The sequence below is a fragment of the Rutilus rutilus genome (genome assembly GCF_951802725.1).
Source record: "Rutilus rutilus genome assembly, chromosome: 25".
NCBI lineage: Eukaryota > Metazoa > Chordata > Actinopteri > Cypriniformes > Leuciscidae > Rutilus > Rutilus rutilus.
Genome location: NC_140229.1, coordinates 22581827 through 22811676, shown reverse-complemented (window position 1 = coordinate 22811676; position 229850 = coordinate 22581827). Strand labels below are relative to the sequence as shown.

At 38.0% G+C, this 229850-nt stretch overlaps 10 protein-coding genes across 19 annotated transcripts; 6 read left to right on the top strand and 4 right to left on the bottom strand.

The window, feature by feature from the left end:
* Positions 1 to 22759: 22759 nt before the first annotated feature.
* On the bottom strand, positions 22760 to 67644 carry cwc27 (CWC27 spliceosome associated cyclophilin). Its single transcript, XM_084400555.1, has 13 exons — positions 67396 to 67644; positions 66472 to 66568; positions 66234 to 66346; positions 65727 to 65870; positions 64181 to 64279; positions 63989 to 64089; positions 62692 to 62761; positions 62512 to 62591; positions 62102 to 62260; positions 45515 to 45615; positions 30658 to 30767; positions 29422 to 29534; positions 22760 to 23902 (listed from the first exon to the last, which is right to left on the bottom strand). Exons 1-13 carry the CDS (start codon positions 67435 to 67437, stop codon positions 23740 to 23742), a joined length of 1392 nt encoding a protein of 463 aa, XP_084256681.1. The 5' UTR covers positions 67438 to 67644; the 3' UTR covers positions 22760 to 23739.
* A 507-nt stretch (positions 67645 to 68151) lies between these two features.
* Positions 68152 to 71809, top strand: srek1ip1 (SREK1-interacting protein 1). Its single transcript, XM_084400570.1, has 5 exons — positions 68152 to 68318; positions 68744 to 68791; positions 70319 to 70477; positions 70850 to 70925; positions 71335 to 71809. Exons 1-5 carry the CDS (start codon positions 68306 to 68308, stop codon positions 71516 to 71518), a joined length of 480 nt encoding a protein of 159 aa, XP_084256696.1. The 5' UTR covers positions 68152 to 68305; the 3' UTR covers positions 71519 to 71809.
* Positions 71810 to 73557: 1748 nt separating this feature from the next.
* LOC311284587 (placenta-specific gene 8 protein-like) lies at positions 73558 to 75437 on the top strand. Its single transcript, XM_084399688.1, has 4 exons — positions 73558 to 73607; positions 73776 to 73863; positions 73973 to 74097; positions 74205 to 75437. The coding sequence occupies exons 2-4, from the start codon at positions 73779 to 73781 to the stop codon at positions 74313 to 74315; spliced, it is 321 nt and encodes a 106-aa protein (XP_084255814.1). The 5' UTR covers positions 73558 to 73607; positions 73776 to 73778; the 3' UTR covers positions 74316 to 75437.
* Positions 75438 to 82117: 6680 nt separating this feature from the next.
* Positions 82118 to 82964, top strand: LOC311285621 (placenta-specific gene 8 protein-like). The gene is made up of 4 exons (XM_084401352.1): positions 82118 to 82190; positions 82340 to 82427; positions 82510 to 82634; positions 82746 to 82964. The coding sequence occupies exons 2-4, from the start codon at positions 82343 to 82345 to the stop codon at positions 82848 to 82850; spliced, it is 315 nt and encodes a 104-aa protein (XP_084257478.1). The 5' UTR covers positions 82118 to 82190; positions 82340 to 82342; the 3' UTR covers positions 82851 to 82964.
* A 9377-nt stretch (positions 82965 to 92341) lies between these two features.
* On the bottom strand, positions 92342 to 99539 carry cops4 (COP9 constitutive photomorphogenic homolog subunit 4 (Arabidopsis)). The gene is made up of 10 exons (XM_084400293.1): positions 99428 to 99539; positions 98617 to 98696; positions 98298 to 98449; positions 98118 to 98221; positions 97854 to 98007; positions 96403 to 96553; positions 96118 to 96288; positions 95920 to 96035; positions 92752 to 92836; positions 92342 to 92653 (listed from the first exon to the last, which is right to left on the bottom strand). Exons 1-10 carry the CDS (start codon positions 99499 to 99501, stop codon positions 92520 to 92522), a joined length of 1221 nt encoding a protein of 406 aa, XP_084256419.1. The 5' UTR covers positions 99502 to 99539; the 3' UTR covers positions 92342 to 92519.
* Positions 99540 to 101872: 2333 nt separating this feature from the next.
* lin54 (lin-54 DREAM MuvB core complex component) lies at positions 101873 to 118807 on the top strand. Of its 4 annotated transcripts, none has more exons than XM_084400544.1 (14): positions 101873 to 102056; positions 105875 to 106580; positions 108378 to 108495; positions 108595 to 108746; positions 108867 to 109022; positions 109160 to 109367; positions 111728 to 111798; positions 111923 to 112120; positions 112198 to 112289; positions 112389 to 112460; positions 113557 to 113659; positions 113865 to 114002; positions 114105 to 114307; positions 117521 to 118807. In XM_084400544.1, the coding sequence occupies exons 2-14, from the start codon at positions 105900 to 105902 to the stop codon at positions 117717 to 117719; spliced, it is 2391 nt and encodes a 796-aa protein (XP_084256670.1). In that variant the 5' UTR covers positions 101873 to 102056; positions 105875 to 105899; the 3' UTR covers positions 117720 to 118807. The 4 variants fall into 4 exon arrangements, with proteins under 4 accessions (XP_084256670.1, XP_084256672.1, XP_084256673.1 ...); XM_084400546.1 differs by having other exon boundaries at positions 101880 to 102056; positions 108595 to 108728; XM_084400547.1 differs by having other exon boundaries at positions 101894 to 103248; positions 108595 to 108728.
* A 3183-nt stretch (positions 118808 to 121990) lies between these two features.
* Positions 121991 to 123115, top strand: inip (ints3 and nabp interacting protein). Its single transcript, XM_084401223.1, has 4 exons — positions 121991 to 122170; positions 122471 to 122567; positions 122723 to 122813; positions 122906 to 123115. The coding sequence occupies exons 1-4, from the start codon at positions 122146 to 122148 to the stop codon at positions 123002 to 123004; spliced, it is 312 nt and encodes a 103-aa protein (XP_084257349.1). The 5' UTR covers positions 121991 to 122145; the 3' UTR covers positions 123005 to 123115.
* Positions 123116 to 123924: 809 nt separating this feature from the next.
* kiaa1958 (KIAA1958 ortholog) lies at positions 123925 to 148067 on the bottom strand. Of its 5 annotated transcripts, XM_084401221.1 has the most exons (6): positions 147881 to 148064; positions 144788 to 145844; positions 136191 to 136238; positions 135175 to 135294; positions 134747 to 135064; positions 131612 to 133918 (listed from the first exon to the last, which is right to left on the bottom strand). In XM_084401221.1, the coding sequence occupies exons 1-6, from the start codon at positions 147884 to 147886 to the stop codon at positions 133734 to 133736; spliced, it is 1734 nt and encodes a 577-aa protein (XP_084257347.1). In that variant the 5' UTR covers positions 147887 to 148064; the 3' UTR covers positions 131612 to 133733. The 5 variants fall into 5 exon arrangements, with proteins under 5 accessions (XP_084257344.1, XP_084257345.1, XP_084257346.1 ...); XM_084401220.1 differs by lacking the exons at positions 131612 to 133918; positions 134747 to 135064; positions 135175 to 135294; positions 136191 to 136238 and adding exons at positions 127215 to 128050; positions 128992 to 129198; positions 129316 to 129495; XM_084401222.1 differs by lacking the exon at positions 136191 to 136238 and having other exon boundaries at positions 131608 to 133918.
* Positions 148068 to 148905: 838 nt separating this feature from the next.
* Positions 148906 to 157994, bottom strand: hsdl2 (hydroxysteroid dehydrogenase like 2). The gene is made up of 11 exons (XM_084400559.1): positions 157817 to 157994; positions 156826 to 156989; positions 155384 to 155482; positions 155179 to 155293; positions 154953 to 155056; positions 154746 to 154844; positions 151720 to 151914; positions 151460 to 151531; positions 151198 to 151338; positions 149221 to 149349; positions 148906 to 149138 (listed from the first exon to the last, which is right to left on the bottom strand). The coding sequence occupies exons 1-11, from the start codon at positions 157831 to 157833 to the stop codon at positions 149026 to 149028; spliced, it is 1248 nt and encodes a 415-aa protein (XP_084256685.1). The 5' UTR covers positions 157834 to 157994; the 3' UTR covers positions 148906 to 149025.
* A 2962-nt stretch (positions 157995 to 160956) lies between these two features.
* ptbp3 (polypyrimidine tract binding protein 3) lies at positions 160957 to 226435 on the top strand. 3 transcript variants are annotated; one of them, XM_084400553.1, is made up of 15 exons: positions 160968 to 161175; positions 181584 to 181615; positions 191971 to 192046; positions 202946 to 203115; positions 206370 to 206516; positions 208344 to 208511; positions 209207 to 209317; positions 212042 to 212216; positions 214923 to 214997; positions 216341 to 216480; positions 218734 to 218767; positions 219211 to 219303; positions 221353 to 221569; positions 222159 to 222236; positions 223312 to 226435. In XM_084400553.1, the coding sequence occupies exons 3-15, from the start codon at positions 192022 to 192024 to the stop codon at positions 223442 to 223444; spliced, it is 1566 nt and encodes a 521-aa protein (XP_084256679.1). In that variant the 5' UTR covers positions 160968 to 161175; positions 181584 to 181615; positions 191971 to 192021; the 3' UTR covers positions 223445 to 226435. The 3 variants fall into 3 exon arrangements, with proteins under 3 accessions (XP_084256678.1, XP_084256680.1, XP_084256679.1); XM_084400552.1 differs by lacking the exon at positions 181584 to 181615 and having other exon boundaries at positions 160957 to 161175; XM_084400554.1 differs by lacking the exons at positions 181584 to 181615; positions 191971 to 192046 and having other exon boundaries at positions 160957 to 161175.
* Positions 226436 to 229850: the final 3415 nt, after the last annotated feature.

Genomic DNA, 229850 nt, shown 5'->3' with positions numbered 1-229850 from the left:
GATTGGGTGCTGAATTTGTGCAGGAGAAATCTCAATTAGAGCTTCAGAGTCCAGATGTTCAGTTGTGCTATAGTCACCTGCTTTACTGAGCTGAATCACATGACCACAGGCCAAAGAATTCCACCATTGTCTGACACTCGAACAAGGCCTGAAAATCAGATTAGTTCCAAAGGGACGTTTCTTCTGTTGTGTCTCTAGAATTATTGTGGATACCAGAGAGACATTAATTGCGATTCTGACGTGATTCTGCTTTATGGATCCGTATTTAGCTTTAAATTCTGGGGTTCTGACATCTATGCATCTGTTCCGGGGCCCGCCGTATTCCAGACGCAATAATTCTCACATAAAATGCGTGCTGCAGCCACAATCCGCCACATTATCAGCAGTATACACAGACAATTCATCAGCACGGGATGACTTGCTTGGATATCTCCTGGTCTGTGATGCTGATGCATTAGTAGAGTTAAGTGAAGGGCCAGTGCCTGGGTAACCTGCCAGATCCGGTTTGCCATCGACTACCTCCAAAACACCTCCTCTTCCTCCTTCCTTGAGATCGCAGAGCTTCCAGCCCACACTCTTAAACCCTCCACACTCAATGGTGCTTTTCTTCCCTCAGTGGAGCACTGCTTGTTCCACTGCCCTTCTTCCGTTCATCTTTTGAGTGGGCGGCTCTTCTGGCCCCATGGTGCTGTAAGACCTTGATGCATTCTGGGTATGCGGTCTAAGCAGATGACAGAAAACCAAGAATACTTTAGCTCTGTTCCAAATTCTAGTGAGCTTCCTACCTAGACCAGCTTTTTAAGGCATCATAGGTGCATTCCTGATGTGAAGACGCAGTTCCTTTTTATGACACTTTTAGGCGGAATAGCATATTTCCTTTGCAAAGGCAATACCAGAATGCATTGTGTTGATCTCAATGTAAAACATTCTAGAAATATAAATATTTGACTTAATACTGAAGAGTATGAAAAATAGCTAAAAATACAATTGAACCCAGTACTCATGTGCTGTGCATTTTTATGCTTGTTGGACTATTACGCATTAACTTAGCAACATGCTAACATTAAACTCTACTGGAATCAATTGTGAATCAAGTTTCCTGTGCACTTTACGAATGCTATTTATGTGCTCTTGAACCTGCTTCCCTCATCGGGAAAAAAGTAAACTCGGCCTAAAATCATCCTAGCTTACTGTGTCCTCTTCTATAATACTGCATGTTTCCTTTGACAAGAAATGCCACAAGCAAACATCAGAGTATAGAGAGTAGCGCCAGCTATTTTAGTAGTGGGTTTTTTTCCGATCGTGTTCCTCACAGCAGGCGGAACGCATCATACACAAGCCCCACCCATTAAAAGGGACTATATGATTGGTCGATTTTCCTGTCAATTGAAATTCGTCACTCATTGATGTAGACGGAAAAGCAGCTCGCTGAGTTTTGGAACAGAGCTTAAGCATATTTTTTCTGTCTTTCCTTCATTTCTGTTTTTTTACCTCACACTGGTTTAAGATCGTAAGTTAACATTCCACCAACTACATGTTGCAGTTTTCCACCATCCGTGACTGAGTGACTTTACCCTGCTCTCTTACCCAAGGGAACATCAAATTATAGAGCATTGGGGGACCTCAATCGTAGATCTCACCTTTGTTATGGGACACAATTGATTATTGAAGTTTTGAGGAATTATGGGACAGTTTTATGTTTTTAATCATACAACCATTTTACTTTTGCTGCTGCTACTCTTTTGTAGCCACAAACAACATTAATTGGATATGTATTGTTATGAAATGTTTAAACTGGGATTATTCAAGAGTGAACCTTGAACAGCGGAACTGTAGGCCACACATGCCGAGCATCCAGATATTGTGCTTGGTAAAATCCTAAGGCTTGAAGTACAAGTTTACTGGCTTTGGGACACGGACTCTCAATAAGACACTCAATGAAACTGGTACTGATCGCTGTGAACTTGTGTCTTTGAATGTCACATTGTTTAACCTGTACCTATGGAAGAGAGTTTTGCATTTTTGTGAATAGTTGCTTACATTTTATATTCAGTATTATTAATGTTGGTACACTGTTACTAATTTTTTTCATTTGTAAATTATATGCTAATTTATTGCCATGTGTCACTTGTCTTATGTATGTTTCACTGCATGCAAACCAAACTCTAGTCTAGTGAAAACGATGCAGTGGAATAACACCCTTCACGATCTTGTTTTAGTCAAATGTGAGTTTGAATGTGTATTTTTTGCTACTAGGGCGCTCTTAAAATACGTCAGAATGCTTTTGTGTGAGTCAGTGAGTTTGAGTGTGCGTATGTCGGTATGGTATTACTGCACTGTTTCTCAAGGGCCAGTGCTCACAAAAATAATAATTATAATAAATAATGGTAAATGGTGTCAAAGGGTAAGCAAAAAAATATATTAACTTTAACATTCTCAGTCCTTTGGCTTGTACCCTTGGTGAATCCTACAACATGTAATGGATCCTGAATAAAATGACTTTAAAAGGGTTGTGTTTGCTTAGATGTTCTTTCCTGTGGTCTCCCACAAATGCCTAGTAATTCTAAATGAGTTTACTGCCGGAGAACAACAGGCTCATTCATTAAAGGGATGATTCTCCCAAAAAGGAAAATTCTGCCATCATTTACTCACCCTCATGTTGTTCCAAACCCAAATTGCTTTCTTTATGCCGTCGAACACACAAGAAGATATTGCTGAATGTCCAGAGTGTTCTGAATCTTTAAAGAAAGAAGTCAGTAAAGTCGTCTACTTCTAAAGGGCTTTCTGTGGATAAAGTTGCTATGTAGTTACGGCAACTACCTGCTCACAAGCCAAACCTTGACCACCTGAGGGAGACGGACTGGATTGTTTTCTTTGCATTGCTTTATGGGATTGTATGCTTGCTGCTGAGAAATCTGCTGCGATTTCCACGTCCAGCGACTTCGCTGATTGGAAGATCTCTCTCGTTAGGATCATGGGTAGTGTAGTTCTTCACTGGGAATTCAAATATGACACTACAGAACAAATCAAACATGACACTCAACAGGAACATTTATCATCACTTATTAAAAACCTTTTTGAATACTTGATTCTGATTGGTCCAGGTAACTAAGGGGCTGTTTACATGAAACCGTATTCAACTAAAACCTTTTATGCCTTTTAACGGCGTTTTGGGTGCCTGAAAACGCTAACTTTTGAAAACAGTCTCTTTGTAAACAACAAAAACGTGAATCTCTGAAGACGATGACGTCATGCACATGCGTATTATGTGTTCAGTCTATAGTGTTTCATCGCCATCTACTGGCCTGGCAGCAGAATACAGCGTTTTTAGCCGTTTTCGCGGATCCGTGTGAATGGGGACCGTTTTGACAATGTACGCAGAAAGCTCAAAGGAAAAACTTCTCAGTTTTAAACATATCGTTGTCGTGTAAACGTACCCTAAAACGGGCACAACATTTATGTCTCTCGTATCATTCCGCTGACTCGTACTGGTTTCATACAGTACAAACACAATGCCTCCATCTTGCATCTCAGTGAAAATTGTAGTGAAAATGACCTCAGAGGACAGCATTAATATTACTTGTAATATTGTTAGTGTTCATCATGTTGCTCAGATGAATGTTTTGTACATTTCAAAAAAATTTTTGCTTGGCAAAAGCTTTAATATAATATAAAAGTACAATTATAAAACATCTTACATCAACATTTTATATCAGTGTATTTATCCATTTATTTGGTGGGTAGCCATGTAATAAGGGAGGTAATACTTAAACAATATTGCAAGAATTACCATCTGATTGCACGTTATTCCTTAATCTCGTATTTCAAAAAGGTTTAGGAAAGTATACGTTATGGTAAAACATTTCACTATGGAAAAAATGAATGAATTTTCACTTCTGAAACCCAACTATTGCGCTATTTGAACACTTATGCCCTACTTACCGTAATGCTATGAATTGCTAGCAGCTCTGTTTTGTCTAAATCAACTACTTTTGAATTCCTGAAAAACTGCTTGGGCTTCTGTCTCGTTTACTTGGAAAAAGAGAGCGATCGAAACAGAGACTGAGAGAAGATTAAGAACGTCTTAGCAGCTGGCTGCAACTGTCAGCTACAATTCGGCTGTTTACATGTCGACTCTCAGCATAGCCACAACAAAGATGAAGCAAGACAGCAGAGACACTTGCCAAGAAACAATTCCATTCTTTATCTCTTTGTAAACTAAAGGGACAGGCTGAGATGTCAAAAGAAATAATGATATAGCATAACAGGGCAGCCCTATGTATGCATGGAAGCCAAAAACGGTTAAGTTGAAGCCTTTATGTTACAACTGCATACATGGATGTCAACACATTTCAGTCGACGGCAACATGTTGTGAACAGCATTCGGTTTTGCGCCCCCAAGAGCCGAGCGTTCTCATTGTTAGCGTAAGGGGGATGTGCATAAGGCAATGGTGATCAAAGACATGCTGATGGCAAGATTGCACTCGCGTTTTTTACTTACCCAAAACAGATGTTTATCTTTGAAGGTTCTCAGAGAGGAACAAAGGCTTTGTTTACTCTGGAGTGGTTGAGCGTTTGCCTGAAAGTGCCTGACCTCGGGGGGGTATGGTTTAATGCTGTCCCTATGTGGTCTTAATGAAGATTAGCCAGTGATTCATGATCACTGATCACTTCTTCATGATAGAGTGTTGAGGACGACAGACAAAACCAGCCTTCTGTATCACACTTACAATATTTGTACGTCGGGATTATAACAGATTAGACAGACTAAACAAGCTTTCAGTTCTGGCACACATGCTGAAGACTATAACAATGACAAATAACAATAGCTGTGTTCAAAAACCTAGTGAGCTGCCTACCCAAATTTAAAGGTAGGGGATCTTAACTCTAGCCCTCGAGATCCACCGTCCGGAAGAGTTTTGCTCCGACTCTAATCAAACACACCTGAACAAGCTAATCGACTCCTTCAGGATTAATAGGCAGGTGAGTTCCATCAGGATTGGAGCTAAAAAGAAAAGTGGATCTCGAGGGCCAGACTTGAGAACCTCTGATTTAAGGTGTGTACCTGGCTGTCCGAAATTGCATTGTCTCCTGAGTAGGTACTTATTTTAAATAAGTAACTACTTCACGACTGCTAAAAAAGTAAGTTCTATATAGTATGAGTGTGTGTAGTGTGAATGTAATCCGAATTGTACTACATTCTCCATGTTGTCATTATCATGTGACCTACCAGCATCAGTTGCGTCGCTTCACTGCCATTCATAAATCCTGTCCCATGGCCTCATGGGATAGTAAAGTGTCCATCGTATCCACAATTCAGAATCTCACCGGAAATAGCAGGTCATCCGAGGACTTTTTGCCGACTCTTTTATGAGTACTGTGAATTCGGACATACTCGCCTATTATTTAGTAGGGAAGTATGCGATTTCGGATGCAGCCATAGACTACCTTGTTTTGGCCAAAGATAAGAAAATCCCAGAATACTGCAATGAGCTAAGTTGAAATTGACATATTGCTTTCAAATACTGTGTTACTCAAAACAATAGCATTGATAAAAATGGCCCAATTTAATCATATTTTACCCAATTTGTGTGTGGTAAGTATTTTTGTGCATATTAGTATATTGTGTCGTTAGCTTAGCAACTTGTTAATTGTATTGGAATCACTTGAAATGAATCTCCTGTGCACTTCACATGGAAAAAAATTAATTTACTGTAATGCCTGGAGTCTTTGAAGAGTTCCAATTCAGTCATTTGTGAGGTTTTCATTTTATGTAGGTTGCTAAGCACGCCAAATTAAAAGTCAGTTTTAAGGTCTGACACATCAAGCCAACAAAGAACTAGCATTGACAAAAGTAGACTGTGTTGTTGCCTCGCATCGTCTGCATCCAAGTCAAAAAGTTACGCTTGAACCCACCGCAAAAACTACAGCCAACGGCCAATCAACACGTACATTATATTCCTGCATGAGAGGAAATACCAGCAGGTGCCAGGAGTCTGTCTCTGTCATTCAAAAAGGGAAATCAGAACCAGTGCCAAAGGTGCAACTCACACCATCAACTCTGTGATTCTACTGATCCAGCTTTGTAGCCCATTACAGGCAGAGAGAAAATACCAGCACAAGTGCTTTCCAAGAACAAGGGCTTCACTGAGGTGGGAACTCATTAGCACATCATAGGCAGTTTTGATAAAAAGGTGTGAATGAGAACCAGAAAGTACCAACCCAATGAGGATTCGTCTTTAAATAGACAGTTAATTATAGAGACTGATAACATATGTTAGCATTATTCATTATAAGTTCACCCCAAAATGGACACTGTCATCATTTACTCACCCTCAAGTAATTTCAAATCTGAATTATATATATTATATAACATGAATTTCTTTCTTCTGTGGGACACAAAAGCATTTTTTTTTTTTTTTGTCCAAACCATTAATAAAAAGTTAATAGGGTTGAAATGCTTTGATTTGGACCCCATTGACTTTTTTTTACTGTATAGACAAAAATAGTTAAAACAAATAATTTTGTGTTCTGCAGTGCATAAAAGGAAGTCATACAACAGGAATGCCATGAAGGTAAATGACATAAATGATGACAGAATATTCATTTTTGGGTGAACTATCGCTTTAAGTTCTCCTGTCTTATTTTCCTTCAGCTCGACGGATGCTATCGGCATCATGCTGGTGTCCCGATGATATCAATCAAGTCAAGTCAAGTCACCTTTATTTATATAGCGCTTTTAACAATATATATTGTTTTAAAGCAGCTTTACAGTGATAATAGGAATTACAGTAACAGAGATTGTTTTGGCTTTACAGCTGCTCTAGAATAAAGTTATTGTTCAGCTGATTGATTCACTTCTGTTGCAAAGATCATTAGTTATTAAGTTAGGGGCCGCTAACACGACACCATTCTAACAGAAAACCCTTAACGCGCTCCGGCCCGCTCATCCGCACAACAACAGTGCCTGGTGGCTCGAGAACGCAAACCTTGAAATAGATTCCAATGTGCATGTACATGCGCATCACGTGTTTAGTCTATAGGTATGCGCGTTTGAATATATATGTGCGCAGACGTGTAGTCCTTCTTTACAAACCAACCCTCAACAAACTACTTGTCTGGCCTTAAAAATTTATAATAAAGAATTATTTATCGCTTCCGCGTAGCCACGCAAACCGGAATTATCCCGACAACGTTTTATCTGTACAGAGGTAAAGGGAAGGGAAGGAGGCCTTCACAGGGGAGAGACTAGTTGACACTTCAGGACTGTGTTGTCGTCGTGTCCGGGCGCAGGTCCTTCATCAGATCTGGATCCGGCAGACTGCGGTAAACCTCGGGATAAACAGAGGGACTAATATTAGCGTAGATGCCATCCTTCTTATGATGTAACAAGTACATCAGGATTTATGGGAAGTGTGCCCGGTTCCGGCTGACCTAATCTATGTAGCCTAACATTGAATTACAGAAGTCTATAATGTGTTGTGTACGCTAGGCCAAAGAGATGTGTTTTTAGTCTAGATTTGAACTGACAAACTGACTGCTTCCCAGACAATGTTATTCAAGAAAGATACACAGTGCTATAACTTCCACAAATCCAGATCCACATGGGGTCACGTGCACTTGTAAGCACTAAATGGCACACGGGAACATGTCTGGGACCCTTTTAGAGAATTACGATAGACGTGCTTCAAAGAATTTTGGCTCTACTTGAACAACAGTTTTCCAGATAAATCACACAGGGCTGGTTTTGATCTGTGGCACCAAAAAGCCCCGAGCTCATGTAGTCTGCTTCTGTAAAGAGATACAGGGGCAGATATGACGTGGGGGAAAATAAACCCAGACTGTACTGTAGCTTCATGATCTACAAGGCTTCAGCTGTTAATGAATCAGATGCACTAGAAGCTGATATGATGAGGTGTGGGAAATAACAGCCAAATGAAAAACAGCTCTTCGCCAGGAACAAGAATCGCCAGCCAGGTTTCCCAGACCCATTAAGAGCATCTCAAGTGTTCTGACAGAACTTGGTTTGAACAAACAAGCTTCCACCAACACCCCAGATGGTGTTGCTGGAGACACAGCACCCATGCTGGAGGCATGTCATGGAGGAATTCTGCCCTGAGGTTGGAGGGTCATATCATCAGCAACTGCTATCTGCTGAGCTCCTTCCAGAGGCTCTCCCAGGTTCGGATCCCAGCTCTTTTCCCACAGCTGACTGCCATATTGCAGCACTTTAGAGAAGATCAAAGCCAAATGGCTACTGAGCCGACAAGCTGGACAGCATCAGTCTTGCTTCACATTAACAGAGCATGCTCTTACCTTGCTTTCTCAACATACACTGGGAAACTCCATTTCATAAGTGGGACAAAAAAGTTCAGCACTCTAGGGATAGTTCACCTAAAAATGAAAATTCAGACCATTTTACTCCTTTCATGGTTTCAAGCTAATATTGAACACAAAAGTAGAATTCATAGTTATGTCTATTAAGCTCTAACAGAATCAAATTAGACCATATGACTACATTCCAATTCACAAACCATTCAATGATAGGCCCTTTCACTCCAAGAACGATAACTATAACGTTAACTATAACACTATGAGAATAGGGAAGTCTACACAACAAATATAACAGAATAGAAACAATACTGTTGGAATTACTTTCATAAAAAAAAATTCTAACTGATAAATGATCAAAACATTGACAACCAGAATCCATCCGACTGCAAGACCTCAAGCATTTAAAGTGGTAGATGGTATAATTGCAGAATGCACATATAATAAACAGAATGTTATTGTCTGTTGGTGTGGATGCTAATATAGTTGTGAGTTTAGTTATATTTGTACTTATCGCTCTTGGTGTCAATGGCCTCAACAGTCTCCTCGGCCAGATATCTCAAATAAAATTTGCTGCCAAATGGGACAAGTATGGTTGATTTGTAGGGTTGGAAATGAATATAGGCTTGGGGTAAAAATGCAACCAAAACGAATAAAAATACCCTCAACCTTCAAGTATGAGAGCTTGCAATCTAACAATCACAACTGAAATCCATTGGAAAGTACTTCAGGTAATCAAAGCTTCAAGTACTGATGACAAAGACACACGGATCCGCGAGAACAACTAAAAATGCTGTATTATGTTTGTCAGGCCAATAGTTGACGAGGTCAGAATTTGAATTATTTGGCAACGATAGAATCGGGCGTATGTAAACAAAGCTCCAACAAGGCCACAGAAGAACCGCTGCACGTCTGAACAGCACGCAGTCGTGTTTTGTAGATGAATCCATTTTTACCAAATCAGTTGAGTGAATGATTCAATGACTCATTCACTTGCTAGTGGATATTTTATATTTAGAATGTTATAATGAAACATTAATTGTAAATGTAGTGTAAATGCCACCTCTGGGCTTATTTTAATTTCATTTACTAACTAAGTTTAAGAATTTGACATTTATTAAAAACAATTTCTTTGTTTACGTACAGTTTGAAGTGCAGCATATTCCAGAATTAGAAAATCAGACATACAGACTATTTTCATAATACATTTTTTGTATTCACCACTCACTTTCATTGTATGGAAAAGATCAGCCATGTTGCTAACTCCTCCTAACATGGTGAGATCCAAAAAAGTACACATGTGCACTGGAACCATCAGCTGTACTAGCAGGTCACCTTGATGTCTCTCATGTTTTACTGACTTTGAGAAGAGTGCAGGTAAGTAGATTAACTGTACTGCAAATCAATAACCAATCACTTAGCCTGAAAGACACACGGTAAAAAAGGCCCGGAGAGGGCGAAGGACCCTAATGTCTTCCACTCTAAGCACATGCTGCTAATGGAACAGACGGGGACAGTATGAGATGAAGAGGACCTGTCGTCTCTCCTTGCGCCTTTGCACTACTACTCGAACTCTTCAAAAGTAGACTGGGGATTTCTGAGAAACATTTAGACTACACTATGCCATTCTGTACGTGTTATCACATAAAAAGTTTTCCGTTTTTAATTGAAAATGGTGTTGTGTAAACAGCCCCAAAAGTCAGACCATTCAGTTTTTGCTTTGAATCTTGAAATTACACAATCTAATTTAAATGCTTCATGTGTGTAGCATCTTTGTTCGGATTGTGATTAAAATGCAGTGGTTGTCTCTAATTTAAAATGGCTACAGATATTTTTAGTTTAAAGGGTTAGTTCACCCAAAAATGAAAATTCTGTCAGTAATTACGCACCCTCATGTTGTTCCAAACATGTAAGTCTTTCGTTCATCTTCGGATCACAAATTAAGATATATTTGATGAAATCTGACAGCTGTCTCACTCCTCCATAGGCTTTCAGAGGGACCGAAACTCGCCGGCCCAGAATAGTTATTAAAAACATCGTTAAAATAGTCCAAGTGACTACAGTGGCTATACATTAAGTTTATCATGCGACGACAATACTTTTTGTGCGGAAAAACAACAAAAATAACGACTTTATCCAACTATTAGTGTTCTTCAATGTGGGCCTCTGACGAGAGTTCACGGGAGCGCCAGGACGCATGCGCGAGAACTGAGATTACGGCGTTCTTCTTCTACTACTACTTGTTACTGGCTGCTCACTCCTTGGGAGTATTACCGCCATCTACTGTACAAGATGACGTCCCGACATTGCCGGAAGCGCAAAACGGTCTGTTTATAAGCAGAGGAAGACGCACGCTGTATGTAAGCTATTGAATTCGACACTTATTGTGATTTAGGTCTCGATGAAGTCGGGACGTCATACTATGTGGGAGTAAATATGGTTAGGTTTGATGTTAAAATGCCAATGTAAACGCTAAGCGGACCAGGCCTATTTTTGAGCCAAGCAAACCGAACTACAAGTGTGAACAGACCCTCTGAATCTATTGTGAAGTCCGTTTCCAAAACAAATGAATCAGTGTCATTAGCTGCCTCAAGTCTGAACAAAATGCTGTATCTGACTCAACATTTGACAAACCATACTTGTTGCATTACTAAAATATAGTGTGTTAGTTTGCAAAACAAACTGATCTTCCATTGGGAAAAAAAAAGTCGCTGAGGAACCAAAGTGCTGTTGAGCGGTGGTGCCTATCCCTAGACTAAACAATGACCTGGAGAAGACAGTTGAGAAGCACTGCAGGGGGCTGGATGTGCCTGAGTGAACATGAACAAAAATGTGTGGAGAGAAGCTGGCAGTGTACAAATTAAGGTGTTTCTTTCACAGCCAATAGCAGATAAGCAACCAGTTGTTTCCTGACCATCAGCCTTTGACCCGGGGCTCGGTCCACTGCACGCAGGCTTACATACCGCTGAGGCAGAGAACTGTGGGCCAAATGGTTCAGATGAGGGCTTGAAACCCTTTGACGAAGATCCTTGTATGATAGTTTCAGAAGTCAAATCCCATAACATTTCTGGTATTGTGATTTCAAATGTATTTGTTCTTTTTTTTATTATTATACTTAATAGCCCAATTCCAAGTACTCATAATCTTGAAAAGACATCCACCAATCACAGAAGTTCCCTTTACCATGGAAATGTGTATGGCCGCAACAGAGCTCAATTTTGACTGCCCACTCAAGTACCGTATATATTGATACATTTATATCACATTTTATACTTCATCAGTGACTAATATCCAATACTTTGCAAAATAGTTTAAGTTACTTAAATAAAATAAAGTTACTTAAATAAAATAAACCTAAAAAGATTTATTTATTTTTTTTAACTAATAAAAAAGCACAAAATTACTAAAAATAGAATTCAAATGAAAACTTAAAATATAAAATAACAGCTAATTCAAAATATTAATGAATACTATAATAGTGAAATTAATACTGAAATAAAGGAAAATTTATTTGGAAAATACTTTTATTCTAATACACTGTTGCGCTCTATATATAAATCTACAAAAGTGGCTTTCATAAAGTGTTCAAATTAATTGTGCCATTCTAGACTGCGTATTCCAGCTGGCATGTCGTGAGAAAGGAAAGCAATGATAGTCATTAAGATAAACAATGTGAGAGAAGATAAAGGATCCACACCTTTCACCAGGCTCTAATCCAGACACAGCATTACCAGCTTTGAGTTTGTGTCCATGGTATCCCAGTCAAACATTTGTGTTGACCTCATCTCTACCTAATGACAATAACACAGCAAGAGAACAGCTGAAAAATAGCTCATGCATAGTATAACAAAGGCATTTCTCAATAAGCAAGCAATGTTCCATTGCAACCAAACTGCAGTCCTGTGCTTGTTGATAACAAACAAAAACAAAGACCTCTAAGAAGTCAAGTTGTTTTTAATGATTGACCCCTAGAGCTCAATGGAAAGATGGCTTATGGAGACATCTAGAGTCCAGTACTCATACAAGCACTAGTCAGGGTGCAGTTGTCCATCTGGAGCAATCTGGGCAACAGTGTATCAGTGTATGACTTTCTGTCTTCAGCAGAACACAAAACAAATTATTTTGAAGAACCGTTTCTGTGCAATGAAAGACAATGGGGTCCAAAAGAACAGTGGGTCACACTATGTACTTACATCAAAGAAAAAAATGAACAATGTACTTACAGTATTGTGTTCATGTTGTTTTGCAAAACACCTGTGCTGCTATTGAGCTGAGGTGTTAAGGGTAGGTTAAGGTGTAAAGGCCTTGGCACACCAAGTCGACGGGCGGCCTACGATGGTCGTTGGCCATCGGTCGGCCTAGTTTTAGCTGTGTTACGCACCGTTGGCTCTATTTTTGGCTGATCGAGCATGTTGAATCAGCGTCCGTTGGGGGTAGAGAGAACTCTGATTGGATGTTCAGTTTAGCGTACGAGTCAGTGCATGAGAATAAAAGCAAAAGGCTGTTCTAATTTTACATTATCTTACTTGAGTTTTCCAATGTGCAAATATAGTTCATAACATGAGCCGACTGGAATGAAGAAAGTGATCAGCGTGATTAATATTGAAAATGGTAAGCCAGCGCTGCTTTATTTACGGTTTGTATATCTGGAATCCTAGTTTCGGTTTCCCAGTCTGAATGACAAACATAAACTACTGCTACCTGCTGATATAGACAGATATTTACTTACACGCAGGCACAGAACACACAAGCTTAGCTAGTTGACAGTCGCCTTTAGTCCTTTTGGTGTTCAAGCACAGCTTTTTGGCCGAGACGCAGCCGACGAGAGGCGACAACACAGTCAGCATTCGATGCCGCTATAAAATACAGGTTTTTTTTTTTTTCAATATAAGTACACTGTAAAAACATGTATGCATACAAAAGTGCACTATTAAATGATTCATGTAAATGTTGGTACATAATAGTTAAAGACACTCAATATAAAGTGGGATTGAACATTGATTGAACTCTGGATTTCATTGTATGGACTTTTCAAAACTTTTCAAAATATCTTCTTTTGGAACAAAAGAAAGAAAGATTTGGAACAACTTGAGGGTGAGCAAATTATGACAGAATTTAGATCTAGAACTATTTAGAACTATCCATTTAAACTAATATACCCAAAAGTCCTCATCAGGAACCGGACAGTCAAACTAATTGTCTGCTGGGTTTGGGTAAGAATGGTGACACTGATGACACCTTTTCCCCACGCAACACTCTTTCTCTGTCTTTGGCGAAGCTATGAAGAAACCGTCAGCGTTCAATATGTGAATTACTGTTGTACTTCAAACATCTCCTCCTAGGCAGCACACTGATATGTTTTTCAAAAAGGTATGAAAATAAGAAGCAGACTATCCCGTTTCCTCCCCGGCAGTCTTGCACCCTGCCTGAACGTGGCCTCTTGAATTGTCTCAGACGTTAAAGGGATAGTTCACCCAAAAATGAAAATTCTGTCATTAAATACTCACCCTCATGTCGTTCCAAATCCATAAGATTTTCGTTCATCTTTAGAACACAAATGAAGATCTTTTTTGATTAAATCTGAGAGATTTCTGTCCCTGTCCCTTAAAAGTAGTTCATAAAGAGATCGTAAAACGAATCCATATGAATCGAATGATTTATTCCAAATTTTCTGAAGAGACTCGATCACTTTATATGATGAACAGATTAAATTTAGGCTTTTATTCACATAAACATTCCTCAACTCACACATCAGTTGTGGTAAACAAAAGCTAAAGCATGTTCACTCGATGTGCAAGAGCCAATGAGGTTCATTCTCGTGTTACGCAGCACGTTTGAGCTTCAGCAAGAACCAATGAGGTTCATTCTCGTGTTACGCATCGCTTTTGAGCTTCAGCAAGAGCCAATGAGGTTCATTCTCGTGTTACGCAGCGCGTTTGAGCTTCAGCAAGAGCCAATGAAGTTCATTCTCGTGTTACGCAGCACGTTTGAGCTTCAGCAAGAACCAATGAGGTTCATTCTCGTGTTACGCAGCTCGTTTGAGCTTCAGCAAGAACCAATGAGGTTCATTCTTGTGTTACGCAGCTCGTTTGAGCTTCAGCAAGAGCCAATGAGGTTCATTCTCGTGTTACGCAGCTCGTTTGAGCTTCAGCAAGAACCAATGAGGTTCATTCTCGTGTTACGCAGCATGTTTGAGCTTCAGCAAGAGCCAATGAGGTTCATTCTCGTGTTACGCAGCACGTTTGAGCTTCAGCAAGAACCAATGAGGTTCATTCTCGTGTTACGCAGCTCGTTTGAGCTTCAGCAAGAACCAATGAGGTTCATTCTTGTGTTACGCAGCTCGTTTGAGCTTCAGCAAGAGCCAATGAGGTTCATTCTCGTGTTACGCAGCTCGTTTGAGCTTCAGCAAGAACCAATGAGGTTCATTCTCGTGTTACGCAGCATGTTTGAGCTTCAGCAAGAGCCAATGAGGTTCATTCTCGTGTTACACAGCATGTTTGAGCTTCAGCAAGAGCCAATGAGGTTCATTCTCGTGTTACGCAGCATGTTTGAGCTTCAGCAAGAACCAATGAGGTTCATTCTCGTGTTACGCAGCACGTTTGAGCTTCAGCAAGAACCAATGAGGTTCATTCTCGTGTTACGCAGCTCGTTTGAGCTTCAGCAAGAACCAATGAGGTTCATTCTCGTGTTACGCAGCACGTTTGAGCTTCAGCAAGAACCAATGAGGTTCATTCTCGTGTTAGGCAGCACGTTTGAGCTTCAGCAAGAGCCAATGAGGTTCATTCTCGTGTTACGCAGCACATTTGAGCTTCAGCAAGAACCAATGAGGTTAATTCTCGTGTTACGCAGCACATTTGAGCTTCAGCAAGAGCCAGTGAGGTTCATTCTCGTGTTACGCAGCACGTTTGAGCTTCAGCAAGAACCAATGAGGTTCATTCTCGTGTTACGCAGCACGTTTGAGCTTCAGCAAGAGCCAATGAGGTTCATTCTCGTGTTACGCAGCTCGTTTGAGCTTCAGCAAGAACCAATGAGGTTCATTCTCGTGTTACGCAGCACGTTTGAGCTTCAGCAAGAACCAATGAGGTTCATTCTCGTGTTACGCAGCACGTTTGAGCTTCAGCAAGAGCCAATGAGGTTCATTCTCGTGTTACGCAGCTCGTTTGAGCTTCTGCAAGAGCCAACGAGGTTCATTCTCGTGTTACGCAGCTCGTTTGAGCTTCAGCAAGAGCCAACGAGGTTCATTCTCGTGTTACGCAGCACGTTTGAGCTTCAGCAAGATTAGTTTTACGATCCCTTTATGAACTTCTTGAAGCGTCAGTGTCAGTTGCGTAGCTGTCAATTGACCTTTCGCCAGCCCCTCCCCCAAAACGGCCATTGTCCAATCACACATCATAGCAACCGTTACTATGTGAGCAGGTCCGACAAACATTAGCAAGATGGTGAAGCGTGCGCCCCATAGACAGTATAAGGCTGCGCCCACGGCGTTTGTAAATCGGACACTAGATACCCCGAGAGATTGTCTGGAGGAGTTGTGTTCTTTCCCAAAGCCGAAAACACAACGTGAGCGATGCCTACAATGGATAAAACAGTGTGGACGGCCCCACTCCCAGTTAAATGTGTCGAACATTACGAAGTATACGCGTCTGCTGGCTGTGGTGTCGATGGCTACTTAAAGGTTTTTTTGTTTTGTTTTTCTGATCTGAAAAACTATCCTATCTGTTACTCAAAAAACATAATATTGTCTGAACCGCGAGTTTTATGATCCGTTGCCCCACTAATAAATATTATGGTCTCAACCGTGAGTTTTGTGATCTGTTGTCCCCCTAATAAATATTATGGTAAGTGCATTGTGAAAGACAAGCAATGAAAGTTATTTAGATGCAAATTAAGGCTATGTCTGGTTAAACAGTTATTGTGTGATTTCGTTTATTGTGCGTTGTCAACTTGATGAATTTGAGAAAGAAAATCATTTTTGGAAGAAAATGCACCACGTACTTTTGTCAATGATATAAGTTATAGCTAAAAGATTGTAAAAGCTTTCAGTTCACCCTGCCTAATTGTAGTTGAAAAGTCAAATTAAGCTTGATTAATGATATACTGTGACTGATCAGATAAACTACAGCATCGAGAATATAACTCCCATGTGTTTTGCAGCATTTAAAATTTTAGTCAGTGTGTTATGCGAAAAAACACACATAAGAAATTATTGCTGACAGCACTTTTATTTTCAGAGTTTTTTCTTTCACACAAAAACACAACAGAGTGTCTTTCAATGCTTTTAAACACTTGTTTTCTTGTTCTTTGTCATATCACAAATGATGTGTATGAACACCGGTAAGCAGTCTCGATAGAGACGTAGATAGTAGTCGTGTCTCCTTCATTGCGTATTTTTATATTTTGAATATATCCCTCCACTGCATACTGTAACCCCTTTTGCCTCGATCTGGAGGATATCGCGGAGGTATTGCTCCAAAAATGGTCACTGACACGCATGGGTATACCTCTTCCCGTCATGGCAATCTGTCGCGCTGGTCGTGTTTGACCATTTGTTTGTCGGACGTAGCAACAGTAACTAAGGGGGGCGGGGCTCGGCGAAAGGTCAATTGAGGGACAGAAAGCTCTCAGATTTCCAAGGATGAACCAAAGTCTTACGGGTTTGGAACATCATGAGGGTAAGTAATTAATGACAGAATAAAACATTTTGGGTGAACTAACCCTTTAAGAGCTTCCTCATAACTTTAGAATTTCCAACATTTGAGAGATTTTCTAATAGAAACTAATGAATAATACATGAAAGAGACCCTGATGTTTATAATTGTGGTTCAAGTCATTTGATCACAATGTTTAACCCATGTTGAAGAATTAAGATTGCTTCATTGGTTAATAATTTATCCAGGGTTTTTCCTTGCCCCCAAGTTTCGCTGGTCTCCCACAGTATACATTCAGGCAGGCCTTAAATGGAAATATTATTCCAGTCGCAGACTGCAAGGTTAGATAACAACCATCCAGGGTGTAATTCAATGCAAAATGTCGTTCAGTCCGAGGTAAAATATTTTTGAGGTTTCCTTTTTAGAGTTTAACCTTGGTCTTGGTTGAAGACTTGGGCTTAATTTATTGTTTTGACTGGTTCCTTTCTATGCTTTAAAAATTTTGGGAAATAATATTCATTCCAGATCGGTCTCGTCAAATTCCTCCAGTACCAAGGTCTTCACGCAGTGCACCATGGATCCAAAAGTCGGGCAAATACAGGAGGGAAAATGAATGTGTTTTTGTTGATGGTTCAGTCATTACACACTATCAGATTTCACCCACTGACGCTGTGGTTGGCATCACCACTGCTGCTACTGATAGATTTCATTCCAGTGACAGATTCTTAATGAGATGCCCACTGAATGTCTTTACCAGTGGCCATCTGAGTGTTTTTGTCCATTCAATGAAAGTAAATGGAGTATATATATATGGAACGGGGTACAGAACTTGATTTTCATAAATCAGGAACACAGATTGGACTGTAAAAAGTGGGCGTTTACCTTACCAGAATGGAGTCAGGTGGTTGGAGGGAAATTAGAGGTCTCAGTGATGACAGCCAAAAAAGGAAAAAAGTCACTTCATAATAAGAGATATTACTTTCTGATAAAAGATTAGGAACACAAAATCAATTAACCATGCATAACAACACGGGAACATTTATTAAGAAAGTAAACAGGGTCTGACTTCATGTTGACTTCAAACACTAAACAACAGTTCATTTTGAAATTGTACATTGTTTTATGCAAAAGACACTTAATCTAAAAGGAAAAACTGTATAAAAGAGGAACAACTAAAAGTGAATTCAAATAGAAACAGCATATATTTAATTACGTTAAATGTTAATGTGAATTGTGGACTGCAAACACGGCGGATTTGCCAAGCTAGTGCTAAATAGTACATGACAGTTTACTTCACACACTGTCTGAGGTTCGGTCAGAAACGTAGGCCTCCTGACATCCACCTCTTGTGCTTGACAGATGAAATCATCTCTCTGAAGCCTCAGTCATGCTCTTTAACACAATTAGCAGCCCCTCAGTTGATTGTTATACTGTGTTGGATGAGAGACACAGACTTGACTGTAGTCCTGTTTAGATTAACATAATTACCATCAGGAGCAAATGATTCATGGGTAATATCACTCATGCTTCCACAAGTGAATCCCTTCATGTCTCTGTTTTTCTTAGCACGCTTTATGCTTTGCAATTCACAGAATTAGATCATTAGATTACCAATAACACAATGTATATGTGGTTGAATTTGATTAAATGTGGAAATTTTATAATATACCTACCATAGCATATTTGATACTGAGATTCTTAAGGTCTCTACATAATGCTGAAAATCCTGTTGTACATTATCTACTACATGCCTTCTGTCGTCTGATTGATAGTTTAGACTTTTTTAGATTCATTGTAAAAAAATTCTCCTTCAGGTTGTAGTATGCATTTATGAATTATTTGCAAACTTAGTTTTTATCATAGGTACTCTTCAACTGTGAGTGACGGAATCTGTGGAGGGAGCTGAAACTTTGAGTTGCCTAGCGACAGCCAAGAAATCTTAAGGATTTTGAGAGGATCTGTAAAGAGGAGATGTGTGCAAACCTGGTGACCAACTATTTAGCATTTAAAGGTGTGGCATACTGTCCTTTTCACAAGATGTAAAATAAGTCTTTGATGTCCCCAGAGTGTGTATGTGAAGTTTTAGCTCAAAATACCCCACCAATATTTTTATATAGCATGTTAGTTGTCACTTTTTGAAGGTGAGCAAAAAACGCACTGTTTTTGTGACAGCCCCTTTAAATGCAAATGAGCTGCTGCTCCCGGCACAGAGCGCGGAGCTTCAACAGCTTGCACTCACACAGGCATGCACTGAAAATGTCTAAAACTTTTAGCCTTTTATGTTCAAACCGGATTCAGACAATGATGGAGAGACTCACGAAGAAGTGACAACATGTAGAAGCAACAGGACATTTCTGAATGGTTAGTTGATTAATTGATTAATTGATGTAGCTTATGGGTAGTTATCTTCTAGTCATTGATTAGCATATTCGATCATGATAATCTATAAATCACGTTCCTGGGGGCGGAGTTTATGTACATTTTAGGGTTTGTGATGTCACTAACCCGGGAGGAATGTTGTGTAGGGCCTACCAGCCGTTTGTTGTAGTCCTTAAAAAGCTATTTCTTTAAAATAAAATATCTCCCTTTGCTTTGAACTTTGAGTGTCGTGACTTTGCAGATGTTGTTTATGCTCATACAGCAACATTACACACTAACTAAAGTTAAAAGAGTGAAATCACAATCAACCACCCCTTTAAATATCATCTTACTAACACATTATTGGGAAATATAGAGTGACAACTGATACATTATTCATTTGCATTTTATGCTAGTCTGTTACACTATATCACAATTTCATCTTATGTTTTGGCCATATACATATCAGCAACTGCACTAAATGGCACATGTTTGCTAAGTTTGGGCCTGTGAATAAAACTGTCCATGTTTTTTCCTCCTCGAATATGAGCTCCAAATTCTCCTATATCATACTATTTGAGCCATAAAATGACAACTCAAATATGATGCATTATATAATATCTTCAATTTCATTTAAAACAGATTTTTCTGACTATTATTTCACATGCCAGGCTTTACAAGGTTAATTGAACAAATTAAATTATAAAGCCATGAATATGTGTAGTGATGGAAATCAAGCAACATTTCCACCAGATTAAGCCACTGAAGTAGAACTCGGACGCGCCCCGTTTTCCAAAACCCCACCGTGTGATCAGAGAGAAAATGACCAGGCTACGTAAAATAAAGGACAAATCATTGTAGTAAAAGTTTCAAATGAAACCCAACCTATAATAAGGTCAATCTGACAAGTCATTTTCCTGCAGCAGAGAGGCCAAAGAAAAAGGGGAAAGTGGGAACAGAACAATCTTGGCTTCTCCGGGGCTTAAAGGCAGAGAGGATTTCGTCTTGTTCTCGTACAGGGGAAAAAGGATTAAGTGATCTATTTATAGCACTCATTCACAAGGGCACAGGCAGATAGTGAACAAGATAATGACATTACTGGTCCATTTAATCTCCCACAGTCATGTGACCAGCAGTAATGATGGGTATTTTGTATCTTGGCCAGCAAGAATGTTAAGTGTTGCTATGCAAGAGTGACATTGTCTTGTCTTCTCTCACCTCAGAGTCCACTGTAAGAGCCAATATTCATGTTTCTTGCCAGAGTCTTTCAAACCAAAAACTCAAAAAGGGGCCGCATTACTTTATTATTCCTACCAAAAATCTCGCGTTTTGAAAGCCTCTGGTTAAACATCAAGATACCTGCTTGTTAATGCTTCTTACAGGACTTTGTTCTTACCCAATGTCCCAATAAATACATTCAGGGAGCCAATAAGATATAAATGTTTTCACTTTTAGCCCATGTTAGCTATGCGGCTAGCATTTATATGCTATTTACAATTTTAAACTTAAGTAAATGTACTGTACGTGTAAAAACTGTACTATAGAAATGCTCAGTGGTGACACTTCTGGGTTCTCCAGGCACCCGTAAAAGACCTGATGTGAATTAACACATTGAAATAGAGCTCAGAATGATGATAAATATAAAATGCTTGATCATGGTCCAAACAGGTCCAACGCAGTCTCAGCACCAAACGTGTGACATCCTGGTTCTTTGTGAAAGGATATGGAAGTCAAAATCATGAATTGTTGATTTGGTGGAAAATTGGTGGAACAATTCAATTTAATGAATTGAGTCATGGGAACAAATTCTTAAAAAGCTCTTCAGTGTGTATTCCCTGTACCAATAGTAGTAATAAATTGTTACTAACATATATTTAATATTTTCACTAATTATATTGTTTAGTCTAATATAATTCATTTATTTGACTATGATTATACAGACATCATTATGAAGTCTTTTGCACTGAAAATAATATATATATTTTATTATAAATAAATAATTGTATGATGGATATCTCACACCACCTACAGTATACATCCAGCATAATTGATCAGATCAGTCAGTCCAGTTGTGTTTAGGAACAACCCTGAACGAGTCTTTGGTGTAGAGGTGTGTTGAAATGGCAGACCCAGTGGTTTTATAAAAGTCTCCCTGTGACAGAGGCACAGTAGAGCGAGTCAGAGCGCTAGAAGCTGCACTGGCTTTGGTGCGTCTCACCTGGTTTAAATTTGCAGCGGCTTTGGCCACGCGGCTCTTATGGTGTAACATTAACTCTCCTTCCTGTTCCATATGAAAATTTAAGCGTGATCCCAGAGGAGCAGTAAAAGGTTGCGCGCTGGCCAAACCGTGCTGCTGGTCGCGCACACTCGTGGTAGATCATTTAGACCAAACCACAGTCAGCCGACATCATCAGGAACGCCAATGGACTCGGCTCTTCGGTAACAAAATACAAGACCGATAGGAACGGCAGGAAAAACGATAGGAACTGTTTATTATCTTGCCACCGTTTTATACAAATGGGAGTTTTTTTTGGTGGGAGAATCGAGCTATGATTCAGACTGTATTTTTTGGAAGTACGGCTGCAGGACGAGTCAAGCGTAACTCTGCTTTACTTCACTACGGTCATGTGTGTCTTGCATTACTCCTGTTATTTAATGGACAGGTTGAACTCTGAGCTTCGTACTTGCTCGATTTAGGGCAGATGTGGAGTGGATCTAGCTTTCGCACATTTTCACTGCTTCTGCAGAAGAGCTCTTTGTTTTACGATGGCAGTCATGGTCGGTGATATGAAGTAGAGATAAGAGACGCTGATATTGCGTAATACGGCTGCATAGAGCTGGTTATTGAACCAATTAGATGGAAAAGGAATAACTAAAACAGACGTTAAAAAGACTATTACATGTGCATAATAGATTTGCATTACGTGACAGAAAATATACTGAAACAAAATATAAATTGATGTCATGTACAGTATAGGGGCAGAAACTAATGCAATTAATGGCATATAACAAAATAAACAAGATCAAGTGAAGGTGCAATTATATTATTATTATAGTCCGTTATAGGCAATATAATCAATCGATTATTAAATTACGTTATGGATGTTAGGTGTAATTATGCATCGATCAACTGACAAATGATATGTTTTCTTATGCAACACGAAAAAATAATACACACACACACACACACACACATACATACATACATACAAATATACATACAAATATATCAGATAAAAAAAAATTATCATTTATTTTTCTATATTATTCATATTAATTAACAAAAAACTTTTGTATTTAAACTATATTGTTAGATTAGGTATATTGTATAAAACCAAGGATTTTTTGTTGTGGATGTGCCAGTTGGGATACAGGATTTGCAATATGCGGTGAGTTCAATTAAATGTCCATGCTATTTTTTTGGTGTCATTTGTGAGATTTGTGTAAAACAGGCACATGATATTGCAATGTTGATCACAGGCTCCTGAATCTATCAAACTGCAATTGTATCACGGCATGTTTTGAGGTATCGCAAATATTCTGGCTAAGGTAAAATAATGTTGTAATATCGTGATGAAACGTCTGATTTAAACGCCTAATGGATGCATTGATTTTTTTATTTTTTATTAATGGAAGCACGCATTTTCACAGCCCCAACTGTAACCAGTCACAGTCCAAACATTATGTCTAACAAACTACAACGTTCCCATTGTAATCAGTGTAGACACTGTCAGACAGATTTATTTTGCTTTGTTATAATGGGAGTCTAAAAATAAGTGTGAAATAAATGCTCAGTGTAGAATCAAAAAGTTTATATCAACTAATGGTCTCCTTACTCTCTTTGTATTGGCATCAGCTATGTGACTTTGATTGATTTCCTACCATTTTTAGGATTAATTGGTCTATGTAGCTAAACAGTGAATTAAATCTACTTACAAACACATTTCCCCCCCAAACCAAATATGTGTGTTAAGTGAATTCAATCAGGTCTCGAAGTGAACAACAAAGCCTAGACATTAGAAATAAAGACTTTTATTACTGTGATGACGATTTACACTAATTTTGAGGGCATTATTGAACCTGTTCATGAAAAGGTTTTTGTATGAATATCCAAAAAATGCACTAAGGACAGAGCAGATGGTGTTGCTTTTCCTCTATGGGTTAAAAACAATAAACGCTTGCCATCTTCACAAGTATCTCCAGTATTAGCAGGCAGAAATGAATGTCTTTTTTAATAAAGAGGCTGCAGATATCTCCCATTCATACCGACAGAACATCAGTTAATATGATTCCTCTCGTGAAGAAATGCTTTTGCCCCTGATGTTGTGCCATTTCTAATGGTCGGACTCATTCCAGACGGGCAGTTTGAGGGAGCGGGTGAACGAGGGGTGTAGCTGTAGTCTCACCTCCTGGCCTTCTTCTCTTTCATGAGTTTTTTGCTCTCCTCACGTCTCCTCTTGTTGACAGGGTTGCGTGGATCATAGATCTCGAATGTGTCTTCGTCCTGCATGTTGGCATCTTTTACCTTTCTGCTTTGTTCATCAAAGTGCAGAACGTGGGCCAACCTAAATCACAAGGGGAAACAGAGTTCAGTTCAAAAGAACAGCAAAGCGCAGCTCACAGGCAAATAAATCATCAGAATCAGAGTGGGAAGTTCCCGGTGGAAAAGATCAGATCAGAGCAGGACTTCCAAATCTGACGAGTTCGCAAACAGCCTGTTTCACGGCATCTTTAAAAAGGCATAACTCATCCAAAAAGGAAAAATTCTGTCATTTGCTTCCATTGTGAATGATGCCCGCCAAGTGAATAAATAAATAAATAAATTAATTAATTCTAAATACGAAAATATAACAGTAAATTAAACAAGATAAATGTTTGCTCGTTTTAAGCGATAACAAATGTTTTCTCTACTATAGCTAGAATCAACAAGACTGAGTATGTGGAAGCCAAAATTACTAATCCTACTAAGACGTGTCTTCAACACTGTCCAGCTGTCTTGCGTCTACTTACAAACATGCTGTTTTCCAAACCAATTAAGTGCAAATATCCCTGCATGGCCAATTCTAAAGATTTCATAGGTCATGTCAATTACACTGAAACCAATACTAACCCCCAATTCTACCATCAACTCTAAACTTAACCTTAGTTTTGCATTGGTGGCACATCCTTTGCCACAATCAGATCCACCCACGATATTTCTGAAGCGTGATTGATCTTCAGCTTCTGCCTCGACAGCGACACCCCTTGTAGGAGGTCTCAATAATCCAGCACAGATGCTCATCTACACTGCATTTCTTCAGTAATGCTCTTTCCCTCTCTCTTCACGGCACGGCTGGAGAGGTGATTGGCAGGCAGACTAACATTCCAGGAGCATTCCTGAGTGCCAGCATCAGAAAGAAGAGCTCACAGCTGGCTAAAGTCCCTTCCTGAGGACTCCTGAAGACCGCAGCCCAATCCAAGACACTGTTTACACTAAGCCAACAGGTTTCTGAACACAGAACTACAGTTCTGTCATATCTGAGTGGTTCTACTAATGCCTTCTAAGATGTCAGAAGTCCACGCTAAGATATTTATAGGAATAGAACATTCTGTCATCATTTTGTCACTCCAAGCCAATATGCTTTATTTCTTCTTTGTCTTTACAATCAAAGTAAATGGAGTCCAATGCTGTTTTGGCACCGTGTGCACCAAATAAGACATACACTCTTAAAAATGAAGGGTTCTTTATTGACATTGATGGCTCATGAAGAACCTTTAACATCCATGGAACCTTTCCATTCCACAAAAAGTTATTTATAGTGGAAAAAAGTTTCTTTAGATTTTTAAAATATTCTTGTTATTTGAAATGCTTTTTTCACTGAAAAGTTATTTGGAGAAACTAAATTAGTTCTATTCCATCACTGCAAAAAAACTATTTTGGAACATTTCTTTTTGCGTGTACAGGTTTGGAACGACACGAGAGTGAGTAGATGATGGCTGAACTTTCATTCTGTCTGAGGTCATATTTAGGGCATTGTTTTTGGAGCAAGGCTAGGTTGAGGAGCACATCCACACATCTCACCCCTGCTCTGCTGACCTACATTTCACACTGAGATGACGGCTACCGAGGAACTGTCTGAATCAAGACATGGAGAGTACCTCAAAGAAATGTCAAGAAGGGTGAAACGGGTCATTGTTATACATCATGGACATGGCTGGATGGCTCTCTGGGGTCTCATCTAAACAACAAAAAAAGATTTGAAAGGAACTGATATTCCACACCTGTTTGAGCTATTCTGGTGAAGGTCAGAATCTCTGGAAAGACTTTATCCTTCAAGAATCCAAATCTGTGGTGCAGGTCTCGTAATGAACGTGCTCGCCTCCAAAGCCCAGAGCTGGTTTGAAAGAACAAGATGTGACGGGACTTTCAATAATTCAACGACTGCCAGCAGTCATTCAATATGGTGCAACTTTTGGTGGTTTCGCAGAAGTGTGTCAGGCAGTTATTGTAGGAGCTGAAGGAAGATTTTTAAATTGAACTAGTTGTCCGAGTCAAGATGAATGCATTGAGGAATGGAGAATGGAAGTGGCCTCTTCTCTTAAATTATGAGCCTTCTCGTTGGTAAGTAATCCGCCACGCTGCTATTTTTGAGCAATCGCAGAACCCCTGAATTCGGCCAAAGAGATGCATAAAGAGTCTGCGAGTGCATGCAAGCCCATTTTTAAGTGTTAAACCGAGTGTGTGCGTGCATGCTTGCATCCATTTGAAGTCCGTAGGAGATGTGACAGCTCATCTAGAATGTCATGGCTATACTCTGGCAGACCCACAGGACTCCCGTCGCGTAAGGCAGTCGGCACTGATAATTTGTCTAGCAGTCTCAGTGATGACAGCCCGTCGGACTCCTCGCCTAGAGTTATGGCTCGCACAAAAAATCCCACCGTTTGATTGGGGCTCTTATCAGGGAGGGGATCCCGCCATGATGCCGAGGCCCTCGGAAGACTCTTCCTGAATTTATTTTTCTTTCGCTTTTGCGAAAGAGGGGGGGAAGCGAGAGAGGAGGCCTGGTCGAAAAGGGGTTTTTGTAGACGCAGACACAGATGGAATAGTTTACAATCTGGCCCAGACTTGACTTCCAGTGTCTGACCTGTTGTAACCCATGTTCCGTTCGTGGGGTGCACCAGGCGTTCAGAAAGTGGTACAGACTTCCCACTGCTGTTTTTCTAGCACTGGGGGCCTCCCGTCCCTCCTCCGCCCCTGAATCAGCCCTGAGACGTCCCAGCGTCGTGGGGGTCCTTAGACAGTAATGACGGTCTATCCAGAGGACAAAGTAACTGATAGGACACACATAGGAACTCAAGCTCAGATGATGGCGCCCCTTTTGCACTCACATGTGGTATTTGTTGGAGCATTTGAGTGGATATATTTAGACGAAGACTCAAAGTCTTTGATGAAAAGCAAATACGAGAGAAAAACACACCGTGTCGATTCATTTCCCTGCGGTGGCTTGCAGCGTGAAGGAGGAGGACGCCGGTCTGACAGATCTTTTCGCTTTATCCTCAGCACGTCACCAGTGCGGCACACCATTAACACTGATAATTCATCAAGCATAAAGCCATTACTCTCCGCAGAGGCATGCACTCAACCACATTCTTTACATTTGATTGTGATTTACGGTTTTCCTGCGAATGCGTGAACGTCTACCAAGCAGTTAAGCAAAGACTGGCCGCATCCAAGTCGCTTCAAACACTTCCAGTGGAAAACTACCCTGGGTTTGCAATGGACTGTATCTATATATGGATTGGGCATATCCAAAAAATAATACCCAAAAAAAGCAAACTGCTGAAGCTATACGTTTTAACTGAGAGCGAAAAAGCAGAATGATTTACCAGTCTGCTTCCCGTAATCCTCAGAAAAACGAGAAGTGCCGTGTGACGCATTGGTCATGGCAGGGCTTCAGAAATAAAGCGTATCTATGAATCACAGTAATGTCCAATCACGTTGAGAGTTCATTAAATAGAAAAACACATCTTTCAAACTGAAAGCCATAAATGTGGATGAGCAAAATCAGTTTTTAAGTACCTACCGCCATCTCAGAGGCCGTACTTACAAACACATGCATCTTCATCACATATGCTAGGAAGATTATGGAGAAAACAGAATCAAACTGAAACATCTCTAATTGATATTCTATTTGTGTACTTAAGCGCACAATCAGGGCCATAACTTTATGCCTCGCATGCAGCATTAAGATGGATGCTCCCTGGAGCCTGATTCATTTTGCAGCATCATAAATGTTATCCTGGCCAAAGAACTCAGCTGTCAATAACACCCTCGGCCCAACATGGAAACGTTCCCATCAGATCAGGACAAAAAAGAATAATCTAGAGGATGCCAAAAAGAAAAGCTAAGCTGTGTTTAGTCTTCATATTTAAAGGAGGGCAAAAATAAAACCGAACAGACTTAATATTTGCACAGTGAGTGGTGTGTGTGATTTAGTGATCTAGCACCGCTGTGACATGGTAATTATTTCATTTCTGTCTTCATAATCTCATAGTATGCTGTTGGATTGTAATTTTCCAGTGACATACAGGCAGCTAAGGCAGTTGTTACAGCTCACAACATATAATACTGCCGACACAGTGCCTAGTTGCGAGTGATACCGTGAAAACAAACAGTAGGGGAGACCGGGGTAAGTTGTGCCACTTTTCATCTAGGAGAAAATGTAAACAAATACTTGATTTTCTGCTACAGGAAATCATTAATAACAATGCCCTAAAAATATAAAAAGTGGTACAGTGCCACAACTTGTTAAACATGTCAAGGGGTAAGCTGAGCCATTGGCAAAAATGCACAATCTCATTCCTAAGTACTATCTGTCTGCACATTATTTGCATTTTCATGAACCATCCAGAAAAAAGGTTTAATATTCATGTAGTAAAAAAATATTTTTGAAGCCACTGGCATGGGTCTGTTTTTGGATGAGAAAAATATATCAATAATTCATGGTTAAAAATGTAGCCAAAAAAATACACGATTTTAAATACTGGAAAATCACTAAGAAACACCATATATATTTTGAGCCCTGGAAAAGTTTTTGCAATAACAAATTAATTGTGTGTCACAGGCAGCTAGATATGATGGGATCTTTCTAAATATAAAGAAAAAAAACAGTTTTCTTGATTTAGGGCTGCCACATCTTACCCCCGCTTTTCGCTATGGATTTAATAGTGTTGCAGAAGTCAAACTAGCATGTGTCTGCTCATCACTGCAGAGAGCATAGACAGAACACAAAAAAACATCTGCAGCGACAAAGCGACAAGATTCATTTTCAGAGCTGGGGATCAGAGGACACATGGGCAGATGGTTAGTGCTGGCTTGGTGCTGGTGTAGCTGAATCCTGTTGACTATCACAACTTGGCTTGGGAAGCAAACCAAAAATTGGTCTTCAAAGTGAAGCTAGCAGCCCAAGAAAGTCTCATTGATTATGCTGATTAAAAGCCTGTTGGGGACACCAGCACACCCATATCCAAAACATCTGCTGGTGGTGTTATGGAAAATTCCAACAATGGTTTATCGCCGAGCGCTCGTTCTGCTGGCACCCGTAATGAGCGTCTGTTAGAAAGACAGCACGCGCGTCTGACTGCAGGTTGACGTGCCCCGTCTGGCGTACGGTGGGTGTGACACGTTCCATCTGGGCACTCGGTCTGCTGAAGCAGTTATTTACTCAGTTAAGTCAGCTGAGAAAACTACTTCTCCACAAGTGGCTATTGCAGCGCAGCAAAAACAAACACTGCATACTGTTCTAATGGTGTCAGTGCGCTCCAGAGCCAAACGCATTACTTGGCTGGAGAGCGAGGTGGTTCAGGCACACTTAAGGCCAGCAGCTGTGCCTGATGTGGAGAGAGGTATGAACGTTTTGCTATGTTAGTCCAAATAAATATCTCTGCTACCTTAATGTGAAACAGTAGCTGTGCATTGGGACAACCAATGAGGCGCGAATTATTGAGAATGCATTTGATCACAGACAACTGCAAGTCCATTAGTGCATTAAACCTCTGTAGGAATGCGGAAAACAGCATACAGAACTGAGTAAAAGCCACTCACCAGCCCTTATCGTCATCCTCGCCTAGTTCCTCCATGTTTTCCTCTGGAACACTAGGAGTCTCCGTGATCGCAGATGATAGTTTGGTTTTGAAGCTTTCCAAAAGGGCAAGTGTCTTTAGAGGCAAGAGAAAGTATGTTATTTTGACTTTTCAAATTGTATGATAAAAAAAAAAGACAAGCACACCTAAGTATGATTCCTGTGTATGAGGCACTATATTTTGTAATAGTTTCTATGGAACACAAAAGATATATTTTGAAAAAAGTTTTCAGTGTGTCCAAACAATGAAAGTCAATAGGGTCCAGTGTTGTTTTGGACCCCATTCACGGTAATTGTATGGATAAAAACAGCTGGAACAGGCTGTCATGACATCCTTCAGTCAGACTCTGCTTTAGACCGTATGAACATCAAAACGTGCACATTTTCCAAAACTTCCAAAATCATCAGGTACATCAGTGAGCGAACCGACTCGTAACATTTTGTTTGATAGACAGAGTATCTGTAGTCAATTAATAGCCTACTGGGGTGGAACATTATCAATAAATAACTAATTTCTCTATTTGTCACAAAAAGTATGACTTTGGAGAACTTGTAATAAAGTGGCCCCAATATTCTTCAGAGATCCACCTTTTGTGTTCCACAGTAAACGAGTAAACAAGGCAGCATCGTCATCCTTGAGTGAACAGTTCTTTTAAGAAGAAACTTGTCATTTAGTTCGAGCAGGAATGAGCCAGCTCTTCCCAAATCATAACGAAAACCTTTTTTTTTTACCATTATAAGAGCCGGAGAAAATCTTAGGCTGCATCCGAAATCACATACTTCCCTACTCTATAGTAGGCGAAAAACAGTATGTGACAAATAACTTCGTCCGAATTCAAAGTTCTAATACAAAAATTACCCAGATGACCTGCTATTTCCGGTGAGGTGAAGTGTGCATTCGATGGACGCTTTACTATCCCCATGAGGCCACGGGACAGGATTTATGAATGGAGGTGAAGCAAAGCAACTGACGCTGGTAGGTCACATGATAATGACAACATGGTGAATGTAGTACGTCCAGATTACATTCATACTACACACACTCATACTATATAGAACATACTTTTTTAGCGGTTGGAAAAGTTACTACTTATTCAAAATAAGTACCTACTCAAAAGAGTATGTGATTTCAGAAGCAGCCATAGTGTCTTAAAACAAACACTATAGCCATAGCATAGTGTCTTAAAGCAAAGACCCACCTGAGCCTCTCGACCAGAACCCTTCCTTAGTTTCTGCTTCCTTATTTCCTCATACTTCTTCCTGCTCTCCAGGTACTCTGTCATCGCCTCATTGGTCGGGTTACTGACAACTATCAGAGAGAGAAGAAGAGTGATCACAATCTTGATAAGAGAAATGAACTTACCCTCAGGAATCAATATGTCTATTAGTTTAGTTTACAGTGGGTACGGAAAGTATTCAGACCCCCTTAAATTTTTCACTCTTTGTTATATTGCAGCCATTTGCTAAAATCATTTAAGTTCATTTTTTTCCTCATTATTGTACACACAGCACCCCATATTGACAGAAAAACACAGAATTGTTGACATTTTTGCACATTTATTAAAAAAGAAAAACTGAAATATCACATGGTCCTAAGTATTCAGACCCTTTGCTGTGACACTCATATATTTAACTCAGGTGCTGTCCATTTCTTCTGATCATCCTTGAGATGGTTCTACTCATTCATTTGAGTCCAGCTGTGATTGATTATACTGATTGGACTTGATTAGGAAAGCCACACACCTGTCTATATAAGACCTTACAGCTCACAGTGCATGTCAGAGCAAATGAGAATCATGAGGTCAAAGGAACTGCCTGAAGAGCTCAGAGACAGAATTGTGGCAAGGCACAGATCTGGCCAAGGTTACAAAAAAATTTCTGCTGCACTTAAGGTTCCTAAGAGCACAGTGGCCTCCATAATCCTTAAATGGAAGACGTTTGGGACGACTAGAACCCTTCCTAGAGCTGGCCGTTCGGCCAAACTGAGCTATCGGGGGAGAAGAGCCTTGGTGAGAGAGGTAAAGAAGAACCCAAAAATCACTGTGGCTGAGCTCCAGAGATGCAGTCGGGAGATGGGAGAAAGTTGTAGTAAGTCAACCATCACTGCAGCCATCCACCAGTCGGGGCTTTATGGCAGAGTGGCCCGACGGAAGCCTCTCCTCAGTGCAAGACACATGAAAGCACACCTGAAGGACTCCAAGATGGTGATAAATAAGATTCTCTGTTCTGATGAGACCAAGATAGAACTTTTTGGCCTTAATTCTAAGCGGTATGTGTGGAGAAAACCAGGCACTGCTCATCACCTGTCCACTACAGTCTCAACAGTGAAGCATGGTGGTGGCAGCATCATGCTGTGGGGGTGTTTTTCAGCTGCAGGGACAGGACGACTGGTTGCAATCGAGGGAAAGATGAATGCGGCCAAGTACAGGGATATCCTGGACGAAAACCTTCTCCAGAGTGCTCTGGACCTCAGACTGGGCCGAAGGTTCACCTTCCAACAAGACAATGACCCTAAGCACACAGCTAAAATAACGAAGGAGTGGCTTCACAACAACTCTGTGACTGTTCTTGAATGGCCCAGCCAGAGCCCTGACTTAAACCCAATTGAGCATCTCTGGAGAGACCTGAAAATGGCTGTCCACCAACGTTTACCATCCAACCTGACAGAACTGGAGAGGATCTGCAAGGAGGAATGGCAGAGGATACCCAAATCCAGGCGTGAAAAACTTGTTGCATCTTTCCCAAAAAGACTCATGGCTGTATTAGATCAAAAGGGTGCTTCTACTAAATACTGAGCAAAGGGTCTGAATACTTAGGACCATGTGATATTTCAGTTTGTGCAAAAATGTCAACAATTCTGTGTTTTTCTGTCAATATGGGGTGCTGTGTGTACAATAATGAAAAAAAAAAAAAAGAACTTAAAGGGTTAGTTCACCCAAAAATGAAAATTCTGTCAGTAATTACTCACCCTCATGTTGTTCCAACCATGTAAGTCTTTCGTTCATCTTCGGAACACAAATTAAGATATTTTTGATGAAATCTGACAGAATTTTGACTCCTCCATAGGCTTCCAGTGTGACCGAAACTCACCGGCCCAGAATAGTTATTAAAACATCGTTAAAATAGTCCAAGTAACTACAGTGGCACTACATTAAGTTTATCATGCGACGAGAATACTTTTTGTGCGCAAAAACAAACAAAAATAATGACTTTATTCCACTTTTCATTTCCTTCTCTCTGGGCCTCGTAGTGTTTTTGCGCTGCGCGTCTGTGTTGCACGTCATCACGCAACACACACATGACCGGCGTCGGCCAATAGTGAGCCTACGTGGTGACGTGTAACACAGACGGGCTGCGCAAAAACACTACGCGAACCAACTAGAGGTCCAGAGAGAAGGAAATGAATAGTGGAATAAAGTCGTTATTTTTGTTTGTTTTTGCGCACAAAAAGTATTCTCGTCGCTTGATATACTTAAGATTGAGCCACTGGAGTCACTTGGACTATATTAACGATCTCTTTAATAACTTTTCTGGGCCAGCAAGTTTCGGTCACACTGGAAGCCTATGGAGGAGTGAAACATGGCTCAGATTTCATCAAAAATATCTTAATTTGTGTTCCGAAGATGAACGAAGGTCTTACGCGGTTGGAACAACATGAGGGTGAGTAATTACTGACAGAATTTTAATTTTTGGGTGAACTAACCCTTTAAATGATTTTAGCAAATGGCTGCAATATAACAAAGAGTGAAAAATTTAAGGGAGTCTGAATACTTTTCGTACCCACTATATATATATATATATATATATATATATATATATATATATATATATATATATATATAAACAAATATATATATATATATATATATATATATATAAGTAGTGTGACTAACTTGAAAGGATTTACATGAAAAAGAAAAACAGCTGAATTCCAGAGCAGAAGTTATTACTATCATATGGACATAACTATACATAAAGTTTATACTGCTATAAACTTAGATGAAGATGACAGCTCCTGTGGGCCGATTCCTTCCAAGAATAATCGTATCGCCAATGCCAAAATTTAGGTCCTAAGAACCTCATCAGTGCAAAGGCCAAAATTTATGACTTTTGCAGTCCAAATGACTTTCTGTGCTATAAAGAGATGGATTTTATTCAAATTATAAGGAAACACATGTGATATACAGACATATATACTGAAAGAATTACACAAATGAAATGGGGAAACATATCAAAATGTGTTTATGTAACGCTGAGGCCAACCCATCTTTCAAAATAATCACAGCGAACACTACAAAATTAAGAAAAAAAGAGAAAAGACACAAAAGGAAGAGAAATTGCAATTAATGTAATAAAAAATTCAAAGTTCTGTCATTTCTTCCATGATATTATAACAGGTATACTTGGTGGCAATTTGCAGCATACTGTACCTGTCAAAAGTTTGGAAACATTAAAAAAAAATTATGTTTTTGGATGAAGTCTCTTCTGCTCACCAAGAGTGCATTTATTTAATGAAAAAATACATTAAAAACAGGAATATTGCGAAATATTACAACTTAAAATAAACTATTTCTGTTTAATACATTAAAAAAATTTTAGTTTATTCCTGTGATCAAAGCTGAATTTTCAGCATCATTACTCCAGTCTTCAGTGTCAGTGATCCTTCAGAAATATGATGATTTGATGCGCAGGTAACATTTATTATTATTATTATTATTATTATTATCAATGTTGTAAACAGTCATGCTGCTGAACATTTTTGTGATATAAAAGTTTGATATAAAAGGTCAATCATATGCAGTTTCCTGTAATTAAAAGAATTGTAATGCTATATTTTATTAGATTTTAAACCCATTGTTCTACATTCCAGGTGATATCAATATTATGTCAAAGCAAAATTGTAAACAATTAAAAAAATAAATAATAATATACAATTGCTGAGTATTTTCTTAAAACTGCGGTGAACCAAAGACAGTCTCAAAAACACAGTTTGAAATCGCTGGTGTTTCTGACGTCACAAACTAACTAGAAAACAATCAGATCAACGTGTGATCGTCAACCAGTGGATCTCTGAGCTGGAGTGAGTGAGTGGAGGCGGGGCTCATTTGCATAATCATAGAACCACATATATTAAATGGGGCAAGAGTGTAAATATGTAATTTGGGTGATCAAAGATGAGTTTTAAGAGATTAAGTTATTGACTACAGGGGGACTTTAAAGGCTCATTATGGTTTAGTATCCCACCCCCAGTATATATTTTAAGTAACTAAATTAATATAAACGTGCGTTTAGTTGACTAATGGCTTAAATAGACGACTACTAATCGACTAGAAACATCTTTAGTCGGGGGCAGCCCTAATTTAAAAAAAATTTCAGCCCCTGGTCACTTTCAAAAACTGCAAAATTAACAGTATTTTACTGTAATCTTTCGGTTAATCAATTTACAGGCTTTTACCTGTCACAACTTTACAGTATTTTACCATTACAGTATTTTTCCAAAATTGTAGCTGAATATTTGAATGTTTTACTACATAGACTTTTCTGTCTTATTTAAGAAAGAAAAAAAACCTGAACCCTGCAAGAGGATAAAGACAAATGTAATGGTCTTTTAAAATTCTCTCCTAATTATACCCACCAATTTGAGAAGTGTCTAAAAATAAAGTATGTTCTATTAATTCCACGCTAGAATTGCAGGAATTGGAAAAGTCAATAACATCAAGGCTGGGCTGTTGACACTGGTGTCTACAGGCATTAATGTCCCCCCGCTCAGACGGCTGGCACTGATGTCACAGATTGCCCCGCGGGTACAGTGCTTCTTTCGAGTACACCTGCCCTCATGGCAACTATGACTGAATGCTTCTCCACAACAAGCTCAAGGGGAACAAACTACATCAGACGGAGCCTCCAACATTCGGGTGATTTATTTCATGTTAGCGCTGTCATGTAACGAAAAATCTTTTTCCCCTCACAAATGGAACACTTGTTTATTCTTCGTATTTATGCTGCAGTGAAAACCGCATTGGAGAGAGGCTGGAAATTTGTTTTTCAGCAACTGAGAGAGCGTGCCATGCGTTAGTCTGAGAGCCACTGACTGTGTTTGAAAATGTTTAGTCTGTGGCATGAGCTAATAGAAAACTAGAAAGACAGAAAGAAAGTAATGAGCCAAAGACTATTAAAACACATTAACTGTGTTGAAAACTGAACACTCCACCTCTTTTCAAATCTATAAAAAAACAGGACTGCCAATATGGGATGAAAAGCATGTTTATCGTGGCCGTAGTTTAAACGGTGAAAGATACAGCCTTGATAGGACTGAAATAAACAAGTATTAAAACAAAGTACAAGAACTTTGACATTCTTTGAGTGGCTTGTCTATACTGCACATAAAGGCCTATAAATCATAAAAAAATATTGCTGCAATAGTTTTAACGTTTCTTTATAAGGACTGTTATATACACTACCATTCAAATTACCGTTCAGGGGGTAACGTTAAGACTTTTTCTGAAAAAAAAAAAAAAGCTACTTTTTTTCAGCAAGGATGTATTAAATTGATCAGAAGTGGCAGTTAAGACATTTATAATGCTACAAAAGATTTCTATGTCAAATAAATGCTGTTCATTGAACCTTCATTAAAGACTCCCGAAAAAATGTATCATGATTTCCACAAAAATATTAAGCAGCACAACCGTTTTTGTCATGTCAACAAGCCCTCTTATTTTTTCCAAACAAAAAAAAGATTATTAATACCTGGATGGCAGTAATGTCAGTGATTCAATGAGTGTGATTCAGTGAATGTACCGTCTGACTCAGAAATAACATTTTGAAAGTAAATGGGATTGTGAATAAGTCCAAAATGTTGATATTGTTAGTATGTAGTGTTGTCAAAAATATCCATATTTCAAAATTTATCGATACTGAAATAATTGAAACTGTTCCAAAACTCCTTTTCTGCAGTATCGATACACCAATACCAGCTGCGCGTTCTCGCTCTCTCTTCTCTCCTCCTCCTGTCACTCGCTCGTCTCATTCGCTCCGGTTAAATAGTGCTTGTATTGCACATAATCTTTTCCGCAGGTTTCTCACTCAAACCAAAAGCGCGCGCACTACTGATCTACATAAGTGGCGCTCTCATAAAGCCGCCTCTCAAACAGCTCACAAGCACCAAAAGTACCAAATGTGGCTTACTGCGCTTAAACGGTCAAATACTGTGCCTGTCTTGCAGAGTTTTCAGGTAAATATAGTGAGTTTTGGAACGTAAATAGTTGAGAAAGATAACGCATGTCGTGTAACAGTATATTGGATCCGTGCATAAGCTCTTAAAGTGACAGCAGCCTAATAAACCTGCTGCCGTCTGTCATGTTAATCAGAGAACAAAAGACTGACTGAATAACTTTTGTAACTTTAATTGTAAGCATTAATCTGTATTTCATTTTTACAATGAAGACTGTCCAGTGTTACTTTACCTTTGATTAGCCTAGCTGTAGCATTTCTTACCTGAATATACTATATACCCACCTGAAAAATGTAAAGCTGTTTTCATATTTCATATCTCTCTGTATTCTATTGTATTTTTTTGTGCTATCTTTGCAATTTCTTTATTTGATCATATTTTATTACCGACTGTTTACTGGTCTATTTTTTTGTAAATGTAGTTCAGAAATTAAAATAAAGCCTGTGTAAGCTATAACAACAAAATTATGAGATGATAAATTATCTGTATGGCGGTATTTATGGCAGTTTTTCCTGTGGTATCGAAAATAGTATAAAATATAGATATTTTTTAAGGTATCGTATCGAAGTTGGAAATTCCAGTATTGTGACAACACTATAAGTATGTTAACATTTTTGTTGTTTAATAGTCTTTTGATCTCACAGGACATTCAAACTCAAATGACAAAGCTTTTTATTGCAGCCCGAGCAATAAAAAAAAGCACTGCAGCCCAAGACCATTGTGTGACAGGAAAGGAAGATGCAGCTCACAATCTGTCATCTGTCATTTCTGTAGAGCATCAATTAATATAAGTTAAATTATTAATTCAATTGGACATATAAAAGAAACACGAGGTAATTGTCAATATCCAGCCCAATCAAAAAGCCCCTTCCCCCTTCAAAAAAAGGTGAGATCAATCAGCTTCATTAAATTTAAGTGAATAAAGTATTTTTTTTACCTGTCATTCATTGAAAGTAATTGATTGCTGTTTTTTAACTCTAAACAACCTCTTAAGTCAAGACAAAAGCTGAATTATTGTAGAGTTCTTAATAACTACAGAATGAATCCCCAGAATAATCACTCGAATAATTGTTAGATTAGTCGATTATTAAAAAAAAAACTTGACACAGCTTGAACTGGATCCAATTTACATGCCTGACAGACAAACATCTCGTCCTTCACCTGAAAACATTTCTGTTCGAACTGGAGGTGTAATGTTCAGGTAGAGTGGAACTTAATTAAGTAACTAAAGTTTGAGTGAAACAGGTTATTTGGCTGTCATTAGCTACTCAAACCATGCAATTACTCATTTACAGAGGTATTCAACGCTTGAATGCCACAAATTTAGAGCCGTGATCAAAATCACCTTTTCTAAAAGTCAGCGCCGGTAACAACCCTTTTCTTCGTGATTTATGTGAGCAAAAAGTGATGCCTTCCACTAGGCTTGCTCAACGCTCGCGCTTCGGCCCAGCTGCAAGACTGCTGAATGATGGCACCCTTAGGGCCCACAACAGCAGCACACTCCATCTACTCCAGCTGGTGCTGCTAAGTACTGTCTTTGAGTTTGACGGCTATTCTAACAACATTCCATCCCTCTCCTGTCACTCGGGCCGAAAAGAGCTACAAATCAAGCAACAGGGGGTTGATGGGGACGACAAACACCTCATCATTTGGGAGGTGGATTATTTCCCTTTCGCTGGTCAAGAACGAGTGGATGAACTCAAGGCTTCTCGAAGCTAACTGTGGTCCATCAGTCGACGCTAGCATCTTCAGAAGCCCAGCATGGGAGGACGTGAGCTTCTGCTGAGAATTACTCGGTGGAATTCAATGCTAAAGGTTTGAACTTAATGAGAAGAAACAAACAAAATGGAATTAGTTCATCTAGTGTGCATTTGACAATCAGCATTTACAAGTGTTTTTGGTAGCCTACGTTTTTATGAAGGTAGTGGGTCTCAACTGTAGTATATCCAAAGTAAGTCAAAACCTGAAGATCCCACTAGATAGGTCGCAATATTCTGATTAAATAACAGAGTTGCTTGTTGTTTTCTAACTTAATAGAAATTGTGGCACTCAATACATCCCTTATTTTCTTTAAAGGGGTGGTATAATGCCCTTTTCACAAGATGTAAAATAAGTCTTTGATGTCCCTAGAGTGTGTATGTGAAGTGTTAGCTCAAAATACCACAAAGATATTTTTATATAGCATGTTAAAATTGTCACTTTTTGAGGGTGAGCACTGTTTTTGTGTCTGTCCCTTTAAATGCAAATGAGCTGCTGCTCCCGGCACAGAGGGCGGAGCTTCAACAGCTTGTGTCCTGAAAAACTTTTAGCCTTTTATGTTCAAACTGGAGTCAGACAAAGATAAAGAGACTCAAGAAGAAGTGAAAACATGTAAACAACATTTCTGAATGGTTAGTTGATGAATTTATGTTGCTTATGTGTAGATATCTTCGAGTCATTGATTAGCATATTCTATCATGATAATCTATAAAATCGTTCCCGGGGGCGAGGTTTATGTAAATTTTAGGGTTAGTGATGTCACTAACCCGGGAGGAATGTTGTGTAGTAGTCCTTAAAAAATAAGTTCTTTAGAATAAAATATCTCCCTTTGCTTTGAACTTTGAGTGTCGTGACTTTGCAGATGTTGTTTATGCTCAAACAGCAACATTACACACTAACTACAGTTAAAAAAGTGAAATCATAATCAACCACCCCTTTAAAAAAAAAAGACACTTCTGTCAATGGGGCCAATTTTGGGGCATTTAAAATGAGAAATTAATAATTTTATAAAACCACTTCATTCATTCTTCAGCTGAAACTTTACATTATAGCATTTTTGGAGCTGTCAAGCTTTTTCAACCATTTTTACACTTATTTTAGGGTTTTAGCATTGCATTGCCATTGTAATGTGTAAAACTGGATAGAACTTTACAACAAAAATGTTAGTAAGCAATATTTTGCACACTAAATACTAGTTATACATATTGTTTACGTCTTGTGGCTATACTATTAAAATAGTAATTTAAGCTTATGAATTGGTCGCCTTCATTTCCATTGTAAGCGCCTCACTGTAACCCAAATTTCTGATTTTTCCACAGAAAAAAGAGATCATTCCATAATTAACATTATGCCACAAATTCTTTTGGTTGAGCTTAATTTGTACTGAACCCTGGATATTATCTACCCGAATACGCTGACAACTCTTTTGAGGACCAAGTAAAATTTGACAGTTATATAATACCAAAAAGTCAGAGTCGCTTCGAAGTTGTGCATCTCGAAAAAAAAAAATGCTGCACGCGAGTTAAACCTGAGCACTGAACACGTATATTTCCGGCTCATATTTTCTGCCTTTTTTCTCTTTCGGCCAAAAACTAAAAATGCATTTTCGACCAATAATTTCCGGCGGCTGAAATTTCGGAGCATCCCTGATAATTATATATAAAAATCTGTTAAATATGATTCTGCATTGAACTGAATGCAATATAATATATTGATATTTTATATTATTTTAATATATTTTCTCTCCAATTTTGGTGTTACTTTAAATAAAAGTGTGGTTATTTTTATTTTATTGGCTTGTATTTTTTTAATTTTGATTCAATAAAATTGAAATAAGAACTATTTTCAGTTTTCGGCCAAGTGCATCAAGAATTTTCGGTTTCTACCTGAATTTTAATTTCGGTGCATCCCTAACTATTATTATTATTATTTTTTATTATTATAATAACAAAATATACACACACATACAACTGGGCAAAACTTTGGATTAGGATGTTTTTGAAAGAAGTTTCTTCTGGTCACCAAGGCTGCATTTATTTGATAAAAAAAAAAAAAAAACATTAATATGTAAATAAAGTAATATTGATGAAATATGAATAGAATTTAAAATAACTTTTTTTTATTTTAATATATTTTAAAAAGCTTTATTATTTTCAGCACCATTACTCCAGTCTTCAGTGTCACATGATCCTTCAGAAATCACTGATACTTATTGGGTGGCAAATCTAGTGCAAGGAAACGAATGCATTGAAATGCTTTGATAGAAAATCATTTTCTAAAGTGTCTTTTTGTAAGATTATGCTCTGACAATTTCTCTTACACATCAATGTGTTTGACTGACAAGGCTCCATTGAAATGAAACACCCTGTGCACACAGGCATAACCTGTATAAATAACTCAGAGTAGTAGAAAGAATGTTGCCACATCATTTAGGGTGGGTAGAAAACGGACAGTGTTTTTAGCATGTCTCTCTTATTTTTGGCTCTTACAAATGACAGCCATGCCAAGAAAGAGAAAACCAGACTAGACGAACATGCTATAATTTATGTCTTGAAAACTAAAGTGATGCCTGTCGAAAATAATAATTCAAAAAGGTACAAATGTCTTCTAGCTTGCTTGGTGAATTGCGGAGGAGACAATTGGCTTCTTCCTAAAATAAGATACCAGATGCCAAGAGAGCGGGTTGCGGTTATTAGAGAGAGGGGAGGAATGTGTTTGCTTTTGGGACTGAATACAAAGCTGGAAGTAGCCTCTGTGGACATATGAACACTAGAGAACCGGACTCAAACCCAAACATTGAGATTAGGGGGTGGGGCCAGATGTCTCGATGGCAAGACAGCCAACTTCTGGATATTGACACAGAGATGGAAGCAGAACATCGGTGAAGCTGGTTTAAAATGTGATGATTGAAGTTCAGTTTTAGACACGGTTTTTGCATTTTGTTGAGAATGAATAGAACAACCATGTTGCAGAAAACTGACACAGGAAAAGCCTATTCATTTGTTTTTAATATAGCAGTCATAAATTAATGTAAAAAAAAAAAAAAAAAAAAAAAAAGTTTATTATTCTAGAAATATAAGTTAATATACATTTGTATATATATATATATATCAATTATATAATTTTTACTGCTATTAGTACTATTGATTTCACATTTTTTGTTTCTAATATAAACTACAATTCAGCATACATTTAATTATATTATTCCAACATGTTTATTATATTGAGTTCTATTTTATTAGTTAGAAGTAGTAGTAGTACACTGTAAAAAGTGATCAGTTGACTTAACTTTTAAAAGAAGTGAGGAAACCCATTGCCATAAAATTATTAAGTAAATAAACGTCATGCATATTTGAAAAAATTAAGTGGAATTAAGTGGAATGTGGAAATGTCAAGTTCACATAACTTAATTTCTTCAATTACATGAAGTTTATTTACTTAATAATTTTATGGCAACAGGTTTCCTCACTTTTTTAGTTACGTCAACTGATCACTTTTTACACAGTGTAGCAGTAGTAAAAGAATTACTATTATTATAAGGAATTACTATCATTATATTAATATTATTAAGGATTTAAAAGGAATTTTCTTCCCACCAGAGCAATTCAAGCACAAAGTACTATTTTAAAAGTTTTTAATGGTTTTTAACTTTGACACCGCTTTATAAAAGCATGTCTGTCTGATGCATAGTCTATTTACACAGACAAACAGTTAAAGACAATAGAATATAAAGAGCACAGAAATGTGTCCTGTGTGAACAGCCCCCAAACATGCCTCTGACAGACTGACAAATGGGTCGCTGTGGGCAGACATGCATTTCTGACACTCATTTTCTTCTCGTAAATAACAAAATCAATACCAAAATATCTGCATACTTTTCAAAGTGACTTGGGAATTTCACGTGTCTTCAACAGTTTGGTCAAATTTGTCTTTCACAGTCATTACGAAAGCCCTTCGAAACAAAGCTGACAGTCTTAAAAATATATTATACCTCCGTCAGCATTACGATTTGTAACACTTACTTTTTCATTTATTTCTTTTAAATTCTACTGCAAACGCAAAGGCTGGTCACTCCAGATTACCCACAAAAATGTGGATAATGTCAACACCATACTGGCACAAGTGACTGTTTAAGCGTTTTGTCAAGAAACTGTCATAGCGCCAAATGAAGAGCCAATGAGAGAATGTTTAAGTTCTTCTATTGTACATTTGCATGTGCTATTGAACAAACTAGATTTTTCACACATGACAAGTTCTAAAACTAAGTTCAAACTAATGATTATCAGGGTGTATTTAGTTTTACTGGCGAAACTAAAACCACGATTGCAATTCATTCCTAATTTACTGGAACATCCCATCATACAAACTCTCCAAGACAGCTCTTCGTAATTCATTTTATAATAAATACTGTCCTGCCTGCTAAAGCAAGTAGGCCTCAAACATGAACTGGCTGCTGAGCGTAAATAGCACATTCCAGGCCAAACGTTAAAAGACACTGACAACGACAAGGGTGAGGGGACACACCTTTGCCCCCTGAGAACACACAACGTGAAGACAGTGATATACAACAGGGCCATTGCAAAGCTCTGCAGAGGTCAAAGGTTAGCCTGTGCAAATCTCAAGCATGCAGTGATCCTCACAGGAAGTAGAGCGAAAACCCAAGAGCCAGGAGTGCTTTCTGGATCTGACAAACAGAAAAGGCTCCGACCTTGTCTGTGTGAGCTCTGTGCGCACTTTGAGCAGTGAAGTGAAATGAAATGTTTTTAAGTCTCTTTTCTAAGAGAAAACTTAAACATTCTTTTGAATAGATACACCTCTATCTCAAATCCTGTGAGGATAACATCTTCTTTGGTAATGAGAAGAATATTCGAATAACTTCTTTCTCTTATCTGATTTGTCCACAACATATCAAGTTTGAGGAAATTAAGGAGATTGAGTGAAAACAGCAGTAACGCATTACAAGTAATGTGAGTTACGTAATCAAATTACTTTTCAAGTAACTAGTAAAGTAACGTATTACTTTTAAATTTACAAAAAAATACCATTTATTTTTTCAAATAAGTAAAGCAAGTTGCTTTGTTTTGCCATGTATTGACTGACATGTTGAGAGAAATCGTGAGTAAGTGAAGAGGTGTTGCGTGCGAACATGATTATTGTAGATCTAGACTAAATATGTGAGCATTTACTCATATCACTTGCACAAAAACAGATTCTGTATTCCAAATGAATAACTCTCAAATATGCTTTTTGTATTTAATCTCACTTTATTAAACAATGTCTTTGCTGCTGACCTTTGATGATCCAATTCAACCATACAAATAACCAAAAATGACGTTAAATTAACATCATATTTGAGTTTAATTTCTTTGTTTTTATTGCTGATGTATAAGAGTGTTGAACTTTCTTGTTCTGCGGTCTTCTGCAATCCATGGCAGCACAGCTGAAAGGTTTGTTTGAGCTAAACAGACGTGATTTTGCATTTCCTTCAGCCTGACGCTTATGGTTTTATTTTATTTTTTGTTATTAAAAACAAGCAAGCCTAGCCCAGATGAGAAAAAGTAAAAATTCCATAAAAAGTAATTAGGTAACACAATTAGTTACTTTTTTAGGGATTAGCGCAATGTTGTAATTAAGTACTTTTAAAAGTAGCTTTCCCCAACACTGGAAAAAGGACAAAAAGATATACTTGCATAAATCAGCAGAGCGGCACGTTTTTATGGTTATGATAAATATTAGAAAGGAATGTTGCCAAACCACAGAAACCTTTGCAAACAGGAGAATATTAGAAACTAGACTTAACTACTATTTTAAGGGAGGGGGGGGGGGGGGGGGGGTGGGGGTTATATTTTGCATAATGGAAATAAAGGCTTTTTTAAACCATTATTTTTTGCTTTGTGATTATTTATACTTTATTTATTTGTATTATTAGATTTTTTTTTTATATTAAGCATTCCTTCCACCACATTTTCATTAGTACAAAGAATGTAACTGACATTCTCTAGTCACTGATTACTACAACAAAACTGTTTTACTGTACAACCGTAATAAATGTAATCCAAACATCTTTGAATCATTTTAAGCACTATAAATTGAACAAAATAAAAATCATTAAATACTAGCATGATGTATAAATACCTTCATTTAATTTATTTATTGTAATTTTCTTTAAGCAAAATATAATAACCTTTTTTTTTCTTTTGCTTTTGGGCTGAAATATGGCATGGTTATTTATGTTCATGCTTAAAAAATAGAAAATATTACTAAATTATCATTTTGACATGTTTTAGGGGATAACTAGAATTTTGCCTGCTCCTCACACAAAGGTATTGTATGGTTTTAAAAGAAAAATACAAATATTGTGCACAAGTCATATGGACCATTTCACTGGGGCTTTTACCATTTTTAGAGCTTGGCACCCCGTGGTCAAAGCTGCTTTCATTGGGTATATTTAAACTTGGTAATTTTGTGTGTTTTTACTGATCAAATAGCTATGGGAAACCCAAGTAAACAGCAGTCCAATCAACACCATGGAATGATGTAAATTGGCCCATTTTTAGAACATTCTGCAAAAATTCTTCTTTTGTAATCCAAACATTACACTGATTTGGAATGATATGGGGTTGAGTAAATGATTACCGACTGATGACTGAAAAAAAAAAAAAGTTTCATTGCTCTCTTTAAAATGCTCACAAAAGGTAAGCAATCAACTAGGCACGTCCAAAAAAATGACTAAATAACAGCTAGAAATGCCAAATGTTTAATGTTATCCACACGCTCACTTCACAGCCAACATTCAGGCTTTCAAAACACATAAACACAGCAGCTTCAGATTTTTTTTTCATATGTATAAAAAAGCAAGGGCTGATGTACAAAAACAAACCTCCAAAACTGAACAATTCAGTTGTTTGGAGGACCTCAGTACATGCTGACTTGATTTTGGGAGAGGTTAAAATGCTTTCATTACACCATGTGCGAGAAATAAATTACGCTTTCACTCACGCTTTCAGCTTTTCAAATTCTGTCAATAAAAAGACAAACAGCTGTGATTTCGTGGCAGAGACACTCACCCTCAGTGACATCCTCCTCTTTCTTCACACCATCTTCTTTTCGCTGTTTGATTGCGAGTAATTCTTTCTTCAGCTGGCGAGCTTCTTTTCGCAATTCATCACTGCGGAAAGACATTCAACCAAAAGCTGGAATTAATTTCCAGTCTTGGAAGGAACACTTTCCCAATAAGTCTTGCAAAATGCAGAAGGGAAAAACATGTTACGGAAGGAAAAACATGTAGCACATTTTTTCATGCATAGCAATTGAAGATATGTTCCTGCTATCTGTGATAAATCATTCAAATAATAAATAAAACGTTTTAACAAGTTGACGTGACATGATGGAAACTTACCAAACCTTAAATATGCTCAGAAGACCAAATGTTCTCAAGAACAAATTTAAATTAATAAATGTTTTAAGTCAACAACAAAAAGCCCTAGAAAGTAGCCAAAACATCACAGACACAAAATTATTCAAAGTGATATACTTAAAAAAAAAAAAAACGAGCAACTATTCGTCTGGTGTGCACAACTAACGAAAGAGCCACAAGCTCATGAACTTTTTTATTGTTTAGTGCAAATGTGTGCAAAAACTTCCACAAGCCTTTCTTTAAGTTTTTTGTTGACATCCTGTCACAAATTCACAGTTGAGTTGCTGTATCTATAAGATTTTGCAAGAGCGAATTTCAGGATTGTAGCTATAGTCAAGAAGGAAAAAACTCGAACATGTCTGAATGTCTGCAGGGTGCTGGACTCCTTTCTTTATTAATATGTATTTATTTGAAATGGTTGATATGAAAATACAATCCCCAGAACAGAACACAGGATATGAACATCTCCTTAGCTCCGGGGTTTCCAACTGATTAAGCTTCTCATTCCACAATTAACAAGGGGATTGTGTGTGTTCACATAAAACGGGAATAAAACCAACAATTATCTTAGGCATAGTGTTCCAACATGTGTCAGAAACAAATATGTGCATTAGAAGTATAAAACTCTCTAATAAATCGTGTGGCGCCTTGTTAGATCAAGAGTTCAGCGCGGTGTCCAGACAGTCCAGGGTTCTGGCACCTCAAGAAGGGATGTTGTGGCTGAACCGATACACCTCCAGAACTCCAACAGTGAGCTCTCATTATGGTCTTTAGCATGGCTGTGGACATAATCTGTGCTCTCAAACTGGCAACAGAAACCCTGCGGCATCAAAGTACCGCACACAAGTCTGCTTGAAAAAATGGGGAGTATCAATTCATATCGACTCCAGAGCTGGTTGGTATGAAAGCAATTTGGCTCAATTTGTGGACGTAAACTGCTGTTGATGATCATCCAATTTATAGCAAGTGACACTGATGTCCTGCAAGCAGCACGGCTAAATAAACTATCATATTGACTCTGTACTTACCTAGCTCCAATGCTAAAGATAAAGACCGAAAAAAAGAAAAAGAAAAGAAAAGGACCTGGGGCCGCATTCATGAAAACCTTCTTTAAGAAAGAAGTTAAGAAACCTCCTAAGATACTATTTAAATTTCTTAAGAACTATTGAATCGCAACTGAATGCTGCTAAGCGAGGTTTGACTCTTTTGACTAATTTGACTCTTCTTTGTAGAGTTGTTACTGAATCTAGAATTCAGCATAGTCATGACCAATCATTATTTAAGTTCATTGGCGTCGGAAGAAAAAAAAAAGTGGGTGGGTCCTCCCCCAGAAAAATGTTACTGGAGTAAATACCATTTCATTCTGGTGCCTTTTAATTAAACAAGTAAACTAAACTCCACTTAACGTCGGGCGGTGCTTTGCCTCCACGTCGTGCATTAAATGCACAGCTATCCGTGGATTATCCCCCTAATATGGTAATTTGCCAGCAATGACAACTTAAAGCTGTTATTGATGTTTGCAACGCAATATTTGACTGGAAAGGTACAACGGGCGGTTACTTTCGTCAGTTGCGGCTCGTTGAGAAATATAATGTAGCGATTCAGCGGAAATGGAGTTTAATTTATTAATTTTAATTAAAAAATATATTTAATTTAATTCCTCAAGTGGAATGGATTTGACTGACGACGCTCTGAAAAGCGAACAGACAAATGCGCTGAATTAGAGACGGTAAAAGTGAGTGGGTATAATATCATTGATCTTAAAAAGTGGGTGGGTCCGGTCCCACCCATATACAATGGTTCCGACGCCCATGTTTAAGTTACCGATCATGTTGTCACTTCAGAGTACTCATGCACATTTCTAGAAATATGCATCATATGTAGCTAATGTTTTGATGTAATGCTTAATGTTAGAAACGTAATATGCTTAAAGAATCTATTGAAAGTTGGAGGTTATTCTAAATTTAAGAGGTTATTTAAGATGACAAAATATTCTGAACGTTCTTCTTAAGTCAGAAAATAACAAGTTAATAGTAGTTAAGAAAAGTTTTACTCTTAAGAATACCAAGTTCAACCACGAGGAGTAGGCTTGACAATGGGTGCGTCTCAATCAGCTCCCTAGTTCAGTAGTCAGGGAGTCTGCTATTTTAAGGGCTGTCTCGATCGCAAAAATCCTACGCTCACTCCGTAAAAAGTCCCACAATGCACCGTGAAAACCAGGGAGCCTCGATGCTCACTGCGTTCCCTTAACGGAAGTTCAGAAGCCGAAACATGAATCACATGAGCCAACTGACCTATAAAATAACAAGATTGCATACCAGACAGGGGCAATCTTGGATAAACTAAATTTTGCCATTGAGCAAGGCACTTTACCTCTAGTTGCTTCATGAGGATTGAAGGTATGAACCCAAAATGGAGCAACTAGAACAAGATGACATCCTGCTGTCTCCTGCTCCATGGTAGCTAACAAAAAGAAAAAGAAAAACATTGCCACTGATGTCCAACCGAGCAAGTGATAATCAAATTTGTTTGAACTGGTCTTACACCTGAGGTAATCTAACCCTCCAAAAAAGGATCTTATAGCCAGTGCTCTTATTCAGACAATAGAGGCAGATGTCACAGGACAGCTGATAAGGACAGGCCCAGGCAGACACACACTTCCAAGGTGTGAGGTCCTCATTGATGAACTGCCAAGCTCGCCTCGATGAGAGGAAGTTGCTTCCATGTGCAAACACTGCCCCCACCCACAGCTGCCTTCTAGAGAACCAACCCTTCTGGCAGCTCCCAAGACAGCATCTTCTATTGGGGTATAATAATATTTTCATAGGACTTGACAGCTAAGTTTTGATGCCAGGTTCTTACATGGCTACAAAGCACAGGTAAGCTGCAGAGCCTGGGCCTCCAGCCCAAAAACACGTGAGCCATTCAAGCCCGTAACAATGACTGCCTTTGTTCCATCCATCTGCTCCTCTCAGCTGACACACGTTCTCTCCGGCAGCTCTCTTCTGTTACTCCTGTTGAACCTCGGGTCCCCAAACGCCAGGTTCCTAGTTTCTAGGTTCTCAAGGGGCAAACGTACGGCACTGTCGACGTTTTAAAGGCTGACCTTGTAGAGGACCTCTTCTAGTGTTTGGGAGCTCAGGTAAAGGGGAACCTCATGGACACTGGCATTCGTTTGTTCTCCTCTTTAGGTCCCCAACCCTGAAAAGAGTGCATCACCTGCAGTGGAGCCACTCAACATCGATCCACTGCTGGAGATCTTGGTAAAGCCTTCGGTCTTGGTTAAAGCTGACATTCTCATTTCCTGCACATGTTTTGTTAGTTCATAGAAGGACCAATTAAGGTGACAGAGTTAGAGTACAGGTCAGATCATCTCAGCTGGTTCAGGTGCTTAGCCGTTCACTGACTTCAAACCTGGCTAGGGTGGAGGGTGTCTCTCACACAAAACTCTCAGATGGCTTTACAAGATCTGGAATATTATGGTACTCTGAACCACTATTATGGTGTTTCATGGTGGGTTTTTGTCCTTTTTGAAGCTCTGGTAACTTGCACGACTAGTCAACTAACTTTACCACAATGTTCTGACTAGTCATGGATAGGCTTCAGAAAAATGACTAAAAATGAATAGTTGGCCTAACTGCTCTAATACGCTTTAATTGTACAGAAAGGAAAAATTGTGTTCCTTTAATAGCTTCCATTGTGTTGGAATGAACAAATGCACATTTTGGCAAGAAAACAAGAGAAGACGTGAAGATTCCACAAGGGTGAAGAGTTATCTATTAGAGGCCTACATTGACCCTTGGTCGGAAATGAGCAGGCCATATAGGGAAACACCTCCGACTAAGTGCCAATTTTGCTTGCCTGGACATGCTACCATTTACCAAACAAGAGCGGCATATCCTAGGCAACAGCAACACAATGGGTCTCTCAGCTAGATTGCCAGTAAGAGTGGAGAAAGCTGAGAAAAATGCAGAGACAGGAACACCTTCTAATTTACTCCTCAGGGCTCAACAAATTCCTCCGAATATCCTTTTGTTCTTCAGGTGGAGTCCATCTCCACCATATCGATCATGTTTGTGACGATATCACAATGAGATGTGTTATTATTCAGGTAGACACTAACTAATTATTACCAACTTTTACAAAAAACCATGGCAGTAGAAATCAAGCTTGTGTAGCTAGGAGCGTTTGTGTTCATGTACCTGTGTAGAGAATGTTTTGGGCCTAAAGCAACAAACTGAATTTATACTCAGGAAAAGTAAAAGGCAAAGAATGAAAGTTATTTAGTGCATCAAGGAAATGTCCATAACAAGTACAATTTAACAAGTCATTTAAGTACATAAAAGTAGGGCCAATATAAAGAATCAAGTAAAAGACAAAACAACAGCCAAACAATCCGCAGAAAGCCATTTGTACAAACAGAAAAAGTAATTGTGATCCTGGCACTTAGAAAATTAGGCAATTTGACTGAAATAGCACAGCTATTAATAAACAGCACTGCGCTGAAGAGTGATGGGCTGTTTAAAATAGCAGAGCTGTGAGATATGCCCTTGTTAGACAGCAGAGCGAGATAAAAAGGTATTTGTTAACTCAAGAAAAGAAAAGAACAGTGTGATAAAGTGTCCTTGTGATAAAAGGAGGAGGGGATGAGAGTTTATTAACGAGTGAGCTCTTTGAAGAGGAGCCAAAGTGTGCCCACTGTCTTGCGGCCTCATCAGCCAGAGGGCACACACATCCCCCCCCCCCCCCACCAGCCAGCACAATGACAGCCATTCACCAAACCCTCTCGAGCCGCCAGCAGGGAAGAGACCGTCATTTCACAAATCAGACGAGAGAGAGAGAGGGATTGGTGATGAAGTGCTGGACGAGACCTGACGCACACATTTAATGTCTGAGGAGTGGGGGAAAGACTTTGTCGTCACTCACGGCTCTCCAGACCAGCCAGCAATTGTCGCTCATTCAGACAATTCAAATAAGCGAAACCCGGGGAGCTCTGGATGATTTACTTTTCATAAAGAAAGCACACAAAGTGACTGGCCACAGACCAATCTTTCTCGTGAATCGAGACTTCAACATTTAACCCTCGCCCCCCCCCCCCCCCCCCCCCCCCCCCCCCCCCCCCCCCCCCCCCCCCCCCCCCCCCCCCCCCCACCAGCCTGCTGTCGCAGTCAAAAAACTTCTTGAGAGCGGGTCGTTTTTGATCTGTTTTTCCAAAACGGATGCGGAGTAGCTCCTCACGCTTCGCAGGAGTGGAAATACTGTTCCTCAAGCTCCACTCTCTACTGATTTTGACTTTTACGCATGGTTCAGAGTTTTATAATCAAGCAGTATAATCTCAGTGTTGCGTGGAGAGGGCAAATGTTTTCAAGGTCTTGAAGCAGATGGTTAAAGCAGAGGTGGTGTATAATAATCATATGATATCACATTTCAAGGAGGATAGTGAAGAATATTAGTTTTCCAGGTCTCCCTCTGACTCAAATGTAACGTCTACCTAAGTTTTGAGAAAGGAGACTGAATAATTGAATAACTGAGAGTTCCATAATAAATATTAATGATGGAGTTGATGAGTCAAGCGGTGTCCAAACGCATGGCATAAGCCGAGGAGTTCAGAAATTAACCATAACACAGAGCCTGTGTATATGCTGCATCCTCCAACCACTAGTTTGCTAACATGTTGAGTTCATTAGTACGCATTTGAGATTCTAAAACACTCTTACCTACAACTTACAATGCAGAGTATACTGATCATTTTGCTAATAATATGAAAGAAAAGACAGTTTGATATTTTTTCTCTACAATTTACCTCCATTTACGATTCATTTTCTCCGCCATGATGGATTCGCCATTGTAATTATACAGCAACAATGTTAACATTCCATATCCTTCTTTATTGACCACCAGAAACTCTCTCTGACATAAGTAGCTCTTGCCGATAAGGAAATAAACTTGTAAAATAGTGCTGCACGATTAATCATATCGCAATCGCAATCGCGATGTCAAGCCTACGCGATTATATGACGCAAAATGCTGCGATTTTATATTAAATAAAAAAATTAGCGCTGTTAACGCAATTAACGCAGCACCTGTTAATTTTTGGCATCCTTTGGCTAGTGTTACATGATCCCGCTCTTATTCATGCAAATGCTTTTAAACCATTCATGCGCGATAAGACAAAAAAGACACACAGAAAGACTCGCGCTAATATCATGCGTGCGCACAAGACAGCATGCCAGAATACAGTTCTCTTTCGAGCTTGAACGAACAATAACACACACAATTATGCCAGAATGTCTTTTTGTCGAGTATCTTCATAACATAAGAGTAGTCTTATGATGAACGTGAAGAGTTGTGACTCGTGAGAGAATGAGGAGTGTGAGATCCGCGTCTCTGTCAGCAGCGGCTGGTCTTAAAGGGACAGTACACAGTAGCCACTAATTATATCTGTCGCTAAAGTTAATCAAAGAACAAAGGGAACAGAGAAAAACACTCACTGCTCTTGACTAAAGAACTTTTTTCTTTAGGCAGATTATCACTAATCTGTGTGTGCATTTATTTTCCTTGAGAACCAAGCAAGTCGACTCATGAAACCATTTGTTTATTATATCGCAATCGCAATATTGACCTCAATTATCGCAATATGACATTTTCCCTAAATCGTGCAGCCCTATTGTAAAATGTCAGCCGTCTTTATAAACTGCTACGTAGAGAGACCGTTACTGATCAAGCAAGCAATGAATACATTGCGGCAGTGCATGCGGATTTAGTAAGTGTATATAGTATCAATTAATGGAGTAATATGTTTCTAGTAACAATTAATGGAGTAATATGGCAGCATAACGTATGAAAAAACAACCGAGATAAAGAAAAATATTGACCGACAGGATTAAAATGAATCTATTTTAAATATAAATTAATTCCAAGAACAAATAATTTCAATAAATGCTATAACATATAATTTCCATAGTGTATTAAGATATTTTAATCTCAAAAGGTCATGGAAAAAACTAGTTTTCATGACCGTTTTAAGAAAGAGTCATGTGAAGGTACTTGATTAAGTAATAAACAAAGCATGGTTATTTCTAGTTCGTTAATTTACAACGGTGAACAAATACAGAGATGCTCCGCCACTTCTTAGCTCTGCTCTGCTGAACGTCAATAGAGCCTCACATGCTGAAGTCTGGAGTCGTTCTGTCAGACTGCCCCAAACAGGGCACACATGCTCAGCGGGCTGGAGGTCCAGGAACCTGCAGATCCGAGGCACAGCTGCCAAGAATTAGATGATCCCTTCTGGCCTCCACACAAAAAGGGCCAGTGCTTTACTGATCCGGGTGACCTTTCCCTGAGAGGCTGATAGAGCATCGGATTATGACGGATGACAACTGACAGGTGCCATTGAGAAACAGTGACACTGCACACAAAAGTCATCATCTTTGGTGCATAATTGCTATTTGGACTCTCTTAAAAGACATTTCAATTGTGTAGACAAACCTAGTAAAATCTTGCATTATGGTCCAGAGGAGCTTGAAAAGCAGATAATGACGAGACCACATAAGAGTATTCAGTGGTTTGGAGGATTCAGATGGCTGCCGATCCACGCTCCTGTTGTAAGTCATGTTGCTCTTCACTGCCAAATAATCCACCTCAGGATCACTACAGCGCAGACTCGGGCTCCGAACGACGTAATCGGCAGTGACTGTTTCTGGGATATTTGGCTTCATTTTTCTACAGTGGAAGGAAGCAGCAATGCACTGTCCATCTTTTTTTACAGTCTATGGTCTGGACAAAATATTAATGTGAAGGAAAACTTTTCAATACTTGAGCAAGTAATTTGGACTCGTTAATTTGAGCAAATGCAGAGATGCTCAGATGCTTCTCTAGCTCTCTCTCAGCTGCGGAATAGAGCCTAACATGCTGAAATTCATCTTGAAAGTATCCGTAGCAGGTGTTTACACAGTATGTAAAAAAATTAAATAAAAAAAAATACATAAGTGCATTTTAAATCTATTAATACCTTTATTTAAAATCACTCTAAAAAGTAATTCAGGGGATCTATTGCCGTAATTTAAGTGCATGGTTGCAATTTAAAACATCTATTTTAGTGATTTAATTCAACCTTTTAAGTTGCAAACATTATTTTGAGTTCTGTTAAAATAATAATGTTGATCATTACATTAACTTCATATTGTGTAACTTCATACCTCAAATTTCTACTTTACTTTTTTTTTTTATTAAGTTGTTGTAACTTAATGAAAATGTTTTGTTAACTTTGGAAATTGGGCAGTGGAATTATAGTTCCCAGCATGCTTTGCATAGAACAGAATAAGTAGAATAAATTCTGAAATTAAGCGTGATTGTAGGGAAAGGGAAAGACCATGTTTGCCATTAAAGAGTTTCTGTTATGTTGAAGTTTCCGTGGTTACCATTGTGAGTAAGAGTAACCAACATGAAGGTAAACAGTAGATTGATGCTATAAGCAATGACTACGCTAATGCCAGTGACAAGTAATATCTTGTTCATTAAATATACATGTTCAATAAGATACATTTAGTATGTGGTATGATAGCTGTCGATTTTAACTGAAATAAATCAGATTAACTGGGTCCAGGGTTACAACTCAAGTAGTTGGAGTAATGTTTAATGTTATAAATGTTATAATAATGTTATACATTTTCTTTTTAATGTTATAAATTAAGTTAATTTAACTCAATATAGTTTGTTAGTTGAACAATTTCAATCGAAGTTGTCATAACTCAAAAAATTGTTGAGCCAACATTATTTTTGGGAATGTAAATATGTTATTATACATACACACATATACATATATATATATATATATATATATATATATATATATATATATATATATATATATATATATATATAACAAATATTGACGATAGATAGATGCTTTCAGTTAAAACAGCTCAAACTTGCATTTTTAGCGTGGCTTAAGCCTTGTCTGTGAAACCGGCCAATTTACTATATAATACTAATACTAATAATACTAATAATAAATAAATGTTTATTAAAATAAATAACATTTATTATACATTTAATAAATACAGCATACAAAATGTTAGATAGATAACGTTGCAGAGAAAGTGCCAAGTACTTGTTTGCTTGTTCTTTTGCCCAAGGTTTCATAGTTTTCTCTTTTGAATTGTGGCTGTAGTATATCACTCAGGTTTAAATGAAAATATTAAGAGCGTATGGCTATATCCAAGAGCCATATGGAAGCACTTTGTATCCTTAGTTATGCCCTGTCTGTCGGGTTTAGTGTAAGTGGCGGCTACCATATGTCGTGATGTCGGGACTCCCATAAGCATGCTGTTTTATTCATTAATGCCACCAATGATATGGACAGCGGTAAGTGTTTATACATTTTTGTTAAATAAAAGGTAATCAATATCACGGTCACTGTAAATTTACTGCTAAAGAAAATGGTTTGATTGTAGAACCCCAAAAAATATTACGATTTTCATTAGCAAGAATACCAGGAGCATGCCATGAACCATGCCAAAACACACAGATAGCCAACCAGGAAATGAAATACTATCTTAAGCAGTAGACATGGATCCGGAGGAGCTAGATTTCAGCTCGAGCCTCATAGACTTATTCCAACCAACATCAGATCCTTCCTACAGCCTGTGCTTCCTTCCAGGTGACTGGCAACCAAAGCTTCTCTCTTCACCTAAAAGCTCCTGTAAGCCTGAGTGGGAAAGAGCTCTGGGCTGCAACAATGCTCCCTTTGTCTTGCACCAACACTCTACCTACCAGCCAACTCTTTGATTGCAAGCCAAGACAAACCACTGTGTTGGGTTACAGTTCTTGTAGCCAAACACCACGCTTGTGTTTAATATACTACAGTCTTTCTGCATTTTGCTTCCTGTCAATCAAAGCTGCGAGACTCGGTGGGTTTGGCCATTACTTCATTATGTAGAAAAAGAAGAGCGCATGTTTATTATGATCGGAAAATTATCCCGACACATAACGGCCGATGGTGAGATAAGGCAGGTGTGCTTCCAGAAAAGGGGGCGTGATGGAAGGGTTCTCCGCCTTTAGCGCCTCAGTCAGTGAGGTTATGAATCCCTTAATCCCCACATTTTCAAAGGTCACACGCTGATTTCAAGGATCACATGAAAGAGATGAAACTGTGACAATGGGTCTGATATGAGAGGCTTTGAAAAATGGGTTTTAAAGATGAAACAAAATGGGATCAAGTAGTTTTTGCATCTTGCACTTTGACTATCCCACAAAAATAAGGCATTTCTGAGAGTTTCAGCAGCATTATATTTTAACTTTTGGTCATGCTCAGGGATTTACGGAAGCCCGATGAGGCCATGGATTCTTTTTTTTATTTTATTTTTCCTGTTATCACAACTTAATTTTCTCGTGAACAGGTGGCAGTATAGGACTGAATATAACTGATGGGGTGTGGTATATATCCACCTTACTGTGTTAGTTCACACTGGCCCAGAAGACCTTACTTCGAGATCGCTATAATTTGTGCAGTATTGTGTGCGTTACTAACAAGTAATTAACTTAAAAGTGTTAAATGCTTGAATCAATTTGATTATTTTGCTTGAAAGTGTAGGCTCAAAATCGTGTTATCGTTACGTTAACTGCTAGATGCATGACTCGGCACAGTTTCACTTCCGCAATAGCATTCGGTGTGATTCTACATTAAAACTAATGTTGATATCACTGTACAGTATTCATTTTGCACCCATATTTACGATGCCATTTTAATCAGCGCAGTCTTAGTAACTGAGTCATTAGTTTACCTCACTGTCACTGTTTTTGAAATCTGGATATTTTGCATCTCTTTTAATAGAAGAGCATGGCTAGAAGGCAGAAGCCAGTGTAACGCACATGATATAAGTCATAGCCTATCCTATATGAGGAATAAAAATCACCAAAAATATCCCAGTGAACTTTTGATCACAAGAAAATTCAGTTGTGATCATAAGAAAACAACTTTTGTTAGGTCAAGATCACGAGAAAACAAGAAAGAAAAACAATTATCCATGGCCTTGTAGGGCTTCCGTTGGGATTCGATCAAACTCCTCAACTAAAATAGTAAACTTTGACACGTAACTTGTCCCGCACTTAATTTACCAGCTTAGAAAAAACACAGGGACAAATATTTTGTGTCAGTATTAGCTGTATTACTTAGTGAGATTTTATTTATATATGATAATTTTCAACAAATGCATTTTAGTCATTCACAACATATCCGTACTGATTAGTGGCCGATAATATTACAGATTACAGAACATTTACGCGACAACAGCGTTTTGAGGGCCTGAAAACGGGTTTCAAAGTGCACGTTTTTTTTAAATGATGCCGTTATCGTCTCTGTGTAAACTACAAAAACTTGAATTTGAGAAAACTATGATGTCATGCGCATGCGTATTACGTGTTCAGTCTATAGGCGTGTAGAGTTTCTTTACGAAGTGACGTCGCCATCTACTGGCCTGACAGGAATAATACTGAAATTCCCTTTTGGGGATCCGTGTGAACGGGGATCATTTAACACTGTTGTCGCATGTACGCAGAACTTTCCATAAATGCAACGGAAACTTTTCAGTTTTTTTAACATCATTGTTGTGTAACGTATCCTTAATATAGATGATTTATCGGTTATCAGCCACAACAAGAAAATTAATTATTGGCTAAACAAGCACGTAAAATTGGGACTTGGAGGTGGATTTTTTTTTTTTCAATAAGTAACGACATTTCAACTACCCAGGATACCCTAGTAACCCCATAGCAACGTCCTAACAACCATTCACAGCACCCTAACATCATTGCAGACAGTTTTGAACAGGCAAACAATACAAATCTCAGTCAGTTCTACTTTGCACATTATTAAATAAGAAAAAGAACTGGCCCTTCACTGAATTAGACAGCTTATTCCTTTAAGCCATTATTTGCAGTACCATAGAAATAAGCTACTCTTTTTCAGGGATTCATCAACCTCATTTGTTTCAGAATTTTCCAACCAACCCTGAGCAGGGTCTCTGTTTTTGTAATTGAGCAAAATAAAATGCAAGGATGAAATGAAGCATCTTTGAGCACAGAGAAAAGTCAACAATAGCTCGCTAAGAAAGCACTGCATCGACAGAGACGTTCAAACAGTTTTCACAGAAAGAGAAATACTCCAGAAGCACGTTTACAATGAATTTCTCTAATGTAAGACACGGTCTCTCAGGAGCAGCAGTGCTGGGGTTGCCAGGTTGGCAGGAGGGAGCCGTTTTCCCCTACCGTGGCAGAGTAATTTGATTTTTGAGTCAGAAATCTCCTTCACCTTGAGGGACCTGACTGTGTCCACTGAAGCGGATCCACTGAGGACGAGGAGCAACTGTGCCACAGTTCTGGTCCACTGCAGGTGCCACTGCTCTTTAGAAACTTCAGGAGTCAGACGTCTGGTCAACCAGCAACACGCTGAGATCACAATGAGCTGACTGACAACAACAAAACCCGCAGTATATTCAACTATTATTGTGGACTTTATGTATTTTTGCTTTGTGGATAGCGGCAAAAATAAATTTGCAGTTACCAATACTAGTAATAGCCAATTAGACAGCTAAAACATGCTACAAGAAGTTTAACTCCCATTAAACCTCTAAAGCAATTTCTGTTACATTTACTCAATAACATATACTAGTAAATTACTAACTACAATAGTTTTGTGCAATCAAAGGTTATTGATATTTTGCCTGTTTATTTCCTGAATACATATCTGTGAAAATGCTGCTCATTCTTGGATTCAATCATCACAGTTTTATTTAAATGTTGCTCTTGGCTCTGTATAAATGTAGACATGCGTCAAATCTGCAAAAAGTTCTTCTAACTAATGCAGAACAAAGATGTTTTTAGCAAGAGGAGTCCGTTTATTTGGTGCTAACTGAACAAGAATACTCTAAACACGTTCCTAACAAAAGTTGTTTTGTTCGATTCTGGCTACGATATGGACGTCTGAGACAAATTTTGTGAATCCTAATCCTACAAGATTCCTCTGATCCTTGGCCAGAATCTGAAGTCTTTGATCGCTAGTTTGACATGTTCACCCGACAGCCAATTAATGACCGTTGCGATCAGATCTTACCTCTGATGAAATTCTGGCAGTGTCAGAAGTTGAGGCACGGTCCTACAATGTGGCTTTTCTTATGGCGACCGTCAAATCAAAAACCAATAGGAGCAAAGAACCTGATGACAATTAGTGAGACAACAACAAACCACCACTTGCTCCACACACATCGTTTTTTTGTTTGTTTTTTCCAGTTTTCTTTTCAAGAGATAAGCCAAGATTTCAAATTTGCTAGCCAACATTCCTATCCCACACGTAAATGCTGCTCACAATCACTGAACGTGTCACGGATTGACCGTTTTTAACGAGTCTTGACTGCTGTAGAGTCTGACATTAAAGTCAACTGAGATCTTACAGTGTGACATGGCTGACAGTGAGGATCAAGTCTGACAAGCAAGAATCGTAAAGGACTATTATAAATCCTACAGCGTGCACCCGGCTTTACTTAGATACATCTATTTGTTCAAAACATGTTGTCCCAACTTCATCCGAACAAACAATTTTACATTGCACAATGTTGTGTAATTTCCCAGCATACATTGCAGCTTAAAAAAAAAAGGTAGCTATTGTTAAATATGATGATTTGTATGCTGTTGCAGCTGCCACTGTTAGCTGCCATGTGGTTCAGAGTTCATATTTTTACTAAACTAACATTTGTTGATGATTTGTGTTTGAGATTTCTGTGAAGTATGTGCATCTCACTGAAACGGTTGGGTTTAATATATCTGACAAACAGGGTAACACGTTTGCCTCTAGTTTTAAGAGGCAAATCAAACGTAAAGGTGAAAGAATGCTCTTTGCATTACTTAATTTTTATTTTTAAAGTTCAATAGATTGCTTTTTTTATTCATTAAATTAATATTTTTAAGTTGTCAGATGTTAGTCCAGTTAATAAATTGATAATAATGGGTTATAGAGTGGTGCAGGTATGACATCACTTTGTAGGGGTCTCTCATATGAGCTTTGAGTTCTTAAGATGATGTGTCAAGTTAAAATAGTTAAACTTTTAGAAACGTGTTCTGTTCGAATCTGCACTTCCTTAAAACGGACTTGTCGGCAAACAGGTCAGATGTTCAAGCGTTGTAATCAATTTCGAAAATAAAAGACTAATTTTCTACATCCTTAATGCGTGCACATAATAACTGGTTTTGGTAAACACACATTTAAATATCATAATATAAACTCTACACTAGGGTCCAATATCACTAAAGTACCAAATCTCTTTTCTTTTTTTTATTAAAACTGTGCATATTAAGTGCAAAAGTCTCTTTCTGGTTGTCAGACACAATGCTGACTGGAAAAAGACTATGCATTTCAAAGTAGGGATTGATCGTGAGTGTTTAAAATCAGTCAACCAATCAGTTTCCTATTTACTGGCCATGTAGAAACTAATAAAACATTAATAATGGTTCAATTTATAAAATAAGTCAAAATTTTTAAGTGTTAGAATACTTAAAGTTGTCATATTAACATGGAAAGGGAAATTCTATTAAAAAAAATACAGAGGTTCAGGGCTTCAGCCCAGTTTAGGAGAACACAAAGAACACATAAAACATTTTGTGCCACTAAAGCCAAAGGAACTCATCCGCATCCCTGGAGAGAATGTGCGTCTGATCCTACAGACCAACAGTGCCTTCTGCTGGACACACTTGAAATGCTCTATCCACAGCACATTCAGCTCCTGCATCCTGCAGAGTTTAGCTCCAGCACTCCTGCCTGATAGTGTCTATTGATCCCGAAGTCCTTGATTAGTTGGTTCAGGTGTGTTGGAGCTAAACTCTTCAGGCCGTTGGTCCTCCAGGATGTACAGAGGTAACTGAATTGAAAACCCCAGAACACTGATGCTAGTACACCAGGGACTGCTTCAGGCTCACTATAGAGACTTTTGGCACAGGTTTATGCTTTATCCAATACCTATCCAATTTTTTCTTTACGACTGTTCATGGCTTTTTTTAAATCAACTGCTAGTGGGTCATACTAGAACTTAAAGTCCCTCTGTAGTCAATCATTCTATCCCTTAAAACTCATCTTTGATCACCAAAATTACATATTTAAAAGTTTTTTCTTTGAAAAATTATTCCTTCATGCCTTAAAATAGCTTGAATGTAACTCTACACCCGTTCCTCATTTAGTATACGCAGTTCTATGAATATGCAAATAGCCCCGCCTCCACTCACTCGCACCAGCTCAGAGATCCACTCGTTGACGATCACACATTGACCTTACAAGGTAGTTTGTGACGTCAGAAACACCAGCGATTTCAAACCGTGTTTTTGTGACCATCTTTGGTTCACTGCAGATTTTAGGAGAAAATACTCAGCAAATTATGTTGATTTGTGAATTTGTATATGGTTTGTCTTAAAGCATTTTAAAAACACCACATAGACACATAAACAACATTAAACGCTTGATTTTCACCACAGGGGGACTTTAAGACACTGTCTTAACATAATGGCTATGTTTATGCAACCGGCCCCTGATTGGTCAGCTGGATCCGTGTGTTGTGATTGGTCAACTGCTTCCACCATGAATTTCAACACACTACTTTTTACCTCAACCAGGCCCCGCCCCTTATGCCTTTATTTAAATGAGGAATATTGTGACGTTGACACCATTACAAGATAACTGAACTGAGCTGGACGATGACATCACTGTTTTCTTCAGAGCGGCTATATATATATATATATATGAACTAAATTAATAACAAAAATGAACCATCAGATCACTGAACTTACTTAAACTGGACTATGACGCTATTTTCTTCTAGATCTGCTGTACAGGCGAAACAAACTTTGTTGCATTATTTCCCTGTTATCACTGTAAAGCTGCTTTGAAAAAAAGTATTATATCTGTATTGTAAAAAGTCTGTATTGTCGTTATTACACACTAAAGACAGTTGAACATGTCAAAAAGCATATTAGGTCCTCTTTACCATAATAACTTCCAGTAGTAATCAGCACATGACATCGCTCATTTGCTGTCAACTCGACTCACAAACACTCACTGAAAACAAATGATTCCAGCTGTGTGAACGACGTTTCAGAAGTACAATTCACAAGTATTATTAAACACTGAATGTCAACTGTGCAATGAGAGGAAAGGACATCATCAGAAGAGAACTCATGGTAAGACGAATGGCATTACCTGCGAGAGGTCTTCTTCACCATGTCTTGATTGGTCTTCTCCTCATCTGTCTTTTCTTTCTTCAGTTTCTTTGCAATGTTCTCTCGGACCTTCTCTCTCTCCAGTTCACGATCACTGTCGTCCTCCACATCATCGTCTGCATCATCCCCACTTTGGTTCCTTTACATACAGAAAAAAAAAAACCCGGAAAATAAATAAAACGAACTAAAACATAGCGAATATGTAACGCTACATAACGAAATGACTAAAAGTAACATTAAAAACTACAAATAAAAATAAAATGCATTTAAAAATATTATTATTTATTTTTTTACATAAATATGGATTACATCTGCATGCTTAAGATAATGTATCATCAATATATCATGACATTACTATTCACGTGACCTGATTCATGTGATTTTCCTGACCTGTCAACGACTGGAACAGAGCTTAACTTGGGATCATCCTTCAGCAGGTCATGACTGCTTTTGCTTTTCCCTTTCATGGTCTGCAAGAAAGGACATGTTGAAGCACCTGCTGTTCGTTTTCCCACACATGAGTATTCACGTCCTCCATAGAGGAATATCTGTCACTGGACACAAGGCTACCTGGCTGACTTGTTTGACCATCTCCTCCTCTTCCTCGGCCTCCTCTCCAAACGACAACAAGCTGAAGTTCCTATAATAAAACCTTCCTGTTTAACACTACATTGTGGAAACGTCATTGTACAGCATCAAAATACAAAATGAAAACAAAACAAAAAATCTAATAAGTTTAAAAAAAATCAGATCATAATAATGATGGACCCTTTACTTTCTGTAAATATATGGGATTTTTTAACATCCTTTTTTTAAAAGTCTGATTGTTTTTGATAAGATTGACAATCTACATGATTTGATGTATCATTCATGTTTGTGGTTTAAAGTTCAGAATGATTTCTGAAAGTTTAATGTTCAGAGAATGTGATGCTTGCAAGAATCATAGTAATCACGATTATAGTTAACTAAATATAAATTTAACTTAAAAATATCAAATGAAAATGTAAAAAAAAAAAAATTGTTGTTTGAAATAATTGTTCTTTTTTGTTATTTGAAATAAAACTCAGTCAAATTTAAATATATATAAAAAAATGAATAAATATATTTAAAAACATATTTGAATATATATATATATATATATATATATATATATATGTGTGTGTGTGAAAAATAGAAATGTTGCCTTTGCATCTAATGGAGATAAAACGAGTTGAAGTGCTAAAATTACAAAAACTTAAATAAAAAATAAAATTAAACCTATATAGAAATATTTAAAAAATAAAATGTATAAAAACGGCAAAAGCACACAGCAAAATTACTATAAAAAATTGTATTAAAAGAAAACTGAAAATATAAAAAAAAATTAAATAAAAGCTCATTTCAAATTTGAATAAATAATAATAGTATATAAACAATACTAAAATAACACTGGATCTAATACTGATTGTAAGATGCAATTTATTTTATTTTTTCCCAATAGCTATTGGTTTTATTGAAGGACATACAGTTCTTGAAACTTCTACAATCAGAAAATGAATCATGGCTAATTAATTTTTAATTTAGATAATTTATTTTTATATATTAAAGTTTCTGTTAATAAAAAAAGCTTGTAACGGGCAGCTTTGTCATAATTACCACAAAATTGCTGAAAATATCTTAGCCTATGTGAGAGGGCCTTCAATTATTGCTTTGGACAACAGGGGGAATTCAAGTCAAAGAGGTTGAGAACCACTGGACAGACGTTAAATGCATTGTGAATGTCATGTTGTCTTTGATGCTGGTATCTAAATATAAGAAAGAAAGAAAGAAAGAAAGAAAGAAAGAAAGAAAGAAAGAAAGAAAGAAAGAAAGTGTAAGTGTGACATACTTGGTTGCTTTGGACTGTGATTTCTTCCCTTCTTCTTTGTTTTTTACTTTTTTGACTTTCATTTCACGCGGAACGATGTCCTCAAAGGCCGAGTGCAAGACCTGTGTAAGAATGTAAGACCAGTCAAGGACTGCATATGGAAAGAAAGGTACAATTAAAATGGTAAAGCCAATTCAGGGGACAGAGACAAACCTCTGCGGTTCGGATTTTGTGTGGGTTGAGTGGCCGTTCATCATTGTTACACTCCACATCGGCTAACCTGAGCATGTTATACACAGTATCTCCTGTGACCTGCAGCCAAAATCACAACAGACAAACTCACACACGTGACAAAGAGGGAATTCAAGAGGGCATTTAACACAATAAAACATTGATCAATATAAAGTGATAAATGAGTAAGACTTAAAGATATAGTTCTTTATAGTTCTAAAGATATAAATCTTTTACTGTACACTACCGTTCAAGCGTAGGGTCAGTAAGATTCTAGAACGTTTCTTAACACTTTAGTTTAGGGTCCAATTCCCACTATTAACTAGTTTCTAATTAGCATGCATATTACTAGGATATTTTATATTTATATATATATATATATATATATATATATATATATATAAAGAGTTCAGATGCAAAAGCCTCTAAGTGCCATCTGAAATTTTCTTCTAGAATGATCATTTTTATCAAGCTTGTATATTTAAGTTCAGTAATTTCACTTAAATTACAATTAATAGGTCATTTTCATTGCCATTTAAGTGAAATTACTAAACTTAAATATACAAGCTTGATAAAAATGATCATTCTAGAAGAAAATTTCAGATGGCACTTAGAGGCTTTTGCATCTGAACTCTTCATATATATATATATATATATATATATATCACAGAGAGGCACAGAATCACTCTCAAGAACGTTTTCGTTCACTGTTCCTTTGCTGGTGGAATGATCTTCCCCAACCCTATCCGTACAGCCGAATCCCTGACAATTCACAAGAAACAGCTGAAAACTCATCTCCTTCATGAGCACTGAACTGCATTCTGCTGAAAAAACTTCTTTGTCTGTGCCTTCACTGTTTCTGAGATCCTCTCTGTTCTAGCTTGTTCTATTCTGAACGACGTCTGAAACTTTCTATTGCTAGTATTTCTCTCAAGTTTATTGTCTCCTGAAGAATGAATCACTTGTATTCCTCATTCGTAAGTCACTTTGGATAAACATTTCTGATAAATGAATATGTAATAATGCAGACATATTAATACAATTTAAAATAGATGTTTTTTATTGTAATATTTTAAAATATAATTTATTCCTGTGATCAAAGCTGAATTTTCAGCATCATTACTCCAGTCTTCAGTGTCACATGATCCTTCACAAATCATTCTAATATGATGATTTGATGCTCAAGAAACATTTATTATTATCATCAATGCTGAAAACTGTTGTGCCGCTTCATATTTTTATATGTGTGAAAACAGTGATAATTTGTTTTTCAGGACTCTTTCAAAAGAACAGCATTTATTTGAAATAGAAATCTTGTGTAACATTATAAATGTCTTTACTGTCACTTTTGATCAATTTAATGAATCCTTGCTAAATAAATGTATTACATTTCTTTCAACAACAATAAAAATTCATACTAAACCCAAACATTTGAACGGTAGTGTATCTTGCAGAAAGCTAACCTAAACTTTGGGTCATAAAGGCGTAAACTGCAAGCACAAATCTAGAACACTTTGTGAAACATCACCTTTCCAAAAATGGTGTGTTTGTTGTTAAGTTCATCAGCCCGTCCAAGAGTGAAGAAGAACTGGCTCCCATTATCATGAGGTCCAGCGTTTGCCATAGCAACCAAACCTCTCCGGTTGAAGCGTAATCTGGAGTGAAATTCATCCTGCATTGGAAAAGATAAACTGTTTAAAACTACAGTTAACATTTACAATGCTTTCCCTTCCTGCACAATCCTATAGGATCATTACAAATCACACTGTCCGACATGGATCTAATAAACTTGGGAACGACATGTATGTAGACCGTGTCAACGTCCGTCTTTGAACCTCTCTCACTGTCCGACGTTTAGGACCCACAACCACAGAAATCGCCACGATTGCTCATCTTTTGTCTGGGTGGGACGGCCCAAAGTCGTACAATGTGTACCGGGCATTACACAAACATAGGTCTCTAATTGTATGTTAATATTAAACATCATGAATTTCATCTTGAAAATAACCAACTCGTCGCAAAAGTCAAGACCAACCTTGAAAGGGCGCCCGTAGATGGACTCCCCGCCTGTTCCTGAGCCCGTCGGATCCCCTCCTTGAACAATGAATTCTGGCACCACGCGATGAAAGACTGTGCCATCATAGTAACCTGCAAAACAGAAGCAATGTTTATGAAGAACAGTCCAGGTATTTGATTAAAAAACTGGCATCGTGACAAATTCCTTACATTTTATATGTGCATATTTTAGAGTATGCACTTAGTACGCCACTTACCCTCCATACAGAGCTGAGTGAAGTTCCTACATGCCTTCGGTGCTTCCTTAGACCACAGCTCTATATCAATTTCACCTGCCGTGGTCTTCAGCAACACCTAGATAGATAGATAGATAGATAGATAGATAGATAGATAGATAGATAGATAGATAGATAGATAGATAGATAGATATGTTTATAAATTGAAACACCTGTTGTGCAAATTCTACTACATTTCTATCATCTGAATATCTATTTATATTTTGCAGTGAAACCGTTAATGTTTAATCTTTAACCTTTATGTTGTTAGTAATATTTCAAGATGAACATTAACTGGACTGAAGCGACATAGGTTTACTTGGTTATCCATACATAAAATGTCAGTATTTTTCAGGCTTTTGAGGATTGTTATTTGTTCATCTTGCATTATATGTTTTGCCCGCCAAAATAAAAACCACAGAGCTTTGATCATAAAACTAGGCATTTAAATAATATCTTAAAGACATATTATTGGGAGTTATAGACTGATATGCATTTTATTTAAGTATATGCTATACAGTTATAAAGATCTCATTGATTTACATAATATTCTGAATTTCGTCTTACTTCTTGGCCTTATAAATTTCTAATTTTTTTTGCTCAGTTTGGGCCTCTGAATAAAGCTGAGGTGTTTTTAGTATGAGCTGCATGCATATTCTCCTGTATCATACTGTATGATGTATCATGCCTGATGTAAGTTATCAAATGTGATTCAAAACATAAACACAAATGATCAAATAAGTAAATAAATACATTTAAATAAACCACTTCTTTGTTTCCATGGAATATTGATTCGTTGCTTGATAATTGCTTATATGAACAACTAAAAGAGAAGTTAGACACAGAACGTATCATTGTATTTATTATTTGCCATGAATATGAGTTTGAGATGATGTTAAAACTCACCTTTCCATTAGTGGGTGGCTCTTGAATATATATGTTGCTCATCTTTAACGCGTGTTATTATTTAGGGTATATTTCTCTCAAAACTGTTTCATTGGTTGATAGAAAAAGTAAAAAATATACTCAGATATTAGAAGAACATAAGCACGTCTGACAAATATGAACTATTCTCTCCTGTGATGTTTACAAGCGCATCCCGTCATGCCGCCAGACAGTGTCGATCACTCGCTCTTCTTCGACCTTATTGCCCCCTATCGTCACGGAGGAAATGTTCATTTATCCTATGATAGTAAACGCTGTCTCATCTTCCGTGTGTAAAACCTGGGTAGAATACAAGTGTAAATTCTTGCAGTCGTAAAAAAAAAAAAAAATTCTTGCATCGTCTGTGGTCCATGGTACTTTTCTCCGCGCTGTCAAGATGGACCAATCACATCCATTTGTGATTACAAAGGGAAAAAAAAATATTTAATCTCTTTGATTTATTTGTATATGATTTTAAATCATAGTAATTACTATATTTAGGATGTAAATTCAAAAATAAAACAAAACAGACTTTTTAGATTTGAAAACTAGATTTTCAGATTTGAATGCGTCTCACGGCAGGTTTCGAGCTCCCCTTAAAACTCTATCCACATGACAGTAATTATTATCTTGTGAAATTGTGCTCTTTAGTTGTTATCTATATTTCTATTGTGCTTACATTTTGAATGTATAATATTTGTCAAACACATAAGAGGGATTTAACGGTCTGTAAATGGAACCACAGTGTGTTCCGGGTGTTTCCAGTCGGAGCCTTTTACTAGACGGATTGATTTCATTCTTTGAAAAGCGGCGGAACCAAAACAACGAGTTTCTTGTTTTTTATTTTGCTCTGTTATACTTCAGACCAATAAACAGTAGAGTAACGTAGATAATGGCTGCCCAAGGTATGCTTTTGCAGATATTAATGGATTGTCCGCTAGTTTTAGTCATTGTAACGTTAGTCGATATGCTTCTGGATTGTTCTAGAAAGCATAACTTCACTTCATTATTGTCTTCATATGAGCTGTCGATTCACATCAAGCGCATATCTTTGCATGTCAGACTTCATATTTTACACCAGTTGAGGGTTAACGTACTGTTAACTGACGATTTGTACATATTCATGTAAACACGTTGTTTTGATATAATGTAGGCTGCTCGATGTTTTATAAACGGTGAGCCAGATCAATCCTGAAATCTCTTTAGATAAGGACGCTTTAATTAAATATCTTACGCAAGACGTTTTCTTCTAGCTGGGGTTGGTTTTGTAATAATGTGTTCATGAATTGAAGTCTTGAGGTGATATAATCATTGGATTCCCTACCAACAGGTCCAAACAAAGACAACATCAGAGCTGGTTGTAAAAGATGTGGATATCGTGAGTATTACGATCAGTAAATGAACTATAATTCTGCTCTATCTATCTATCTATCTATCTGTCTATCTATCTACAAAACATACATATTATTTGAATTGTGTTTTGGTACCTGTCTGTCTTCTACGGATAAAGACATGCATACAGTTTAAACAGTTTTGTCTGTCCATCTATTTATCTATCTGTGTCTGTCTGTCTGTCTATCTATCTATCTATATCTGTCTGTCTGTTTGTCTGTATGTCTATTTAGATGTATAGATAGATACTATATCTATTTACCTTCCTATCTATCTATCTGTCTGTCTCTGTCTCTCTCTCTCTGTGTCTGTCTATCTATCGATCTATCTGTCTGTCTGTCTGTCTGTCTTTCTGTCTGTCATCTATCTATCCATCTATCTATCTATGTATCTGTCTATCATCTATCTGTCTGTCTATCATCTGTCTATCTGTCTACCTGTCTATCTATCTATATATCATCTCTCTATCTGTCTGTATATCTGTCTGTCATCTATCTATCCATCTATCTATCTATTTATCTGTCTATCATCTATCTGTCTGTCTATCTGTCTACCTGTCTGTCTATCTATCTATATATCATCTATCTATCTGTCTGTCATCTATCTATCTATCCATCTATCTATCTATTTATCTGTCTATCATCTATCTGTCTGTCTATCATCTGTCTACCTGTCTGTATATCTGTCTGTCATCTATCTATCCATCTATCTATTTATCTGTCTACCTGTCTGTCTATCTATCTATATATCATCTATCTATCTATCCATCTATCTATTTATCTGTCTATCATCTATCTGTCTGTCTATCATCTGTCTATCTGTCTACCTGTCTATCTATCTATATATCATCTCTCTATCTGTCTGTATATCTGTCTGTCATCTATCTATCCATCTATCTATCTATCTATCTATTTATCTGTCTATCATCTATCTGTCTGTCTATCATCTGTCTACCTGTCTGTCTATCTATCTATATATCATCTATCTATCTATATATCTATCTATCTATCTATCTATCTATCTATCTATCTATCTATCTATCTATCTATATATCATCTATCTATCTATCTGTCTGTCTATCTGTCTGTCATCTATCTATCTATCCATCTATCTATCTATTTATCAGTCTATCATCTATCTATCTGTCTGTCTGTCTATCATCTGTCTATCATCTATCTGTCTGTCTGTCATCTATCATCTATCTATCCATCTATCTATTTATCTGTCTATCATCTATCTGTCTGTCTATCATCTGTCTATCTGTCTACCTGTCTATCTATCTATATATCATCTATCTATCTATCTATCTGTCTGTCTATCTGTCTATCTATCATCTATCTGTCTGTCTTTTGGTCTGTCTGTCTGTCACATAAACACATAAACATACATATCATTTTCAGTTTAGTTTGAATTGTATTTTGTCTTGTGTGTATATTTGTCTGTATGTTAATTAATGTTCAGCTTCACCATATTCATAGTTTACCTCTTTTGTGTCATCCAATGTTTTCATCAGCCGGACACCTTACTTTTGAATGTCGTAATTTTGTTCGCGTGGATCCGAGGAAGGACATTGTTCTGGATGTGAGCAGCACTAGCACTGAGGAGAGTGACACGGAGGAGGAACAGGAAGCTGTCAGTAAAGAAAAGATCTTTGGCAGCAGCCAATCAAAAGGTCCCTTCACTGCTTTTTATTTCCACTCCTGTCGTGGGTCTTTTTTTTTCATATATTATGAATCTCACTGGCACATTTCCCTGACTACTGAGGCTACGTCTACATTAATCCAGATACATTTGAAAACAGCGCTTTTGTTTCAAAACGCTCTCCGTCCACACTAGCGTTTTACAAACGTTTCTCATCCACCATTATATGTTTGGTCTAGGACCGACATTTGGACGGAAGGCCAAAACGGAGAGAAAAAGATGCGTTTTCAAATGAAAATGTATTAGTGTGAACAAGGCCTCAGATTACTGTCAGTTCTCATGATTTAGCAGTGATCACTCGTCATTGAAGGATTCTGTGATTGACTGGAAACTTTGTACACAGGTTCTCATGAAGATACCAGAAAAGAAAAGCATAAAAAGAAAAGCAAAGACAGATCCCATCAAAAGGCCAAAAAGAGGTACATATTTGATAAATCACAGCACTTCCTTGGAATTATTGGTATAAAAATGCCTCATAAATGCATTTTAGATGTTGCATTTAAAAATGTTTTATCAACATATTGTTTGTTACGATTACAATCAACCATTTAAACTCGAATCAGTCGATGTGTTTTTACTTTTTATTTGCTTTATTCTTTCAAATTGATAATGATGGGTTTGTTGTCTGTGTACTTGTTTTTTCGTGTAGAAAAATCCAATAAAGAAATAAAAAAATAAATGTATACTTGATACCTGGCGCTCGTAGTGCTTCATAAATACGTACATACGTAGATTTCGAAACATTTTAACATATGAGACATTTTTATAAATGTTGTATGTCATTATTAACAGGGGTTTGATCGTATGTTTATGCTTTCATAACCTCAGGTCTCACTCATCAAGTGATGAGGAGGAGGAAGTGAACAAGAAGAAGAAGAAGCACAAGAGCCACAAGAAGAAAGGGAAAAAGGAGAAAAGGGAGAAAGAAAAGAAACACAAGAAAAAACAGAAAAAGAAAGACACGGGGTCGTCCTCCTCCGACAGCTCTACTGAATCTTCAAACACAGATTGAAGTTCATTTGTTTGAATCAGTTACAGGACCACACAATCACAGCCAAGCAAAAAAACTATTGTGAAGCTATAAAACACCTTCTACAGAGCCATTTGTACATAATTCTGCAACAGACACCTCTGATTGATGGTCTTTTTTTTGTGGTGTTTCTGTATTTTGTATATAAATGAAATGAAAACAACCCAAAATCGTTTTGGGTGAATACTTTTACCACACTTGAGTTTTTATAATGCTTTACTAAAACTGCTGAAATTATGACACATTTATTCAACAATAAAGGGTCATGGGCAATTGTTTTTGCTTTTTTTTTTAATTTTTTTATCAAAAGATAGTCATGCCAGAAGAATAATAGAACAGGCAGCTATATTATACAAAATATTTCACGACCAATGACCGAGCAGGATCAAGTATTCCAGAAAGCCAATGAATAATAATGTTATCTCTGTGACCTCACATTCTCCTCTGGTTATCTTCGAGTATCTAGTTAACTCTTTCTGCTCATATCCAGAAGTGATAAAAATAACCCAAACAAAAGCTTAAGCTGGTCTAAAAAGCTCACATTCATATTTTCCTCTGCTTTAAATGCTTTATTATCCTTATATGAGGGTGGCCCTGACATGCATTTGAGTCCAGCCTCTTTAGACTTTGTCAGGGAAGGGAAGGGAAGGAAATGACCCTTGTACACCGATGACAAAACTCTTTCCAATACTGACTCACCCTGTTCAGGATTTTCTAGCAGATTAGTGGAAAAAATTCAACTCTAGACATCAATCAAAAGATTTGATTTATGTCTTGAGATAATGATAAAAGAAGTCTACATAATATAACAAATAATAACATATTACATAACATTCAATTTGTAAAGCGTTCCAGTAAAGCGGGTATGTTTGAAAATATTATTTGAAAAACCTTTCCTCTAAATCAAAGTTATTGTGAGATAACCTATTTATCTTTAATTTAGCTATTAATTAAATAATTGTTTTAAAAGTTATTGTAAAATTACCTCACATAATATGTTTGAAAAACGATTTTGTGAATGTATGGTGTGAGTAAAATAATTTACTTTTTAATTTAAAAATTGCCAAATCGATTCTACTGCAATTTTTATCTTATAATATCATCACTGCAGGAATCAGGAATAACGTTTTTATGAGTGTATGGTGTAAAGAAAAAGTCATTAAAACAAAAAATGCAATGAAGAAGAAAAACTGTTTCTCAGAACTCGCCACAAGGTTCCTAGTTTTTTAACTAATATTTATATTTTATTTTAGCTTTATTTCAATTAAGGGATAGTTACCCCAAAAATCTCTCTCTCTCTCTCTCTATATATATATATATATATATTGGGTGAACTATGTCTTTAACAGAAACGTTTTTAAGTTTTAGTTAAAAATATTAACCCTGGTATAAACAGCTGCCTAATGGCAGTGTGTCCAGTGTACTCTGGATCTTTAAAGTCATAAAAATTGTATGTCGTTAATATACTCATGGCAACAGTGTTTAAGTTAGCAAGCAATAAATCAGTTCTGAGCTTCAAATTACTGAGTAAACAGAATCTGCAATGTCACGTAGCATAAGCCCACTGTCTGTCACTTTAATTTTCTAATAAAAGAAATAGCGATATCCATGTTTAATGACCTTATCTGCCTATAAGAATAGCTTTTATTCATATTCAAATATTATTCCTAAATAGCTAATTATTAGTTTTAATCATCTTAGTCTGTCGATTTAGTTCATTAATGATATTGTATTTTTTATTTCCTCTGACGGACGTGAGAGGTGTGGCAGCACATTACATCAAGGTGTGAAAGCAAATAGCAACTAATAGCACATTCTTGGAAAAACACATTAGTGGATATTAATAACCATTATCTATGCTACAACTGTTGTTGCAGGACTTTGAACATAGGAAGGGCAATAATTATTTTGATAATAACATAGGCCTCCTTCGTTTTGCCCCTTTTCCATGCATTTCCCAGGGCGCGCCCAAACATGTGACTTTTCAAACCATATATAATCGGCATACTGTGCATGTTTCAGTGCATAGAGGAATATCCTGACTCAACTGCAAAGGAAAAAAAAAAAACAGGTAAAGCTATATTAAATATTACCTATATTTGCTAAACTTAGTTTATGTGTTAAAAACAAATAACTCCTATGTCTGATTATAGGTTTGAAAAATGCTTTGGGAAAAGAAAAAAACAATTCAAAAGAAATGTCATGCCCTAAATGTCTTTACCTAAATGTCTTTACCTAGATAATGGAGGTCACATCTCAACCTGCAGCATTCGAACCCAGAGAGTTTCAAACAAACTTGATGAGCTGCTGTGATGACGTGGGCGTATGTAAGTGATTCCAATGGCACTAAACACAAAATATTGCAAGTAAATTGTGAGCTATACATCTATCCTGCTGATGTGATTTACTTCTAAATCAATCATATATTTTTATTAGGCTGTTGTGGCCTCTTCTGCCTCCTGTGTTTGGGCTGCTCCATTGCTAAGGACATGAATGAGTGCTGCTTATGCGGTTTAGGAATGCCGATCCGAAGTGTATACCGAACTAAACACAACATACAAGTCCGTATCTATCTATCTATCTATCTATCTATCTATCTATCTATCTATCTATCTATCTAGGGCCTATTGTTTAGTTTTGATTGAATTGCTTTTGGTTTTGTCTCCAGGGTTCGATGTGTAATGACTGTCTCACCGTGAACTGCTGCTTTTCGTGTGCAGCCTGCCAGCTGAAGAGAGACATCAACATAAGGAAGAGTACTGGAACACTGAAACCATGAGGACCGAAAGAGTTTCGGAGTTTCAGAGATCTGCTAGCCGTCTATACCAGCGACTCCTCATGCACTGCTCTTGGAAACTAAAGATCAAAGAAAGTTGAAGGAGTTAATCATTATACGTAAAGACAATGTCTTAAATATAAAGGTTCCAAAAGGGTTTTTATTTTTATTTTTATTGCAGCGATGCTAGAAGAATCATTTTTGGTTCCCCAAAGAAGCTTTCAGTGAACTGTTCTTAAAAGAACCATGTTTTTTTTTGTGAAGAACATTTTAATAATCTAGAACCTTTTTCCACTGTAAATAACTTTTTCTGCAATGTAAAGGTTCAATGGATGTTAAAGGCTCTTCATGGAACCATCATTGCCAATAAAGAACCTTGATTTTTAAGAGTGTATCATAAGTTTAATTAAGCCTCAATGGGTAAAATGCTCATGCTTCCACATTCATGTTATCATAAAATGTAGCTCAGAAAAGGTCCAGTGGTGTAACCAGCACATTATGTGATATTAGTATGTTGTCAGTGTGGCCTGTGGTTTGTGTTGTGAAACATATGAATTGAGTCAAAGAGCATAATAATAATAGTAGTAAGTTTATTTAGTAGTAGTATTTATCCCCATAGGAAAAGTAGTTTGCGGTAAGCTCAAACAGACATTTAAAAAATCACAGTTAGCATATACAAACAATAACTGGTAACAATTGGTCTGTTGACTATAAGTAACTTTGCAACTACATGTAAACTAACTCTCATTAGAGTATTAGTAGACTGTCTGCTTAATATCTGCTAACTCTTTATTGTGATGCTCCTCAACAGACATTATACTGACTATAAGTAACTTTGCAACTACATGTCAACTTATTCTAACCATACTAGTCTACTAATACTCTATTAAAATCCTAATGAGAGTTAGTCGACATGTTGGTGCAACGTTACGTCAACAGAATGTGTTAAAGGGGCCATCAAAATAAAGTGAACCCCAATAATTTAAAGCAAATAAATCTTATTTAGGATAACCAGACCAGCTGACCATCAATCAACACAAGAAGAAAATGTTAAAAATTAAAATTGCTTGGGGGATAAAAGATAGTTTGGACCTGTTTTTCATGTATCGGGGAACACAGTACCGTCAGTCAGATGGAAGTAATTCAAAAGCCTAAGATAAGGGATGCCTCTTATCATTCACAATGATGTTAATCTTTATTCTGCACTCTCTCTTTATATATACTCTCTATACGTCTTAACTTAATTCCCAACAGTTTGCTTGTCATTGTTACTATTTTTCTTAGTTATTCCTTCTGAGCCTCTGAAGCAACTCAAACAGAATGTCATAACGCTTTCAATAAAAGCCTAATAAAACATCAAAAGCACTCTGCTATGGACTTTTAAAAGATATAATTTCTTTAAGAAATACAACCTCTGGTGTGTCTTCTTACTTATATAATCAGTCCACACATCCCATTTGAGTTCATGATCCAAAATACTGAGGTATTTATAATGTGTTACTAATTGAATTTGTTCCCCATTCATTTATGTGGTTAAAATCAATAACCATCTCCTTAGTTTTGGAGGCATTTAAGAGGAGATTTGATTTCTCACACCAGTTTAAAAAGAAATCCAAAACAGGTCCACGCTCTTCCTCCACATCGGTAGACGGCTCACTAAAGCAGCATGCATATTTGATTAAAAATCTATTTTTAAAAGAACTAGAACAGGAATTAGTACACTTGTGTCTTAGAGATAAGACACATCCTTGAGGTGATCCGACTGAAGTAATCATTTTATCTGAAAGAGACACTCAACCTGCGAGATTGTAAAGTTAAGGAAATCCATCACCCATGTAAGCAACCTACTGTCGAATGAGAATTATTTTGCCAGGGTATCAACGTACTTGGGGAAATACAGTTAAAAGCAGATGAGAAATCCACAAAGTCTTTGGTTTCTCTAAATGTACAGTTAAAATGGCATCCTCTATAGCCGACTAGCCCCCTAGAGGACTGATATGCTATGAGATGAGGAGATATGTCTATGAGATGCTCTGTTTCAGATACAATGTACTTTTTTACTAAACGCTCAAAACATTTCATCACTAGAGATGTTAGTGCTATTGGTCGAAAATCATGTAATCCTAAAGGTCTAGAAACTTTTGCCATGGGAACTATTGTAGAAGTTTTCCATAAAGCAGGGACAATACCAGAATTATAAGATACTCTAAAAACCTCGGTAAAAACTGTTGCTAACTGAACCGCACAGTGTTTTAAAATATTACCGCATAGCTTATCTGGACCTGGGCTTTTACGGGGATTACATTTCTTAAAGATCTGACTAACCACTATTTCATTCATATGAAAACCAGCAGGAGATGTAGTCATAGTGGCATCACTGAGACAGCATTAACATCTCCCCTATTAAAACCACAGAAATATGAGTTAAGCTGAGTGGCCATCTCTAGCTCCTTCCTCTTTACTTATGGGGTACATTTGTCATATTCTTAATCCCCTGCCAGGTATATCGTGAATTGCCACACGTCAGAGATGCCTCTATTTTTTGTTTGTACATACCCTTACGAAAAATACGTTTATTCAAGTGTTCTATTAGTATACTTCTTTTCAACTAAAAAGAAGAAAGCATACTTTCAGTCTACATTTTACTTCTCAAAAATATACTTTATGTACTTCTCAGAAATATACTTAATTACACTTAAGTGTACTTGACTTATACTGAGAGAAAAGTCCAAGAATATTTGGCCTATACTTGTACTCAATCTTTTGATCGAGATATACTTAAAAGTATAATTAAGTATTCAAAGTAGGCTATACTTGGCTTGATAAGCCTATTAAATATACTTTTTTTATAAACATAAACAGTCTTATGAAACTTACATGAAGAGAAAACGACTGTGAAGGTTTGGGGGTGTTGGACTCGATCTACTCCATCTGTGTTTTGATCATCGTTCTGAATCTGATCAAGGATTTTTTCTTTGACAAAAATTAGATTTTCTCATATTTTTTGTTTAAAATGTTGCCTTTCTTTATGAAACTTACCAAAATTCAAGTGTTGATAAAAAAGGATGAATGAAGCTAATAAAATGTTTTTAAAATTAAAGTACAGTTAAAGGTAGGCTATTTTTCAAGTTTAAAAAATTAAATTTGAACATAGTAGTATAGGCCTACTGCAAGTGCAAAAATTATATATAAAAAATAAACTATAAGTATAATGTTAAGTTCACTTAAAGAAAACTTGTAGTATAAAACTACTAAACTAGTAGTTTACTGAGAGTATACTTCAAAGTTGCTACAAGTATTAAAATAGTAAACTACTATTTACCCATAAGTTCACTTGCAGTACAAATAAGAAACGTAATTATATACGTAATAATAAACGTAATGTTCTGAATAATAAAATACGTAATAAATGTAATAACTAGTTGTGCACTTAAAGTCTACTACTGTTATAGTACACTTAAACATATACTTTTATATACTAAAAGTGGGCCAATTTAGTCCCAAGTGGTATAAAAATAGTACACTTTTTACTCCTAGTTTACTCCTAGTACATTTTGACATTAGTATACTTGCTTCATAATGTATACTTAAAAATATACTTGAACATTACTTAAGTACTTCATAAAATGAACTTGAAGTACACTTCTTTTTCGTAAGGGTATGCTTATCTATTTGTATTTGTCTTTTAATCTGCTTCTGTATGTACCTCTGAGTTACCGCATCCTGTTTTTTTTATATGACTTTCCCCTCTTATTAATAAGGATCTTTAATTCTTTTGACACCCAGGGTTTATCATTAGGGTAGACCTTAAAGATCTTAGTAGGAATAACAGTGTCCACACAGGAATTTATATAATCAGTAACTATTTCAACATGTTCATTGATGTCGACACTACCAAAAACCTCCCACTGGGTCCATATACAATAAAGGATGTATATGGTCCCTCAATATAATTCTACAGTAGCCGAATTCTGCTATTTGCAACAGTGTTCATTCATTACAGGTCCAATAATTGCAAACCCTATTCTTTTGTAAAGTTACAACTATATTGATTTCCTTTATCTCTACTTCAGACACATTTTCAGCAAGATCATGTTGTAAGTACTATAGTGTTAACATGTTTCCATATGTCTGAAAACAATATCCGTTAACATTTTATCATAACAACTATTCTTTTCACAAACCCTTCCAATCTTATAAATAAATACATATTCTCCTAATCAGTGATTTAGTGTTTGCTCCATGTGAAGGTGGGCAGCTTTGATGGAAGCAATGGCAGTCCTGTTTAGGAGTCTTCAGCCAAACAGCTATCAATGTTATCAACAGGTTCAGTGTTAAAATATTTTCCCCTGTCCTAGTTTATTGCGCTGATGTCTGATCTGTTCATAGGTGGACTTCCCGAGACTGTAAACTCTGTGGCCCTGTCGTACTTTAAAAAACAAAAACAAAACAAAACAATGTGGTTTATTTCAATGGACCAAAATGTCAACTCAACCAGTTCCATTTGGTTGGAAGAATGGTTCGGAAGATACACACATCACCTTTAAAAGTAAACTACAGGATTGTGGGCTTTCTTTTGATATCTGTGGCTGACAGAGTTGTGTTTGAATTTAAGGAAGTAGAGTTACAATGAATTAAACTTCATTGAGAAAACAAAACAAAAACAGGAAATTATATCATATATAAGCATATCTTAAAGGGATACTCCACTAAAACAAAATTCTCTCTTCATTAACTTACCCTCATGCTGTCCCAGATGTATATTACTTTATTTTTTCAGATGAACAAAAAGAAAGATTTTTAGAAAAACAATCCCTCTCTGTGATTCTATATAATGCAAGTGTACGGGACCTCTAAAGTTGATGCATCAAAAACCGCACAAGTTAACACAGCAGTAATCCACAAGACGACAGTTGATGAATCAATGTCTTCTGAAGGAAAACATGAATTATGGATCTAGCAGCGGCTGTAAGAATCCTCCTCATCAGCCAGGGTGATCGCTCCTTCGAGTTTTTGAGATACCCTATCTGGTCAGTCGTGGATCTAGGCCCTCATCTTTACACCCAACCCTACATTCCTTCCTCCTCCGCCGGTCCCGTCAAGAATATTTGACTCTATAGTTCCATTCAGTTCTTGGCCCTTCCTCCTCAACTGGTTCCGTCTTGGCTCCTCCTCCTCCTCCTCCTCCTCATCTCTGCCTGCTCTCCTCAGCCCTCCACTTCCACCAGCCAGCCAGATGATACACCATGGTCTTCGAAGTTGTGGCCTCTGGCTTAGAGTTATGACTCTCCATGTCTGCCCTATGATCCCTCTGCTCCACCACGGCTCTTTGACCCCTTGGCTCCACCATGGTCCTTCATCCTTAGGTCATCCTTAAAGTCTTTACTACTAAACTGTGTTGGAATACACAGTTTGGGCGACGTCTGAGTATTTGTTCATCTTGTCACTGTATCACTGTTATTTTTTTCCTTCAGAATCGGGGTTCCTGCACAACAGCATCGAGAACACAAGCACAGTGCACCTTAAATTTAGTTGATGAGGAGCAGACGTGCTGGACAATAAAACCTCAGATGATCGCAGTGTTGGGTTCAGTCTCGTGAAGAGGGGTGAAGAGGTTCCTGGTGGAGATCTCGAAGACCGGGGTTGGTGGAGACGATACTTTTTGCATAATGCTGTAAACTTAACTCAGACTTGTTACCAACAGTCTGGGTTTTTTACATCTTGGCTCTGCGCTTTCACAGCCTGCTTTTTCTCCATGGCCTCCAGCTCCAACTGCATAGTGTAGCTCAAATGTATCCTCACCTGCACTCAAATGATAAACAAGACTGGCCGTAGACAGCTATAATTATGATCGCAGGCTATTAGCTAGAAGCGCATGTTCTGGAAGTGGGAGTAAAACTAGTGGTATCAAAATCTTAGTCTTATCTTTATTGACCCACTTAGGGAAAGATTGCATAAAGGTGCCAGAACACTAACCACATCCATTTTATTCATAAAAGATAAACTATTACATACAAAAGTAAACTCTCATCAGGCCCAGAACAGTTTGGTAGCTTAATAGCCACAGACAAATGAATGTTTCGTTATTTTTTGGCCTGCTTAGAGCTACTCTAAAACGACAGCTCGAAGGCAACACCTAAAACTCAGATTGTAATGGGTGGTCATCGGTACAAAGAATAACCTGAGCCTTCTTAAAAACATGATTATAAAAAAAAAAATCAGTAGGACCAGTCTGATCTTCACAAATAATTTCCCCTGCCATCTTCACAAGGCTACTCAACCTATTTTTATTAGTCAAACTTAAGATACCATATCATGCCACAATACAGAAGGAGAGAACAGATTCAATACATTGTTTCATAGTAAGACACTCTAAATTATTTTGAAGAACGATCTTTGTTGAACCCTTTTACAGACAGCCGATACATTGGGTTGAAAACTCAAATTATTGTCAATCACCACAGCCAAGTATTTATGAGTCTCTAAAATTGGGGATATGTTCACCCGATCTAACAGTAAAGAATAAGTTATAAATTTGATTATAAGAAGAAAAAAAAGGGAGGATTAAGAATCAACTTGATGGATCTCCAAACTCAAACCACGTGGCAGCAACAAACAGGAAGTGACAACTCAGACTAGATCCACATCTCTAATCTTTGCCAGAAAATGTTTTACACTTCTTTGTCATTGACCCCTTATCCTCTGTATTTCTGCCATCTTCATTACTGCTCTTATCTGTTTCCATGTGGGCTACAATAACTTCCAGGAAGGTGTACATGTGTTAGTGTGTGTCATGTTTTCTTTCATCTTTTACTTTCATTATTTCCTTCTTTTTGGGCGGGGGGGGGGGGGGGGGGGGGGGGTCTGGGATGGCCAACATGATGTCCAACACGATTTCCATTAGGTAACACTTCTCCACATCTGTAAACTGAATCGAAAATCAAAAAGACAAGAGGCAATTTATGTTTTATTTGAATATGGTGAATGTAGGCAAAGTGAGGTTGTGAACAAGAAAATACTACATCTATTTATAGATCATCTCTAAACTGTGTAATTGGTTAATTTTGTACTGACCTCATTCTCTTTCAGTCAGTCAGTAAAGCTATACACATTTTTATGTTATGTGTTATGTGTATGTATAAATTACATTATATATTCACATTGACAACAGTTATTTTAAGTTGAAATAATATTTCTTTTATCTATTTTTGATCAAGTAAAAGCAGCCTTGGTGTGCAGAAGAACGTTCAAAAACGTTTAAAAAAGAATCTGTAACAATTTACAATAAGGTTTAATTTGTTACATTAGTTAACTACATTAGTTCAAATGAACCTATACTTCTACAGCATTTATTCATATTAATCAATGATAATTTCAACATTTTCAACATTTAAAAAATAAAAAGTTGTATTTGTTAACTTTTGTTAATGCATTGTGAATTAACATGAACAGTGTATTTTTATGTAACTAATATTAGCAAAAGAATAATAATATTATTTATATAATATTATTAAAAAATTAATAAATGTTGTAAAACACGTTCATTGTTTTATGCTGATGATTCAATTCATTTAATTAGTTTGACTATAATGATCTGCTGTTGTTCTTTCTTGTAAAAGCACTGGTTTCACAAGGACGGGTGATGTGGCAGCAAATGTCATCACTGGAAGGTGTGACAGAAAACGGAACGTGTGCCTTTTAACTATTTAGGACTTTGGACTTAAAGGAGGTGCAATATAAATTTCACCAATTCAAAACTGTCAGTATAAAGTTTTTATTGATATTTACTGATTTGAAGGGTGTGTCTGAACGTATATAAAGACATCCTGTGCCAGTTTGAGTGTGTAGAGGAGTTTTCCTGATTCAACGGCAAGAAAGGTACATTTAAATACAATCTTTTTGATAAACTTTTTGGAACGTGTATATAAATGAATGCTTTACTTAGGTGTCATGTGAACTAAAAATGTTTGTAACAGTTTGGAAAACTGTTTTGTTCTTAATGCCTCACTTATCTTTACCTGTCCTAGATCATGGAGGTCACATCTCAACCTGCTGCATTCGCACCCAGAGACTTTCACACAAGCTTAATGAGCTGCTGTGAAGACATGAGCATATGTAAGTAATTACAAATTCCATGATCTATAAAGTCTTAAGTAGTCATAATGTGATTTTAACATCAATCATATATTTTTATTAGGCTGTTGTGGCTATTTCTGCCTCCCGTGTTTGGGCTGCTCCATTGCTAAGGACATGAATGAGTGCTGCTTATGCGGTTTAGGAATGCCGATGCGAAGTGTATACCGAACTAAATACAACATACAAGTTAGTATCTATCTATCTATCTATCTATCTATCTATCTATCTATCTATCTATCTATCTATCTATCTATCTAAAATTAATATAAATATGTATATTTTGTTTTTGCTCTCCAGGGATCCATGTGTAATGACTTTTGTGTCGGTTACTTCTGCATGTCTTGTGCAGCTTGCCAGCTGAAGAGAGACATTGAAATTAGGAAGAGTACTGGAGAATTCTGAGAAAACTTTCTTAAACGAAACGAAAGCGGTGAACATTGTTCTGTTTTCAAAAGGCAACCTAGTAGCCTATCTAGTAGTCTATCTACAGCACACTACCATATAGTCCTTAATTACTGGGAACTAATCAAACTTTATGACTTTGAAAGTATGAAAGTACAGGCTGTTGCAGGCATCAGACATCATGTCACTCAAAGTGGGCATTGCTCAATGGCATGCTTGCACTTTATCAGATTATGCCATGTTGGTTGTGGTGTGAAACTATGAGTGACTGTAAGTTAAGAGTCTGTCCTTAGGAGAATATAGTTGTATTGTTTTGATAATTAAATTGTATAATTTCTGACAAAATGTTCTTTTAATACAGTTAGATTTACTGTAATGTATAGTCTTAGTACAGTTACATCCACATACATTTTCTTGGTGATCACTAAATTATAAAAAAAGCATCAAGTTGTAAATATAGTGTCATGTTATTGTCATACATTAGTCTATATGATCTGTAAATGCCTTACTATAGTAAAGTTACTCAAAACGTTTCATAAAGCATTCCAGTGTAACAAATAAAATACATTAAGAAAATAATTGCTTCTTGTCTTTTTGAAAATGTTCTAAAATACAGTTGTGAATGTTTTTGGCTACATCATTGCTCCAACTTCAGCATGAAGCCCAGAACAATGTTCTTCATATTGCACAGATCTTCTTCAGCTCATGTCCTCTAAACTCAAGTCCATTTCACTTCAGTCAGTCTCCAGTAGTGGAGTCCGAGGAGTCAAGCCACTGTCCTCTCTGGTTTTCTCTCCATCTTCCAGCTCCTCTGGGGCTGGATGCCATGGTACAGATGTGGCCGATCGCTCTGCTCCCGGGAGTCTTGATGAGGGTCCATCAGGAGGGGCTTCGCTTAATATTGGCAGCCCCATTCTGGCCGGCCCAAGTATGGTTTGAGGACCTTGTGTCTCTCCTGGAAGGCTCTCCTTGGGAGATTCCACCAAGGAGGGACCTTCTGTCCCAAGCTCAGGGAACAATCTTTCACCCCCGCCTGGAGATTTGGAAACAATGGGTCTGGCCCCTCAGGGGTACCAGTTTATAGATTCTGGTCTCTCTACTGAAGTTAGCAATACCATTCTCAATGCTAGGGCTCCTTCTGCTAGAAAGCTGTACGCTCTTACATGGCATTTATTTTTCGTCATGGTGTAAGTAACACCATATGAACCCAGTTGACTGCCTGGTTGGTCTAGTACTGTTCCTTCAGGAGCATCTGTCAGCTGGGCTGACCCCCACAACTCTTAAGGTTTATGTGGCCACTATTTTGCCTTGCCACAACCAGATAGATAGAATGTCAGTGGGTAAAAATGTATTGGTTTTCCGTTTTCTGCGCGGTGCCAGACGGTTGAGGCCTACCTGCAGACCGCGGGTTCCATCTTGGGATATTTCTGTGGTACTTGAAATAGACGATATCTCATTGGGTTTCAAATGCTGTCAGTCTGGCTTTTGAGGTGCGCGGGGTGGCTTCGTCTCTAGAAGTCAGAGCCCATTCTATCAGAAGTGTTGCTGCCTTGAAGGCGCTAGCAAAAGGTGCTTCTTTGGGGAATGTTTGTGCTGTGACAGACTGGTCTTCACCGCACACTTTCACCAGGTTTTAAAGTGTGAATGTGGACTCAGCTTCTGGGGCTCAGGTCCTTTCGGGGTGAGTCCTTCCTGTACTACAATGCTTGTGCAACTTTCCACAACCTGTTTGCAGGCATCCTCTCAGTATGGCAACGTGGATATTGTTGTTCCCATTGCGTCTGAGTTCCCTGAGAATGGGAACTTGACACTGCGTCACGGTGCCATACTTCGAGTACTTCTGCACGGCTTCTTCAGACAATGAATCTGGTGATGCTCTCGCACAGGCTTTATTTATAGAATTGATTACGCACTGCATTGCGTCACCTGACTTCATCCCAGGCCAATCCTTTGGTGTGTACTACATGTGACTCAGACACTGCCACGCTCTTAAGGCGTTCCCATTGCATCAACACCACAACGCAGCTTCTCGTTCCCAGTCTCAGGGAACCTGGTTATATACATTACCCTGAGACGTTCTGAGTGATGTCTGACTCTTATTTATGTGACCATAAATGACAGGGTATTTTAAGTTGTTTCTGGTGCTATAAGGAAAAATTACATCACAGTCTATTCATCATTCACATGCCATATTTTATGTAACACCTGCTTTTAAAAAAACACTTTTGATGCTACATAAAGAATTAAGGGACCAGAGACTTTCACGTTTCAATGAGCCATGTGTATTACAGCTTATCTCCAACCCTGATCAAACACACCTAGCAGTGAGTTTCTAGTGATCCTGAAGACATTGGTTTTGCTTGCTCAGGTGTGTTTGATCAGGGTTGGAACTAAACTGTGCAGGACAGTGGCCCTCCAGGACCGAGTTTGAGAAACCCTGCTCTACGGTCTGCAAAAACTCACCTCATAACCAACATTCTCACAAAAGAAATGTTCACACGATGGGGAGCTCCAGCATATTTAGTTTCTGACCGTGGGCCTCAGTTCACTGCCCAGCTACTCAATGATACCTGCAAACGATGGGGTGTAGTTCAAAAACTCACTACAGCTTATCATCCCCAGACCAACTTAACCGTAAGGTTCAACAGGACCTTGAAAACGTATATCATCTTATATCCATGACAATCACCGTAACTGGGACAAGTGGATACCAGAATTCCTGTATGCCATTAATTCAGCATGGCAAGAGATTACTATTTTATGGCCAAGTTAGCTCCAAAATGGCAAGGACCTGCAAAAATCTTGAAAAGGGTTAATAATGTCAATTACAAGGTAGTAATGCTTGACAACCCGAGCCAAAGTGATACTTACCATGTTGAAAAGCTAAAGAGATTTTATGGGACTAATTGAAACTCTTCTTTTTGGGGGGAGGGGTGTATAACAGTTTTACAGTTACATTTCTCCTATTACCTTTCTATACGTGCAATATTTAATCCTGTCACTAGGGGCGCTCTAACCAGTAAGATACATAATATAATAAAAAGGATAAGAGAAGTAGTATGAGGTATGAAGGCTGTGTTAACCAAATGGAGAAGCTTTCTCACCAATGATGTCTTGTGTTTTTGCCCTGATTTGAGGAACCTGAGGTTCCTAAACTCAAATGTAAGTACTTTTGTTTGTATGTATGATGTTATGTAAGGTTTCTGTAAATATGGGATGGGTAAATGTGTTAATGGTGGCACTAAGTTTATCTGTTTGTTTGATGCACAGGGTTCAACGTGCAGGCATGAGGAGGCAGCTCAACTATAGATAGGACCTTGACCAAAAAAGCAATTCATTGTCTTTGTTTTCCCAACAACACCTTTGTCATCTATTGTTCATTTCACAAGCTACAGTTCGTTCACATTACCGACAGCCACTTGGAAACTCGGTTGCAGGCAGATGTGGCCTTATCATCATTGCACTTAAGTACTGTTTCTTCTTGCTCCTACTACTCTTAAGACTGAGCTCTTGGTAGCCAAAGACGATGCATTCCCTTGCAACTGAATGACTGTGTACATTGTATGTTTACTGATGTATGGTGATTTGTGGTGTAATACACATGGCTCGTTGAAACGTAAAAGTCTGGTTCCTTAATTCTTAATGTAGCATTAAAAGCGTTTTTTAAAGCAGGTATTACATAAAATATGGCACCTGACCAGGGACAAGTGGATACCAGAATTCCGGTATGCCATTAATTCAGCATGGCAAGAGAGTACGGCTTTGACTCCTCAGGTTCTCACCCATCCAGCCTCAAGTTTGGCGGATAGTGAGTTTTCTAAATGCTGTATCTCTGTGTGATGGTCCTTATGCAGATTTAACATGTGTTGCAGCTGACTTCCAATGGCAGTTATCTGATTACTTTGCACATTCAACTGGTGTTGCATATCTTTAAAATGAATATCAGAGGAAATTTTCCAAATCATCCATTCTACATTCAATTTTAAGCATTCTTGAGGCCATTATCATAGTTAAACTTTCATCTTCCGCATTTGAAGGAAGGAGAAGGAGGAGATAACAGAGTCATCAAAATCACCTTGTTCTACATATTCCTGTTCATTTTCCAGATATAAATTACTGAGAGAATGAATAAGGTCTCGGACAGGCTCATGACGCGTAGTTTTTAAAGACTAGTCTGGGCTTAAAGGAACATCACCCTCTGTCTCTCTTTGCGAGAAGACCATTTTGCAACTAACAAACCACTTGAAGTAACCTTAGCTTAAAAGACCTAAGTTGATTGCAATGCAGTGATGCCTCAAAATATGGTCATAATAAAATCTCAGTCATGAGACTCAGTGAAAGTAGAAAGTGTCTCTCACCAAGATTCAATTAGGTTTTGCTTTTTCTCTCTCTCAAGTCCCTGTTCAGGTGCCATATTTTAAGTAACACCTGCTTTAAAAAAAAAAAAAAAACGCTTTTGATGCTACATTAAGAATTAAGGGACCAGAGACTTTCACGTTTCAACGAGCCATGTGTATTACACCACAAATCACCATACAGTCAGTAAACATACAACGTACATAGTCATTCAGTTGCAAGGGAATGCATCGTCTTTGGCTACCAAGAGCTCAGTCTTAAGAGTAGTAGGAGCAAGAAGAAACAGTACTTAAGTGCAATGATGATGAGGCCACATCTGCCTGCAACCGAGTTTCCAAGTGGCTGTCGGTAATGTGAACGAACTGAAGCTTGTGAAATGAACAATAGATGACAAAGGTGTTGTTGGCAAAACAAAGACAATTAATCCCTTTTTGATCAAGGTTCTATCTATAGCCTCCTCAATCCTGCACGTTGAACCCTGTACATCAAACAGATAAACTTAGTGCCACCATTAAAACGTTTACCCATCCCATATTTACAGAAACCTCACATAACATCATAGATACAAACAAAAGTACTTACATTTGAGTTTAGGAACCTCAGGTTCCTCAAATCAGGGCAATAACACAAGACATCATTGGTGAGAAAGCTTCTCCAATTGTGCATGTTTGCAACACCAGTTTCAGTTTTGCTTTAAATAAATTAGTTTAGGCTTTCAAATAAAGTTGTTTGTAATGAATGCCACTATATAATTTGTTTATTCTATAGGCTACTTATTTTTTTACTTTGTTTTTTTCTGAATACAAAAATATTCTTAAATATATTTAAATACAAATTACATTTGACTTTTTCCAAACACTTCAAAATACAAAATAAGTATTTTGTATTTCAAATACGTATTTTAAATACATGTATCTGAAATGCTGCCCATCCCTGGCTACCATTACATTCAAAAAATGTCTGCAGTGAGGGGAACTTACATGTTTATAATGTATGTAAACATTTTGTTTCGTACCTGAACAAAATGCGTTAAAAATAACTTTTTAAACTTATTTTTTACAGAAAATAATGTCACTTATAAAACTGTGCCGTAAGAACTTGAATACTAAAGATAACGAGGTGATAAACTAGACACAGCTGACACGGATGAACTAATAATGACGGTAACCAAGGATACTGATGAGCGACGTTAATCAGAACAAAGACACACAGATGAACACAAACTGAAAGTCCATGAAAACTAAACTAAACTTTACAGAATGGTGACAACTGGAGCTAGGAATGAGGAATGCGGTATTAGAACAAAAGCTCGTCAACAACCAAACATCATGTTCTGTTTCTGTAAAAGTCTTTTTCATCTGAAGTGTTATTTACGTACGTATTTGTAGGGGACGGCATGGTGGTTTGGCGAGTAGCACTGTTGCCTCACAGCAAAAAGATCCTGACTGGAGCATCAGGTCCTGGAGAAGGGATGGATGGAAGGATGTATTTGTAGGCTATAGTGACTAAGTGTATATTGACTTGATAACAAAATGGTTTGTGGTTCACTTCTCAAAGTCTGGATTTTCTGCATGTTAGGATAGTGATATGATAAACAGCATCAAAGACAATTGTATACCAGTTGATGTTACTCAATAAAAATCTCTGTATGAATTTCTATATGATCTTTACAGTAAATCATTGAGTATCAGATGCAATAGCTGAATGTAGTCACTTAAAACTGTGCAGAAACTCACTCAAGAGCAGCTATGAAATGGGTGGTGTATTCACCACATGACCAGGTCTTTACTTCTTCTTTCATGATCTTTTAAGATGATATAAAGAGTTCACCCCTTCCTTGATACTTTCTTTTTTAGACAGTGCTTTTTCATTTGTGTTTTTGTGTTACTGAAGGACCAATGCCACCTTACTTCACCACTGATAACCTGAAGGAACTTTTTGTACCAGCCGGCAGCGCATTTGCTGCCTTTTCGTTTTGGATTATTTTCCAGTATGTGTTTACACTGGATTTTCAATGTCCTTGTGACCCTGGGGTAAATACTCATGTCTGTGTAGTTTACATGATTTTTCCCGCCATCTCACTTTTCATTGTAATGATGATTGCTGACAAGCGCATAAGGAGAATTTTCTGCATCAAGGGGACAGGAATACAATGCAAGAGCATTATTCTTTCAATGTCAATAATTAAAGCATTCTCTGTAGCGTGCCTGTGGATAATTGCAGTACTTATTGATGGGGACTGGTATGCATGCCTTGCAACAACTAACTATAGCTTACCTCCTTATGAGCAAAGTTTTTGCAAAGAGAAAAAAACCCATGCTGAAGATGCAGATATCCGAACAAAGAAAAGTTTGTCACGAGTAAGTATACTTTTTATTTATTTTAAAAGGTGTAGCCTACTTTAGGCTTGCCACAGTAGAAGTTAATACCGGTTATACTGGTTAAGAGTAGGGATACCGAAACCCCATATTAAATGAGCCCCGGTGCCAAATTATAAAAGACAGCAGTCGGAATAAGCTTTGACGTCAAAATTAAATATTGTGGAAGTGTATACATCATAATAAGCACATGATTTAAATGTCTGTTTTAAGTTAAATATAATATCTCATTTTAAATTACAGAAAGAATAGTCACTGATCTTGTGCCTGTTATCTTGCAATTAATTCATATTCATTTCTTTTTAAGGAGATCGCCATTTTGGTTTTATTTGTAGTAAGTGTCATTTGGACATTCAAGGTAATAAGGCGATCTCACTGTATGCGGCCACTCAGATATCGGTATAATAAGATTCTGCTGGAGGAGACTGACCTCTATATAACAAAGGAATTGAAAAACCTGGCTGAAGACCAGGCAAAGACAAGAGGACAGGAACAAATAGACAATGCCAAATTATTACACAATGATGCAGAAGCACAGACACAGCAGCCGGAGGAGGTTCTGTTAACAACATTACAGGCCGCATCTAATCAAGCAAACCCAGAGCAACTAGATCGTTCTTCAGAGACATCTACTATATCGTCAGAGAATTTCGGGGAAACAGCTGACACTCAACCTCTACTAGACGAAAAAAAAAAAAAAAGACCATGACATTTATTTAAAGTGCATTATATTGGTCTAATCGAAAAGCATGGTTCATTTCGTTCACTTTGACTAAAAACAAATAACACTCTTAGAAACAATTTTGTTTAAATAGTTTTGTTACACTAATTAACTGGGAAAACAGATTGTCTGATTTGCTCAATCATATTTGTGATCTACAGATCAAAATTGTGTCTCTTCTAAATTTGATTTCTTTGCTTTCTTTTTAATGTAATGCTCTAATGTGTGTAATCTACTATAGATTCAATTAAAGTAGGGAATCATAGTTTTCTTAAATCTATTGCATCTATGCTGTTATTAATTTTACAAGCAAAGTCTGTATATTGGTGACTGAGGGTCTGATACATGTCAGAAATGCAATAGCAGTGTTTATTAATTTAGCCTGACTTCCAGATATAGGCCTACATTTGATTTGTAATTATTACTTTTTTTTTTTTGCTGTTCTCATTATAGCTGTATGAGACATGTAAAGACAACTATGAGTCATGTAGGTCAATAACGCACCACATATAGGCCTATTCAGTTTATTTTTGTCATTGTTTACGATTCTTTTTGTCGTGTTCTCTGTGTTTGTCCCTGAACATTTGGAACTTCCTGTTCTGTCTGCCATCTTTGTAGTCCTTTTGTAGTTTCCTTGTTGTTATCCCCTTGATTGTCTCCCCCATGTGTGTCTTGTTACAGTTTTCACAATTGTTAAGACACCAAACCCCATTCTCTGAACCAAATGCCCAACGACCTAATGAATAAATCACTCTTTCTGCAAAACAAGTTAAGGGATTTAGACATTATTTGCAATTCTCATGCACTCTTTTTACAAAACTCTTAACACATTTTGCACTTGTGTTGCAAAACAGTAAACACAAGTGGGAAAAGTTAAACACAACTATAACACAGTTGTCACTGTTTACACACAACGACTGGGAGTAGAGGAGGAGGAGAAGGCTACATGTAAGAGGAGGAAGAGGGTGAGGACTAGAAAGAGCAAGGTGTGGAGTGTTGTCAAAGCCGGATCCAGCAAACCAGAGATTTAAACAGTCTTATAAACATTTGGGATAATGTAAGTACACAAATTAACAAAATATGTAGGTTATAGTGGTTTTGGGATATTCTGACCCAAAAATCGGGAGTATAAGAACCAGAAGAGCAAAGACACAGAGTTGGAGTATAAGGAGTTCCTAGATTACAGAGTTATGCATGGGCTGTCCCATGAATAGTTTTTTATGTTAACATCAGTTTATTAAAATCAATACCTGCTTGTATGGGAAGCCAATGTAATTGATAAAGTACAGGGGAAATATGCTGGCGAACAGTTGGACGAGTCAGTACCGGGTGGCTGAATACTGAATATATTGCAGTTTCTTAATGGATTTATCAGGAAGACCAGAGTACTGCAATAATAAAGTGCATTGAATGCCTGAATATCAATATGAATATTAACAATACCTATTAACAACATGGACAAATAGGACTCAACAGTCAAAAGTTCAATAAGCTCAGAGAGTTAGCCTTTGGGGGGCGAAAGATAAGTATAACAAGTACAGGTGAGACAGCATTAATATTAACCACTAAACAGGAAGACATTACAGGAATAGTAATTTCTGGAACAGACATATAATCAGATCTATTTAAAATTGAAAGATCACCACCTTTGCCGGTGAGTTGAGGTCTGTCAGTGTATGTACTGTATATCCAGGTGGTGTGGACCTTTTTTACAGTCTATGGTGTGGACCAATTAAGATTGTAACAGTCATTTGGATAATGTCATGTCTCACGAAGGCAGAGAAAGCACTGTTTTTCTCCGCTGTCAGAATCACTGGTCTAGTGCGAGTCTCCAAGTTCCTCTTTTTTTTTTTTGCCCATGCGAATGACCTCAATGTGAGATTAATCGCTACTCTATTCCATTGGTTTGTAGTATTTCACTATAAGGTTTTCTCTTTTGTCACTCACATCAAACATGAAAAGGGGGGGCATTTTGATTAATGGTTTTATATAGCAGCAAATCTATGAAGCAAAATGGAGACAACATTGTTGAGACGAAGACATTTTCACAACGTTTATTGGATACTCACAGAACGTAACTATGAAAATATTAACCTCACAAGCAGAAAGGTCAAGCTTAACAGAACATTAATATATATGCGCCAGGAGTCTTTTCAGCTTTGACCAATGAGAGGAGAGAAAGCAAGGTGATGTGGACAAGAGTATGAGTGTGGTTTATTGAGTCATCTGTGCCTCGATGGCTTGTGCCGTCCACTCGGGTGCTGCCTGACTGATCTTCTCCAGGAGGTTGTTCACCTGGAAGCACAGCGACTGAATCTGCTTGTCCCAGGTGGGCAACGGCTCTCGCGCTGATGGAAATAAGAGATGTCATATTTGTAAGCCTCTTCAGTTTTATTCATGGCTATACAGTCTTCATCCAACATATTCAGTCAAAAATCAAACATACTTTCAAAATGGACAATGCCATCTATCTGGTCGATGAATCCATTCATGCGGCCCTCGGTAATCATTTGTGACGCTATCTTTTCTGCCTGTGAAAAGACAAAGATATTTATAACGGCATGAAATACATAGAATATAATTAAACCTCTCTCATCCTCTCTCTCTCTCTCTCTATATATATATATATATATATATATATATATATTTATTTTTGGCACACCTGCCAATGGCCAGTGACTAGTCTAAAAATGTACCAACCATGAATATTTTTTACTGGCCATGACACCGTTTTTGCAAAAACAGGCAGTATTGACACCAAAATTGTAGATACCATTGAAAATTCACAATTCTCTATTGGAAATTCGATACCACAGCTAAAACTACAAGCCTAATTAATATACATTTAAAACATTATTAAAGTCCCCCTGTGGTGAAAATCAAGCTTTTAAAGTTGTGTATTTGTCTATGTGGTGTTTTTAATATGCTTTAAGACAGTGGTTCCCAACTCCAGTCCTCGTGACCCACTGCTCTGCACATTTTGTATGTCTCTCTTATCTGACACACTCAGTTCAGTTCATGGAGTCTCTCCTAATGAGCTGATGACCTGGTTCAGGTGTGTTAAATAAGGGAGACATACAAAATGTGCAGAGCAGTGGGTCACGAGGACTGGAGTTGAGAAACACTGCTTTAAGACAAACCATGTGTAAATTCATCAGTCGACACCATTGCTGAGTATTTTCTCCTTAAAACTGCAGTGAAGCAAAGACAGTCTCAAAAACACGCTTTGAAATCGCTGGTGTTTCTGACGTCACAAACTACCTTGTAACCAATCAGATCAACGTGTGATCGTCAACCAGTGGATCTCTGAGCTGGTGTGAGTGAGTGGAGGCGGGGCTCATTTGCATATTCATAGAACTGTGTATACTAAATGAGGCAAGGGTGTAGAGTTACATTCAAGATATTTTAAGGCATGAAGATGTTTTTTCAAGGAAAAAATGTTTAAATATGTCATTTTGGTGCTTAAAGATGAGTTTCTAGGGATACAATTATTGACTACAGACAGGGGGACTTTAAAGACTAATAAACAGTCAGTAGTAAAATAAGAACAAATAATCATATTACAAGCAAAAGAACAAATAAATTCAATATAACAGAGATACAAATTAAACAAACAGTGCTTTTCAGGCAGGTCTAACAGTAGTTTTCAGGCACAGAAATGTAAGCACATGCAAAATAACACTGCATAGTCTTCACTGTATAAATTAAACATCCTTATTAATTAATCCTTATTAAAGATACAAGAGTTATTCAGTCAAAAGCAGTGAGTGATTTTATCTTTGTCCTTTGTTGTTTGATTATCATTAGGGATGTCCCGATCCGATCCACGGCATCGGTATCATGCCGATACTGGCCCAAAACGCTAGATCGGATATCGGAGGGGAGAAAAAAATTTATCCGATACCTATGATCCGATACCTATGATCCGATACCTATTAGGGATGGAACGTATGTATTCGTACTGAACGTACGTTCGGTGCATGGATTTACACGGAGAATACACGGTATAAAAATAAATAAAACTCGCGTGCACATTAATTAATGTAATACGGAACTAACGTTACTGTTAGATACGCGCATAGACATATGCGGGAACGCGCGTCTATATCGCTTCAAACGCTCGCTTTAGCATTATACGCGCACGGCGCGTCCTATTCGCTTTGGACGCGCGAATGGATTCAAACTGTTCAAGCATCGAACTAGACGCGAATTTGACGCTCTATTCGCGTTTGGTGTGAACGCAGCAAAATGAACAGGCTGCGATGTCAAGATTGCAATGCTGGAATGTATGTGTGTGTGTGTGTGTGTGTGTGTGTGTGTGTGTGTGTGTGTCAGAGAGAGAGAGGCACGGGCGCGATCGAACAGTGGAAACATAAAAACATACTCCGTCATTTTCATACAGGAAATCATTAAAACTGCAAAAAGTGTTTAGCTTATATTTGTGTAAAACACAACATTGTGCTTTTGTCAAACTGTAAACTCTTGTCAAACTGAAACTGTCACCCAACCAAAATCTCACACACACACACACACACACGCGCTGTTTAAAAGCAAAAATGATCTCATCTTTTGGACATTCATCATATTGCATTGGTTTCCATTTCTTGTCCTAAAACAGAGCACTAATCTGTTTATGTTCTACATTGAATAAAAAAGAAAATCAAATGTGTTTTTAAAAGTAGTATTATTTTATACAGAAATAAATTATTTATAATTCAGATGAGAATAAAGTTAAAGTTAATCAAAATTTTAAGGAAACAAATATATTGATCTGAAATATAGCAAATTAATTTTAAATTCATTCAGGTACAATTACCAAACATATCTCAAGGTCTTTTGAATAAAGGGTGGCAGTCTTTCATTATCATCTGTTGTATACTGGATACTGACTATATACTGGAGAAGTATTTGTTCTCCATTTGAGTGAGATGTTTTTATGTGGCTAATTGAGCAAAGAGCTTCCATATATTTTATTATTAGTAGTATTAGTTCAAGAATAAAATACAAATATCGGATTGATATCGGTATCGGCAAATAGCCAAAGCTGCGGCATCGGTATCGGAAGTGAAAAAGTGGTATCGGGACATCCCTAATTATCATTAAAGCACAGACAGAAGCAGGAATATTCGGCTGCTGTCACTTTAAGAGCGAATGCACAGATCCAATATACTGATACACATGCATGTACTTTCTCAACTGTTTACGTTCACTTAAGTCATAAGCGACTGTTTACTAAGATACTCGCTGTTTTTTTACATCATTTTGTGTGAATTTGTCCACTCAAGTGAAAGAAGACGTGAAAGAGAGCTCAGTTTAGTAATGCGGGAGTAACGAAATCAGCTTCCTTTCATGTCTTCTTGTCAACTTTCGTGACGATGAAGCTCTGGCCCGTCAACTATCCCGTAAACCATCCAGAGCATCATTCACATTTTTTCACATTCATGTCACGGCCACCTGGCGAGTGACACTCTTTCATACACTCGCCAACACTGATTTTTACTTGCATTTGGCGCTTGGCAAGTGTTAATTTTAGGCCCTGTATATACAGTATATATGTTTTGAACATACTTCTATATTAGAAGTTTCCTAACAAAGTCAGTAAACACAGCTGTACCTTTGCAGGTGGAATCTCCAAAAGTGCTCCTAACTCTTCAAAAGTGATATTATTGTACAGCTTGCTAGCAGACAGCAGGTTGTGCTCAATGACTGCTCGGTCTAGGATGCTTGAACCTGAAAGCATTAGACAAGTATTAGCCGTTGCCTTTGCAGTACTGAAGTAATAATCATTCAGATTCCCAATAATATGTAATACCATCGGCTGTGGTGGCTTTCTGATGGGGCATCAGCATGGCAGCGAACTCTTGCAGCTGGTTTCCCCGAATTATTCGATCCAGGTACATTTTTTCCAGGATGCCGTAGGCGGAAAGTTGCTGACAGCGCTCGTCCTTGAAGAGAGTAGCCAACATACGAGAGCGCTGCTGACCTTATGGACACATTAATAACTGATTAGATAATGCGACCAGCTTCAAATGAGGCTGAAACTGGCTAATCGCAGTTCCGGTAGCTTAGCATTAGTGGTGTAGCACATTAACCGTACCTGCAGAGGCCAGTATAGTGCAGTGAAGCGCGTGTTTCAAGGCCTCCAGGCGCTCGGTCTCGTGGACGATGGATTTGTAAGAAAGCTCATTGTAGCGCTGAGCTGCCTCGATGAACTTCCTCCGATAATCCAGAACTCTGGCATAGCATACCTGCAAAACATGATGGAAAATATTACAGTTTCACAATAATCATAAAGCAGCCAAATATTACAGAATCACACACTGTCAATTTAGTCATTAACAGAAATTTGTATTTAAGACAATGAAATTAAAATAGTCTCAATATTTGTTATTTATTTCAATCAAACAACCATTAATTCCAAATTACAGCATCTTAGCATCAAGTAACTATGTAAGTTTAAGCATAATAATGTTTTTTATTTTAATTTTAAATTATCTACATTTCATTTTTATTGAAAAATATTTTCAGAAATATGTAAATTATGATTCATATATTTTACATACATTTTATATATCTTAGATATATTTTAATCATATTATAAATTATAATTGTTGAATTAAACAATATAAATACAATATTTTTATTATATTTTTATTTATATACATTAGTTATATTACATTTTTAAATATTTTAATTAATGTGTAAATTATTATTCACATGATTCTTTATGTACTTATATTTTAATATATTTTAAATTTTATTTTTAGCTACATTTTAACTTTAAAGATATTTTCATAAATGTGTAAATTATTATCCAGATATTTTATAAACATTTTATATATTATAAATATATTTTAATTGTATTATAATAAATATAAATATTTATTTGTTGAATTAAACAAATACATGATATTTAATATATATACATTTTGTTTACATACATAACATTTATATTATATTTAAAAATGTTTTCATTAATGCATAAATTATTATTCATAATAATTATTTGTGTACTTATATTTAGTACTATTTATATTTTAATGTATTTTTAAAGTTATTATAATGTATCTACATTTTATCTGTATTAAAAAAATATTGTCATAAATGTGTAAATTATGATCCATATATATTTTATACATTCCATATATTTTAAATATATTTTCATTGTATTATTATAAATATAAATACATATTTGTTGTACAATATAAATACATTATATTGAATATACATTTTATTATATACATTTATAATATATAAATATATTACGTTTATATATTTTAAAAAAGTCATTAATGTATAAATTATTATTCAGATATTTATACTATGTGTGTGTATATATATATATATATATATTTATTTGTTTTTTTTTGTTTTTTTTTATTTATTATTAAAATATAAAAAATGTATGTATTTTTTATATTTAAAAAATATAAATGCATTTAAAAAATATGACAACTGTCTTTAAGTTTATTAGTGAGCTTTAGGGGGAAATAAAAGGTAAATTAGCATATTCTAAAAGGACAAAATATTGTTCACTTGATGGCGCACCTTGTAGTGAATCTGCAGCTGTTCATTTGTGGATTCGTTCTGAAGTAAAGACGCTCGATTGATGTAGGCCTCGGCCTGAACCGGGTCGTCGTCCTCTAAATACAGGCGAGCGATTTTCAGGTAAGTGTCCAACTTGTAGTCCACGTTGTACTGCCTATAGAATCAGAAAAACAGATAATAACGTAAATACATCATTAGCATTTTGGGTGACCTGCAAATTAAATTAAGGAGCTTGAGTTTGTTCCAAGAGAAAAGTGAGCTTACTTTTGACCCGTCTCCAACGGGATGCCCACGAGAACCTGGGCGGCGTTCCTCCAGTCCTCCTCTTTCTCATAGATTGTGGCTAGATGCTGTCTGATGGAGGCCACCTGCAAGAGCATGAGATCTGCTCATACATGATCCAGGGTGCAGTACCGAGGTGAGAGTATCTCTCAGGACACATACCTGTTCTTCAAATGAGATGACTCTGGGCTGAATCTTCTCCAGGGTGAAGTGACACACAGCTTTCGCCGTGCCTTCCGGCAGGTTTGGGAGGTGTGAGCAGAAGTCTGTCAACAGCTGTCTGGATATGACCAGGCTGACGTTCTCATTGACCACTGTGCAAGTGTGTGAAATGGAGGCGCTCATCAGTTTAAACAATGTAAACAGAGCAATTCAATACAAAACGATTTAAGCAGAATCTATTAGAATTATATTATCAGACTAGTGTACTTGAATACTAGTGTACTTGAATACTAGTGTACTTGAATACTAGTGTACTTACTCGCTTCCACAAATGCTTTCAGTGACTCAAGTTGTTCTGCATCAGTAAACTGAAGAGCCTTTTCTAATATTTGACGGTATCTGTCAGAAGAAACACATTCATATAAGAAAATAACTAGAATTTTTGCAAAAGAACACAACCATATATATACTTATAACATTTTAAGTTGGATAACAAAATAAAATACTGGTTGCCGATTTGTTACTTGCTATTTTGCTAGTCAGAGGAAGGCGTGTTGGAGGTAAGTGTCATTCTAGAATATTTGATTGGATTAAAATATAGATACGCCCCTGAATGCAAGATTAGCCATCAATATTTTTGGTCACTTATTACCAGAAAAAAAAACTTAAAATTTAGCGTTTGATTGATGAAATAACCATTTGTCAAACTTTAGGTGCACACAAGGATATAAATTACCTCAAACCTAAAAGACGTCGATTAAAAGCCTCCAATTTTGATTTCATGACGTCTTTAATGTAGTAAAGTGCTTTTCAATTTAACTTATTGCCATTACTCCAGCGGCCAGCACTTGAAAAATGTACCATTAAATACATTATCATACGACTATTTATAAATTATTCTTATAGCGACTAACCATTAACAACTTATAACGTATTTCGATTGCTGTCAAGCATGTTAGGCATGTTGACAGGTATCATCTGCATATCCTCACGCTAGCTAATGCTAGCCACTATCGCATCTGCAGCATCGCATCTTTCATAAGAGAATAACCTAACGTTACACAATAATACATTAATGCAATAGGTATATAGTTAGAACCAATACTGGTAAATGACTTGAGAATACATACTTCCCAGCTAGATCTTTATGAGACCCACTAGAGTTCATCAGCTGCGCGAGCTCCTGCCTCACGCCGGACGCCATTTTCCTCGTCACTCAAACAACAACACTTGCGGCGGACCACCAGAGGGCGCCACTCAACCCCGGCCTGAGGGAAACTGCACATCACACACTGACCACCAGAGGGCGCCACTCAACCCCGGCCTGAGGGAAACTGCACATCACACACTGACCACCAGAGGGCGCCACTCAACCCCGGCCGGAGGGAAACTGCACATCACACACTGACCACCAGAGGGCGCCACTCAACCCGGCCTGAGGGAAACTGCACATCACACACTGACCACCAGAGGGCGCCACTCAACCCCGGCCTGAGGGAAACTGCACATCACACACTGACCACCAGAGGGCGCCACTCAACCCGGCCTGAGGGAAACTGCACATCACACACTGACCACCAGAGGGCGCCACTCAACCCGGCCTGAGGGAAACTGCACATCACACACTGACCACCAGAGGGCGCCACTCAACCCCGGCCTGAGGGAAACTGCACATCACACACTGACCACCAGAGGGCGCCACTCAACCCCGGCCTGAGGGAAACTGCACATCACACACTGACCACCAGAGGGCGCCACTCAACCCGGCCTGAGGGAAACTGCACATCACACACTGACCACCAGAGGGCGCCACTCAACCCCGGCCTGAGGGAAACTGCACATCACACACTGACCACCAGAGGGCGCCACTCAACCCCGGCCTGAGGGAAACTGCACATCACACACTGACCACCAGAGGGCGCCATTCAACCCCGGCCTGAGGGAAACTACACACCCTGAGCACTAGAGGGCCTCAGGGTATTTCTTTACTTTTCACTTTTTATTTACATTTTTGTTAATCAAATTTAAATTTCATGTAAATTCCAAGTTTCAAGTTTTTCTTTCAACCTCTGCCTTTGCCAGCCAGACTATCAGCCAACCCAAGGACCCCAATAGATTTCCCAGTAATGCTTTCAGATAACTTTCATGAATACTTTATATTAACAGAATTATTTAAATCTAATTCTAAAATCTGAAATCTAAAACTTTATTACAGTGATGACACCATTGCATTTCATAATTATGCTAGCAATAAAGTACAAAAATAATCGACCTCACATTTCAAAATGACTGCTCTTTAGTGCCAGACTATTCTCATTTCCAGACATCGGACCATCGCTCTCTTGAGAACTAGACTTCCGTTCTGTAATATTCTGTCTGAAACACTTACTAAATTATATACTATAAACCATATAGTCCAACCCATTTCACATTTATGAATAGAAACAAACAGTGCCAAAGTGCAAGTCTGCAGAGAAGGGAAACTGCAGCAGACACAATATAATAGAATAGAATAGAATAGAATAGAATAGAATAGAATAGAATAGAATAGAATAGAATAGAACAGAATAGAATAGAATAGAATAGAATAGAATAGAATAGAATAGAATAGAATAGAATAGAATAGAATAGAATAGAACAGAACAGAACAGAATAGAATAGAATGTAATGTAATACAATATAATGTAACATAATATAATATAATGTAATAAGAGCTAGATTTAGTGAATTCATAACTATAAGTAAACAGTCTAAATGTTATGGCAACAACATATACTATATTTTTATTTACGGTACACAAATATAATATAATATAATAATATTTTATAAAAATGAAATAAAATAAATGTTAATAGATATGAAATTAGGCACTTTCTGATAATTTGTCATTGATGTTGTTTTTAAAATATGATACAAATGGCTACATCAATATCTAATAATATAATCATTATTTTATATAAATTAAATCAAATAAATGTTAATATATATGTTAAAATGAGTTATTTTCTGATAATTTGTCATTGCCACTGTTTTTAACATGATATTAAAGGCTACATCAATATTTCTGTTGCACTCTTTGTCCTTACACACGTTTATTGTTTACGCTATTTATTACTTTATGAATAAGCCACATTGTAAGTGATGTCATATCTTGATATGGCACGTTAAATGGGCTTTTTGTATAATTTACTCGAACATTAACCCTGATTTTTTATTCAGAATTAAAATAAACATACTAATTTTTGACCACAATCCATTCAATTGTTTTTTGTTTTTTTTATTATTATTTTTGAACAAAGATCACAGGGGATACATATATATATATATATCACACAAAAGGCAGGATAAGAAACTCGAGGTAGAGCAAGGCAATAAAGTACATTTTCAAACAAGATACAGTAAACAGAGACAGTCTACTAAAATTAATTCATAAAACATTTAAATTAATAGAAATGAAACATACAATACATAAATAAAAATAAATAACATGAAACTGAAAACAATCCATTCAACTGTGCGCGTGCAGCACGGGCGGAAGTTGTGGCGTGACGTCATTTGTTGTTTCCTGTGAAGGCGTGGCTTGATTATGGGATGTTAGAGGTGAAATGGCGCTCGGCGCGGTATTTTAAACAATCGTCTTCGTCTGAGAGTGGATGATCGACACGATGCAGCAGCGCGTTGGATGTAGCAGCGCGTGATCGAGCGGAACGCGCGGCGGATTTCAGAAGAGCGTCGCGACACTCATCACCTCGAGCAAGTGTAAGACGCGCTTTGAGCTCGGCTGGGGTTCGCGAGGGGCACGAGAATATGATCGCGGCTAGTTGAGTTAGCCGCGCTGCTAACAGTGCAGTGTCAGCTGATGAGCTGATGCCCGTCCGCGTCACACACACACACACACACACACAGCTGGTCAATGCCTGCTGGGCTTCTGAGTCATCAATCAGATATAGCCAAAGGTTACCGCACGCGTCGAAGCGTTGCAGGAGTTAATAGTGGCTAACTGGTTAGCAGTTGAGGCTACTAAACCTGACAGTGAGTGACAGCGAGCTGCTGACCCGACGCGCCTGTCTGTCATACATTTAGATACATGTAGTCACAGGTTCACTATATTATTAGCACTATGTATATATATATAGTGGCAGAGTGACCTGTTATAAACCGTGCAAACAGTATTATGGTTATAAAAGTTTATTCAAATTGAATTTACTTTACAGTTTTCTATGCTCTCTGTTTTATATTACTCTCTTTGCCATTAAGACTTAGAGAGTAACTTAGTTAAGTGGCTTTTGTTTGTGTGACGAACTCTTTTATTTCACATAGTTTTTTTGTACTAATTCCTTTTAATCAGAATCATAACAGTGCACAATTTTTGGTTTAAGGTTTTTGTACTCGTGTCGTGTGTATGGCTTTCGTTATCTTTATCCGGGTGAATGACAGCTTGAGTCTCCGTTCATGTTTACTGTATGAAAGACATGCAGTGATAGTAACTGGCGAGGCTGTCATTCTGACAAACGCCTTTTATTGTTCCAGTGAAGAACGAGCTCGAACCGAATAATGACAGACTAATAGTTTTAATTGTCAAATCGATTATTGCGAGCGTCACTTGTCCATACTTCGCCCCCTTTGTACTCTAACTATGACAAAACAATAAATCAAGTTGTTGTTTTCTTCTTCTCCTGTTTCTCGTTTCCGAACTGATGACGAGATGAAAATGGCGGATCTTTCGAAATCCTGCCCGGCCTGAAATAGACCCTCAGCGCGTGTTAAACTCTCTTCAACAGGGCTCAAATCAAGAGGAAAACACCCCAGTCTACAGTAACTCTCGAGCTGCGCTCTGTGTAGTGTAAATATCGATATTTCCATGGCAACAGAATAGACAGTAAAGCAGCCGCGTCGAATATCAACAAACTCCAGCTGACGCGAGCCGAGTCTCACTGAAGTCACTGCTGAGGTAAAGGATTACACGCGGATTGTTATTGTCAGGCATGTACAAAGAGGCCTGCTGTTGTTTCCCTCTGTTTAAAACTGCTGTATGTTGCGTTTAGCGATTAAACGCGTGCATAGAAGTGTTTTATTGTGTACTTAAGCACATAACTGCTGTCGTTATTAGCAGATTGTCCGTTTTATTGCTAGTTAATGTTCGCTGTGAGTGACTGCTGCTTTTAACATATAACTGCTGGTTAGCTCTTGTGCTAGTTAGCCACATAGCAGCTGTGCGTAAACCGCTCGTCTACACTGCGAGCGACGCGATCAACGCCGCCACCGGGGGCGACTGTAGAGGGATTGGGAATGGGAGCGGTCGCGTCGTCTTGTGTACGGCGTTTAGTAAACGCGGGGGTTTGAATGGCCCGCCAGCTGACTGCTGCAGAATATATCAGACTGTCTGTGCTGATGTGGTTGATACGATGAGACCTGTGAAGTGCTGCAGTCTTTATGTGAGGATATTGTAATGTAATGCCATGTAAAAATTCGCCTTTGATTATATGTAAATGAACAAAGTTGGTCATTGTTGTTCCCAGTACGGTACTTTCAGATTTCATAAATGCCGTCTAGACATGTTTATAAGGCTGAAGTGGTTATGTTTATTAATACATACACGCAGGCCTGGAATTCACTGGGGGAACATCTGTTTTCTTTTCTTTCTTTTTTTACTTTCAGTGATTTTTTTTTTTTCTGATGTATTTCAATATAAAGTCCTCTATAATCTATGATAGCATGTAACATTATTTCCTTCAAACAATGCTCTCTTCAGTATCAAGACAGGCACATGAAAGGTCAATGAGCAACAGTTATGAATTGTGTGTGTGTGTGTGTGTGTGTGTGTGGCACAAACTCTTCATTGAACAGAATTTGCTTGGAGATAATTACCTGTTTGATTTTGGCCAAATTAAAGATACATAGTGTAGGAATCTGTATAGGCACACTTTTTTTTTTTTTTTTTTTTTTTTGGTGCATGCAGAATTGAAGCGGTCACACAAACCCTTTAAAAACCTTTGTCCTCCGGTTAAAGAAATGTTTTGGATGTCGACCTCTCAGTTTAGTGCTTTGAAAATCAATAATTATTAAACGTGTTTAAAGGTGAATCCAGGGAAGTTAATGTGCATTATAAAAGTCATTACATTTTAGATAATAATGTGTCTAGAATAATTGATAACATTGACTTAGCCTATCCCTTTTCTTGAACAATGGCTAAAAGGGTTGAAATGTGATGTTTATCATTTTATAAAACTTTGTTTTGTGAATGTTACCATCGACATGTTTAAAAAAAAAAAAAAACACATTTCTACCTAAACATGTCGGTCTGTTCTAATATAATTTTCTGAAATAATTTCAACTGCTGATTCTTTTTTCCCCCCAGAATTGAAAGAGTAGACTATAATGAGTTGATCTCCCCTACTTCTCACAACCTGTTTCATCACACAAAGTTGTGATGCTGTTTTTTTAAAACTCAATTCTAGTCTATAAAAGTCAATTTACAAAAATATTTAATCAATTTGAATGAATTTTTGTTATTTAAACAAATCTGTGAATTAATGATTCAGTGACTCACTCATAAAGACTTCACTTGTTTCATTACTGGATGAATCAGTGATTTTTTTTTTAACGAATCTCTTGAATGAATGATTCAGTGACGGATACATTTAAGTCACTAGTCGCCACCTACTGGTGTAACGATGTGACTGATACAATCTTTATTTGAAGCATCAAGTTACTTTCAAAAGGTGATTTACTCTGTTTTGATCACTACCGTAGACATCAGTGTTTATATCTGAACTATAAACTTTTATCCCAGCACTTCTGTGTTAATTTGAAGTTAACGATACTGTGTGGTTGAAAAGCTGTTTCATACATGACTTCTCTCTCTGTCTGAAGCAGCGTTTCCAATGAGTCGAAGAGAACAAAATCGTCACTAACTGATAAACTGGTGCTAAATATCACTTGAAAAATGGAAGTTGCTGCAGTGGGAGAAGCCACTGTATATAATACAGAGCGCTCGGATGAAACGCAATAAAGTTATCTTGCTTTCGGAGGCGGAACACAGTCGTGTAGAACATTTCTGGTAAATTATACCGAACCACTTTGACGACAGATTTTGCTCAGGCATTTCAGACGCTGTGCAATGAGATCGGTCCGCTGGTTGGTCCGTCGTCATCACGTGACCTTTTTTTGAAGCACATCGAGTAATTTATTCGTAAATGTTTTTCCATCGTAGTTTATGCGCACGTTTTCCGACTCAATTGAGCGCATTTCTTTTATTAGTGCATTTTTAGAATTTATATGGATTTTGGCATTTACATCCAGCATTTTATTTATGCAATATCCCAAAATGGGCATAAAAATAGGTGACGTGACACCTATATACACACATACACACAATAATTATACACAGTACACGCACGTATAATGTAAACACAAACTTTTATTTTGGTATATTTATTATTTGGTCGCAGTCTTGAGGCCTTTGCTTGCTGTACACTTTATACTTTATCAGTGATTTATTCTTATCTCTTGCTTATGGATGTTTCTGTTCTTTTTATACATTTAAGAATTGTGCCTTTTTTTTTTCTTTTTTCTAGTGTGTTTAGAGTATCTTTGTGCACAATGGATGTGGTGTCACCTGAGCTCAACAGCCTCCTGCCTGATGAGATCATGGACACGGAAGCTATCGCGATGGAAGAGGACCTTCCTGCCGAGCACCTCGCTCCTCCTCCTCAGTCTGAACCAGATCCAGCGCAGGTTCCTATGGAAACAGAGGTGCCTGAAATCGTCAGCCTGTGTCCAGCCACCACGTCTATGCAGATGACCTCGACCTCCACTAATGCTCAGTGCAGCACCAGCACGGGAACTCAACTCCTCCTCGCCTCCTCCGGCCTCATGGCTGTCACCACCACAACCCCTGCCAAAACCACCAGTCCTGCATCAGCTCAAAACCTCCCCAAAATCTCCAGTGTTACTGTCCCAGCCAACCACCAGCTCATCATCAATAAAGTGGCCAGCTCGCCCGCTGCGGATGGCAAGCCTCCAGGCGCTGCTGTGCTCAAGCCAGAGGGACAGAAACTCCTGGTTGCTGGTCTCAGTAAAACAGGGCAGCCCATTATGTTGGCTCTGCCCCACACTTGGAACAAGCCCGCCACTACCCAGGGCACTGGGGATGGCAAGGCCCAGGCGACGCAGATCAAGATGGTGACGGCAGTGGGGAAGCCTGTGATCGCTGTGAGCTCAGCCAGTCAGCTGATAGGCTCCTCCACGACACTGCAGGCCCAGCAGCTGAAGACCCTTCAGGTGGGTGTTTATCAACCTCTCGGTGTAACACTGAGGAGGCAGACGTTACATAACTGAAGCGGCAGGCCACGCTGTGTTGGGTGGGTGTGAAATTACCATTTTTATATTGAGAACCTGAAGAGAACTTTGATTTCAAGGTTCTTTATTTTGGCCTCAGTTTCTTTCTTTTTTTCGTGGGAGTTATACGTATATGTAACAACGAGGTGTAAACTGTAGCTGCTGCAGCTGACTGGTTGTTAGTGAAAACGCTGGTTACACTTTATTTTAAGGTCCGTGAAACAGTGTAATTATACATTTACTAACTAATAATTAACTACTTGTACTTACTATAAGGTTAGGGTGTGATTTTTAGGGTTAGTTGCATGTGATTATGCATCATTTATAGTTATTACTACAGTAACTATATGGACACTGTATAAAATTCTGGTAACACTTTATTTTTACACTTTTAAGCATTGAAAAAAATAGAAAAATCTTCAAATTTGTAAAACATTTTGCTTATGAATGCCATTTTTATTACTATATTTTTTAAATTGATTGTTATTTATAATATAATATTTATAGTAGTCATATTTGTATTACTCTATTTTTACATGAGCTATTGTTATTGTTATAGTATAATTATTTAAAGTCATATATTATTTTTTTGTGCTATTATTATTTAAAAATAATACAAATGTAATGATAATATTTAATGTTTGTGGTCATTTATTTTTTAAGACTGCAAGTTAAATGTATTTTAAAATGAGCTACTATGATCTTTAATATAATAATTTCATATATTTCTTTTACAAATAAGTCATATTTGTAAAAAATAAATGCCTTTTTTAATATTGATTTTTAATTTTTTTTAATCCATTATTCTTTTTTATTGTTAATGATTATATATAATATTTATATTAGTCATATTTTTAAAAACCTTTTTTCTGTAAGGACATGCTTTTTTATTTTACTGTATTTTTTTTAAATGAGCTATTATTATTTTTAAGATTATATAGTAATTTCTAAATGTTATAAATGCAAGAAAAATGCTATTTTAATGCTGTATTTAAATCAGTGTTATTGCTATTATTTATTAAAAAAAACAAATGAATACTCAATTCAGTTAAATGCATATTAAATATCCTTAATAATAAGTAAAGTTTGATTAACTGTTAAAATATTGTTAAACGGAGAGTTGACCCAAAAATGAAAATTCTGTCATCATTTACTCACAAGTTGTTCCAAACCTGAATGAGTCTCTTTGTTCTGCTGAACACAAAAGAAGATACTTGTTAACCAGACAGTGGCTGCCGACAATGGCAAAGTCAGTGGCTACCGACAGTTATTTTTTTTGGTCAACTATCACGTTAATATGAATTTAAGAAGCTTAAAGGGATAGTTCACCCAAAAATGAAAATTCTGTCATCATTTACTCACCCTCAAGTTGTTCCAAACCTGTATGAGTTTCTTTGTTCAGCTGAACACAAAAGAAGATATTTGGAAGAATGTTTGTAATCAACAGATCTCGGTCCCCATTGACTTCCATAGTAGGAAAAAAATATACTATGGTAGTCAATGGGGACCGAGATCTGTTTGGTTACAAACATTCTTCCAAATATCTTCCTTTGTGTTCAGCAGAACAAAGAAACTCATACAGGTTTGGAACCACTTGAGGGTGAGTAAACAATGATAGAATTTTCATTTTTGGGTGAACTATCCCTTTAATGATGAAAGTACAATCTTGTTTCCTGTTCAGTGTCACGGTCTATCAAAAGCAACTAAAATAATCGCCAAGTGTCGTGTTTCTCCTCACAGATCACAAAGAAACCACCAGTATCTACAGCTGGACCAATGATAACAAAGCTCATCATCACAAAGGCCCTGAACAGTAAAGCACTGACCAGCCCAGCTTCAGTGTCTCCTGTAGTGACTGGTAATCTTCTGTCTGTATTTATAACATGAGCAAAAGTGCAGTCGTTTTTATCAGCACGATTGTCAAATCTAAATTTCAATCCCCTTCTTTTGCCAACAGGGCGAGTTCTTACCCAGAGTACCCCTGTGACACCTCCACGCACCATTTCCATTGGCGAGGCCATAAGCACTGTGACGCAGAACACGTCTGGTAACAGCAAAGTCGCCATCTCGCCTCTCAAGTCTCCCAGCAAGGTCTTGAATCTTTCAAATGTAAAAACTTGCATCACAGTTACATTTATCTGTCTTTGTGGTGCCAGATTTTTCTCTGTGATGGCCACACTCTGGTTTCTGATGTCAACCCTCTTCCTCATGTTTCTCCTCTGTCTGTAGTTGACTGTGGTTTCGGTGGCCAGTCAGTCTCCAAACTCACCCCAGAAGTCTGTGACACTGCCGCTCAATGTGGCTCTAGGCCAGCAGATCCTCACGGTTCAACAGTCTGCCACCACTTCTCCAGCTAAAGCAGGAACCAGCCAGTCCACCGCACAGGTACGCCCATCTAGAGTCTTCAAAAAACCAAACCAGTCTGCTGTCCTGTCTAATATAGATTTTAACAAAGCCTGTGTGACATTGTAATTTAGTGTACAACAATACAAAACGATGTTTTTATCTGTTTTCATGTATAGGCTGCAAAGCCAATGCAGACAGTTACAGTGGGAGGGATGGGAACATCCCAGTTTAAGACCATCATCCCCCTCACCACACCTCCCAACGTGCAGCAGATCCAGGTGCCGGGCAGTCGCTTCCATTACGTGCGTCTGGTAACGGCCACCACCGGCAGCGGCACGGCACAGACGGGAGCCAGCATCAACACCAACCCCTCCATACAACCCGGTCAGTGCATCATGTGCAGGGATGGGAAACCAAACAACTGAACAAATACGGTTTCTCTTTATGATTCTGTTTTCATATAAGAATTATTTACAACTTTTATGGAATAAGTAATTGGAAAAAATGCAGTTCCACTGCCAAATAGGGCTGGGTAATAAATCGATGTATAGTTCTGAGTCTTTTTTGATATTAACCTAAATCAGGTGCATGTCACTAGAAATCTGCATGTAAGTCTGTGTGAATGGGCGGTGCTATATGAGGACCTGAACTTAATTTCATGAGCTGTTCTGTTCACTTCACCAGCTTTTCATTTGATAGAAGCGTATAATACATTATAGCCGCTTTTCCACCGAAATTACCCGGAACAATTTGTCCCAGGAACTTTTTTCCCAGGAACCTTTTTTGCCCCAGACCGGTTGCTTTCTGCGTTTACACCGCGGTCTAAAGTACCGGGAAGGTAAACTGCGCGCAACTGCTCCTCCCAGTCTGCGACGGACAGTAATCAGTTTTGAGCGCCACATTTATAAGTATGGAGGAGATTCAAACTGTGCTGCAGTTATTGGTTTACTAACGAGGTAGGCTAATTAACATAACAAAATAGACGAGCACTGATATTAAAGCGTGTTCAGAAAGCTCGTATGCGTATAAAATTAGACAAGGTACGTTGTGAGATGACTGGGAGTCTGGGACGAACGCGCAAAAATTTCCTTTTGCGCAAATACTCTTAAAAAAAGCCTGAACCCCGTCTATCAATCATAAATAGTGACAGTCTTGTAAATAGTTGTTTGTTACCAACCTCAATGCGCTATTTCAATCCTGTTATAGTAAATTTGTAACATGGTTTGCCTTGCAATAGATGACAATGTGTAAACATAATGACTTAATATTAAAAGCTGTGGCAGAAAAGAGACGAGCACTGATAAAGCGTGTTCAGAGCTCGTAATGCTAACGTTAGATATAAAATTGTATGTTATCAGCTATTGCGGACATTGGCCGTGAGATGGCTGTGACGAACGCGCAGAAAGTTTCCTCTTCCACAAATACCCAAATAATAAAGCCTGAAACTCGTCGCCAGTCCCCCAGTTTTTTTTATTAAATTCCATATTTGCAGACAGACAACTTTACTGCATGAAGCCACTTTTTAAAAGGGAGGTTAAAAATAAAGAAAATGCTGCGTGGAGTCATCCAACCAAAATGCGGCGTGAACACAACCAATCAGCTTGTGCAGCGCACAAGTCCCACCCCTGAAAGTTCCTGAACTTTGAAAAAGTACTACCTCATGAGCAGGGACTATCGGAGGGGGAAATATTTACCCGGAACTTCATTTAGACCCTGGTTCCTGCGGTGTAAACACATCGAGTACCAGCCCAAAGTTCCTAGTTCCTGGGGAAAGTTCCTGCGGTGGAAACGCGGCTTATATCAATATATCAAGCTTATTATATATTATATCATAGAATAGCATACAGCCCAGATGTTTATTCATCCATTTTAATTTATGCGGTATACAAGTTTTATTGTGCCACACCATATTTGATTTGCAATTTAACTAAGCAATTTGTTGTAAATTAATTGTTAAATTTTACATTTGTAAAAGATTGATTATGTTATTTAATTATTATAAATATTAATTTATAAAACTTTGATCAATTTTGAATGTTTTTTTTTTAGAAGTGGCGAGTGGCATAAATGCAATTCTACAATTGGCCTTAATTGTATGTTAAAGGGGACCTATATTGCAAAATTCAAAAATGGATATTTACAATAAACTTCAGATACATTCAGGGGACAACTGAGACTTATATTGCGTCTTGTAAAAAGGGGCACAATAGCCTTTAAATAAAAAAACTAAAGTAGTAAAGTTTCATTTATTTTTATGAAATAGTCAAAATGCATCATGTGTAGTACACTACGAATATGAACGGTGAGCGTATCAGTAACTTAAAGTCTCACGGTTACTTGTAGCTGTTAGTTTCACTAATGTTCAGGAACTGGACTGCATTGATCACACTGTATTTTTGTTTTATTCAATAAAGAAATGTGCCCGTAGGAGTCATTCTGTGAGCGGACTACATTGTTTTGTGATCTAGATTCATGTTTCTTTTTTTTCTTTTTTTATTGATCCAATTGTTTGTTTGATTTTGTTCCCAACTGTACCCCTGTGACTGTCTTTCATAATACTCTGTTAAATATTGTTTTAGTCAGTGGTCCTTCACTATGCTGCTCTCTTGCCATGCAGTATTGTTTTTATAGTGGGTGCACTGCAGCGATCCATTTAAAAATGATTTTAATGCTATGATTGTATATGAATATGGGAATTTAAGAAAATCTAATAACATTTAGTTACTTTTGTCTTGTTTGCAAAGCCAAGTCTGTGATGATGAACGCTGCGGTACGGATGTCTGTACCCATCGTCTCGGCACAGACCGTCAAACAGGTACACAGTGAAGCAGTTCTGCACACAATGACACCATTCTTATGGATGGGCGTGCAGCTTTTGCTCTGGTTTCTGTATGGTGTTAATAATCTGGAACATTTATATATATATTGTTTGTGCACAGGTTGTACCCAAACCCTTGACGTCAGCAGCTCAGGTGGTGACCACCAGTCAGACCCCCCAGCGTCTCATCATGCCAGCCACACATCTGCCACAGATCCAGCCCAACCTCACCAACCTGCCGCCGGGCACTGTGCTCGCCCCCGCCCACGGCTCTGGGAACATGGGCTACGCTGTGTTGCCGGCCCCATACGTTACGCAGGTCCGTATGTCTCTCCTGGAGCAGGACGGATGAGTTTGGTTGCTTGTTGGACTCTCTCACCATGCTTGTTCCCATAGATCCCCCAGCCTGCGTTTGTGACTTTGACCAGCAGCTCCACCTTCTCAACAGCCACTCCCATACAGACTCAAGCCAGGCTTTCACTCAACGGGTGAGCCGAGCACCACACGCCTCGCTGTTACGTGTATATCAGTTGCATCAAAATATTTAATTAACCCTCAGGTTACATTCTGCATGTGCTTTATTACAGTTTATCGACGTCAGAAGCAACCTCAAGGCCGAGAAAACCCTGCAACTGCACACGGTCACAGTGTCTGAAATTGTATGTTCCCCAGCATTTGTTTACTTTCTCTGAAAATTGCCCATATAAGGTGTAATCTGTGTGAGCTGCTACGTTTGGCAAGCGCTTTCATAGTTTCCAAATCCAATTGTGTGATTTTTACAACAACTTCCTTCCTTTTAACAAACCTGTAATTCAGTTCTCATACTGTCAAATTCACCAGCAAGGACTGTTAATTCTGACAGACAGGAAGGGGATTATCAGAGGTGCAAATATAATTTTACATTTCTGTCAAGCAGTTTCAATATTGACATGAATATTTTTTTCAAGCTTTGCCTGTAGCATTTCATGTACTACCATTCAAAAGTTTGGGGTCAGTAAGATTTTTATTATTATTTTTTTTTTAAGAAATTAATACTTTTATTAAGCAATTATACATGTAATTGATCTGAAGTGGCAGTAAAGACATTTATAATATTACAAAATATTTCTGTTTTAAACTAGTTCTTTTTTATTGATGAATCTTGAAAAAAAATGCATCATGGTTTCCACAAATATGAAGCTGCACAACACTGATAATAATCAGAAATGTTTCTTGATCATTAAATCATCATATTAGAATGATTCCTGAAGGATCATGTGACACTGAAGTCTGAAGTAATGAAGCTTTGATCACTGGAATAAATTACATTTTACAATATATACACTTAGAAAACATAAATTTTCAATTAATCATATTTCACAATTAGAGATGCACCGATGTATCAGCTGATTTAACAAACCGATAGGATATTATGTAACTGCATGAAGGCACGGAGTTGTACAATATCTTTCTATTTATTAAATAAATATGTAATGTTCTATAAGTAACAAATATCAGGATCGGCCATTAGTTGTTTGTTAAAATCGGTATTGGCCAAAAGAATTCCTGTAGGAGCATCACTATTCACAATATTTCTGTTTGTATTGTATTTTTGATCAAATCAATGCAGGCTTGTTGAAAAGAGACTTTACCGTTCCCAAACTTTTGACCTGTAGTGTATCTCTTGGGCAGTTTATTTTTTATTTTATTTTTATTTATTTTTTTATGAATTGTATTTTGCATAAACTCAAGAGTTCAATGTCTCTCGTCTCACAGGTATTGTGATTGCTTTGCCAATGGGGAGTTCTGTAATAACTGTAACTGCGTGAACTGCTTCAACAACCTTGATCATGAGAGTGAAAGACTGAAGGCCATCAAGGTAATGAATTACTGCATTCCTATTGATCGACATTGGCTTTTTTTCACTCGTCATTATTTTCCATCTGCCTACAAACACTTCAAAGCAATAGCACATCATTGCCCTTGACATCATGCCCTTGTCTCACTGATCAGGACAGTTTTGCTGTAATGCTTTGAAGTGCATAGGTATCAAGTGAAGTAAGAAGTAATGTGTTTTTTCCCAGGCGTGTTTAGACAGAAACCCTGTGGCTTTCAAACCCAAGATTGGTAAAGGCAAACAAGGAGAGTCGGACCGGAGACACAGCAAAGGATGCAATTGTAAGAAATCTGGCTGTCTGAAAAACTACTGCGAGTGTTATGAGGTGAGTGTTTTCACGGGTCAAAGGGCAGTGGTGCCCAAGCTCTTGTGGCATATGGTTCGTTTTCAGTTGTGTTGATATTATTCTTATGTCCGTTCGCATTAGGCAAAGATCATGTGTTCGTCCATCTGCAAATGTATGGGCTGCAAGAACTTTGAGGAGAGTCCTGAGAGGAAGACGCTGATGCACCTGGCCGACGCTGCAGAGGTGCGGGTCCAGCAGCAAACCGCAGCCAAAACCAAACTGTCCTCACAGATCTCAGATCTGCTCACCAGAACCACACCAGCCCTCACCAGTGGAGGCGGGAAGTAAGTCTTTCCTTTAAAGGCACAATATGTATGATTTTTGGATTAAAATATCCAAAAACCACTAGAAAAATGGTATATATTTTGTTGACTTGTGTTCTTCCACTATCCCAAATGTTTCCAACAATGTTTAAATCCAGAGAAATCAGTAATGGCCCGTGTCTTTGTGTCTCTTGTCAATGATGTCATATCCGCTTTAACCTCGATTTCCAGTTTTACTTCAGTAGAAACCATAAAAAAAAAAAAAGATGCTTTCATATTTTATGTTTTTTTAGACAGGTGAGCAACTGTTTGGATACCTTTATCGGATTAGTCTTATTGTTTGAATCTCTTGTTTTCTTGATTTACAGCAAGAAACTTGTTTTGTCAAGTGTAAACTCATAAAATCAGAAAGAACTTTATTTGTAGAAACCATAATACAGCATTTTCTCCACCGTACAATGTTTTAAAATGAATTGCATGCCATTTAGCAACACAAGTCATCCAGCTTTTATTATGATATTGTAATATCGGTCTAGCTCACTGCAATGTGCAACAAGTGTCTAATAGCAGTCACCGAGCGAAAGCACAGATAGTTCAAATAACTTTCAACACACTCAAACAAACGTATTTTTATTATGATTGTTTTGACCAAGTAAAAGAGCGCTGCGTTACCCCACAATTTTAATTCGACAGACAAAGTGACGTGTTTGAGTAATAATTCAGCACTCGCGGCTGTTTCACAGGCTGAAATAAAACAATGTGAATTTAACTGATCAAATGTAATTGTAACAAAGTTCAGGGAAGGAGGCAGACGTTTAACGTAACTTTTAATCCTAAAATAAACTTAAAGTTAGCTTCAGAATTAAAATTTCCTGATAATTTACTCACCGCCACGTCATCTAAGATATTCATGTCTTTTCGACTAAAGAAAGACATGAAGGTTTTTCAGGAAAACATTCCAGGATTTTTCTCCATATAGTGACTTCAATGGGGTCCAACAGGTTGAAGGTCCAAATTGCAGTTTCAATGCAGCTTCAAAGGCTCTACACGATCCCAGCCGAGGAAGAAGGGTCTTATCTAGCCAAACCATCGGCCATTTATAAAAAAAGATCGCAGTGCTAGTGCAAAATTTGTGGTTAAAGTATATACAATTTATTTTTTATAAATGACCGATGGTTTGGCTAGATAAGACCCTTATTCCCCGGCTGAGATCGTGTAGAGCCTTTGAAGCTGCATTGAAACTGCAATTTGAATGTTGGACCCCATTGAAGTCACTATATGGAGAAACATACTTTCCTCAAAAACCTTAATTTCTTTTCAACTGAAGAAATTAAGACATGAATATCTTGGATGATGTGGGGGGTGAGTAAATTATCAGGAATTTTTCATTCTGAAGTGAATTAATACTATAAACAATAAAAGGAAAGGAACGGCAGCAGCCGACTGCTCCATTAAAGAATGATAAAAGCTCTGGAGCCCATGGGACTCGAGACCGGTGTCGCGCAGGTGTCTGTCTCTCATTAGCATTCGGTCCACCGGCCTCGTTCCACTCTCTCGGCTCTCGGCCCCGCCCTGCTTCATAACGCAGTAACGTTAATAAAACTTAAATACATTAGCTCATCCATAAACATGATTTCAGCCGTCAGCCACTTAACAATGGCCAATGAACCACTAGAACACCTTAGCAACTCCCTAGCAACAATCCAGAACACTTTAAAAACCATCTAGTAACTTCCTAGCAGTGCCTTAGCAACAACCATCCAGAGCTTCTTAAAGGGTAGATAGTAGGGCTGCACGATGTGAGGAAAAGCTGCGATGTGCGATAACATTGTTTAATATTGCGATGACTATATGACTTGCGATAAATATTCAAATGTGAATGTTAGCTATACTGTTCCCATGTCTTAGTGCTTTAATAGGTTCTTTGCGTGATAGGTCAAGCGTTTATTACCTGCCTGGTTCAGATTACATGATTTTAGCGCGATTTTGACACAATCCGTTTGACGTAGGGTGTCGTGGGGGGATTCGTAAACTACAACGGGCGTCGGGACGCAAGATTCGATCGTTTCATCTAGTATCTATGAAGTGTGTCATAGTGGGCGACAACCTACGCGAGAGTGCGAGCAACAGTGTGTGTGCGTGTGTGTGAATGTTTGCGGCACGCAATGACTGGTCGGAAAGCAACGTGTAGTCTGACATGTTTCTTGTCCACGACAAGATTTTAGGAGTCAAAATCGTGTAATCTGACACAGTGACTATCATAACAGACACAAAAATTGTGTAATCTGAACCAGGCATTATTCATCGTGTCAGGCTGTCTGTTGCGATGTGTTCATCGCGCGAGTTCAGCCCTAGTAGATAGTTCACCCAAAAATTTTAATTCTGTCATTAATTACTCACCCTCATGTCGTTTCAAACTCGTAACACAAATGAAGATCTTTTTGATGAAATCTGAGAACTTGCTGTTCCTCCATTGACAGCTACACAACTGACACTTTGTCGGTTCAAAAAGTTTATAAAGAGGTCGTAAACTAATCCATATGAATTGAGCGGTTTAGTCCAAATTTTCTGAAGAGACATGAACGCTTCATATGATGAACAGACTTAATTTAGGCTTTTATTTGCATATAAACATTCATCAACTCACACATCAGTAAGCTCAAACATGTTCGCTTGACATGCAAGAGTCAATGAGGTTCATTCTCGTTCGGTTGAGCTTTTATGTTCGCTGATGAATGTTTGTATGTGAATAAAAGCCTAAATTCAGTCTGTTCATCATTCAATCGAGTCTCTTCAGAAAATTTTAGACTAAACCGCACAATTCATATGGATTAGTTTTCCAAAGTGTCAGTTGCTTGGCTGTCTGTGGAGGGGACAGAAAGCTCTCAGATTTCAATAAAAAATATCTTAATTCGTGTTCCAAAGATGAACGAATGTCTTACAGGTTTGAAACAACATGAGGGTGAGTAAATAATGACCGCGTTTTCATTTCTGGGTGAACTATCCCTTTGACAACCATTCCACTAACGTCTAGAAAGATTCATCACTCCCTCAGCTGTTGTGTTAGAAACCCTCATGCAGCAGCATTTATTAGTTTTTGGTTATTTACTTCTATAAAAACAGAGAAATGCCATGGCAATCTTCTAGCAGCTGTCTAGAAAGCGCATGGAACACTTAAACACCCTTTGTGTTATTTTAGTGTTATAAAATGGTCTTCCTGTAATCTCTCTCTAGGTTGCCGTACACATTCGTAACAAAGGAAGTGGCGGAGGTGACGTGTGACTGTTTGCTGGAGCAGGCGGAGCAGGCGGAGCTGGCCAACCAGCCTCAGGCCGTGGCAGAGCGCCTCATCCTGGAGGAGTTTGGGCGCTGCCTCAGGAGAATCATCAGTTTTGCTGGCAAAGCCAAGACGGACTGCCCCATCAACTGCTAGACCCGGGCCTGGCAGAGCCATGACTGAGAGCCCTTCATCCCGCCCGCTTGGGTCCCACGGCCCAGTGCGCTGCCCAACCCAGAGTGGCGGACCACTGAGGACACTTCTGCCCGCCCCTCATATGAACTCACGGGGCCTTCTAATACAGAGAGACCAAGCAGAACTTCCCATTGGCCTCTGACACAACAGATGTAATGTGTGTCCGTCGAGCCGGAGGACACACTATATTCAGTAGGAGGACTACAGTACTTGATTGTAGCCCCTGCAAGTGGACTTGCACTGTTTGCTTTCCTGGAAGGGGATTTATTTTAGAACAATCGATAACATTTTAAGGTAGTTTTGTTCTTGTTTGGCAGCGTTTTCCACTTTTAAATGTGTAATCATGCTATTTGTTTGTCTTTTAAAACTGGATTTTCATACTACCATTCACTGTCGTCAGAACGCCCTTTTTTCTTTTTCTTTTTCTCACTGCTAATAACCTCGGGATACGCCCGGAACTTCCCTGCACACGTCATTAGCCGTCTGATCATGACTTGTATACAGTAAGTAGCCTGTACTGTAGCTTCATTATATTTATTTGCTTGCAGCAGATTTTGTTCCTTGAGCAGAATCGGGTTCGTCTTCACCGTTCCTTCTGTGTTCCGAGAATACACGCGTTCAGCCGGGAAGGCCGTACTTCATCCCGGACCGGACGAGCCTGAAGAAGCAGAGCATGAAGCGGTACAGAGATCCTGTACTCCCATAAGTGCTTACAGCCAATATATATCGGATAAGATTAGATTGAAATCTTTACTAATGGAAAAAACAATCCGCTAAATAATATTCAGTCTTAGAGCTTGTTTGAACATGCTCCTCCACTTCAGTTTACAGGGGAATTAAGACTCTCCTGAATGATTGTGGGAATTGTTTTCTCTAGGTTTGTTTTTTTGGGCAGATGATAGTTGATGAGCTCTGTCAGGGTTTAATTAAATCAAACCAGTTTGCATACATGGAGTCGACGCATGTAGTCGCTGAAATGCTTTATGAAGAACATGTCCGGCCTATTTTATTACATCCCAAAATAAAATGAATATTTCTTAATGAAAATGAAGCATAATTTAGGTCCTGTTAAGTTTTGTTTGTTTTTGCATTTTCACATTATATTCATTATTGTAATGCACCCCCCCCCCCCCCCCAATTATCATTATGCATAAAATGAGAAAAATCTGATTCTCATTAGTGTAATTATAATTTGTTTTAAATAAGCTTAAAGTACAGTTTGATTGGTTTTTTTGTTACTTTTTAGTAATGTAAGATTATTTTACAGTAATGTTAATTAAAATGAGTTTATTGTTTGCAAACAATTTTATTAAACAATATGATAATTGTGTATGATAAAAGGAAATTCTTATTCTCATTACTGGATTATTGTATTAGTTTACAGATTGCATGAAATTATTTTACAGTAATGAAAAATATCTAAAATAATGATGTTCATTATCACTGTAAATGCAATTACTTTGATTTATTTTATTGAAGTACAGATTTCTTTTTCATTTTAGTAGCATACAATTATTTTACAGTAACAAGAATCAAAATGATATCTATATATTTCTTTATGGCCCTAAAAATGGGAATATGTATATAATCCCTTTTTTATCTTTTGATTTTGGGGTGAAATATGATGTGAACATGTTCTCTTTGTTTCATTCAGTGTGGTCTGTTAACTGCTATATCTTCTTGAAGGCAAGTAACAGAAACTCAAGGTTGAACCCCTGACCTGAAGCTCGTCTAGGTTTGGTTTAGGCCGTGATTTGTTTGGCACAGGTGTTTAATACAGACTTTCAAGCGTCATTCTTCATTCAGTGCCTTCTCACAAAACTGCTCCAGCCATTCCCCCCCGTCCTTCGTTGAAGTCTTGCTTTCTTAAATGCATCACCCTTGATGACTAATGAAACATCTTCTGTGTGTAATCTGCCATAAATAGTTTTTAATCTGCTTTTACTCAGTTTTATTTGTAATACCAGACAGCCAGAACTATGAACAAACATACTAATCCATATCTTGGCCAGACTCAAATATGCTTCTTGAATGCAACTTTTATTTTATCACTAAACAGACCATCGAACTGTCATGAAGCCGTTTGATTCTTCGTGTTTTAGCTGAAGGTTTCTGATCTGATCCATGCGTTTCACAGCACATGTATTTCTAATTCACTGCTAAACAGCTGCTTCAGTGCGTTTGTGCAAGCGGTTTAATAAAAGCGCAAACCGCTTATACACCTTATGCCTTAATAACCACCTCTCAGGGCTTTTTATGTAAATATGTGCGTTTATGTAGATGCATGACTTCAAGCGATTTAATAAGCTCTGCTAAACCACTCCTGAATCACATTATTGCATTAAAATCTTTCAACAGCTGTATTGGATATAGCGTCTTTGATCTTACTAATAATGCATATGCCCATCATATATTTGTTAACCGTTCTGCTGGCATTGCGAAGTCTTAAAGGGTTCCTCACCTGTGCCATCCAAACCTGTCATCTTTCCAGTTTCAGTTGTTTATAGGACATCCTTGTTTGTGGATTTTATGGTGATAAACATTATATCGTACTCTAGACCCTTTCCTCCACTATATTTCTGACAGATGCAAATGATTTTCAGGTTGTACTTTTGTCAAAAAAAGATGATGAACAATGGGCTCACTGTATCTTTGTATGTAGCCAGTTAATGTTATCTTGTATATAAATGTAAATGAACGTTAGTGCGCCTTTTTACCTTTCTGAAAATTGCCATGTTTTTTTCTTTTCTTTTTTCATAAAGTAAACCCTTCACTAATGTGTAAATGTTTTCCTGTTTGATTTCCATATGGTGAGATGCATAAAGGCAGGTGTTGTAGTGTTTGAGTTTTGCTACAATTCTAATCTTTTCTGTTTAATTAAAATCATTAAAAGACTGACACTTAAAATAATAATAGACAAAAATAAGTTAAAATCAATTTAATTTCAATAAAATATTTTCTAAATACTGCATTATTTAATATTTGCATCAGAAAATGTTACATTTTTAATATTTATCATTTAACAATATTATTATTTGCATTTGCTGTGAAGTTTCTGATACATTTAGGGCAGAAGTTAATTGTATTGATTGGATGGTTGTGGTTTGCTATTGGTGGATCTCATGTGAGTGACAGGTTGCCCCGCCCTCTCGCCAGTGAACACATCATCAGAGAAGAGACGCTGCAAGAGGGAGGGGAAGTTATTTTGTTTAACGATTACGAGAACACATTCATTAAAAAAATAATATAATGATGTGCACGGATAAATAATTTATAATAAATACTGCAGTATAGGCCCATCCCATAGAAATAAGTCCATTCTGATTTCATGGTGACTTTAACCCTTTCATGCATGAATTATGATAACCTCAGTCAGGATTTTTTTCCAATGTATTCTTATTGCTCTTAGGGCAGCAATAATACAGCAAAATTGTGTGTATTAAACAAACTAATCAACAAAATGGTATACAATCATGTGAAAACTATAAAATATATAAATGCACAATATTGGAAAGGTAATTGAACTTCATACAAATTGCACTTCGCGTATCTTTGATATCAGAACATGAGGATGTGATTCCATCAGAGATCTCTACAGCCTGTCAAGGTACTGGAAACCCGACCCAGAGTGTCTCAATTTACCCTTATTAGCTGATAATTCAGATTATGTTCAAGATGGACCCATGTCTAACAGCTCTCCTCTGAGAAAACATAGCGATCAGGTGTTTTCAATCTCATCTGAAATAAGCAGTGTTGCATTACACAATTACTTCTTTGATGTTACGAGTAAAGTAATGCATTACAAGTAACGTGCATTACGTAATCAGATTACTTTTTGATGTTAGGAGTAATGCATTACAAGTCACATATTATGTAATCACATTACTTTTTTTTATGTTAATGTAAATCACATTACTTTTTTGTTGTCGGTATAGGATGATGCACCAGGGTACAATGTAGAGGTTGATGTGCAACTTTGCCCATGCAAATGCAAGAACATGCTTTTTTAATAGCTGTCCTTTGTAGTGCCCTCAATGCATGAAATAATTAAGAAGGAAAGATACCTTTCCTATTATGTAATGGGAAGTAGCATATGCTCTGAAATTTCCATTATAGACGTAGTTCGCATTTATATTTACCTACATTTACAATGTAAATAAAGCGTTTAAACCCACCCTGTGGTTCACACGTGCAGTTGCTCCGATACTCCAGATGGCGCTGTTCACAGTAGCGACGCGATGATGAGCTCTTACCGAAGAAGACAAGAGAGCTGCTTTATTTATCAGAGGAGACCATGCATCCGTTTTAGATTCTATTTATTGATTTGACTCAGTATTTTAGAAGTTGTTTATTCTGTTTAATATTTAGATATAGAGCACATGTGGAAATGGCCGCAAATCCGCCCGGACAAGGTAATTGTTGTTGTATATCAGTGGGAATAAACAGCTGTACTGTCATTTCTGATATTAAGCTCGGTGGATATGATATTATACTGTACTGTTTAAATCATTTTCAAAGTAACTCACTAAATACAACAAAGTTTAGTTATACAGTGCGATGAGGCCTATCAAACATTTAAAAATATAATTAGTCGTTTTGTCACAATCGCACAGTTATTATACAAGATTGGCTTCAAATAGGCCTACAGAATTTAAAATGTGTTTGCTTGCTTTAAATTAACAATTATATATCTGTACATTTGTTCTCAATAGGATTTCAAAACAAAAACAGGGTTGCTATTCTAGCTGAGCTGGATAAGGAGAAGAAACGCCTGATCCAGAGTCAGTCTATGAATAATCCAGGAGCCAGGTACTGTTTCAAAAACATAGATCACTGTAAAAAATTCTTTATTTGTATTTTGTATTTTCTCCTAAAGAATCCTGCTGTTAAGTCAGTATTTGTCTTGTAAGATTGTCAATATTCTTTTTTTCCCCCATAACTTATAATATAATGTGTTTTCCCAGCATCCCACTCTCTAGACCAGCAGTAAATAAAGAGTTCAGGGATCAGGCCGAACAGCAGCACATTGCAGCACAGCAGAAAGCAGCTTTACAGGTATACCGTAAGCTTCATGTTTAGAGTTTCAATATTTATTTATTATTGATAATGTCCCATCAGATGAGTATTTTTCTCTGGTTTGGTTTCAGCACGCACATGCACACTCGTCAGGCTTCTTCATCACTCAGGATTCCTCCTTTGGTAACCTTATACTGCCTGTGTTACCAAGACTCGACCCGGAGTCTTGATCAGTTTTGATGCTACTCTGACATGGACTTGCTAGATAACGTTTATTTTTCATGATTCTTTTTTTTTTTGTCTATTTTTTTATGATTTTACATAAAATGGAGAAAAGTTAACCATTATTGTGTTGTCATTTTTAATAATGTGATATATATACGATGATAGGATGTCCTACCTGCCTTTCAACATATGTATTTCTATACCTCTGCACAGACATCACACGTCATCAGCGCGTTCAGTAAAGTAACTCAGAGTTGTAGACACACAGAAACCGAGCTTTGCAAATGAACAGCAGCCGCCTTTTACTATTTCCCCTGAACCAAAACAACAAGCTTATGCTGCGTTCACGCCATTTCATAACTGTAATTACGAGACGGCAACCCGTGACGTTATATCCAGAGCTGTTAATGTTATGTGCTTTGAGACACGAGGTAATTTAACGCTGTGTCTCATCTCGTGATGCTTTGCTAGCTAGGTTGCTACTGCTAGCCTTTCCGAAATTGCCTACCCTACCTTTAAAGTATTTTCTTCCCTATTGTCATGTATATCAGAGAGAAACAGCTTCTCAAACAAGAACAAATGTTGGGCGGGGCTTGATCTTGTCCATGGGGAAATGATTGGATGGTTGTGGTTTGCTATTCGAACTCATGGGAGTGACAGGTTGCTCCGCCCTCACGCCAGTAAACGTGTCATCAGAGAAGAGAAGATGTCACTGCAAGAGGAAGGAGAACTTATTTTGATTCAAGATTATGAGGCACATGAGTAAAAAAAAATAAAAAAATTGATGTGCATGGATAAATCATTTATAATAAATACTGCGATATTCCATATAAACAAGAATTGTCCATTTTGATTTCATGGTGACTTTAAAAACTAAACCTGAGACATGTGAGATAAAAACCAGAAAAATATGACTGCTTATTTTACAGAGTTGCTTTATTCGCGGTAGTATATTTGTTTCTCAGCTGATTTCTTTCATGCCTCAAACACCTTAATTTGTAACCATTTCAGTTCATAACCTAAAATAGTCATTGTTGTGTATGGTAAAGAATAAATAATATTATATCAGGCACATATGTTGAACAGGCACATATCTGTAATATATCTAACACATACAGTATCTAACAATGTAACATCTGATAAGTGCTTTCTATTTTAGAGAACAGCTACACAAACACAGAACATTTCCAAGACAGGAACAAATGAAGGATAGCGGGACTAGTTCCACTACATTCATATGTCTACGACATGTACGGAATAACTGGACTGACATTTTTAATTCATCGTCAAACTCGTAACTGTTGCCATACACAATAAAAACATCAAAATTGGCATCCAAATGCCTTTGTAATGTAGTTGACTTAATACTGGATAATGAATATTTTGCATTGCACATAGTTAGACAGCTGTGTTTACAATATAATCATGACGAAAAGACAACTTTATACATAGTTTCATACAGACTGACAGAAACAACAATTAAGACTTTGCTTACCTAAAACAGAGCATTGAGACATAAAGCAAGATGGCCTACTCAGTCATACAATTTAATTTAAAGCTGCCGTGTGTTCATCAATGTTAAAATACTTCCTCCTATCCCAGCTTAATGTGCCATTTGTAGATAAAATTTCTGAGGAGTGTAATCACAGTGGTTCTGTGGCCCTTTCCTTGGTTGATTTGAGCCATACCTAGAGAGAGATATCCATTAGCATTCCCAATTATCCAAATGCCAGTTGCTCAGCTGCTGCAAGTATGGACGTATGCAACTTGAATTCCACTATCTTTGTACATCTTTGATTTTTTTGTCCTGATCCAATTACCTGAGCCACAAATGCCATATGACTAATAACTCTTAAAGCCTTTGGAAAATTACATTGTGACAAGCTGACAACACTGACTGGCTGATGGAACCACAAGCAACTATCCTGAGCTGTGACTCAAAGGCAGCAGACAGGGGCTAATATGAGTCCATTTGAGACTTTGAATAGCCCTCCAAAAAGTCACTTGGCAAAGACAAAAGAATCAGAATACACAGCAAATTTTAAATGAAAAAGTTAAAAATGGCACTTCATTCAGGAAAGATTGGCAACCCCTGCAGACATCTGTGAGCAGGGGCTAACTGAACCCTCCCAATCATCCGGTCATTGACTCCTTAGTTTGAGCAATCTAACACATCAACTTCTTGCTCAACAGGTGGTGTGCATTTGGAGTGGGAACAACTCTTTGTCCAAACAAATGGAAGACAGAAGTGTTTGAGAAAATAGTTTGGAAACAGCCGATCCGTTTGATGCTACAAGTGGCTCGAAAGTTACTCTGCAGCTTTAAGCAGAGTCAGTAGAGTCAAAAGAACCAGCAATGACAAAGTTGGTGGTGCCAGGATGGGAACTCCCTGACTGGGCGGCTTGTTGCCTAAGGTCATTGCAGATCAGAACTAGCTGATTGCTCTGGGCCTCGGACAAGGAGCTGCAACTCTGGTAAACACTGAAATTGGTCTTTCTCCCTGGAATGTTGCCTTTCTCACACATGGTCTTCACCATCTTTGCTAATTTGTTCTTTCCCAGAGCTTGGCAGTTGTACCAGTGCAGGGCGGCCAGGTTGACCACAGGCTTGATGGACAGATAAAAGGGGGCATCTTCAAAGAGCATTGCTTGAGGTCTGCGCTGAGCGAAGTCCTTGTAGTCCTGCACCGGGCAGGTTTGAGGAGCGTGCGGGGTAGCGTAGATGCGGAACTCGGTCGTGGACCTTCTGTTTCTGGCATTTGGGTCACTAAAATCCTGGTATGTCCACTCCAGACACTCTAGTCCTGTTTCTGTGGTGAGCAAGCGCACATCGCCCCATTTGAGAGTGGAGCTATGGAAGCCTGTGCAGTGGCCAAAAGCCTTGGTGTTGTTGAGCCACACCAGGTTGAGTAGACCCTCAGGGTTGAAGCGACTCAGGAGACCCCGTTTCCTTAGCAGCAACTCGTCAGCAAGGGTCAGCTTCATTGACTTGTGGGGTTTGTTGCCTTTCCCTTTGAACTTGAGCTCCAACTGCTTTTGCTTGAGGGCATCTTGGGATCTCTGAAACTCCCGGTCTCTTGTAATGCTGTAGGCGTAGCGATGCTCCTTCAGATAGCGTTCCAGGCCACACTGATAGTTGGCCAGGCTGTTAGGCTCATACTCCGAGCCATCCCTTTGGCGAGCATCCACAAAGAAGGAGGCCAAGTAGATGTCCAACTCATGGCAGGGGATGAAGTATATCTCTCTGGTCTCAGTCGGATACTTAGAAACCAGGAAGTCCCGAAAGTTGCGAAGAGCTGTTTGGGTGCTGCGAATGGTCTTCTCGTTCTGTTCTCGGTATGCTCTCTCATCCATGTCTGCTGAAAGGGAAGAAGGTAGTTTTTTCATATGTCAAGAACTTTATTGCTTTGAAAACAATTACCCAATGGACCTTGGACTAAAGAGGCGGGCTATTTGACATGAATGGAAATGTATTTATGTCTCTCTGTGAGGGATACACATACAGTTACTAGTGAGTTACCATTACTGGTTAGACCAATACTGGTCTAAGGTGTTGTCCAGAGATTTTTTCCAATGGATTGTTTTTTGTTTTTGTTTTTGAAAGGCCAGGTTTTTGATGGCTTTTGAAGTTTTGAAGATTTTCATGGTACAATCCATTAAATGGACTGTACACTTCTATCTCTCCAACCTTGACTAGTGCAAATCCAAGCACTTACACAGATACACACGGGGGCGTTTGAAAGCAGGCGTCTTATCAGCGGTTCCCTAATATATCCACTGATAGATGCCTGCTTTCAAGCGCTCCTATATTTATCTGTGTAAGCGCTCAGTGAAGACAACATGTTTTTGAAGCGTTGATCATTGTAGCCAATCACAGATTATGTTGAGCTCGTGAACACAATGGCCAATCAGAGGTGTTTAAGAATCCGTTCGTTAGCGCTCAAAATGCTAGAGGGAAATGCTGGTATCGTTACTTTTTTATATTTCACTGGGTACCACAGTCTGTAATTTTGACAACACTAATTTGTACCATATGAAATATGAGGTCCTTTGTTGATAGCAAACAGTGAATCTGCTCAGCTACTGTCCAATCTTTAGGAAAAGATTTCTAATCCCAGATTCTGTATTGATTGTATTGCTTTTTGAGTTATCGCTTATCAACATAATGGCAAAGTAATTTTTCCAACAAAAATACACAAGCATCAAAAGGGGTTTTAGGTTGTGATTTTCCATTTATTATTCACAATAACAGTCATTGAACCCACTGGTTCATACAATGCAAGATTATTAAGCACTTATTTTTCACAGTCTACACCTTGACAATCTTGTTACATGACACTAATCTGGTATTCAGAGAGGAAGAGGTGTCGTGTCAGAAAGTACAAACGTACACTGTAGTTTGTAATGGAAGTAAGCATGCAGTCATTGAATTATTATTATCATTATTTACCTAATGTTTAACACTGAAGTAAATACTGGTCAGGCAATCTGATACTGATACAAGGCATACAAAACAATTTTTTTATTTGATTTAAAAGCCAAATTGGCCAAGAACAAGTATAACAACTGATTGAAAGTTTTAAACAAGTGTGCTGCCATAAATCGCTCACTTTGTGACGGATCATGGCAAAAGGGGAAAAAAGAAGAACAAGGCCGAAATGTGATGGTGAAATCCAAAGTGTTCACTTAGAGTGGTCCTCATGTCCATTGTAAATCAGATAAGGTAAATGTAATTTTTTTTAAATTATTTGCTGACAATTGGTAGAAGTTCCCCCTTTGCTTTCATACTTTTAATCTTGGCTTTGATGCTGTCATCCATGGCCTGTCGGCATCTGACTGCATAGTGGGCCAACGTTTCCTCCTTCTCATCCCACGGAGGCAGAGCGTGGAAGACTTCAGGGGCCGCCAAGCTGAGTTCAGCAATGGCTGCTGTCCTGGAAATGGTATTACGATCTACACCGACTCTGTCAAAAGCCACTTTCATGGATACGCTACGTCGAAACTCTTGCAGTGCAGCCATATATCGAGCAATCACACCCACAACGTTTTTCACTGAAAAATAGTAACATCATTCTTTAGTGAAACGAAATTTTACTTGAATGACAATCAAAATCTAGCATTGTTATTCATTATCTAGAACAGGGGTTCTGAACTCTGGCCCCCGAGATCCACTTTCCTGAAGGGTTTACCTCCAAACTCATCTGCCTATAACTTTCTAGGGCTGCGTTTATGTAAAACATTTTATGCCCTTCCCTCACTAACTTCCCTTCGTCTCGTTCACTCGGATGTACATCATTGCTTACGTTGCATGAGTGCCCATTACTGGCAGAACCCTTGCAATGTGTTTAAATGGAGCCCTAAACCCTTGATCACTGGAATACGCTATGAAGCTGATTTATTATTTTCAGGTTTTTTCCTTATGAATTTGTTTTATGCACCATTCTATAGGCCTGTATGTATGCTTGGGCTGTTGGAGAAAATAAACTACACAAGCAAAAATGATAACAATACAATAAACTATAACAGTCAGCTTAAGGTAGCTACAAGTATTATGCGGTTAAATGTCAAAATAACCAATATCATAGTGTGGGGTGGGGTAAATTAAGCACGGCCTGCTGTGACGTCACACTCATGTTGCATTGTGGTCTATGGATCTGCCTGAAGTGTACATGTTGAGTAGACTTGCTCCCTCTGTCTGTCCAAATAAACTTCTCTAGCGCACTTGACAAAGTCGAACGCACTTCAAAATGGCGGTGGGGATTCCTCTGAGCGGAAGTGCTTAGGGAAGAGTGCGAGTGTGAATAAAAGTGGTGTTAAACGCAGCCTAGTAATCCTTAAGACACTGGTTAGCTTGTTCAGGTGTGTTTGATTAGGGTTGGAGCAAAACTCTGCAGGAAAGTGGATCTTGAGGGCCAGAGTCCAGAACCCCGGCTCTAGATGTTCGAGTTAAAGTTCAAATTTAGCTAAACTTTGAACCCAAATCCGTTTCTTACTTCGGACACGCGTGTTCTCGCCATCTCTGCTTCTCTTTGATGAAATCTTGATGGTCCTCTGCCTGTCCAGCGGGTGCAACTCCACTTCCTCAAAGGAGTCGAAGAGGGCTGGAGAGTCAAACGGAGCGCCCTCTTCAGGAATGGAGGTAATTATCTGATGCGAGCTGCCTGCCTCCATTTGACTTGACGAAAGTGTCCTTCTTTTATCTGCCAATCAGAAACAAAAAACACGTTCTTATCCAAATCACAACCTACGTACTGATCTCCATGCCTCCCTTCATATCATATAAAATTGTTATTTTCTAAATTGTAAGGAATAGTCACCTGGGCGCAGTTGTTCTTGCAGGAAGTCACAGATGAGCTCAGCCTTCTTAGTGAGTTCCTGTTGCAGAAGCTCTTTGTCTTGTTTCAGGCTGCTGATGGTTTCACCCATCAACTCACCTTTGCTTCTCTCAGCCTGTAGTAGTGCTTTCAGTCTCTCTATTTCATACACAGCTGGAGATACTGTTTGAGATAGAAACAAAGCTTTACCTCAGGAGTTCCCACTACCACTGGAAAGATATATCTAAATGTTGTTGTTTGGTGCTAATCTGAGAAGTCATCTGAAATCTGATTTAAAAAAAGAAAGAAGAAAAGAAATACTTAACATAGGCAATAATATAAATTATAAGCATTGGGAATTAAAAGTAGAAAACAAGAGTAATACGTGGCTGGTGGTGAACATTTAGGGCTGCCAGATGATGCGAAATTTTAACTGAATTAATTATGTGTTGATCAATTAGTCAAATGAATCTCTATTAATTACATTTATCCACAGCAATCAAGTTTATCTGTGGTAGACCTTGGAGTCATTTACACAGGACATGTTTTTATTCCATCTGCAGTGTCTGTCATATGTCATTTAGCATCTTGCTGTTAAAGGATAATTCCGGTATTTAACACTTTGAGTCTATTTTGTAGTTTGTTTTGGATGAACAAGAGTGGTGGACAAAGAAATTTTGACAATGGTTCCTGTCTCGACTTTTTGACTATTTTAGAATTGCCCATGACCGCTTTAGAATGGGAGTCTATGGCCATGCACTAACATGTCCTTAAAACAACCCTTAACGTTCGTTTTCAAAACTGTGCAACTCACCGAGTGGTTAGTGGTGTTCGTTGATGATTAAAAACAAATATATCGGCGCAATGTATGATTTCAATACGTTTATTTTTCTATAGTGGAACAATTTTTTCAGATACCTCACAACCGCGTATAAACTTCCGCTCGATATTTGGGTAGCGCAGTAATATCAACGATGAGTCCTCCAACAGAAATCAATGGGATTTTACAAAAGGCCAAATAAAATACGACAGAAACTGCATTTCGCTACTCTACTTGTTTTGGAACATCAACGAACACCACTAACCACTCGGTGAGTTGCACAGTTTTGAAAACGAACGTTAAGGGTTGTTTTAAGGGCATGTTAGTGCATGGCCATAGACTCCCATTCTAAAGCGGTCATGGGCAATTCTAAAATAGTCAAAAAGTCGAGACAGGAACCATTGTCAAAATGTCTTTGTCCACCACTCTTGTTCATCCAAAACAAACTACAAAATAGACTCAAAGTGTTAAATACCGGAATTATCCTTTAACATTACGGTTGCTGTTTTTTAGCTTCTTGATTTTCTGCACTCTTGCAGACAGTAAGTTATAGTATGGCAACTCTTGCTATTTTTAACACTACATTTTAACATTTGGCATTTCATGTAAATTTATATTGCGTATATTCTGACTTTTTTTTTTATTTTCATCACAGCACAAAGATGGAGATGCTTAGGATGATTAATGGAAAAGGATCTTTTCATCTCTTTCATCGCTTAGCTTGACAAAAGGGTCCAAAATATATTTTTAATATAGTAATTCACTTCTCTTTCCAGTCAGTGTTGGGAAAAGTTACTTTTAAAAGTAATATTACTTACAATGTAACTTTACTCCCTAAAAAAGCAACTACTTGCATTACTTAGTGACTTTTTATGGAAAGTAATCCAACTTGACATTACATAATCATAGTTATCCTCAGATATTTTGTTGTAAATTTAAAAGTAATGCATTTCTAGTTACTTGAAAAAGTAATCTGATTACATATCCTGCATTACTTGCAATGCGTTTCCCCCAACACGGTTTCCAGTAAAACCTATTCTGATTGATTTCCGTGTCACATCTTGAAATGTGATCCATTTATCATTGCTTCTGTTGTTACTTGATGATAACTACCCTTTTAGATGGGGAGATTTCTTTCTCTTTGTTTGGAGTGGTTTAAACTAAGATCATCTTTATAATTCTTCTTTAAATGTCTATACTTTTAGTAGGCTTATTTTTGCTACTTCTACCATGACCTCTTCAAATATGATTATTATGTGATAACAAATAGGGAAAAAACTGAAAAAACTACACCACCTCAAATGAATGCCACTGATGCAGACTGGTAAAAGCGAAATTAAGAAATAAAATACACTGAATTAATAAGCAGTCAATAAAAATAAACCCTACCTTATAATATAAGATGACATGCAAAGAAAAGAAAAAAAAACTAAATTGCAGCAATTTATTCAAAGACAAAAACGGATCACAGACATCATTTGGTCATTGATTTTATTGTAACGCATCATAAAATGACAAATAAGACCACTTAAGACACACCAGGATGATTGAGTATTTACACACTTGAAAATAAACATCAGTCATCAGTCTTTGTAGAAGTGCTAAAATAAGGACAAGTTCAGCATCAAGTAGGTACAAAAACAAAACACTTTTAAAACTGGTCAGGTGAAGATTTCCTAACCATTACGAAAAGATTGACCTTTCATAACCATACTAAATGCTAAAGTCAGTTTTTTCTTTTATATTAAACATTTGTGGTCAGTGTGATTTACCGGTACCAACCAAGGTTCATAAAAAACATAATACTTGGTTGTGAAAAGTGATCAAACTTACTGAGCCTTTCAATGTTTTAAAGTCTGCTTTACTAATGCCATCGGAACAATTTCATTATATAGGCTATCAGAAGTTTGTGAGCCCTTGAGTGACCTTTTCACTATAGACTCATTTCAGCACCTCACAGACAGCAAGACATTTTGTGGAATATCTTTAACACAGGAATTGTTAATTGCATGTTTGTTTATACTGAAAAAAACAAATCTCACATTTCTGGCAGTAATTTTATATGCTGTTAAATGCGAAGTGGCCTATCCACCTTATTTGTGGAGTAATAGTGGCCGCGGCCATTTGTGAATTGCACGTGTCGAGGGGCTTCCAGTTATTTTTAGCAGTACAAAACAGCTCGTTTTGCTGCTTGAAATTGCAAACGGGTATTACTTACCATATATCATTTTCATTTTAAAGGGGCTATATGTAGAATTCAGAAACCCTTGTTATTAGCGACACCGGTGGCGGTTAAGTGAACTGCAGCCAGCAACCTATTGCTTGTGCTCGCACTCGTGCACACGTGACGTACAAGAGACTGAACATGATTCAATGCTGGTGAAGTTTTCCTCTCATTAACTAAATAAACACACAACAAAAATGACAGCGGTGGCAAAACAGCAGTTAAAGCATCTGATCACAGCGATGTGGATGTGTTTGAACCAGGTCTGCGAGTCACCGGCTATCAAACTATCATAATTTTAAAGTATATTTGAGACTATAGACTATATAGATCTGGCTATGTGAGACAATAGTTTGAATTAATCCCTTTTGTTTGCATGACACATTGGCATTACAGTACAGAATAGAGCTTTCGCCATTATCCCAAAAATGAGCATTCAATTCATGTGTCATTGAACGGAAGAGAGGCTCTCGGGAGCGTAAACGTCACATACTTCGGATTTTCCCAGAAAAAACGTCCCGAGTCCTTAACACAAAAATGAGTCCCCAGGCTTTCATAGACAACCTATGAAGTCGGGGAAGGTCTTGTTCACACATTGCCAATAAAGAAGGGATATATTCTTTCATATAGCCTCTTTAATGTATTAACGTAATTATAAACACACTGGTTTGTAGCGCAAATAGTTTTAGCGTTTACTGCGCATTGCAAAATAAGGTGGATAGGATATCACCTAGGTAAAAATTAAAAACGTACGAAACATGGAGTAATAAAAACTTTGTGGGATGGTTATAAATCTTTAAAATCAATGTCCTGTCAGTCATGCGCAAGCATGTAATGAGGAAGTCCTCGATTTAGTGGGATGCTGATCGACAAATCAGAGCAGCAGAGGAAAAAGGAAGAAAAAAGGCAATAAAATACAGTTTAAGGTGGTTTTGATATGGTAATAATTCACATTGTAATATTTAAAGATATCGGGTACGAGTAAAAACCATCAAAATGGTTTGACAAAACTTGTTTTGATTGTTACAATGCTACATGACTAACATGAATAAGCACTAGACTATTCTAAGGTTATTTAAAATGGTTATAAACAGGTTTGCGTTGACTAAACAAGTCAATAGTCAGTAACTATCACAGTATAGATAATGTTGGTTTTGCTGAAACGAAAGAAATGGAAATAGTTCATTTGTCTGACCGTGAATCTTTCATCTCTTAGTGCTGTGGCTGAACTGAATCAGCTTTTAACGATTCCACACGTAATCGTTCATGTCCAAGACACCGATCGGCATTCAATCACTGGGCAAAACAGTGTTTCCTTTCAACTGTATGTATAATAATAGCATTTGCCTGTGAATGGAAATTTTTGGGTATCAGCAATTAGATATAGGAAGGGTCGTTTTTGCCTGAAGATTGTTCGTCACAAAAAATAAAGGACTCTTGAGAAGATTCTTGCTTCTTTTTCTGGCCGATTCGAAGTCTGCATTTATTGATACAGGCCTTCTTCAGCTTAGATGATTCCACAGGTGTCCATCCGTCTATAGTAGAACAACGCAGAACATATGCTGCGAGAGGAAACGAAAATAAATACATTTTTAATTAAAATCACTTTAGGGAATTAAAATTTAGGAAGTTAGAAAAAACAAACGGTGGATTAATGAAAGCGCAGAGACCACTCAAAAATGTCACATGTATTATATAATGAAAAATAAAAATATGATTATGTAAATATTACTGTTTATAGCTATTGTGCAGTGTTATATCAGTGCAATTTAATAATAGAAAAATTATTATAAATGTTTCCTTCATTGTTTAGGGGAAAACAGTGTAGAACATCCTTGATTATTTGTCTTAAACATCTACTAGATGTTCTGGAAAAAACGGGCATAAATATAAATATTAAATATCAGCAAAAGGCTGAAGACTTTTAGCTGAAGTATTATAAAAACGTTTGGGATAAGTCTCTTATTTTCACCAATGCTGCATTGATTTGAACAAAAATACAGTAAAATATAGAATAAAAACAGTAATATTGTGAAATATTTGTACTACTTAAAATAACTGTTTTCTATGTGAATATGTTAAAATGTAATTTATTCCTGTTATTAAAGCTTAATTTTTAGCATCATTACTCCAGTCTTCAGCGTCACATGATCCTTCAGAAATCATTCTAATATGATGATTTCTGATCATTATAAACCGGTTTTGCTGCTTAATATTTTCGTGGAAACTGTGATATGTTTTTTTTTTCTGGATTCTTTGATGAACAAAGGTTTTTTTTGAAATGTAAATGTCTTTGTCACTTTTGATGAACTCAATTTAAAAAATAAAAACAAAACTTTTGAGCCCTAAATTGTCAAGTAAGAGTAAACTGTCCCATTTCAAATACTCACACATAATCCCATCCACTCTTCTTCTGTCCAGGATCTTTTTGCCGTCAGGTACTTTTCCCCTCTTCCCGAAAGCGACGGCCCCGTTGAGGTCCTCCTCGCTGAAGAAGTGCTCGAACAGCAGGTGGAAGAGCCTCATGCTGTCCTGCCGTGACTCCTGAAGCATGGAGGCCAGTTTGTAGTGTGGCAGGAAGAGCCCGCTCCCCGGAAACAGCTCCTGCTCTCCCAGTCTGGCCGGGCTGGACAGAGGCATCTGCGTTCGCTCGTGAAACACCAGGATCCGATCAATGACTGTCTGCAGGTTTTGTAGGGTTATAGTATCTGCAATTTATTAAAAAGAATTGACCTGTTGACATAACTGAGGGTGCATCAATCACAATTACATCCAACTGATATAGTTGAGGTTGATTTTTATCGGGCTGCAAGCTCACCTATGCTTGTTATAAACTCTTCCAGGTGTTTTCTCTCTTCAAAATACCTCTCACTGCTTGGACTGAGATCTGATGTGCAGAACTGCTCTTCTGAACTGTGTGCAGCAGGAACCAGATGCTCTGTAATACATCAAATAAGCGTTTAGAAGCGGATGAACTTTCCTCCCGACCCGATATTGCAATCAGCTGGCAGAAACACAACGCACAACGCTTCAAACCAAACGCATTTCCCACACAACGTCACAGTAAAGGACTGGTCTGCACTGCAGTTCATACAATCGGCAAGTCCACAGACAATCAAGGCATTTTCATCAGAGACATTTTATTTTATTTGCCATGATGCAAAGTTTCCTCCAAATTCATTATAAAAATCAATACAGAGGAAAAATTCTACTAGCATAGAGTGAATCTCACTAAACCTGTCAATAGGAAATACATGTTGCGCTCAAAGAACCAAGACTGTTTGCATTGTGACATTCATTTCATGAAAAATAAGCACATTTTCCTCCCAAATTCTCAGATCTTTTTTCTAACAATTCTCAAAAAAAAGCCCAGAAGAAATTACACAGTAATGCTTTACTGAATTAAATAAAAAACATTTATTTTGGTAATATGTTTTTTTTTACCCAGCAAAAATTAAATCCAGTACTACCATACTACCATAATGTAAATGCATTATATATATAAATAAATTATATATAAATGTATATGTATTTTTTATACATTATATTTTTAATGTAGTCCCGAGAATGGGATTTTATGTTACACTTTAATAAGAGTGTTTGTGCTTAATTCTCATGAAAATGTCACATTACAACAAAAAAACAAAACAAAAAAAAAACATTGAGGTTCTTATAAAATAGTTTATGCGAAATACAATTTCTTAATTCTTAATTTTGGGTAAATATGAGCTGAACATGTTATTGACGGGTTTTGTGGGATTTACCCATTGATATAGTTATATCATATAAAACAGCAATACTTTTAGATCATAAGTTCTTGCACGAAAAACTAACCATGAAGGGCTTTCAAAATCACAGCATAATCCATCTTCTCGTGTGAACCTGCAAACAGAATAAAATTATAGTTTGTCCGCAGAAAAAGAGATATGAATATTATCTTTTAAGCATTTTAATGCATGCTTATGATAAAACACACAATCACATGACACTTTAACAACGTTAAATCTACTGACATCCATTTTCCTCTCAGTAAAGAGAGAAAGTGTCAAGAGAACTCACCTGTTATTTTCGTTCGGTTTATTTGGAGTTAAAGAAATAACAGCGTCATCCATTTCCATCTGGACTGAAATGTCAAATATCCCCAGAGTCTCTTGGGAAAACAGCTTAATGCCTTATTGCAGAATGGGAGAGGACGCGATCTCATTAACTAGCTTACTAAGACCAAATAACTGCCAGCGTGAGATTGAATTCATTTATAATGCCATAGAGAGATACCCACTTCCCCGAAAAATGGGATTTTATCATAAAATGTACTCAGAATGAAGCACCAATCTATCTCATTTGTAAAAGAAAAATAATTAAATAAATCTCAGACATTGAGAACATTTATTTTTAATATTGTTTATAGAGATGTAGTGAAAAATATTTCATCGCAAATATGAGAAAGTGACAACTGCTCGTTTTCTTGTTATTTTGGGGCACTGGCCTCAAACTCAAAAAATAATTACGTTTAATGAACTTGTGTTCACACTTGTAGCTTGGTAAAAAAAAAAAAAAAAGGGGTGTTCACATTGGCATTTTAACACAGAACCTAAAGATACTGAACCTAAAGGTATAGAGATATTTAGAGATATTGGGCCCTATCTTGCACCAGCGCAATTGACTTTGTACACAGACGCATGTATCATTCCTATTTTGCACCCGCGCACAGCGGACTTTTCCCTCCACAGACGCACGTCGGTAAGTTAGGAAATTAACTTGTGGTCCCCGGGGCGGTTCAGCGCAAAGAGGCGGCGTGTTCCGGCGCAAACATTCCCTGGTGATATTTTGCAGGTTTAGAAAACAATTCCGCCACTGAGCAGGAAAAACCTAGTCTAAAGTCAGTGGCGCGTTGCGCATGTTATTCATATGCTATTTTAAGGGCGCATGCTTGGCCATAATCAATGTAGCGTGTGCACAACGCGCATACACTTTGCTTATCTCATCTATTCACAGACGCAGCAGTTCTCATTTTTAGAAAACCATACATTATTACAAGGAAAAATATTAACACACGAGGGAAATCATTGTTGTGTCCATGAAGATGTGAAAAAATAGGCATAAATCTAGCTTACACATTTACCCAAATTATTATACGCATGGGTGGGTTTCTTCCATCCCCAATGTCACTTCTCTGTCTTTTACGGCCCTGACGAGAACGTCAGTCTCCTCGGCTGTGAACCACTCCTGGCAAATCCTCCGTTATAATAGCAATCCGCCATGGAACAAGCACGCCTGCTCTTAAAGGGATACTCCACTTTTTTCGGAAATATGCTCATTTTACATCTCCCCCAGAGTTAAACAGTTGAGTTTTACCGTTTTAGAATCCATTCAGCCGAACTCCGGGTCTGACGGTACCACTTTTAGCATAGCTTAGCACAGATCATTGATTCTGATTAGTCCAGTAGCATTTCTTTCAAAATGACCAAAGAGTTTCAATATTTTTCCTATTTAAAACTTGACTCTTCTGTAGTTAAACCGTGTACTAAGATCGACGGAAAATGAAAAGTTGCGATTTTCTAAGCCTATATGACTAGGAACTACTCTCATTCCGGCGTAATAATCAAGGAACTGTGCGGCTGTACCATGAGTGCAGCAGGCGTAGTGATATGACGCAGCGCCTGAAAATAGGTCTAATAGGTTAGACAAACTTAGTCCCGGTCACGTTGGAAGAAGTTACCGAGCTGGGGACTATTTTCAGGCGCTGCGTCATATCATTACGCCTGCTGCACCCATGGTACAGCCGCACAGTTCCTTGATTATTACGCTGGAATGAGAGTAGTTCCTAGCCATATCAGCCTAGAAAATCGCAACTTTTCATTTTCCGTCGATCTTAGTACACGGTTTAACTACAGAAGAGTCAAGTTTTAAATAGGAAAAATATTGAAACTTTTTGGTCATTTTGAAAGAAATGCTACTGGACTAATCAGAATCAATGATCTGTGCTAAGCTATGCTAAAAGTGGTACCGTCAGACCCGGAGTTCGGCTGAATGGATTCTAAAACGGTAAAACTCAACTGTTTAACTCTGGGGGAGATGTAAAATGAGCTTATTTCCGAAAAAAGTGGAGTATCCCTTTAAAGGGAATGTGAGATGTCGCTCTGATTGGTTTATTTCACGTTACGCCCAAACCACACCTATGAATAATGAAGCTACTTCAGACCAACCCATTTTAGATTTGCGTCGGGCGCAAGAGTCATTTGTCCCGCGGGTATAATAGCAACATCGCCCAAGACCCGCCCACAAAGTTACTTGCGTTTCGCGCTTGATACTCGCGTTTCAGATCGTTAAAATAGGGCCCTTAGACTAAACCAGAGCAGGTGAGTGAAGTGGAGTGGTGTGATGCTCCTCTCAATCGCTCACGGCACTCAAATCCCGGTCTGACATTACATTTCTCTGTACTACAGGTGCGTTCCCATTCGAGCATAAGTGGACTGCGAAGTGGACTTCACAGGGTTTTCCGCCATCTAAAGTGCGATTCCAATCCGAAGGGAGCGAACATGTTCAGATCGAACGGTGTAGGGAATAAGGGAAAATCGATACATCACTTCACAGGAAGTGGAGAACGAAAATCACCCAACTATCATTGTGCGCCGCGTCACCAGTCTGAACCAACCATAGAGCAGAGCCGCGGGAAGAGGCTTTACACGGCTCTGCAATGGAGGAGTTAACGTACGCGTTTAAGTATTTATAAATATTGTTACTATTATACAAAGTAGAGTATTTATGAACAAATTAAAATGTAGAGAAGCAGCTGAGGAGCTTTTATTTTACTTTATTTACCTCAGGAATGTTTCAGAAAGTAAACGAGATGAGGCCGATACAATTATTAAGACCATTGATTAAGACCACATTTATACATAGTTAACCAAATCAAAATTTATTTTCATATGGAATGACAGTTACAGTACAAATATGCTTCAAATATGTTAATAGTCAATTAAATATACAACTATGTAATAAACTAATAAAACTAATAGACTAATACAATGTTTTGATTATTATTTATTAGATACATACTGTGTTTTGTGTATGCCTATTATATGGCTTTAAATTTGAAAGTAAAGTAAATAACAATATTAATTTATGATTTATCATAATCTGTGCAATCCTTTCTTTGATATAGCCAACTGAGCGATTATTGTCAGTGAAGTCCACTTCAACAAGGTGCGTTCCCTACGCAGTGTTCACTACTCCCTACTCCCTGAACACGGTATATCAGTTGAAGTGGACTTCACTGACAATAATGGCTCAGTTGGCTATATATAAACGTGACGTGACAAGGATCGCAGAGCTGGTGCAAAAACATCCACATCGCTATGATCACATGCTTTCTTAACTGCCGTTTTCTCACCGCTGTTATTTTTGTTGTGTGTTTATTTTGTTATTGAGAGGAAAGCGCACAGCACATATTTACATATTCACCTAAACACCGCTCTCAGCAGTGTGGACGGCGTCTGGATGTTCGTTAACAGTACATCGCTGCAAAGATATTTCCAACTTTATGAAACAAGAACTTAGTTATGAATATATCACGGAATTAAACTCAGTTTCTCCACTCTCGCTTTCAATTTCTTCTCCTTCTTCGTTCTTAACTTTGATGTAAATAATTTTGTCAAATAAATAGGTCTACCTTAAAGGTACACTACGCAAAGTTTGGCACACTAGCGGTTTGTGAAAAAAACTGAATGTGTCTTGCTCAAGCCCACTCACATGCTGCAAGCCTACATTCATAAAGTTGTGTTATAGGGCTGATTCACACAGAACGTGTTTTTCCATTTCCGCGGCATTCTCGGCAATGAAATGAATGTATATATTTTAGTTTGATAATGTTTTTATTTAATATTTTGTATTTTTAAGGAATTTTATAGTACTAAATTAGATTTATGTAGTAGTAATAATCCATTTATTCACTTTTTGAACATAGACCTGAAAACTTAAACATAAACATAAATCTTCAATGCTTTGGAGCACTTAAGTTTTGTCACTTTTTAAAGAAGACCCTTGGAAGATTATTGCTGAAGAGAAAAAAAAGTGAACTTAAAAGTTATAGAAGTTTAAAGGAGCTGTAAGTAAGAAATGTATTTCAATTAATCATAAAATGGCCCTGATATGTCACTAGACATTAAGAAATCATGTTCATTTCAAATACTTATATCACTGACAACAGTAGTCCGGCCAGGATATTGTCACTTAAAAAGTGAAGTTGCAGCCCTCAACTGATGTTGATGTTGTCATCTTGTGTTTTGGCCTGAAGCGCCACCCTCCACCTATCTACCAATCACGAAGTCAGTAGTGTTTCAGCATCGGGGTTGCCAGCTCTGCTCTAGTTCACAGCTGCAGCTACAAACGTTCCTGCTGGATCCTGCAGCCTATCTGGCAACCTCGAGTCAGGGGGGAGGGGGAGGGGGATACACCGCTCTACAGTAATTTGAAAGTGATTGCAGTACCAGTTTTGGCCACAATCTTACATACGGCTCCTTTAAGTTTATTGTTATGAAATATTCACAAAAATATTTTCAATCTTTACATGAAATATATATTTTTCAAAACATGTTTTACTCTAAAACTGTGAGACAATCAAAGCCATAAATCTAAACAAGTTGTGCTCCAAATCTGAGTATGATATCTAAAAAAATTTGCTTTCAGTAAGATTGCAGTACCAAAGGTTTCCACTAGATGAAATTCGTCTTCCATTCTTTATGGAATTATACATTCGTCGCTCATTTTTTAAACTGTGGCTATTGTTTTTTTAGGGCCATTTAACCCTTTCGAATCATGTCCATGACTTTTTGTGTGTTCACATAGCAAGTGCCAAAACCTTTTGTACCATTCTGATGAAGTAAAAAATTCTCAAAAACCAAAACGTTAAAAAAAAAAAAGTGTAAAAAGAGGTTCAACTTCTCGCAATCTAGTGTTTTTCCAACAGCCTGTGTCTCATGTTTTTCAAAGTGAAAACATGTTCTGTGTGACTGGTCCCTTTGGGCAGGTTCACACATAATGTGTTTTTGCGGTTAAAAATGCAAGACAGTTCAGTTGAAGGAAAAAATGCAAGGTCTCGAGATGCGTTTTAAAAAAAAGTGCAACGTCCATCTAGCATGTGTTTACACTGAAAACCTATGGAAAATAAGCGCAGTGGAATGGAAAACCGTGCTCTGCGTGAATAGCCCCTTATCCTTAATACAGTCTTTCACTTTCCTTTTTAAAGAAAATATATAGGCAAAAATGTTCACTCCTAGCTCATATCATTCCTTGAACACAGCATTTTTCTTTTTGGCCAGGCTTGAATTGCATCTGGGGTTTATGCAACACCCAGTGTGTTTCATCATGTCCATTGTGTAGTGTTGGGTTACCCTTGTGCGGTGTGCTAAATCTAATTTATGGCCTTGACTGAGACGACGTCATAAATGTAATAAAGAAGATCAATATAAGCCAGCACTCCGCCCACAGACTCGCTCACAAATATCACACACAGAAATACATGTTCAATATACTAACCTTTTGTGTTTGTTTGGGATTTCTACGCAAGTACGTTATAAGTATGGATTTTTGTTCAGGCTTTTTTCATTGGGTGTGTGGTTGCGGCTAGGGCACAAAAGTGGCTTGCATGATTAAATAATTATGCAGAACCATTCAATTTGCATTCATCAATGTTCAAAGCAAACAATGTACACTTCAAGAGGTGCTGGTGTTGCTTTGCCTCTGAAGCTCCGATCTATTGAGCAATATTGGTATTTCACGTTTTACTATCATTTATAGCACCTTCATGTTGACTATGAAATCATTAAAGGATTAGTTCACTTCGGAATTAAAATTTCCTGATAATTTACTCACCCCCACGTCATCCAAGATGTCCATGTCTTTCTTTTTTCAGTCGAAAAGAAATTCGTATCACGTTGAAAGGTCACGCAGCAGTTCCGACCTAGCGTTTACATAGCAAACGTGCAAAGACTAAGGCAAGCGCCATTTACAAAATAATAAATAAATAAAAGTTAAAACAACGATGTCGAACGATTTTGAAGGAGAAAATAAAATAAAAAAAGAGTTTTTCGCCCTATCCTACATTTTTAGCCGGAACAAGCGTGAACATTTAACATGATTACGTGTGGCGCATCATAGTGCTAGTGCAAGATGAGCATTTGTGGTTAAAAAGTGTGTATATATTAGATCGATTTTTTTTTTTTATATAAATGGCCGATGGTTTGGCTTGATAAGACCCTTCTTCCTCGGCTGGGATCGTGTAGAGCCTTTGAAGCTGCATTGAAACTGCAATTTGGATCTTCAACCCGTTGGACCCCATTGAAGTCACTATATGGAGAAAAATCCTGGAATGTTTTCCTTTTTGACTAAAGAAAGAAAGACATGGACATCTTGGATGACGTGGGGGTGAGTATTTTAATTCTGAAGAGAACTAATCCTTTAAGTGGGTTTATGTTCATTTCAAGCACACAAAGGCTCAACAGACACTCATAAGGATAAAATGAATCCAAAGACTGTACAAGTATTGTATGCCATTGCTTTAGATATAAAAAAAGGTCAATCCAAGAGGCATTTATCTACTAACCTTGCCATGTAATAAAAATGTCATAATAATTTCCTATTTTATATTTTTCTGTATGTTGGTACCTTGCACCACATGACTCTGCAGCAGTGTTGTTATTGTTAAAGTCCCCTGTGGTGAAAATCAAGCTTTTAATGTTGTTTATATGGTGTTAGCAAAGGAGCTGTATGTAAGAAATGTATTTCAATTAATCATAAAATGGCCCTGATATGTCACTAGACATTAAGAAATCATGTTCATTTCAAATACTTATATCACTGACAACAGTAGTCCGGCCAGGATATTGTCATTTAAAAAGTGAAGTTGCAGCCCTCAACTGATGTTGATGTTGTCATGTTGTGTTTTGGCCTGAAGCCCCACCCTCCACCTATCTACCAATCACGAAGTCAGTAGTGTTTCAGCATCGGGGTTGCCAGCTCTGCTCTAGTTCACAGCTGCAGCTACAAACGTTTGTGCTGGATCCTGCAGCCTATCTGGCAACCTCGAGTCAGGGGGGAGGGGGAGGGGGATACACTGCTCTACAGTAATTTGAAAGTGATTGCAGTACCAGTTTTGGCCACAATCTTACATACGGCTCCTTTAAGACAAACCATGTGCAAATTCATAAGTCAACACCATTAAGTAGAGTATTTTCTCCTTAAAACTGCAGTGATGGTCTCAAGTGTTTCTGACGTCACAAACTACCTTGTAACCAATCAGGTCAACGTGTGATCGTCAACGAGTGGATCTCTGAGCTGGTGTGAGTGAGTGGAGGCGGGGCTCATTTGCATATTCACAGAACTGCGTATACTAAATGAGGCAAGGGTGTAGAGTTATATTCAAGCTATTTTAAGGCATAAATAATTTTATGAGAAAACAACGTTTAAATATGTCATTTTGGTGTTCAAGGAGGAATTTTAAGGGATAAAATTATTGACTACAGGGCGACTTTAACTAAAATTAAAACTATTAAAATTTGTAAAACAATTTACAAATGAAACAAATACTGGATGAAAAACAAACTAAAAATGTTGCCTTGGAAAATAACTCATATAAAATACATAAGTTAACGTACTAAAATTACTAAAATAAAAATAAAGCCAAATAGAAATAATTTTAAAAACAAATAAAAATGACAACAGCACAAAATTACTAAACATTAAACTAAAATTATAATGAAACTGACATTTAAAAATAATGAAATAATAAAAAGCTAAAAAAAACCCGATAATAGTATAAATATAAAAATATATATAAATATTCCCAGTCTGTCAGTAACGCTCTGTTTAGTTCCTGTCTCTATGTAGCCCCTCCTTCTGAAAAGCTGAATTTGCTCTGATTGGTCGGCTGGACCGGTATGTTGTGATTGGTCAATCACTTTGTGTGTTTTGAGTGTGTTTGGGAAATGTCCCGCCCCTTACAATAAGCGCCAGTTTCAACACACTACTAACTCACTCAACCAGGCCTCGTCCCTTTATTCTGCGTATGCCCTGGAATTATTTAAATGAGGAATATTGTGACGTGTTTGTTCTCGGAAGAAAACTGAAGACTACAATCGAGGCGTTTCAGGGAGTTCAGAAACAGTGACGCCGTCGCCGATATAAACCTTTTTCATGCTCAAACAGCAACATTATAGAAAGTTGAAGATGTAAAAAGGTGCTCTTTAAAAGCAACCACGAGAATGGCTCAAAAAAAGACGTTCTGAGAAAAGCATGTGCAGGATTTGTTTGCAGGTGTTGCTAGCGTAAGATATCTAATGAAATTACATTTTTAAGTGTGACTTAAACAACAACATTCTCAATCATTTCTCATCACAAACGTAATGACATTTATTGTAGATAAGGGTCTTTACCTGTGTTGTCTGCTCTAACTTCTGTACTAAGTGCTTGCGTTGCTAGAAGATCCATTTCAGGGTTTACACCAATGGAAGCCTCTCCGTAAGACAAAGAAGACCTGGGATATTCGTCCCGGTGTAGCACCCCCATAGCGTCAATCCTTCCCGAATGGGGTACGGCTGCCAAACTTTGACTGCACGCAGGGTTCGAGTTCATGTGCATTTTGTTCTGGGTAACGTGGAAAGGCGCACGCAAGGGTTTGATCATGGATGTAGGGGAGTTGTCCAGCGGAGACGAGGACACCGCCAGGGAATCTCCGTCTACAGAGGAAGGCTTCTGGGACATCGAAGAACTAGAGGACGGCCTGTTCTGGAGGTTCGGCCTGGGCGACTGCGTGACGCCTCCAGAAGAGCGGTTCCCCTCCGAGCTGCTAGGCATCTGTTGGTTGGCCACACTGTAATAGTCTTCACCCCTCTCTTGTTTGATCTTCTTCGACGCCGGGTCAGTGCTGTCCTCGGGTCCGGGTCCTTTCCCGGCTCTTTTCCTGTGCGTGACGCTCGAGGCGTGGTTGAACTCGGAGTCGCCGTCTTCGTCGGTGGCCGACGACTCGCAGACGATGTCGTACAGGTTGTTGTTGTACTCCTCGCCGGTGTCGTCCATCTCGGAGGCTTCGCTGCAGTTGGAGATGTCGCACGAGTCGTGGATCTGACTGGAGTCGCCTTGGCTGGAGCTGCCCTTGTGTTTCCCGGCGTTGCCGAGGAAGCGCTCGGCCGAGGTGTTTTGCATGACGGCAGCGGCCTGAATCATACTGTCCGTGTTGATGCTGCGGCTCTCTGTGTAGCACATGCGCTCCTTGTTCCCCGTTTTGCAGGTGGTGTTGAGGGGCCAGTGGTAGGCGTGACCGGCGCTGCAGCCCCACAGGGCCGTCAGGGTGCCGTGAGAGCCCTCGTTCAGCATGTGTTTCAGGTTGGGGATCAAGGTGCAGATTGTTCCATGACTGTGGGCCCATTTCACCAGTTTAGCGAGGTTGTCGGAGGAAGTGTGCAAGCAGTCCTCCATGTTGAGCCTCCTCCCCTTGGGATGATAAAATTCATTCATTTTTCAATACAAATGCATTTAAAACTTAAAGGCAACAAAAAAAGCAGTTGCAACTCATTTTGCTTCCATAAAATCAGTATAAGATGCATTGAGAAAATAGGGTGAATTTTCATTTCATGCCAACTTTAACGCAAAAGAGTAAAACAAACCAATAAAGGGCAACAATGCCCGCCTACTTTTTTAGAGGCGCTGGTTCTGGAAGTATTTTTTTCCTTTCATTTCTTCCATAGGGATTTCAAAAATTAGCCAAGTCAACCAGCTACGAGGTGAATCATAACATTTTCTTCAAAAGTTTGATTTGAAGCAAGAAAGTATTTGGAAATCTGACAAAATGACGAAGGTACAAGACTGTGTACTTAACGGCTTTAGAGAGGGAAAGAGCTACAATCCCAAGAAGCATTGCGAATAGCATAATCAAATTAAAAACGATGGAGAAATATAAACCTACTCATTTAAAAATGTTGATTTTATATATAACAATATTTAAGTTTTTTTGCATAATATGCATGCATATGTATAGAAATATTTAAATATTTTGAGAGTGTCGGAAGACTACGTCATTCGCAGTGCTTCATGGGAGTGGGCGGAGCTAAAGAGATCTTTTGGCACGTTTTGCTTGTTTCGACTCTGATTAGTGTCGTTTTCTGTACAGCATCATGGATAATGTCATTTTTCACCACGAATTCTGCTGTTAAACGATTATTTAAAAAAATAAGATGAAATAATGCAAATTCTTCAGGAATCATCCGACTGCTGTCTATAAGATATTCATATTAAATTTTCAATTCAACTTTTGTGTAGTTGTCATATAAAAAATTTTTTCATTTAATAAATAAAAAATAAAAGCATGAACACTTATGTATATCAACATTATTTTATCCAATAAATTACTTTCCTTATCGGAGTATGATCAGCTATTCCCTTACAATAAAGTACTGTGACATTATGGTGTCGCTTGATAAAAATAATAATTTTTCAATACAAATGTTTTTTGCATACGATCAACTTAAAGTCAACATGAAATGGCAGGTGCAGCCCATTTTACTTACATAATGTTCACAATAAGGTCATTAAGATGCATTTCAATAATTAAACTACTTCATAGAAGGTGCTAGTTCATGCAAAAAATCATCAATTGATCAACCTGAGCTTCTGTTTGACCATATTTTATGTGTTCTATGTATGTGCAAGCAGCACATATTAATGTTTAAATGTGAATAAATCTGCTAATCATATAATGTGATCGTGTCCCTCAGAATACTTGGATGAATGATCAATTAATACATATAGCCTAGACTGCTTTCACAATGTCTTTAGGAATGTGTTTTTGAAGTGTCAAAGTTATGATGGAATAGCACAGAAATATCTGATTTCATTTGTGTTTCGGAGATACATAATATTAATATTAATAATAAAGTATACATGTATTTTTTATTTTCTCAGGTGAACACTTTAGGCTACTTTATCCAATAGATTACTATACTTATATAAGTGTGCTTGCTTGGCTAGTCACTTACAATAAAGTACTGTGAGACATTATGGTATGTGATGGTATTGAATGATTAGCATATTAATTTACCACAATACATGGTATTCCAAGGTACTTATGAGAATACCATCGCCATGCAAAATGTTAAAAAAACAAAACAAAAACACTGAATTACCAAGGTACTTCGATCATTACTTTTTTTATTAGCGGAATAACCTGAAGACACACCCCTGTCAAAAACATCACCGCCCACATGCATTGTTTACTACATTAGCTCTGTTGTGATCAGTTGTATGACACATGAAGCCATTGATGTCTATGTGTATGTCTATGTTTATGAATACCGATCACGCTGCCTCTATAGACCGCAGTTTTGCACATCATATTCGCGTAATAAACGCAGAGGTCCGAATGCACATAACAAAATCCCCCGAGATGTTGCGCGTGCAGACAGCTGACTGAGTTTGAGACAGAGGATCTGCATAAACACAAAGCCCAACAAAAGCATCATCATGTACATTACCTTCATTCGGGAGAATCCACTCGGATGTCTGTCACGTGTGCTGCTCGCTGGCTCTTCGCTCGATATCAAACATAATTTTTTAAAGCAAACTCTTAATTTCTTCGCGGTTCTTCAAATTTTGACAGCATTTTATACAAAAGCCATTAATTTTGCTTTTAATGGACGTACAGCGGGTACTTCCGCTACCACCGGAAGTACGTGTCCGAGATATATGATATGGCAGGCAGTGTGCATCTATGAAATTTTACGTTTAATTTATTACACAAACGTAAATGACATCGCTAAATATTTTCGTCAAAGTATGCGTTCAGTAATATAGCCTACTCGTGGCGAAAAAGAAGTTAATATCTGAACGTTAACCTGACGTTTAAACACTTAAAATGTGCCAAAGACCCTGTAGCAAAATTGCAACACGTGTTTAAAGCAATTTAAAAAATAATTTTTTTGTTCGTTTTGTATTAATTCCAAAGACGTTTAATGGAAAAAGTTGCATACATAATTGTAGACTGTTTTGTAAGATAAATTAAACCGAAAATGCGTTTTACTAAAGGATCATCACACAATTTTAGAGAATCACAGGCTGTTCTGAAATTTGAGTCTTCCTGTAAAAGCTGAAAGGCAAAGTCAAAAAGGACAAATAATATGTACTTTAATTATACAGTACTTACGCTTAAAACATGGTTTTATAACCAGTGGCTTCCTAAAACCACTTTCAAGATGGATAAATCAAAATACATAATCAGTGTCAATGAGTTAAACCTCCATCCCTCAGAGAATACTAGAATTATGATAGTAAAACCACTGTTACCAAAAACAGAAAAAATAGAAATAACAGATTCGCAAAGCTTCTTACACTGTTTGCATGAGCTCCTATGTTATTTTGGTTAATTGTGGTTTTACTGTAGCTATAGTCATTATGGTATGTTGGTGGAATCATGGTCATTTTTGTAAGATACTGTTCATTCTGCTTTTTAGAATGATGTTGCAATGACAAATCTATTAAATAACATGCAGTGAAGAAAATGTAACTAAAGGACAATCCTTTATTAAAATGACTATCATCTGGACAAATGGTTTAATGAAAACAGTGATATAGAAAAGAGATCATGTACATCGTATGTAAGGCAACAGATTGAGTGATCATATCACAGCTTAGACTTCATCATGGCCATCATCTTCTCCAGTTTGATGGCAAGACCCATGTCACCCTTGATCTTCAGCTTTCCAGACATGAAGGCCATTGTCGGCTTTAACTTCCCTGTGGATGAAGAACGTGGTTTTCATCAGTGCTTCCAGTTATGTCAGTAGTGTGTGAAGTGCATCACCAACACATTTTATACCTCCGAACATCTTGACGAAGTCTGCGCTGTCCATCGACATGACGACGTCAGCTTTGACTGGTGGTTCCCCATGGCCGGCACTTCCGGCATCATTCTTCAGGTCAATGTACCAGACTCCAGCATGCTCGCCTGCCAACCCAGCCAGATAACTTTGTCAATACACATTAATGGATTCACAAGTGCAGTTGAAGTATTTCCTATTAAAACAGGAAGTTGGGGCAGGACATAAGTGGCTTGTCCATTTTATTAAGCCAGTAGCCTTTAGTTAACGTCACAACCATGAATCACAGCCAACATGATTTGATACTGCTAGTCAGAAGTACGTGATTTTATGGGGTGGAACATAATCATTCTGCACAGCCTTTGATTGGACACAATTTATATACACCTGTGAGTTTTCCCAGAAAAGAACTGAAATACTGCACATTTTAGTGCATATCTGTGGATATATATATACATATTTCCCTATTATGGAAGCCCATATCCAGCACATAGGGGGAGAACATCATGATTTGGTAAATCGTAATTATGACAAAAAAGACATAAGTTAACACTTATGACATAAATTGAAATTATGAAACAGCAAGTCAAGTCAAAATTACGACAAGTCAATTTAATGAGATAAAAAGTCGAAATTAGAATAAGTCGAAATTATGACATAAAAAGTCATAATTGTGACATCTTATAATTAGTCGTGTGAAAAAGAAAGTGCACCCTTTTTGAATTCTTATGGTTTTATGTATCAGGACATAATAAAAATCATCTGGTCATTAGCAGGTCTTAGGTAATGATGAACAACAACACATGACATATTACACCGTGTCAGTCTGGAGGAATTTTGGCCCGCTCTTCTTTACAACGTTGCTTCAGTTCATTGAGGTTTGAGGGCATTTGTTTAAGCACAGCTCTCTGAAGGTCACGCCACAACATTTCAGTCGGGGTTGAGGTCTGGACTTTGACTGGGCCATTGCAACACCTTGATTATTTTCTTTTTCAGCCATTCTGGTGTAGATTTGCTGATGTGCTTAGGATCATTGTCCTGTTGCATGACCCAGTTTCGGCCAAGCTTTAGCTGTCAGACAGACTCTAGCATTTGACTCTAGAATGCTTAGGTTTACAGAGGAGTTCATGGCCGACTCAATGACTGAAGGTGCCCAGCAGGTCCTGGGGCTGCAAAACAAGCCCAAATCATGTTTTCCGCTTGTGAATAATCTTCCTCACAGTAGAATAATGGACTTCAAGTTGTGTGTAAATGGCCATTTAACACTTCTCAGATTGATGGCAGCAACAACTGCTTCTCTAAGATCATTGCTGATGTCTTTCCACCTTGTCATTGTGTTAACACACACACACATTACTCAAAGAATTTTGATTAGCATTGCCTGACAGCTACTTACCCTCTTATTTCCTATGTAAGCAGTAAGAGTGTCCTTAGTTTGTCACCCATGGCTTCTCCAGTTGGCTTTATTTTTGTTAAATAAATAATGACACAATGTAATATGTCATGTGTTGTTGTTAAATTTCTAAGACCTGCCAAGGACCAGATGATTTTTTATTATGTCCTGATATGTAAAACCATAGAATTCAAAGGGGTGAACTTTCTTTTTCACATGACTATGTCTTATTTTGAAAAAGTGGAAATTGATACACTAAGTTACTAAGTCTAAATACTAAATTATGATACAAAAGTCATAATGAACTTCTAAGTTAGCAATAATTTTGACTTTCTCTCTTAATTATGACTCACCTCAAAATCAGTATTTAATTCCAAATAATGTTATAATTGTGACTTTTTATGTGATTTTTATAATTTACCAAAGCATGTTTTTTCTTATGTGGCAGAAATGGGCTTCCAAAGCCTATTTTTTATTATTCAGTGTAACAAACTTTTTTTGAAGAGTGTTAGAAGAGAGCACACACTCAAAGCCACAAAACTTTAAAGGAACTCGAATGGTTTAAATGAGATTTCATAACTACCTGATAAATCGAATCTGTACACTCCTTTTGTGGTTTTCACTATATCTGGACTGAGAATTCCTCTGATTATGTTGAACATCTCAGAAATAGGTCCCACGGTGGCAGAATCAGCTTTCCCACTTTTGAAAACCGGAGTGGCACCTGAAGGGGGAGTTAAAATACCGGCACTGAGTCGTCTTCTGAAGTGCGCTTGAGAATGGAAGTAAATGAACCAAGTAGAACAAAAACGGATGAAATGTGTTGGTTATGCCTCATAACTCACCATGCTGCTCCATTTGCTTGGCTAGATTCTCTGGCTGTTCATCCAAGAAAAAGTCAGGAAGCAATGGATGACCTAAAAAAAAGAGGAAATATACAAGTTCAAAGTTTCCTGTAATATGACATAACTGTCATGTTATTGTATACAAGGTCTAAAAAAATACTAGAAAGGCCTTTGAAAACTTTTACACAAACACAATACACACATATATTAGTAATGATGGAATAGAAAAACTATAATGTACCATTTTACCATTTACCAACCTGGCTCAACAGCATATATATCAAAGTCCTTAATGCCCTCCTTTTTGAGAATGTCCTCATCAATAACAAACTGTCCCGTGAAGCTGGAGGGTTTTTCCAAGATGGCATAGGCTGCATCAGCCATGATCTCCACCTTCCTGCACTGTTTACCAATCCCAGAACCACCCAACATGTCCATGGCAGCCGTCTGGATGGCTGAAGGTTGATGATGCATAAAGAGTAATTCAGTTATCATAGTCCATTTTGACTAAGGATGTGTTCACAACTTCACACTTGTAGTTCGGTTCGCTTGGTTCATTCTTGGACAAAAAAAAAAAAAAAAAAAAAATCCATTTAGTCCTGGTCCACACATTGGCATTTTAACACCGAACCTAAAGACACTGAACCTAAATGCATAGAGATATGTTCACAACCTGATTGGTCGTCTTTTATGACGTATATTTTGAGATGGAACTTACCGAACATCCAAAACAATGCTGTGTTCTGGGATGAATGCTCTTGCTGTGTGTGCGTAGCTACATATAATGGTATTTTGAGCAGCTGAGAACTCGAGAAAAGCTTATAAAATGTGTAAAGGAGTCAAAACAGCGTCAGGAATCCCTCCGTCACACACATGAAGATCTGCTGTGAGGAGACGCGGTTCTGAACTGAACTGTGATGGGCAAAAACTACATGCTTGAGCTTTCTGTCCTTTTTAGGGTCTCATCTTCCTGTTTTTGGTTAGTTTACATGTCTTTGGTCCGTGTTGCGTTCATATTTCATTCTGATTGTCCCAGAGATTGTTTGGAAATGGAGCGAGATCTTCTCAGTGTCTCGGTCCTCTTGTTTGGTGTTCACCAGGGTTCAGATGGCAGCGTTCACACTTATTCAAATGAACCGCACTAACAGAGCAATCGCACCAGGGTACGCTTTAATCCAACCAAACATGCCAAGTGTGAACACACCCTTATATTCAATTCCACAGCAAGTTTCATAATTCATATTGCATATCAATAAAAGGTTCAGCATGCCACTTTGACACAACGGCACGTGCACCAACTCTCAATGTTTTTTGGAAGCTCAAACTTGCTCAAACAAACTCAGTCGGATCTATTTGAGCTTCCGCTGACCATATTTCATGAGATCTATATAAATGCATTGATCAATGTGAATAAAAGCCTAAATCAAATCTGTTCATCAAGATTTAGATTAAACCGCTTGACTCATATGGATTACTTCTACAATTGCTGCATCCCAATTCGCATACAATCTGTCCTAAATATTATTCAAAATTAAAATTAGTGTCTCCCAAATCGTAGTATGTTGAAATGAGTTTCCAATGATAACCGCATGGTCTACTTTTCCCGGCTAGAATCCGACGTGCAGATCAATGGGCACTCTAACAGCTAATATTGCCCACAACCCATTGCGCTTTGGACGAGGATGCGATTAGAACTACAAACACGGATAAAAAGTGTTAAAAACTACAAACATGGAAGATGTGCGACGGTTAAGTAGAGAGGTTTAAATAAGGGAGTTTGAATGATTAATTATTACTATCTAGTAGCCGGAGAAAGACATTTATTCAATGTTATCCACATTATATTTCATCTGCAACAGCATTGTACGTTTTTATAAAATACGTTTGGTCATTAACTTTTAAATGCATCATTGCGCAAAAACACATGAGGAGAGACTCCACATGAATGACCCACGACTGGCAGATCAACCATACGGTAGGAAATTAAATTCATTTGAATGTTAAGGACTACAACTGTGACAAGATGATTGACAGGGCAGTTTAAACGGCGACAGGAAGCACGTAACTGAGCGACACAGCTGTCCGTTGCAGACGCAAGTCGTATGTCCCAAAGCTTCTACTCTGTTACACACTCAAAAGTATGTGCATACTTTTATGGCATAGTATAAGTAGTGGAATTGGGACGCAGCAAACGTCTTTAGAACTTTTTGAAGAGTCAAAGTTTTGGTTGCGTATGGAAGCTTGTTTCCGCCAATGAATAATAAATAAATAATAATAATAGCGACTTTTTATCTCACAATTCTGACTTTTTTTCTCACAATTGCGATATATCAAGTCAGAATTGTGACTTTTTTCCCTCACAATTGCGAGATATGAAGTCAGAATTGTGAGAAATAAAGTCGCAATTCTGAGAAATAAAGTCGCAATTGCGAGATATAAAGTCAGAATTGCGTGTTATAAAGTCGCAATTCTGGGAAATAAAGTCGCAATTGCGAGATATAAAGTCGCAATTCTGAGAAATAAAGTCGCAATTGGGAGATATAAAGTCAGAATTGTGAGATATAAACTATTCCGAGGTAAAAAAAAAAAACAAAGTCCGTCTTTTTTTTTCTTTCTTAGAATTGGACTTTATATCTCACAATTGTGAATTTATATCTCACAATTCTGAGAAAAGATGTCAGAATTGCGAGATATAAACTCGCAATTGCGTGTTATAAAGTCAGAATTGCGTGATATAAAGTCGCAATTGCGAGAAAAAAGTCAGAATTCTGACTTTATAACACGCAATTCTGACTTTATATCTCGCAATTCTGACTTTATAACACGCAATTCTGACTTTATAACACGCAATTCTGACTTTATAACACGCAATTCTGACTTTATAACACGCAATTCTGACTTTATTTCTCAGAATTGCGAGATATAAAGCCAGAATTGCGTGTTATAAAGTCAGAATTGCGTGTTATAAAGTCAGAATTGCGAGATGTAAACTCGCAATTCTGAGATAAAAAGTCGCAATTATCTTTTAAAATGTTTTATTTTGTGGCGGAAACAAGCTTCCATAGTTGCGTGAACTTTCAATGGATGTACATAAAACTCTCAGCTTTCATTAAAAATATCTTCATTTGTGTTTTGAAGATGACTGATAATCATATGGATTGGAACAACATGAGCGTGAGTAAATGATGTAGATTTACATTACAGAAGACAAAGTCAGCAATATCGACTCATCCATTAATGATCTCCTAATTTAATTATTTAATGACAGAAGTATGAAACCCATTACCTGTCTTGGGCCATAAGGCATTAACGGCAATAGATCCACTGAACTCTTCGGCCATTCCCAGTACACACATGGACATGCCATACTTTGCCATGGTATACGCTATATAGACATGATGGAAAACAAAATCAGTGGCATTATTTGTATGTTCAGTGGTAGTTTAAATCCGAAGGCTTTGAGCACAGAATGTGAGAACGCTCTGACGCTCACCCGTGTGATTTTTGAACCAGACAGGATTGAGGTTGAGAGGTGGGCTGAGGTTAAGTATGTGTGGGTTTTTGCTCTTCAGAAGATGTGGGATGCACAATTTAGACCTGTAATGAAAACAGAGTATTGTGTGTTCAAAAACAGACATTATCTGTGACACACGATAAATCTGAGATTTATTGCAATGACCTGTGAATCTCAATACATACGATATTGAGCTTCTACTCACGTCAGGTACGTTCCCCTGAGATTGACGCCCAGCATAAGGTCGACTTTCTTCATTGAAGTCTCCAGAGTTCCTGTTAAATTGATGGCACTGGCATTGTTGACCAATATGTCAATCCCTGTCATCAGAACCATGAGAAATTCAAAACCAATTAGAACGCAGCCGAGCGTTAGAAAGAAGAACAGATATTTCAAACGCTGTAACTCGCCTCCAAATTTTTCCACAGCCTGTTCCACGGCATCGTTGATCTGCTTCTCATCACGGACGTCTACGATACACGGCAGTGCTTTCCCTCCTGCAGCTTCAACTATCACACAGACATTATCTGGTCATGCTCTTTTCACATAAAACACAGTGACTGCAACAAAAACAACAACAACAAAGTACAAAAACTGGAACAAAGTACAGTGTGTGAACTACTCATCCCGCAAACCATTGAGAATGATGTAATAGACTTAAAGTCGGCATGAAACAGAAGTTGCGATAGTGTTTTTTTGACGTATAAAAAAAAAATAATTGTAGGGCGGGACTGGACTTAGTCCTCAGACAGGAACTGATTGGATTGTAGGAAGTTGGGTGTTGCAGGTCTGAAAGGCAGTTTGCAGTCAGTTGTGGAGGATATTGAGTGCCGGGACACACGTCATGAAGAGAACAAATGCCGAAAAAAGATTTGACCCCAAACTTGTGAACGTTACTGTGTGTTCAGCAGTTCATGCTTCTATGGGAACTATGTTAACTCCCTGTCCTGAAACCAGTTTGAGACGGCCTGTGCTTTTGTGTTTGATTGGTAGAACCAACAGCCAAACGCCCATTAATCAAAGCCCCAATCAGCAACATGAATCCTTGGACCTGTGACAACAATCCAGAATTGTGGCAGTGGTGGGATGGTGCCTGGAATATTTTCTTGGCACACTTGAGGCCTGCTGATACCATTTTATCATCACTCCAATGAATGTCACAGCCCATATCCAAATGTAAACATATCAATACGAATAACACAAAAATACAATGATCACATCATTTGCAATGCTTCAAACCTCTGCTGGTGGCTCTCTCTTCAAGATTATGGGTAATGTAGAATTATACTGGGAATTCGGCTATTAAACGCAATTTAAGGAATAAATCTCAGAGCTGAGTTGAAAAGTTAAATACACAAGCTATCTGAAAAAAAAAACGTCTAAATCATCCATTCTGTAATATTTATTTCTAAGAGGGCATTCACACGACACGTAACATTTTTAATGCGTTTTGGCCGTTCATTTACACAACTGCGTTTTGGGGCCTGAAAACGCAAACTTCTGAAAACCGTTTTTTGAAAATAATACCGTTATCGTCTCCATGTAAACTACAAAAATGTACTTGTACGTGAACTTCTGAAAACGATGTTTCAGTGCGTATAACATGCGTATAACATGTTCAGTTTATAGGTGCGTCGTTTCTTTTCAAAGTGACATCGCCATCTACTGGCCTGGCATAAATAATGCAGCGTTTTTAATCGCATTCGTGGATCCGTGTGATCAGGGATCGCTTTTGATAACGTTGTCGTCTGTAAGCGAAACTTTTCATAAACTCAAAGGAAAAACGTTTCCGTCTTTACTACACCGCTGTCGTGTAAGCGTACCCTAACTGTGTGTAAGAGTATGCGCTCACTCTCTGCTGCAGCTGTGTAGATGGTGCCCGGCAGTTTGGGGTGCACATCAGCGGTTTTGGCAGCGATGACCACATTGGCACCGTCTCTCGCAGCTTTGAGAGCAATGGCCTTGCCAATTCCTCGACTCGCTCCGGTAATGAAGAGCGTACATCCAGCCAGCTTCCTAAAATGAATACATAATCATATAATAATCTGATCATGTCATAATCAGTGCAATATGCAAACAATAATCGATAAGCGAAACATAACTAATCAGAGATGGATATAATCATATTCTTATCAAATCTAAAGTCAAAGTCATGTGACAGACCAAATTCTACAATTTAACTTGCAATTTGTTTTGAAGACAGCAACATTTGAAATTAAGTCATGTTTCATAATGGTTTCCCTACTTTTTATTAACAATGTAAAACATTTGAGAACACACACACACCATACATATATATACACACACAGTGTATATACACACACACACACACACATTAATAAGACATACAAAAAGAGCCACAAATACACAAAATAAGAGGATACCTAATCTATTTATTATAGGTAGGCTAATTGCCTTGTATTTGTGCCACTTTTTGTATCACACATTTTTTGCACTTTTATAGTCCGTTTTGTCCAAAATATCACGAATCAAGAGCTGTATTTGTATTGGCATTCCTTGATTCCTGCGCATGGGAAAGTAGGGTAAAGGTCAAATTATTCAAGTTTAGAAAAATACTATAAATATGTAACGTGAAACAGGGCTAATCTGCTGAAATGCCCAATCAATGTCAAGATGTTGACATTGGCTTTGTATTATGTCTGCAAAGTTTTGACGAAACAGTCCAGCTCTCTTATGTCATTCACAACAACACAGGTCAAAAATCGCGTGAATGACTCGATACGTGTATAAGTCTTTTAATACTAGTCAACAACAACTTGATGTATTCAAGCGCAAAATTGTGCAACACACGGCTTATCAGCAAGAATGAGAGTAAAACTCACCCAGTGTTCTGCAGCATTGTGATGTCTGAGCTGTGAGCAGTTATGTGTCTAACATTAGACTCAAGCCAAGACCTCTAAATGAAAATTCAGGCTGCGAGCTCGCCCTTTACTCTAGTGACAGACTCCACTGTGATAATTCACTCCACTTCCGGTAGAGTCATGAACGCGCTACGGCGCTACTGTTTTTAAAGGAACATCTGAAATATACGATAAAAGTTCTACTGCTAATAATAAGCCAAACAATAAAAAAAAGAGGGGGGAAAGAAAAATAAAGAATACAAAGAAGGATCAATCACATCAATAATGGAACAAATTATTTCTTGATGTACGTACACTATTATTCTTGGTTTGCATATGTAAATATGAACTTCAGCTAAGATTATAATAAAGTAGGTGTTTCTAATATGCATCAGAGTTTGGAGGGATATTTTCTATTATACCATGGTCTGTCTGAATACTCGATTCTGATTAAATCGTTTAATGCACAGGTAGTTCCAGTCAGTTTAATCACCTTTCTATGTTAATGCGCTAGCTGTTTTCGTTGAACACAGAAACATTCAGGAACACGGAAACTTTTCAATGCTTTTAGTTATAATAGCGTCGCAACCGAATCGCTACATTATATTTCTCAGCAGGGTTACATCGCTATTTTAAAGTAGGCCTAATTAAACTATACGCACTGCTTTATCTCTGTGTCTGATTCAAATCGGACAGAATGCTAGATCTAACCAGCCGTAACCGAAATATAACCGCCAATTACCCTTCCGGTCAAATAACACGATGCAAACATCAATAACAGCTTTAAGTTGTCAATGCTGGCAAATGACCATGGTATAAGCGCAGTAATCCATGGCTAGCTGTGCATTAAACGATTTTAATGCACTCCACGTCGTGCATTAAAATCGTTTAATGCACAGCTAGCCGTGGATTATCCCTTACTTATAATTTCGTTTCATTTATATCATGTTTGAAATCCTAATGTACATTTTTTAATTAGGCTACTCTTCAAATAAAAAGATAAAGTTAGTTAGTAGTAGTAGTAGTAGTAGTAGTAGTAGTAGTAGTTTATTGATCCCAGTTAAATGATAATATTGTATCATGTCATGACCTGAGGATATTGTTACACCCCAACTCAGTAATAACAATGATGCAATGGTTACTATTTATAAACAATACTAAGAATAATATAAATTATTTATTAATACTAATATAGTTTTTTTCCCCCTTCTATTTCTGCTGTCTCTGTGCAAAGTACACAGAGATCCAAGAGTTGCTGCAGAGCCAAACGAGCTCCAGCTCTCTGGACGTCATGGGTTGAGCTTGACCTGGTCCAGCTCCACCTCTGAGGATCTAATGGGTGGAGAGATAGAGTCATGGGTGGGGTTGGACCTTCTAGCTCCACCCTTCATGCCCAAATTACATCCAGAGCTCTTTCTCATTCTCTGTAATAACATTACCAGTTTATAGCACCCTCTATGTGTTGCAGAGCTGCGGTCGAGGTAAACATCATCCAAATATACATTGTTGCAATCATATGTGTACATAATAGGCATACTTAATTAAATGATTTACCTGGTTTTGCTTTTTTTTTCATTCCCCTGGATTGCCTCGACCCCTGTGTCATGTTTGTCATCTACCGTGATTAATGATGGTTCCCTTTAAAAACACTTGTAGTTGACTAGTTGGCCACAATTGGCTAGTGTTACCATGCAAATCTGTAATTGTTTCAAGAACAAAGTTTCAATTGTTTTAATTTTAATTGTTTTAAACTGTTTCAATTACAATCGTAACGTAAACACCTTCACCGTGATATCCACCGTCTCTCAGTCAAGTAAACAGTATAGATATATAAACATATCTATGATATAAATCAGGGGGTTTTGTTTTATATATATATATATAATATTATTGATTAACATAAATTGATTTAAATATATATATATATATATTTAAATCAATTTATGTTAATCAATAATCAAATTGAGTTAAGTCAGTCTGTTTCTCTTCACTTTTCCACGGACCCCCTAAGCACTCCCTTGCGGCCCCCGGGGGCCCCAGACCCCAGTTAAAAAAAACCTGGAGTAAACTACTGTATTACAATTTCAGCTGATTTAGATTCTGTGTGCTCTGGAATAGTGAAAACAGCAGGCTATGAATGTGCGATTACACAGTGCTTTTTGTGACACACACGATTCATGTGTGCACAAGACTGCAGTTCAGCCGGTCCAACTAGTGTAACAAGTTCCTACACGCTTCAGGTACTGAGGGATAACATCTTTACTGCTGTCTTGATGTGATGTGTGTATAACAAATAGTCATCATTATTAAAAAACTAAATGCTTAATTGGGTGACATTAATTAGTTAATAATTCAATGCACCAGAATGGTTTGTATGGTTGATAAGGAGTTCATTTTAGGAACACACTCACAGCTGGAATATAATATAATAAAATATTATAATATATAGCTATGTCTGTGTGTGTGTGTGTGTGTGTGTGTGTGTGTGTACTGTATGTATATATACACACACAGACACGTACACAGACATAATATAATATATACACACATATTATGTAAACTTTTGTTAGATGTGATTAACCATGGTTAATCGATTTGACAGCACTAAAAAAAATTAAATAAGCAAAATAAAACAAAGAAAATGATAATATTTATTTATAAATAATTCAATAGATATCATTTTACAGACGTTATTTTATTCTGTTTTTAAAGACTAGTCTAACCATAAGATAAATAATTAAGTTATATTTAATGTTTATATTTAATTTTATACATGTTACAGTACACTGGTGGGTAGAAAAAGGGATAACGACATGTAGGCTAAATATATATGTAAATATGTTTCAGATAATATTTTACTGTATGAAAAAAGTCTTTAAACATGATTATATATGAAATCCCTGCTTTAATAAATATATTCCAGGAACAAGATTATAGAGTTCCTAGTGCTCATACACCATCAAATTATCCAAAAGCACGCGCTGCACTTGAAAACAGTGAACGCGCGGAACTTGTTGTCGCGCGCAATAACGAACTCTATATTGGTGCTTTCAACAAAACGTCCAACAACAACAATTATATTATTACGCGATTCTTCAAAGGTGTGTCTGCTGAAAGGGGGAGGCCATTTTGTACAGAGAAGCGTCTGTACATGCATGCATGTGTGTGTGTGTGTGTGTTCACTTCAGGAGCAGGAAGTGTGTGCGTGCCTTTGTGCTTGAGAGAGTGAATTTGTGTTGGGGAGTCGAACTGTAGTAACAGCAGTAACACCCGTTTCTTCATTTTCCTGTGCTTGCATTGTTATTTCACCTCGCCACTGTTTTGCTCTGTGCAATGGATGGGTATGTGAATTTACAGTGTCTTATTTTCCTATTACGCGCTTGTTGAGTTGCTCATGTATTGAAGTGTTTTCATTATTGTATGTAATGATAATAATGGCACGTCAGAAATGGCATGGGAGGAAAAGTGGGGGAGGGAGCAAACGTGTAAACTGCTGGAGATTTAACCTGAGAGTGCTTGTTTATTTTTAAATGCAAATGCAGTGGAAATATTAAATATCAGTTTTTTACTTTCGCTTTGGTTTGTATTAAAATCATGATGCGCTTGTCGCGTAGGCTATGGGTTAACAATAATCGGTTGATGTTGTTGTTGAGATGCAAAATATGGGCGTATGGCACTGTGAATATACCATATAATCAAAGTTAGATTCAAGGAAGTGCGCTTGTTTAGAATTAAATGCCGTTTTGCTTGTAGCTTTTGTTATACAATCATTCCCCGTTTGCTTTCAACCCTTGCTATTCAATATACACGACATGAATTCGAGGTGAATAGATTCGTGAAGTGGTAAGAATTAAGGAAATAAGAGCTCCTCGTGTGTTGCTGCCATTTTAAAGCCATTAAGGGGCGTTTCTGAAGCGAATCTGTCTGAAAACAGTGTTTCCTGGCGCTATTAGCGCTCCTGTTTTCATCCACCGACGCTCTCGAGTGGGTTTTATGTGAGAATTGTAAAAGAATAACGCGATGTTTATCTTTATATCGCGATATTATGTTTAACGACTTTTGCACAGACGGCGAGTCGACAAACAGCTGCCATTGTACGCAGTCGCGCGCCGCGTTTACAGTATAGAGAGCTCGAGCGCTATTTATGGTTTAATTTGCCCGTTGTAAATGGTGTTGTATAGTGTGCTTAACTGTCATTGTTTACACTCGTGTGCGTGAGCAAAATTGTGGTCGAGGGACTCCGTGGTGTTCAGGTTATATTTTACTCACTTATTGTTGCTTGTCCTCTCTAGTGACTCATTTCTCCGAATCGGTTCTTTTGAACAGTCCGTTTTAAAGTCCCCATGAAACCAAAATTGAAGTTTTTTGGCTTTTAGTATAAATGTAAGTCGTACTGTTATCTATAAGCTAGTGTGCTCCAAACCAACGTCAAAATTCGCATTTAGAAGATAAGCATTCAAAATGTAGTCTCTCATTTCTGCCAATATGGATAATAGATTTTGATGACATCACTCTGCACTTCAGCTTCTCATCAGATTTGCTGTCCAATCAAATGCTCTCTAGAATCTGAAGCTCCGCCCCTACATTATAAAAAGGTGTTGAAGCTGCTGCTGAAATCGGTCACTTGTTCACACAATTACTATTTTACACATGGTGAATGGTGCGCTGTGAACACCATCCTCTGAATCTGTTGTGTGTTTATGGGATTGAATAAGTGCACTCAATAATGTTTACTATGGTTTCAAACACCAGTACGAATGGCTGTCCTTTCAAATAGTCCACTATATAAGGGTGTAGCGGGTGATTTCGTACTACATTTGTCATGTTGCAATTTGACCAACAGCGTCAACTGCTTCGCTTCACTGCCATTCACAACTCCTCTACCGTGGCCTCATGGGATAGTTAAGTGTTCATTGGATGCACACTTCAGAATCTCACCAGAAGTAGTGGGTCATCCGGGTACTTTTCCCCTACTGTTTTATGAATGCTATGAATTCAGACATACTGCTCGACTCACTGTTTTTCACTTGCAATATAGTTTGGAAGTAGGCATATTTGTGCGCAGGGATTCAGTCCAGTTTAATGAACCAGTTCAACTGATTAATCTAAAGTACAGACTCAAAATGAAGGATTTGTTCAGGCATTGCTTGTAAAATAGGATTTAATCTAGTGCTGGGCAATGATTAATCGCGATTAATCACATCCAAAATAAAAGTTTGTGTTTACATAATATATGTGTGTGTAGTGTGTATAATTATTTTGTATACACACATGCATGTATATATTTAAGAACATTTTTATTTATATATAAAATATTTATATATAATATACATTTTGTATACATTTATTTATTTTTATATATTATATATTAAGCCTACAGTATGCAAATATTTCTTAAATATATATACATGCTATGCGTGTATTTATATATGCAAAAGAATTATACACAGTACACACACATACCTATTATGTAAACACAAACTTTTATTTTGGATGCGATTAATCGCGATTAATCATCGCCCAGCACTAATTTAATCAAAAGAGATATTCCACACCTTGAACTGCGCAAGTTGGTTATGGTTTTGTTTGGTTAATGCTGAAGTGCCTCAATGTCTATAGGCTCATGAAAACATGTCACGTTGTCCACAAAGAACATTGGCAGTTCCCATCATAGAATGTTGCACCTTTTTAGTGTGTTTGACATCATTCACACATTGGTTGTGATCCTAGCAGTAAATGTAGTACAGTATACTATATATAAAGGACAGTTGCAGCTCTGATGAAGTGAAAGCATTAGATAGGCTAATTGTGCATTTTCACACTCCCAGGGGATTTCATCAAACAACTCCCACATCTCCCCAGTGTGGGGATTACAGTCTGAAAGACTGAACACCCATTTTTTACTTAGCCTCTCTGTCTCTCATTGGCTTTTAATAAATGTGGAAGCTTGAGGTGTCCACCTGGGTGGAGGCGGAACTGAGGGGTTCAGTTTGTGTCACTTTAATTATAACAAAGGCATCGGGTAACGCTGAGTCCTGATATCAGACAACTGATGCAATGGAACAGAGCTAGACAAACATCATTTGTTTGAGGGCTTGTCTTTTAAAAAAAAATGTCATATAGCCTCATGTTGTTTCTAAACTTAATATGAAGAAGTGCTCTGTAAATGTTTGACATGCAGTTAGTTGGGTTTATACGGCTCTAAACTTATCTAGTCATGAACCTTTTCACATTTAATACAGAAGTAGGAGGGGAAAAAGGAAGGTAGTTGCTAAAATTCTGCTTTCGACACTGTTTGCAGTGGAAAGTTCGGAAAGTTCATTTTAAAAGTAATGCATTACAATATTGCGTTACTCCCTAGAAAAGTATCTAATTGCATTTTTTTAACAACAAAAAGTCCTATTTTTGGCTAATGTAAAGGCCCTTTCTCACCAAAAGTGAAATGAATAAGCCTCAGGCTGAAGGAAATGCAAATTCACGTCTGTAGAGTAGAGAGGGTGCAGCGCTAACACACCATAATGTTTTTATCATTTTGTCATTTTTGCTTGATCATCAAAGGTCAGCAGCAAAGAAATTAGTTAATAAAGTGAGATTAAATGCACAAAGTATATTTGTGTAATTTAACATTTAATTATTGCAGGTTTGTGTAATATTCAGAGTTTGCATTTCACTGTTTTTATTCATTTTGAGGAGTACTGAATCTATTTTTGTTCAAGTGAGATGAGTAAATGCTCACATTTAGTCTGGAGCTACAATAATCATCATGTTCACACACTGCGCACACACACAACACCTCTGCGCTTACAATTTCTCTCGACATGGGCACAGGAGAGCTGTCAGTCAATGCATGGCAAAACAAAGTACCTTGCAGTAACTTGCATTTACATTACATCAAAGTTACTTTTAAAAGTAATTAGTTATTGAAAAAAAGTAATCCAAGTCTCGCATTAGGCCTGCTTATGCGCTTCCCACAGAAATAAAAGCAGAGCTTCAGTGGAGACCTGTGTTTGTGTATCATGGCCAACCGTTTTCACACGTCTCATTTGGAGCATTGTTTTTCTTCTCCCTTAGTTTGGTTCGTTATAGTTATATGTGAAAACAGAAAAAAAAAAGAAAGAAAAAAAAAAAACGTTGCGAGATCGCCTGAACGAGCTTGAAAACTGTGGTTTGCTTGTGGTGAGAAAGAAACCGGACCAACGAACCAAGCTTTATCACAGTGTATGATAGGTAAATATATACGTTGCATAAAAAGCTGCAATGTTTGTTTTGCTAATGTGTCTGAAAGCTATCCTGGAGCAAAGACGAAGCGCTGCCTGTTCATTTTAAAATGGCGCCTAATTGCTCTTCTCCAAAATGGGTACAATAAATGCGTACAAAGCCTTGATTCCTGCTGAGACTATTAAAGTAATATAACGGCAGCTACAAAGATAGCCACAATGAGAACGCGGAGCTGTTGTCCATCCATCCTGACAGATAACCGCTATGAGCTATGATCAATGAGAGAAGAGTAAACTCGCACGTGACTTCTATTAACAAATTTTGGTCCTTTTAAGAAATATTGCCTTGTGAAAGTGAACCAAACCAAGAAGACAACATTGTAATAATTTGAATTCCTGTTTCAGAACAAAACAAATGATCTGCAGGTCTGAATACGCCCTAAGGCTTCATAATAAATTGTATAATTCGGATATAAATTAGCAGATTTCGGTCTGACCTGCATCCACATTCCAAAAAAGCAAGTGTGACCTTAAGCTCTAACTTAATAATCGACCTTGTTGAAGTAATGTCCGTAGTGTACTTGAGAAATGTTATCCTGTGGGCTGTGTAAACTGGCCCGACCGGTCGTCAGCAGGACCAATGCCCTTAGTTCAAAACGGTGCTTGTTGTGCTCAAAACAAACCAATATTTGTGGGTTTTGAGCATGGAAACATGATTTGGCATTTATATAATATTTAATCTTATATTAAACCTCAATCTCACAGGATGTGCAGGTCATATTCACCTAAAATCAATAAATAAATACAATTTATATTATTTTTATTTAGGACCATTGAGATTTTTTTGCGTTGTCACATTGTCATGACAAAAAACATTTAATTCTCAAAATCAAAAATCATATTGTATGGATTTTTTTTAATGAGATTTTAAAGGAAATTTTAAATTCAAATTAAATTCAGTACAACAAATACTGTAATGTATGGAATCTATGGGTACTTTACAATTATAATAATATATATATATTTTTTTTTATATACATTACAGTGATTTTTGGTTCAAGATTTTTGCTTTACAGTCATTTTCTTAATGTTAAATTAAATTGATTTTAATTGATTAATTTTAGTATTAAATATACATGTATTTGCAGTTTTGTGAGATTCATCCAAATAATGCACTATTTTTTTCACTGTTGCACAAAAAACATTCCAGCCTTCTGTGCCACATGAATTAGAAATGATCGCTCCTGCAGTTCATTATAATGCATTGTAACCCAATCACAATAGCTTCAAAATGGAAACCATGTGATGGGCACTTTGCTGCCTCATGTGGGTGATTTCATTTAGGACATTTCACTTTTAGACTAATGTTGTCTTCAGGAGGAAATGTTTCATCCTGTCAGTATCCTCCTGATAAGCCCGAGCGACGATAATTAGGCAAAGTGTGGGGAGCAGGAATAACTCGCAGCATGATAGCCGAGACGTCCCACAAACCCGTGTGAGATGTTGGGGAAGTTCCCCTGCTAGATCGTGGTGAGTTACATCATGAGAACACCATTATGCCCTTACTTCCTGCAGAGTGAGGGTCGGAAAACAACCTTCCTACAGTACTTTCTATTGCATGAGGGCTTTCACATTCATCTCAAGGTCTTGTCTTATAGAAACCTTTGATACTTTCAGGTGACCCTCTTTTTTTATTTTTATTCTAAGAGACCTAGGTGACAGACCTCCTGTTTTGGAAATAACAATAAATATAAAATATAGCTGCAAGCAGTGATACACGCATTAAATGCTTATGTAGATGATTCAGTCATACAACTGCGATGCATTATTTTCTAATATAATATAGGAATTTTAAGTGTGTTTTTATGACAATAAGACAAACTCAAACTTGCGAAAAGGGTTTTCTTGTGGAAATGGATACAGATATTACCAACTGACTTCACACTTGGCATGTTTGGTTGGATTAAATCTGAACACAGCATTGTTTTGGATGTTCGGTCAGTTTTGTTGTGAAATATATTTACGTGATAAAAGCCGACCAATCCGGTTGTGAACATATCTCTATGCCTTTAGGTTCAATATTTTTAGTTAAAATGCCAATGTGAACGCTAAGCAGACCAGAACTAAATGTTTTTTGGTCTGGACCAAACCAACCAGTCGAACCGAACTACAATTGTGAACACACCCTTACGATTTTTATTGTAACCATTATTAGCAAAAACGTGTTGTAGCGCCACCTCTAGACGTCCTCAAAATCTACTAAATTTCTTAATGTCTTCTCAGATTTGACATTATTTGCTGATGGAAGCTAATATAAGCTGTGTTTAACCATGATATTTTAAGAAAATGTTAGCATTTGCACATTCCCTTTCGATTGATCATACGACTACGAAGTTAAAAGCGTTTTACAGTTGTAGTTCCACTGATGGGCAGAATTTGACCTAACTTGGCTGGCATGCATCCTCAGGCTGTCCGGTTGTCTATGTATGTTAAATTTCATTAAGTTTGGACTTTGCATTCGGCAGAATTTTTTTGCAACACCAGACTAATTAATTCGCTCGTATCTTCGTAAAGCACCGACATATCAATATTCTTTTGATCACTTTTTGCCCGTATCTGCAAAACCTTTACCTTGTTAAGGTGCCACCTAGTGTCAGGTAGATGTGTGTGTTTGCGGCTGAGTAGTGGGCGGGATTTCTTACCATCCCACCAAATAGGGTATCTCTACAACCTTCGATCTTCGGTTCTTGAACCCCTATTGAATTGCAAAACGCTCTCAGATCCACTTTACTAAACGAGGTTAAGTCAATGGGGTCCAATGTAGTTTTGAAGTCGCTGGCACAATGCTAGGGTGATTGCCAGGGCGTTTTTACGTAGTTGCCAAAGCGTTCTGTATGATTACTTGGATTTTTCTTACTAATCCAAGTCAAAAGTCCTCCATCTCTGTGATATTCTGGCATCCCTCATTCAATGCAAGTCGAATTTCTTCTTATGCCTATTGTCTGGCAAGCAAAAATCACACCTCTCCTCAACAAGCTGGATGATTTGAGGTATCACACTTCAGCATGTGGGACGAGTTAAATAGGGAAGTTTACTACAATGACACATGAGGGCAGGCCATTCAAAACGGCATCTACACCTGCGAGTCATATAGCATGGCAGGAAATTAGTGCTTATCGGGTATCAGCTTCTACTTGTCCATGTAATCAAACTGTTTTGGACATGGAAGCCACGCACTGATCCTCGATCAGTGCTTTTATTGCAAACCGATTTATTAAATGTAACGAATCTGCTGTTATATGTATTTGTCAGAATAGAAGGTTAAAGAGGTGGAACGTACGGCTAGATCCAAGACGAGGATGGAGAATGGTCTTTTCTCCACACAAGTCTTATTTTATTAAGGCCTAGAGCAAGAAAGAGAAAAACATTGTCATGTGATGGCTGGCCTCACAGGGCTCAGAGACCTTATGAAGATTTATCTGAAAGCAGCTGGTCTATTTTTATTGTCGGCATGTGAAAATGGCGATGTGATAGCACTTTAAGTGTGATGTAAAATGCACATCCTAAAAGCTGACCTGTGTTTTTAAATAGTCTTTTAGGTGGTACTTGAAAAACCTTGTTTCACACCGCACACCAAAGCAGCGCATGTGTATTCACTACCTGTATTAAGTGGTTACAGTTTTCACACCGCCTGAGTTAGAAGAGTGGTAAAAACAAACCATTATAAGCATAATCTCCTCACAACACCCTAGCATGAGGGCACATTTTGAAAAGATCTAGTTTAGTCTTTAAAGTAAAAAACATGACAATTTTTTTTTTTTTTTGTGGTTTATATCTAAAGCCATTCTTACTTGAATATGACTCTTCTGTGATGAGAAATAAAGTTTCTAAGGGGGGGGGGGGGGGGGCATAAAGTTTAAAAGGTCAGGGTGATACAACTGTCCTGATATATTAATTAGGGAGGATCTGATCAGGATTTTTGCAGACGAGACCAACTACCTATTTCTTATCATCATGATCGGCCGTTACTGATCATTCAAGCTTTAAGTGATATGTACGCTGTCTGTTGGCTGTCACTTTAAACCCTTTACACCCTGAAGGCATTTTTCATGATTTCACATGATTTGGAATGGCATACCGAAAAGTTGCTGCCTTAAATTGCAACACTAAAAAACACTGCTGAGAAAACTCCAGAAAAAGTGATGCAATTTATTGATTGTTCGATTGAATCGCGACAACCTGGTCTAAATAAAGATGTGCGGTTTACCATGGTTTACTAATGTTTCACGAAGTTACAAAGCAGAATGTGACTCCTGATCGAATTTCGATTATCAGCCGGTCAATCGGAGCATCTCTAATAATAATGGATGAAAAAAGCCTCAGTGAAAGAAAGAAATTCTTGAAAAAAACAATGTTTAGTAGTTTGGTATAATCCTTTGTTATTAAAAAAAAATCGTATTTGAAATAAAACTGCTTCACTGCTTTATTAATATTTGAAAACTTTCAAATCAAAGTCATGTGGTGCAACCAACATGCAGAAACATGAAGGGCAAAAACATAAAACCGTGACTTATTAGAGAATAAACCCCCCTCCCCCCAATAGATCTCATCAAATAATCAGAAAATTTGGCCTTTTCGTGACAAAGCAATGTTAGTAAAATGTCATGTGGTGTGACGTGATATTTATGAATAATTAATTATATTGGTACAAAATACCTTTAACTTAAGAAATATTTTCTTAAATATATTTCAAAATCTTTAAAAAAAAAGATGATTACGGTGTGTATACCCACGTGTATTCAAGATGAAAGGAAAATATATATTTTACTTGATGGTTACACCAATGACTTTTTTTAGTCATTAAATGTAAACTTTTTTTTGAAAATGGTATAAAACTTGCATTGAGACATAACCAACCTTTACACAATTTGACAGTAATAATTAGTTTAGGCTTTATGAAATCTCTTGTAAATGCTGAATGCTGTTATTTCTAACTGCCTCCCAGAGTCTATAGTATTTTCACAGATATGTAAATTAAAATAGAAGAGATGTTCAGAACCTACAACCAGTTCATATTGAAATGCTGTGCCGTTCTACCTCAGCTGTGCAGAATTTCAAATATACCCACGGTTTCTAGATTTCAGTAAGAAGGCGACATGTTTCGCCCACTCACATGTCTGCCATATGGACACCAGCCTCATTTCCACACACACTACACCACTTCTTTCCTTTATAAAACACTGTTTAATCTGAGAGAGAGTGCATGACGTTGATTAGGTGTTATCATTATCATGGATAATGGTTAATACTGGTGCTGCTGATCTGGCCAGTTTGAACGGTGTCTCAGGAGACTGTGTACTGTACTTCCTCGTTTTCATATAGTGCACTTCCTGCTGTACACTTAACACGATCTGAAGAGCGACTGCGCCAAGTGAGTCATTCTCTGCACTTTCTGAACATTTGTATTGTCATGTTATTCGCTGGTCTCAAACATCACGTCATTGTCAACATGACATCAAAATAGTTTGTTCTGTTTATGCATGATACATTGGTTATTCCACTTCATGCCAAAGAAGCAATTTAACCTTAATATTATTTCATTACTTTTTAATAAGTCCAAAACAACAATCATGTTGTTCAAAACTTTGTCATATGGAGGCCACTTTTAACCATCCAATCAAGCTGCACTAAATTAGATTTTTTTTCCCCCTCCTTTAATATCATGTTTTGCTCGGAAGTACGTCACACTGGGGAAGTAAATTGGTTGCGAACATTGCACTCACACATTACAATGACTGATGGAGAAAAAAATGATGTGGAGACAAGCAACAATGGTTTTTGACAGAGAGTTCCTTATTTTGTTACCATGGACAATAGCAGCATGCAGAACCAGCTCCTGTGCTTCAGTATGTTGGCAAATCAGTAAACCGGTGCTTCTGAATATGTTTAACATACTGCAAATGGTTTAATAAAGCATTATTCAAAAAGTGACTCAAATATTCAATGTTTTTTGGTCTATTCTGCACAGTTCTTTGGTCAATATGTACAGTGATTCTTTAAAAAGACTTAGCATAAATCTACCTTAAAGATCATTTTGATAGTTTTAAGAATGTCAAATCCAGACAATGTGGATGTAAACTACACCCTGAAATATTAAAAGCAGCAGTCTAGATATTTAAAGTGTAAAAATTCTGTCAAAACATAGTTGACGATGGCAGTGACATAGTTGACAGTTTCACCATTTTGAACTATTTGTGGGAAGAAAATGACATGGTTTTGGGATAAACCACTTTTTAGTTTTCATGGGGGTGTTTGGTTAGTAACATAGTTGACATAATTTTTGCTTATTTGAGAGAAAATGTATTTAAACCGAATTAATTTTTCTAAGGTATTTAGATCATCTATATTAAATTGATATATACAATCTTGACTGGAACAGAGTCATGGATTACTTTCATGGTATTTTTATGGTGCTGTTTTATCCTTTTCAGGGGCTTGACAGCTTCTGATCACTAAATGCTTTGCTTATAGAAAAGAGCAGCGTGAACTTTCCTCAAAGCATCTTCATTTGTGTTGCACAGGGTTTGGAGTGACATAAGTGTAAGTAAATGTGAACTCTCCCTTTAACATTCACTTTGAGCGAGTTCCCATTTTGTCATTGGCGGTGGACAGTCACATCGGGCTCGTCCCACAGCCTCCGCTCAGTTGAGGTGTTCAGCCATATGAGTCTTTGTAATGGAACGATTCGCTTTCCATCCATCCAGAGGCTTGTTGTTGTTGTTATTGACGTCAGGCTTCCTGCCATTCATCATCTTCCTCTTATACGTAGGCCTACACCCTCACAGAGCCCCCCTCCCGCTGGCCGGTGCGCCATCCCAATGATAGTCCTGCCATTCAAGTGCATTCGCCTTTTTGTTTAGGAAAACTAAACGACAATCATGTGACTATACGTATTCAGCATTTGCAGTTTAATGTGAAAGGTGAAACGCTTACATTATCTAAACAGCTGATGTATGTAGACGGGTTAGCAGGGCTGTTTAATATATTATGAGCTGAATAAATAGCGTTGAAAACTGTCGGCTCTGTTTTCATTCAGTGTTAATGTCAAAACACTTATGAAAGTACTGCATTTTCACCTAGTCTCGAGGTTTAAGGCATTAACACCTTTCTATAGTCCAAATTACACAGCTTTCCCATTGAAGTGCATTTATTTAACAGTGCGTTCACAAGCACTGAGAGAGAATAGCTTCTATTTCCGTCTGTGCTGAGTTGTGAGATGAATGGCGTTTTCCCGCTGGTGGTGAAAAACCTAACCATTGCCTGCCTGTGTCATTTTGGCTATAGGCATCATGTATGAAACGCGAGCGGAACAAATTTTTGCATAAATCATTTGTAAAACCATGCTTAAGTAAATTTTAATGTAACAACAAATTATTTAAGAGTGCATTTGGGTCAAATATAGACAAACCCAACCATTGGGTTTAAAAATTAAAATAAACTTTTTAAACCAATGTTTGGGTTTGTCCATATAGGCCTATGACCCAAACATGGGTTGAAACATCCCAGAGTGTATGTGTAGAATGATAGTTTGGTAGCATGGTATTCCGTATATAGTAAAAGTCATTTCTTCTAACTGAGGGATGCTTGGGAATGCATCATGAGAATGTGGCAAACACAGCCCAGAGTAAATTACAGGGACTAGATTTAGAGGGGTCGGCCACGCCAAACACACCCCCGTCTCCCCCAGTGCAAATCCCTACGAGTCTGCCAAACTCAGGCACAACAGATGCCATTTGGTTAACCAGAGCATCATGTCTGAAGCCTCAAACAGGTTCGCCCAATTCACTGAGCCTTCAACTGGCTTGGAAAACGTACATAAAATCTCATACACCCATGTGTTCTATTATTATGCCAATATGCTCCATTATTCATGAGCATGTAGTAGTATGAAAACATTTTTTTTCCCAAATGCTAAGCTCCCTTGAATAATGGTGGGAAAATCCCAAATGCTTAGTTTTTCTCCATTTTTGGCATCACTCTTGTGACTGCAACTCCACTCTTTTTTTTCTCTCTCTTGCCAAGAGTACACCCCATTAAACGAGAGTCACTGGACGTCTTTCAAATATCCTCCCAAAAACACTTTGCTGACACCATAGAATTTTCTCTGACAAAACGGCAAAGCAATTGACACAGCAACATTACTGGGTGTCGTCTTGAGTGATGGGACCTGTAAGATGGCAATGCTTTTTTTCCCTTCATAATCTAAACACAAAACAAAAAGGTATTCTAACAAACCAGTACCATATGTAGGTTAATGAGGTGATGTTATTTTGCATAAATCTATTTATGCAAAAATACATTAGAAAATGCAATGCCATAAAAACTTGCCATAATCGTTTTAATATTATAGGCATTATTATTCTTGGACACTGCTTATTAATATAAAAAATATATATATATATCAAATTTGTCTGCCAAATCCAAGTCAAGTGGTGTGTCCAACATGCAGAAACAATACAGCAAAAGCATAAAGAGGCATAGCAACACTGTGGCATCATGGTGTAAAGTTGTGAATGGGTTAACATTATTACTTTCTTCAGAAAATGTACTTCTCCCAACTACCAAAAGACCTCCCCCAATCCGTCACCTATTTTCTCGTGACCGTTAATTTTTTTTTGCTGGGTTAATTCTGTGAAGAATGCCACAATCATATGACCAGAAAATCCTGTTATTTCTTTTACACTTCATACTCCATCAAAGTTCTGACAAATAGTTTTTTTTTAATACTGTAAAATCACACCCATCCCCAGAGTCCATCTGTATTTGTATATTTTTTTAATACCTGCAAAGTCAGACCTTTAAGGTATTATGAAAAAAACCTCTCACTGTTGCTTCATCATTGATCCTGTTGTGTAAATTTGCCTGCAGTTTTTGCTATTTCAGCAGATGCCATTCATCCTAGTCAGCAGTTATGAGCGCACAGGCCTTATGTTGCCCCAGATGTGGGAGTATTTCAAAACTAACTGAAAATGGGAGTTGTGTTGTCGTGCAGTACTCACTGGCACAGTGCAAAGATGGTGCCTGGGTCTCAACATGGCAGCTAACCTGTTTTGAGTGATTTTAAGTTTGTGTCTGTGTACTTTCTAGGGGTTCTGGGTAATGTCTGGGGAGTTGGTGGTGATTTCCTCCTGAGCCAAAAAGTCAAACACATCTTAGTCTCTTCCTCCATCAATGATTTTTAACATTTTATCAACTGCCAGGAAAAAAAAACAACTTTAGTGTGTTTGTAAATCGTGATCATTTGAGCAAGTATGAGTAAAGGGCCGTTTATACCAAGGACCATAACTATAAAGTTTTAATAATCATTCTAATTATTTGAGAATAGAGTCCATAAGACAATAATGGCACAGAAGAACGATACAGTTGGAATTACTTCCAGAACGCTTATTTTTTCCAGTTGATGAACGATAAAACATTTGACAGCCAATCAGAATCCATTCGACTTTGAAGAGCTTGAGCATTTAAAACGACAGACGACAAAACTAATGTATATTGGTTTGAACGCTAATATAGTTATCATTCTTGTGAGAACTGACTTAATAGTAAGGCATACTTGGCTAACACTTCAGTGCTCGACATATGCACACTACAAAGTTGTCCAGTGTCGTCGCCATTTATTTCCGTATTTTTTGACCAATAAGAATGTCTTTGTACGCATTTAAACTTGGGTTGCGTGTATCTTTTAACCGGCTCGCACAAGTGCTCGTCAAAGCAAGCGCTTAAAGCCCAAAGTATTCTTCGGCTGTCTGCGTTCCACAACTTCCTGCCACAACTGTTGTACACATACCCTTTGGTACGCATCAAAACCAATGTATACTTTGAGCTTTAAGTGTCTCCATTGACATCAGGCGCCACAGAGAACCTGTTGCGTGTGTCTGTCCCTCATGTTGCTCTGTGTTACCGCAGAGCCTTCAGTATTTTCACTGCTGAGCATTGTTAGCGCTCTGTTGGCATTCTCGTCTCCACTGGCGGCCTGTGTTTTGGCTAGCAGGGCTGGGAGACGGGCAGCGAGGGCTATTGTTCTACTGTACTCCTTTGTTTCACCCAAAGATCTCCCCCTTCTTCCTCACCTCACTTCTCATCTGCGAGGAATGAGAACTATGCAGTGTCCCGGATGGACCTGGCTCCCACGTTGTTTCGCCCCGTGTTTCTCTCCCGCCCTGTGAGGGAAGCTGTCTTTGCCAGACCAAAATCCTTGACTTTCACAGATTTGATTCAAAACGTGTGACTCACGGCTTGTAACGTTTTGAAATGTTTGTTAGCTAGCTGGTTAGTTCGTAGATGATCAGTGCTTTTTTACTGAATCGAAATACTTTTAGATATTAGATTTCGTTTTTCTTGTTAGATGTTTACATACAGCTACTTTCCCATGCAAAAGTTAACACCAAAATACTGGCTACACAAAATTGGTGTAGGATTTACTTTGAAACTATTTTTGCTAGGAAATTTAACAAATAATTATGAAGAAACGGCAAGTTACACATTGAATTAAATGTGAAATTTTCAAAGAATTAGTACTAGAATAATTTTTCTTTTAGTTACAGCTTTGAAAAAATCAGTTTTTACAGTGTAGGGTGTTCTGGTTGGTTGCCAAATGTGGTTACTAATATGTTCTGAGTTGATTTAGCATGTTGTTAAGCTATGCTAGTGTCCGTTCTCACAGAAAGCGTTTTCATTTCATCGTTTTCCTATGTAAACAGTAATCTGGATGGTTTCTAGGATGTTGTGAGAAGGTTGCAAAGTGTTTGCTTACTGGCCAAAGTCAAAACACCCCCAGTCTCTATTATGTTCCTTACTTTAAAAGGATGGATCACCCAAAAATGAGAACTGTTATCCTTTACACACCCTCAAGTTGTTCCAAATATATATTGGGTTTTTTGTGTGTCCATACAATGAAACTCAGTGGGGTACAATGTTGTTTTGAACCCCATTGACTTTCATTGAACGGACAAAAACACTTAAAACATCCTTCAAAATACATTCTTTTGTGTTTCTCAGTACAAAAAGAAGGTCATACAGGTTTGGAACAATACGAAGCCAAGTAAATGATTTTTTTGTGAAGTTTATCATTGTTAGTTCAGCAGTATTAGAGGAAATGCCACTTTCAGTTCAGCTACTTCTCAGTGACACAACTGTCACAGTTGCACTCAGGGTATGTTTACACGACAACGATATGCTTAAAACAGAGAAGCTTTTTCCGCGTACAGATGACACCATTGTCACAATGATCTCCATTTACACGGATCTTCGAAAACGACTCAAAACGCTGTATTCTGCTGCCAGGCCACTAGATGGCGATGAAACACTATAGACTGAACACGTAATACGCATGTGCATGATGTCATCATCTTCAGAGATTCACGTTTTTGTTGTTTACACGGAGACCGTTTTCAAAAACGTGCACTTTGAAAACCAGTTTTCAGGCAGCCACAACGATGTTGTCGTATAAACGAACGGCCAAAACGTTAAGTTTTTAGTTGTCGTGTAAACAGCCCCTCAGTTTGGACTTTGTTTTCCTGCTTGCACTATTTCCCGCCATTACTTTGTTGTCATGGTCACTCATTTGGTTCATCATTCAGTTCAGGTGTGTGTGATTAATTATCCTTGTTTGCATGTGTACTTAAGTTCCATTGTGTTTGTTCATTCTTGTCAGGTCTCGTCAATGTTCGGATGTGTTGTATGCTACTCTCATTGTGTGGATTTATTAAAGACTGCCGTATAGCCTTCATCTTCCTGTTCGTGTGCGTTCTAGCAACTAGTGATGGGACGTTTGGATCATTTTACTAACTCTCTCGTTCGATCTCGTTCATCAAAATGAACAAATCTTTATTCGTTTTTATCTTTAGCTTTATCTTTATTTCGTTCATTTAAGTGGCTTTAAATGTTATACTTTTAACAGCCAAATTCCCCGAAAACATCCACCTACGCAATCTCGATCATATAATTATACATGCATTATAATGCAGCCAAAGATAATTTACAGGGAACATAATATTTAATTTACCTTCTGAGTCTTTGGTTCATTTGTCATGTGACACACGCAATGTTCGCGAACGACACATCACTACTAGCAACACAATCCGTGACAACAACATGAAAGTATTGTTTTGATAATCCATAAAAAGACAGATTGACACATTAGTCTCTCATGTCTCTGTACAGGATAGACGTGTTTATGTTTTTGAGTGTTGGTTATCTAGTTGCAGTGAAAGCATGTCGACATGCTCCAGCGTCAGGGTCAGTTTTTGACGGAGCATCTCGCCGTTCTGGTTTCTGCGTTGTCCCCCATGCACAGACGCTGAAGCTCAGGTAAAAGGCATGCTCGGTTTGATGGGATCATATGACCGCTCCTATCTGGCCTCACTGTCAGCTGGGCTGGTTTCAGTTCTCTCCTCTTTATTACCTCCCTACAATATTAAAGGGAAATGGACACCGGTCTGGCCCTCCCCGCAGTAACATGAGTTTGCAGTTCCTCTTTCTTTTTTGTCTTGCTGTTATCCGTGCTGTTGTTTTGTTTTTGATTGGGAGACCAAGGTTTTTCTCAGAGTGCAATCTCGACAAGTGGGAGTTTGACTCCTTTTTGGTGAATCTCACGAAAAGCATGATGGGTCACATCTCACCCTTAAATCCAAAGCAAAAATATATTATATTTTGCACAAAGAGAATGAAGCACATGACATTATTTTCATGGCAACTAAGGCATGTTTTACCCCCAGATTCTCATTACCGCAATGCATGCAAATAGTTTACTTCCGTTTCTATGCTCTTAACTATAGCCTACTCATTAAAAAGTTGTCAAAAACGGCTTACTATACGAATGCGTTTATTTTGGAGAAGTGAAAATAGTGATGACTGACCTCGCACAGACGAATATACAAATTGTTGTCCAATCAAATGCTCTCTAGAACTAGCATGCTCCTCCTCTTTATACCGCCTTCATTTGATTAGCAACAGAAAGAAGCAAATCATGTTTCATGGCTGTGGCGTAAACTAAAGCCCATTGGCTGTTTACATAAAAATGTGAGCTTTTCCTGTAAAACAAAGGAAAGAAACCTTTTCCATGGGGCTTTTTGATGGTCATGAAAATAATATTACAGATATGTTTTTGACAGGTTGTTTCCCCTTGTAAGCTACTAAATGATCAAGAGCGCAAAGCAGGAAGTGAATACTCATTAACTGGTGTTAATTAACTTTCCAGTTCTCTCAGTTCTGTCAGCATCTGAGGTGTGAATGTCGACTAGATGGATATCAGTCCCTGAGCTAGCCACACAACAGAGAAAATAGCAGGAATCCTTTTTTTTTTTATGGGTTTCAGCTTGTGTGTGAATGTGAATTGGAGGAGTCCGAACCCTCCCTTCCTTCCTCTCCTCCCCCCGGAGGTCTTTCACTGCCCCCCTGAGGGCATCGGCCGGCAGATTTGGGGAGGTTTGGTGTGTAGGAGTGTCTATGAAGCACCAACACAAGCTCAACTCACCTGCGTTCTTCAAATACAGAGCATGCAATGCTTGTGCCAACTTGATTTCTTTTTTGAGGGTGTGGTTTATCCAGTTGTCTCGTTGCATTTCAGAGAGAAAGAAACTATTAATAAATTATCATTCTGGATGAATCCTGGCTGGTTGTTAATCTCACAGACAATTTTCGCATTGTTAACTAGATTTGTCAGACCCAAACATGTCGTGGCAAATGCAGACATATTGACCTCTAACTGCTGGTTTGATGTTTTTTTTTTTTCCTCTGTTTTTAATCGAAGTAAAATGACCTGCCAGTGTCCAAATCCTTTACCAAGTACGCTGTGGTACTGTGGACCTGTATGTTTTGTTATACTTGTTACCTTATACAGCCCCCTTCTCCTTTCATCTAACTTTCCATTTGTACTATATTATCCGTTGTTTGCATGTAGTGTCACACAGAGTAAGTCTGTGGCTCTTTCAACAGCGCTAGTTAATTGGAATGTTCTGTTAGCTGTGTTTGTCCAATCGTATCCGGTTACTGACGAGGGGGCCCATCTCAATAATAGATATCATAGACAATGAAGCTAGAACACACACACATACACACAACCCTCCCTCCCTTCATCTCACACTCCAGCTACACCAATAGTGATGCGACTTGAATGCTAACATTATAATTAACAGTGTTGATTACAGTGTTTATATTATATTTAATGATTTTGACGACAATGGAGCATGTCAAACCAGAACACTTTTGTTAAATTGAAAAAGATTGCAAGTGGTGATGCAATAAACGAACATTTCTCAATTTGAATCAGTGACTTTTGCAATAAGAGATTCACATGAATGGTGATATGCCAAACTTGGAAGCTATCTATCAGGATGGACCAGTTACATGATATATTTAATGGTGATTTCAAGATTAATCAGCAATTTAAAGGGTTATTTCACCCCCCAAAAATTATTTTATTAATTACTCACCCTCATGTCGTTCCAAACCGTAAGACTTTCGTTCATCTTCTGAACACAAATTAAGATATTTCTTATGAAATCTGAGAGCTTGCTGTCCCTCCATTTATAGTCTTCGCAACTACCACTTTGACGGTTCAAAAAGTTCATAAAGAGATCGTGAACTAATCCATATCGAACACTTTATATGTTGAACAGATTTAATTTAGGCTTTTATTCACAAATAAACATTCATCAACTCTCACATCAGTTGTGGTAAACGGAAGCTCAAGCATGTTCGCTGGACGTGCGAAAAACCAATGAGGTTCATTCTCGTGTAATGCAGCATGTTTGAGCTTCAGCAAGAGCCAATGAGATTCATTCTCGTGTTACGCAGCATGTTTGAGCTTCAGCAAGAGCCAATGAGGTTCATTCTCGTGTTACGCAGCATGTTTGAGCTTCAGCAAGAGCCAATGAGGTTCATTCTCGTGTTACGCAGCATGTTTGAGAAGAGACAATGAGGTTCATTCTCGTGTTACGCAGCATGTTTGAGCTTCAGCAAGAGCCAATTAGGTTCATTCTCGTGTTACGCAGGATGTTTGAGCTTCAGCAAGAGCCATGTTCAGCATGTTTGAGCTACCGTTATGCTCACGTCTTGCATCTTTTGCAGTGTCTCGCATGCGACACAGCATTTTTAAAACGTTCTTAGGTTAAAAGCAGTTCAACTTTTTTTTTTTAAATAAAATGTGTCTTTAGTTTAGAGACCTTCCTAAAATCACCTATTTTTTCTTATATAGTGCATTACGTCAGGGGACAGGCATTTGTAGTGGTGTCTGAAACCATAGTGGACATTATTAAGAGCGCTCATTCAATCCCATAATGCATCTATTGATTGTAGCTAGCCTACAACCGATTTTAACATAATAACAAATAGTAATATCAAATCTACTCAACTTTACTGCAAAAATATCGTTATTTTAATTCAGCCAAGAGGCCATGCTGTGACACATCGATCTTCTACTGTCACATGTCTTCACGTGATGCGAATTTGCATTAGTGAAGTTTCTCATTTTGCTGCGTTCCAAACGCGTGTTTAGTGCTACTGTTCCCTTTCCTCTGCGATACTTTTTCAATTGTTTTTGCGCTAGACGGACGTGTAATAACTGCGTCTCGCACATGATATTGCGTTCTAAAACCGTGGCGCTCAAGTTAAAAGAAGTTCAACTTTTAAAGAAACGCGTCTCGAGACCTTGCGTTTCCCCCCCATCCCACAACCCGCTTCTCGCGTTTGTCAAAGCAAAAACGCGTTCTGTGTGAATGGCCCCTTAGCTTACTTCTGGGTTGAAAATTATGGTGGATAATGGCAGAAATAGATTATTATGCTATTCCGCATTCACCCACCGTCGTTGATTTATAATGACGTGTTGTTTGTAGTTTGTTGCGTCGCTCGCTTGCGGTGTGTGTCAGCCAGAGAGCGAACACGAAACCATAGGACATCTGTTCCCCGTGCGCACTCCCGCTGTTTCTAGGGAGACTCATCATCAACCTGTTGCTCTCCGTCTTTTCTTCTGTCTATTTTCCAATATGATGCTCGCGCCCTCTCAACAGCGGTATGAGTTTACGCTTTAGGACACTCGCTTATTTGCTTTCAGTTAATATGTGCTCAAACATATTTCTTTATCTCGCTCTTTCTGTCCACGCACGCACACAGAGTCCCGGTTTACAATAGGGACCTGTGGTGGTGTGTGCACGCGCATATCCTGCCTCTCTCTCTCACACACACACACACACACACACACACACACACACACACACACACACACATAATACACCCTCCTCCTCTTCCTCCCTCCCTCGGTTCATCTTCCCTTCTGTCCTTCTGTCTGTGTCTCTCGAACCCTCACTGTTCTCTTGAGCTCCGTCTGTTTCACTCTTCCCTTCATCCCACATGCACTTCTATCACTCTCCTCCTCCTTGTACTCTCTCTTTCTCTCTGTCTGTCTGTCTGTCTGTCTGTCTGTCTGTCTCCCTCCCTCTATTTAATTCTCTCTCTCTCGTGGCTTATGAACACAGGAATATTCTGACATGCTGGAGATGAGATTAAGGTACAGTTTTGCTCCTTTTGATGGCAAACTTTTACATTTAGACTGACTTTTTTTCATTGAGGAAAAATATAATTTGTAGCAATAATTGTTGTGAAATGATTTATATGAAAGTGTTGACTGGTTGAATGTCATAAACAGTTTGCTTTGGAGAATGCTTTATATTTGATCTAATATTGACTATGATATCAGAAATGGCCTACTCAATGTAAACTATGCATATTTACACATTTTGCAAAAGTAATTGGTAATACTTTTGCTCAGACAGTCATGTGCGACATTTAAAAATATTTGACTGTTTTTATACATGCAGTTTTTATGACCTGATTTGAGATACCTTTAAAAATAAATTTGTACTTTTAAAAAGCGATTAGAATAGTGAAAAATGAAATGGTGGCCACTGCCATAGCATCTAAAAACACACTTTCACCTACATCCGTATGAATTTAAAATTTAAGCTTTGATGCACATTCGATTTTTTTTTTATGAGCATGCTATGCATTAAGAATAAGATGCTCATCAAGCTCATTTATTTTTAATAAATAAACAGTTTATACAATTTAGTTGATCTTTTTCTGCTTTGTTGCACTATGGGCTCCATCTGTTGATGAAAGTCCCTGTTGACACCAGGTTCCATGTGTTTCCAATATGCATATATGGCAACCTTGTATCAAAATGTATGTTTACTAAGCAACAGTTCTTGGAAAGATTGTTCAATTATTATTATTATTATTATTTTTTTTTTTCCCCCAGTTATTTATGTTGCAGTTGACAGCAGTGCACTCTATACTAAGTGTTCTTGAGTTGAATGTGTTTTCAGGAAAAGTGTAACATTGTGGCGTTATCAAAATGCTCTGTTTGTCCCAAAACAGTAAACCTTCTGTTTGTCTGAGCAATGGCAGACAGGGAGAATGTTCATTGAAAACCATGATTATTTTTGCAATCACATTTGTTAACATTAGTGATCAAAATGATACACTAAAGCTTTTAAAAAAGATAAATTAAAGCCTTACGAATCAGATCATTATCTCCTTTTTAGATAAAATTCAATTATTGTTGATTTGGAGGTCTGGTGGTGAGAGGTGCCTGAGTGACCAGACGATTTCAATAAAAAGTGGGAGAAAGAACAAGGTTAAAACAGTTACTCAGGCAGACCAAACACGTTCACACACTCGACGCACACAGCGGGACCCTAGAAGATAAAAAGCAGACCGAGAATTAATTCTCCATCACTGTCTGAGAGAGTCAATCGTAAAAAATAAATGATTAGATATGATGGCAGATGAAGAGCGCTGTTTGTTCAAAGAGATTTGACTCTACACCCTTTGATCTGTTGCGCTTACACTCAAAAACAGTATTCATAATCAGTATTTAGGTCTTATGTATATCTCAAATTCAATATAATTGTTTATTACCTTATTTTCAGATAATGTGAAATCTGGTTTTAAGCATAAATTCATGGAGGTTCATTGCCAACGGGCAACCCAATTCAAGATAGCTATTCTGAAAACAAGCCTAATTATTAAGTTTTATGGATGTTTAGATTCTTTAACTGGAAAACACATCCAAAACGCAGTTTAATAAAATGATTTTAGTGTACACCTTTTCTCCTTTCATGCAGAGCTAAACTGATACAGGCTGAGTCCGATGCATCCGAACATGCAGGTTTAAACACCTTTATATTTTCCAGTGCATTCTGTTATTTAATCACACAGATATTTGCCTGCCCTGTCAATAACACCCTAAATTCTTTCCCTCTGAGATATTATTGGGCAAATTTTCATGCCTGTCCCAGCATGCATGATGCATAAATCCAATAACTTGAATAACAAGGCCATCAAAGAGACATCAAATGGCTGAGGAATTATTCACACGTTGCATAATATCTCCGTCAGGAAGGAGATGGTCTGTTGTCTGTCTAACGCCTTTGATATTCATTTCAAAATCGCTGGTGCTGCAGGAGAAGACCGTCGACTCCTATATCTCCCTTCAAGCCCAAGCTGGGAGGCCAGGCTCTAGTTTAGCTTGTTTTGAGATGGCTAAAAACTAAAGATCATTTCAGCCTGGCGTACATCCAGAAAACCCTGTTCCCTGCTCCGATTGGAGAGCGCTCGGCCACAAATTCACTCTTCAATTCCTCAATTTGGTCTGATGGAAAATGTTATTGTCTGGCAATGCCCGTGGTAACAGGGCAATTTGGCAGAGCAGCATGTTGTGGTGAAACCCAGTGGAAGCGGACGGCTTGAGTTTTGAGGAGACTGATTTGTTCTCTGTCGGCTGTGTAATATTTGTGCCTGTCCGGGGAAGTGGTAGTTTTTCTTTCACCAGCCGGCGCGGGCAGGTGTGTTACTGCTTTTTCGCAGGATCTGTTACAGCCAGATACGTTGTTTTATAGATGGGCTCAGCGTACTGGAGCTAATTGCATTATAAACGCTAGATTTGCATTGTGAGTTTTAGCTGTAATTTGGGGCTGTGAGGGCAGTTTGTCCTGATATCCTCCTTGGTGGCATCGTTACTACTGAATATTACATAAGGAGAAACCTCCCTTTGAAAACACCCCCCCCCCCCCCTCCCCCCTCCCCCCTCTTGTTTCCATGGTTATTCTCTTTGCTGCTTTCAACATCAAAAAACAGCATCTGAGCATCCCACAGTGCCCATGGGATCAATAGCTCTGTCCAGTTTTGGGGTTTATGCACCATATTACAATGCTTTGAAATGGCTTTTCATAATAGTTAATCGTTTGTTCTCTGTTGCCATATGAATAAAGGGGCTTTATTGTCTTGCCTGAGCAATTTTATGTTGAAGGAACAGTTCACCCAAACATGAAAACATGTATGAGTTTCGTTCCTTCTTCCGTAGAACACAAAAGATGATGTTTTGAAGAATGTTCAGGCTGCTTTTTTCCACACAGCGAAACTGAATGGAGGGCTTGAGCTGTCAGGATCCTTTTTTATTTATACAAGAACTTTTGTCTTTAGTCTAGACCTTCCTAAAATCACCTGTTTTTTCTTATATAGTGCATTATGAGGGGACAGGCATTTGTAGTGGTGTCTGAAACTATAGTGGTTATTATTGAGAGCACTCATTCAACCCCATAATGCACCTCAATATTGATTGAACAACCAATTTCAACATAACAAATAGTAATACACTCAAAATGTAAAACAATATATATACAATCCTCTCGCCTTTACTGCAAAAATATCGTTATTTTAATTCAGCCAAGAGGTCATGCTGTGACATATCGATCTTATACTGTCACATGTCTTCACGTGGTGCGAATTCGCAGGTTAGAGTTCACCAAATTTCAACAAGCGCTTTTCTCTGAACGTTCATGCACAAATCTTGGCTTTGCACAGACCAAAAGTAACTGAACAAAAAAATCTGATAATCTCAAATCTCATTTGCGGAAGGCCTGCATGATATATCGAAGTAAAATTGATATTGCGATATGACTTAATGTGACAGTAAAATCAGTAAAGCTGCGATTAAATAAAATAAATATAAGCGCTAAGCGGCTTTGTTCATCAACAGCATACTGTTTTTTTATATTTTTATTTAATAATAATCACTATATAAATCACATTATTATTTTATAGCCAAAAAATGTGGCTTATGAAAGAGATTTGTTTATTTAAAACTTTGTTCACTTTATGGTTATTAAAATAGCGATTTGGTTTTTGTAAAGAGTACACAAGTGTGAACATTTACATTTTTCCCAAATCGTTCAACTCTTAAAGTCAACATGAAATGGAAATTGCGATAGCTTTTCTTCCCTATTGCGACGTAAATCTGAGTGAAACTGCTTCTCAAACAAGAAAAAAAAAAAAGTAGGGCGGGCCTTGATTTTGTCCGTGTGGAATTGATTGGATGGTTGTGGTTTGCTATTGGTGGATCTCATGTGAGTGACAGGTTGCTCCGCCCTCACGCCAGTGAACACATCATCAGAGAAGAGGAGAGATGCTGCAAGAGGGAGGGGAAGTTATTTTGATTCAAGATAATGAGGGCACACGAAATAAAAAAAGTTATGTGCACGGATAAATCATTTATAATAAATAATGCAATATTCCATTAAAAACAAACAAGGGTTCACACTCAGAAAATGCCTTCAGCATAAACATTTTTCATTTTTAAAGTTATTTTTATTCTCTTTGCAGATGCATTCCTCAACAAAATCACCCTGCTCATTCTAGAATTATTAATTCTTCCCAAACATAGCTATTCAAGTAATCTGACAATTTTTTTTTTTTTTTTTTTTTTATATCGCGATATATCGCAGAAAAACTAAATATTACAATGTTGTTGTTTCCAATATCATGCAGCCCCAGTTTGCGTATATTCAAATATGATGCTTCAGGACGCATCATATGACACCAGTGACTCCAAACAACAATGTTCTTGCATGTCTTGTACCCAAACATGATGCACCAAGTTTAAATAAGTGGAAGTGAGCCTGTTTAAATAAGTTTTTAAGGAAAGCGTGTTTGTGTTTGTTTTTAGTCTGCACCTTGTTTACTCCGATGCTGTGTGTCAAGACAATAGCTTGTCCACACTTAAATAAAAAAATCCAAATGCCTCCAGCGATGTGCTCTCCAGATTAATGAACGGTGAAAATTGCGCTTTTACATTATTAACTTCTGCAACCCTGACAACCTGATTTCATTTTCTCTGTCCTTGTTAATTACAGAATATCCCCCAGCCAGGCTATAAAATGATCAAACCATTATTATTAACTATCTTTAAAGCCTCATCTTCTTTTCCGCTCCATTTTAAAAGATCATTTAAAAAGTTTTAATTTCCCTAGGAGATTTTTTTGCAACTGCAACACGTCTTATAACATTCAGCAACAAGTAGCAGCAGCTTTTTGTTTGTTGTTGCGGAAATAACATCTCACCCATCAAGAAAACCAGTCACACCTGTGCATTTTTATTTGCATTAGCACCCAGTAAAGCGTTTTGCGAATGTTTGGGGAGATAAACAAGCTGGAGGAACACAAACTAGATGACTTAGCAGAGACGGCTGGCAGGGTGAATCTCATGAACACATGTCCAGGTCACATTTCTCCCCAAAATCATAATAGGAAAATAATAATGAAGCCTATTTATGACATTATTTTCATGAAAATGACACTCATTACCTCTCCATATTCTCGTTACCGTAATGATTCCAGATTTTTATGTTTAGGGCTGACCATTAGGGATGGCACAATCCCCGTGTGAGAGTGCTTGGGGCCAGTTGACAGAAAGGTTGCATCTGGCCAGTGTTTTAAGGCCCGTTCACAACATAGACGGTAAAAAAAAGATCTTCCTTCCACTCAAGAAAATGTTTTAGAAATATTTTTTGAGTTTGGCTCGCGTCCCATTCGATTACATGGAGAAGGTGGGGTTTCTGACCTATACTGCAGCCTGCCACCAGGGGGCGATCAAGATGTTTGGCTTAAATTTTCAGGACATGTGCGGCACACTTAGTTCACGCCAAAAATGTTAATTATAAAAATAAATGACTAAAATAATAACAACACATAGAGATGCACGGATAAAAAAAATTTTCCGCGGATACGCTAGCCGATTATTCACGATATCTACCGATAGTTTGATTTTCTTAAGGAAAGAAAATCTCTCCCAATTAATGGTGTATATAAAAGGAACCATCTCATAAGGTATAACTATAATATTTAGGTTAAAATTAACAACAGAACCCAAACTACCTGAAACTTTCCTTAGGGGTAAATTCGCGTTAAGTGACACATTGTTCAACATATCTTCTGAAGTGCATTCATTTTTATTTTGTGCGATAAGCATCAAAACATTCAGACTTTTTCTTCACACACACTATTTAAGATGCAGTCTGACGTGTTTTCTGCCTCCTTTTGATTGATAGGATAGAATCGGCCCTGATTATTGGCTGTTTTTTAACAATTAAAAAAAATTATTAGTTTTATTGGCCGATACATTGCTGCATCTCTAGTCCACACCAATGGACGATACCGTTCAGTTTAATATAAGCACGCGTTGCAGTTTTGTCGTCTGTTGCTTTAAATGCACGTGCGGATTCTGATTGGCTGACAAGTGTTTTTATCGTTCGTCAGGTGGAAATTAGTTCTGATTGTGATTCCAATTATATTGTTCCTCTGTGTTTATCTTCCTTGGTGTGAACAGACCTTATCATGTACGAATCTTACATCCGTTGATGTACAGATTTGTATGCCTCGTGAGGTGTGGTTTACGCTACATACAAATCTTATGTTCTTTGATGCACATTTTCTTTACCTAGCTAAATTAAAATAGGTAATTGTTTTTATTCTGAATTCTGCTAATTAAATATATCACCAAGATAAAATGATCTAGCTGGCTGACGTAGATGACATTAAAGTAATGAGTGTTTTGCGTTACGGTAATGACTACTGGAGGGAAATGTGCCTAATTTTCATAAAAAATAATGGAAAAAATAATGCAACAGATCTTAATGAGGTTGAAAATGGCTTCATTTCCTTAATGCAAAGTATGAGTAGTTATTTATTTTATTGCATTTGAGGCTGAAGCATGACCCGGACAGATCCTTGACAGCCTTTGACGAACGAGGGAGCTCTATTTATATCACATCTAGTATATACAGTGACTGTTCATGAAATACGTCTAAAAATATCCGATGATCAAATATTTGGAAAATCCTAACACTTTTGGACCTTATCGAAAGTCAAAATCGTCTGTTTCTATAATGAGTAGCATTCCAGTTTTCATAATTTGAGGCTGATGGGAGAATGCCAATGAAAGGATATAATTGCAATCAGACCCCTCTCTCTCTCTCTCTCTCTCTCTCTCTGCCCTCGACTAATTAAAGACACTCAGCTATAATGATGGCGGAGTGGGAAAATGGCGTGGTGGAGTTGGCGGCCAGTGCTGACGTGTAGCGTGCGCCGGTGAGGGCGTGACCCGTGACCTGTCCTGGCCCTCTGAGGGCGTGTTCAGAGAAATGCCAATTACGATGCGGGCGCTGAACATCAGTGTCGTGTTTCATCACTCTCAGCCCATCTCTGCGCACAAAATGTCACATGCATCAGAGAGGGGCTTAGCTGTAAAGGGTAAAGAGATTCTATCGTTTTTGTGCCTTTTTTTTTGCATATTCATACTCTGCCTGGGCTCATTTGAATTTCATCTAAAAAAAGCGAAGATAGGCTTTGTGTTGTTTCCTGGTAGGCTGAGGGGACAATCGCGCTCCAATAGGGAGACAGCATTGCAGTGGCTCCGCCTGTGAAGCCAGCTCTCCCTTCCAACAACACCTGGCTGAGTTGAATAACACAAGCGCTGTGCTGAACTCGTACCTGCTGTGTGTGTGTGTGTGTGTGTGTGTGTGTCATGAATGACCCTGTGCATGAACTCGTTTTTAATAAGAACTAAAAAACTGCGTCGTCTCATTTATATTGGAGGTGGATCTCATATGTCTGGATGACTGCAGTTTATGTTTCTGAATTGATTCAGTTGTTTTTTCTATACGCATGAGACTTTAGTTAACATTTGTGTTTGGATCCCAAAAACCTATTGTTCTTTTGGTACAGAGGCCACATATCCATTTTTGGTTGTTTATTTTTGGGATTTTATTGATTTTGACTGTGAGAGAGCAGACCGGAAAGGTGGATGAATCAGATCGGGAAATGACCCAACCTGAATTCTAACTAAACGTCTCCCACGTACACAACATGTCGGAGCTCTTGCTCTTCCCAGCAGGCCATGTCTCTGACCTTTGGCAGCAGTTTATTTTTGCCCTGAAGTCTGAAAATAATGTTAGTCCTGGCTTCTTGGAGCAAAATCTGTTGCAGTTTTGTTCTACCCTCTCTGCTCTTTAGAATTAAACAGCCAGTTTTTGCTTCTGTACCTTTAAGGCTTTTAAATGTAAATGACCTTTGTTGTGATTGGCTAATTTCTTTGTAGGCGAATAGCACAGACAGCATTGGTATGTAAATGAGGTCGGTCTTGTTCTAATATTCACATGGTTGTGACCTTTAAACTGTTATGATTGATCTCTAAATGACCTGTTCTTTTTCATAACTTTAAGCAATATCACAGAGGAAGTTGTGAACGACCAAACCACAGCTCAACGGATATTCAGTCGCAAAATTCCACCTGTTAGTTCGTACATTTTGAATCTGCCAATGAAAATAGTTTCAACAGAAAAAAAGGAGTGTTATGTGTTGTCAGGCAACACAAAAAGACGGAATAATAGAGTATACGAGTGGAGCGAAATGCATTTTGCATTCCCACTCAAAGCCTTCTGTAATTAATCCGTTCCTGCTCCACACCGGGCTTTCCATTTCTTGCTCCCATCACCAGAGAAACCTACGATGAGTGATACTGGAATGAGATAAAACGCAAATGCTTTTTTGATAATACCACACACTCTACTTCCACTCTCCACTGTCCGTAATCTCTGGTGAGAACTATCAGGAACAGAGAGGGATGCAGTGAAACATCATCATCAATGATGTTAAACTAAATATAAGCACTCTCGGAGGTCTGCTTGGCCAATCAAATACAAGGATCAAAACTAACTGTGTTATTATATAGTGTATTTTTTTTCTGATTTTGAATTCACTATGTGCTTAACATTTGGTTTCAGAAAACCATTGAAGAGTTTGGTGTTTAGGACTGGACTATGGGATCAATATCCCGTCAAAAGTTTTGCAGACATGGATCAAAAAAGAATAAGCGTGAATCAAATTTTTTAAAACACATGTAAAAAATATATTGCACAAACTGAAAAAAAATAAAATAAATGCAAATTGATCACAATAGCAAACAACGTGGTCACGGATCAAAATATAATAAACGTGAATAAAAAAACAACAAGCATGTATAAAAACTTTAATCACATTAAAAATGATATTGCACAAAAGTTAAACTTATGTTCATGTTTTCTTAAAAATTATGTTTTCCTTGGTTTTATTGCTCAGTACTTTGTGCTCTCTTACATTTTCTGCTCATATTTTACTCTTTTGTACTCTTTTTTTTGTGTGTGTGCTATTCTGATCATTTTGCTTTACTTTTTTCAATTTGTGCAATATAGTTTAACATGTTTTAAAACATTTATTTTACGCTTATTATTTTTTGATTCGTGACCCCAATACTTTTGACGGGATATTGATCCCATACTCTACAGTTTGACCCCCCCTAATATAAAAAATAAAAACTAATAAAAACAACAAAAGCACATAATAAAATTACTAAAACTAAACTGAAAATAAAAGCAGAAAATTTATAAAAAATAAAAGGTAATTTAAAGTATAAAAAAAAAGTATGTAAAATATACTTAAAGTATATAAAAAAAATAAAGTATACTAAAACAACACAGATTTAAATAACTTTTGAATTGCCCAAATAGTTTTGTTTTTTAATAAGTAGACTAAACATAAAATGTCTCATTTCTGCACATTCTTTATCGTCTAGCACAAGAAATTCAACTCAGTCACAAAAAAGCTCCAAAATTAGAAACTGAGGAGGAAGACAATTACAGCATTATTCCCTGAGCTGTAAGGGCCTCGCTCAGGAAATACAACACAAATGGACACATTTCCTCTAGAGCAGGGTTGGGCACCTCCAGATCCATTTTCCTGAATAATTTGGCTCTAGCCCTGATCAAACTCACCTGCCTGCGGGGATGTACAAAACGTGTCCTCCGAGGTAAACGCATCCCCCGTACTTTTGTGTGTTCACACAGAGGTTTTCATGGGCCAATGTGAATAAATCTAGATTTAAATTCAAGGAGATTCTATGCATGAACTGCCGTTTTATTTTTTATCTGAAATGAGGCAATGTAAGCAACATGCAGCGCTAAACGCTCTCATGTAATGCACTGCGCTAGAGTCTGGCTACAGTATCTGAGGGCAGGATCACGTGCCAGCCATCTTGTAGCTGAATAGATTGTATTCTTGATCTGCTCACCTCACAAACAATTTGCTGCTAATGGATGCATTTGTGTGCTTGTTAGACACCGTCCTCAAGGAATTGACGAGCTGCTGAAATTTCCCTTCTGGACTGAAAAAAACAGTCCTTTGATACGGCACAGGGCCTTTCGATTGGTTTTCTGTACTCGTCACGCTGGTCTGTGTTATTAGATTTTGAAAGGATAATTTCACCATCCATGTATGCCGATGACATGAGAATAGTTTAGGTTTGGAATTCATTCCCTTTTTTGTAATATCACTTAAAGATGGTTGATTTTACAGGTTTGAGTTCAATTTTGCTAAACATTTACACCCAAGTTTGGAATATAAGGGTGTAATAGGTGATGTTTTGGGTGGTTTCTCTGGTTCCCACGTTGACTCATTTTGACTGAGACTTTTATTTTATATTTGTGTGTTTCAGTGGGCATCTGGAGAGCCTCCTGTTTCCGTCTCCTCGTATTGCTGTACTACCATGAGCAGTTCCACTCCATCCACAGGTACTGTCTGTTCATCAACATCACTTCCATTAACAGGCTAGACACTTTCAGACCATTTTCAGATGACTTGACTTGGCCTTTTTGTTGAATTATTCATCTGAAGGATAGGCTTGGGCGATAAATCGATTTTATCGATTAACTCGAATATGTAGTTTACGTCGACTTGTTTGAATGAAAATCGGTTTTCTCTTTAACATCTGCCGACCCTCCCCTCTGGGCTCCCGTAGTTCCGAACGGGCTCAGCGTTTGCCATAGAGATGCACAAACAACATCCCAATCCACCCATTTTATGTTATGTTACGTTATGTTATGTTACATTTTCACTGTTTACAAAGGCAGGGCCTGCCATCTAGTCTTTTTGGCTTGTTGTTGCTGATTGCACTTTAACCCCAAAGGGGGAAATCCAGATCAATCAAAAAAAAATTAAGTTAAAACTTGTTTTGAACAATTTCTTTATTCTCTGATTTTAAGTAGAAAAAAAAAATCTATTTAAATCGGATTTTTTTGTGAAAAAAATGGGAATTTATTATTTTTTTAGGCCATTTCACCCAGCCCTAGTGAAGGATTACTTTCGGTCACAGATTTAAAGACCACGTGAAATCAAAGTTGTCCCTGCTTGCTTTCAAATGTTGTTGTTTGCGATTCATGTCGAATGTGTTTTCATTATCTATTATTAAAATTTAATAACCTTCTCTGCCTCTGAAATGACTTTTCTTTTCTGCTAAGCAAGGGTGTACAAGTGTGGCAAAAATAATACTTCATTCTGATTGGTCAATTACAGCATTCTGCGGTATAATGAGCGATAAACAACTTGTCCCAGGCAGCTGATTTCCTACATAGTGGCTGTGTTAGTTTAATGTCTCTCGTATCACTCGCATAATAATATAATTTTAATTCAAATCAATATTTTATGTCCATTTATTTATTTGCTAAGTAGCCGATAATAATGGGGATAATGTATGCTACAGTGAGCTGCTCATTATCGCATAAACCTCTGCTTCAGCTCAGAGTCCTGATCAGCAACTGTAAGTTATCCCTTATGTATTACCCCTATATGTTTCACCTACACATTTGTTTTTCATGCTGAATATTCTGATTTGTTCCAATATCTTACAAAATTAAAAGGTCATACTACAAAAGATAATGGGTGGCAAACCTTGTTTCGTTTTGACATTCTTAATATATTTCCATGAAAAGTGTAACACTGTTTTCATGGGTTTGCGAACATTATCCCACAGTCGTGATCCCACAGGAATCATCTTAAGATCTTTATAAAGTCTGTTAAAGTGCCCTTATTATGCTATTTTAAAGGCTCTTCATTTTGTTTTGGAGGTCTTTTACAACAGGTTTACACATACATCCAACAAGGTCAAAAAATACTTTAATTTTCTCATAATATACATTTCAGCTTCACCTCTTTTCTCACAGTGTCTTGAAACTGTTCGATCCGGTCTCTCTAAACCCCACCTTTCTGAGAGCCGACTCTGCTCTGATTGGTCAGATGGCCCAGTCTGTTGTGATTGGTCAAACTTCGCTCTGATTGGTCAGATGAACCAGTCTGTTGAAATCAAACGCCCATTACCATATCTGAATTTCAGCTGCAGAGGTTTCCTCAGCATTTGATTCACAGTGATAAAAACTCTTAAAGTCTCATACCTTGGAAGTGCATGCAAAGTGGATTTTTAACAGCACTAAAAATGAACTATGCAATGATCAGTGTATGATGGTGAAATGGTTGGCGAGTGTATTAGCTGTTATTTGAGCATCTGAATGGAGATAAAATGGAGGGCAGAATGAAATGACCCCATCATCTGCTCTCTGCCATTTCTTTTCTCTCTTGCTCACTCATCCTTCCCCTGGTACACAATAATCCTTAATATGTTGTTGTGCTTTGGAAAGGGAAACAGTGTCTCTATTATTTTCGGAGTTTAAAGTGGAATGACCAGGGATAGCCTCCGGACATGTTCTATATTTTGATATTTTCTGCTTCTCATGAAAGCTCCCCAGTGAAGAGCTTTTAAGATGTTCTTGGCATTTTAGTGATTCGGCAAAATAATTGCAAAATGATGGCTTTTAATGTGGTCTAGTGCTGAATGGCTGGTATGATCTGCGGATACGTGTTGTACTGTAAATAATGCAAAAAGGAACAGATATTAGTATTGTTCTGAAGATCAAAGTTTGCACATCTCCGTAATGTATTGCTGTTTCTGCCATTTCCCATGAATCATTGCAGTCGTGCATTTCTTTGGCATAGTAATGGTAAATTCATTATTTTTTATTTATTTTATTGATTGATTGATTGATTAGAGACTGTATCGCCAAAGTCAGAATGCATAATTAGATTTTAGGATCAGAAAATATTTGGAGCTAGTTTTTATGTTTTTAATATATTGGTTTTGTCTAGCCTGACTAAACCATATTAAATAAATAAATGATATAACAAATACAAATTATTTATCTTATTATGCATAATATTATTTACATTTTTATATGTAGGCTATTTGTTAAATAAATAAATCTTAATTCGATCATTTGGCCAGTAACTGTGTCCACTTCAGAAGTTCAGACCTGATCTTATTTTACATTTTATGCTAACCTTAACCCTTGCGTTGGACGAAATGTTATGATTTTTTTTAGAAGACAAAAAAACAAGTATGAAGGTCCACCCCTAAACCTAACTCTCAGTGGGGTGTAAGCATATCATACAAAAAGGTATGAATTTGCCTAAATGTAAAATATTTACGAATTGCCTTGAGTGTATTGGAACTTTTTGTCAATTTCAAAATCGACTACCAGCCTTTTCACTGTTTGTTTTCTCAAATTTGTGGGGTTTATCACTAGTCTAGGGTAGTTTGCTGTTCTTGTCCGGTTTATCTGGTTAAAACTATCAAAAAAAAGAAAAAAAAGACCTGCCTAACCAGCTTTGTCAGGCTGGGAGATCAGCTAAACACCTTAGGTTACAGAGTTTTTTTCCTGCAGGGTCAGTAATAAAAAAAAAAACATGTCTTTCAACCGCTAGTCTGAAATGCACAGTCATTAGCATTTAGCCAAATTAGCACAAAATGCAATCTTGAACTGAACTCTACCTCAGGCATTTGTTTTCCCTGTTATGTCGCATCATTGTTTGGGTTTCTTGACGCAAAATGGCCTTCACAGTACATCGTGGTCGTTGCTACACAAAACTAAGGAAGCCATAACAAAGCTGACCCTGAGTCTGTGTCCTGATAGCCCAATCGAGCTAGCTTACATCAAGGTCAATATAGTCCCTGCTGTTTAACACTGATAAACATGCTTTCAAATTCCTCCCTGGTGTTCTGTGTTGTTCACACTCTTTGAGCTGTATATATTGTCATTAACTGAATGGTAATAATTATACTAGAAGGCATGTTTACTCTTGTCTGACCACTTTAGCTGAAAACTTGTTGTTTAATTAGAACGTAATTAGAACGGATGGGAAGTTGTTGATATAAAATAGTAGCTAAAATTAAACATTAGTCCTTTACAGTGTGAGGAAGCTACTCTGAATCTGTAAATGTGACAAGCTACAAGTTAAACTATAGTCAAGTTACCATTTTAAAATAGTTAGCTACACTACAAGCACAAGCTACTAACAAAAAGAAGCTAACTGCATTGAAGGTGTGTTTGTTCACATTGAATTCACAGTTTGAATTTTCTTGTTTAATTTATTTTCAAGATCTGAGGTGATCCATTTCCACTTTCAGAGTGGCTATAAAGGTCATGCAAAATGATCTTCAAACTCATACTAGACACTTTTAAGATTAAATAAAGCACATAATCAGTGCCTGAGATTATTTTCATACTTTGTATGTTGTTGTTTCAGCCGCTATGTTGCCGAAATAGTTTTTTTTAATAGAATCCGATGTCACCTGTCGTGACACAAACTCTTAATTAACCTGGAAAATATACCCTTTATCGCATGTCGCCACATCGCGTCTGGTTAGGACAAAGTGTTGGTTTGTTTAGTTTAGTTTGTTAGTCCCCAACACTGGTCCTATAGTCACTACTTTGTCCTTTATGGCTGTATAACATCAGAGCTTGTAATCTGAAAAGCATGTAAGGACCGTATCCTTTTTTCCCATACGAAGCAAACCTTGTGTTCCAGCACATCAAGCATATGAGAGCCCAAAGGCTCGGAGTCGTTGCACCTTGGCAAACACATGCACACTTGATTGCTGTCTACTGGGACCACTCTGCCAGAACAGTACAAAAGTATTTCTGCCCTGTCAAACCTGACATACTCCCTCTTGCCCCTGGCAAAGTTGACAGTACAGCCCATAACCGTGAGTTAAAGCTGATCAGACATGTTTGACTGAGGTTATGGTGTGTGTAAGTGAGTAACCAGCCTTTATCAAACTGAAGACTATTCTGTTCTTACCCTAATACATGATGGATCATAAATGTTCAAGGATTTTTCACTGGAAGTGGTCGTTTGTGAGAGGACAGTGACAAAGCAACAGACAGGTAGAACTGCGCAAAGGTAATACTTGTGGTGAAGGATGGCATTTCAGGAATGTCAGATATGGGAATTGTTGACGGGAAGTCACAGAGAGCTCGGTTGTGAGCAGCATTCCGTGAATTCTGTGGTGTCCTAGCAACAGTTTTACTGTAGTGGGATTTCACAGTGCATCGCTGAATTAACTGTGACAGCAAGGATAAGATTCTTCTCTAGTCTCTTGGGTGATGCATAGACAAATATCACGGAAAACGGATGCTTTCTACAAATGGATAATGCTGCTTCAGTGCTGCAGAAATCCTGTGATTTGCAGAACAACTTCCTCATCCTGTATTGGCTTTGTTTGTTGCACAAACAGAAGTTTGATATTTGCCTAGTATTTTAGAGTTGTTTGTATTACTCCAGTCTTCAGTGTCACATGATCCTTCAGAAATCATTGCTGATTTGCTGCTCAAGAAACTTGTTTGTTTAATTGTTATCAGTGTTGAAAAGAGCTTAATATGTTTGTGGAAACGGTGTACATTATTTAGAGAGAAATAGAAAGTTTCAAAGGAACAGCATTTATTTGAAATAGAAATATTTTGTAACAAATGTATTTACTGTAACTTTTGATACATTTTATGCATGCTTTCAATTTTTTTTAAATATAAGATAAAATCATGGATCATGTATGTTTTCATGACATTCATAAATCTACATCAAAGTAATAGTTCAGCCAAACCTGGTCATCATTTGCTATTTTTATTTTTGCTTTATTTTATTTAGGCCTATTCCTTTATAGTTCATATTAAATTTTAAATGTTGTCATTTCTTGCCTACAAAACAGAATGATTTATTAAAGTCTGTAAAGGCCAATTATTTAAAACTTTGGAAATAATGTAGGAAATCTATCTAGATTTGCTAGCAAGTCAAACCATCCCATGCATGGAGTTTATATATGGCTAGTGCTTTTCATAGATCCTTTTTACTCATTTCCTCTTGAAAAGCCTGTGGCATATTCGATTCAGGGATGGTTCCTCTAATCACATTAAATGCACAACAATAAGATTTGTTAACGACACAATGAGATGAATTGGCATGGAGAAGCCAGATGCCTTGATAGGTCATGTGTATGGTCACCATGGTAACACAGGGTCAATGGAAAAGTGGACCAATCATCTTCCTGTTCTCCTGGTGGCTGATATGTGGCGAGATGCCTGTCTCTAGGATACGTCAGGGTCTCATCCATGCGTCATATATAAATCCATAGTTGCAGTAACGGTTCAGTAATATTAAAGCAAAATGTATGTAAGATTATGCATATAAGGCGTTGCATATGAGATTTTTAAAATGTGCTAAAGTTCCATAATTGAGCTTATTAAACCTTGAACATTTTTATATTCTCAATGAGCCTCCAGGGTGAAAAACTGCAGACTAAGAGCTATTCAACATCAGTGTTATACTCTTTCAGCATGTTGTGTCCTTTCTGCAGTGTGGGAAAATAATGTGAATACAATCTGCCTGTTCTGTAAAGGGATTATCTAGGCTAGTTTCTTTAACTCTCTGCATGTGGTAGGCTACTGCCTCTGCCTGCATTGAGTTATTCCACTGGAGGTTTTGTTTTGCTGCCTATTTAATCGCACCCATGTTCGGTGTGTTAACAGTAGATGTCTTGCAGATGCAAGCTTCAAGCTTGTTTTTCATTATCCATACTGCTTTCGACTAAATCTAGATGCCGGGTCTGTACTAAGGCAGACCTCGTTAGTATTAAATGTGGGTTTGTATTTGTGGCAGTCAGACTGAGCAAGTAATTTGAAACCCTGATTATATTTGATCTGTATCAGTATGTTGATATGTTTGCTAACATGGTTTAAGCACACTTTTATTCCCCACAGTGCTGCAGTATAGTCTCTTTTAGTTCATTTTATAATGTCATGGAAGAATTCAACACTTATCATGGTTTTGAAAAACTAAAATGTTTGCTGACACCAGCTTCCAGAAGGACACCTAAAAACAGAAGGCAACACAAATTATAATAACCCTCATAGGACTACATGTTGTTGCTTGGTGCCTGTTGGTTTGATAAGGCTTGTTTTTTGTTGTAAATCTGTTCTCTGTGGTGAATTTCACATAGGTTCTTCTCCTTTTAGTGTCAGTGTTGCATCATAAATGACAAGTTGGCTGTAAACGCAAGTCTGTAGCGGTGGGAATATAAGAAAAAGCCTATTGAGACCAGGTGAAGCTTGAAAATCTGTGAGGGGTGGGAAGGTATCTGCATGCTGGGCTATTAGAGGAAGGACTGGGTTGAGAGGGGAGGGATGGGATCACTGTGCTGGGCTGTGAGGGAAGAGTCTAAATGACTGTGCTGGGCTGTGAGGGAAGGGTCTAGATCACTGTGCTGGGCTGTAAGGGAATGGTCTAGATCCTTGTGCTGGGCTGTGAGGGAAGGGTCTAGATCACTGTGCTGGGCTGTAAGGGAAGGGTCTAGATCACTGTGCTGGGCTGTGAGGGAAGGGTTTAGATCCTTGTGCTGGACTGTAAGGGAAGGGTCTAGATCACTGTGCTGGGCTGTGCAGGGAAGGGTTTAGATCCTTGTGCTGGACTATGAGGGAAGGGTCTAGATCACTGTGCTGGACTGTAAGGGAAGGGTCTAGATCACTGTGCTGGGCTGTGCAGGGAAGGGTTTAGATCCTTGTGCTGGACTGTGAGGGAAGGGTCTAGATCACTGTGCTGGACTGTAAGGGAAGGGTCTAGATCACTGTGCTGGACTGTGAGGGAAGGGTCTAGATCATTAGTTTATTAGGGAAAGGTCAAGTTCTCTGAACTGTCAGAAAGGGATGGAATCACTGTGCTGGACTGTGAAGGAAGGGTTTAGATCCCTGTGCTGGACTGTGAGGGAAGGGTCTAGATCACTGTGCTGGACTGTGAGGGAAGAGTCTAGACCACTGTGCTGAACTGAGGGAAGGGTCTAGATCACTGTGCTGGACTGTCAGGGAAGAGTCTAGACCACTGTGCTGGACTGTGAGGGAAGGGTCTAGATCACTGTGCTGGACTGTGAGGGAAGTGTCTAGACCACTGTGCTGAACTGAGGGAAGAGTCTAGACCACTGTGCTGGACTGAGGGAAGGGTCTAGATCACTGTGCTGGACTGAGGGAAGTGTCTAGATCACTGTGCTGGACTGTGAGGGAAGGGTCTAGATCACTGTGCTGTGTTGAGGGAAGAGTCTAGACCACTGTGCTGGGCTGAGAGAGAAGAGTCTAGACCACTGTACTGGACTGAGGGAAGAGTCTAGACCACTGTGCTGGACTGAGGGAAGAGTCTAGACCACTGTGCTGGGCTGAGAGAGAAGAGTCTAGATCACTGTGCTGGGCTGAGAGAGAAGAGTCTAGATCACTGTGCCGGACTGAGGGAAGAGTCTAGATCACTGTGCTGGGCTGAGAGAGAAGAGTCTAGATCACTGTGCTGGACTGATGGAAGAGTCTAGATCACTGTGCTGGACTGAGAGGGAAGAGTCTAGATCACTGTGCTGGGCTGAGAGAGAAGAGTCTAGATCACTGTGCTGGACTGAGGGAAGAGTCTAGATCACTGTGCTGGGCTGAGAGAGAAGAGTCTAGATCACTGTGCTGGACCGAGAGGGAAGAGTCTAGATCACTGTGCTGGGCTGAGAGGGAAGAGTCTAGATCACTGCTGGACTGAGAGGGAAGAGTCTAGATCATTGTGCTGGGCTGAGGGAAGAGTAGATCACTGTGCTGGACTGAGAGGAAAGAGTCTAGATCGCTGGGCTGAGAGAGAAGAGTCTAGATCACTGTGCTGGGCTGTGAGGGAAGAGTCTAGATCGCTGTGCTGGGCTGAGAGAGAAGAATCTAGATCACTGTGCTGGGCTGAGAGAGAAGAGTGTAGATCACTGTGCTGGGCTGAGAGGGAAGAGTAGATCGCTGTGCTGGGCTGAGAGAGAAGAGTCTAGATCACTGTGCTGGGCTGAGAGAGAAGAGTCTAGATCACTGTGCCGGACTGAGGGAAGAGTCTAGATCACTGTGCTGGGCTGAGAGAGAAGAGTCTAGATCACTGTGCTGGACTGATGGAAGAGTCTAGATCACTGTGCTGGGCTGAGAGAGAAGAGTCTAGATCACTGTGCCGGACTGAGGGAAGAGTCTAGATCACTGTGCTGGGCTGAGAGAGAAGAGTCTAGATCACTGTGCTGGACCGAGAGGGAAGAGTCTAGATCACTGTGCTGGGCTGAGAGGGAAGAGTCTAGATCACTGCTGGACTGAGAGGGAAGAGTCTAGATCATTGTGCTGGGCTGAGGGAAGAGTAGATCACTGTGCTGGACTGAGAGGAAAGAGTCTAGATCGCTGGGCTGAGAGAGAAGAGTCTAGATCACTGTGCTGGGCTGTGAGGGAAGTGTCTAGATCGCTGTGCTGGGCTGAGAGAGAAGAATCTAGATCACTGTGCTGGGCTGAGAGAGAAGAGTGTAGATCACTGTGCTGGGCTGAGGGAAGAGTCTAGATCACTGTGCTGGGCTGTGAGGGAAGAGTCTAGATCGCTGTGCTGGGCTGAGAGAGAAGAATCTAGATCACTGTGCTGGGCTGAGAGAGAAGAGTGTAGATCACTGTGCTGGGCTGAGAGGGAAGAGTCTAGATCGCTGTGCTGGGCTGAGAGAGAAGAATCTAGATCACTGTGCTGGACTGAGAGGGAAGAGTCTAGATCACTGTGCTGGACTGTGAGGGAAGAATCTAGATCACTGTGCTGGGCTGAGAGAGAAGAGTCTAGATCACTGTGCTGGCTGAGAGAGAAGAGTCTAGATCACTGTGCTGGGCTGAGAGGGAAGAGTCTAGATCACTGCTGGACTGTGAGGGAAGAATCTAGATCACTGTGCTGGGCTGAGAGAGAAGAGTCTAGATCACTGTGCTGGCTGAGAGAGAAGAGTCTAGATCACTGTGCTGGACTGAGAGGGAAGAGTCTAGATCACTGTGCTGGACTGAGAGGGAAGAGTCTAGATCACTGTGGGGCTTTATTAAGGGAAAGGTCTAGTTCTCTGGACTGTCAGAAAGGGATGAAATCACTGTGCTGGGCAGCGAGGGGAGGATTTAGATTGGTGAGCTGTGAGGGGGGAAATGGGATACACTGTGCTGTGTTGTAAAGATCTCTGGACTGTGAGGAAAAGATTGGATCACTGTGCTGGGCCTGTTCATTTTTTCAACTGTGGCTGGTCGTCATGCTGATGGTAGCACTTTCTTTTGTGCACTGCTGTTTCTCGCTGCTTCCTCTCGTCGGCAGGCTTAACTTTGGAAAGAAAGAGTTTATCAATGCGTGAGAGAGAGAGAAAGAGAAAGAGTTATCTCACAGTCACTCATCCTTGCACACTACTGCGTTCATCATAGGGAGCATGGTACCATTTTTACCCCACATACAATCTGAGGAAGATTTGACCCATATTTTAATGTGACTGCAGAAATTTTCCCTGTATTACAGTAATAGAGCTTTTAAGTTCAGCACTCATACATGGCCTACTAAGGACCAGACAAGAGCCCAAGAGTCTAAAATGCCCATTCATTGGTTTTTGCTTCCGAAATTACTTCAGGGTGACGTGTACAACTTTTCAGTGATAAAGTGCTTTCTCCTGTCCTGTCCCAGTTTAATGTTTAGAGACAATTTTACGAAATCCATTTGCATGTTGACTTCCTGAAGAATGAGTGCTTTGTGGTGCTTTCAAACATATTGTGATCGGACATGTCATCTTTTGGCTCAGTGGTGTGAGTTTGGGACAATCAATGGGAAGTTGGGCAAATTGACCACAAGTCTGCCCAGTGCCCACTGTAGTTTGTAATCTGTCTTGGTAAAAAAATTAAATAAACGTATAATACATGCACATTCTAGGATCTTTTTGTATCTGACACTGAGACTGATACAAATTGCTTTGATGCCATTATCTGCAATCAGACGAACACAAGGATTGCATGGGCTTGCAAGAATGTGAAAGCTGTAAGTGTTGAAATCTGAGGCAGGCACTACACCATGGTCTGTCTCTGTTAAACCTGTCACCAGCCTGTGATGTGCCCCTGGACATAGCCAAGTGCCAAACGCCCCACAATGGGTGCCATTTGGAGTCTTGACAGACTACAGAGGCCTGCATAATCCTGTAAGAGGCTTGTTGTATTGTTTCGGGGGGAGCATCAGAGAAACTGCCCACCACCGTCATATTGTCAGTTTTATGTTTCTGCTCATGTCTCTCTGTCTAGTGTATCTTGTTCATTCTAGGTCCTTCGAGAGGCCAAAATATTTTGTAACTGTGACCTTTTTGGTGTCAGTCAATCGATAATAGTGGTGTTTGGTGGGTCTTGTTTTTGTAATATCCATGTACATCAATGCCAGTTTTGGCATTTGGAAAACTGGTAAAAGCAAAAAATGGATAATCTGTCTCTCTTTTTTTTTTTCCTTTTTGGCAGCTAATGGCACTGACAGTAAAACATACAAAGGAGACCGATCTCCCTGTGGCCCCTCCCGCGTCCTCCACGTCCGGAAAGTACCCATCGAAGTGTCTGAAGCAGAGGTCGTCTCACTAGGAATCCCTTTTGGCAAAGTCACCAACCTGTTGATGCTTAAAGGGAAAAACCAAGTAGGTGCTCCATGAACCTGTGAACACATCTCTGCCCTATCTTTCAGCTCTGTAAGTTTTTAGTAGCACGACTGTCGGAACCTCAGTTATTTGAAAAACACTGATGGGTTTTAAATTTGCCTTGTGAGATTCTCAAACCTCACCTTATGCTTTCAAGTTGGTTTAGTGGTGGAATTTCCGGATTAAATGGCATGAATAAGATCAGAGGAAGCCAGCGTACATATTCCCACTGTTAAACCTCTGTGTGGTTTAACATGGTGTAACTAACAGGATTTTGGAAATGTGGGCCTACCCTACCCAATGAGGACAATGGTGTGACAATACCATTGTCTTAAGGCTGGCCCACACTAAAAGATTTTTTAAAGACCACAAACATGACGATAAAAAAAATCATAGATTTAACTACTAATTAACTTTGTTCCTATAGTGTGTGAAGTGTTGCGATGTGACTAAGACAGCACAACACACACTAACCGACACACACTAACAGTTTAACAGTCCCGACTGTGAACACGGGAAATCTCACAAAATCTCTTGCTTTCAAACGTGACTTTAGAGTAAACAAACATGGCGAACGTCTGGCAAAAAGAAATGGCAATAATAGTGTTCAGACTTTTTTTTTGTACAGAAAATTTGACAGAAAAAAGAAAAAAGTTTGGATGAAGGCATGTTATGCTACCGTCAGCTTGCTTTCTGAATTGTTAACCTTTCCGGTCCATGTGACGATCTACAGAGCACGTCCACATTTGTCCTTGTGGTTCCCCCCCACAACAACAGGATTTCTGATCGTAAATATTCAACATGTATGGCTCCGAAGTTCTTCCGTGCAGATACAGGGCCCTATCTTGCACCCAGCGCAATTGACTTTGTACACCGACGCATGTTTCATTCCTATTTTGCACCCGCGCAAAGCGCGCTTTTCCCTCCACAGAAGCACGTCGCTAAACTAGGGAATGAACTTGCGCTCCCTGGGCGGTTCAGCGCAAAAAAGGAGGCGTGTTCCGGCGCAAACGTTCCCTGGTGCTATTTTACTGTTCCATAAAACAATTGCGCCACTGGCCAGAAAAAACCTAGTCTAAAGTCAGTGGCGCGTTGCGCGTTGTTCATTAGGCTATTTTAAGGGCGCATGCTTGACCATAATGTATAGAGTGCACAACGCTCATACACTGTGATTCTCTAATCTACACACAAGCAGCAGTTTTCATTTTTGCAAATCATATTATTACAAATGATAGATAGATAGATAGATAGATAGATAGATAGATAGATAGATAATTTATTATAAAATCATACATCTAGCTTACACATTTACCCACATTATTATATACCTGTTTAACCGAAGCTAATTTGGGTGTGTTTCTCGATCCCCAATGTCACTGGGGATATTCTGGGGATATTTAATTTGATTTTATCAATCAATAAATTCCACTAGAAACAAACCTTGTTGTATTATTTTAATTTAATACTGTGAAGCTGCTTTGATACAATCTGTATTGTGAAAAGCGCTATACAAATATACTTGACTTGACTTGACTTCTCTCTCTTTTACGGCCGTGACGAGAGCGTTGGTCTCCTCGGCTGTGAACCGCTCTTGGCGTGCGCCTGGCAAATCCGCCGTTATAATAGCAATACGCCAAGGAAAAAGCGCGTCTGCTCTTAAAGGGAATGTGAGATGTCGCTCTGATTGGGTTATTTCACGTTACGCCCAAACCACACCTATGAATAATGAAGCTACTTCAGACCAACCCCTTTTAGATTTGCGCCAGGCGCAAGAGTCATTTATCCCGCCGGGAAAATAGCAACAGCGCCGAGACCCGCCCACAAAGTTACTTGCGCTTTGCGCTTTGACACTTGCGTTTCAGATCGTTAAAATAGGGCCCACAATCACTCTTAACACACCTCACACCACAGGAAAATCTGATAAGATAATCTGTTGAACTATTAAGATAATCGGGACTGACTAGGATTGTCGGAAGGGGAGAATTGGGCCCAAAATCTGCCGGATTATCTTGCAGTGTGTGGGTGCCTTTAGGGATTGTGGATGTAAAAAATTAAGCCTATTAAGATTTTTAATGACAATTAAGCATGTTTAGTAGCCTCAATTAAGTAGCCTAATGCCATAAAAAAATCGTACATTTAAAAAAAAAAAGTGTACTTTTGTGTACATAATTTAAAATACATTTAAAATACATAAAATACATAAAAGTGCTTTTCTGAGGGTGTAAGATTATTTAATAAGAAAATTACTGGATGCGCTTTTAATGTGTCTATGTATTACAGTAATAGGAAAGTAACCTTTCACATTACGGAAATGTTAATGTGTTTTTTATTTTATTTATTTATTTATAATAATTTAGTTGGAAATATGCTTAGTTGTCATGAAAATAATTTGACCCAAAAAAACACAATCTTAAAATCTGATTAATGCCTTAAAATATTAGTCATTCTCTTTACACAAAATGCTAGTCCTATTTTTTTTATTTTGGTTTTAGAGTGAAATATGACCCAGACATTTTTTTGCCATGAGACTGACCCGTAAAAACCCACTATACTAAGAAACGCCACCATCAAAGAATCATTTTGCTGTATTTTCTCCTTTCTAAGGGATGGTGAGGACAAGGGTCCAGATCTGTTTTAGCTTAATTAGTGGTGGCCAGTGATAGAAGCTGAAGTGTGCGTCCTTTCAAACACATCAAGGTCCGTCTAATAACAGAAGCCCTGCAAAAACACAGCAGTCTCCCGCTTCCACTTGAGTGCCTTTTCATATTCAAATTCAAAATGGCATATTTAGACAATAAAAGACGGGCAGACAGATTTCTAATGCCCCTGTTGCATAATTTGTTGTTTGTTGGTTGATTTGATTGGGGCTTCAAAAGATTCAGTTTATTGTTAGATTCTGCATCTATAAATCTCTCACACCTTGCTTGATGAGGTAAGAATAATTATTAGTGGCGCCTGTTAAGACAAGGATTAGTGATTTGAACAAAACTCAAACTCAGAATATTAAACTTTGTCCCGTATTGTTTGTGCTACCAACATGATTATGCTTGTCCTTCCATATGTGCAAAGCAGCACTGATTATAATTACTATTATTTATCTCCATTTCTTTTAGCCTGTCGATTTTTATTTCATTTGAGTGTTGCATTAAAACAGGCTAAGAACAAGTTGGATTGAATTTACACCACATATGTGCAATTAGCTGAATGATGTTGTTATCAGGATTTAGCACTTACTTTCTCTATTTGCACTACAGGCTTTTATAGAAATGGCTTCTGAAGAAGCAGCCATCACCATGGTCAACTACTACACCACAGCTGCACCCCATGTCCGCAACCAGCCCGTCTACATCCAGTATTCCAACCACCGTGAGCTCAAGACTGATAATCTGCCCAATCAGGGGGTGAGAATTACATACAGTCTAACCTGCTCTTTAAACCACCCCTTTCACTACCATAGTAGGGTCAATGCCAAATAAAGTTATCTAAGGTCATTTATTCATTTAAAGGAATCATTTAAAAATAATTGTTTAAATGCATGTGTCAAGTTTTTAATGTCCAGTCACTATTTGCCATTTTCCAGCTAAATGTATTGGGCAATATCCAGTCATTTACAGTTTACTTGAGGGTGAAAGAGTTCCCTACGCAGCTTTCGCTTGGTCACATTTATATACGCTGTGACCAACAAAGCTGCTTGCTTTAAAAGTGACTTCTGTGTAAGATGTTCTTCATATATCTTTACACTATTGACTATAGAAATGGTCAGTAGTCTTTTTTTTGGGGGGGGGGCTGCAAAATCTCTACTTTTAGACCAATTTCAACAAAGTGTTTGATTTAGTACTCTCAAAATGTCAAGTGAAGTAATACAGACGTCACGGTTCGGTGCATACAGTCAGATGATGAATACGGTCAGTTACGGGCATTCCACACTCCGATCCAGAAGGGGGCGCTCATGTAATGACCATCGTAATGCAACGCTGTTTGCTAACCACCACAACAGGAAAAAGAGCAGAAGAAGAAGAGTCAAAACAAGAGTTTAGTTGGCACACAAGAGCTTGCTAGTAGCCTATACGCTGAGTTTCGATTAATTTTTGTGCCGCGATCCACAAACTTCACGGAAAGATAAACCTTTATTTTACAACAGAACAATGTTTTGGTTTTATTATGAGATTTTTATTACCGTTTTGATTGATTATCTGTATGACCATAAATGGATATTTTTAAGTTGTTTCAACTTATAATGATACAAAATCATTTGGCATTGTGCCGATTTGTGTCGTAAAAGTCTCACCACAGTCCAGTGATGAAATATGCGTGTCCTGGAAACGGGAAGCAGCAGGTGCCGCTTCACTCGCTGTCTCCTCGTGGAAAGGTGAAGAAGGCTCAGACGTGATGGCACTTTTTCTTCTCGCTCATCTTTCTGTGGTTTCTTTTTTTAAAAAAGGAAGATTGATGAAAATGAAAGAAAAGAAAATGACAGCATGGGCTACGCACAACATGTTAATCAAATGACATCATCCAGAAGTGCCAATCACCAGAGCTAGGCAAAAAATACTATATGAGTTAAAAAAAAATCTTCTTTTTTTTTTTTTTTTTTACACAAGAGATGCTTTTCAGTTTTGTAGCTGATTGTGACCAAATACCTTTTGTTTTTTATCAGCCCTACAAAAAAAAAAAAAAAGACCAATGCAAGAGTGTGTCCTGTTTACGGCTTAGTGCTTAAAACACTAAAGGAGGCTGGACTGTACCAGCTAGGGAACTAAATGCCGTTAGTTGGATCAATTTCCTGTTTATACAATATGACAACCTGAACCAACCTTGCTATGTCTTAAAATGGCAAAACCATCAACTTTTTAAGAAAACTTACCGATTACTTACTTGATTCAAAGTCATGTCTACAGGTGGAAAGTGTGTGAAAGGCAGATGAAGCTCTAACCTAAAACCTATATGTAACCCTAACCTTTTTTTTTTACAAACTCAGAATGGCATCTCTGCATATATAGTGCCTCCTTTATACTTTTGCTTTACCCAGAGCTAATAGTTTTACAGTAGGCCTAAGTAAATCGGCTCATTACAGAGTCATTGCTGATAGTGCATTTTAGTGCCATTGCAATCAGGCATGCCCTCCAGTGCAGTGGTGAGATTGAGGTGTGTTTGTGTGTACTACTCTGTATGAGTGGAAAGTTTTGGAAGAGTTTGGTCCGAATGTTAACTTTATGTCTCTCTTGTAGAGGGCTCAGGCTGCTCTGCAAGCTGTCAATGCAATGCATTCTGGGAATATGGGTCTTTCTGGGACTGCGACAGCCAGTGATGGCGGGATGATGCCTGGTCAAAGTCCTGTGCTTCGTATCATCGTAGAGAATCTCTACTACCCAGTGTCTCTAGAAGTGCTACACCAGGTGAGACTAGATTACACCAAAATTGTAAAATGAAGGCCATTTAATATGACTTTTATAATTATTCTTCATTTGCTTCAGGTATCTGTACTTATTTTTGATTCATAAATAATAACTTAATCAATATATCAAGTGACATCATGATATTCAGAGAAATAACAAGTCCTTTTTTTTTTTACTTTCTGCAATATATCAAGCAATCCCCTGGATATTCACTTAGTTCGTTTGCTTGCTCTACTTTCAATGTTTACTCTGTACACTTCCTACTTTGTTGTCACCTAGCAACCACATAAATGTACCCTTCCACAAGGTCAAAGTGTCACAAAACACTTGTCTTCAGAAATTTATTGAAGCCCTCCCATGGGAACTCATGAGTTGAAATCTAGATCAGAAGAGTGCTGGGAAAACTGAAAAAAACATCTTAAACCAGCCCGAGGTGGTTTACTAGTCTCAGCTGGTCTACAAGGCTGGATTCCACTGGTCAGACTGGATTAGTTTAATGGTTTTAGAGTGGTTCTGTGCACTTATAAGATGACTGATCAGCTAAACCCACTGAACACCACCTTGGCTAGGTTGGGAGTCTAGCTGAAAGACCAGCCAAACTTGCTTAACCAGCTCAGATAAGCAAACCTTCTAGGGCTTAAACTACTCTGTTTATCATGGCTGTCCTTCATGTTCTTATCCTCTCCTTCATTTAGATCTTCTCAAAATTTGGAACAGTCCTGAAGATCATTACCTTCACCAAGAACAACCAGTTCCAGGCCTTGCTACAATATGCAGATCCAATGAACGCACATCATGCCAAAATGGTCAGTACCGAAATAGAACCACAAAATGCTCCCCTTTATTATCTTGTTGGTGGGATGAATCGGGTTGGGTGGGATGAAACATGGCAACCAGCTTTAGTATACACTAGTTTAGTTCCTCTGTCTGTCCGCGGAGACGGACGGTTTAGCTGTGGTCATCCTTCACCAGCGCTCCGTCCCCTATAATCAACACTTCATCAATCACACCTGTCTTACATCACCTCAGTTTTGGCGCTCTCTGGTATTCTTTTGGTGCGGCGCCGAAAATTTATCAAAGCAACAGGAAGACAGCAGGAAAACCAGCTCCCAGTAGACCGCACAAATCAAGCCGCCCCTGTAATTAATATGTCACCGTTGAGGTTATCTAATGAATGCCAATGCAGCTCACCAGGGGGAAAAGAGCTCGCAAGTAATTACTCCTCTGGTCTGAGGGTGTTATCTATTGTGCGGCTGCCATGTTGCATTGCCTCCTTGCACAAAGAGAGTATTTGTTAGTGTTACAGGAGGGGTGGGGACAGGGGTCTCTTTTGAAATCTGCGATGAAGCCCCCCTTCCTCCCGGTTAAAATTGCGGCAAAAAAAGGAACAATTGTGTGCAAATGCACCTTATTTTTCTAGCGTAGATCTTTACTTTTTATATAAAGATTTTAAAAAAAAGTATTTATCAAAATCGACAGTAAAGACAAAATGCTGTCCTTTTGAACTTTCTATTTATCAAAGAATCCTGAAAGAAATGTATCACAGTTTCCACAAAAAATATTAAGCAGCAGAACTGTTTTCAACATTGATGATAATAAGAAATGTTTCTTGAGCATCAAATCATATTAGACTGATTTCTGAAGGATCATGTGACACTGAAGTCTGGAGTAATGATGCTGAAAATGCAGCTTTGGTCACTGTAATAAATTACATTTGAACATATATTACAAAAGAAAATAATTACATGTATTATATTAAACTTTTGAGCACTAGTATACGGTATATAACAGCACCATAATGCTAGGGAGTTGTGGGTGGATGCCAGGGCATTGCATTGCAGTTTCCAAGGTGTTCTGTGTGGATATTTTAGTATGTGTGATATTTTAATATGGCTTGAAACCCTCATTTAATATAAGAGTAAGACACTGGGATTTCCAGGTTTTACCGTCCGCCGTTCGGAATTAGTATGTCTGATGGCTGAAAGCTAATAGCACACGGCTCTTCATTCTTCAGGCCACTGTCAGCATTAGATGTGATTTGCATTTGTCATCAGGGTTTAGTTAAACGAAGTTCCCCTGTGGGAGAAGTTAGTTCACATTCCCTCCACCCTGCCAAACCTGTTTCAGGCCTAAACAGACAATTCTATAATTAAAATGTCGGACTGGATTAAGAGGCAAACTCATGTTGTGTGGAGTTCTTCTTTTCTGAAACTAAGCATCTAAGCAGTAATCATAGGTTCATATACATCTCAAATGGTCATAGTGAGAAAACTGACCCATTTCTATCCTTATAATGGCTAATACTCCGGGTTAATAGTAGTACAGGGGGAGATTACCTTAAAATAAAACTCATCATTGGTGTTGGGAATATGGTTTGCAGGTTTGAATAATTTTTACTGCACATGTTGCTTTTTATTTTTAAACTTCCCTGTTCTTCAGTGCCCTTGTGACCATGGTTTCTACCATATCTGTTTTAGTAGTTTGGCTGTCGCTTACTTTAAGATATTGATTAACAGATAGAAAAACTGAGATGAGATGTTTGGGCTCCATTAAACCCTGATGTAATGAAGCAGAGCAGGTGTAATCAATGAGAATGTGCCGGAATAGTTCAATGTCCTGTGATCGGAAAGACAAACAAGCTTCTGTTACCTGTGTGACTGCATTAATCTAACAGGAAAAGGATAAAACATTTTTAATTAGATAGATAGATAGATAGATAGATAGATAGATAGATAGATAGATAGATAGATAGATAGATAGATAGATAGATAGATAGATAGAAATTATATATAAATAAAAATTATATAAACATAAACTGACTCAAATTGTCCCCAATGTCTTGTGTTTGCAAAGGGTGAGCCCTAAGTTTGATCATATATCAGTACTACAGGGTGGGCCATTTATATGGATACACCGTAATAACATGGGAATGGTTGGTGATATTAAAGTCCTGTTTGTGGCACATTAGTATATGTGAGGGGGCAAACTCCTCAAGATGGGTGGTGACCATGGTGGCCATTTAGAAGTCGGCCATCTTGGATACAACTTTTGTTTTTTCAATAGGAAGAGGGCCTTGTGACACATCATGTAAATAACTCATGAATGATAAAAGTTACGTTGAAACAAAGCACACCATTGTTTTTCTTGTGACATTACCAATAAGTTTGATGTGTCACATGGCCCTCTTCCTTTTGAAAAAACAAAAGTTGTATCCAAGATGGCCGACTTCTAAATGGCCACCATGGTCACCACCCATCTTGAGGAGTTTGCCCCCTCACATATACTAATGTGCCACAAACAGGACTTTAATATCACCAACCATTCCCATGTTATTACGGTGTATCCATATAAATGGCCCACCCTGTATAATGAGAAAGAGATCTATTTTTGCATTAATATTTTCTAAAATGGAAAAAGTGCCCTAAATTGTGCCTTAATTGCCATAATATAGTCTTCCTTTTATTTAAGCAAAATATCATTTCTTTGTGTCTTTGTAAGAGAATGGCATTGTAATGTTGTTTCCCCTGCAGTCTTTGGATGGGCAGAACATCTACAACGGCTGCTGCACTCTGCGTGTTGAGTTCTCCAAGCTGACCAGTCTGAATGTGAAATATAACAACGACAAGAGCAGGGACTTCACCCGTCTAGACCTTCCCTCAGGGGACGGCCAGCCTACCATGGACCCCTCCATGCAGACTGCTTTCGGTAAGACATGTACACTTACATTCATATAAGACATTTCTCTTTATTCAGTATAGACCTTATTCAGAGCGGCGCCATGACAGGTGTGAGAGCGAGGATGTGAGGGATAGACTTAAACTATCTTTAATGGCAATCCGCTATATAAAGCTCCTAGATCACTTATAAATTTTTTTAGTGTTTTTTTCTCTACTGAAATTTCTTGGAAAGATATTTTTGCAGTGTTTCATCAGCAGAACAATATCCCACATTATACCAAAATCCACTTGAACAAGGCCGCGTGATCATAGACGTCTATAGACATAGATGTTTTAAATGTAATAGTTTAAATGATTTCAAATAATTCCGATAAAAAAATATATTTGTCAAAAGCTGATGTATAATAAATAGTTTATCGACTACGGGATTATAATTAAATGTAAATTTTGATGTATGGCATGGAGACAATTTGCACTATTTAATTTTAATATCCACTTTGATTTCAGATTTTTCACCACATCATTTCTGCTGGAATATTCTGGGTAAAAAACACCTTAAAGTCGGCAATTGTGACATTTATCAGAGTGAAACGGCTTCTGGAACAAGAATAAATGTAGGACAGGGCTTGATTTTGTCCATGGGGAATTGATTGGATGGTTGTGGTTTGCTATTGGTCGATCTCATGTGAGCGACAGGTTGTCCCGCCCTCGCGCCAGTAAACACATCATCAGAGAAGAGATGATCGAGAAGTAAGAAATAAGAGAAGTTATTTTGATTGAAGATCATGAGGGCACATGATTTATGTGCACAGATAACAATTACTGCAATTTTCCTGATGAAATAAAAATGGAAAATTCCTAATTTTATGATGACTTTATGCTTTATCTACCTAACGCTTTGTTGGTATTTTAACCCGGAATATTCCATTAATTTTCGTCCGTGTGTAAACTGACATTTTGTTTTTTAATCAAACCTGTCCTAATAAACTTCTTAGAAACGATTGAAATCCCAGTGTAAAACAGATATGTTTCTCCCTTCCTCATTCCCTGTGTGTTTTATTATAATGCTATCTGTTCGTAGCGCGCTCACTATCAAAGGGCACGCCTTATCGCACATGCACACAAAGTTATGTGGGCCGGACAGCGTTTGCAGAGCAGATTTATTGTGTGTGTGTGTGAGATTGTCAGAGGGGGCGGCAGATAACTGTGACTGTCCATCCACGCATCTTGTTGTCTCAGGCTCGGTAAATCACTTGCGCTGTTTAGAGCAAGAGGCAGTGTGGATTCTGATAAGGCGAGTGTGTGTTCTTGTGTGTGTGTAAATCAGAGCTGATGAATTGTTTCTGGGCGCAGGCAGGAATCTCAGGGGCGCTCTGTGACGTCTTCACACACCAGCCACAGCAATAAAAGGTGTTCAAATGGCAGCTTTTATTAGACCACTGCCCTTTTGTCGGTCTTCTACCTCAACACCCCTCGTGATTTTTTTTTTATTGTTGTCAATATGATTGTTTTGAAATGTATGTAAACTGAGCTCTGTAGGTTTATATCTCAAATAGGCTGGATAAATCCATTTTAAACAATGGTGTCACACTTAAGCCCGTCCCACTTGGGAATTCAAGATATTAGATGAGCAAATTGTGCTTTACTTGAGCGTGCGTGTCACAGCAAGCCATATTCAGCTTGAAATCAGTTGGTGATAATAAAACAGTGATGATATAGGGAGAACAAAACAAATGTATGTGCCCCTCTTTTATTGATTGTGCTTCTCATAATTTATTTCAGGCTCATTCAGGGTTAGTGATTTTATGTTATTTTATGAAGCAAATTTAATAAGTGAGTCAATGATAAATTAGTGTCTGCAAGAAAAAATCTAGTTTAAAACGCATGTGCCGAGTTCTTATTAATGCGCTATTTGTTGTTCATGCTGGTTTTGTATGGTTTGAGAAACTTTTGTGCCATTTTCAAGAAAAGTTTACATTTAATGACTTATTAAATGACTTTAATGACTAAAATGTAATGTGGTGTAACCATCAAATTCAAATAAAGATAATTATAAGAAATGATTTTCCTGACAAATACTTGTAAGTTGTTATAAGTATTTATTTAAAAAAGATATATTTTCAAGGTAAAAAGTATTTTTTTGGATACATTTAAATATTCATTCATAAAGTGTGTTTTGGGGAGTTATGCATTAACCTTGCCATGTCAATAAATGGCTAATTATTTTATCTAGACTTCATAGGATCTTCTTTATGAAATCATTTCCTGTAAACAACATAAACAAACATTTTCTTATATGAATCTGTTGGTCACACCATATGATTTGGTATTCCTCAAAAATTCCTCAAAAACAAAACAGGTTTTTAATTTTTTTAATTTTTTTTTCCCATGACATAATAATAAAAGATTGTGCCAAACTACTTTGATTTTTCATGAATTTCATCTTTGTAATGAGGCTTTTATCTTCATTATGACATCAAAACAGATGTATAACCATGACATGTACAGTATTATTTTATGCCCCCAAAGAAATTTAAATCTTTGCCTCAAGAATAGATGTCTCAAGTCATTTTATGAATCATGAATACATATTATCCCTTCATTGTGTGGTGCAGATACACATACACTGCTATCAGTATCCTGTTATGCGGTTGTGGTCTCATCTTTTAAATCCTTTGTTCATTGTTGGTGACCCTTTGTGTGTGTGTGTGTGTGTGTGTGTGTGTGTGTGCAGGGGCTCCTGGGATCATTTCCTCTCCATACCCCGGGGCGGCTGGTTTCGCCCCCGCTATCGGTTTCCCTCAGGCAGGTAAGCTTTCAGTCACAGTCTCACACACACACACACACACATCTCAGTAATGGAGGCAATGTCGTGCGGCTCACGCCAGCGCTCAGACTGAATAATTGGAGGTATTACGATGTCATCACTCGAGCCTCTTGCAAGACACATCTTTAGATTGTCACCAGCAAAGTGAGCAAACTGAAGAGGCAATGAACACAAACACAGTATCGCGTATCGACGTCACATTTGAAAACAGACTGAGCAATGTGTGCAGTTAAAAAGCTTTGCATTTTGAATTGGCTGTTGATTAGTTTGCTACCGGTTTTGATCTATACGATCAATATATTGAATTTAAGTGTACCTGGGATCATATTGCTCTTCAGTTACTTATTTCATCATTGGGAAAATAAAATACTATTTAATAGCTAAAAGTTAGAGCATATTCTTTATTTAGGGGATCTCAAATATAAAGAGAAATATGTTAAATATTTATATTTAACATTTTAATATATGTTAAATAATAATAATATAATATACTCTACTACTCTACTCTAATATAATAATATACACTACTGTTATAAATAGTTTTTGAAAAATAATCTCTTCTGTTCACCAAGGCTGCAGTGATTTGATCAAAAATACAGTAAAGATGGTAATATTGTGAAATATTGATACATTTTAAAATAACTGTTTTCTATGTGACTGTGTATTAAAACGTCATTTATTCCTGTGATCAAAGCTGTCTTCAGTGTCACATGATCCTTCACAAATCATTCTGATATGATGATATAGAAATATAATATGAAATAGATATAGATACATTATAAATGTGTTTACTGTCTTTTGATCAATTTAATGATCAGTTGGAAACACAATTTTACTGACCTAATATTTTTTATACAGTGGGGAATTATTTAACACATTTACTTTCTTAAAGGAATAGTACACACAAAAATGATCATGTCATCATTTACTCGCTCTCATGTTGTTCCGAGAGAAATCATTTCCACCACCTCCGACACAACAGTTATTTCCTGCTGACGTAATCAAGTACCATTTAATAATATTATAACAAATATATCAATATTATAAAATTAAATCACAATGTACAAATGTCCCGTCCTATATTATGTAGCACTTTTTTCTTCTGTTCTGGCTTCATTTAAACCTCTTTCTACCCTGACCATCCAACTCGATATTAATTTGAACTAAAATCACCCAGCATGCCTGAACATGTTAATTTAATAAGCTATTACAAGAAGACCTTGTGTTGTTTATCTGAAGAAAAGAAAAAAAAACAGAACGTTCCCTTCCACTCTCTTACATCTCTTCCCGTCTCCCGTCTTCCCTCTTCCCACCGGTCCGCTCAGGTCTGTCTATGCAGGCGATGCCTGGTGCTCTGGGACCTCTCACCATCCCTTCATCAGCAATGACAGGACGGATGACCATCCACGGCATGACCCCCACCACCATCCACTCCGTGCTCCTCGTCTCCAACCTCAACCCTGACGTGAGTGTCACCCCCCCCACCCTCGACACCACCTTCCCATGAGGGCCAAGCCACTCAGCCCTTCTCTGTGAACCCTTCTGCCACAAATATACAGTGGATCTGCCATTAAATTGATGATGTCTTTAGGGAATAGTTCAAAATAAACTCCAGGATGCCCACATGCAACATTTAGTACATAGTAGTTAAAGACACTTAATATAAAGTTAAGTTCCCTTCAAAAAGCATTTGCCCTTTTTTTTTTAGATTCTAGTGGATTTTCCACAATCGAGTTGTGTGTGAAACAAATATCACCCATCGAGTATTTTCCAGGGCGGTCTATTATTGTGCCATCCTTGATTTCCAGTAAACAGCATGAAAAAATAAACTGGACAATTTATATCGATTCATTCTGCTCTGCGAGACCTTTGCATCTCTGCTTAATAGTATTTTCACTTGCCGAAATGATTGGGGTTTTTGTTTTTCCACAAAAGAAGGGTTTTATATGTTGACTTCAGTATGATAATGAGTATGATTTGGCTGAAAATGGTTGTGTGACACTATGAATTTAAAGCACCACATTACTTTTTTAGAGTTTTATGGACTAGATATAGATAGATGGATATAGAGCAGGTTTAAGAAAAAGAAAAAAAAGTCACACTTTTTTTTTTTTTTTTGTGTGTCTGAGCTACTAATTGTTTTTTGATAGTATAGTTGCTAATCTAGTTATTGGCATCCAAAAAGTATGTATAATAATTCTAATGGCAATACTGTATATGTCTCTCCTTGCCATCTACAAATAAGTTTCTCAATTATAATATTGTTTATTATGAAATGCTCTATCCGTGCTGATTAATAATGTTAAATGTAGATGAAAAAACGTCGTGTGACGAATCTGGTTTGAACGGTCAGATTATGACTGATAAAAATAACTATATTTGCCGCATTCTCGTTTTCTGCAGTGTTTTCTTCAGCGAAAGTATCAATCTATTTTGCTGCTCACCGTGTTTCTGCTACTGTTGTTCAAATAACCGCATCATCTGCAGCTCTTCAAGAGTTAGTCCACCCAAAAATGAAACTGATCCCATGATTTACTCACCCTCAAGCTATCATAGAGGTATATGACTTTCTTCTTTCACAATCTGAGTTATATTTAAAAAAAAGTATTCTGGCTCTTCCAGGCTTTATAATGGGAGTGAATGGTACCTTCGATTTTGAAGCCCAAAAAGCGCATCCATCCATCATAAAAGTAATTAATACGACTCCAGGGGGTTAATAAAGGCCTTCTGAAGCGAGGTCACTCTTTCACTGGAACTAAACTCGCGCACGACCTCTACCGGAAGCCAGTGATTATAGTTTAAGTTATAAATATGGATATTTTTCTAACAAAAACGCACCACTTCGCTTCAGAAGGCCTTTATTAACCTCCTGGAGTCATATGGATTACTTTTATGATGATGGATGCGCTTTTTGGGCTTCAAAAACTCACTATTCACCTCCATTATAAAGCTTGGAAGGGCACAGGATATTATTTAATATAACTCTGATTGTGTTTGGCTGAAAGAAGAAAGCCATATACACCTAGGATGGCTTGAGGGTGAGTAAATAATGGGATCACTTTCATTTTTGGGTGAACTATCCCTTTAATGCAGTGCTTTAGCGTCTTTAGCTGGAGCGAGAACAACACGCACAGAGCAGAAAGGGCTTGAATGAAGTGTGTTTGGCTCTAGATAAAAACATTAGAGAATTAAGCGGCGAAAGATCATTACCGTAAACGACCCTGAGTGCTTGTGGTCTGAACAGCTCTGTTGTTTTGATGCACTTTAAACTGTAGAAACGGTAAAATGGGGCTGTTGTCATTATGACCGTTGTCCGGTTGGAACCAAGCAGGAGTCGGGAATAAGGACCGCGGTCCACTAGTTAAGGATGCCTGATACATATATTAGTCTATCACTGGTCTGAGCCATTAACCATAGATTATAGTATTACAAGAAGACTATCCAGACATTAATGCATAAGCACTGGCCTTGTATATCACTGCTGCCTTTAGAAATGATTCTTTTCAGTCTTTTGTTTTGTCATATGAGCTAATCCAAAGCTATTTCCATTTAATTCTGCAGCATTAGTGGTCACTGATCAGCACGTATGTCGAAGTGCATCACTGTCAACATGTTTCATAGCAAATCACCACATCTGTTAATGTTCCTTGATGCATTTCACACATACTCTTTTAACCTTATTCCAGTCATGTCTTTGATAATGTTTCATCTCTTGCAGAGTATATCGCCACACGAACTCTTCATTTTATTCGGTAAGGACAAATGTATTACTCCTCCTGTAGATTAGATGTGCAGACGGCAGTTTTTATGAAGGCAGTAGAGGATAGAGGGTGAGCGATGAGGCCATTTCCTTACAAATACACAGTCTGGAGATTATTTGCAGATTGTGTGTTGTGTGTCCCATCATATGAATGGTAGAAATTCTCAGTATTGCGCACACACTCGGTGTGTGTCATTGCTATTGTCCCCACAATTTAATAACTGTCAACATCAGAGACAGACCTTAGTGTGACTGATATCCTTTAAAATCACTCTATGTTTGCCCACTCTATGAGCATGTGATGTGTGTACTGTCGCTCTCTGCCTTCAATAATGAAACACTGAGATCTGCAGATAACGTGTTATTTGCTGTAAATTGTGTTCACGGTGTGTTTGAGCACAGAAAAAGATGTAAATTTCTCTTTTATCCCGGTAGGAGTCTACGGAGACGTCCACAGAGTCAAGATTCTGTTCAACAAGAAAGAGAATGCCTTAATACAGATGGCAGATGCCACGCAAGCCCAGCTCGGTACGTCAGGCATTACACACAAACCCTTTTCATCTTGATTGATTGTCTTCATCCTTTGATCACATTTACCTGTGTATTCTGTGGCTGTGTTAGAGTTACATTTCAGTGTGTTTGTATCTTTGCTGGATGCAGCCTGTAACATGGATGAAATATTTATAAAGATTGTTTTTCTGCTAAATGTCTCAAAATAATTCCTTGTGTAGATACACAGAAATATTCTGATGCAATTTTTGCAGCATATTATAATAGATTCTAAAAGAATCTTTCATCTATGAAGCGACATGCACACACTGCCAAGCTCTATGTGTGTGATAAACCATATTTAAATGCAGGAGTGAATGCTTTGATGTATGGATGTCTCATCTGGAAAAAAAAAAAGCATAGATTTATTTTCTAGCTGCAAGGTGGTTTTTCAGGAGTGGATACAGTGAATTCAGACCGTATGAGCAATTCATCTGGGAAACACAAGCAGAATTAATTTGTGTAAATCATTCATGAATACATTCTTGCATACATTTTTGTATGCAATTCTTTGTTTATAATTTGCATTTAGATTTTGTCAACTATTTACACAAATTGTGTTAGAATGTTTTTGAGAATGACATTTTTTTAACAATTGTGAACAATGTACAGTACAGTGCACAGAAAAGTTTTGCTTTTGGGTTAAAAAATGTACGTAGGAATGGTTTTATCAACATTTTATTCAGTAGTTTTTGTATGCATCAATTTGTGAACGATTTCCACAGAAATATGTAAGAATAGTTCTGATATTGATTTACATAGAAATTAACCTAATAATTGTTTTACCCCCGTTTTAGAAAGTAATTTATGTGAGAACCATTTTGCAAATGATTTACACAAATTTACATAAAGGTAAATGGTTTTGTGCCTGATTTACAAAGAAATGTACGTAAGAATGGTTTTATCCACATTTAACAGTAGTTTATGTGAGAAATTTACATAAAGGTAAATGGTTTTGTGCATGATTTACCCAAATTTATGTAAGAATAGTTTTGATATTGATTTACACCGAAATTTACATAAGAATGATTTTATCCACATTTAATACAGTAATTTATGCGAGAATAGTTTTGCAAACGTTTTACACAAATTTATGTAAAAGGGTTTATGCGAACTATTTACACACAGATGTACATAAGAATGATTTTATGCACGATATACACGGAAATTAACCTAAGAATTGTTTTATCCACATTTAATACAGTAATTTATGTGAGAATCATTTTGCAAACAAATTACACAAATTTGCATAAATGTAAATTCCACAGAAATTTGTGTAAGAATAGTTTTGATTTTGATTTACACGGAAATTAACCTAAGAATTGTTTTATCCACATTTAATACAGTAATTTATGTGAGAATAGTTTTGCAAACATTTTACACGAATTTACGTAAAAGGGTTTATGCGAACTATTTACACAAAAATGTACATAAGAATGATTTTATGCACGATATACACAGAAATTAACCTAAGAATTGTTTTATCCACATTTAATACAGTAATTTATGTGAGAATCATTTTGCAAGCAAATTACACAAATTTACATAAATGTAAATGGTTTTGCGAACAATTTCCACAGAAATTTGTGTAAGAATAGTTTTGATTTTGATTTACACGGAAATTAACTTAAGAATGATTTTATCCACATTTTATCCAGTAGTTTATGTGAGAATCATTTTGCAAACGATTTGCACAAATTTACATAAAGGTAAATTGTATTGTGCATGATTTACAAAGAAATGTACGCAAGAATGGTTTTTCAAACAATTTACACAGAAATTTATGTAAGAATAGTTTTGTTAAGTTCGCTCTGCTTGTGTTTCATGATTGAGGCTAAACGTGTGTACAAAATGAAGCCGTGACAGCCATATTTAGAGGCAGTGTGCAAAATGTGTTTGTTGAAAAACTGAAAGAAATCGATCTTATGCTTGAGTTTTTACTGTTCAAATGTTCAGCATAAGAGTGTAACATGATGTGTCTCAGAGTTCAAGCTTATCTTTAACACATTATCTCACGGTTTGTTTAAGCGATGAGCCACCTGAACGGTCAGCGTCTGTATGGTAAGGTGATCCGTGTGACCATCTCAAAGCACCAGACGGTGCAGCTCCCTAGGGAGGGTCAGGAGGACCAGGGCCTGACCAAAGACTTCAGTGGGAGCCCGTTGCACCGCTTCAAAAAGCCCGGCTCCAAGAACTTCCAGAACATCTTCCCCCCCTCCGCCACCCTGCACCTCTCAAATATCCCGTGAGTGACTGGAAAACACCCACACATGGGGCACCACAGGCCAAATACAGCATGTTACAAAAAATACATGGTTTGGTCAGATGCTGCAAAGACCCAATTTTACTGGACTAATAACTTAAGCATTCATTTTTTGAGGGAAATTTCTTTTTTTTATTGCGTTTATAATTAACATTAAAAACCAATAAACTGGGAAAGAATCACTGTTTATTTATATTATTTAATTGTATTAAATTAAACTGTATTAAATACTTTTTAATTCATTTTAATTAAAAACTTTTTATTTAAGCTACTATAGTTGTCACTTCAAAATAGACATATTATGTATATATAGTATTCAATTGTAGATGTAGAATTTTCAGAAAAAGAAACAATATTGTAATGCATATTATTAGAGCGATGTAAAATGACTCGTACCATGATGTATGATTATTATCCATATCACCCCACCCATATTATTATATCATATATCGGTTGTTTCACTCCACTAGAAGTCCTCCATTACTCTTTGAATTGTTGTTGGCATCAGATAAGGTGCTGTTTTTGTCCTCTGTAAACATAATATTTTTGTTCCTCTCCTTCCACGCCCCAGTCCCTCCACCACGGATGATTTTCTGAAAGACCTGTTTGCCAGTTCTGGATACATGGTCAAGGCCTTCAAGTTTTTCCAGTGAGTTCTCTTCACATTTGTTTTCTTTGTTCTCAGCCTTCATTTATCACACACGGGGAATAGTCTGCTTGTATCTTTCTTTCAAGACAACACGGCCGATAAGGATGAGTTGTTTTGGGAAAACACGAAACCCGTATGTCTATACCATCTGCTAGAAAGAGGCACAACCTGATTTCACAGAGTACAACATGTTCCATATTCCAATCAGCCAATCAGATCTGAGGGACAAGTTTACAGTTTATGTCAAGTTTAGGCTTACAATCAGGGACAGGTGCTTCTACACCAGTGTTATTCCCTCTGATTTTTGGGGGGGATAAGTTATGGGTGGGGTTAGGTTTAGGGGTAGAGAGATGGTTGGGACAACATGTTTGGACAGGAATGTTGTTCCTGGATCAACAAAATCTGTTGACCCAGGAACGCGTCTAACTGTGCAAAATCAGTACGTGATAGAAAGAGAACAAGGATTTTAAATTAACAAGGAATAAAATGTGAACATATGCGTAGCTAAACTCTGGAAGAAGGTGGCCCTCTAGGAGCACTGACTGAAGTTGTGTCTTTTGCAAGGAAATCATGAGATACTTTATTGTTAAAAATCAGAAAAAAGATTCACACACAAAAATAGGCCACAATAATGTGCTTTTTTGCACTTTTGCAATTTATTGTGGCCTCTGGACAATAAAATCTTGTGAGCTTTTTCATGTGTGGATCTTTGTTCTGATTTATGAGGTATTTTTTGGGATCTGTTTGGGACTAGAGTTTGGCGCTACGTCTTTCCTTTCACTTTATAGTTAAACCACATAACATTTTTAGAGTAATTTAAACTTTTGTTGAAAATTTTAAAATGGCATAAACGGTATAAACTAAGAAGAATGCAAAAGGTACATTTCTAAGAACTTGGCACGTGTTTTAAACTAGCTTTTCTAAAGATTTTTCCTATATATTTTCCCTCTCTTTATGTCATTGACCTTATTACGGTTGGGCCAACTGATCCTAAATGAGGACTTGCGATGTGGCACTTTAGCTTGTTTCATGATCACCCAGTATCTGATTTTCACTATCCATGTTTGATTGACAGGAAGGACCGCAAGATGGCGCTGATCCAGCTGGGTTCGGTGGAAGAAGCCATTCAGGCTCTTATCGTCCTCCACAACCACGACCTGGGAGAGAACCACCATTTGCGAGTGTCCTTCTCCAAGTCCACCATCTAGCACCCGCTTCACTACAAACACACCCTTTCCCCATCCTCCCCGTTCCAGCCCTTCTACCTTCAGCAGTCTGACTGTTTCATTCAGAGAATATGACTGACTGACAAACTCAAAAAAAAAAAAAAAAAAATCATTACAGATATTCATGGGGTAGTTTTAGAGATTTTCCCAAAAAAAGAAAGAAAAAAAAAAAGCAAATAAGAGACTACTGCAGAACCTTTAGAGTGAGTTACTCTCGCGATACCAGGGCTGGAGACACATGCGATATCCATGACAATGTGACGTTTCTGGGAACTTCTGTGTCGAGGAAGTAAGATTCCCTCTATAGTCTACTGGTGAGGACTTCGTTGATGTGAAACTCAAACTAACACGAGATGAACATTCTCCAAAAAAGTCAATGCTGAGGAAGTTTCTTTACCGCACACTTGCCGATTACATTGGAGACTGACGCTCCTGTAGCCCAATGGCCTTGTTACCCCAGACCCAGTGAAGGCGGAGTCTCCTCTGCTCCTCCCCCAAAACCCACACCTTCATTCTCATTGGCTGTTTCGACGGAGAGCCCTATTTCCCGTGGGATGTTTTGGACGCACGGTCACCGTTTGAATGTCGCTGACATCGTCATTAAGGTGCTGCTGGAAAAAAAAAAAAATCTGTAGCGATGGCCTCAACCAATAGGCTTGTGCTTTTCTTCTGAGTAGCATTAAAACAAGACTGCTATGGATTCAAAAATGGGTGCATTTAAAATTCAATCGCAGCTGTTTCGGCTTACAAACCTTTTTGTTTCTCTGCACTTTGATTGGTTTGAATTGAAGACAGGCACCGTGGGGAATGTTAGGCATCCTCATATCTGTTTACTGTGCAAAGATGTATAGCCAGATGGTAGGCATCTGTGAATAGATAGTGAATGGCGTGATTTGTTTTGTTTTTTTCTTGTATTATGGAAATTTTATATTGGACAGACCAGCCTTTTGTGGGCTCTCTGCACCTGCAAAGCTGTCAGAGAACATCTGCGTGCAGTGGCGCACAATGTCATTGTCCAGTCGATCGGGTTCCTCTGAACCGGGGCGACCGTTTTCAAACATGCACGATCATTTCAGAACACTTATGGCCAGCTGTCAACCCTACTGGAACACTCCAATCAGCAACGCCCAGTCTGACAAGAGGCTCCGCCTCCTCCTAAGTGAAATTCTCAATGTGAATGGTATAGCCCGTGATCTCGATTGGGAAATTGACGATTTCCTCCATTCTGTTCCCCTTCTTGCTCTTAGTTGAGTCTTTTCCTTTTGTTCTACTTGTTTTCTATCTTTCCACGCAGGGGCAGAAGGTTCTGTCCTCTGCTCTTTCACTCCTCGGCTCTGTCCACAGGTGTGAGAGTTTGCAGCCATGGGCTCTATAGAAACCGTAGTGAAGACCATTGAGTCACAGAAAAAAAGAGGGCGGCACTCTCTTTTGCCTTGCAGTCCCACACTAAATGCCTCTGTATCTGAGCAAACCAAATATTAACGGAATGAGTAAGTCGGATTGACACGAAGACGCCACCTAGTTCCCAAAACCTAGTGAGCTGCTACATTGGCAGCTGCCTTCTAAGACCTATTCGCCATGTAAGCCCATGTGGCTGATCTGGAATGCTCTAAACTGACTAATAGTACAAAGTCCTCAGCAAACTTGACTCCGATAGAGTCCAGACCAGAGGTTTTCTTTTAGAGGTGGAGAAGGTTAACTCTGAGTTCATATCATTGGGGTAAACTGTCGATGTGAATCTTGTAAGCCAACAATACAAAGACTCTGATATAATGGAAATACTCAATCCAAATCTAGCATCTCCTCCAGGTGGAGGCATTTTTTAGTTGAGTTAGATGTTTGCATGTTAATTCCAGTAGTAGAAATACATATCACATGCCAATATTGCGCATGTGCTGTGTATTCTTTAAGCTCATTTCAGAGATCGTTTGAGATTAGCATGTTGCTAAGCTAATAACGCGGTTCTCTAACACTATCTACACTGGACACAAAGCGTTCTTTGACGTTCGTTGTAGAAAGCCTCGAGATGTTGCGGCATAATGCGGGAACTGTGTAGACATGCTGTAATGAATGTAAAATTTCATAGCACATGCTCAATATTTGCTATTACTAACATAGACTGCAACATTAGCTTAGCAACATGCTAATATCAAACTCTACTGGAATCAGTTGATCATGTAAAAGATTTACCTGATTCTAACACCAAAAACAATTTTATAGATATTTTCAGTATTGAAAGAATTTAAAGTATATTTACAATCGATTCACCCTCCGTCTTGAATTTGAATGAGCTTATCACAATGCATTCTGGGATTGCCTCATCCACAAAGGATACGTGCAATGCTGCCTTAGAGTTTGGCCAAAATTAGATATCGTAGAAGGCTTGAACAGCCTTTGTGTGATGCCTTAATAGTCGTCTAAGTAGGCAGCTTACTAGGTATTGGAACATGGCAATGGTGAGCACATACAGAAGCTGATTCTGTGTGTACGTGTTTAGTTAGTATTTGTGTATTATTAGCGGCTGCATCGGGACTCTCTAGGATATATGATGTCTCCCTTGTGCGTACGAACGAGGTGCTGTCTCATTTAGCGAAATCTGGCCTTAACATTCCAAGGAGGGTCACCGTAGACCCGTTGAGTAGCATCTAAAGGGAGCAGCTTCTGTGCCTGAGCACTATATCCTCCGTCGAAGCCCGTTTGAAATCAGTTATCAAACAATTCAGCAATCTTCATGTTCATGCAAGGCAAGGGACAGTGACTTTTCTTTTGTCTTTGACTGATTTCACCTGAAGCGATTCGAAACTTCGCTTTCACTTCTCAAAAGAAATTTAATTTTGTTGAAGTTTACAGTCTTAAAGCAAACTATTCAGGTCTATATATCTTAAGGATTGTCAAGATTTTTTGAGAAAAAAAAAAAAAGTTACTTATTTTTGGTAATTTGTTCTTTTTTATGGAAGAGAAAAAAAAATCAAATTTGAAACCTCATTGGGTTTTTGTACCACTATAATCATTCAAGAAATCATGGTGAAAAAAAAAAAATCATATTTACTGTGTATTTACCTAATTTCTTATTACGTGCCTTATTATGTGTTCATAATCAAATAGGTTTTAGACATTTTAACTGAAATATCTTATGTACTATTTTGTGGGATTGGTGAGAGGGTTGATTTATTTTGATCTTGATTTTTTCTTTTATTATCTTTTTGTTGTGTAGCTCTTATAGATGTGCATTTTGTGGGGACTCAGTACCATGTGGTCTTAATATGATATGAGATGTAAGTTATGATGTATGGTGCTGTGAATGCTCTTATTAGACAAATGAACGGTGAACTCAACAATGTTCAGAGCATGCTGTGGGTCTCTATTCTCCCTCGCAGATGTGTGTGTGTGTGTGTGTGTGTGTGTGTGTGTACATATGTGTGCTAAGACACGCGTACCATTGTTACGTACAGCCTTTCTAGGCCAAAAACAAAGTTCCTCCATCTCTGATATCAAAATTTAAAGATCAGAGACAGAGGTTGCTGTAAACATGCTTATAGTTCTGATTAAAAAGTATGAAATTTACGAGCTGTTATGAGCACATCTGTGAAGTTTTTTCTTTTCTAAGTGATCACACGCAAATTTCGTCTGGCGAACGATAAAACGGGCGAAACAATCCCATAGACTTACTCAAGAAACACCCAAGCCGTGTCTAGAGACTTGGAGTTGGGCTCTTTTTACTTTGGGCCAGTAAGTAACCAACTAGGAACCATCTGAACACCACAGCAACACATTAAAACCACTCTTTGCAACCATATAGCAACACTCTGGCAACCTCCAACAAACCATAATGTGATGTTGGCGAGTTTTTCAAGGAAAGGACCACTCAGAAATCAACATGAATCAATCACATCTTCTAATATGATTATGATCATGGGTGCACATAACTGGTGCGCATGCGTGGTGAAAATAAACGATCCGCAGCAGAAAACGTGGAGGGAAGTACCAACATTTTTATGCTCCGCGGTTCAGCACGCATGTAATTCGCGGATTAACTGTAAAGTTGTTTAACCATCATAGAGTGAAAGTTTATCATTTGGACATGTTTTGTCTTGCCAATTTACACATTCAAACTATTTCAAATGTGGAAGAAGAGGCGTATACGCAGAGAGAGGCGCGTTTCAGACAGTGCTGGAACACCGAATTGATTCCTCTTTCGCTCAAGTATTCTCTCGGTTATGTCATAAGTGAACAGTTGAGAAAGAAACCGGATGTGTGTTAGTATATTCGATTCGTGCATTCGGTCTTAAAGTGACAGCAGCCTGATATTCCTGCTGTTGTCTGCGTCATTAATGAAAATAAAAAATACAGCTTGAACCTATAGGCTATTTAATTTCTACAGTGAACAAATAGTGTTATAGTGAGGAGATCAGGAGGATAAGTGTGCCGCGTAAAGCGTGAGTTCCTACCAAGCGGCATCTCCAGGCGCCCCCTTGAGGACCAAAAGGGTTCTGTGCACCCCATCTAAATTATCCTCGCGGAGACCCAGAAGCCCACAGCATAGGCTCTGAGTGTTCAGGTCTGCCTTCCGTTTTGCTATGGAGTGATGCTGATGTCTGAGACCTCCACCTGTGTGTGTGTGTGTGTGTGTGTGTTTTGGAGTATCTTATTTACTGTACCTTATAATTGATTCAGTTTAGGGGTTTTGGCCTGTTTCGTTCTTGCTCTGTTGTGATACTTTTTGTTCTTTTTTTGGGGGTTTGTTGATTTTCTATATTAAGAGTGTGAAAACTGGTTCAAGATTGTTGTCTGTCACTCTGCCTCTTCACAACAGCAGTTCCGGGTCCGTAACGTCCACTGACGTGTGCGATGGCGTCCGTCGGGAGGTGAAATATATGCAGAGCGCCGACCTGCTCCCGGCTGCGATGCTTTTTATTGTATCAACAGGAGAAAAGCCAGACTCCATAAATGTGTCACAAAAGTCATTCATTTTTGTTTCTCGAAGCGAAACATGTTTCCAACCACGTCTTGACTCAGGCAACAACGTTTCCGCTGTGTTGTAAGACATTTTCTCGTCGATATCCGCGCTCACTCGAACAGTTACACACACGTGTATGGTTTTTTCCAGGTTTTTTACTGAAAAAAAAAAGTCACAAATAATGCAGGACCAAAGTTTATGTGCCTTTCATCTAGCTTATTTGTAACTTATTTCCTGGCTATATATCAGAAACCGACAAACTTCTTGTATTTTCCACTCTCGGTCATGTTACGAGTCTGTTTTTCCACGCGTCTCGCAGTCTGTTTTGGGATTGTTTTCCTCAGAAAGGTCAAGCCATATCCTTTCCCCCCTCAAACTAGACTCATTTACGATTGTGAATGTTACCGGGCCCTTATGGATTCATTTGAACAGCCTTACGCTAGTCGCCACCATCTGGATAAGCGGTTACACTTTTTGTCTTATTTAGTCATCAATTCCATTAAAAAGCTTTACTCTAAAAACGTACGAGACCGTGACGATAAACCAACCACTGAAACCAAAGGACATGATTGAATTGGAACTGATGCAGCACTGTTCAGACTGAGATAGTTTATTGCTTTATTACGATGCAATTGACCCTTACAATCTAAACTTCAAATTTCAGCCGTTATGCTTTCTATTCTCTTCTCATGACTAAATTTATGGGCTATGAATATGCTAATTGACCAGTGTAATTTGCATAAAGGGAGGGGCTAGACTAAATTAGCTAACTGAGGTGTCGCTCAAGCACAGCGCACATACAGAAGTGCCTGAGTTGATCTCAGGATGCTTTGAAATACCTAATTTATAGTTTTTATGAATGTTTCACTACCAAAAGGAAACAAATGCTGTACATATGTGTTCCCTTATTATTTTATTTTATTGTTTTTTTTGTTTTTTTGTTTTTTTTTACCTGGCCAAAAAAAAAAAAAAAAAAAAAAACGGTTTTGGGGAACAAGATACAAACACACCAATATGAACTGGTTTTTATATTTATGGAAATTAACATAAAGAAAACACAATTTGTCTTCTGTATTTTGATATCATACCAGTACCAGCTTTCATTTGTAAAGCAGTTTATGTGACTTGTGGGAATTGGGGAGAGACATGAGCGTATCCAGTTTATGAGTTTGATGTAATAAATGCAAATAGAAGATAAACTATTAAAGAAACATATTTTCTAATTTTTTGCAGTGCATGACTGAGTGGAGATTTTATTTGTATTTTTTGTAGAAAGCATTTCTTTTTTTCTGTTTATGAATGGCTTATTATGCATAATCATTATTAGAGTTATTATTCTTATTACCCACCCTGCTGACGTTTTTCCTAATCAAATTTAATTGTAGCATGCCTTGAATAAATGTCATGACATCTGTACTTTCCTATGTCCTC

Coding starts and splice junctions, on each gene's coding strand:
- LOC311285621 (XM_084401352.1), top strand. CDS start 82,343: ATGGAGGTCACATCTCAACCTGCTGCATTCGCACCCAGAGACTTTCAC. Junction 82,428..82,509: donor CTGTGAAGACATGAGCATAT/GTAAGTAATTAC, acceptor TATTTTTATTAG/GCTGTTGTGGCTATTTCTGC. Junction 82,635..82,745: donor GAACTAAATACAACATACAA/GTTAGTATCTAT, acceptor TTTGCTCTCCAG/GGATCCATGTGTAATGACTT.
- inip (XM_084401223.1), top strand. CDS start 122,146: ATGGCCGCAAATCCGCCCGGACAAG. Junction 122,171..122,470: donor CGCAAATCCGCCCGGACAAG/GTAATTGTTGTT, acceptor TGTTCTCAATAG/GATTTCAAAACAAAAACAGG. Junction 122,568..122,722: donor ATGAATAATCCAGGAGCCAG/GTACTGTTTCAA, acceptor GTGTTTTCCCAG/CATCCCACTCTCTAGACCAG.
- hsdl2 (XM_084400559.1), bottom strand. Junction 155,483..156,825: donor CTACACAGCTGCAGCAGAGA/GTGAGCGCATAC, acceptor TCTGTGTGATAG/TTGAAGCTGCAGGAGGGAAA. Junction 154,845..154,952: donor CTGGTTCAAAAATCACACGG/GTGAGCGTCAGA, acceptor ATGTCTATATAG/CGTATACCATGGCAAAGTAT.
- cops4 (XM_084400293.1), bottom strand. CDS start 99,501: ATGGCGTCCGGCGTGAGGCAGGAGCTCGCGCAGCTGATGAACTCTAGT. Junction 98,697..99,427: donor CATAAAGATCTAGCTGGGAA/GTATGTATTCTC, acceptor TTCTTCTGACAG/ATACCGTCAAATATTAGAAA. Junction 98,222..98,297: donor TCATCTCATTTGAAGAACAG/GTATGTGTCCTG, acceptor ATGCTCTTGCAG/GTGGCCTCCATCAGACAGCA.
- lin54 (XM_084400544.1), top strand. CDS start 105,900: ATGGATGTGGTGTCACCTGAGCTCAACAGCCTCCTGCCTGATGAGATC. Junction 106,581..108,377: donor AGCAGCTGAAGACCCTTCAG/GTGGGTGTTTAT, acceptor TTCTCCTCACAG/ATCACAAAGAAACCACCAGT. Junction 112,121..112,197: donor CGGCCCCATACGTTACGCAG/GTCCGTATGTCT, acceptor TTGTTCCCATAG/ATCCCCCAGCCTGCGTTTGT.
- ptbp3 (XM_084400552.1), top strand. CDS start 192,022: ATGAGCAGTTCCACTCCATCCACAG. Junction 209,318..212,041: donor ACGCACATCATGCCAAAATG/GTCAGTACCGAA, acceptor TTTCCCCTGCAG/TCTTTGGATGGGCAGAACAT. Junction 219,304..221,352: donor TGCCACGCAAGCCCAGCTCG/GTACGTCAGGCA, acceptor GGTTTGTTTAAG/CGATGAGCCACCTGAACGGT.
- LOC311284587 (XM_084399688.1), top strand. CDS start 73,779: ATGGAGGTCACATCTCAACCTGCAGCATTCGAACCCAGAGAGTTTCAA. Junction 73,864..73,972: donor CTGTGATGACGTGGGCGTAT/GTAAGTGATTCC, acceptor TATTTTTATTAG/GCTGTTGTGGCCTCTTCTGC. Junction 74,098..74,204: donor GAACTAAACACAACATACAA/GTCCGTATCTAT, acceptor TTTTGTCTCCAG/GGTTCGATGTGTAATGACTG.
- cwc27 (XM_084400555.1), bottom strand. CDS start 67,437: ATGAGCAACATATATATTCAAGAGCCACCCACTAATGGAAAG. Junction 65,871..66,233: donor TCTACGGGCGCCCTTTCAAG/GTTGGTCTTGAC, acceptor TTTCCAATGCAG/GATGAATTTCACTCCAGATT. Junction 62,592..62,691: donor TGGTCAAACAAGTCAGCCAG/GTAGCCTTGTGT, acceptor CCTTTCTTGCAG/ACCATGAAAGGGAAAAGCAA.
- kiaa1958 (XM_084401218.1), bottom strand. Junction 126,358..144,787: donor AGTTAGAGCAGACAACACAG/GTAAAGACCCTT, acceptor CTTCCCTTTCAG/CAGACATGGATGAGAGAGCA.
- srek1ip1 (XM_084400570.1), top strand. Junction 68,792..70,318: donor TTGTAAAAGATGTGGATATC/GTGAGTATTACG, acceptor TGTTTTCATCAG/CCGGACACCTTACTTTTGAA. Junction 70,478..70,849: donor TGGCAGCAGCCAATCAAAAG/GTCCCTTCACTG, acceptor CTTTGTACACAG/GTTCTCATGAAGATACCAGA.